General features: G+C 39.8%; 7 protein-coding genes across 16 annotated transcripts; 5 read left to right on the top strand and 2 right to left on the bottom strand.

Annotated features, from left to right (window-relative positions):
- The first annotated feature begins 40,174 nt into the window (after nucleotides 1–40,174).
- On the top strand, nucleotides 40,175–74,293 carry LOC124132183 (sodium- and chloride-dependent glycine transporter 2-like). The gene is made up of 16 exons (XM_046495953.2): nucleotides 40,175–40,328; nucleotides 45,146–45,302; nucleotides 56,927–57,050; nucleotides 57,462–57,593; nucleotides 57,951–58,145; nucleotides 58,754–58,799; nucleotides 59,242–59,374; nucleotides 59,781–59,915; nucleotides 61,559–61,662; nucleotides 62,131–62,255; nucleotides 65,971–66,083; nucleotides 67,862–67,999; nucleotides 69,082–69,181; nucleotides 71,441–71,541; nucleotides 71,831–71,986; nucleotides 72,457–74,293. Exons 2-16 carry the CDS (start codon nucleotides 45,294–45,296, stop codon nucleotides 72,754–72,756), a joined length of 1,911 nt encoding a protein of 636 aa, XP_046351909.1. The 5' UTR covers nucleotides 40,175–40,328; nucleotides 45,146–45,293; the 3' UTR covers nucleotides 72,757–74,293.
- LOC125372249 lies at nucleotides 42,731–43,972 on the top strand. Its single transcript, XM_048381539.1, has one exon. The coding sequence runs from the start codon at nucleotides 42,731–42,733 to the stop codon at nucleotides 43,970–43,972; it is 1,242 nt and encodes a 413-aa protein (XP_048237496.1).
- A 71,259-nt stretch (nucleotides 74,294–145,552) lies between the features above and the next one.
- Nucleotides 145,553–147,883, top strand: LOC124132207 (FMRFamide peptide receptor frpr-18-like). Its single transcript, XM_046495990.2, has one exon. The coding sequence runs from the start codon at nucleotides 146,279–146,281 to the stop codon at nucleotides 147,416–147,418; it is 1,140 nt and encodes a 379-aa protein (XP_046351946.1). The 5' UTR covers nucleotides 145,553–146,278; the 3' UTR covers nucleotides 147,419–147,883.
- A 28,835-nt stretch (nucleotides 147,884–176,718) lies between these two features.
- On the bottom strand, nucleotides 176,719–187,377 carry LOC124132181 (mitochondrial assembly of ribosomal large subunit protein 1-like). Of its 2 annotated transcripts, none has more exons than XM_048382295.1 (4): nucleotides 187,261–187,377; nucleotides 182,003–182,181; nucleotides 179,163–179,247; nucleotides 176,719–176,934 (listed from the first exon to the last, which is right to left on the bottom strand). In XM_048382295.1, the coding sequence occupies exons 1-4, from the start codon at nucleotides 187,325–187,327 to the stop codon at nucleotides 176,738–176,740; spliced, it is 528 nt and encodes a 175-aa protein (XP_048238252.1). In that variant the 5' UTR covers nucleotides 187,328–187,377; the 3' UTR covers nucleotides 176,719–176,737. The 2 variants fall into 2 exon arrangements, with proteins under 2 accessions (XP_048238252.1, XP_046351907.2); XM_046495951.2 differs by lacking the exon at nucleotides 187,261–187,377 and adding an exon at nucleotides 186,549–187,154.
- A 9-nt stretch (nucleotides 187,378–187,386) lies between these two features.
- Nucleotides 187,387–198,968, top strand: LOC124132182 (transmembrane protein 41A-like). Of its 2 annotated transcripts, none has more exons than XM_048382296.1 (5): nucleotides 187,387–187,848; nucleotides 189,634–189,790; nucleotides 192,049–192,210; nucleotides 192,699–192,833; nucleotides 198,284–198,418. In XM_048382296.1, exons 1-5 carry the CDS (start codon nucleotides 187,742–187,744, stop codon nucleotides 198,392–198,394), a joined length of 672 nt encoding a protein of 223 aa, XP_048238253.1. In that variant the 5' UTR covers nucleotides 187,387–187,741; the 3' UTR covers nucleotides 198,395–198,418. The 2 variants fall into 2 exon arrangements, with proteins under 2 accessions (XP_048238253.1, XP_046351908.2); XM_046495952.2 differs by having other exon boundaries at nucleotides 187,393–187,848; nucleotides 192,699–192,837; nucleotides 198,284–198,968.
- A 1,534-nt stretch (nucleotides 198,969–200,502) lies between these two features.
- Nucleotides 200,503–285,773, bottom strand: LOC124132180 (mitogen-activated protein kinase kinase kinase 13-B-like). 8 transcript variants are annotated; one of them, XM_046495943.2, is made up of 15 exons: nucleotides 285,634–285,773; nucleotides 254,828–254,944; nucleotides 218,172–218,377; nucleotides 212,315–212,559; nucleotides 211,713–211,896; nucleotides 211,052–211,243; nucleotides 210,541–210,699; nucleotides 210,214–210,372; nucleotides 209,472–209,580; nucleotides 209,177–209,286; nucleotides 208,797–208,913; nucleotides 208,380–208,505; nucleotides 207,147–207,933; nucleotides 206,467–206,772; nucleotides 200,503–206,042 (listed from the first exon to the last, which is right to left on the bottom strand). In XM_046495943.2, the coding sequence occupies exons 3-15, from the start codon at nucleotides 218,345–218,347 to the stop codon at nucleotides 205,944–205,946; spliced, it is 2,769 nt and encodes a 922-aa protein (XP_046351899.1). In that variant the 5' UTR covers nucleotides 218,348–218,377; nucleotides 254,828–254,944; nucleotides 285,634–285,773; the 3' UTR covers nucleotides 200,503–205,943. The 8 variants fall into 8 exon arrangements, with proteins under 8 accessions (XP_046351899.1, XP_046351901.1, XP_046351900.1 ...); XM_046495945.2 differs by having other exon boundaries at nucleotides 218,172–218,374; XM_046495944.2 differs by lacking the exon at nucleotides 285,634–285,773 and adding an exon at nucleotides 267,939–268,083.
- Nucleotides 220,714–263,706, top strand: LOC125372248. The gene is made up of 7 exons (XM_048381538.1): nucleotides 220,714–220,832; nucleotides 241,214–241,395; nucleotides 259,069–259,136; nucleotides 259,226–259,475; nucleotides 259,652–259,789; nucleotides 260,084–260,166; nucleotides 263,677–263,706. The coding sequence occupies exons 1-7, from the start codon at nucleotides 220,714–220,716 to the stop codon at nucleotides 263,704–263,706; spliced, it is 870 nt and encodes a 289-aa protein (XP_048237495.1).
- Nucleotides 285,774–286,544: the final 771 nt, after the last annotated feature.

Below are 286,544 nucleotides of genomic sequence, written 5' to 3'. Positions count from 1 at the left end.
GGTCTATCTACATCACCACCGGTGGCTTTAACTGACAACCAACTGGTCTATCTACATCTCCACCGGTGGCTTTAACTGACAACCAACTGGCCTATCTACATCACCACCGGTGGCTTTAACTGACAACCAACTGGCCTATCTACATTTCCACCGGTGGCTTTAACTGACAACCAACTGGTCTATCTACATCTCCACCAGTGGCTTTAACTGACAACCAACTGGTCTATCTACATCACCACCGGTTGTTTTAACTGACAACCAACTGGTCTATCTACATCTCCACCAGTGGCTTTATCTGACAACCAACTGGTCTATCTACATCTCCACCGGTTGTTTTAACTGACAACCAACTGGTCTATCTACATCTCCACCGGTGGCTTTAACTGACAACCAACTGGTCTATCTACATCTCCACCAGTGGCTTTAACTGACAACCAACTGGTCTATCTACATCTCCACCGGTTGTTTTAACTGACAACCAACTGGTCTATCTACATCTCCACCGGTGGCTTTAACTGACAACCAACTGGTCTATCTACATCTCCACCGGTGGCTTTAACTGACAACCAACTGGTCTATCTACATCTCCACCGGTGGCCTTAACTGACAACCAACTGGTCTATCTACATCTCCACCGGTTGTTTTAACTGACAACCAACTGGCCTATCTACATCTCCACCGGTGGCCTTAACTGACAACCAACTGGTCTATCTACATCTCCACCGGTGGCTTTAACTGACAACCAACTGGTCTATCTACATCTCCACCGGTGGCTTTAACTGACAACCAACTGGTCTATCTGCATTTCCACCGGTGGCTTTAACTGACAACCAACTGGTCTATCTACATCTCCATGATACAACAATTAGCATTCCGATTCATGCAAGACCGCTATATGTGTGTGCTGCTAAGTTGATGGGTGAGAGTGTGGAAGGGAGATTAGACTATACCGACAATGTTTGGTGTGTGTGTGTGTGTGTGTGTGTGTGTGTGTGTGTGTGTGTGTGTGTGTGTGTGTGTGTGTGTGTGTGTGTGTGTGTGTGTGTGTGTGTGTGTGTGTGTGTGTGTGTGTGTGTGTGTGTGTGTGTGTGTGTGTGTGTGTGTGTGTGTGTGTGTGTGTGTGTGTGTGTGTTTTCGCGAACACCTGGTTTCACTATTTGATAGTGATTCATAAACACAAACAAAACACGTACTATCGACTTTGCTTTTTGGGAGAGATTTCTTATGATTATGGGAAGGGTTTTAAATTTAACACTTTTATTTAATGGTTATAATTGTTGTTAGAAAAGGGAGAGTTCATGTCTTTGGGTGTGTGATTTATACAATAGCTGATCTTTAGCAACTTCAGTGACACGTGACTGCACATATCGACCTGCATATAACAGTTGCCTGATCTTATACAGCACATTGGCTGTCTTATTGTTTACTATGATGTTTAGGGAGAATTATTCAACGCACACACAATTATCATAAACTTTAGTAAACACACACACAAACACACACACGCGCAAACACACACACACAAACACACAAACACGCACACGCACGCACACGCACACGCACACACACACAAATTACAAATTAGTAGTATTGGCATGTTAAACAATATAAACAAAACAAAACAATACAATGTAATACAATACAGTACAGTACAATCAAGTTACTAATTCATCCAATAAGCATACATTTGTCGGAAACATTGATATACATACAATTAATTTTCGGGAGACATCTGAACATCATGATAAACACGGTAAAAGTTAACAATAAAATATCATAAATGTTACCTTAAAAGGAATGACGAAACCCCCAGTACTAAATGTATTAAAGTAGAGGACTGTGTGTGTGGCTGGCTGACAGGTATGGGTACAAGTGGGACCGTACGTGTACATGTCTCGAACCAGGAAACACAGATTCATATTCTGATTGTTTCCTTGTACGTGGCGGGGATGTCCAGTCGTCAGGATCTCCAGTCCAGCGACGGTAAGACATTGGTCATAGTTGATAACGCGGAAGAGACTCGTATGAGGTATGTTCACAGTCGCCTCCAAAATAGAGCACACGCTGAAGATCACTGCACGAAAAGAGATACTTAGTGTTGTTTTTTTTGGGTTTTTTTGGGGGGGTGGTCTGTGTCTTTGTATGTGTATATGTCTGTGTCTGTACACACATTGAACGCATGTGTGTGTATGGGGGGGGGGGGGGGGGGGGGGGGGGGGGGGGGCTGTGGGGGGGGGGGGGGGTGGTCTGTGTCTTTGTATGTGTATATGTCTGTGTCTGTACACGTATTGAACGCGTGTGTGTGTATGGGGGTGGGGGTGGGGGTGGGGGTGGTGGTCTGTGTGTTTGTACGTGGGTTGTGTGTGTGTTTGTACATATGATGCGTGTGTGTCTCTATGTGTGTATGTGTGTCTGCATTTCTGTGTACATGTTATGTCTCTGTCGCCTGTCTGTTTGCATATATACATGAACGTCATATTATAACGCGTCATATCAAAAGACGTTAAAATATGGTACTTCTTGTTATCTTGCCTGGCGCCCAGGATTTAAGGGCTAAAACAAGAACTGGCCGAATGGAACGGAATCTTAGTGGGCTACCCTATATAAAATCGGCATCAGCCCGGACTAGCACACACACACACACACACACACACACACACACACACACACACACACACACACACACACACACACACACACACACACACACACACACACACACACACACACACACACACACACACGTCGCTAAATACTGTTCAAACCACCGTGAAGCCAAACGAACACACCTTTTGTATACTCGCGTGGTTAAAATTCATTCTGCAAATTTGATAAAACACCTGGATATCATTGAGATGTGTAAAGAGTATTAGGTGCTGATAACAGTTGTTAGCGATAACATCCACTGGAGTGAACAGAAGGGTTCTTGAAACACGTGCATGAACGTTCCTAAATAGCCCATTTTAGCCCAATTACTCTCGACAGAATGGTCTAGGTTGGATAAGAAACCCTTTATGGCCCACGGGAAATGTCTAATTATAACGTTACCCAAAGCATGTTTAAGAGTTTAAACCATAAGTATGTCTGAAATAAGTAAAAGAGTATCATTTCAATTTTAAGAGGAAATATCTAATTATGAGCAAGGATGTGACTCAAGATGATGTGACACCATATGTGTGTATACTTTATATGAATATCAGCCTGGATCAAATATTTAAATATTAGTAAAATGCTTCATGAAAGCCCCCCAAAGCAATCTTTCCGACACGTTTTCGCCTTTCCTTAGTCCCTTTACTAATTCGAATACTTAATACTTAACACACACACGGACAGACAGACACAGACACACACAACACGGACAGACAGACACACACACGCACACACCTATTTTAGAATATGGAATCAATCCTACACGAAGCTTGTTAAGCAAGGAGCGGCATTACCACAGTGTGTGTGTTAATTAGAACACAGTCCTCACACCACCTCGGACCAGCCCCCCCCCCCCCCCCCCCCCCCCCCCCCCCCACTGCTGTAACGTGATGAGCAACGCAACCCCTCAACCTCAAAGGTTCTTTTTAAACTGTTATTGAACATGAAATACATGTTTTATTGAATTGTACTGTTTATAATGATGAGCGTCAACCTATTTTAACACAGTGCTGTGAAATGTAACCTGGTTTTAATACTCTTAGCGAAGTTGAAAAAGTGTCTTTTGTTTTATCAAATATGTTATGTGTTATCTTAGTGCCAAAACCTGCCATGCAATTTTACAAAAACATTGATCGGTTATTTATAACAAAGTGTGATATTTCTTTACTATTTATATACATGTTTGCTGTACATAATCTTAAACGTTTAATTAAGTATGAATTTTATGTTGTTTATATATGTTTGTAAATTTTATACTGTATTACTGTGGTGAGACTCAAATAAACAATTGTCTGTATGCCTGTCCCCAACCAGTGATTCGCCACTGCCTATGTGTGAAGTTATAGAAGGTGGGATTGGATGCTGATGGCTATTTCCAACATCGCTGTTCCAGGTCTCACATCACCTCGGTGATCACAAACACCCTGGACCCAATCGACCTCATAGCATCTTTAAATCTCATTAAAATTTCATGATCACGTTGAGGAGAAGTTATGTAACTTATTGATAAGAGAGATGATGTTCGGTGTTTATGTTACAATTATAGAATTGATATACAATGGATTATCGATGGACCATTCCGGACCACGTTCAGCATACTTAACAAAGGTTCTAAGTGTGTCAGGATCAATAACTCGATAACAACGACAGCTGTATTGAGGCTTATGAGTACTCGAAATCAAAATAGAGTGTTTTCGTTTCATTAATCATATATATACACACCTGTAAACCGGAATTCTATACTGTATATGTATGCACTTTAACATAAATGGTACCACGAGACTACGACACTTCAGAAAAAGCAATGTCTTTTTCCAACCATCATCTGTATGTCATTTTTAAATCTTTTAAGCTGTCATCCATACAAATATACTGTTTCTGGAGAGCCAATATATATCAGTTGCATCAACCAGCTGGTGACGAACCTCCAGTGTCAACGTCGAAGGCAGTTCATAATACTTGGTTGTAATAAACCATGGTCATAATAAACATAATAAGAACGCATTATTGGAAAGATATAAAAATGAAGGTGACGCCACACATGTAACATGTGTTTCAGTGTGGGGACCGAAGCCCGAGAAACTCAGGAGTCAAGCTGCTGTACGCGGTCACCCATCTCCGCGACCAACGTTGCTCAGCTTCCGTGCACTGAGCATGGGACCACGCGCCATCACGTAGCGCATTCTTACGCGGTAATCATGTCACAAAATTCGTAGCATTCTCAACAGTTTTTGTGTGTTAATAATTAAATGTGAAGTTTATGAAGTATTTTTGAAGTGTGAAGTGTTTATTTACAATGAGGTGAGAACAGCCTCAAAGAGCGTTGTGAATCCAAAAGAACATAACCAGCAACAGGATTCAATGGATATGACCAACTCTGCAAGAGAATGAATACCGTATTACATTAAAGCATGCATGTGATATATACATGTAAATTAATGTTAAAAGCCGCCATACCGATCGCGGCGCGGGCACAAACATGTGTTAAACGGTAGTAAAAACTAACGCCAGGGTAACTATCTGTGAATCGATGTTTCAGAGTTTAGGTCAACATGGGTAATGATTACGAGTTTCGTCAAAACACGCCATGTGGTGTTAGGCCTATAGACATAGACACCGTGCATAGAAGACGAGTGTCACGTTCTACTTCATTGCTCATTTTACTGCTATTTACTTCCCGTGAAAGTGTTTTAGACAACTTTACCAATATTGGCAGTGTGGGTTCGAATCCCGGAAATGATGGGACTCAACCCCCCAAAGTACTGGAATCTGTACTTTACTAAGAACGAGTTATCCCAATTATAACATGTGTTACATTTAACCACTTTCTAAATGTCATTGTGAATTCATTTATCAGTATTAGTGATGCGATTAAAGGAAGTTTTATCCTTTCTTCCCCCTTTTAAAGCTATGCTGCTGCTGCTGCCAAAATCTGTGATTGTCTTTTTTAACGTAGCTAATATATTTTATATGTCAACCGCTGATTATTTTCCTTAACGTTAACTCAATAGTTTTATGTGACTGTATAGTATTTCACGTATATTGTAACGTGATGAGACTTAACTGAACAATCTGTATGTCTGCATTGTTAGGTTAGTCATTAATATGGATTCAAATTAAGTCAAATTAAACGTGATACTAGACGAAACACGCCGCATGCGGCTGACAGTTCTCGTTATGTTATCTAATGTTTGTTTAGTTGGGGTGGGAGAACATTTGTAAAAGCAAACATTGAATATTACCAAACGCTTGCCGATTGATTTCTGATGAATGTCTGTGGTTTGTAATCTAAGTGAAGCGCCCCATAAATATAAACATCACAAGACAAATTTCAGTGCATCGTATTTCCGCATCAAGCGTTGAATATTCTATCGAAATGAGGGCATGTTTTATTGGTCTATGTCATTGTACCAAGGTTACGGGTTTTTGGTCATACATGCACAAGTTCATTTCAAGTTAAAAGGTATACATTTCACATCTATACATTCCACCTTGTTATTTACTCAAGTACAACACTTGGTCTCATTAGATGTATTTAGTTCGCGACATAGTTCAATGACACGTAGATGACACCTATGGTATACAACGAGAGCTTAAGTGCATATAGTGATCCATAAAACTGTCGGGTTAACTTGTTCGCTGATCAACCGATCTATATATCCTTAATGTACAGGGAGGTTTGACTTGAACCATATGTTCCCATGTTTGTCCTGATGAACAATTGACTTGCCTCTCCATGTGTTTGTATAATCAAACGTACTTGTAGAGTACAGTGCAATAAAAATTTTAATTTAATGTATAATTATTTTTTAGCTAATGGTTATCCATACATGTATGGACCATTAATAAAATAAATCATATACATGTATATTAAACTTAGGAGCAAATTAACTATACCTCTCTCAGTTCGTGTTACCATATGATTGATTTTCATTTGAAAATATCTAAGTTAGCCTTGTTATAAGCAAACAATGAAGTGTCCTGGCGCTTAGTCAGCACTGAATAAATACTTCTACATGGTTTTATTTTTTCAATATCAATTGAATTTAAAAATAAATAAAATAACACAACGCATAATAGACAGCTGCTGATGGGTATCGTATCTTTGAAAGTCAATAAATTTACTTTTTTAGGCTTTAATTTACGTTTTTAATATGGTAACATGTTGTTGCAAATATATTCCTTACGTAGTCTCCAATTAACAAATTTATTCTTAAATAAATTTACCCAGCCACAGATTACTTTTACACACTGTTGCAGGAATGAGTGACGGTTAAATAGACATAACCAAATCAATGTCGGTATACTTTCATTTGACCCTCAGTTTATATATTAAATATGTATATAATAAAATATATTATGATAGTAGACAAAACCTATTCATCGTTGTGTCTTTTTTAAATTGCAGAGGGTATATTACTAATATCACTTTTAGTTTCATGTTTATACATGTTATAATGGATTTATAATAATCTTTTGGTTGTTTAGAACAATGTATATTGCAAATACGAATAAATACTCAAACATGCAAATACATGGAATACAAATAGTCAATCCAGTAATAAACTAATAACCTTGAAATATGATTCAAAGTTAAAGGTCAAAAATATTTACTTTAGATGCACTATGATGAGTTGAATAATATTAAGCAGGTATACTTTGAATATATGCCCTTTAGATCAAATAGGGATCATGGAATTGGTACGAGTGGAAGTAGAACGAAGGGATACACTCCAAATCCATTCGCACAATTAAAGGATCGTACAACAATTAAGACAGATATTTATTAACAATGCATGATAGATTACCAATACAGCTAAGTTTACTATGGGAGAATTAGGCTTGGGCTACCATGTACAATAATATCACCATCAAAGGGCTACAGCAAATTGTATACTTATATAGTCACCCTGATTTCCATGTTTGATTGTTCACTCCACTCCTTGTTCCACGAAAACACATATATCCATAGTTCCACATAAGCTCACAATGAAAGTTTTCCAAGGCACACATTTGCAAATATCAGCATGATTTCTAGTTCAGTTTCACAAGTCCCGACATGGGATTCAATCTCTCACACAGTGTTCTGAACTTTAACATTAAAAATGAGGAGGTTAAAATACAGGTCTGGCCAACACCCAAGAAAAAGAAAAAACTAACTATTTTTGAATCACCCGCTCCCCAGGTGTACTATTCAAGCAAAATTACGCAAACCCAAGCCTTCTTGTTTCAATTCAAGTCTAAATGCATCGGATATACTAACAAACATATAAAAGCATACACCCATACACATAACAGAATATAAATGTTAATGCAAAGTAGCAGAACAAACATAAGTGTTGATGACAAACATCCTATGAAACAACATTTATATGTTAACACCAAACCATCCTATATAATTATTGCACGTGCCTCACGCAGTTGCGCCACATACGTGCGTAGGTGTGTCTTTCCTGATTTTGACACTTTCAAGGAAGGTCGACCAATCTCTGTGGACCATTGTTTCTGTCAATCTTATTGATTGTGTTTATCATACAGTTGTGATTTACGTGATTGGACGAGCGATGCGGCGCCTTGGCATGCTGGAAATTGGCAGAAGTCAGCTTGAAGTGGCCAATACGTTCAATGTTTCACAGTCTGTGATTAGCAGACAATGACCAGGTACGAACAAACCCTAAATGTTGACGATCGACCCCGTTCAGTGCGTCCCATATCAACGACAAGTGTACAGGATGCATTGATCCGAACCCAGGCTCTACGAAATCGAGCTCATATTGCTGCAATCTTTCATCCGGCTACTGGAGTACGAGTAACAGGTCATGTAGTTCATCTCAATGCTTGACCCCACGTATTGTGCCGCCCCATACAAATCGTCAAAAGAGGTGAAGTCTTGCACCTCATGTAAGGAGGTGTTTGCGCGTACTGATGCAGACAGACCAAGGGTCATTATAATCGGACTGAGTCTTGGATTGGAACCCACCATCAGAGGGTACAGATACCACTGGACCAACCGTGTCCCATGACATCTAGATTTGATAACCCAAATACCATGACATCAATACAATAGACTTGTCAAGCTACAAAATTTAAACTTTGATAGGCTGAGCCCATGCAAGGTTACAGGCAAGCAATCTTAGTGTTACTAGGGCTGGTCAAAAAGTTCAGCTATGGGCCATAACAAAGTGAATTATTCAATGTAGTACTTTGTTTGAGTAGATCATTTCAAGTGTATTTGGTCTGCGGTCTGTGATTATGGCTTGGAGAACAAGCCTTGATGATGACCCTAGGTCTGGACGTCCCTCAACTTCCATCAATGAAAATTCAATCAAGGAGACAGAAAAACTTATTCTGTCAGATAGACGTATTACCATTGCTGAACTTGAGGAAGACACAGGTCTAAGCCATGGATCAAATGAAACTATTATTCATGAACATTAACAGATGAATAAGATATCTGCTCGTTGGGTGCCAAAGTGTCTAAATTCTGATCTTAAGGGAAAAAATGAAATGGCATTGCCAGAGAAAATGTAAAGCTAATTGAGCAGGATTTCGTCAATGAGATTAGTATCGGGTGATGAAACATGCGTCAACCACTATGATCCCGAGCCAAAATGTCACTCAATGGAACGGCACCATTCCACTTCTCCGGCACCAAACAAATTCAAGCCTTCAAGATCAGTGAAGACAGTTATGGCCAATATATTCTGGGATCCAAAGAGTTTGATCCTAGTTGATTACTTAGAAAGTCAAAAGACGATTACTAGTGCCTATTATACTGATTTGCTTCATCGCATGAGAGATTTTATCAAAGAAAGGCGTCGAGGAATGCTGACTGCTAGAGTTCTACACTTCATGGCAATGCCTCTTCTCACACCTCTCGACTTGCAAAGGCTGCTGTGCGACAATGTGGGTTTGAAGAGTGAGATTATGTCAATATAAAATTAAAAACACTTTCTTTATTTAAGCATACAACTTTTTGACCAGCCCTCGTAACACTGTTATATAATTTATATATAAATTATCGATACCTCGATTCCGATGTTAGTGATAATGTGAATACATATATATAATCCGGGATAGAATAGATCTTCAGCAACCCATGCTTGCGGTAAAAGGCAAGAGTGCTTGAGTAAGAGTCGACTTAGGGGATGGTTGACTTGGCTAGTGCATGTTATCGTATCCCAATTGCGTGGATCGATGCTCATGATATCAATCACTGGATTGTCTGGTCAAGACTCGATTATTTACAGACCGCCGTCATATAGCTGGAATGTTGCGTTAAACAACAAAGAAACACAACATATATAAGAATTTGAGCTGATACTCAAACTAGATTAAACTTGACGACAGCACTTTTCCGTCAAATGCATCTACAGTGTAAATCATTGGAAAACAACATACAAACAGACAAACAAAACATAATCAACACCAGAGCTGAGATATGCAGATGTGCCTCAAAAGCAATAAAGGTTACCACACGATTCCTAAAGACATTGCGACACTTGACAGATTTATAACTCAGAAAACACCTTCCACGTTTCTCAGCAAAGGGCAGACTTTTATTGGAATGTAAATCTGAAGTGCACATTTCTCATCAACTTTTGTTGCTCCTAATAGATATGTAATACGGACATGATAATGCACACTGTTTAAAACCGAGTGTTTAAATAATTATAACGCAGTTTCATATGAATTGACTTAAATCTAATTCAATTAAGAACAATAGCTGGTATGATACACAGAGAATATATTATACTGCCTCACCTCTGAACGCTGGAATAACCATATGATCATGTCGTCATACTATTTTCCAAAGCCGTCTAAAGATCACATAAATTAGTATATTATCGGGAATATACCTTATGGAATAAAAAATGTGGGAATATAGTATAATAAGGTATTATGTACAATACATGAGTATAACTGTCATTGTTTTATCTCTGCGTTACTTTAATACTGGTGTCAACATGACCTCAACAATGCTGTGAGTATGTGGATTCATCCTGTTGATGTGATCAACTGGCTTACTTTGAACCATTTGGTAAAAGCCATAGAGTTCGATATCGCGCTTTGTATGTTTTTGTTTCTCCATGTCCGTTCTCGTGGGCTTTACCAAAGAGGAATGCCTCTCCTACATGCATCATCGGGGCTGTCCCCTTGAGTTGTACGTAGAGTTCTGTGGAAATCACTCAACTGATGAGTAAGTCTGTGTGCCTCGGTATGCTACTGTGTTGGAGTCTCGTCTGTGCACACTTAGTAACAACGTATCCCTATACATAGCACACTCTTAATTGTAAACATATTAGTGAATGCCATTATTATTTGGGTTTTTTCATCGATGGAAAGACTTATAATATAATAATGTTACATAAATTTATTTACCATTGATTAAGTCCTCTTCGTTCTCAGATATTTATATTAATATATATTTTGTTATAATGAGCGGTATTATGCGTTGGTGAGTATATACAATAACATTATGTATGCTGTGGTTTGATGGCCATCATCCCCGTCAGCGGGGTACGATGATATACAATCAGCTAGGGCACAACGGTGAGTGAATGAGTGAGTGTGTGTTGAGTCACGTCACAGCCAGCAATAGTTCAGCACATATGACGGCGGCCTCGTCCAGGTCATAACGAGTCTGGACCAGAGGGCACTGAGGGCAACATCGGGAACAATGACCCGCATACAGAGAGAAAGAGAGAGAGAGAGGGAGACTTGTCATTTTATGTATGAACCCTTGGATAAACATAAATCATCAAAACCAATATTTCTTATCATAAGCAGACGCATATTCGATTGACAGATTCGCAATATTGTTACTTGTCTCTTATAAGATTACAGAACGCAGATATTAAAGATTACTATTGCTACACAAACACATGAAACTTGATACTTGGTCTCTTTGCAGAGAATCACCTCAATGACCGTCTAATCTTCTATAAGAATTAAAAACAGGAGTTATGTCACAGATTGATCGATTGGGAAAACAACACAGATCGCAATCTTCATGTTTAAGCAAAGATTAATAAAAGTGTGTCAGCTGTTATAGACACCCGAGAACGTCTTCGTTAATGTTTACTTGGCTCTGTCCCCATGGGCACAGCTTTCAATAAAACAGGAAGTTTCTCAACGTCGAAGATGTGTGGCTACTTTGTCATTGGTTGCTGCTGTAGGCATCGCGCCTGGCAACACATCGTGCCGGGCAACACATCTCGCCTGGCAACACATCGCACCGGGCAACACATCGCACCGGGCAACACATCGGGCCGGGCAACACATCTCGCCTGGCAACACATCTCGCCGGGCAACACATCGCACCGGGCAACACATCGGGCCGGGCAACACATCGCACCGGGCAACACATCGCATCGGGCAACACATCGCGCCAGGCAACACATCGCGCCGGGCAACACATCGCGCCGGGCAACACATCGCGCCGGGCAACACATCGCACCGGGCAACAAATCGCGCCAGGCAACACATCGCGCCGGGCAACACATTGGGCTGGGCTACACATCGCGCCAGGCAACACATCGCGCCGGGCAACACATCGCGCCGGGCAACACATCGCGCCGGGCAACACATCGCGCCGGGCAACACATCGCACCGGGCAACAAATCGCGCCAGGCAACACATCGCGCCGGGCAACACATTGGGCTGGGCTACACATCGCGCCGGGCAACACATCTCGCCGGGCAACACATCGGGCCGGGCAACACATCGCGCCGGGCAACACATCGGGCTGGGCTACACATCTCGCCGGGCAACACATCTCGCCGGGCAACACATCGGGCCGGGCAAATATGTTATGCCTTCGAACCGCGTCGAACTGCATCGAACTGCTTGATTGACAAACTGATTAAACTGGTTGGCCTCATTGATATGTTTGGGGATATTTTTCTAAAATTGTGTGCTCAGTTCCCACTACAAAATATATCCCCCAAACTATACATCCCTAGCATTTTGCTCAGTATACATTTGCTTCAAGACGTCAAAATGTCCGACACAATCAACGTGACAGAGGAGATTTCCGAAATTGTCAATGAACATGTGGTGATTTGGTCATTAAGGGAGAATATTGAAACAGTTAATGTTTGGCTTCTTTCTCTTTCTGAATAGCGTGAATGCAACCCCGTAACACAATATTTGTATGAAGAAATTATTTATTAAAATTAGTTGATGTCACAGTAAAGATTAATAAAACTATCAAAACTTAGAAAATAACCCTTACCACCATCCACCCCTCCCCACATGTTTTATGTACAAATATAAATGTCTAATTTGTATTAGGCTTACTTCCTGCTGTTAAAACTCGTTTGGTGTTAATAAGATGCAGCTGTGTCAATATTTGTTCTGGATCAGTCAGAGTGAGTGAGTTTGATTTTACTCCGCTTTTAGCAATATTCCAGCAATATTACGGCGGGGGACACCAGAAATGGGCTTCACACATTGTACCTACATGTATGTCGGGAATCGAACCCGGCGTGACGAGCCAACGCTTTAACCCCTTGGCTACCCGGCCGCTTCGGATCAGTCAGAGGATCGTCAACGACACTTGACGGGGACTCAGAATAGTGAACATATTTAATTACGAGGAATGATTCATGTTACCAATCATTTGTATTTCATATATTCTGCCTGAGTGAGTCACTTTGACACTGTATTTCAGTTTGCAGTATAGAAACTCCATAAGTGATGCCGGTCATACAAGTATGGTTGTGAATACTTGAGAGTCAGGTAATCGAATCCAGATCCCGACATTGCCAAGGGACGCAACTATTCACATGCAAACATGTTCTTAGGGGTCCTGAACTCCTTCCAGGAAACATATTTCTTTAACACACATAGGTATAACCTGCTATGAGGGATCATTTGCGTGTCAGGGTTTAAACAGCATGAATACAACGAACTGACGTACGTTATTATCGTACGCAGGTATATGTTGACAATCACCATGATGCTATGTCCGGAATGTAAGCGCTACATCAGGCACGACGTGACAGTGATATGGAAATATCCATACATTCTCCAGTCCTACAACAAACCCTGAATTTGACGAATTCGATCTGTAACTCCATTCTTTCGTCTCTCCGTCAGCAATTTTCGAAAATTGTTGAAATTAAATGTCATTGAACACATTAAAAGGAAACGACTTTTCGAACACAAATACTCGATATATCGTTCAAGACGATGTCACTTTACGGTACTTGATGAAGCTCTGGTTACATAACGGCTCATCTCGAGTTGCAGACAATATATCTATATATCTTATATATTGATATACGTTGTCGACTTCTCGCTACATCACCTTTTATCTACAAGTGTCTGATAAAGCCCGTGAGTCATTTGTTTTGTTTTCTATCAAGGATATTTTATCTTGAACTGATATGAACTAAGGGAATATGTTCAATATCCAAAATGTCAAGATGAACCAGTAAGACTAAAGTAAGACTATGCATAGACACAGATGAGCTCCTATAATGCATAATGAAGTTCAAGAAATCGAGAATGCCACGAGAATAGCCTTTTAATACAACAGGGTGTCAAACGAACACAGATTGCAGATGTTGTGTGCATTCAAATCAGCAAGCGCATCATTTAAGAAATATAAGACGAGTGGGAGTTGTTTTATTGGGCGATAAACAATGCCCACGAGTGGTTTATTTCTTCTATGAGATTAACAGGTGGGTTAAGTTTGGTATTTCCCGCATATCCTCACAATCCTCACGTCGAATATCTGTACCTCTTCTCCTAATACCGATTGTTATATCTCTCCTCTTCAAATATAATATTATGATGTCATCAAGTTGCGAGCACACATTGGAATCGCCATAAAAGTCGTCGTGATAGAACAATGTTTTATCGTAAAATAACCACGCTTCTTTCGTCATCGTTCTTTGCAATTTATCTTATGTATTATAGGATTCATATCAGTTGGAAGTATTTAAGTATGTTTCACTAAAGTATGTAAGTAATATGTACCATGAATGGTATCTATGGTGATGATACTCATGGTAATACCGAGTGTAGGAACATGTATCTGGAGACTTCTCTACAACATATAAATGGTGCCATTTTTGGAACAAGAATACACCCTCAGGCTAAACTCAGAGTCTCTGATAAGATCCAGTTGTATCCTTATTTGTTATAGTGGAAGCAGTATATAAACCAATATCTTATGTCGAGGTGGAGAAAGAACATGGATAGAAACAGATGAAGTCTTCGGGATGAAGTTCACGAGTACTTTTGTCAATGTACCAACACTCGTCAAAGGGAAACGACAGTCACTGGAAGTGTGGCCACACAAGATCACAAGAGACTTCATTTATTACAAAATAATTTGATGCTTTGAAATTTGTTGAAGTCAGCCAACTTCCATCAGCCAACAGCAACGTAGGTGTCGGAACGTATTCATGTATAATCTTGCCAAAAGGCCAGAATACTCACAAACACAATATGATTTTATTTCAGATTTGCATATAATTCATTGTTTATTACTGGTATAACTCAAACATCATCACGAGAGTCATGTAAGTGTTTCGGTACGATATCAAATATTTTGTTCCATTTAAAAATGAACTATTCGTATTTACTGATTGTCCAGTGTATAAGTGTGTAATTTAAATCAACCACCGCTAGGATCTCTGATCTCCACTAACTCTCCTAACGTGTTGGTCACGCATATAGTAAATATATTCATTATACATTTATTGTCCGTTCTGCGGATTGCTAACGTATAGTAAGTTTCAGTTAAGAAACTAGAGAAAGAAGTCAATTCCTTTGACTAGGTTGTTCATGGATCCTTCAAAAGCGTATCAGACGTGGAATTTCGAATTGAGTCTAAATTAAACGCACATCTTTAAAAATGAATGATATCGCAAATCCTCACAACAAAAATATTGGCGACATCTAGAGCCGTTGAAATGCTGGCCCTGAAATCATAAACCACAGTTTAAACGGCAGGATTTTCACTGTGTAGCAGGTATGATATTGTTGATATATATTTACAACATTTTCTAACAGCACAATCATAAACTTGTATATATGTCCATTTCTAGTTTAAACGGTTTAAGATAAACTGGGCGGCAAAAGAAAGTATAGGTCGAGTTCCATGATCGATAAAAAAATAACAAGAAGAGGTTTTGTTGTGAATTATAATATAATCTAGGGAGGGGTAACAAATGATTTATCAACCACAGTTTGAATGAAATTGTGCAATCACAGGTTAAGTAAGCTCAAGGTAAACAATGGTGGGGTAAGAAATTTCATTTTCAAAGGTTGTCTGAAATGTCACCAAAACATTGTCAGACACACTACAAGTTCATTGTCGACACAGTTGGCTTCAATAGCGTGTATGACCTCCAGCTGCCTCAATGCATGCTGTGATATGCCGCCTCATCGATGACGTCAGTCTTCTGATGACGTGGACTGGAATCCGTTGCCACTCGTCTCTCAGGGCCTGATGCAATTCTTGTCTGTTGACGGAAGGCTGATGGCGTGTTCTAATCTGTCTGTCAAGATGGTCTCACAGATGTTCAATAGGATTCATATCGGGTGAGTGGGCAGGCCAGGGCCAAACGTCAACGTTCTGCTGGTTTAGAAAGTTCCGAGTTAGTCTTTCAGTATAGGGCCTGGCATTGTCGTGTTGAAACAATGTCCCCTGCTGTTGGTTTTGTAAGAACGGAAGCACAACTGGCTGCAACATTTGGTCTCTGTACTGCACAGCGTTCAGGTTTCCCTGTATAATCACCAAATCAGTCTTCTGATCTCCACAAATACCGCCCCACACCATGACACTTCCCACACCGAATGGATGGACCTCTCGAATACACGCCGGAGCCAAACGCTCCCATCTGCATCGATAAACTCGTTCTCTGCCGTCATTCCGAAACAAGTTAAACCGACTTTCATCAGTAAACAGCACTCGACGCCAATTTCTCACTTGCCAGCGTCGAACCTGCCTCGCCCATCGGAGTCTCAGGCGTCGATGTTGAGCAGTCAGTGCCATTCCTCGGAAAGGACGATACGCTCGGATTCCAGCAGCACGAAGTCGTCGTAGTACTGGTTAACGGGATGTCCCAACGTTGTTGCTGCCGTCGCCGTTACGAATCTGTTTTGCAGGTGAATGAGCCGTATCTGTCCGTCTTCCAGTGGTGTTGTCACTCGGGGTTGTCCGGTTCTAGGCCTGTCCTGTGTCCTCCCTGTCTGCCTGTGCCATTGAATCAGCCTGGCTACTGTCAATGGTGTACAACAAAACCTTCTGGCAATTTGGACCTGTGTTGCCCCCATTTCGGCCATACCGATGGCTCTCTCTCTCTCTCTGCTCCTGTGACAGTCGTGGTATTTCTTTTGTGTGCTTTCATCACGTGTGGTTATACCCTGCAGACGAACGCATTTATACAGCTAACATGCACGTGCAGTTAATGCCATAGGCGGGAAACCTGTTTAACCATTTTTTTGTCACCGCACGAGCGCCGTCAAAGGTGGCGCGTTCGGGTGAGGTGTTTTTTGGTACCTGTTTCTGGGCAGTCATATTCCCAATACCCACTTTCCACTGGGTATCACATTTTGGAAAATTACAAATTGCCAACCGGGACTTTCTTTTGTCGATTAGTTTATTAACGTGCTTATCCGGTACATTAAAGAGTGGAGTTTTGTTGCGATTGCATTTAAGTCAAAGTGCATCCTTGGTAAAATGAGAAGATAGTCCATATCTGGATGCCTTGTGTGAAATCGAGACATTGATTCTGGTCCACTGGGGTAATCATTTAATCAAGTCAGATTATTTAACTTCATAACATCCAAGATAGTAAACAGTGTCCCGTTGTGGGGTGTTCCCAGTAGGCCATAGGCTTAGCCAGACATTGGGCACTATGTGATACAAGTATGAAATTTGGCAAAACAATTTGATTCAAGAAAAGACCCCAACCAGATTTGAACTCAGGCGACCTTGGCGGCCATCAAAAATTGCCGCCATTCAAATTTCAATATCTCGCATCGCAAAAACAAAGACAAATATAATATTTCTTGCCTTTACTTAATGTTTTCGGGCTCAATCATTTGATAATTTGGTCTTTAGAAGAAGTAGGTCATTTCATTCACAAGTTATGACATAAAATGTTCAACAAGCTGTTCCTATATAAGCGAAACATAGCCCTAGAGAGCTATTAAAGACAGGTTTCCTTTGATATATGACATAGTGATATTGATCATTTTCGAAAATGACGCATACGCATATTCACCTGTACATAGGAGTTTAATATAGTACAGTTCAACGCACAACTGCTGCCCAGTTTGAAATAAAATGGCTGACACAAGCTTTTTATGATTTTGTTTGGTTATAATTAGCTTCCTTGATCCTGAACACATAGGTAAAGACACCAAAATAAGTTATTTATCTTTGATTTTAGTCGAGATATGAGATATTGAAATTTGAATGGCATAGAAAATGGTCGCCAAGGTCGCCAGAGATCTGGTTTGATTTACCAAAAAAAGGGCTTAAACCTCGGACTAGATAAAGATTGCCTTTCATTTAGTAGGGAAAATTTCACTCATACAAACAACACCAGTCGTCAAGATGTGATATTCATGTAGGAACCGGCGAATTGATGAGCTGTTCGTCAGCTCGCAAACACGGAACATCTATGTAGGAAACCGTTTTGCAAATATAGACGGCATGCGTTCATTGCAAGTAGTGGTGATTTGATCGTCCCTTCAAACTGGGACAGGCTGCTGACGGGTCGCGCATTCACAACAACGTGACCTTCACCTAGCTATCTCTTATGATAACGATTGTTTTGTTGGCTCTTGTCAGTTTTGGGACAGATTACGTGCTTGAATTTGCCTTAGAACGTCTGGCATTTTATTTATTCTTGCCAGCGAAGGCTGTGCGTAAACCTAGCTGATAAAAGCTGAATCAACAGAACTGAGCAGAAATACTTCAGCTATTTAGCGTTTCCCATTTCATTTCAATTGAAAACTAGAATCGAATCTATCTGCAACTAATCGGTATTTGTCAATCACGCTGCTGAGGACTGGGATTAGTTGAAAGTGAGGTAGTTATTAATAATTTATAACTTACAAACACTCTGCTAATGTCTTCAGAACTTTCAGAGCTTTTTATTTCTTCGCTGGTGGTACAAGAGCAATGTATAACATATTTCACAAATACTACTGACAACACGGCTATAATTCCTCAGATTTTATTTTCGAGAATATATTTAATATGAACTTAGATAAAGATTTTATTTATTTCAAATTGGATATACAAAATAGGCGTTGTGAAGGGAGCATATTTTGCCAACATGAGTACTTTTTAGATATGTAGAAATGTCTTAAAGCTACTCTCACCAGTTCAGCAAATACCATGAAGTTGGGGGTTGAAGAGTTTAATGGACTTAAGGAACTTTAGATGCACTCTCAAAGTGTGACACTTGCACGTTTTTGTTAATAAATTCTATACGTTTAATTTATTTGTTTTGTTTATGTTTATTTTGGGTCGTTTCAATTTCACTATTTTATATGGCCGTACGTGTTGGCTGTCAAGCATCCTCATAGTTGTATACTCTATACCACATTACATTTGTAAACTGCATCTGTTATACTAGATACTAGCTTGTAATCATTATATCTGTTATACTAGATACCAGCTTGTAATGATTACATCTGTTATACTAGATACTAGCTTGTAATGATTACATCTGTTATACTAGATACTAGCTTGTGCTGATTATATGTTATACTAGATACTAGCCTGTAATGATTATATCTGTTATACTAGATACTAGCTTGTGCTGATTATATCTGTATGCTAGATACTACCTTGTAATGATTATATCTGTTAAATTAGATACTAGCTTGAGCTGATTATATATGTTATACTAGATACTGGCTTGCGCTGATTATATCTGTTATACTAGATACTAGGTTGTAATGATTATATATGTATGCTAGATACTACCTTGTAATGATTATATCTGTTTTACTAGATACTAGCTTGTAATGATTATATCTGTTTTACTAGGAACTAGCTTGTAATGATTATATCTGTATACTAGATACTAGCTTGTACTGATAATATCTGTATAGTAGATACTAGATTGTAATGATTATATCTGTTATACTAGATACTAGTTTGTAATGATCATATCTCCCATCATCAGCATCATGTATGTCTGAGGTGTATCTCCACTCCCCTAATCAGGATCATGTGTGTCTGAGGCATATCTCCGCTCCTCTCATCAGGATCATGTATGTCTGAGGTGTATCTCAACCCCCCTAATCAGGATCATGTATATCTGAGGTGTATCTCCGCTCCCCTCATCAGCATCATGAATGTCTGAGGTGTATCTCCACTCCTCTCATCAGGATCATCTAGTCTGAGGTGTATCTCCGCTCCCCTCATCAGGATCATGTATGTCTGAGGTGTATCTCCGCTCCCCTCATCAGGATCATGTATGTCTGAGGTGTATCTCCGCTCCCCTAATCAGGATCATGTATGTTTGAGGTGTATCTCCACTCCCCTCATCAGGATCATGTATGTCTGAGGTGTATCTCCGCTCCTCTCATCGGGATCATGTATGTCTGAGGTGTATCTCCACTCCCCTCATTAGGATCATATATGTCTGAGGTGTATCTCCACTCCCCTCATCAGGATCATGTATGTCTGAGGTGTATCTCCACTCCCCTCATCAGGATTATGTATGTCTGAGGTGTATCTCCACTCCCCTCATCAAGATTATGTATGTCTGAGGTGTATCTCCACTCCTCTCATCAGGATCATATATGTCTGAGGTGTATCTCCACTCCCCTAATCAGGATTATGTATGTCTGAGGTGTATCTCCACTCCCCTCATCAGGATTATGTATGTCTGAGGTGTATCACCACTCCTCTCATCAGGATCATATATGTCTGAGGTGTATCTCCGCTCCCCTTATCAGGATCATGTATGTCTGAGGTGTATCTCCACTCCTCTCATCAGGATCATATATGTCTGAGGTGTATCTCCGCTCCTCTCATCAGCATCATGTATGTCTGAGGTGCATCTCCGCCCCCCTCATCAGGATCATGTATGTCTGAGGTGTATCTCCGCTCCTCTCATCAGGATCATGTATGTCTGAGGTTTATCTCCGCTCCTCTCATCAGGATCATGTATGTCTGAGGTGTATCTCCGCCCCCCTCATCAGGATCATGTATGTCTGAGGTGTATCTCCGCTCCTCTCATCAGCATTATGTATGTCTGAGGTGTATCTCCGCCCCCCCCTCATCAGGATCATGTATGTCTGAGGTGTATCTCCGCTCCCCTCATCAGCATTATGTATGTCTGAGGTGTATATCCGCCCACCTCATCAGGATCATGTATGTCTGAGGTATATCTTCGCTCCTCTCATCAGCATTATGTATGTCTGAGGTGTATCTCCGTCCCCCTCATCAGGATCATGTATGTCTGAGGTGTATCTCCGCTCCCCTCATCAGCATTATGTATGTCTGAGGTGTATCTCCGCCCCACTCATCAGGATCATGTATGTCTGAGGTGTATCTCCGCTCCCCTTATCAGCATCATGTATGTCTGAGGTGTATCTCCGCTCCTCTCATCAGCATTATGTATGTCTGAGGTGTATCTCCGCTCCTCTCATCAGCATTATGTATGTCTGAGGTGTACCTCCGCTCCACTCATCAGGGTTATGTATGTCTGAGGTGTATCTCCACTCCTCTCATCAGGATCATTTATGTCTAAGGTGTATCTCCGCTCCTCTCATCAGGATCATATATGTCTGAGGTGTATCTCCGCTCCCCTTATCAGCATCATCTATGTCTGAGGTATATCTCCGCTCCCCTCATCAGGATCATGTATGTCTGAGGTGTATCTCCGCTCCTCTCATCAGGATCATGTATGTCTGAGGTGTATCTCCACCCCCCTCATCAGGATCATGTATGTCTGAGGTGTATCTCCGCTCCTCTCATCAGGATTATGTATGTCTGAGGTGTATCTCCGCCCCCCTCATCAGGATCATGTATGTCTGAGGTGTATCTCCGCTCCCCTCATCAGCATTATTTATGTCTGAGGTGTATCTCCGCCCACCTCATCAGGATCATATATGTCTGAGGTATATCTCCGCTCCTCTCATCAGCATTATGTATGTCTGAGGTGTATCTCCGCCCCCCTCATCAGGATCATGTATGTCTGAGGTGTATCTCCGCTCCCCTCATCAGCATTATGTATGTCTGAGGTGTATCTCCGTCCCACTCATCAGGATCATGTATGTCTGAGGTGTATCTCCGCTCCTCTCATCAACATTATGTATGTCTGAGGTGAATCTCCGCTCCTCTCATCAGCATTATGTATGTCTGAGGTGTACCTGCGCTCCACTCATCAGGGTTATGTATGTCTGAGGTGTATCTCCACTCCTCTCATCAGGATTATTTATGTCTGAGGTGTATCTCCACTCCTCTCATCAGGATCATATATGTCTGAGGTGTATCTCCGCTCCCCTTATCAGCATCATGTATGTCTGAGGTGTATCTTCACTCCCCTCATCAGGATCATGTATCTCTGAGGTGTATCTCCCCTCTCCTAATCAGGATAGTGTATGTCTTTGGTGTATCTCCGCTCCTCTCATCAGGATCATGTATGTCTGAGGTGTATCTCCACTCCTCTCATCAGGATCATGTATTTGTGAGGTGTATCTCCGCTCCCCTTATCAGCATCATGTACATCTGAGGTGTATCTCCGCCCCCCTCATCAGGATCATATATGTCTGAGGTGTATCTCCGCTCCCCTTATCAGCATCATGTATGTCTGAGGTATATCTCCACTCCTCTTATCATGATCCTGTATCTCTTAGCTGTATCTCCACTCCTCTCATCAGGATCATGCATGTCTGAGGTGTATCTCCACTCCTCTCATCAGGATCATGTATATCTGAGGTGTATCTCCGCTCCCCTAATCAGGATTATGTATGTCTGAGGTGTATCTCCACTCCTCTAACCAGGATCGTGTATGTCTGAGGTCTATCTCCGCTCCTCTCACCAGGTTCATGTATGTCTTAGGTGTATCTCCACTCCTCTCATCAGGATCATGTATATCTTAGGTGTATCTCCGCTCCTCTCATCAGGATCATGTATATCTGAGGTGTATCTCCGCTCCTCTCATCAGGATTATGTATGTCTGAGGTGTATCTCCACTCCTCTCATCAGGATCATGTATGTCTGAGGTGTATCTCCGCTCCCCTCATCAGCATTATGTATGTCTGAGGTGTATCTCCGTCCCCTCATCAGGATTATGTATGTCTGAGGTGTATCTCCGCTCCCCTTATCAGCATCATGTATGTCTGAGGTGTATCTCCGCTTCTCTCATCAGCGTTATGTATGTCTGAGGTGTATCTCCGCTCCCCTCATCAGCATCATGTATGTCTGAGGTGTATCTCCACTCCTGTCATCAGGATTATTTATGTCTGAGGTGTATCTCCGCTCCTCTCATCAGGATCATATATATCTGAGGTGTATCTCCGCTCGCCTTATCAGCTTCATGTATGTCTGAGGTGTATCTCCGCTCCTCTCATCAGGATTATGTATGTCTGAGGTCTATCTCCGCTCCTCTCATCAGGATCATGTATGTCTGAGGTGTATCTCCGCTCCTCTCATCAGGATTATGTATCTCTGAGGTCTATCTCCACTCCTCTCATCAGGATTATGTATGTCTGAGGTGTATCTCCGCTCCTCTCATCAGGATCATATATTTCTTAGGTGTATTTCCGCTCCTCTCATCAGGATTATGTATGTCTGAGGTGTATCTCCGCTCCTCTCATCAGGATCATATATGTCTTAGGTGTATCTCCGCTCCTCTCATCAGGATTATGTATGTCTGAGGTGTATCTCCGCTCCCCTCATCAGGATCATGTATGTCTGAGGTGTATCTCCGCTCTCCTAATCAGGATAGTGTATGTATGAGGTGTATCTCCACTCCTCTCATCAGGATTATGTATGTCTGAGGTGTATCTCCACTCCTCTCATCAGGATTATGTATGTCTGAGGTGTATCTCCGCTCCCCTCATCAGGATCATGTATGTCTGAGGTGTATCTCCGCTCTCCTAATCAGGATAGTGTATGTATGAGGTGTATCTCCACTCCTCTCATCAGGATCATGTATGTCTTAGGTGTATCTCCGCTCCTCTCATCAGGATCATGTATGTCTGAGGTGTATCTCCGCTCCCCTCATCAGGATTATGTATGTCTGAGGTGTATCTCCACTCCACTCATCAGGATCATGTATGTCTGAGGTGTATCTCCGCTCTCCTAATCAGCATCATGTATGTCTGAGGTGTATCTCCGCTCCCCTCATCAGCATTATGTATGTCTGAGGTGTATCTCCGCCCCCCTCATCAGGATCATGTATGTCTGAGGTGTATCTCCGCTCCCCTCATCAGCATCATGTATGTCTGAGGTGTATCTCCGCTCCTCTCATCAGCATTATGTATGTCTGAGGTGTATCTCCGCTCCCCTCATCAGCATCATGTATGTCTGAGGTGTACCTCCGCTCCACTCATCAGGGTTATGTATGTCTGAGGTGTATCTCCACTCCTCTCATCAGGATTATTTATGTTTGAGGTGTATCTCCGCTCCTCTGATCAGGATCATATATGTCTGAGGTGTATCTCCACTCCCTTTATCAGCATCATGTATGTCTGAGGTGTATCTTCACTCCCCTCATCAGGATCATGTATGTCTGAGGTGTATCTCCGCTCTCCTAATCAGGATAGTGTATGTCTGAGGTGTATCTCCGCTCTCCTAATCAGGATAGTGTATGTATGAGGTGTATCTCCACTCCTCTCATCAGGATTATGTATGTCTGAGGTGTATATCCCCTCCTCTCATCAGGATCCTGTATGTCTGAGGTGTATCTCCGCTCCTCTTATCAGGATCCTGTATGTCTTAGGTGTATCTCCGCTCCTCTCATCAGGATTATGTATGTCTGAGGTCTATCTCCGCCTTCTCATCAGGATCATATATGTCTTAGGTGTATCTCCGCTCCTCTCATCAGGATTATGTATGTCTGAGGTGTATCTCCGCTCCTCTCATCAGGATTATGTATGTCTGAGGTCTATCTCCGCTCCTCTCATCAGGATCATGTATGTCTGAGGTGTATCTCCGCTCCTCTCATCAGGATTATGTATGTCTGAGGTCTATCTCCACTCCTCTCATCAGGATTATGTATGTCTGAGGTGTATCTCCGCTCCTCTCATCAGGATCATATATTTCTTAGGTGTATTTCCGCTCCTCTCATCAGGATTATGCATGTCTGAGGTGTATCTCCGCTCCTCTCATCAGGATCATATATGTCTGAGGTGTATCTCCGCTCCTCTCATCAGGATTATGTATGTCTGAGGTGTATCTCCGCTCCCCTCATCAGGATCATGTATGTCTGAGGTGTATCTCCGCTCTCCTAATCAGGATAGTGTATGTATGAGGTGTATCTCCACTCCTCTCATCAGGATTATGTATGTCTGAGGTGTATCTCCGCTCCTCTCATCAGGATTATGTATGTCTGAGGTGTATCTCCACTCCTCTCATCAGGATTATGTATGTCTGAGGTGTATCTCCGCTCCCCTCATCAGGATCATGTATGTCTGAGGTGTATCTCCGCTCTCCTAATCAGGATAGTGTATGTATGAGGTGTATCTCCACTCCTCTCATCAGGATCATGTATGTCTTAGGTGTATCTCCGCTCCTCTCATCAGGATCATGTATGTCTGAGGTGTATCTCCGCTCCCCTCATCAGGATTATGTATGTCTGAGGTGTATCTCCACTCCACTCATCAGGATCATGTATGTCTGAGGTGTATCTCCGCTCTCCTAATCAGCATCATGTATGTCTGAGGTGTATCTCCGCTCCCCTCATCAGCATTATGTATGTCTGAGGTGTATCTCCGCCCCCCTCATCAGGATCATGTATGTCTGAGGTGTATCTCCGCTCCCCTCATCAGCATCATGTATGTCTGAGGTGTATCTCCGCTCCTCTCATCAGCATTATGTATGTCTGAGGTGTATCTCCGCTCCCCTCATCAGCATCATGTATGTCTGAGGTGTACCTCCGCTCCACTCATCAGGGTTATGTATGTCTGAGGTGTATCTCCACTCCTCTGATCAGGATTATTTATGTTTGAGGTGTATCTCCGCTCCTCTGATCAGGATCATATATGTCTGAGGTGTATCTCCACTCCCTTTATCAGCATCATGTATGTCTGAGGTGTATCTTCACTCCCCTCATCAGGATCATGTATGTCTGAGGTGTATCTCCGCTCTCCTAATCAGGATAGTGTATGTCTGAGGTGTATCTCCGCTCTCCTAATCAGGATAGTGTATGTATGAGGTGTATATCCACTCCTCTCATCAGGATTATGTATGTCTGAGGTGTATATCCCCTCCTCTCATCAGGATCCTGTATGTCTGAGGTGTATCTCCGCTCCCCTTATCAGGATCCTGTATGTCTTAGGTGTATCTCCGCTCCTCTCATCAGGATTATGTATGTCTGAGGTCTATCTCCGCTCCTCTCATCAGGATCATATATGTCTTAGGTGTATCTCCGCTCCTCTCATCAGGATTATGTATGTCTGAGGTGTATCTCCGCTCCTCTCATCAGGATTATGTATGTCTGAGGTCTATCTCCGCTCCTCTCATCAGGATCATGTATGTCTGAGGTGTATCTCCGCTCCTCTCATCAGGATTATGTATGTCTGAGGTCTATCTCCACTCCTCTCATCAGGATTATGTATGTCTGAGGTGTATCTCCGCTCCTCTCATCAGGATCATATATTTCTTAGGTGTATTTCCGCTCCTCTCATCAGGATTATGTATGTCTGAGGTGTATCTCCGCTCCTCTCATCAGGATCATATATGTCTTAGGTGTATCTCCGCTCCTCTCATCAGGATTATGTATGTCTGAGGTGTATCTCCGCTCCTCTCATCAGGATCATATATTTCTTAGGTGTATTTCCGCTCCTCTCATCAGGATTATGTATGTCTGAGGTGTATCTCCGCTCCTCTCATCAGGATCATATATGTCTTAGGTGTATCTCCGCTCCTCTCATCAGGATTATGTATGTCTGAGGTGTATCTCCGCTCCCCTCATCAGGATCATGTATGTCTGAGGTGTATCTCCGCTCTCCTAATCAGGATAGTGTATGTATGAGGTGTATCTCCACTCCTCTCATCAGGATTATGTATGTCTGAGGTGTATCTCCGCTCCTCTCATCAGGATTATGTATGTCTGAGGTGTATCTCCACTCCTCTCATCAGGATTATGTATGTCTGAGGTGTATCTCCGCTCCCCTCATCAGGATCATGTATGTCTGAGGTGTATCTCCGCTCTCCTAATCAGGATAGTGTATGTATGAGGTGTATCTCCACTCCTCTCATCAGGATCATGTATGTCTGAGGTGTATCTCCGCTCCTCTCATCAGGATCATGTATGTCTGAGGTGTATCTCCGCTCCCCTCATCAGGATTATGTATGTCTGAGGTGTATCTCCACTCCACTCATCAGGATCATGTATGTCTGAGGTGTATCTCCGCTCTCCTAATCAGGATCATGTATGTATGAGGTGAATCTCCGCTCTCCTAATCAGCATCATGTATGTCTGAGGTGTATTTCCGCTCCTCTCACCAGGATCATGTATGTCTGAGGAGTATCTCCACTCTTCTCACCAGGATCATGTATATCTGAGGTGTATCTCCGCTCCCCTAATCACGATGATGTATGTCTGAGGTGTATCTCCGCTCCTCTAACCAGGATCGTGTATGTCTGAGGTGTATCTCCGCTCCTCTCACCAGGTTCATGTATGTCTGAGGTGTATCTCCACTCCTCTCATCAGGATCATGTATGTCTGAGGTGTATCTCCGCTCCTCTCATCAGGATTATGTATGTCTGAGATGTATCTCCGCTCTCCTAATCAGGATAGTGTATGTATGAGGTGTATCTCCACTCCTCTCATCAGGATTATGTATGTCTGAGGTGTATCTCCGCTCTCCTAATCAGGATAGTGTATGTCTGAGGTGTATCTCCGCCCCCCTCATCAGGATCATATATGTCTGAGGTGTATCTCCGCTCCCCTTATCAGCATCATGTATGTCTGAGGTGTATCTCCACTCCCCTCATCAGGATTATGTATGTCTGAGGTGTATCTCCACTCCTCCCATCAGGATTATGTATGTCTGAGGTGTATCTCCGCTCCTCTCATCAGGATTATGTATGTCTGAGTGGTATCTCCGCTCTCCTTATCAGGATAGTGTATGTATGAGGTGTATCTCCACTCCTCTCATCAGGATTATGTATGTCTGAGGTGTATCTCCACTCCCCTCATCAGGATTATGTATGTCTGAGGTGTATATCCGCTCCCCTTATCAGCATCATGTATGTCTGAGGTGTATCTCCACTCCCCTCATCAGGATTATGTATGTCTGAGGTGTATCTCCACTCCTCTCATCAGGATTATGTATGTCTGAGGTATATCTCCGCTCCTCTCATCAGGATTATGTATGTCTGAGGTGTATCTCCGCTCTCCTTATCAGGATAGTGTATGTATGAGGTGTATCTCCACTCCTCTCATCAGGAATATGTATGTCTGAGGTGTATCTCCGCTCTCCTAATCAGGATAGTGTATGTATGAGGTGTATCTCCACTCCTCTCATCAGGATCATATATGTCTGAGGTGTATCTCCGCTCCCCTTATCAGAATCATGTATGTCTGAGGTGTATCTCCACTCCCCTCATCAGGATTATGTATGTCTGAGGTGTATCTCCACTCCTCTCATCAGGATCATGTATGTCTGAGGTGTATCTCCGCTCCTCTCATCAGGATTATGGATGTCTGAGGTGCATCTCCGCTCTCCTTATTAGGATAGTGTATGTATGAGGTGTATCTCCACTCCTCTCATCAGGATTATGTATGTCTGAGGTGTATCTCCGCTCTCCTAATCAGGATAGTGTATGTATGAGGTGTATCTCCACTCCTCTCATCAGGATTATGTATGTCTGAGGTGTATCTCCGCTCTCCTAATCAGGATAGTGTATGTCTGAGGTGTATCTCCGCCCCCCTCATCAGGATCATATATGTCTGAGGTGTATCTCCGCTCCCCTTATCAGCATCATGTATGTCTGAGGTGTATCTCCACTCCCCTCATCAGGATTATGTATGTCTGAGGTGTATCTCCACTCCTCTCATCAGGATTATGTATGTCTGAGGTGTATCTCCGCTCTCCTAATCAGGATAGTGTATGTATGAGGTGTATCTCCACTCCTCTCATCAGCATCATGTATGTCTGAGGTGTATCTCCGCTCCCCTCATCAGGATCATGTATGTCTGAGGTGTATCTCCGCTCCCCTCATCAGGATCATGTATGTCTGAGGTGTATCTCCGCTCTCCTAATCAGGATAGTGTATGTATGAGGTGTATCTCCGCTCCTCTCATCAGGATCATGTATGTATGAGGTGTATCTCCGCTCTCCTAATCAGGATAGTGTATGTATGAGGTGTATCTCCACTCCTCTCATCAGGATCATGTATTTATGAGGTGTATCTCCGCTCCCCTCATCAGGATCATGTATATCTGAGGTGTATCTCCGCTCCCCTAATCAGGATCATGTATGTCTGAGGTGTATCTCCGCTCCTATAACCAGGATCGTGTATGTCTGAGGTGTGTCTCCGCTCCTCTCACCAGGTTCATGTATGTCTGAGGTGTATCTCCACTCCTCTCATCAGGATCATGTATGTCTAAGGTGTATCTCCGCTCCTCTCATCAGGATTATGTATGTCTGATGTGTATCTCCACTCCTCTCATCAGGATCATGTATGTCTGAGGTGTATCTCCACTCCTCTCATCAGGATCATGAATGTCTGAGGTGTATCTCCGCTCCTCTCATCAGGATCATGTATGTCTGAGGTGTATCTCCACTCCTCTCATCAGGATCATGTATGTCTGAGGTGTATCTCCACTCCTCTCATCAGGATCATGTATGTCTGAGGTGTATCATCGCCCCCCTCATCAGGATCATATATGTCTGAGGTGTATCTCCGCTCCCCTTATCAGCATCATGTATGTCTGAGGTGTATCTGCACTCCTCTCATCAGGATTATGTATGTCTGAGGTGTATCTCCGCTCCCCTCATCAGGATCATGTATGTCTGAGGTGTATCTCCACTCCCCTAATCAGGATCATGTATGTCTGAGGTGTATCTCCACTCCTCTTATCGGGATCATGTATGTCTGATGTGTATCTGCGCTCTCCTAACCAGGATCGTGTATGTCTGAGGCGTATCTCCACTCCTCTCATCAGGATTACGTATGTCTGAGGTGTATCTCCACTCCCCTTTTCAGCATCATGTATGTCTGAGGTGTATCTCCGCTCCTCTCACCAGGATCATGTATGTCTGAGGTGTATTTCCGCTCCTCTCACCAGGATCATGTATGTCTGAGCAGTATCTCCGCTCCTCTCACCAGGATCATGTATGTCTGAGGTGTATCTCCACTCCTCTCATCAGGATCATGTATGTCTGAGGTGTATCTCCGCTCCTCTCATCAGGATCATGTATGTCTGAGGTGTATCTCCACTCCTCTCATCAGGATTATGTATGTCTGAGGTGTATCTCCACTCCTCTCATCAGGATCATGTATGTCTGAGGTGTATCTCCACTCCCCTTATCAGGATCATGTATGTCTGAGGTGTATCTCCACTCCCCTAATCAGAATCATGTATGTCTGAGGTGTATCTCCACTCTCCTTATCAGGATCATGTATGTCTGAGGTGTATCTCCACTCCTCTCATCAGGATCATGTATGTCTGAGGTGTATCTCCACTCCTCTCATCAGGATCATGTATGTCTGAGGTGTATATCCGCTCCCTTCATCAGGATCACGTATGTCTGAGGTGTATCTCCGCTCTCCTTATCAGGATCATGTATGTCTGAGGTGTATATCCACTCCTCTCATCAGGATCATGTATGTCTGAGGTGTATCTCCTCTCCTCTCATCAGCATCATGTATGTTTGAGGTGTATGTCCGCTCCTCTCATCAGGATCATGGACGTCTGAGGCGTATCTCCGCTCCTCTCATGAGGATCATGCATGTCTTAGGTGGATCTCCGCTCCTCTCATCAGAATCATGTATGTCTGAGGTGTATCTCCACTCCTCTCATCAGCATCATGTATGTCTGAGGTGTATCTCCGCCCACCTCATCAAGAGAGTAGCGCGATGCCGTTAACGGACGTTGCACCAGAACTTTTACAATGAACAATTGTGACCGGCAGAATTAAATTTAATTTTGATTGAAAGTAAAAAACCTTAGTGTTTCAAGATGTCTGTATCAAATAAACGCCAGTGCTCTTTTATCAAAACAATTATAATAAAATATATAAAATCAAGATCCAGTAATTGCAGTGTGAGAAGAAAACAAAGTTCACAAACCAACAATATCTCAGCTGTATCCAGAAATACGATATCTGAATTCAACAACGTGTAACTAATATGAGGAATGTGAGTTTGTGATTATCAATAGTGTTTCAGCAATAAACCATCTACATGTATATCGAATTGTCTACATAAGTGAGGAATCATGCGCTCCCAGCAGGAGGGAGTCCACTGACAGCTCAAATACCAGGCAAATCTACTGTGTGGCACGGCCATTCATGTCAAAGGAATGTCACAATGTACTCTTATTTATTTGTTAGTCATTAAAAACGATTTGTTGCCAGGTAAATAAAAAAAACATGCACCTGTACACCTCTACAGATAAACTCAAGCACGCTGTTACAGGATGTACTGAATAGTTGTACTCCGGGTTGTTGTGCACAAGTCACTATGTGAACGTACAGCTCAATGTCACCTATTTTCAATACTGGAATCAACTTGACATTAAGTTTCACAGTTAGAGACTCAGCTTTACCTTACAAATCTACACGGATATAAACGTTGTCAAAGTGTTATTGGTTCGTTGAAACATCCCCAGATCCCGAGTGAGTGAGTGAGTGAGTGAGTGAGTGGTGTTAAGCCGCTTTTAGAAATATTTCAGCAATATCAGGGCGGGGGACACCAGAATCGGACTCCACACATGGTACCCATGTCGGGAATCGAACCCGGGTCTTCGACGCGTCGAGCGAACGCTTTAACCACTAGGCTACCCCACCGAGCCACTTACATACTGACTCAAACTAGCATTATAAGTAATAATGTAAATAAATATAATCTTGAACTGTGTCACCCCTATCTTCACTGAAAAATATTTTTTTAATTTGACGTTTATACGATATGCGACTTTTCCATTGGACGAGAGGTCGGTCATATGACCGCGAAATTGACGTTCATAAGTGTATGAACGACACATTTTGACGTTCATACGTTTTTCACGCGACCGTTTTCTTGAAATGACGTAAACACTGACGGACTACTTCCACATTCCTGGGGAAACCCCTGGGAATTCCCTACCACGAAAACATACATTAGCATTATTTCTGAACATTTAGAACCTTTTATCTTGGTCACAGCATTTCAGTATACATTGAGAAACGTAAGAGAGCTTGACTGCATGATTGTTCACGAATTTCCTCGCTACGGCCCATCCTAATGAACAAACGGAAAAATGCACATCCAAACTATCGTCAGTATCGACTCGATCTGTGTCTAGGCTGACAGTGACCGCCTCCAGCAATCTACGAATTTACCTTGGTGTCTGTTTGACGCATCTTTAATCACCTTTCAATAATCGGTCAGTTGATCAATTATGACTAACACATGTAACCGCCACTGGTTCATTAACAACTTCGGAAATCCTCCCGTTACGTTTATCGTGTCGGCCATTTTGACGTCTTGTACTTGATGTAATTTATGTATTACGACGCGCTGTCATTGTGACTGACTTACTGAGGTAGTTCATTACAGACCTTTCTCATCTAATGGGGATATTATATGAAGGCGTAAGATGTTTCTGAAGAGCAAGTTCTGCATCCATACGCTCATGTCACCTCTCTTTTGGGGGATCTATTTTTTTCCGCGATATAGCTGGTTGTTGTTTGGCTGTCAGTGTAAACATGAAGTCACACGTACTAAATAAAATTGTGTTTAGATCTTGGCCTACGTCCTTTGAGGAAAGAAATTGTGATAAAAAATTATAAGAATTGACTTTCACTTTGTGTGAGTTCATTGGAGTATGAACCTGCATAGAGTGAGGGCCAAACATTGTATGAACGTCGTCGCAAGCTCCGACGTTCACACAGTTTGGCCCTCACTCTATGCAGGTTCATACTCCAATGAACTCACACAAAGTGAAGGTCAATTCTTAAGTAAAGAATCCTGTAAAACCAATCTTCAGACGTTGCAAGTAGACGCACAACAGCTGTATACAGCGTGAACGCCAACCTAAGCGGCAATCTGTGATCAGTCATGTGATTGTACACAACATGAATGCTTTGACATCTGTTTTGTGCTCTGTTTGTCGAGCTTTTACTTGATCCCTAGTCTTTAAAGGTGCGTTGCAGACATTTCCCAAATAAAGTTTGTGAGTGAGTTGGTTCAACACATCTTTGTAACTCAGTTAAGGTGATTTGGTTGTATCACGGCGTGTCAACTCAGTGTATGTAAGCATGTACACGGCGTTAACCCTGTGTTGATGCAATGGTGGTGACTACATACAGGGTCAGGTAGATAAGCATGTACACGGCGTTAACCCTACGTTCATGCAATGGTGGTGACTACATAAAGGGTCAGGTAGATAAGCATGTACACGGCGTTAACCCTACGTTCATGCAATGGTGGTGACTACATAAAGGGTCAGGTAGATAAGCGTGTACACGGCGTTAACCCTACGTTGATGCAATGGTGGTGACTACATACAGGGTCAGGTAGATAAGCATGTACACGGCGTTAACCCTACGTTCATGCAATGGTGGTGACTACATACAGGGTCAGGTAGATAAGCATGTACACGGCGTTAACCCTACGTTCATGCAATGGTGGTGACTACATAAAGGGTCAGGTAGATAAGCGTGTACACGGCGTTAACCCTACGTTGATGCAATGGTGGTGACTACATACAGGGTCAGGTAGATAAGCGTGTACACGGCGTTAACCCTACGTTCATGCAATGGTGGTGACTACATACAGGGTCGGGTAGATAAGCGTGTACACGGCGTTAACCCTACGTTCATGCAATGGTGGTGACTACATACAGGGTCGGGTAGATAAGCGTGTACACGGCGTTAACCCTACGTTGATGCAATGGTGGTGACTACATACAGGGTCGGGTAGATAAGCATGTACACGGCGTTAACCCTACGTTGATGCAATGGTGGTGACTACATACAGGGTCAGGTAGATAAGCATGTACACGGCGTTAACCCTACGTTGATGCAATGGTGGTGACTACATACAGGGTCGGGTAGATAAGCGTGTACATGGCGTTAACCCTACGTTGATGCAATGGTGGTGACTACATACAGGGTCAGGTAGATAAGCATGTACACGACGTTAACCCTGTGTTGATGCAATGGTGGTGACTACATACAGGGTCGGGTAGATAAGCGGTAGATAACACAGGAACTAAAAGGAAAACAAGTGTGTCTAATACACTCGCGCACGTGCATACCTACAAACACCAATCCTGAATACCCTGGCTTGCGAGCTTACACACACACTTAGATGCCTGTATTTTAAAAGTGGTTAGGTGTGAAACCCCATTTCACGTGTGCAGAAACTGGAGGTGTCAGCTGATAAAAATACATTTTGCATTATCATCGGATGAACACAAATTTCACGTCAGGAAGGGTTGTTAGATTTCTTTTTCAATGTTTTTGACACAGACAAACGACATACACTGAAGAACATTGGTTTGTGAATCCGTTCCAATGAATAGTTTTTGTACTGATGTGCTATATTCACGGTTGTTGACATTTCTGGGAAACCTCAGCGTATGCCCAATATTGATATAGTGATAACACATTCAAGATCAGAGATTAAGATGGAGTCTATCGCGTACTTATCCACGCTCACGTCACGTGATGAGATGAGAGTGACCCGAGCTTAACATGACAATTTACTAGCAAAATTGACGATGCTACGGGCCTAATTTCAGTAGAATTTAGGATCTTGCAGTTGGAAGCCTTCCTTCTGAAGTATGCCTCCAGTCCTCTGACACCTGTACACCAGTCTGAATATGTTTGGGTGGAGGGGTCTCATCGAAATCACACTTCATCTTGTCAGAATTCATTTTTCAAATCGACGCAATACGCGTATAACTTACTTACTTAAATTGGGAATTTAACGTGCGCTTTCCGACAAATGCGTATTTCGCGCACAGGCCCGCCAGGCCATTTAGTGTTGGGTCGAAAAGAGTATGTCCGAAAAGGTGAGGCAACCTAGGTGGGGCTTTTAGGGTTGCTTACTTAATTTGGAGAACAAATTTGGAATTTTGAAATATGCCATACATGTAGGTGTGGGGGGAGACTAAATGGAGTTTGTGTGTTTTTATAGGTTTAGAATTTTAGAGTTTATTAGCAGCTTGTTTGTTGTACCTTTTTTAAATGCGGCCAAGTAGGCCTGCGTACAATGTTGTTGTTGTTGTTGTTGTTGTTGTTGTTGTTGTTGTTGTTGTTGTTGTTGCATTAAGTGTTTAAGAGGTCGACTTCTGCCTAAGCAATTTCGACTGACCTGTCCCTCTTTGGGTCTCTTGTGTGTGAGTAGGGTACACATATCTATTGTGAGTTTGGTATTCACATAATTTCTGTTTTTGTATTGTGTTGATATGATTTCTGTTTTCTTATATTGATAAGATTTCATTTTTATCCTTGGCTGCTCTGTTTATATACGTTCGAGTAGCTGTCCATCTATCAGAAATAGAGTTAGTTTGGCCTTCGCTATTGCATCTCTTGGCTTTAGGAGATCTATGACAGATAGCGGATCTAACTGCAATTCTTGTTTTAACCTAGTCCGGGCTGGGGCATGGTCTTCACATTCTAGTAACACGTGAGCAATAGTTTCAGCCTGATTGCAAGATGAACAAACCTTGTCGTACAGTGCTTTTTTTGACCGAGTCTGAGGCGTGAGATAGCAATTTCAATTTTCCTACATTTGACTATGAGTTTGGCTTTTGTTGGACCTTGCGTTGAATTTTGTATAGCCATCAGCCGATCTTACTTGCGTCCCATTGGGCTTGCCATCTTTCTGCCATGGAGGCATTGATTTTGCTTTTTATCTCTAGTTTACTACAGGAAATAGCCTGTATATCTGCTTTGTCTAGAGCTAGCTTCGCCAGTGAGTCTGCTTTTTCATTTCCATGAATATCTATGTGAGAGGGGATCCAACACAGCTCCACCTGTTGCCCTTGGTCCGATAGTTTTGTATATTCGTGTAGAATATTGTTGACTGTGTTTGGCCTGGAGTTTGAGTTTCTGCCACTGAATGCTTGAAGTGCACTAACCGAATCTGATAGGACGACTGCCTTTGCTTCCGGAAGTTCAGGTATGAGTTTGAGTGCATGATGTATTGCCTCTAATTCAGCCGTGAATACTGATCACTGACCATCAGGCAGGCGAACTGAATGTGCTTGGGGTTTGGAGCTGTGGATATGGATCCCGTAACCAGCACTGTTGTTGATAGGATTCTTGGATCCATCAGTGTATATATATGGGCCCAGCTGTTCCAGGTAGTTTGAATTTTAGTGATAGCTACTGATCGTAGTAGGGTTGGGTTTTCTTTTTTAGTGACTTCTGATGTTAAAGCAGTGTCAACTTTGGGAGTTTTTAAAGTCCAGGGAGGGTTTAACCCTTTGTTGTGACTTCCTGGAGGCTGAATGTCATAACAATTGTGACTTCGAATGAGTTCACGTACTAATATCCCAGATGGCTTTAGTGAGGGATTTTTTTCGAGCTAGGGCTTCATCTCGAGTGTTTTTGTCTTGCCATATCTTTTTAACCAAAGGGTTCGATGGTCGTCCCCAGAACGATAATATTGCCTGCTCCCTTCTTAGTTCCAATGGGAGTTCTCCCGTTTCTACTTGTAGTGCTTTTAGTGAGGTGCCTGTTGCCAGCATTAGGGCTTTGTATTGTATTCTGTCTAGGCGCCTCAAAACAGTATTTGATGCTGAATGAAAGGCCTCACAACCATAGTCAATTTTTGATCTGATAAGAGATTTGTAGAGGTCCAGTTGAGTGGTCCTCGAAGTGCCCAAAGATGTGCCTGAAATTGCCCGTAATACGTTCAGGTCTTTTTGACATCTGTTTTCAAAATATTCTATACGTTTGCGCCAAGTGAGGTGTTGATCAAGGATCACCCCAAGAAATATTGCAGATTTTTCGAATTTGATTGGTTTGCCTTTTATGGAGACACGGGGTATCATATCATCTTTCCCCCGGCGTTTGAATAGAACTCCAACAGTTTTTTCACTTGAAAGGGTGAATCCCCATTTATTGCACCATTGATCTACTCCGTCCAGGGCTGACTGGAGTTTTTTTCTGATTTGTGAAATATCTCTTTGCTTTACCCATATTGCTCCGTCATCAGCGAATTTAGAAGTTTGGGTAGGAGAGTTGACATGGTCAAAAAGATCATTAATCATGATATTAAACAGGGTTTGGCTTAAAATGCTGCCTTGAGGCGTGTCTTTGTCCAGTGCCATAGGATCAGATCCATTGTTCCCTATTTTAACTGATAGCGACCTGTCTTGCAGGAAGCTGTCTATGAAGTTTGCCATGTTTCCTTCTACTACATTTTGTGCTGTTGTTGTTGCATTAAGTGTTTAAGAGGTCGACTTCTGCCTAAGCAATTTCGACTGACCTGTCCCTCTTTGGGTCTCTTGTGTGTGAGTAGGGTACACATATCTATTGTGAGTTTGGTGTTCACATAATTTCTGTTTTTGTATTGATATGATTTCTATTTTCTTATATTGATATGATTTCATTTTTAACAGACTATCTACTCACTTCCTTTTTGATGACCTCTTCCGATCAGGTAAAACAAATTCCCTAAATACTTGGTCATTTTCTATTCACAAACAACAAATACCACGTTGTACAGCTCATTATAAAATTCACCTGGTAGGTAAATATATCTGATTTTATTTATTTACAGTTTATAATGCGCAGTTACCGAGATTTAGTGTGTTGTAATTGGCGAGCGGTTGCATTAAAAACAATAGGTAACTTTAATAAAACCCATAACATATTATAATTTACAAGACGATTAGTTTTCGTGTATAAAGAGACATAAGTGTATCAACCACCTATACCTAATAACTTCGTACACAAAGAAATAATTTCTGAACTCAAAACACACTTGAGCTTCACTTTAAGGTAATTTGACGATAAAAAAACGGAAACTTATTAACATATCACATTACGTAAAGTAATTTTTTTCATATGTTTTAAACAATATAGATTCCCATTAATTTTGTTACATAATGATCGTGCATGCATATCAACATTTTACATGAAGAAATAAGATTGCCAAACAGGTCTGAGTGCCAATATAATTATCTAAAAAACACTACAGACATTACAATCAAACATGGGGTGCAGTATTATTTGAATACAAAGTTAGTAAATCAAACAGAATATTGAATACAATTCTTCCCTAAGTTAAACAAATATTGCAGTAAATTAAAGCGTCAATCCAAGCCATTATGTCAGAAAATAAAGTTGCTGATGTGTAACAGTATTTAAAAATGTCATTCAAATTTATCTCATAAAATCTTATTATGCAAGAAATCTGGTAATTGTACAATATGTAAAATAAATGGGGTGCAATCATCGAAAATATATTATTTGTGTACGACATTCACAGACTGTTACACAATTAGTGTCAAAACATTTGTATTCTTCAAAACAAATGGGGGAGTCATTTGAGCCTGGGGAGTTATCTAAGCCTACGACGGGGGAGTCGTTTGGGCCTAAGGGGAGTCGTCTGAGCCTGGGGAGTCATTTGAGCCTGGGGAGTTATCTAAGCCTACGACGGGAGAGTCGTTTGGGCCTAAGGGGAGTCGTCTGAGCCTGGGGAGTCATTTGAGCCTGGGGAGTTATCTAAGCCTACGACGGGAGAGTCGTTTGGGCCTAAGGGGAGTCGTCTGAGCCTGGGGAGTCATTTGAGCCTGGGGAGTTATCTAAGCCTACGACGGGAGAGTCGTTTGGGCCTAAGGGGAGTCGTCTGAGCCTGGGGAGTCATTTGAGCTTGGGGAGTTATCTAAGCCTACGACGGGAGAGTCGTTTGGGCCTAAGGGGAGTCGTCTGAGCCTGGGGAGTCATTTGAGCCTCCTCCACCGGGCTACGCGCACCTACAATCGGCCGCCATATCACTCCTCATAACCGTCGGCTTTGAGACATACACGAGATTCCTGTACCGGAGACCTAGTATGTCATGAAGTGCCCATGGATTCTGCAACAGGATACGGGATAAAAAGGAATGTAACAGTACACCAGTATCGGAGGGAAACTCCTGTTTAGATTAGTTGTTAGATACCCTGACAGTTAATGCTAAAAATATACTGAACCGCAAAAGAAATGTCACCCCAAGAAACATTGCATGAAAAGTTGTCATATAACTATAGGGCTAATTTTTGTCAAACTTTCTCAAATTTAACATTACCTTAACTAACTAAACAGATGACAATTAAACCGATCGCCGAAACGCATCACAGCAACGGCAATGGTTACCCGATGCACGTGAATTACGTGCAAATTGAAATGCACATGGGTTCCCCAATTTCTTGCCCTATAAAAATCCACCCAGATCGGATAACATTCATTCGTTGTTGAATTGCAACCACATGCCAAGATTGACAAGAATTCAGCGACACCAAGCCCCTGGACGATTGCAAGCTGGACAAACCGCCCGGCAAATAGCCAATACATTTCAAGTCCACGTTAGAACCATTTACAGGCTCCAGCAACGGTACCAGACCACCAACACTACAGATGACCGACCACGTAGTGGAAGACCAAGGGTCACCACCCGACGTCAGGATCGTCAGATTGTGCGACAGCATCTTCAAGATCGCTTTGTTACTGCTGCGGAAACTGATCGACAGACCATGGGGACACACCAGCGACACATTAGTGCGGACACCGTGCGTCGATGATTGACGAGCAGACACCTCCACTGTCACAGGTCCCACCGAGGAACAATTCTGACACCACGTCATCGCCGCGACCGTCTTCAGTGTGCAACACAGCACCAGCATTGGCGCAACCAGCCATGGTAACGTTTCTTTTGCGGTTCAGTATAATTGGCAGTGGTTATGTTTTTTCGGAAGGTTTTCACTTATCAGTAATTAATGCGGGGGTATAATACATTAATGATAATAATTATTTTTTGGTATCTATTATAATTGTTGTACGATGTTCTATTTTACTGTAGTTGCTACCTTACTTTAGAAGGGAAAACTATGTCCAATCTTAAAATAGCATACTCTATATCGTACCAGTGTTAAGGTCAATGGTATTACGTATAAAGTCCTTTGTCAATCACGTCCATGTCACGTGGTACCACTATCACCGGGTATACAGACTCCAACTTGTCAACAACTTTAAGGGTTCATTTGGACCTACAACGACACAATAGATAAACCAAATTGTATTATCATAGCGTCAAGGACTAATGAAGACGTCAGACTTTACCTTCATCCGTGCTCTGACTGCATAACGTAAGTCTTTCGTGACTACACTTTCCTTGATCAATGTAAGGTGTGATGCCCAAATATGTGTAACTAATTATGTTTGTATTATGTTGGTCGGAAGTGAGTGTATGTTGTTTGTCCTGCTGCTTCGAATCTCGTCCAAATCATTGGTTGATTATTCATCATTATTATCATTATGTTATACACTTATATGCCGCAGGTATCCAGGTACTAGTCTCTGCTCAAATGCGGATTTATTTGTTTCCCGACCAGTGGATCCGTTTGCATTCCAGTTATGATTCTCAACTCCCTGGGGAGTATACAACCTAGGCATATCCCACCTCACATATCGGGTACCCATTCCCTGCTGGGTGAGCAGAGGCACATTTTAACAAAGTCACTTGCATGGGTGACACCACATATTTTGAAACTTGTGTTACAGGTGTATGTACGTATTCCTGTTTCCACCATCTTGTCATCTGCCATCGGACGAGTGGGTTCTTTGGCGTGCACAGGGTGAATGCACTGTACACTAGGGGTAGTGACAACACTGTCAAGACCTGTAAACATTGTTGGTCCCAAAGCTGAATAACAACCCGGTCAATGATGACCCATGCTGCACAATCGCACACAAGATCAACCATGACACACAATGTTTCAAGTAAAAGAGAGAATCAAGTAAAAATATGTACTTCTAACAGATTCATCTTAATGTCGATAATTGTTTGTAAAATAGCTTGTTAAATTTTGTTATTTCGATATCTGGAGAGGCCCCAAAGTACCCAATGTTTGACTGGGAATCATGTGCTCCGGCTCTATGACCTGAGTGAGTGTGTTTTATCGTACATTGATAGAGGTGTGGGGTGGCGGGGGTGGGGGCTTTGTCCCCTGCTTTAAGTCACTGGTTTGCCTGTTCTAGACTCGGTTATTTAAAGGGCCAAGGAGAATGCTGAATGCGGAGCTAATACGATGACTGTAATCTGTCTCTATCGAATTGAGTATTCTGACAGCGAAATGCAAACAATGTTGAAATCGCATGAAAACTGTTATACGGCACATGTTTATGCATATTTGGATAGGTTATCGAACGTTTCGACTAACCTGACTTCAAACATGATTCATGTACACATACAAATAAATTGTGCTCAGAAGATGCACATACATAGGTAACATGAAGCATCAGACCGACATAGTAGGGTCAGCGTCGTAGCCTGAATCGCCTTAATACCCAATTGGTCACTTGAAGCCATTTATTTAGACTTGTATTTGGACTAGCTTTAGCCACGGTTAAGTAAGATAAGATAAAACACGTTAATAAAGTAACAAATCACAAGTCATTGGGTCCTTGCAGATTATAAGAAACGGAATAAGACGTTTGACAAAGGGATTAGGTATTTAGTATAGCAGCACCATGTAACAGTGTTACCAGTGTTACCACTGGAACCAGTAGGCAGGAGATAGATGGAGGCAGACAACAGTGTAACAGTGTTACCAGTGTTACCCCTCGAACTAGTAGGCAGGAGATAGATGGAGTCAGACAACAGTGTTACTGTGTTACCCCTGGAACTAGTAGGCAGGAGATAGATGGAGGAAGACAACAGTGTAACAGTGTGACCCCTGGAACTAGTAGGCAGGAGATAGATGGAGTCAGACAACAGTGTAACAGTGTTACCAGTGTTACCCCTGGAACCAGTAGGCAGGAGATAGATGGAGGCAGACAACAGTGTAACAGTGTTACCAGTGTTACCCCTGGAACCAGTAGGCAGGAGATAGATGGAGTCAGAAAACAGGGTTACAGTGTTACCCCTGGAACTAGTAGGCAGGAGATAGATGGAGGCAGACAACAGTGTAACAGTGTTACCAGTGTTACCCCTGGAACCAGTAGGCAGGAGATAGATGGAGGCAGACAACAGTGTTACCCCTGGAACCAGTAGGCAGGAGATAGATGGAGTCAGACAACAGTGTAACAGTGTTACCCCTGGAACTAGTAGGCAGGAGATAGATGGAGGCAGACAACAGTGTAACAGTGTTACCAGTGTTACCCCTGGAACCAGTAGGCAGGAGATAGATGGAGTCAGACAACAGTGTTACCAGTGTTACCCCTGGAACCAGTAGGCAGGAGATAGATGGAGTCAGACAACAGTGTAACAGTGTTACCCCTGGAACCAGTAGGCAGGAGATAGATGGAGGCAGACAACAGTGTAACAGTGCTACCAGTGTTACCCCTGGAACCAGTAGGCAGGAGATAGATGGAGTCAGACAACAGTGTAACAGTGTTACCCCTGGAACCAGTAGGCAGGAGATAGATGGAGGCAGACAACAGTGTAACAGTGCTACCAGTGTTACCCCTGGAACCAGTAGGCAGGAGATAGATGGAGTCAGAAAACAGTGTAACAGTGTTACCCCTGGAACCAGTAGGCAGGAGATAGATGGAGGCAGACAACAGTGTTACCAGTGTTACCCCTGGAACCAGTAGGCAGGAGATAGATGGAGTCAGACAACAGTGTAACAGTGTTACCCCTGGAACCAGTAGGCAGGAGATAGATGGAGGCAGACAACAGTGTAACAGTGCTACCAGTGTTACCCCTGGAACTAGTAGGCAGGAGATAGATGGAGTCAAACAACAGTGTAACAGTGTTACCCCTGGAACCAGTAGGCAGGAGGTAGATAGAGTCAGACAACAGTGTAACAGTGTTACCCCTGGAACTAGTAGCCAGGAGATAGATGTAGTCAGACAACAGTGTAACAGTGTTACCAGTGTTACCCCTGGAACCAGTAGGCAGGAGATATATGGAGTCAGACAACAGTGTAACAGTGCTGCCAGTGTTACCACTGGAACCAGTAGGCAGGAGATAGATGGAGTCAGACAACAGTGTAACAGTGTTACCCCTGGAACCAGTAGGCAGGAGATAGATGGAGTCAGACAACAGTGTAACAGTGTTACCCCTGGAACTAGTAGGCAGGAGATAGATGGAGTCAGACAACAGTGTAACAGTGTTACCCCTGGAACCAGTAGGCAGGAGATAGATGGAGGCAGACAACAGTGTAACAGTGTTACCCCTGGAACTAGTAGGCAGGAGATAGATGGAGTCAGACAACAGTGTAACAGTGTTACCCCTGGAACTAGTAGGCAGGAGATAGATGGAGTCAGACAACAGTGTAACAGTGTTACCCCTGGAACCAGTAGGCAGGAGATAGATGGAGGCAGACAACAGTGTAACAGTGTTACCAGTGTTACCCCTGGAACTAGTAGGCAGGAGATAGATGGAGTCAAACAACAGTGTAACAGTGTTACCCCTGGAACCAGTAGGCAGGAGGTAGATAGAGTCAGACAACAGTGTAACAGTGTTACCCCTGGAACCAGTAGCCAGGAGATAGATGGAGTCAGACAACAGTGTAACAGTGTTACCAGTGTTACCCCTGGAACCAGTAGGCAGGAGATAGATGGAGTCAGACAACAGTGTAACAGTGCTACCAGTGTTACCACTGGAACCAGTAGGCAGGAGATAGATGGAGGCAGACAACAGTGTAACAGTGTTACCCCTGGAACTAGGAGGCAGGAGATAGATGGAGGCAGACAACAGTGTAACAGTGTTACCCCTGGAACCAGTAGGCAGGAGATAGATGGAGTCAGACAACAGTGTAACAGTGTTACCAGTGTTACTCCTTGAACCAGTAGGCAGGAGATAGATGGAGTCAGACAACAGTGTAACAGTGTTACCCCTGGAACTAGTAGGCAGGAGATAGATGGAGGCAGACAACAGTGTAACAGTGTAACAGTGTTACCCCTGGAACCAGTAGGCAGGAGATAGATGGAGGCAGACAACAGTGTAACAGTGTAACAGTGTTACCCCTGGAACCAGTAGGCAGGAGATAGATGGAGGCAGACAACAGTGTAACAGTGTAACAGTGTTACCACTGGAACCAGTAGGCAGGAGATAGATGGAGGCAGACAACAGTATAACAGTGTAACAGTGTTACCCCTGGAACCAGTAGGCAGGAGATAGATGGAGGCAGACAACAGTGTAATAGTGTTACCCCTGGAACTAGTAGGCAGGAGATAGATGGAGTCAGACAACAGTGTAACAGTGTTACCCCTGGAACCAGTAGGCAGGAGATAGATGGAGTCAGACAACAGTGTAACAGTGTTACCAGTGTTACTCCTGGAACCAGTAGGCAGGAGATAGATGGAGGCAGACAACAGTGTAACAGTGTTACCCCTGGAACCAGTAGGCAGGAGATAGATGGAGTCAGACAACAGTGTAACAGTGTTGCCCCTGGAACCAGTAGGCAGGAGATAGATGGAGTCAGACAACAGTGTAACAGTGTTACCCCTGGAACCAGTAGGCATGAGATAGATGGAGACAGACAACAGTGTAACAGATGTAAAAAGGTAACAAACTACGTGTTGATGGCCCCAGAACAAATTGCCGGACCTGATGAATCTGAACGTGTGGGAATGTATGCATGAGCAATAGTGAGCTACATCCTTATTGTAAGTGGGATCGTGTTAGATACTCTACTCTAGGTGACACGTCGAATGTGTCATTAGTTTAATGCAGTACATAATGGACTCGGTACTATTCATCCTTATGTTCAGAAGTACAAATATCACCATGCAACGGCACTTCTCGATTCTGTTGTACTGCCATAGTTTCTTTATGAAGTCACGTTCAAAATTACGATTATAGCAAATATTGAGTTAAGTGTGTTTCCCTCTATATGCCTCAATTCAATAATATCGAAAAAAGATTTTTCTGCTGAAAATGTATTCTCTGTTTTATCATATAACGAATGTAAACAGTTAGCATTATTAATCTTGTCATATATTCCGGTTGTTCAAGACCCACTACGCCACTTACCTCCGACGTAATTACGGTGTCCGGTACAAAGCCACGTGATATCAGCTCGCGTTGACGAGATAAGCACCCCCACTCTCATCATTTATACACCTGTACTGGATAAGGACATCAAAGTTTGAAAGTTTTCACGATGGCCAAGGTGAGTTAGCCCTATTGCTTGGTGTTACTAATTAATTAATGCCATTGGAATCATATCATAGAGTTGACTCTTGTACTACAATATGCTGTAAGAAGCGTGTTTATTTTTAGGTTGACTGAAAGACGGATAAATGTTTGCACTCCGTTGTGGATATCCATGGTGTTTATACACATATAACTGTAATGTGAAACGGGTATGAACCATTGACACAGGCGGTTCTAAAGCCACATGCCTCGCTCCTTCTTATAACGAATGCGAGTTCCTCTGGTTATTTTAGAGTCATTGCGATTTGTTTAGTTCAGGTCTTATTCATTACATTAGTTGATCGATGTAGATGAAGGCGATCCAGGAGTAATTGCCTGGGACGACATTTTATTGTGTGTAATTACATGCTATCTGCATATTGCTATATTACATGTTACAAAGTATTTATGAATACATGTTTAAATGTAGCGGAATAGTTGATAAAGTGAAACAAAGTACATCACATACTTATACATGTTATCCTTTAAAGAAACATTCATCCTTTATTTCATTCCCAGGATAATACTGATTGAGTTTATGTATTAGTCTCTCAAACCCTAGATCAAATATTTAATTTAAAAAACATACCATTCAGTTCTCACCCCTCCTCAGCTCCATCAGCAAATACCCTTGCCCTTTTCAGCTATTGGCAGGAGGGTTCCTTAATACCTGAGGGTTCTTATTTTTAAATTGGTTTTAATCAACATATAGATATATTATTTCGTGGACTATTTGTTAGTCTAGAGTATCATAGGCGTGCGATATGTACGTACAACATCAACCTTAGTTCCCAGAACAGTTTAAGTTTTACATGTTGCTAGACTGATTTATTTCACGTTTGTATATAGGAGGATGTGTGAAACATTTATTCCATGTTACTATTGATCCTTTTAGAAATGCCTAGCAGCAAATATTCGACGATTACTTGCAAATAATACGTGGATTTATTGTCCTGCATGTGATGATGAAATCAACAGCTGGTGACAATGGCTTCACTTATATGTATCTGATAATAACTAGTTTCAGTTGTATGTTTGTATACAAGTCATGTTCCCCACCCTACCATTCACGTGATGAATGGACACGGAGAGGTCCTGATACGTTGTGAGTGTAAAATATAGAAGCTATTATCCATGATACTCCTTGTCATGTTTAAATCCAACTTTCAAATAATCAATTGAATTTCCTACCAAATCATGAATATATGCAAATCGATTAATAAAAATGTTTAATATCATTATTAGATTATTAGGTTTAAAATAGAATGTACAAACCGTCTCCGTGGTCTAGTGGCAGAGCGTCTGCCCAGATAGCGGAGGGTTGGAGCTTCCATCCCCGGCCGCGTCATACCAAAAGACAGTAAAAGATTGTACTTGTTCTTACCCTGTCTAGCGCTCGGGGCTAAAACAAGGACTGGTCGGCTCGGAGTCAGTATACTGTGTCTGAGTTGGGTATTCATAATAAACTGAGGCATGGTATCTCAGTGGGCAAGCACTATAAAATCGGCATTAGTCCGGACTAGTACACGCAGCCACACACACGCACGTGCATGCACGAACGCGACGTTAAATTTCATTTCACCCCAGCCCACCTCACAAACAATAAGCAAATTAATGAGATATAAACCACCACTGTGCAGTGAAAGACGTATAACTTATCCCCACGCCCCCGTTCATACATAGTGAGGTCTTATCTTCATTGATGTGTAGAATCCCGTCCACCTTGACACCATGAACCCTCGTTTCTGGGTGTGTAACACAATATTGTCAGCGCATAGCTGTACGCCCCAGCATAGATAAACATGGCCTGGTGACGACATAGTAAAATACCTGTTGAAAGTTAAATCCACTTAAATTGTTTTGTTCTTCTATCTTCTATATCTCGAGAAGGGGCGTGTAATATGTACATGTATAGTAACACTGGATGAATATAATTAAATACTAATATTCTTTGGATATGCAATTGGAGAATACATATTTGAGTGAACTTATTTCCAAAATTATTACCTTGTACACATATATCGAAATAATTGAAATATTTTATGATTCGGTCACATTTGGACAGTCGTGTCAAATAACGTCTTATCGCAAACATATATCATCAACGATTTACAGTTATACTTGAACATCAATAAAACTCGGGGTTCCCGATATAAGTGGGTTCTTGATGGATTTTCAATAGATTTACAGCGGGCGTGTCAAAACATGGTGCCCCATTTCCTGTCAGACGGGCTAGTCCTACCTTAGTTCTCAACGATAACAACATCATTGACTACAACGCTATGTTTATCATGCATAGACACGCTGGTAGAAACTTCTAACTATCCATTCTGGGCGTCATGCAAGACGTAATTACGTGGATGGGCATACTTGCTGGATCATGTTTGAGTTGTGTAAATGTCGAAAGTGTTAACATACATTTATCAAGAATACCTTGCCTTACAGTTGCACGCACAATCAACACACTCGTATTGTTGTACACACGATCGTATCTCCGGTTGGATACTATAACGTGCCTTATAAAAAATGATTATCTTGGATAGGGGGAGCTGCAGTGGGGAACAGTGTCGTCAGTATCTGGACACATACTACAATGTACGTGTGCTTATTGTTTTAGTGAAGATCATTTTTTATTATTTCATGAATATGTATGTTGAATGCCTTCTCTACACATTTACGGACCAAGCATGTTTTGCCGGGCTTCCCGATAAACGTTGTCGCAATAGTTTGAATAATAGCGACAAAGCCCTTTCCATAATCATAAGATATATCTACTAAAAGCAGAGTCCATTCTACGATTCTGACCATATGAGCATGTGTTTATGAGTCGCTTACAGCTAGTTACGATACCAGCTGGGGGTTGAAAAACTAAATTTGTAAATCTCTTTGGAATACATATTAGTTGGAATTTACCTAACGTAGTAGCACATGGGTAATATGGAAGACGTCATTTATAGACACGTTAGTATGTATCCTTTATTAGATACCGGTTACTTATACTGTCAATGACACAGGGTAAATACCCATTTAACTCTCCTATAAAGCTATGTTTTGAAGTAAGTGGATGTCATAGCAGGTAGGATATAATGTTATGTTTATCAACTTATTCAGGCAAAGAGTTCAAGGTATTTTTCCGCCCCTGAAGATTTATGAACCATTCCTCTCTTCATCAAATTGCGACAATTACCATGGTAATATACGTGTTTCAAAGTAGGAAAAGCCTCGGTGTTAAATTTCGGTATTAACTCAAATGAATCCGCAGATGCTCCGCACCATGCATGTCTTGTAACAGAGGATGACGTTCGTTTATTATCCAACTGGTATATAATCACATATACATTGTATGATGACATTGTGTATATGCCCTATGAACGTTGTGGCATGACCAATATAGTGACAATCATAGGGGTGACATAAGAGAAGAAATACATGAATTTATTATATACATATGAATGAAATATTGGAATTTATCAGTGACGATAGATCAAGTTATCAGTCACTAGTGACTGATATAAAAAAGTTATATCAGTCACTTGTGAATGATATAAACAAGGTGCCGGAACTACTTTCTCCTGAATCAAAACATTAAAGAGTTATCCCCCTTTTTTTACGTCAGATGCCGACTGTACTCAGTCTCAACCGCAGGTGCATAACTTCTCTTCAATTGACCACAGGAACTTATTGACGAGTCTGATGTCTGGAAATACCATCTATGGCAATGTTAATATCACTCTTGCGCCGGACATGCTTCGCCAGACATTAGGCACAACTGGCGACAGCAGACGTACCGCCGAGGCGAGAAGCGCCCGCTTGAATTTTCCGAGAATTGAACTTTCCTAATTTAATTCTTGACAGCAAGCAACAATGTTTCAGTTACAATGTTCGGGGTTCTATAAATGTGTTTATGTCAACTTTCATACTTATCCGTGAGAAAATTTGATCAAATTTGGCGGATTTTGTAAGCCTGGAGAGCGCTCAGATGATCGTTCGACCTGGTCACAGTGCTAACTGTTTATGTATTCCTACGCCAATAAAATAATCGCTGTTTGAAAATGATTTCTGTTTTCATTTCAAACAGGAATGTTTAATTATGACAAACAAAAATGTCCACGGAACTTAATACTCGATATGAAATAATATATTTCGCATAACATATATTAACAGGGCTAGTTTTATTCACGAACTATATTCTTTTCGCAAACCCCCTTTATACGGCGGTGGTAAAGGGGCGACAGGGAGAACTTAGTAATTTATCAGACACTGTTTTCGAAAAAATATATATTGCAAGTAATAAAAATAAAACATGTATATAATAAATAGAAAATTCAATGTGTTTTCCCAAATACCACTTTGGCTGCGTCACTCGTGAAAATATTAGACTCTCCCCACTTCACTCGATGAGATAAAAGTGGTATTTGAGAAAACACATTAAATATCCTCTATGTATTCTACTACGTGTTAGTTCCATAACAAGGGTAACAATTTGTTCACATGCTATATTGTATGCACGTATTTCTGGTTATGGCATTATATACAGTAACATGCTTCAATACTTGATTCATTGATATGTAATAGTTGGATTAATTAAAAAATCAAACTATTTGTTGAATACTTAGTAGGTACATGGCTAAGGTCATGTGTGAAGTGTGTATCATACCAACATTGCCAAGTAACTTGCTAATGGAAACACAGGGACAGTCCTGGGCACGCCATAACTACTCTGTGTACACATGAACAGGAACCTCAATGACCTCAACCATACGCTACGTTATTTAGAAGGCATGTGGTACATATAGTGCAAACATTTAACCATGCTCGTGTTATATACTCATATATTTTATTTCGAAAATTATATTGGTTGCCTCATTGTTGTTTATTTATTTATATTGTGATCAATTGATAGAGATTAAATGTTATAATCATCTCCCTTTACTTTCATCCCCCCTCCTCTCCTCCTGTAAGTTTATTCCTAACACACAAGTCATTTTCAATCGTGACGTCATAACCGAACGTTCATTCTCCTACGCACTGGTGTAGTTTTCACTCAATCTTCATTTATACAACCGAAAGACATTTCGTTTGATTTGGGTTGTTTTTTTAATTATTACCACACGCAAATGCGATATATAAGTAATGTTCAATCAAACTAAAATGGTTCAGAAACGTTTCTTGTGCCGCAATTAATGCTTCGGAGTAATATTGGATCGTAAAGAATGTCGCCCTCCTGTCTATAAGTATAAACTGGTAGTAAAACACGAGTAGCGACACTCCGAGTATGTATGTATGTATGTATGTATGTATGTATGTATGTATGTATGTATGTATGTATGTATGTATGTATGTATGTATGTATGTATGTATGTATGTATGTATGTATGTATGTATGTATGTATGTATGTATGTATGTATGTATGGAATGGTTTGAACCAAATGAACGTATGTGGCGAGACTAACAAATGAAGGCTGTTTCTTTATGCATTTTATCTATATAGAGAGAATTAAAGGATGCTCCATGATCTTTTGTCGTAGTTTGTTGACGCTGTTCAATAGTGTAAAGAAGATGTGCCCTCTCACTTTAGACGTGTAACAGTTTACATCTAGATGTATGTGAGGTGAGGTTTAACGTCGCGTTCAAGATTATTGCACTTCTATAGCGACGTGTTTGAACGTGTGTGTGTGTGTGTGAGTGAGTGAGTGAGTGAGTGAGTGAGTGAGTGAGTGTGTGTGTGTGTGTGTGTGTGTGTGTGTGTGTGTGTGTGTGTGTGTGTGTGTGTGTGTGTGTGTGTGTGTGTGTGTGTGTGTGTGTGTGTGTGTGTGTGTGTGTGTGTGTGTGGATGGATGTATGTATCGTACACTCGACAAACCAGGGGCCGATAGCATGAGGCGTGAGCCATATTGCCAGGATACGATGACATATATATCACCTAGGGGTTACACGAAAGATTGTTGGTATGTTTGTTTGTTTGTGACGGCTGGTTGTAATTAATCGAGTCTGGAACAGACAACCCAGTGCTTGACACCATGAGCATCGATCTACGCAATTCTGATACGATGACATCAACCAAGTTAGCTACCCTGACCACCCGATCCCGTTATTCACATCTTAAGTTGGGCCGGTGGGGTAGCTTAGTGGTTAAAGTGTTCTCTCGTCACGCCGAATACCTGGGTTCGATTCCCCCCACATGGCATGGGTAAAAGTTGTGAAGCCTATATCTGGTGGGGCCCGCCGTGATATTGCTGGATTATTTCTAAAAGCGTCGTAAAACTATACTCACTCACTTACTCGTGAAAGTAATAAACATTAACAACATCAGTTTGGGTTATTCTCCGACACAAGGCCAACACACCGGGGTATAACTGAAAACACACCGGCGATACACCCAACCCACTCAGTGTCCCACATCTCAAGGATCAGTCCTCCGATTCAATTTAAACAACCATCTGGGGTATATTTACTTTTTGATAAGCTGGCCTCATGTAGCGATCGATATCTCAAAGAGATTTGTGATTTCCTAGATACAGTACACACAAACGGAATGTGTGTACGACGTGTGCGCGTTGTGCAGCTGATGCAGCTTATTTTGTGGAGTATTTGAATAATAATGGATCGAGTATTGATACAATGCAGCTTGATAGAGGTGCGCTCTCACTGTGCAATGTGTAGTACTGTAACATTACAACCTCAGAGTAACGTCCCGTTATGTTGACATCATGTCAGAGTGACGTCCCTTTATGTTGACATCATGTCAGAGTGACGTCCCTTTATGTTGACATCATGTCAGAGTGACGTCCCTTTATGTTGACATCATTGATTTTACCGGAGAGGAAACCGGACTATTTATCAGCTCGATAAATCGATTTTGACGATACATTAGTGAGAATCTAACTAGATGCAATATGTATACGACAACATAACCATACTGGTTGTTTCGGTCTTCATTATTTCCACAAATCGCACCGTGAGACCTTACGTTTACTTCAACATTAAATTATTATCGCGGGAGAGCGACTAGAGGCATGAGTAACCTATTCGTGAAAGGCTCCGCTTTTCGCTTTGCAGAGTTTCAGCCCTTAGGCGTTCCATAAAGCCATGACAGTGGACTCGAATCCCAGTTCGCTGTCGTGTGTCTAGGTTTAAAATTATTTGGGAAATTCATTTATATTTCATTCACATTATATGTGGTACAGTTTCCATTGTTTACCGTATAATGACTACATGGCGATATATTTTGTATAGACATCACATGGGGCTTTTGTTACAAAACGTGATGACAATATATATAGTTACGTATCTATCGTCAGAGGTTCAGGACAATGTTTTTAAAATGAAAGCAAATGTCATCTGAAGTTTACTGAGAAAACAATATGTGAAATGCTGGACTTCCTCTTTGATAACATCGATGTAAGATTTGGGAGTAAAATATTTCGGCAAAGAGGAGGCATCCCCATGGACACCAGTTGTGTTCCCCTTCGTGCTGATCTGTTTCTTTAATATGCATATGGTTCGGAATTTCTGTTCGGATTGGCAGAGTGAACAAAAGTAATTTTGGTTTAAGCTTCGCAAATGATCTGACGTCCTTCAATAACCATCACAGAGCCAACTCCCTTCCACTGACTCACCCACCTGAACTGCCTCACCTGTTTCATATTAAGATCTATGCATAAAGAATCAGAGTGACTTAACACTCTCACAAGACTGTATGCCATGAGGGATGACCTCTACTTTCAAACTGTCACAAAATAATCTTTGGTCAGCACGTGTATTTAGATTTGTACGCTTTAAAGCGCACTCGTTAACTCTTCACAAACAAACTAGAACGGCCGCCGACCAATGAGCCGACTTATCGGCATAGTGATGATGATAGGCGTACAATTGGCTGAATGGGTGTAGTGACTGTAATAGTAAGTCTCGATTATCCGCCGAAACAGTTTCCATTTTTCGTGTCGTAAAGGCAAATTGAGGAGTAAGCATGACCTGTCCTACCTGTCACTCATGCAGCTGGCACAAACAGTTAGTGTTTGTTGCCTGACGCCGCACAGTTGTACTCCTGTCATGCAACGGCGGCCTGTAAACAAGCCAGACACTCACGTTAGTGATGGACAAGAAACTCCAGTGAGCCGATAGTGCAGTTACTGATTGTGTTTGAACTGGAAACGATGTTAATTTTGAAATGTGTCTGCTGTGAACAAGTGCAGAGATTTTAAATAAAGAAAAACGTTTGAGAAATATGTTCATGTTGCAACACAGAAAAGAAAACGACACGCATATGAAGGTGCACGGGAAAACAAACCCGTACAGTATCACTGATGCGCCGCATTGAACTGATGCATCTACCATATCTGCTTTAATGGCAAGACTTGCTTGTGTGACACCCATCTGACATTTACACGGATGAAAAAGATCGGCTTTTACTACTACAGTCAGTCATATACTCTACTACAACAGTCATTCATATACTGTACCACTACAGCCAGTCATATACTGTACTGGTACAGCTAGTCATATACTGTACTGCTACAGTCAGTCATATACTGTACTACTAGTCAGTCATATACTGTACCACTACAGCCAGTCATATACTGTACTGGTACAGCTAGTCATATACTGTACTACTACAGACAGTCGTATCCTGTACCACTACAGTCAGTCATATGCTGTACTACTACAGTCAGTCATATGCTATACTACTACAGTCAGTCATATACTGTAGTACTACAGTCAGTCATATACTGTACCACTACAGCCAGTCATATGCTGTACTGGTACAGCTAGTCATATACTGTACTGCTACAGTCAGTCATATACTGTACTACTACAGTCAGTCATATGCTGTACTACTACAGTCAGTCATATGCTGTACCACTACAGTCAGTCATATGATGTACTACTACAGTCAGTCATATACTGTACTACTACAGTCAGTCATATGCTGTACCACTATAGTCAGTAATATGATGTACTATTACAGTCAGTCATATACTGTACTACTACAGTTAGTCATATACTGTGCTACTACAGTCAGTCATATACTGTACCACTACAGTCAGTCATATGCTGTACCACTACAGTCAGTCATATACTGTACTACTACAGATAGTCATATACTGTGCTACTACAGTCAGTCATATACTGTACCACTACAGTCAGTCATATACTGTACTACTACAGTCAGTCATATACTGTACTACTACAGTCAGTCATATGCTGTACCACTACAGTCAGTCATATACTGTACTACTACAGTCAGTCATATGCTGTACCACTACAGTCAGTCATATACTGTACTACTACAGTCAGCCATATGTTGCGCTACTACAGTCAGTGATATACTGTACTACTACAGTCAGTCATATACTGTACTACTACAATTAGTTATCTATTGTGCTACTACAGTCAGTCATATACTGTACCACTACAGTCAGTCATATACTGTACCACTACAGTCAGTCATATACTGTACTACTACAGTCAGTCATATACTGTACTACTACAGTCAGTTATATACTGTACTACTACAGTTAGTCATATACTGTGCTACTACAGTCAGTCATATACTGTACCACTACAGTCAGTCATATACTGTACCACTACAGTCAGTCATATACTGTACTACTACAGTCAGTCATATACTGTACTACTACAGTCAGTCATATACTGTACCCCTACAGTCAGTCATATACTGTACTACTACAGTCAGTCATATACTGTACTACTACAATTAGTTATATATTGTACTTCTACAGTCAGTCATATACTGTACCACTACAGTCAGTCATATACTGTACCCGTACAGTCAGTGATATACTGTACTACTACAGTCAGCCATATGTTGCGCTACTACAGTCAGTGATATACTGTACTACTACAGTCAGTCATATACTGTACTACTACAGTTAGTCATATACTGTACTACTACAGTCAGTCATATACTGTACCCCTACAGTCAGTCATATACTGTACTACTACAGTCAGTCATATACTGTACTACTACAGTTAGTCATATACTGTACTACTACAGTCAGTCATATAATGTACCCCTACAGTCAGTCATATACTGTACTACTACAGTCAGTCATATGCTGTACCACTTTAGTCAGTAATATGATGTACTATTACAGTCAGTCATATACTGTACTACTACAGTCAGTTATATACTGTACTACTACAGTCAGTTATATACTGTGCTACTACAGTCAGTCATATACTGTGCTACTACAGTTAGTCATATACTGTGCTACTACAGTCAGTCATATACTGTACCACTACGGTCAGTCATATGCTGTACCACTACAGTCAGTCATATACTGTACTACTACAGTCAGTCATATACTGTGCTACTACAGTCAGTCATATACTGTACCACTACAGTCAGTCATACACTGTACCACTACAGTCAGTCATATACTGTACTACTACAGTCAGTCATATACTGTACTACTACAGTCAGTCATATACTGTACTACTACAGTTAGTCATATACTGTACTACTACAGTCAGTCATATACTGTACCCCTACAGTCAGTCATATACTGTACTACTACAGTCAGTCATATACTGTACTACTACAATTAGTTATATATTGTACTTCTACAGTCAGTCATATACTGTACCACTACAGTCAGTCATATACTGTACTACTACAGTCAGTCATATACTGTACTACTACAGTCAGTCATATACTGTACTACTACAGTTAGTCATATACTGTACTACTACAGTCAGTCATATACTGTACCCCTACAGTCAGTCATATACTGTACTACTACAGTCAGTCATATACTGTACTACTACAATTAGTTATATATTGTACTTCTACAGTCAGTCATATACTGTACCACTACAGTCAGTCATATACTGTACCCGTACAGTCAGTCATATACTGTACTACTACAGTCAGCCATATGTTGCGCTACTACAGTCAGTGATATACTGTACTACTACATTCAGTCATATACTGTACTACTACAATTAGTTATATATTGTACTTCTACAGTCAGTCATATACTGTACCACTACAGTCAGTCATATACTGTACCCCTACAGTCAGTCATATACTGTACTACTACAGTCAGTCATATACTGTACCCCTACAGTCAGTCATATACTGTACTACTACAGTCAGTCATATACTGTACTACTACAATTAGTTATATATTGTACTTCTACAGTCAGTCATATACTGTACCACTACAATTAGTTATATATTGTACTTCTACAGTCAATCATATACTGTCCTACTACAGTCAGTCATATACTGTACTACTACAATTAGTTATATATTGTACTTCTACAGTCAGTCATATACTGTACCACTACAGTCAGTCATATACTGTACTACTACAATTAGTTATATATTGTACTTCTACAGTTAGTCATATACTGTACTACTACAATTAGTTATATATTGTACTTCTACAGTCAGTCATATACTGTCCTACTACAGTCAGTGATATACTGTACTACTACAATTAGTTATATATTGTACTTCTACAGTCAGTCATATACTGTCTTACTACAGTCAGTCATATACTGTACTACTACAATTAGTTATATATTGTACTTCTACAGTCAGTCATATACTGTCCTACCTTTATCTGCAGGAGGATCCAAAAGAGCGGGCTCAGTGGGGTCGACAGATCGAGTTCATCTTCACCTTGGTTGGGTATGCTGTTGGCCTGGGCAACGTGTGGAGATTCCCATATCTGTGTTATAAAAATGGAGGAGGTTTGTAGTGTTTAGCATCTTCTTAAATTGATGATGTATGTAATATTTTAGATGTAAATGTAGCTTTATTAGTTATCACATTTTTACTAATATAGTTAATCACCACTTTATTGAAAATAATATTGGAACAGTGATATTTTTAGAAATGATTGAGATTCAACTTGGATAATAAATGTTGAAATTAAACGGAACCGTTCATACAACACAGGCTACGTGTGCAAAGTGGATTTATTTGAAAAGAATGTCTCCGAGGTACACATTTAAGATTCATAGTACTCATTGCCATAACGTGCTCGTATATTCAAAATATATATCAGCTGATATTATGTAGGCAAAATCAGCTTTTTGTGCATTGCTACTGATTGTTTATGATATATAATTATTCCGTGATTTTATTTATATTATTTTCAGGAGCTTTCCTTATTCCCTACTTAATATGTCTGGTTTTTCTTGGCATCCCTATATTTGGCCTGGAGGTTGCCTTCGGACAGTTTGGTGCAAAAGGACCAATAAGCATTTGGTATATAAACCCAGCGATGAAAGGTTAGAACAAGGAACAATGCCACAAATGCTGTCGTATCTGTCCAAAGAATTTCTGAATTTATACAACATACGAGCAAGGACATGCTAAACACACCTTATTCCCCCAAGCTGGATTAATGAGAAAACATACATGATAATAAGTAGGTTACTGTCCTTTTTTTAAAACACTAGCACCAAATGTGTAAAGGTCGCTTTGTAAAATCGATAACAATAAAACGACCGTGAGGAACACTGATGAAAATAAAATGCATCAAAATAAATGTAAGCGTTTTTCACTTATTATGACATTTCCGACTACGTGAATATCCAATGTTACACACACGTCTGATAATGGCAGTTGTATTTGTTAATGTCCAGGTATTGGTTATGCCGGAGTGTTGGTGTCGACTGTCATCTGCATTTATTATGACGTCATCATTGCCTGGGGACTTTACTATTTATTTGCCTCTATGACGGATGTGGTGCCATGGTCGAAATGTTCGCAATGTGAATGCCTTACATACGGAAGAAATATCACCCCAGCTTATGACAACGCCACCGGAATTAACTGCAGTACGTAGTACAAGCTTAACGTTAAAATTAGCCAAACCCATCTACATATCTATTCATGCACGGTTCGTAACGTACCTGATACTAGTATATTTTATTGACTCTTTTGTAAGATTAAGTATACAAGTGGGTGGAGCTGAGACTCTTATATTCCCTAGGGAGCTGAGAATGCAATTTGAGTGCACATTGTAAGGGTTGTTTCAAGTGTTGTGAGACATACTTTGTATATCATTATTTATAAACATTGACGTCATCGTCGATTATTTACATCGCTGCGTTGTTATGCTGGAAATAATTTCACCATAACCATGCCAATGGATAATAATATTGTTATCAGTAATACTAATAATTAGATGATAATGATTCTAGTATTTTCATTAGTTATATTATCTTCTTTATCACTGTCAGTTTCTTAAATGTATATTGCAGGATAGCACATTAACTATTCCCTTTAACAATTGCATATGATTGGCCTATGGTCTGAGTAATGGCCAGCCGGTTGCTTCATAATTCTATCATCACCAAGAAGGATTCAGTATAAAATGTTGATGTATATCAAGGCTGAGTGTTGTTTAAGCACATGACAGTTGGCTTGTTTTATTGTGTTTCAGCTGGCTGGCTGGGGGATACAAAATCATCGAGTGAATTATACTACAGGTGAGGTACACTTTCATACGAAAGCTGTTGAGTAGTTGAAGCCTGCAGTTAGAATGTTTGCAATGTGTTTTTTTCAGAAAGTCAGGTGCATGTACAGGTATAGATAGACGCGTAAATAGTGTTCTGTGGGGGCTTTGTTGTTTGAAAGTAGCTTCAGTCATATTTTTATCGAAAATACCACAACCTCAGTGCCCAATGTATAGCAACATAGTGGAGATGACAACAGGTATGGACATACACCTGGTTTGGTACAACTAAGGAAAATACCGGGTTCTAATATATAGAACCCTCTCAAATATATATTGTTGTAAAGAGTTTAACTGTTATAAGAGCGCATTATTATTATTTTTTATTATTATTGTTGTTGTTGATGGTGTTGTTGATGATGTTGTTGTTGTTGTTGTTGTTATTATTATTATTATTATTATTTACATATTGCCAGAGATATTGTGCTACAAGAAACGGCCAGTATAGCGGAGACGGGGCAGATCAACTGGCAGATAATGTTGTGCAACCTTCTCGCCTGGATCATCGTGATGATTGTCTTAGCCAAAGGGATCCAGTCACTTGGAAAGGTATTGCACTCGCTCAGTCTGAGGAAACAGGGCTTCCGATAGAAGTAACCCATGTGTAAGCATGTGTATGGTTCACGTTTACTTGCAAGGAAATCATTCGGATGAAGAAATCATGAGACATAGGTTTAACGAATAGATGGAACGTAAATGTAATGCCAATGATGTACAGCTGATTGGGCATAACCTCATTGCAGGTTGTCCGGACTCACCTGGTTTCACTCTACACACCACTTCACACGCTAAATAGTGTGTTGCTGAAAACAGTGAAAAATAAGGGCATGCTTCTGTTCACGTTCGGCTGGAGGAACACAATGGTTGTGTGGTTGTGTAATTTTAGTTTGGTATTTCCGGTTGTCTATTTCATGGTATATATTTCAGGTTGTCTATTTCATGGTACATATTTCAGGTTGTTTATTTCACGGCCATCTTTCCATACATCCTCCTGACAGTCCTTCTGATTCGAGGAGCGATGCTGGATGGCGCTATCGACGGAATCATCTTCTACCTCACCCCCAAATGGGACAGGCTCACCGATGCCACGGTAAGTCTCCAGGAAAGGTTCATTCTAAACTTAGAGAAGGTGTATATATTTTGTTTACGTATTTTTACAAAGTTTTGATTAACATGATACATTGCTGCATGTAAAGTCTTTCAAATAGCAATCCTTTCTGACATGGAGGCTGTGGAAGTTGTGTACAGGCTTCCTGCCCCTATGTACTGAACAAATATGCCCTTAATATATGACATACGTAAGAAATGTAATGTCTAATGTGTGCGTTTGTGCGTTTGTGCGTGTGTGTGTGTGTGTGTGTGTGTGTGTGTGTGTGTGTGTGTGTGTGTGTGTGTGTGTGTGTGTGTGTGTGTTGTTTTTTGCTAAGCGCCTATATGTCACATTGAATAGTCAAAATGATAAAATGAGCTTAAATGTATGCCAATCCTTCCGCTGTTGGCGCAAAACAAAACAATTATATAGATAAGCCCAGGACAAATACAGTCGTTTCTATAAGGACTAGTAACACGACATTCACATGTTAAAAGAAAAGTACGAATTACATTCTTGAGACAATTTCTTTTTTGATAGGGTACACATTACATTTGTAAATGGTTTCCAGTATATGACACTAGGTATATCGTATACGGTGTTCAGTATATGACACTAAGTGACTATCGTGTTAGGTTTGCGGTATGTGGCATCAGATATATCGTGTAGTGCTTCCAATAAGAAAGCTAGGTGTATCGTAAACTGTTTCGAGTAAATGCCACTTGGAATATAGTATGTTTCCAGCATATGACCCATGGTATATTGTATGTTTCCAGTATATGACACAAGGTATATCGTATGTTTCCAGTATATGACCCATAGTATATCGTATGTTTCCAGCATATGACCCATGGTATATTGTATGTTTCCAGTATATGACAAAAGGTATATCGTATGTTTCCAGTATATGACCCATGGTATATTATATGTTGCCAGTATATGACCCATGGTATATTGTATAAATTTCCGGTATATGACACAAGGTATATCGTATGTTTCCAGTATATCACACAAGGTATATCGTATGTTTCAGTATATGACACAAGGTATATCGTATGTTTCCAGTATATCACACAAGGTATATCGTATAAGTTTCCAGTATAAGGCAGAAGGAATATTGTATAAGTTTCCAGTATATGACACAAGGTATATTGTAAAAGTTTCCAGTATATGACACAAGGTATATTGTATTAGGTTCCAGTACATCGAACAAGGTATATTGTATAGGTTTCCAGTATATGCCACAAGGTATATGGTATAAGTTTCCAGTACATGGAACAAGGTATATTGTATAAGTTTCCAGTACATGGAACAAGGTATATTGTATACGTTTCCAGTAAAAGACAGAAGGAATATTGTATACGTTTCCAGTACATGGAACAAGGTTTATTGTATAAGTTTCCAGTATATACCACAAGGTATATGGTATACGTTTCCAGAATATGACACGAGGAATATCGTATACGGTTTCTAGTATATTGAACGAGGTATATCATAAGTCTTCGATTATATGTAAATAGGTAAGACATAAATGGTCTCCATTACATAAACCCAGATAGAACATAACGGGGTCTAAGACTATGGAAGTAGACCCGCAGATCTAGTGATGTAACTAGGATATGACACAATGTTCCCAATTAAAGGTATGGAGCGACGCTGCTGTCCAGATCTTCTTCTCGCTCAGCGCCTGCCAGGGCGGCCTTGTTGCCATGGCAAGCTACAACAAATTCTCCAACAACGTACTAAGGTACTTTTCCAAAATTAGCCTTTAGTTTTATTTACCAGAAATGATATAGGGAGAGTTTTTACCCCAGTTGGTTCTCTAAATGTGACCACGATCAAATGACATGCATATCTATTATTAGTTGTCGGATCGCGAGTTTTCAAGTTGTAGATGTGCATAAAATATTCTTATAATTAAATACCTTTGTACAAACTCTCTGTTTGAGGTGACCTTTCGCTGCTGCACAAAAAACACAGAGGGAAACATAGTTCGTGTATTCACATTCTCTATCTATGCTCTGATAAGTTCATTAAGACCCAGATATAATTATTGTTTTTCATGCTTTTTAATCTTATAAGGGTTTTTTTTTCCAGAAAGCTAGAGACTGCACATAAATTATTGATATAAATGTCTTCTACAGTTTTCTCTAGTTAATTTATATCTGTAAATAATAATAATTCAATAATTCTTTCGTTGTTTCTGTTTATCCAGGGATGCCATAATGATTCCAATCATAAACTGCCTGACGAGCTTCTATGCTGGGTTCGTGGTGTTCTCGACACTGGGCTACATGGCTAACATACAGGGAGTACCTGTAGCCAATGTCACGGCTGGAGGTAGGATACTGCTTACACATACAACTCAATAACAACGAGGCACTAAGGAAGATGCTTTCACAAATACTATGCCTGAGTAATATCCTTTTCTCAATGACAGTAATAACATGGAATTGTTTTCAATGACAGTAACACCATGGAATTGTTCTTAATGACAGTGACACTATGGAATTGTTCTCAATGACAGTAACACTATGGAATTGTTCTCTATGACAGTAACACTATGGAATTGTTCTCAATGACAGTAACACTATAGAATTGTTCTCTATGACAGTAACACTATTGAATTGTTCCCTATGACAGTAACACTATGGAATTGTTCTCTATGACAGTAACACTATGGAATTGTTCTCTATGACAGTAACACTATGGAATTGTTCTCAATGACAGTAACACTATGGAATTGTTCTCAATGACAGTAACACTATGGAATTGTTCTCTATGACAGTAACACTATTGAATTGTTCTCTATGACAGTAACACTATGGAATTGTTCTCAATGACAGTAACACTATGGAATTGTTCTCTATGACAGTAACACTATGGAATTGTTCTCTATGACAGTAACACTATGGAATTGTTCTCAATGACAGTAACACTGTGGAATTGTTCTCAACGACAGTAACACTATGGTATTGTTCTCAATGACAGTAACACTATGGAATTGTTCTCAATGACAGTAACACTATGGAATTGTTCTCAATGACAGTAACACTATGGAATTGTTCTCAACGACAGTAACACTATGGAATTGTTCTCTATGACAGTAACACTGTGGAATTGTTCTCAATGACAGTAACACTGTGGAATTGTTCTCAATGACAGTAACACTATGGATTTGTTCTCAATGACAGTAACACTATGGAATTGTTCTCAACGACAGTAACACTATGGAATTGTTCTCTATGACAGTAACACCATGGAATTGTTCTCAATGACAGTAACACTGTGGAATTGTTCTCAATGACAGTAACACTATGGAATTGTTCTCAATGACAGTAACACTATGGAATTGTTCTCAATGACAGTAACACTATGGAATTGTTCTCAACGACAGTAACATTATGGAATCGTTCTCTGTGACAGTAACACTATGGAATTGTTCTCAATGACAGTAACACTGTGGAATTGTTCTCTATGACAGTAACACTATGGAATTGTTCTCAACGACAGTAACACCATGGAATTGTTCTCAATGACAGTAATACTATGGAATTGTTCTCAATGACAGTAACAATATGGAATTGTTCTCTATGACAGTAACACTATGGAATTGTTCTCAATGACAGTAACACCATGAAATTGTTCTCAACGACAGTAACACCGTGGAATTGTTCTCAATGATAGTAATACTATGGAATTGTTCTCAATGACAGTAACACTATGGAATTGTTCTCAATGACAGTAACACTATGGAATTGTTCTCAATGACAGTAACACTATGGAATTGTTCTCAACGACAGTAACACTATGGAATTGTTCTCAATGACAGTAACACTATGACATTGTTCTCAACCACAGTAACACCATGGAATTGTTCTCAATGACAGTAATACTATGGAATTGTTCTCAATGACAGTAACACTATGGAATTGTTCTCTATGACAGTAACACTATGGAATTGTTCTCAATGAAAGTAACACTATGGAATTGTTCTCAACGACAGTAACACTATGGAATTGTTCTCTATGACAGTAACACTATGGAATTGTTCTCAATGACAGTAACACTGTGGAATTGTTCTCTATGACAGTAACACTATGGAATTGTTCTCAACGACAGTAACACTATGGAATTGTTCTCAGTGACAGTAATACAATGGAATTGTTCTCAATGACAGTAACACTATGGAATTGTTCTCTATGACAGTAACACTATGGAATTGTTCTCAATGACAGTAACACTATGGAATTGTTCTCAACGACAGTAACACCATGGAATTGTTCTCAATGACAGTAACACTATGGAATTGTTCTCAATGACAGTAATACTATGGAATTGTTCTCAATGACAGTAATACTGTGGAATTGTTCTCAATGACAGTAACACTATGGAATTGTTCTCTATGACAGTAACACTATGGAATTGTTCTCTATGACAGTAACACTATGGAATTGTTCTCGATGACAGTAACACTATGGAATTGTTATCAACGACAGTAACACTATGGAATTGTTCTCAATGAAAGTAACACTATGACATTTTTCTCAACGACAGTAACACCATGAAATTGTTCTCAATGACAGTAATACTATGGAATTGTTCTCAATGACAGTAACACTATGGAATTGTTCTCTATGACAGTAACACTATGGAATTGTTCTCAATGAAAGTAACACTATGGAATTGTTCTCAACGACAGTAACACCATGGAATTGTTCTCAATGACAGTAATACTATGGAATTGTTCTCAATGACAGTAACACTATGGAATTGTTCTCTATGACAGTAACACTATGGAATTGTTCTCAATGACAGTAACACTATGGAATTGTTCTCAACGACAGTAACACCATGGAATTGTTCTCAATGACAGTAATACTATGGAATTGTTCTCAATGACAGTAACACTATGGAATTGTTCTCTATGACAGTAACACTATGGAATTGTTCTCAATGAAAGTAACGCTATGGAATTGTTCTCAATGACAGTAACACCATGGAATTGTTCTCAATGACAGTAACACTATGGAATTGTTCTCAATGACAGTAACACTATGGAATTGTTCTCTATGACAGTAACACTATGGAATTGTTCTCTATGACAGTAACACTATGGAATTGTTCTCAATGACAGTTACACTATGGAATTGTTCTCTATGACAGTAACACTATGGAATTGTTCTCTATGACAGTAACACTATGGAATTGTTCTCGCTGCTTGCGAGATATGGAATGACATTCGCCTATAGCTTGTTCCACGTGTAATCAGACTTATGTTATTGATGCATATACGTTATGTCGTATTAATTATATGTTTCCATGGATAGTGGCGATTCCGTCACTAATAATACGGTATGTGGTAATAATCATATGTTTCGATTTGAAGTGACAGTCATACTATGCATTGAATTTCAAGATCACGGATAGGTGTCTAGAGTGAGTGAGTATGGTTTTACGCCGCTTTTAGCAATATTCCAGCAATATCACGGCGGGGGACACCAGAAATGGGCTTCACACATTGTACCCACGTCGGGCATCGAACCCGGGTCATCGGCGTGACGAACGAACGCTTTAACCACTAGGCTACCCGACCGCCCAGGTGTCTAGACCTCCAACTTGTGATGTTTCTCTGATAACTATACTCATCGTGTTGAACACATTCATGGGTTTCTCATTACTACAGGAACAATAAATCGGTCTACTCCTGTAAATGGCCAGTCCCTTTATATGTAGGGAATATATGAGAATAAGGAAACTCTTACAATAGGAAACACGTTTTCGTAACTCTATATACGTGTATCTCTCTGTGTTATGCTCTAATTAGGCAATGCATTTTGTAATGGTTGTTATAAGTGAGTGAGTGAGTATGGTTTTACGCCGCTTTTAGCAATATTCCAGCAATATCACGGCGGGGGACACCAGAAATGGGCTTCACACATTATACCCACGTCGGGCATCGAACCCGGGTCTTTGGCGTGACGAGCGAACGCTTTAACCACTAGACTCCCCGACCGCCCGGTTGTTGTTATGATGTGTCTTGATTCATTTTCAGGGCCCGGCTTAGCTTTCATTGCCTATCCGGAGGCCCTGTCTAACATGCCCATCACACCCCTATGGTCCATCCTGTTCTTCATCATGCTGTGCACCCTCGGCTTCAGTTCGCAAGTGAGTTTTCCCACTCCAGCCCATCCCTACGCACTGCCCGGGCAAAACTGGAGTACTGGCACTACATGGCACTGTATACTACGAGTTCAAAATGTGGTGTAACATAACGGTACTCATCTTGATTGGGAGAAACAAGCAAATAGAATCACTTTCAACATCTCTTTTTACCCAACACATGCCTAAGAATTTAAAAAGAAAGAATGTTCAGGTAACACTGGAAAATAACAACAGCTTTTAAGAGCTTTCATAGAGGGTCATATTATACATGTTCAAAGAAAAGCTTTAACTGTAACTCTTAGCCTCATCCCATTCAGTAACACTATGGAATTGTTCATCCCATTCAGTAACACTATGGAATTGTTCATCCCATTCAGTAACACTATGGAATTGTTCATCCCATTCAGTAACACTATGGAATTGTTCATCCCATTCAGAAACACTATGGAATTGTTCATCCCATTCAGTAACACTATGGAATTGTTCATCCCATTCAGTAACACTATGGAATTGTTCATCCCATTCAGTAACACTATGGAATTGTTCATCCCATTCAGTAACACTATGGAATTGTTCATCCCATTCAGTAACACTATGGAATTGTTCATCCCATTCAGTAACACTATGGAATTGTTCATCCCATTCAGTAACACTATGGAATTGTTCATCCCATTGTGTAATGCCGGCTACAATGTGTGTCGGGTGTTGCTGCCTTTTAATCAGTACATGTGTACAACGAAAGAACAAAGTATTATAACGTGGTCTGTGTAACATAAGAAAAAGAATTAACAACACCTTTGGTATAGTTTATAAAAGTTATTAGATGTGTATGAAAGAGAGACTTGGTCCATTCAACTCTTGCATGTTCTATATTTGTAACAAAACTAAATGTAAAGGTAAATTATACATGTATACAAATGCTATATGTGTAAAGAAAACTGTGTGGAATTTCTTTTCTAAAATTTGAACATACGTCTTTGACCTGCACTGTAAGCTGAACGCTTGTGTAGATGAATGAAATCAATACAAATATATGATAAAAAATTCAGGTCGGGTATCAGATTTGCTAATATTCTCTTGACGCTCTAAAAATCAGCCATTTTCACTCATTTAAGGCATACTTGTGTATTTGATCATGTACATGTATGAAGTCCAAAACTTACAAGCGGTTGCAGGATCATTTCCATACCAATGTTTCAAATTTATCTGTAACTCATACTATAACGTAGGACAGGGCCGAAACCCTTGTATCTGATAACACTGGAGATAGTGTATGTGTATTCATTAAATGCCACAGATCCATACTTACCCATCCAAGGCACGCTTCAATTGATGATTCATTTTATGACAAGATTAGACTGGGTTGGCCTAGAACTTTAACTTAAGCTTCAGGTATATCGATGATGTTATTGATATCGTTCAATAACAATCAAATAGCCAACTCCCTTCCACTGATTTACCCACCTGAACTAGAATAAAGGAGACCAACAAGACCGCCTCATCTGTTTCATATTTAGCTATATGCATAAAGATCCATATGTTCCCGGACTTTTAAGGTGAAAATTGACTTAACTTTGCATGTGTTTGTGACGGGTGCTATCGGTGTGTCTGGATACGCTCACCTTTTTCGCAAACATTTGATAGTGATTCATAAACACATGCTTATGATATAGTCTAAATCGTGCAATCGACTGCTTTATGCAGACATTTCTATTGGATATGCAAAGGGTTTTGTCGCTTTATTTGCAAGTAATAAGTTAACAATCTTAACTTCCTTGCAGTTTTCCATCGTTGAGACAGTTATGACCGCCATGATCGACGAGTTTCCTCAATATATCAGCACAAGGAAGAGACAGATCTTATTCCGACTTTGTGTCTGTTTGGGAGCATTCTTATTGGGCTTGCCAATCGTTACACAGGTATGTAATAGGACAAGGTGAGGTATACATGAAGACTGAAGACTAAAGTATCCTTGAACTCTTCGGATACACATCTGCATGTTGCTTAATGTCTAATGTTCGCTGTATCGTCATCAGTTTCGTACCTTTGTGCATGATACATAAGAAAATTAAGCTGATGTACAGATTTATCATATTTCTTTAGTAAAACTTTTATTAACACCCTTAAAGCTATGATGTTGTCATTTGCCTAGAGCCCGAGCCAAACTTGATTATCAAAAACATTTCAAAAGTTCCTAAATCGATACCGAAATAAAGATTTATCCAAAGTGCTTACTGTTCCGTCTTAGAACCAAAAAGGATAACCAGCGAGCTATGGGGAGTTACAGGTTGTCTGTCCCGAATGACGACCTTATGCGGTCGACTCATAGAGTATTCGTTCACACGGACAGACATAGTTTCGAGTGAAGGTTCTTCTATATCCCCTGAAACGTTGTTCATCAGGAAGTCTCTCTGGAGTAAAATTGTCTCGCTCAACACACCAGGGTACTGTGTAATGTGTATTTTGTGCATGTAGACATTCCCACCAGTAATCGTCTAGTAGGCGGGGTTTTCCGATTATACAGGGCTCCAGAATCATGGTTTTCACTGATAAAGAAACTAAAAGGTAAAAATCCACTATTATGGTAGACTTTACGTAATCAATTTGTGAAGACATTAACAACTGATGACGTCAAAGTTATAACAACGATTGTGCAACCCTTAGGTATAATATACTTAACGGAGTGGAGTTGATCCTATTTGTTTAAATATAGAGAGGATATTATCGGTTTGCACTGTAGAGCGGGTCAAATCTGTGTAATTATAGTGAGGATCCTTACTGTTTAATTGTAGAGTGAATCCTACCTGTTTTATTGCAGCGTTGATTATATCTTATAAATGTAGAGCGGGTACTATCTTGCTTAATTGCATAGTAGATCCTATATGTTTAATTGCAGAGTAGACCCGATCAGTTTAATTATAGAGAGGGTCCTATCTGTGTAATTGTAGAGTGAAACGTATCTTTTTAATTGTTGAGATGGTCCTGTCTGTTTGTATTGTAGAGTGGGGCCTATCTGCTGGATCTTGTGGACACCTACATCCTGGGCTTCCCGACACTTTTCATTGCTTTCTTCGAACTGATTGCCATATGCTACATTTACGGTGAGAAATAACATGTACAGGCACCGTTCGAAAATAATTGTTTATCATGTATCGTCATGTTTTGTCATTTATCGCGGTGGCTCAGTCGCGCCCCTAAGGCGTGCCTGGATCCTTTCATCTTAGGTTCGAATGTTCGAATGTTTAACCTCTAAAAACTACATCACACCGACTTTCTTCCCACAAGCTGACACGCAGCAGCATGACTGAAATATTATTCATACCGACGCTCCCACTGGTTCTCTCACACATGTTGTTCGACTTACCATGATGGCAAGAAATGCATTGCTTCTACATTTCTACATGGTTTAATGTAGATGTATGTACACGGTCTTTCTCTCAATTTACTAAAATGATGGCGGTGCTGCCTGTTATCACATAGTAGCATGTGCAAAGTAAAACTTCAGCAAAGCGTACATGGTTACTTGCAGGCAGAGGGCAATACATCATTATCTTACATCTTTCTCGGTGTATTTGACTTTTTCTACAAAATAAGCTTATTATCACTTATATATATATATATATATTCGTTCTTAGCATTTAAGTCTTGCGAGAGATATATATCTCCATCATGCCTGAAAAAACCTCCTGCTTCAGAAGAGAAGCAACAGTCTGTTTCATCTTGTTATTAAACTTTCGGAAGTTTATGGATAAGCCAGAATGTTTCAGCAATAAACGGATCATAGTGATTAAGCAATATCTTCTTACTTCAATGAAAGGGTGATTCGTCATTTTATCATGACTATTTGTTTTCCAATAGTGGCAAACTATAATTTAAAGAAACTCTTAAATCAAAATCAGTCGATCTTATGCTCATCATCAGATAAGTATACGCCACCTTCCCAAGAAACCTTAAGTCCCTAACCCTGCCAGAGAGCTGTTATTTTTGTCTATGTTTACCGACATGACCTTTGCAATATCAAAGTCCTTGACGCCAATACACGACTGACAGACAGACTACTGCGTAATCGTCATGAAAATTGATTTGGTTAAACGTGAAGGTTGATATCAGTTTTAAGAATTCATCTCAGAACAATCATGCCATTATAAATATATTTTGTGTAATCATAATTTATTTGCCAAATATAAAACTAGATATTATATTTGACATGGAGAAGTGTTAGCACCGACGCCCATTTCTCCACTACTTTATCATCTGAATTTTGAAAACACGAATTGAAGAGATAGGTAGATCAATATTATGTTTTCCCTTATAGAGTTGTGAGTATGCAGTATATACATGAGCAAAACAGTTTTGAATAGGTTAGTTAAACTCAAGTTAACACTCCCTTCGTCTCCCCTAGAACAATCTTTAGGTGTACATCCAGTACATAAATATTTTCAACGTCGTTCTTTCGCGTCTGCGAAGAGTACACAATCATATATGCACATGGGAGTCAGTTATGTAATAGTTGACCCAAAATAGTTCTTGAATCGGAAAGTGTAAAAATAACAAGAAAAGATTGGGGATGAGACGTACCATGAAATACATTCTGCCATATAGATGTGTCAGAAACAATGGAGCGGGGATAAGACATACCACGAAATGCATACTGTCATACAGATGTGTCAGAAAAAATAGAGAGGATATGAGACATATCTTGATATGCATTCTGTCATATTGTTGTGTCAGAAACAATAGAGTGGAGAGGAGACATATCTTGATATGCATACTGTCACGAAGATGTATCAGAAAGAATAGAATGGGGATGAGACGTACCATGAAATACATTATGTCATATAGAGAGGATATGAGACATATCTTGGTATGCATTCTGTCATATAGATGTGTCAGAAACAAAAGAGTGGGTATGAGAAATACCATGAAACACGTTATGTCACATAGATGTCAGAAAAATTAGAAAGGATATGAGACATATCTTGATATACATACTTTCATGTAGATGTGCCAGAAAGAATACAACCAAAGTGTGAGCGTAAAATTCCTATCTTTTACACCTGAAGTAGGTTCCGTAAAACACTACCTCTGTGACATAGTCTCAGATATAATATTCCATTATTTGTTGCAAAATATACACCTGCATGATCTTTTTTGTCTACCCCAGAACAAGAGCGGATTCTATAAATGAAAGAGAAAGGGGGTGAGCAAACATAGACGTGAGCTGAAAAAGAAACGCTTGTTTTCTATTGTTTTCCATATATAAGTATTAACGTCAACACGAGGTAACCGTCTCAGTCTTTGGGTGAAGGGACTCTCTGATCTTAGTGAGGTTATTACACAGGCTTGTCTCCTCCATTCAGGTTACAGAAGCTTTGCCAAGGACGTAGAAGCCATGGTGGGGAGACAGCCCTACATTTACTTCACCGTGTGCTGGATGGTCATATCGCCTCTACTGATTCTGGTGAGTAGAAGACCATGTTACAATTACGCTTCATTTAAATTGGTTAGGGTAAACTTATTATTGATTGCCATGGTGTTGAGTATACTTTTCTTCCATAGTAGGTTTGGCATCTCCTTATGCAGGCTCGCGGGTTTAACAAAGGGGTAGACGTCTACACCATTTGTCATGTGACTTTTCTACGTATAGCCGACGTAGATAAATGAACCATACTCCCTATCACAAAGGACAGAACAGGCTTTAGAGGATGTCATAGCATTACTGTGTGTAAGACATGTAAATTATATTTCAGGCCGTGATCGTTTTCAAAGGCATCCAATATGAACCTCTAACAGCTAAAGGAGAACCAGTATGGGCGGAGGTGATTGGTTGGTTTGTTGCCATGTCTCCGGTAGCAATCATTGTCATAGCATTCCTGTGGTACACTTGTCCTAAAGGCATTTGGCAGGTGAGAAATATATTAATTTATTTATTGGGGCAACGACACGGGCTTGACTTATGACTATTTTGAGATACGAAGGCGTGTTAACTCGTTTTGAAGCTCAGATTCAGGTCTTGATAAGAATTTTGTTTGTTTAAAATATAGATATAGGGAACTTGACTCAGTCAATTGACAGTCCTAGCAATCTTGATTACACTCATTGAAAGACTTTTTTCCCTGTGAATGGAGTAAATCAGTGTTATAGTTAACAATTGCCCGAATCACACCATTCGACTGAATTAGGTGTGGCCCGAGGAACCGAATCTTTCTTTTGAAGAACTGTGTTCACGAGGGGATTATTGTTTGAGTACACAGAGCGTAGCAAGTGATTTAAATCGAATTTGACAAGGTTGTAGTTGATGTATTGTAGGTTCTAATGTTAGCTAGCATTGCTCTAACTCCGTTAGCTAGTATAACCTCTTGTCTGTCATCAACAGAGGGTCGTTGTACTCAACAAGCATACAGAAGAATGGAGAGAGCGACGTAACTTGAGTACCTTCACACATCTTCACGTGTCTACAACAGGCAGAAATAATCTTGGCTTTGCGACTGAATCTAAGACGGCGTTTGGGATGGACAGCAGTGCAGACAAACCGCCGATATCTAAAGATGGCGGCCCGGAAGGTCACATGGAAGATCAAGATAGCGGTTATGTCCCTTACTCCCAGGACCCAGACAAATTCTTGTATGGATATGAAAAACAAACCTCTTATCAGGAAGAGTCGACAAAGTTTTAGGCATCATTAGTTGTTAATATGTACACTTGATATGATTCAGAATTGTCGCTTCACAGTAAACAGCTGCATGTATGCTTTGTATGTAGCCCTTAAACGTCATATAATGGAATTTTCTTTTAACAAAATGATCATTTCCATTGAATTTTTTTCGTCAAACTTGTAAGAAACCATCAACATAAATACGCAACATAATGCATTATGTTATTGTTTGTATGCAATAATAGTAAAATGATATATACTTACTTCTTAGAGTTTTGTTCTCAGCTCAATATTAATTTTGCTTAATTCAATCGTTCGTGTATACGAAAATCTCTAAATCTGAACATGTTGAATGTAATAGCAACGGTACAGGTCAGATGTACGGCACATGTACAACCTGTGTACAATTTGGTGACAATGTTCTACGATAACTGACAACGTCTTGAACAATCAGAATACACTCTACATCATGTAGAATGCAACTTTGTGTTTGTAGTATACTTGCACAAAGCACTTGTTCACAAACGTTCATTTAGAATGGTAGATGGTGATATGTAAAGAGCTAACTGTTTATTATTAAGCTATAGAGAACACTTTGTGAAGAAGTCGTTCACAACACATGACATGATCAAAGATACTAAAACAAGATAGAACGGCTAAATAATAATTATTGATTAATACGGGAAAGCAGTACTGTGTAATTTTTGTGACCGAGTTTGATTCAAGATTATAAAATACCACTTTGTATGCTTACTCGAAATGGATTAAAGATATTTAGCAGTGAATCATGTACCTAATGACACAGAGAGAATGTCTCACTTTCACACATGACACTAATGACACAGAGAGAATGTCTCACTTTCACACATGATACTTATTACACAGAGATAATGTCTCACTTTCACACAGACACTAGCTACACAGAGAGAATGTCTCACTTTCACACATGACACTTATTACACAGAGAGAATGTCTCACTTGCACACATGACACTAATGACACAGAGAGAAGGTCTCACTTTCACACATGACACTAATGACACAGAGAGGATGTCTCACTTTCACACATGACACTAGCTACACACAGAGAATGTCTCACTTTCACAGATGACACTAGCTACACAGAGAGAATGTCTCACTTTCACACATGACACTTATTACACAGAGAGAATGTCTCACTTGCACACATGACACTAGCTACACAGAGAGAATGTCTCACTTGCACACATGACACTAATGACACAGAGAGAAGGTCTCACTTTCACACATGACACTAATGACACAGAGAGGATGTCTCACTCTCACACATGACACTAGCTACACAGAGATAATGTCTCACTTTCACACATGACACTAGCTACACAGAGAGAATGTCTCACTTTCACTCATGACACTAGCTACACACAGAGAATGTCTCACTTTCACACATGACACTAGCTACACACAGAGAATGTCTCACTTTCACACATGACACTAGCTACATAGAGAGAATGTCTCACTTTCACACATGATACTTATTACACAGAGATAATGTCTCACTTTCACACAGACACTAGCTACACAGAGAGAATGTCTCACTTTCACACATGACACTTATTACACAGAGATAATGTCTCACTTTCACAGATGACACTTATTACACAGAGAGAATGTCTCACTTTCACAGATGACACTTATTACACAGAGATAATTTCTCACTTTCACACATGAAACTAGCTACAAAGAGAGAATGTCTCACTTTCACACATGACACTAGCTACACAGAGAGAATGTCTCACTTTCACAGATGACACTTATTACACAGAGATAATGTCTCACTTTGACACATGAAACTAGCTACACAGGGAGAATGTCTCACTTTTACACATGACACTAGCTACACACAGAGAATGTCTCACTTTCACACATGACACTAGCTACACACAGAGAATGTCTCACTTTCACACATGACACTAACTACACAGAGAGAATGTCTCACTTTGACACATGAAACTAGCTACACACAGAGAATGTCTCACTTTCACACATGACACTAGCTACACAGAGAGAATGTCTCACTTTCACACATGATACTTATTACACAGAGATAATGTCTCACTTTCACACATGACACTAACTTTACACCGACAAAATGGCACTACAACGTTTAGACCTGGACAGAGAATTGCACCAGGTGGCGTCAGCCCTCACCTATTATTTCGTTAAAGCAAGATCCCTCCTTCTACCTATGACAGCGTTACACAAGACCAGGGAGTATAAATACAGTATGCATAATGACTAGGCAATAGCGCCATGATGTTTCATTGAAACAATAGTTCAGGACATAAGTGAAAATAGCATTCAAATGAAATTGAACATCAGAAGTAAGTGACTAGGATTTTTCTGTAAAATAATATCAACTATATTATCGTCGGTACAAATTCTAAGATGAACATGCATGTTCTGTTTGACAGTTACTCTTTTCGACACTTCTTTATTTGCCTCACTCGTTGCATTCTGCAAACAGCTCTCGTTATTCATAAGATAGGATGGAAAGTTACGCTGCTCACTCTAGACGGGGTGTAGACAGCTAAGTCATCAAGTAGCTCAGATAATCAGAACAGGCTATAGCTGGCAAGTCACTGGACCGTACAAGTTAATCTCCCCAGCCTCCTGGCAAAGTGAGAGTAAACCGTCCATAGTAGCATTGGCGAGTATGGTATTACGGCCCTGTTAACAATGTAATTTCTGCAGTGGGCTTAACTCATTGTATGCACAATGACGTGGTAACCGTTTACTCCAAAGGTCACAGTCTAGAGGGTTTACTCTCACTTTGCCAGCAGGCTGGGGAGATTAACTTGTACGGTCCAGTGACTTGCCAGCTATAGCCTGTTCTAATTATCTGAGCTACTTGATGACTTAGCTGTGACCCACTGTGAGCCAAACTGAACTAGTGAAGTGAACTGTGTTCAGCTTAACAGATATGGCAAATTATTTGATGTGAACATAAATCACTGATTACTATACTTTTCCAAACAGACAAATTGAGAGAGTTTAAAATAACGGGTATATACACTGTATATATATGGAGGTGCCATTTGAGAATTTATTGCAAAATGGCAAATGCACAGGTAAACGTTAAGTTCATCCCTAATTCGCGAGATGGACAGAGTTTAGTGTATGGTGGACATAAGTTCAGAGTCAAGACAAGAAGACGAGACACAGTGCACTGGAGGTGTTATAAGGCCGGATGTCCTGCAACCATCAACACTGCCAACAATCTCATCACCACCTACAGGAACATTCATAACCATCTTCCCGATGAAGCCAAGTTGAAAGTCGACGTCTTCCTTGCCTCCATAAAAGATAAAGTTCAAGTTGACCCTAGGCCGGTGCCTAGTATCTATCAAGAAGAGCTGAACAGTAGGTGTAACAAATGACAATTTCAGTAATTTTCAGTTTCTACTGTAACCATCTGGTGATATCTTTGTATTTTGTTTGTGTTGTAGCTTCCATTAAATCAATTATTAATTAAATACTTTTATTTTTAGAGCTGAGATGTTCCGAGGTCGGACTCTAAGTGATTTTGCTGTAGCCAGACATAAATTTTGCAAGCTATATTGTATTAGTTTGTCTTGAAAATTTGTACATCTGGACATAAATGGATTTTTTAATTAATAATTAATAAAAAAACTAAACTACTACATACAATTTTTGTATCAATACAAACTACTGTATTATATTGTCTTGAAAATTTGTACATCTGTACATAAATGTAATTTTTAATTAATAATTAATAAAAACCTATACTACTACATACATTTTTTATGTTATATCTACCTAGACAGGCTGTAGTCTGGCTATAGCCAGTCTGTGAAAGTGAAACAGTCTATAGTGTTAATCCCCATTGTTGTAGGGATTATCACGGGCTACTGATTTTTAAACTAGAATAATAGCTGCTGGCAAAGTGAGAACGCCACCTATGGACTAGTCATACCTATCTCTCATATAACAGTACCTTTATGTCCGAATAACTCCCCATTCCTTACACATATTTTAAGGAATGGAGACTAATGAGGAAATTCCCCTTCTTAAAGCACACCCGTACTTTTACACTTTGACAAAACAATCTCTTGTGAAAAAATATTTGAAACATAAACCAGAACTCTTTGTAGACTTATTTATACTGTACGAGTCGTCCTTGCGAGGAATACGTTCTCTGCCGCTGTTGCGCGTGCACAAAGCTCCGTCGCGAGCTGATAGTCACAATGCATGGTACACGGCTCGGCATAATTTCTGACGGATATTTTAGCAAATGTAGAGCCCTGAACAAGGATACATATGTTTATCTGAACATTTGTCTCGTCAAAGTGTTTACCTAATTGTTATAGGCACTCTGCTGTAACACAAGATTCTGTTCATATTTGTTTTAGCGCTTATTGATAATGCAAATATTTGAAAATAGTTAATAGTTAGTTTCACACTTGTACTGTCATGTGTCGCCGTAGCTGCGGTCGACAATTAGACGTCCTCAAATCAAACGATGCGGGATCGAACCCCGCTGGTGACAAACTTTGAAGTCATTCACTTGTCTATCTATAAATGAATAGTTTCGTTTATCACAAATGTAAATTAATTGAAATGTTGGTTCAAGATAATGGATAAATGACAAACAACTGTCTATTCCTGAAAACTAATGGAGTGTTTGAACAATAGAATGACGTCACAGATGCGTTGTAAGTTATCATTCAGTCATGGTATGATGATATATTTTACTCGAAGTTTGTTCAAACATTACATGAGGAGTCATTGAAGCATGAAATTGAACAGAATCTTTATTGTATGAAATGTATGAAAATGTGCACACATGCATAGCTTCACGGCATGTACCCTCTGGGTATATATATGTATATGTATATATATATATATATATATATATATATATATATATATATATATATATATATATATATATCGGACTTGAAAGAGACTGTTGTTATATGTAGATGATGGTTATGACGTGCCACCCTTGCAACATTTGATTTGTACTTGTAGGTTACATGAACTTGTTAATCACCATTTGGTTGTACTCGTCAGATTGTTCACTGTTTTAATTCATACATAGAATTATTGTACATGGGTGATTCAACATAAGCGAGATAATAAAACATGTTTTACAAACCACATGTGTAATGGCGATTTCACCAATTCTATGGCATAGTACGATTGTTGATAGTATGTGTTATGGCGTATCAGCAGTAATTACTTTGCGGATTCCAATGTAGACTGCATTTTGACCCTGTTAGTTTCCCAACAGGTTATTATAGCGAGAGAGACATTGTTTCTTTAAGTCTCACTTGTCAGTTTACATTCTTCTTGGAATTAAAACAGGTTAAAAATACAGTAAATAGCTAAGTGAACATCTAGCTGATACAACCGGCGTCGAATAATTTGTAAATCCATACAAGGCACTCACTACGTCGAAAATATATAACCCATTCTTCACTCGTTCGCGTTATAGAAAAGTTCTGATACCCGTTGCGTATAACGCATATCACACGCACGCACGCACGCACACACACTATCACAAACACACGCACGCACGTACGCACACACAAACGCACGCACGTGCACACACACGCAAACACACACATGGATGCTGTAATCTCAAAACGTTGCTATTGTAAAGAGGTGGGTGGCAGAGTGTTTGAGGGCCTGTCACGACAGCAACTGCATAAATGAATCAGCCAATCCATGCTGTGCTGATGACCGACCGGCAAATGACTTAGCGTGATATTGCTAGTTAAACAGGCATTTCCCAGGAGAGACTACATTCCATTATCACAGAAACTTTGGCAATGGAGAAGGTATCCGTTTGTTGGGTTCCAAACCTTCTGACGTCTGATCAAAAACGCACCAGTCACAACATGTCTCTGAACTGACCCAGAAAGGTTAATACAACAATCGGTGACTGGGTTCAACACTTCCAGCAAAACAACAAACAAATCAGTGGAAGTATTTGACACCACCACCACCAAAGTAGGCAAAAACTGTCCCATCAGCTCGAAAGATTATGGCCTCCGTCTTCTGGGATGCCAAGGGTGTCATCACGGTGGACTACATGTATCTTTCAAAGGGCAAGACAATAAAAAGAGCTAATTATGTGAGTCTAATACGGGAAATTAAGACTAAGAGACGTGAGAATGTGAGGAATGGTGAGCTCTTCCATCACTACAATAAAGAGTGTGGCTTTGAACTCTTTCAGCACCTACCTTACCCTCCTGATCCGGCTCCATCAGGCTTCCATCTGTTTCCAAACATGAACAAAGCTATAGTCGGAACCCATTTCGACTCCAACGAGGTCATAGCAGCAGTTGAGAGAACCTTTTGAACAGACAAGAGAAGGACTTCTATGAAACTGGAATAAAACCACTCCAACATCGTTGGCAAACGTCTATCCATGTGGAAGGGAATTTTGTTGAAAACAAATCTTTTTAGGTCAAGGCTTTCGGATTATACCAATCTCCCCTCGTATCAAAGAAATCAGTCCACAATCTCTATAGATGGATAATCTGATATCACGAGTGGTGATATCATATATATTAAATATTGCCTGAGAATTGTGCAACAAGAAACATGCAGTTTGACAGGAAGATCATTGTGTACATGAAGATATTTCCAACAGTAATCGTCCTGATTGCCGCATTAAGGTACTGGGTAATATGCCTCATATACATCTAGATATTTCCAACAGTAATCTCCTGATTACAATATTAAGGTACTCAGTAATACGAGATATATAAATGTATATATTTCCATCAGTAATCGTCCAGTGGACGATGTTTCCGGTTATACAGGGCTTTAGGATCATGGGATTTCATTAGATTGCCCAATATCAAATAGACAAAGAAAAGTAAGTAAATATAATGAAATGCGAAAACCTAAAAAGAAAGGTTACACACACGCTCGTACAACCCTTACCTGATGTCAATATTTGATTGTAGAGCGGTACTATCCCTTTCATTGTGGAGCTAGTCATATTTGTTGGATCTTGTGGACAGTGCATTCCAGCTGAGTGTCATTCTTGGATATGGTTCTCTTTAAATGTCAAGCTTTAGAACGCGATAATTACGCCTCAAAAAGCGTAAGAGAGTTGATGGGAAACAATGCTTCAGTACTAAACTGGTCATCCGATCCTAATGCGATTGTTAATGCAGATTTTAAGACTCTGCTGGCTTAATCAGAATCAAATGAAATAAGTCAAACAATCCATCACGTTTTGCTAGTTTGCCAGTTTAATCATTTGTTTCACATACAAATGACACGTTTGAAGTAATCAGACACGTTGTACAGTTCGGCATTTCTTAGATATATAAAATGACATATTTCATAAAACGCATTGAAAACATCGTGGCAATTGTAAGCCAAATCAACAGAATGTTTTGGAGTAATACTATAAACAATACACTACAACTTACAATGGTAAATGGAATCCCAATTATGACTTAGTACATTGTACTCATGCATATCACCAATGTTATAAACATCTACGACCTGGGTCAAATATGGCTCATATTTACACTGACCAGCAAGTAATAATTCAAAAAGTTGTCGAAAGCGAGCGGTAAATTGAGTTGACAGCGGAGTTGACAGCGGATACTCTGACTGTTCAAGACACAGTTCATTCTGTTAATATAGTCTGGTGCTATAACATGGCAGTATGGAATGGATTATATCATGAATAAACAATAAAGCCGTATACTTCACTTAATTCAGATCAACAGGCATAGAACTTTGAGTTTCAAAGTTGTTCGGCATTGGTCGTGTGTTTTCCCAAACCGGAAGTTAAATTATTAAACCATAAGTGCTTATAACTTTATAAGCTAGGCGCATATGCTTATCTATTTCAAAGTTTAACTAATTGCATTGGCAATTATTATCCCCCCGGCATAAAATGCGGGGGGATATAGCGATCAGCCTGTCTGACTGTCCGTCCGTCTGTCCGTCTGTCCGTCCGTAATCATTTCCTTTGCCGGGGCAGAACTCGAAAACCATTCAGTGTATTTGATCGAAACTTGGCATATCTATGAGTCACATACTGAAGTTGTGCCTTTTGCTATTTATGAAATTTAGAAATTATTATTTTTTACGTTTCCATGGTAACAAGTTGACCTAAGGTTCTATAAGGGTGGTGCCTTTTGCTATTCAGGAATTTTATTATTTAATTTTTTTAATTATTTTTTACGTTTCCATGGCAACCAGTTGGACTTAGGTTCTATAGGGTAGAGCTACTTTCTCACAAAACTGTGCATGTCTACCAGGCATATACTGAACTGGTGCCTTTTGCTATTTAGGAATTTTTTATTTTTTTATTTTTTTACGTTTCCATGGCAACATGTTGGATTTAAGTTTTCATATAGGGTGGGTTCACTTATGGAGTATAAGAAATAATCTGTTAAATATTTCCTTGCCAAACATTGCATGTCTATATATAAAGTACATACTGAACTGGTGCCAACTGGTGTTTAATTTAGAATTTCTGTTACAGCTTTTTTGACATGGGCTAAGAGAAATGTTGGGTCAGTTACCTGGTTTGGGACCATAACGTGTTAAAATGGGCAGGGGATATAGATGACTTTGTTGACTATACGCTTGTTTAGTTATTGTTCGCATTAAAAAAACACAGAGACACACATGATTTACTTTCCATTTCATATGGATGCGACCATGGTGGATCTTTTGTTGGTAAACTTAAAACAAAGATTATTCCAAACATTAATAACAACTTTTTGAAGTAAGATTGTGTTCTGATGGTCAGTATACTCGAATTGTTGTTATAATGTTAAACCATCTGTTGAAGTTATGCTGAGAAAATATGTCTAATATAATGATATCAAAACTATCGTAAGTCTATTTACTTTCTACAATGGCATCAATAGGGTAAAGCATGTCCACATGACTTCATTCACGACACAGGGAAATTATATAATTTTGATGAATTAGTACACAATTCAGCTTGAAGACACACTTTGTGGCTTATCAAGGAGTAAAACGATCAATAGCCTGTTATTGACAAACATACATACAGAGAGACACACATAGACACACAGTTTTATTTGCATGAACATAGTACAAAAATGGTTGACAGGTACGATTTTACAAGAGTAATTTCTTGAGGGACGATAAACAAATGAGTTATCTTACTGCAAAGATATAATTCAGGAGCCTGGCAAATTTTACCATGACATTAATATTTGTTGACTGGCATATTCTTTAAAATGTACAATAATTATCATTTAAAGTTTTAGGAATTAAATATTTCCGCTTACTATCGTCGAACACACAGTGGTATATGACATGTATTACAATGCTTACATAAAACAGTTTGATCATCTCAGTTTACTAAACCTCTACGAACAAACTGGAAACCAATGGTGTTATGACCACTTCTAAATTTAGTTAGCAGTCGTTTATAATCACAAATATATATATATTTAAAAGATAATGTTGACATTTAAGAAATTGTTTTAAAAAATCTCATGATCCATTCAAACAGTTTACGTAAACGAGCTAAGGATGTGGGACATAATCTCAATGTCAGTGTTGATTGTATTGATGGTTCTGTACTGCTGGACGGTACAGAAATGAGTGTCAACCAAGCGAAGTGCCATATCAAATCGGCCCAGACTGAGTTTTTCTAGGAGAGGCTATCTGAACGACCACTGCACGAGTTTATTTGCAATGTGTTGAGAAGATAAGCAACTCTACAGAGTCCTTCGCTTGGATGAAGTCGACTGGTCTGAAAAGTGTAACAGAAGGCTTTCTGTTTGCTGCTCAGGACCAGCCACTTCCCACTCGAAACCGTCAATGTGTAATTTTGCATCAAAATGTAAATATGAAATGTAGATTATGTAATGAATTTAATGATACTGTCCAACATATTGTCAGTGGATGCCCAGCTTTGGCACAAACACAGTATCTTAAGGGACATGATGGTGTGGCTCGATCATTTTATTACCGTCTTCGCAATGCTTGTGGTTTTGACATAGAGGTCCATCCGTGGTACGACCCAGAATATGTAGAGGGCATCATGGAAATGATGAATACAAGATTCTTTGGAATAGGCCCGTATACAGCCTCTGAGGTATCAAGGCCAACAAACCTGATCTTGTCCTTTTTGATAAATCCATTGAAATCATTTATATTATTCATTTTTCTGTCCCTTATGACACTAATATGATTGACAAGATTCAGGAAAAACATGGGAAATTTGCGTACCTCGCTTTCGAAATGTCACGCTTGCATCCCAAGTACATGTACCAAGTTGTCCGACTCCCCATTATTCTCGGTGCCTTGGGTTTAGTACCTCCCAATCTGTTGACTGACATTGGGAGAGTACCTGGGTTTTCAACCAAGTGCAGGTGGAAGGGAATTGGCTATTTGGTTGCTATTGAAAGATATCAGATCATCGATATGCCTGAAGCTTAAGTTAAACTTCTTGGCCAAATTAACTTGTTTTGACTTTGCCAATCCGAGGAGAAATTCCGATTCATATGCGCAAAGAAACAGATCCGCAAGTAGGGATGCACAATTGGTGCCCATGAGGATGCCTACTTCTTGCCTAAATGTGTAACCCCCAGATTTTACATATTTGTTATCAATGAGTGAGTGATTGAGTATGGATTTTCGTCGCTTTTATCAATATTCTAGCAAGAAAACGGCGGGGAACACCAGAAATGGGCTTCACACATTGTACCCATGTCGGGATTCGAACCCGGGTCTTCGGCGTGACGAGCGAACGCTTTAACCACTAGACTGCCCGACCGCCCCTGTTATCATTGATGTGTCCAGCATTTTACGCATTTCTTTCTCGGATGGCATTTGCTTTCACTTCTTCAATTTGTCCTGAACCTCTGAAGATAGATACGTAACTATATCTGTGTTCATCACGTTTTGTAACAAAAGCCCCATGGGTCAAGGAATGAAGTTTTTCCTTAAGTTTGCCATGTGGGATAGTGGTGTACAAAGTTGAAATGGTTCGACAGAATGGTTCTTTTCTGTGATTGCAAAAAGTCTCAAATACTTTCTGTGAATATTAAAAAAATCCATTCTTGATTGTATTAAGGATTATTGTTAGTCTTTGAGACAGGGATTTGGTGGTACATTTGCTGGACCCAGCAATAAATCTTTCTTTGCCCGGATTTTTAGAGAGCTTTGGAATCCAGTACAAAAGAGGAAAGCGCATGTCTTCAGGATTTAGAGTCAAGTCAAAAATTGATAGTACTGATGCATGGTTTTGACAGATTTATTCTTCAGTTAACATACTGGGTTTATATGTGGCATTATTTGAAATGTCAATTATATCTTGTTCTTTGATCAAACAATCAATGTAGTGATGTATACACATATGGTCATGTTATTTGAGGCCTTGTCAGTGGGAACGTTTCATGTAGGGCAGCCAGACTTTAGATGACAGCTGGCAGGGACAGAATGGGTTTATTCCAATTCCGTTCCCTCTCTTTAAGTTTGTGCATTCTACCAATGACAACATCTCGCACTGACTTAAACCACCCTGAAAGACATTCAACAGGTTCCTCTCCACTCGTGGCCCATTTATTGGCCTTTTCTTCGATTTTATATTTGAGTTTATGTTGTTTACCAGTGTGAAAATCTACCGTAATACCATTTTAAAGTTATTTATGCCATAGCCCGAGCCTCCGTAGATTATCAAAATGCGCAATATAATTTTCTTTCAGAGTTTTTCATGAAGCGTATCAGCATGTTACTAGTAAAAATATTATCGAGGGTTGATAATTGTTTCCTAAAGCCTGCTTGTGACGGGATAAGGATATTATTACACTCTAAGAAGTTATCGAGTCAGTTATTTAAAATACTCGTAAAAGGTTTGCCAAAGCATCTCTGAATTGTAATGGGTCTACATGTTTGGATCAAGGGCATCACCTTTCTTCTTATAAATCGGATTACTTATACCTTCTAGCCACGCTTCAGGAATTACACCCGACGATAAAACAAGGTTAAAGAGGTTAAGGAACATATTACCCAATATACTTTCAGATTCGGTAGATATTCATTTTCAGTACAATCAATACCTGCTGTTTTGTTGCGTTTTAGTCGTTAAATGCAATTCTTCCAATTTAGTGTCGTTATTGAGAATATCGGTAATATATGCACACGAAGATCGCCTTCACTTCAATAATCATAAAAAAATATCAAGGTCAATTTCTTATCTCCTCTGTCGTGAGCTTCCAGAATTCTTCAGAAAGTTTACGTGTATCTCTTAATGATTAACTTATTTTCATTTTATGTTTTGAAATATGTTTATTAAGGTTTGTATTTTGTAAATCTTTTCTTCTTGTTTATTAGCTGTTGTTGGTACTCTCTTATATTGCTGTTTTGCCGTTTTATAAGATTTACGCCTTTGTTTACATTCTAACCCAACCATGGCTTGTTTTTCTTTCTTGAGTATTTTCCAGGTCGATCGCGCTTTACATCGAATGAGCTGGTGTAGACTCCTCTAGCACGTAGGCAATGTCATAACCTATAGTGTTTATACCCTTGACTAGGTCACTGTCGCCTGCGATCACTCAACAAATGATTTTGCCTATTCTTGTCACTGAATATGTGATAATATTTTGAACATAAAATGTAGATTTTGAGAGCTATCGAACTTTTTAGGTTTGGTGTTCATAAAGTTTGAGAGAGGAGTAGATAAACATATTCGGTATTGTCTGTGGGCTCTTCTACTCTTGGTTGGGTTTGACAGGGCAATAGACATCTGAAAACAAACCTTGAGAAATCTATAACTTCAAATGACTTAAACATGTGTAGGCAGATATAAGTAAGCATAGTCGACCACACTTGCATGTATATTGACCAATATGTAAGTCATTTCCTAGGCGGCTGTTACAAATGAATACATTATTATGTTTACATATATCAATCAAATTATGTTCGTAATTATTAACACATTTGTTGTCTTGATTAGTTCGCGATAGTGGTAACTTGAGCTGCTTTAGTGCAGTATCAGGGTTACATTCATTAGACAGTTCATCAATGTCTAGGTTTAGTTCATCGACTAAACGCTCATCCAGAATACAGTAATCAAGTAGGTTACTTGTTCGGGCATTAAAATCACCCATTAAAATAACGTTTCAATCAATGAACTCTCTGATTAGAAAAACATTTCTTTAGACGAGTATTTAGAACCTTCTTGGGTAGTAGACTACGCCAAGGTAAATATCTCCATCAACACTTAACAATTCTATTGCAATCCTTAAAAGGAGAACCACTTGTCTAAGTTGCCTTTCACGGCCAACCCAATACCACCTGGTCTTCGTTGAGGATTTTGTCTCTGATGAAAGTAAAGTGAATACCCTCAATCTCCATATGATCTGAGCTGTCTGTTTATGTTTCTTGAAATGCTAAGACATAATACCTTTTTTATAAGTTTACTAAGCTCTGGGTATTCTAACCGTCTTCTTAAGCCCTCAAAAATTTAGATCAACAAATGCACAACATCACAATGAGAGGACGTTTGGTTATTTGTGTTTTCAGTGGTATTACAACACTTTGTATTGCTTGGGGTAGAAATAATCTTCGTGTTAAATGAGTTTTTGTCTTTATAGTTACTATTATCATTCTCACTAAAGTCAAGTGTTATGACACACGATATTTGCGTGCATTGTTCATTGATGGCATGTTTGTTGATGGCATGGGTAACCAAAATATCACCATACTCATGGTTTTAATCAATACTAGTCACGACTGAGGCGACACTACAATGAATGCTATTTGTGACACCAGAATGATTAAGCGTATTTATAAGGAGTTCATGGAGTAACACCTTCGTAATCTACTTCGAATTAGTCATGAGTCAATAAGTCGTAGAGTCTATCTACACGTTTGCCATTGTATTTGCATTTTACAGACATGTATGCAGGTGTTAGTCTAGGTAGCTGATTATGACCCAACAGGGACTACTGAATGTGTTTCATCATTCAAACAGAATTCTTTATTAAAAGAAAACGTCTATGCGACACAAGAGACATCTATTTGCATACTTACCATATTTATTTATGTGAAACGTAAATAATGAGAATGTATGTGAAGTGATGTCATTGAGGTATAAAGTGCTCAGAAAATACATGAAGATTGTTTATACTTTTACAGGCCGGTCGTTTTAAATAAAATGCTGGCAAATAAACAAGGTACGAGAGACCATGGCTCATGTAATTGGGTAACCCTACATTGCATTGCTCTGAGTATATATGTATGTCTGTTGTTTTGGTGCAACGAGTACTGCTTTGTAATGTTTTTAAGGTAAGCATAATTCCATTTTTGTCGTGTTTCTCTTGTATTGATTTACTTTCAAACTAAACACTGCCTATTGACTCAAACCAAACACGTGTTCCTCTGTATATCTTTCACCATTGGGCTGTTATCCTTATACTGGCATTGTTTAATGTGCAAACTGTTTTTCTCTCAGTTCATCTACATACAGAAGCATAGCGGTGACTATATTTCCACTTTTATCTCCAATGTAGGATTTTCCTTCTCAAACATATACTTTATGCGTTGTATCTCAAACGGGGAATATTTTTGCTCTCCGTAGAATTTTTTTATATCACAAGTAAGACATTTGATAATCTAAGTATGACTTGTCAACAAGTTGAGGACGTTACAACAGACATTACAAATGTAGAAAGTGTATTGAGAGTGTGATATGTTTTAGTGAAACCTTTAAGAATATTATTAGGTTTTAGCGACAAAAGCATCGTAACCTAAACATAGTAAACCAACTCTCAGAATTCCTTTAATCAGGCCTTTGTACTTTGTAAACATCTGGTATAGAGAAAAGATGACACGTGACTTTTATATCTATAAATATTGTAACGCTTCAGAAGTAAAACGTCCGAACTGACACATGATGACCTTCACTACCAAACTTACTTCAATAGTATAGCTAGAAGTGTCACGTCTCAAGACGTAGGTAAAAACTTATCATTTATATCATTTGATTTGTTCCCAGCCACTGATATTTCATCACAGCGCTATAGACCTACCTGTGCACCAACGCCTCAATATGTAAACCCTATATGAGGAACTCAATTGCTTGCTCAGTAATGATTGTTAAAACGGAAGCACGATACAACACAAATGTAGTCGTAAATAGAAAGTGAAACGGTATGAAGTTTATTCAATCTGAAATCTCTAAAGCGTTCGCGAAGTTATATTTATTTATTTGTTTGATGAAGGCCCCTGTCTGGGGGGGGGGGGGGGGGGAGGGGGTGCTGGTAGTTTCTGATGGTTCAGATTGGTGACACATAAATGTAAACGATCTTCTTCTACAAACACCGTTGATAATTGAGCCGAGAGTGTCACCGTATCAGTAGCCACCTAATTAAAAAGATTCTCACTAAACATTGTGTAGTTTTCGCGAGGACATCATTGACGACGCCTTGTATCAATCCCGAGGACGCTATCACTGACCTAGAAACATTTCGGTACATGGTACAAGACAAATTATTCAGATTGGCTGTATTATTTTGGAGGCGAATTTAGGCTGAATTTTAATATCTGACTTGGCTGATAGTGTCAGGACGGTGGGATCATTCTACAAGTACCTCGCATACTTTTGTCTCATTCCGCAAATACCTCGTATACTCTCGGCTCATTCTACAAGTGTCCCGTATATTCTCAGCTCGTGCCTCGTGTACTCCATTCTTATTTCAAAAGTGCCTTGTGTACTTTCATTATACAAGTGCACCGTATACGCTTGGCCCAAACCAGAAATGATTCGTATATCTAGCGTCATGCTACAATCATCTCGTATACTCTTGACTCATGCGACAAGTGCCTCGTATACTGTAGCCTCATGCTACAAGTACTCCATATATTCTCTGCTCTAGCTGCCTCTTATACTCTAGCCATGATGCCTACAAGTACCTCTAGTTATATGTAGTATATGCTCTAGTTTTATTCCAGGCTCATTCTTCAATTACCTCGTCTCATTCTCGAAGTACTTCGTATATTCTCGGCGCAACCTACAAGTGCCTCGTATATTCTCGGTTCATGCCTCGTATATTCTAGTCTCATTCCACAAGTACCTCGTATACTCTCGGCTCATTCAACATGTGCCCCGTACATTCCAGCCTCATTGCACAAGTACCTCGTATATTCTGACTCATGCTACAAGTGCATCGTATACTCTAGTCTCATGCTACAAATACTTCGTCTATTCTCGGCTCATTCTTCAAGTACCTGGCATATTCTAGCCTCATTCTAGAAACACTTCGTACAGTCTCGGCTCAAGCTACAAGTACCTCGTATATTCTCGGCTCATGCCTCGTATTTTTTAGTTTTATTCTATAAGTGCCTTGTGTACTCTTGGCTCATTCTACAAGTGTCCCGTATACTAAAGCCTCGTATACTCTCGGAACATGTTACAAGTGTCTCGTAAACTCTCAGCTCATTCTTCAAGTGTCTCGTATACTCCAGTCTCATTCTACAAGTGCCTTGTATATTCTCGGCTAAAGCTACAAGTGATTCATATACTCCAGTCTCATGCCACAAGTGCCTCGTATATTCTCGGCTAAAGCTACAAGTGATTCGTATACTCCAGGCTCATGCCACAAGTACCTCGTATATTCTCGGCTAAAGCTACAAGTGATTCGTATACTCCAGTCTCATGCCACAAGTGCCTCGTATATTCTCGGCTAAAGCTACAAGTGATTCGTATACTCCAGTCTCATGCTACAAGTGCCACCTATATCCTCGGCTAAAGCTACAAGTGATTCGTATACCCTCGGCTCATGCTATAAGTACCTCGTATTATCTCGGCTAAAGCTACAAGTGATTCGTATACTCTAGTCCCATGCTATAAGTGCCTTGTATACTCTGGGCTCAACCAACAAGTACTTCCTATATTTTCTCTGCTCAGCTTATTCTTCAAGTGTCTCATATAGTCCAGTCTCATGCTACAAGTACTTCGTATATTCTCCGCTCTAGCTACAAGTACCTCGTATACTCTAGTCTTATTCTACTAGTGCCTTGTATACTCTCTGCTTATTCTACAAGTGCATCGTATACCATCAAATCATTCTACATTTGCCTCGTATTATGAGTTGCATGCGTCATTGCGGATGTGTACGAGGTTCTATGAGCTGAATGGGCGTGTACTTACATCCACAGGCACACCATTAGGTTCAATGTGCCCATGGTGTGACATGTTGTATGAATAGAGACACACCACCATCCTTCATGTGTTTCAACAAGCAAAATGCTGCAATTAATTTGAAATTATGCCTGATACTTCAACTGTGCGTCAGTGTTGAATGTTTCGGCGGTGATAATATATCTACCATTATGTAAAGCGGACCAGAAGGTATTTTGTCGTTTCACCCTGATAGTCGATGAATCCTCAATATTTACCACGGAAACAGATCGCCATGTAATCACTAGTGGAAGCCTGTAGGGGAACATCTTAAGATGTTGCAACTGGAAGAATATGGTCATTCACTGTTTGTAATGCATATTCAACAACAATACAACATTTAAACGCATAATGTGTACATTACTTGGAGTAATGAATTAGAAATAGGAACCTGCTACATGAACTTGCCGATACGACTAGGAATAAGGAATAACTTTGATTATGTAAATGGGATAACACATGACCATGAAATGTATGTCTTGGTGATAGCAACCAAGATAAGGAATAACAATATTTGTCACTGGACAATTGTTACAATTGGACAACGAATAGAGAAAAAAAACTTTTACAAATCCCAAAGTGGATATCACTTATTCCAGATTAGTGGAATAGTTTACGATCTGTTTCTACAGTGTCGTGTTATTACAAACGTGTTTTCCCAGAGCATTAAAGATAACGGATGTGTGACTTAGATGGGTTACGCTTAAGTTAAGCACAAAATCGTTAAACCATTCTTATAAATGCAAAGAAAAAAATGCAAGTATTCTAAGTCGCACGTCATATAAATGTTTCTTTCTTTATATAAAAAAACAGTAATGGTTTCATGTTCTAAAGGCTGTCATTATATTACTAGTTTAATGCAGTGTTTTGTTTTAAGGCTGCTTATCGGAACCAGATCTTGTCATTCAATACACACGACATATCATTCATCCATACAGGTCCATGTAAGTCTTCAACTTGCGAGAGCTCGAGATTAATAAAATGCCTCAATCGCAGTTATTATAAAATAACAACCTTTACTCCCTCTAGGGGGCCACCTGCGGTAGTACATGAGCAATGCAATTCATTAGACTTGTATATATAACATGACGCAGCAAGATGACAAGTATATAAACACAATGATTGAGAGTTAATTCTTCATGGATAATCTGAAACGTTGTGGAGACTATCTTTCGGATAAACATTGAACTCCACACATGATACAAATAGTGTTACATTGTTTCAGAAAATATGGTAAGCAGTAACAGAAAGTACCTTGTAGATCATCATTTCACATTTTTGAAAACTTAATCAACCCGATGTAATATCTATTTTTGTGGACACGTATAACCGAGCAATTGCACACTAAAAGTACAATAAACACTATGGCTCAATCTCCCACTAAAATGACTATTCATGAATAGGATGAACTTTGATAAAAAAAATTATAACAGATATGCCTTTAGTGTTACCATCTGTCTCCTGCGGTGCTTCCTCGGACGAGACTTCCATCTCACATTGAATATTCATTTGTTATTAACAACAATATCTAACATGTACAGTCTGTACACATCCTGCTCACATTATTTTTATTTTTTGTTGCGACCGCTATGACTTTTTTGTTGTGGCCATTATGACTTTTTTGTGGCTGCTTTGACTTTCCTTTTTGAGGTCGATTTGATGTTGTTGTTGTTGTTGTTGCTTTAAGTGTTTAAGAGGTCGCCTTCTGCCATAGCAATTCGGCTGACCTGTCCCTCTTTGGGACTCCTGTGTGTGAGTAGGGTACACATATCTATTGCGAATTTGGTATTCACAGAATTTCTGTTTTTGTATTGATATGATTTCTATTTTCGTATATTGACATAATTTCATTTTTATCTTTGGCTGCTCTGTTTATATACGTTAGAGTAGCTCTCCATCTCTCAGAAATAGAGTTAGTTTGGCCTTCGCTATTGCATCTCTTGGCTTTGGGGGATCTACGACAGATAGCGGATCTAACTGCAACTCTTGTTTTAACCCTGCCCGGGCTTGGGCGTGGGCTTGACATTCCATCAACAAGTGAGCAATGGATTCAGGTTGATTGCAAGATGGACAAACCTTGTCATAGCGCTTTTTGTGACCTGAGTCTGAGGCGTGAGATGGCAATTTCAACTTTCCTTTCATTTGAGTATAAATATTGCTTTCGGTGGATCTTTGGTTGAATTTTGTATAGCCATCTGCCGATTTCGCTGATGGCTTGAAGTGCACTTAGCGAGTCTGACAGGATGACTGCCTTTGCTTCCGGAAGTTCCGGTATGAGTTTGAGTGCATGATGAATTGCCTCTAATTCAGCAGTGAATACTGACTGACCATCAGGCAGGCGAACTGAATGCGCTTGGGGTTTACAGCTGTGGATATGGATCCCGTAACCAGCACTGTTGTTGATAGGATTCTTGGATCCATCCGTGTGTTTATGGACCCAGCTGTCCAAGGCAGTTTGAATTTTAGTGATAGCTACTGATCGTAGAAGGGTGGACTTCTGATGGTAAAGCAGTGCCAACTTGGGGAGTTTTAAAAGTCCACTTACTTACTTACTTACTTTGGAGATTTAACGTGCGCTTTCCGACTGATGCGTATTTCGCACACGGGCCCGGCCAGGCCATTTAATGTGTTTCCGAAAGGGGCGAAGGTGGTCTGTGCAACCCAAGAGGGGGGTTTTAGGGGTTGCTTATATAGAATTGGGGAATTTTGAGATTTGGAATAGATGCCGATGGGATTGGGGAGGAGAACTAAGGGAGCTGGGTATGGTGGATGTTTGTTTGTTTATGTGATTTTGATTTGGTAGGTTATTGTGTTTTTAGATGCGTTTTATTAGTTCCGTTTTTATTAAGAATACGCCTAAGGCCTTGAAGTTTTCTAGTTTATTTTGTGGGTTTAGTATTGCTTCTAGAGTTAGAGCCTTGTTTAGATTGAGGGTGGTTTGTAATGCGGTTCGATGTGTTAGGTAGTGTGTGCAGTGGATGAGTGCGTGTTCTGGGGTTTCTGGTTGTTTGCAGTGTGGGCAGTCACCTGTAGTGTGTTTTTTTAAAAATTTTAGGTGGTTATTTAGGTTGGTGTGTCCTGTTTGGAGTTTAGTGATTACTCTGTCGATTTTTTTGGATGGATCTAGAATTTTTGGTTTGGTTAGTGGTTTGCTGAGCACTTTTTTGATTTGGCTATTTGAGTTTAGATATAGGTTATGCCATTTTTTGTGATTTTTTGCTTGTACTTTTAATTTCTGATTTTGAGATGGGTAAGTTTAAGCTTATTTCTGGGATTTTGAGGGATAGTTTAGCTGCTTTATCGGCGTTTTCATTACCGTATATTCCTACGTGGGCGGGTATCCACAAGAAGGTTATTTGTTTGCCTGCCTTAGTTAGGTCGTTGGAGCTTTTAAGTATTTGATTTATTAATTTAGGTCGGTTTTTGGTATTTTTGTTTTGGAGGGCTTGCAGTCCACTTAGGGAGTCGGTAAGTATTAGGATTTTTTTGTGGTTTTTGGATTCTTGATTATGGAGGGCTGAGGCCATGCCCATTAGTTCTGCCGTGAATATTGATTGGTTGTTTGGGAGTCGGAAGGATTGTGTGGTTTTAGTTGGTTGTGTGGTATGGACTCCGAAACCTGTGTGTTTGGAGGTCGGATCTGAGGATCCGTCCGTGTAAATGTGACACCAATTTGGCCAATTTTCGTGTATGTATTAAAAGTCCAGGGAGGGCGTAACCCTTTGTAGTGACTTTATGGTGGCTGATTGTCATCACAATTGGGCCGTTTTGACTACGACCCGAACATATATATCTGTAAGAACGACACAATTAATAAGATAAAAAGGTGGAAACTTAACAAGGGTTGCCAACAGTTAATTGGCGCTGTCAGGTGATTAGCAATTGACAAATGGAAGCCTACACTTTCCAGTCAATTAGCGCTGACAAGTGATTAGCAATTGGCAAATGGAAGCCAACACTTAACAGTTAATTAGCGCTGACAGGTGATTAGCAATTGACAAATGGAAGCCAACACTTAACAGTTAATTGGCGCTGACAGGTGATTAGCAATTGACAAATGGAAGCCAACACTTAACAGTTAATTAGCGCTGACAGGTGATTAGCAATTGACAAATGGAAGCCAACACTTAACAGTTAATTGGCGCTGACAGGTGATTAGCAATTGACAAATGGAAGCCAACACTTAACAGTTAATTGGCGCTGACAAGTGATTGGCAATTGACAAATTGAAGCTAACACTTAACAGTTAATTAGCGCTGACAGGTGATTAGCAATTGACAAATAGAAGCCAACACTCAACAATTAATTGGCAATGACAGGTGATAGCGATGGACAACTTGAAGCCAGGACTTAAATTATCACTGATTGTTAACAGGTAATCATCATCATCTTTTATTCCAATAAGACCGCTCACAGCGGTACATGGTGTACAGTTACAATATGTAGCAAATATATTACAGAGGCTGTTGATATATGTTTACAGCATTAAATATACAATTGATAAATTTACTCAATTTTCTTACAGTTGAAATCTTTGGGCAAGTCATTAACTGTTGAAGCTTATAATAGTTTGGATAAGTATAGTAATATTCTTGGAGATATTGTTCTCGTTCATTATTAAAATATGGACATTTGAGCAGGTAGTGGTATTCATCTCCCACCGAGGAATTGCATAAATGACATAGTCGTGTTCCAAATGGTATATTTTTCCACCTCCCTGTTTCTACAGGTAGAAAATGATTATTGTTCGAAATTTTAGCAAGGGGATGGAGATATTTACACTATAAGATAAATATTGTTCTAGACTTAAGTTGGGTTTTATACAACTATAAAATAAGCCAATTGATGATGCCGTTTGGGCACTGTGACAATTTTGAAGAAAATGGTACTTAATCTGTGTTCCACTAGATTTAATAATATTTCTTTACTGTTTACTGTCTGATTGTGCCAAACATAACTTAAACCACAGCTATCCGAATGTTTTTGACATATAACAACCAAGGTGAATGAAAAATGTTATTACACTGTTTTTGATATAAAGTCTTATACATGACATCAGAGAGCTTATTTACATTTTGTGACAATATCAGGTTGCACCAAAAGGCCAATACTCTTTTTTTAACAATAATATCGAGTGGTAGTCGACCTGTCTCGCCATATAGCATATAAGTGGGTGTGCTCTTACGTAATCTTAAACATAATTTTTTTAAAAACTTGTGGACATTTTCAATGATAGAAAAGTCTGTAAAACCCCAGACTTCACAACAGTATAGAAGAATTGGGACAACCATGTGGTCGAACGCAATAAATAAACAATCTTAAGGTAGATTTAAGTTTCTAGCTTTAGATAACAAATAATACATAGCTTTAAAGTCCTTGTTCCTTAAGAGATATTATGGCTTGGTTAAATTTTCGGTTCATGTGAAACTTTATACCTAGATAAGTGTAACAATCACAATTATCTAGTTCAACATTATGAATTTTAAAAACATACTTTTCCTTACGCAGAATTATTGCAGAAGTGCCAAAGATAATAACCTTTGTTTTTCGAATATTTATCTTGAGTTTCCATTCGGTGCAGTATTTCTCGAAATTATCTAAACAGTGCTGTAGACCTTCAGGGGATTCAGAAAAGAGCCCCGTATCATCAGCGTATAAAAGAAGGAAAAGTTTAAGTGTACCAATGTTGATACCATCACAATTATTAGATTGCAAATAGACAAATGCATGACTAAATATCATTGTACATATTCCTTATAAGTGTAAATAATTTTCCTGAAATACCATAGCTTACAAGTTTAAGCCACAGTCCGTTCCTCCACACATTATCATAGGCTTTTGGAAAATCTACAAAAACACAAAATTATTTTTTACCTGAATATTTCAATAGTTCAATGATACTATTCAAAACGTAGACATTATCAACAGTAGACTATCCTTTACGGAATCCGGCTTGAGCTTCAGATAGTATTTCACTACTTTCAACATAACGTGTTAAACGCAGCTTAATAACACTTGTAAACAATTTCCCTAGGCAGGATAAAATGGTTATTGGTCTATAGTTTTCTGGTTTTGGAAACATCTCCCGTTTTCTTATATATTGGTTTGATCATTCCCATTAACCAGGGTTCAGGCAAATGTCCTGTCTGTAAAATTAAATTAAACAGTTCGCAATACAATTTTAAAAGAATAGATTTGGTTGAAATAATTTATTCATTTTCAAACATGTCTATACCTGATGCTTTCTTATTTTTAAGTTTATTAATTGCTTCTTCTATTTCTTTAGTGTCAAAGCTTTTGTTGAGATCATTATCAATGTCGTTTGGCTGTGTTACTGTAGCACTATTAATGTCTTTAAAGTAATTATAAAGTTCATCATTCTTGGAGCTAGGGCCAGGTTTATCTTTAAAATATTTCCAAAAACCTTTCACATCGTGACGGGCCATATAAGAAAACTTGCCTTTCATAAAATACACATGGTTTAAATACTTTTTCTTTAAGATTCTTGTGTAGTCTTTATTAACTTGTTGTAACACAACCTTATCTAGAGTTTTTTTGAAACTTTAAATTTTCTTCTTTATTTCCTGTATATTCTTTTCATATTACGACAGTCTTGGTCATACCATTTATGAAAGTTATTTTTAGGCTTGAACTTATGAGCTGGGTTTTTTTAGTACCGAACACATCACCAGCTGTATTCACAAACAATGTGGTTAACTCTGATACAACATTATCGATAACAGCAACTGGGTCACCTCGACCCTCACATGCAGCACTTGGTTTTTCTGTCATGCTGTTGATGCGCGCGAGGTCAACACCTGTCACGAACTGTTGTCGTTTGTCCATATCGAATCGTCGTGGCTTCCCCTCGTTAGAAGGTGTGTCAGGTAGCTCTAGCCAGGTGTCAGCAGCCTGTACCTCAGGTAGTAAAGTCAGCTGGAGGGGACAATGAGCATCACTATATAAACAATCAAAGTACAAGATTTGAAATTCTTTGGTTAAAGGGACAGCTTCATACGATGACACGACATAATCAATAACACTACAGTCTTTACAGGTGACAGCACCGATGTTTTTATCTTTTCCCAATCTTCCGTTTAATATAAGAAGAGGTAAAGTTTTACACATTTCAATGAGTTGACGACCATGTCTATTTGGTTCAGACCTGTCTTGAGAGACTCTTATTGGCAACACGTCGTTTAATTCAAAAATATAATTATTATTAAAGTACTCCATCTCAGAGTCGTCTACACCAATGCAATGGCTATCAGTGGTGTTGATGACACATGTATCTTCAAGAATACTCGTATGGGCATTAAAATCTCCTAAAAGATAGAAATATCTTGTAATATCTCGTATATTAAGAATATCACTTGACAAATCCTGAAAATGACTGTCGCTTGCGTACTTAGAGTTAACAGGTGGGATATAAACAAATCCAATACAAAGATCACTATCTGTACTAAGCATGACCTTATTGATACGTATCCACAAGGATATATCATTGTCAGATGGGACAACAGTGACATAAGGTGCTATTTCATTTTTAATGAGAATTCCTAGACCTCCTGACCTTCGACCTGTCGTGTTTCTTTTTTGAGAATAACAGTATAATCTTTGATGTTTATACTAACATCCAACTCATCTGTTTTGGTTTCTTGTAGACCAATAATATCACAGGAATTGAGAAGTTTATGAAACTCTGGATATTTTAACTTGTAGATCAATGTAGATTCTGTCCACAACAATACGGCACTTCTTGTTATCTGTTCTGGCTTGTCTCATCAAAGGGTACAGAACCAACTTCCGGTACTCTCTCACGGCATCAGGGAACTGGTAATGGACAAACGGGATGCAGGGGTAATTAGCACTGATCCGTACATGTAACAGAATGGAAATGGCAATGGACAAATGGAAGCTAGATGAATAATAAGCACAGACAATAATCAAAGCTGTAAGTCCCAAGCAATTGGCAGATAGGTTCCCTGGTCACGGTTCATGGCTGGTGTCCCCTGATGTCAATCGCTTCTAATAGGTTGTTGTTGTTGTTGGAAGACAGACTTTGCTTGCTTCCCCCATGAGTTTATGATCTTGGTTCTTGAGGATGTGTTCGGAAATAGCGGATTTCAGGCCTAGTTTGTTGACAGAGGTGTAATGTTCTTTAAGTCTGGTGTTTAGGGGTCTGAGGGTTTTTCCAATGTATTGGTGGCCACAGTTGCAGGGGATCCGGTACATACATCACCTAGGATTGGGACTTGCACTGCTGGTGCCTTTGGAATTGGCTTGTAGATGGATCCTGATGGTCTTGCCGCTAGAAAAGGTGACATCAATGTTGGCTTTGTTCCTGATGAGGCGGAAAACCTGATGAGTGACAGGGCCTTGTTGAGGTATGATGTTTCTGCAATGGGGCAGATTTGGGTCTTGAATTCTTGAGGGTCTTGCCACCCTGATGCCCACAGCAGTGAACTGGGGCATCTCAAGAAAACAGTCACTTCCCTCAACAGTTACCCAACCCACCTAGTCTCCAAAACTATCTGCAAGACCCTCAAGAACTCCGATTCCAGACCCAAACCTGCCCAACCGTTATTCAGAATAGTGGAGTATATACTCCGAAATGTTGTTTTCCTCAAAATAAAGAAGTTGAAATCCATAACTTTTTTTCTTATGTGCATCACTTGTAAATGTCATTAAAAGACTTGACTCTTGCAGTAGTTCCCTCAGAAGAATTGACGACACCACTCCATGAGTGAATAAACTGAAGGTGTAGGGTATTCTCAATTTGAAATAATATGTACGCTTTGTCATTATTATCAGTGGAATCAAACATATAAGTAAGACCACAATTAGCAAAGATACCTTTGGTATGATTAAGCAATAGAAAGGCTTTACCCCTTACTTTATTGTGATTTATCATAACTCTTAACAGTGTTAAGACGCAGTGTTATTTTTATGTTGTGAAGGCAGATTCAGCTTGCACAAATAAAACAACAGTCTTTAACAGTTTTTGTACTGCGCGATTCTCGCCCGAATTCGACATATACCATGAAGTTTGTCGAGAATTGTCTTACACCTGCAGATAGTTTTAAGAACTTTAAACGTACCATTTTGATTATTTCGGTGTTATGAAAGTTCGATATTTCAGAACCATAAGGTAAAATAAGAGACAACAATTGTATAAAACTTTTCGATAAGGCAATCTGGTGGTACCTGTAAATTTCCGGCACGTTTTAATAGTTTCATTGTAACTTTCATACCGATTTTCAGCAATACGTGTATATGATGTATTAAGTTTTCTATTTCGGTGTAAAGGTTTAAAGTGTAAAAGTTACGTGTCGATTCCCAAATTGAAACAAAATGTTAATCCAGAAATATGTACGTAAAAGAACAGCGTGAAACCGACAAACATCTAACAAGTGGTATACAATCAACAAATGTATTACAAAATTCAAATCAAAGGTTCCAAATCAGCACAAATTACTGCACAACAATTACAATGGCAGTTCGCAATAGAGTGGTAGTACGATATTCAATGGCAATAATAATATGATGGCAGTGATCAGTATCAAATACAAACACAGTGGTGATAGCAAAAGGCAGTGATAACAATGTATATTCACCAAGCGGCGAGTGTGGTCAAGCTTCCGAGGTGAGCTCGGCAAGGAATCAGGGAGCTGGTTCCAAAGCGATGAAACAAAGTGTGTGTGTCCCGTTAACACAAATTTTCCCCTTATTTGCCGTACAACTTTCTTCCAGAACACCACAGAATATCCCACACCCGTCCACGGTATCCCGCTTGTTTACACACCACACTCCTTCCCAGCGCGTGACACCCTCGTTACACTCTCGGTAACATCGCTGCCACCAGTGTGGGCGCGGCCATTACAAGAATCTTGAAATTTGCACTCTAACCCCAAATGTAGTAACGTTGATACTTTTGTTTATATCTTTGGGAATGCCATGATATTTCATTTTGAAAAGGTTTACGACTGACCATGTTTTCCAGATAAATTTACTTTGTTGTTTATTAATCAGATTGGTTCGAGATTGCAGACTAACGGAAAATCAACCAACTTCTCCCTTACATTATTCCTATATCAATAACACGATAGTTTTAATGAAACAGAAATTCAAATTGACAAACGAAGAAAGTAATTTAGCAGCGATAAGTGTATTCGGCGTCAAGACAGTCGTCACTTGTTTGTAAACATAACGGTCATTCGGTTGCGAGTTCAACTCCAAGCATGGTTGTGGCCACCTATTCACAGTGGGGAGTTTTGACTGGTGGCAGCGATAGTATAGAGAGCTCGGCGAACGGGCTATTGCTGTGAGGAGCTTGCACACTCGCGATCGTATCTAAATATAGTAATTTCCTGACGAATGCTTAGATTAAATGGTACTACATACCTGACGACAAACGACTGCTCACATACAATGCAACGAGCGCCAAACGTATCCCTACAGAAAGAATGTAACACGGCCACAATCAATGTTAAACAATAAAATTTATTGCCTAAATAATTATAGCTGTCAATTACGCTTATCGAATACTGACCGAAATTAAATTTGTCTTTTTAACTGTTATCTGGACCAGACCCAAAGATGACTATTTTCGTTTTTTTCTATATTAACATCTAATTTACAGTCATTTCACAGTACTTATTAAACGTATTGTGTGTGTTCTGTAGCTATTGTCTGCTTTCGTACTGTATCATCAGCGTACAGAGGTAAAATGAGTGTTCATAAAACTAATGATTTATTCCCGTTTCTGTATTCTGAATGAATTCTTTCACAATTATTTTCAAAAGGATATTATATAGATTTTGCCTTTAACACCGTGTCTAAGCATTTTGGCCACTCTCCATATTTTGTCGAACGCCTATAGACAAATCAATAAACGCACAATGCAGTTTCTGTTATTTAACGTTTGAAAATGGAATAACGTTTGCAGAATAAACAGATTATCTATTGCAGTGATTCCTTTTCGAAGTCCTGCCTGCATGTGAGAAGTCGTATTGACATAGTTCATCCATACACAATGTTACGGAAAGGACATAATTTTACAAAAGTAATAACAGAAGGAGGTTGCTGCTGGAGTGTGAGATAGTTACTCTGGAACCAATGAAGCCTAGCTATAAGTCGCCATCACTGAAAGACATTACATGGAAGTTCTTACCTGAATTCACTGAAGTTTCGCTGTTTTGAATGCTATACCTCAGGGCTCTACACTCCATGTGGAAGTCTTGCCTGGGGAAGCGCCAGAAAATGTTCTCCATGTATTATCGGGACTGAAGATGAAGTGGCGAAAAATAACAAGCACAGTGACTTTGTTTTTATTTAATACAAATAGATGTGAGCGCAGCATTGAATCTTGTCACCCTCGAGGTGGTCCACGTTCAAGTGGAACATCATATTTCTAGCAAATACATCTTTGAAGCTTGATGTTAAGTTTCAAGACATTGCCCACCAATCGTTTGAAGATTCTTGGTCATGCTATATAATAATTATAAGTCGTTGTCCGGCACTTGATAGAGTAGAAGATTCTTGGTCATGCTATATAATAATTATAAGTCGTTGTCCGGCACTTGATAGAGTAGAAGATTCTTGGTCGTGCTATATAATAATTATAAGTCGTTGTCCGGCACTTGATAGAGTAGAAGATTTTTGGTCGTGCTATATAATAATTATAAGTCGTTGTCCGGCACTTGATAGAGTAGAAGATACTTTGGACACTACTGATGGTTTCAGACTACATCCAATCAGTGACATAAAACATTAACTGGATTCAATCAGTGACATAAAACATTTGCTGGATTCAATCAGTGACATAAAACATTTGCTGGATAACGAACGTGATGGTTAATACTGGCAATGAATGCCTTGGAAGGAATTGAGACTGCATTCCAAGCAATTAGAACGGGGCTTGGCACCTCTTGTGTTGGCTTGATGTCAACTGTTGTCTCTGGACAGGATTTACTCGTACATTTATGTTTCATCTGTCGCAAGGAAAAGACATTAAAACAAATAAAATGTGTGTACTGGCTGATTCCAGACTAAATAACATTTCAGATTAACTGGTGGTAAAATAACCGGGAAGAGTTTCCGTTGGTCCTTTCACAGCTTGAAAAGTTCAGTCAAAACAGAGGCTATTAAAAGCTCTGGTGTGATCGCAGAGGGAAAGAAAACACTAATGGAAGGGTTATGGGCCGGGAATATCAGATAGTCCCGGGAAAGCCGAACTTATGATTCGAGGGATTCTGCTGTTGGAAATCGATGGATTAGCCGTGAGTGCAGTAAAACGTGAAAGCATAACGTTTTATTATATAAACGAGGCATACCGAAATTCATTAGTAGAAATACGCTTTATGATTGTATAATTTCCTTCTTTGACCTATTTTCGTTTCTATGTATTAAATACATTCAAGTATTTAAAATGACGACCACTTTCATCAATGTTGTTTTGACGTCAAAAACACGGACAATTTCATAGGGATTTTTTATCGGTAAATATAAATCACGGAGAATTCTCAATGAATGTGTACCTCTACATAAATGTCATATGTCTGTCCCAGTTCATCTTCCCGGGGCAAGAGAGTTAACTGACTTTAAAAGTCCAGTTTCCACCCTTGCCAAACTAGGCTGGAATTCCTGGGCTCGATCGTAGCGCCACCAGTGGCTATTACGAGTTATGTCCTTTCTATGCCTCTCCTATTGACCAATCAGATTCAACCTCTCGTATCACTTGCATTTGCTTCAAACAAAACGGTGGCGCCCAGTCAAGACGGTCTGATCGATAAGGAAGATCTATATTGTGATAAAACGAGTCTTACAACGCGAAGTGTATCAAATCACGTGAGCACCTTGATTAAAAACATGAAAAGATTTAGAAAATATCTGTTGATAACGAGTTAGCGGTGCACATGTTTTGCAAATCCTGCAGTCGACCGAAATCTGCATGACACTTTACGAACCGGATTTCGATTTCGGTGCGCGATTTTGATTGGACTATGCATAGACTCGTTAGTCCAGCCAAAATAATACCAGCCTAGTTCGGCAAGGGTGGAAACTGGACTTCTATAGTCAGTTAACTCACTTGCCTCGGGAAGATGGTCACAGTTAGGATATGTACTTTCCAATGATATGAATAATTAGACATTTAGATTTCAAACAAGGGCGCTTCGTTGACTTTACTTTCCACATCCGGATGCTTCCATATTACCATTAATGTAGAAAAGGAGGAAACTTACAGTATACTTTTATCAAAGGCTAGGCAGTGCATAGATCTTTTGGATTTGTTCGTCTTTAGATACTGGAAAGACAATCAACCCCGAGTGGCATGTTATACAATTTGGTTACTCCGTTGTAACACTTTTTATACAATGTATATGTTTTTGAAACCGCGACGTTATCACAGTGCGGCACTGAGTGGTATGCAAAGCCAGCTGACGGCCAGGCACCATGGCCTTTTTATTATTCTCGGTGTTTTCCCATTTATGAATACAATGGAAGACTGAGAATATTTTTGTTTTCCGTTTAACTTTGATGGTAGAACCAGGGATGGTGTTGACGAGACAACCTCGTAAACCTATTCTGGAGCTATCTTCCTTTCATGACATGTGCTGATATCCCCAGGTTCTGTGCTCCAGTTCTGGCAACAGACATGACAAATGACTATCATACCTCGCCAATCAATATCCTTATTGTTGATACATTGTGCATAACGCAACACATGAATACTGGGGGCGGAAGGTGCAAGCAGTCAAATGCACCAGGCTTGCAAGCACCAGGTGCTGAGATCGTATCCTGCTCGTGACCGGGTTGTTATTCAGCCTTGGGACCAACAATGTTTACAGGACTTTACAGTGTTGTCACTACCTCTAGTGTACAGTACATACACCCTGTGCACTCATAATAATCCACTCGTCTGACGATGGAAACACGAATATATACATACACCCAAAACACAAGTGTCAAAACGTGTGGTGTCATCCTAGGCAAGGGCTTAGTTCAAACATGCCTCTGTTCACCCAGCAGGGAATGGGTACCGGAGATGTGAGGAAGACGTAAAGACCCTCTTGCGCCCGTAGGCCGCTTAGGTTGGATACTCTCCAGGGAGTTGAGAATGATAACTGTGATAACTTGAATGCAACCACGGATCCACTGGTCGGTACCTGCGGTATATAAATGTATTACATAGTAATAATAATTTTACCGGCCATACACACACACCCAGGACAGCAACGTTACTGATAATACATGGTGATCTACAAATGTCCCCAGATCCCCAATCAAGACGTTGCCTCTGATTTGCTGCATCTGTAGGTATCAACATTGCGCTGACTGACTCTACGTACACCGTACTAGGTGAGGACTGGATATATCGCTGGTATCCGCCTGATGTCAGGGATGCTTCAAGGATCGATACTCGCCTGCAGAAGGGGGCTTGCAGTTACTTAAGTTTTGTCATTCATAAACAGAAGGAACTTGTCTTCCGTTCGTGCTTGTGGGAAAGAATACAAGGTGAGCTTCTATTTTCTTCTTTTTCGAAAGCTAAATCTATGTTCTAGTTGGACTAATTACTAAGCGTCATTATTGAGTGGTCAGGGAGATAATACGATAGACGTATTTTCAACCTTCAAGAGTGCGGTTCAGTTGCATCTGGAATAAACCATTTTATACCTACATTAACTGTTCATTGAGCCACGTTGTACATTCTTCCAGTTTCATAAAAACACATCCAATCAATGTGACCTTCATGAAGGAATAAACAACATGTTCTTCAACTGTAAATCACATCGTCAACATTCTCAGACCTATTGACGCTTGTTGGCATGTGTTTATGTTTGACGCCCTAATACCTAGGTGACCCTTCAATAATGACGCTAAATATTCTTATACGGCCAGGAATAAAGAAAAATAACAAGAAAGAACTAGATCTGACTATTATGCTTTAATACATGACTCTGGGAAGTGTAAGTTATATTATGAGCTACTCATTAATTTTAAATGTATGTGAGTGACGTCATGCATAAACTTGAATGCTCTCTTAATGTTTTCTTATACATGTAGCTGGGTGCATATGCACTCTATCTCACGAAGTTCTTTTTAAGCCGTTTTGTAGTTTGTTATAAATACTTCGCTCAGAGTATCAAGTGGGTATTGTGACCCTAATGTTGAATTCCACGAACTTGATTTTCATAAACAGTTATCGATGAACATATTACTTAATAATGGCCGCGCGCTGAAATCTACTTGGTCCTAACCGCCACTCCGGAAGGTTCTTTAAAATAATCATTTGCCAACACAGGACTATCCATTTCGTCATCTCATCTCACCTGAAATAGTTTGTTGGCATGTAACGTGTGTGAATGAGAGAATAATTCTTGACGACGCTTTGAACATTATTCAGTTATATGTCGAGCGTGCGAGCTTGATGCGGGAGGAAAGTGTACAGTGACGTTTGTAGACGTGTACTACTTGGGTGAAGGCAACAAGCACCGTTATGGTGTTCACGGAACAAGGAGGATAATCAGGGTGGCATGTTTGATTCAAACACTCGACCAGCAGATGCTGGAATGACTAATTGATGTAAGATGCTGCGCATTAAACAGTTAGACCCCACTTGTATCATTTATTAATGATATCTAAAAAAAAAAGAGTTCTGGAATTGCTACCCACTGAGATAAATTTAAGCAACTCTTATTCCTGGTATGAACCAGATTGCCTAAAGAAACAAGTGGTTGGGGTCGTAGATGCTATCCATGGAGATATGAGTTGACAACACAGGGATCATAAATAGGACGAATCTAGGAACCAAATTCCGAATCAACAGACCCTGACATGGCTAATGGAGGTAATATTGCACCTTCCAGTGAGACGCATTTGCACGCATATTGCCATGTCCATAGATAGCTGATTGGAGATATATTCCTATTTGTGTTATACAGTTTAGATCCATCTTGGAATTTCGACTAAAATATTCTAAAATACGGTTAGGAATATATACATCTTGTGGACTCCCCTTTAATATATTTAATGCTTATATACTAAATTTGTCATTGTTTTGTTTGTATTCAATTTGTACAAGTTGACGGTTTAAATCGGTATGTATCCCTCTGTTTCCTAGCGCCCCATGATGCTATGCATATGTTGTAGACAGTAAACACCCCGTTATACCGCATGGTACCACTAACGGTAGAATCGTCTAGATTACAACACTTCGGTATTAACGAATCATTATTACGGACACACACAGTAACCGCATGGGGAGTGAGGTTTCTGGCTTACTGTCACGGGTCCTGATCAGTGTGTGAACAGATTATTGACGGGCAAACGGGTTTGACCGAAAGCTGTAAATATTTGAGATTTCACATTGATTTGACTATCTAGTAACATGTCACGTGGTGAAACGTGATGTTTCCGTGTAAGCTTACACGCCAATCTAGAGCAAAAGATTTGCTTAAAATCCCTGGATCTGAGAACTAATAATACTGAAGCATTAACCCATGGTCCTTGGAGTTGAAATACCATCACGTGTGTGTGTCGACTGAACACAGATCAGGATTTGTCCACGATCGTTTAAGGCAATGCGATATCCCAAAGACAGAAAACCACCCCTTTCACCGTGTGCTATACCTTATCATGTGTTCCGATATGCTGCCTTACACCATGTTCCCCGTGTTGTGTTGGAATAGTTATAAAGACCCTTCTCTTCAGATATATGTTTGTAGACCACTGAACGACCACCGTCAAATACACTTTTTATTACAACTGTTGTATTTAATAATATATTAGATAAAGTTTTTATTACAACTCGTGGATTTCAAGACGTATGCGTTTCGAAATACACTCGTAATAAAACGTTACCTGACTGAGATGAGATTAGTAATTAATAGATTGCTCGCGTAAATGTTGCCATCATCTAATTTCAACGTTAGAGAAACACATTACTGGTATAAGAGCGACATTTTAATACAACATAAATACTTGATGATCTGACCATAGATTGTTGTCTCAAGGTGCGATATGGCAGGTGCGCACTTTTTTCGGAGATTAATTGTGAGATGAGATAGGTCTTTTAAAACAATTTCATAAGAGCCTAACCACAGACATCACTAGGTTAAAAAACACCTCACCAACTCGGTTCAGTGTAGGCGATGTAAGCTTGAGACATTGACCGATGGAATCAAGTGATGTTGCGAGTGCAAAAGTTCGTTCGATACAAATACTATTATTCACTGAGTTTTCAGTCGTGTAATTCAAATGAACAAACCGTGGACTACTGAGCGTATCACTGGAGTAGCTGTACGTGTTACTGGGTCACATCGCTGACGGCAGTTAGCTGTAGCTTCGAAATTTATGCGGAATAAAATAATGTACCATTTTTCTTAATAAAACGTGAATGGAATATTAGTATTATTCCCCTAATCTAGATGCACCAAGCATGTCATTGGGGAGTTTCTAGGCAAAGGCTTGTCAATACAGCGTCACACTGTGACCGCTTTTTTCTATCAAACGATTAATTCCAAACGGTCATGTGACGTTGTGATGCACTAAGACGTTGATGATAAGATAAGGCTCATGAGGTCCAGGCTCTACCCCGGACATGTTCTCACGATGGTTGACCAGTGCAGGCCACAGGCTAGGACTGTTGATAACACATCACAGATCCAGTAAATACTTGGTAAGAAGTCCCCTCTCTGTGTAGTACAAGGGTACTGTTTTCATGAAAAGTTTAAATGCGAATGCGAATCCTAAAACAATTGTTTACCATTTGCAAATTTCAATTAATATTAGCGTCTCACCATCAAACGAGTTTACTGTTGTTCGTTATTAGATGAGAACGCATGGGGTATCATATGAACATACTTAATAATTGATCTTCGTCGTTGTAGGTTCTAATAAAGTGTCAGCTCTGACATGAAGTGTTATGGTGGCAGTGCTTCTGTGGGAGCCCGTGTTGGAATAAGCCTCCAGCACGACATTAATCGGGGGGAAGTTTTAATTCAATCGGTGGACTTGACACATTGCGTGTTGTCGTGTTCCGATGATGTGGAGTGTTGCTGATATTGTAGTCATTGGTTTACCTCGTCCAGACTTGGTTCCTGAGTCTGCTGCTGTGACGGTAATGCCTGTGACTGTGGTGTCCAACAAGGTGTACTCAGGACAGTGGTAGTCCTATTGCCGGAGTGGTACAGTAGGTCCGACATAAACTGGGAAATAAACTTATCTTTATTTTTTTTGTATATTCAAAGATAAATATAGACTTTCATCACTAAAATCATAGTTTTTCGAAATGCAAATTCCCACTAAGAGACGGGTCAAGTCTGGATTAGCTAGAGGTGTGTGGTGGATGGCAGATGTTCATGCTAAAGAAAACAGAAAGCAAAGCGAACAAATCAATCGCGACTTGTCAGTAATCTTACACTAACAAGTGTTTAGGATCCATGACACAGATAGCTGCCGCGAGGGTATAATGAGATCACGACACAAGATAGAGACGTTGTCTCCTGACTATTGTGTGTCCCTCAGATTCGTTGTATGTTTTAACTTGTCCTGAATGTTCGGGGCTCGGGGGACGCCATATTTTCTGATTAGGTTTCTAAATTTGTCAGCAGTAATTCTGCCATCTTGGGTTTCACCTTACTTGTTAACGCTCTAGATCAGCATCGCTTATAATTTGCCTCCTACATCAAACTGACACGAAGTTCAAAGATGTTGTGAACCCAACAAACTCACTCACGGTTGTGAAAATCCAGTTTTCCTTAAGATTTTATCTGCATTTTATAAAAACACAATACAAACGACAGTGAAACCTCTGCTTTTGAATGTCGTACACAAATAATATTTTTTCGATGATTGCACCCCATTTATTTTACATATTGTACAATTACAAGATTTCTTGCATAATAAGATTTTATGAGATAAATTTGAATGACATTTTTAAATACTGTTACACATCAGCAACTTTATTTTCTGACATAATGGCTGGGATTGACGTTTTAATTTACTGCAATATTTGTTTAACTTAGGGAAGATTTGTATTCATTATTCTGTTTGATTTACTAACTTTGTATTCAAATAACACTGCACCCCATGTTTGATTGTAATGTCTGTAGTGTTTTTAGATAATTATATTGGCACTCAGACCTGTTTGGCAATCTTATTTCTTCATGTAAAATGTTGATATGCATGCACGATCATTATGTATCAAAATTATGGGAATCTGTATTGTTTAAAACATATGAAAATAATTACTTTACCTAATGTGTTATGTTGATAAGTGTCCTTTTTGAGGTTATTTTTATCGTCAAATTACCTTAAATTGAAGTTTAAGTGTGCTTTGTGTTCAGAAATTATTTCTTTGTGTACGAAGTCGGCGCGGTCATGGTTTTATTGGGTAATAGGTGGTTTATACACTCATGTCTCTTTATACACGTAAACAGGGGGAGTAGTTTGAGCCTGAAACTCCAGAATCGGATATAGAATAGGGGGAGTAGTTTGAGCCTGAAACTGCAGAATCGGATATAGAAAAGGGAGAGTAGTTTGAGCCTGAAACTCCAGAATCGGATATAGAAAAGGGGGAGTAGTTTGAGCCTGAAACTCCAGAATCGGATATAGAATAGGGGGAGTAGTTTGAGCCTAAAACTCCAGAATATCGGATATAGAATGGGGGGGGGGGGGGGGGGGGGGGTAGTTTGAGCCTGATGTTAAATCATCGGAAGTAGATAGGATGAGGTAGTTTTATACTGATACTCAAGAATCGGGTATAGAACAGGGGGGGGGGGGGGGGGGGTTGAGCCTGCAATCAAAGAATTGGATATAGAATAATTGGAGTATTTTGAGCCTGATACTCAAGAATCGGATAAAATCGGATATTGAATATGGGTAGTAGTTTGCTCCTGATATCAGAGAACTGGATATAGAAAAGGGCGAGTATTTTGAGCCTGATATTAAATTATTGGATACTCAAGAATGGGATGTAAGACTCAGGGAGTGTTCTGAAAATAAATAATAGGTTAAGAAAAGTATAGTGATTTAAGAGAGGCACCTGGAGTTTTTCCAAATAAAGTTAAATAAAAACTGTAATATAATACCTGGTACAAAAAACATCTGACACACAATAATGGGGATTGTTCTTAACCTGACATTTCAGAATAGAAAATGAGGAAGAGGGGTTGAAAACCTTTATAATACAAGATATGTTTGATCTTTTCTGTAATCATTTTATTTCAAAACAAGGGGAGTCATTTGGGCCCAGTAGGGGAGTCAGCTGAGCCTAGAGGGAGTGTTTTGAGACTGGCTTGGGGAGTCATGTGAGCCTAGGCCCATATGAGTCTAGAGTCAAATTTAGGGGGTAGTCGTTTGAGCCTACTACACCGGAGCCGATGATAGCTTCTTCCCGACTCTGATCTCGCTCTGTCACCTACGTGCTCGTGGGTTTCGCCGACGTGGTTAACGTCAACTACCGCTCCTACGTGAAGCTGTTACACCGCGATATCACCGAAAACTGTTAACATAGTTTGGAATAAAATCATTACATTATATCAAGTTCCATAATCAAAGGAATCAACTTTTGATTTTAGAAACCTTCCGAACAGCTGTCATGACGTCCAGTTCCTTAATGAAGTAGAATAGTACTACAAATAGGGTATTATTAGCTTTAATATAGCCAAGTTTAGTTTGTTTGGATGACATTGTGTATTTTAACAAGATTGGTTTAACTTGACAAACTACTTGACAAACAACGGTATAGCGGATGTAGAAGCGTCAGTTCATTTTCATTTATTTGTTGTTAATTATCCCTCGATTGATCAATGAAGTACATATCATTACAACTGTTTAAGCGGCCGTATTACCTAAACTAACCATCACCATACCAATTAATACATAACATTCATTCATTGTAAAGAAAATAAATTTAGCTTTAGCCCTATGCTACTTGTTTGGCATAAAGACAACACAATGAACAATGGTAAGCGTTAATCTGCACCGGGCCCATTTTACACACGAATAACTGCCTCACGAATTATGTCTTTATTAGATAAAGATCTATTTTGTTTAGAGATGTCTGGATAGCGTTTAATACCAGATTCTGTTCCCCAGTCTTTCCGTCTTATATCTGCCTGAACGTCTTCACTCGATAGATCTGCCTCGCTGTCCTCGCTGCTCTCAAGACTAATTTGACTAACGGGCTCATATTGATATGGGCGAACATGTGTAAGGTCAAGGAGTGAAAAACTAACGTTTTCGTCAGTGTGATTGCCTGATAATCTCCGGAACACAATACGGAACATCTCCTTTAATGATTTGATGAGTGTATGTGCTTATGTCTTGTTGAATCGAGATCGGCGGCGTTAAACCAAATTCACTCATTTACTCATTGCTGAGAACAATACGATGCGAGGTCAACCATTGTTCGTGACATCAATTTCTTTTAATCGTAAGTCACCTGAACAATAGTCAAACTTAGTGAAGTTTCTCTGTAAGGTTTACATTCAATTCATTTTACTTTCTGTGAATGATAATGAGAAATATATAGAATAAGCTTCTAGAAACTTGAAATCACAAAACAATCTGTAATTTAATATTTTTTACTGTCAAATAAGGCTGTATGAACACTCAATTTCTGTAGTCTTATCTACTGTGAAATGTTTTAATGCCATTTCGGGACAGTCTATTTTTGACATAGGGGTGTGCCCAATCGCCTACATAAAACCTGTAGGCGTATTGAAACGTAGGCGAATTGGCGTGTAGACGATGTGGGAGTAACTCCTTGGAATAACAACCATCTGTTCCGCGCGGACCTTTGCACACAATCCGTAATTCCTCCAAGGTGTTTGTTTTAATTCTCTCCACAATATCTAAATTATTCGTTTCTGTTTTCAACGACAATTTAACCATTCTCTCTTCACATATATCCTGAAGTATTTTCATCGGTTTTCATTTTTCTTCATCATGGAGGATTTTACAAACATCTGCTCTTTATCAACGGGAATCGACAGAAGAATGTCTAACGCATTGTATAAAGTTATATGAGCATTATATTAGGTATATTATTTGTCACGATATGTTCGAACATATCACATTCGTCTTTTCCCGTTTAATGATTTGATTATTTACACATTTTCTGTGTTAATATGATTTAAAAATTCTTTTGTTACAATTCCTAGCCACTGAAACACAATATATCCCAATGTGTTGTTTTCAGCAGAGCGCCAGAAAGCTATACTGAAGAACTGTTATCCTGGTAACAGCCATGTATAGAATTCCATTTGATCCCTTGTGAAAAGGTTGCAGATTTGGGGACCACCCAGTGTATTTTTATTGCGTATGTATATTAACTGTTAAATTCCCTCGGATTTTTAGTTAACTGTTAGGCGGTAAATTATAAACCACTTGGGCCTTTATTGTACATAATACAGCTTGTTAAAGTGTACACGCTGCACCTCATCATGGTGGTCTTACGTTAGTTAAAAGGAAAATCCGCTGTATCGGATTTAAGTTTGTTAAAAACTACACTCAATAGACTTGGCTAGCCGCTTGGAGTGATAGACTACCCGGGTGACGGGTTCTACTCCGACGTCCGCGCTCTGGGACTCCTCGCGTGTATAAGCTTATGCTTATACATGTATATCCTAGGGGAGATAATCCCAGACAGGTGGCCAGTTTGTACGGCGAAAGTCCATTGACCAGGGTCGTTGTCCAGCTGTGCGTACAGAAGCTGGTTGCATAATAGGTGGTTGGATCCGATGCCTGGCTCCGATCCGATGTGGGCTTGCTGTGGCGTTACTCTAGCGTAGGCTTCGTAAACATTAATTAAGCACTGTGACACCCCTATCTATAGATTGCCGCACCACCATTCATCTGTTACAGCACAGCGGATGTCCGACTTGGGACTTTAAACGGTCAACTATTAATCTCTTTGTTCATGCTTATGACTGTATAAATAGAATTGCTCTTGCAGGCGTTCATTAATTTGTGTGGGAAGGCTGATAGCTCACTGGGGGCGTACATAGAGACTACTACACTTATTCTCGTTAGATACCATAGAAAGTTCACGAGTTTCGTACATAAAACTTTCTTTCGCTCACAGATCAAACTGAAACCGGTTGCAAATCTGGTTCCGCATGAATATTGGTACATTTCTATGCATACGCATTAACAACATGTTCCTGCTGTTGTGTGTGCAAACATGACAGCATCAACGCTCAAGATCTTATATTAAGAATTTATTCAACTTATGGTAATTCAAGCGCATTGTTGTTAGTACGCACGACACCTATAAGAAAATCTAAAAAGTCAATTAGCGCAGCGCCGCGAATATCGGACAAACAGTCGGTCACTCGATCGATCGCACCGCCGGAGTTCCCGGCTGTGCAATCAAAATTTTGCGGTTTACTTGATCTATCAGCTGAATTTATATCCTGTCCGTACCATTTTGGAAGAGGGAAATCTGTGCTCGCCAAAGACATTCATGTTAACTGTACGACCCGATACTGAAGACGTTAAAATCAAGAAACTCAAGTATGCTTGAATGTCAGGGCAAGGTCACTATAGGAATAAGAAAAGACAACCGTGGTCTACTCACAGCGTTTTACGCTAGGGAATGTTATTGTTCGCATGTTGGATTTTCTGGGCCACAAAATCAGAAGTCAGACACACTTCCATGGGTTTTTTTAATGGTTAGTATCGGAACTGTTCACATTGAGTGATCTGGTCGTGCAGTCGTGTATGTTTATTCATGAGCAAACACCTCCCGAAACAGTGCCACAAAATACGCTTCAAAGGGAACACTGATGGCACAACCGGAGCATCCAACGTAAGTCTAGATATATATCCAGATAGTTAAAACTGACTTCAATTCACCACGCTTGTCCTTTTATGTTAAATCAAATTGAAAGTCGAGAAAGTGGTTGGGTGCGTCACGCTCATAGGGACCCTCGATCCATCGATCGGTAGTAGTACTTTGCAAATGGATATAGCTCGATTATATAATTTCTGTAGTAGCTCTGTGAATAACTAATACAGAATGCAAAGCGAAGTTGATGCGTATGACTATCTTGTTTGGTTTAATAAAGTGTGTGTAAATGTCTCACGACTAAAACGAGGTCAACCTTGTACGACACACGTGTGACGTACGGATTTAGTATCTTACCACCTGTATCTTCACCACGTGGGTAATAATGCCGGGCATACACTTGTAGGGTTAAGAGATGCAACCAGGTTCGCCAGGACGCAGAACCTCCCCAACTAACCAACTTGACCACGAGTCGGCCTCAGAACACCTCCGAAAAAGACCAAATTGACCAAATATGGAGGTGCTGCCTGGTTTGGTCTTGTCACACATAACTGGAATACTCTTCAAAACAGCGTGAAAGGCGATGTGAGGTGAAATGGGGTTTTAAGATTATTGCACTTATAAAGCGCAATGAGATACCCTGCCGCATATGGATATCCCACACAGACATAGCATACAGCCTCCGAGCCGACCAGTCCTTGTTTCACCACCAGGGTAACAAGTACTATAGTTTAACGTCTTGACCCGTTCGTGGATAAAACCACCGAACTTCCGCTAGACCACGCCAAAGTCACCGAACCTGATCATTCCATCTATTTTGGCGCCTCGTATAAGCATAGAATGCTGGGTGTTTATTCCATGGGGGTTGGTTGGTAGGTTCTGAGCCTCATATCAGCCTCAAAGTTTGTAATAGTCAAATCTTTTGCTGTGGACATAACATGATGTCACAGGCAAAAACTCGAGTCATTTTAGAAAATTGTGTCGCTGTGGCAGATCCGCCAAATACGGGTCTGTTACCCTCGAGGATGAACAGCATGCAGTGTCATACATCCACATCACAGTACGAATAAAGCTTCCAACCTGAGTCCTACCATAATTGGCGAAAAGTTTATTGCTGTATGTTCGTGCTAAAAATACAAAGATGTATCTCCTACATTCTCTTTTGTATATTGCACCCATCTACAGGCAAACCTTACCTCGCATTCTGCCACGTGCATACACGTATGTGTGGCACACTAGTTCTGGTGTGTATGGCGGTTTTATAGTGCTAGTCCCCCGCTGACATACCATGCCACGGTTGTACATGGATACCCACATTACACTGACTCCCACCCGGCCATTAAGTGAATAAATGGACGGCTGCGACATGACGCACCTTCGAAAAAGATTCCATCAAATACGCTTGAGTCAGCTTCATGTATGTTGAGTTCTTTTCGGGGGTTTTGTTTTTAGTTTTCCTTGCTGTTGAGATCGAATATGAGTTCCCTCAAAACATCCATGCTTTTTATTGAACCTTCTTAAGATTTCTGCTTGTTATTGTCCAACACGAACCCAATACTGACATTTAGCAATTTCATTTGAAAAGGAGTATTTATGTTCTTTTATGTCTTGCAACACAAATGATTTCTCTATATTCTATTTTAACTCATGTTTCAGAATTGCGAAGATGATGACAATTTGATAGATTGTTTAAAGGACACAAGCAGCTACAAATACCCTTTATTTGTACTTTTTACGTGATCTTCAAGCTATCTGATCATCTACATGATGCTGACTGTCTGTTGCTGTCATCATTGTGGCAGGTGGGAAGCTCATGCATATTATACACGCATCTGAACAGACAGTATCACGTGTGTAGCGATAGTTAGCTACGGCGTCGGACAAGCCATCAGTCTAAAATAAGAATACGCAAACAACCATATGTTAAATGTTATTGACATAATGCTGACTTTGTTCTTTTGGCTCCATATACAGAAAAGAACTAGAACCACATCAACCCAAGATAACATAGGTCCCGAGTAGCATTGTCATCTCAGTCAAGGTTGAAATATAAATACAGCGTTTCACAGTGAACAATATTAAGACCAGTTTCGAATCAAAAGAACCTCGCGAACAAGGGCATGCTTGTCAAAGTCAACTGTACCGCTCATGTCATGTAAAATAGCCACGTGACAAAACACAACCTTGATATTCGTTTTATTCTAAGGTTGTATTATCAAACATTTAGGACAAGTTTGGGATTGCGTATGTAACTTTACACGTACGTCCTGGGATGGTTTCTTCCTGTGTGTCCGTATGATATAATGGAAGTTATATAGCCAACCTGCATTGCTGCAGCTAGGTTTAAAGTACTTGTATCTAAGCAGTGCTCCAAACACCAGCTCTTAAGTGTACTTATTACCTACGGGGTGAGGAGACAGGTGGGGATATACATCTCTGTACATCATACGTGTATTGTGTGACATTGCTTTATTCATTTTAATTGGATTAATTAACTATGACCTCGCTTTGGTCTTTTAAAAAAACCTGACGATTTAACTTAATGTAAAATTTAGCGTGGTGAAATGAAGTCAAATTTTCAACTAGTTTGACCGATATCTAGACTTACGTTGGATGCCCCGGCTCTCCGATCAGTGTCCCGTTTGAAGCTAGTTTCTGGCGCTGTTTCTGTAAGAGCTTATTTATAATGAAAGAGGCTGCCAACCTCCTTCTGAATGAGTGAGTGAGTGAGGTTTAACGCCGCTTTTAGCAATATTGCAGCAATATCACGGCGGGGGACACCACAAATGGGCTTCACACATTGTACCCATGTCGGGAATCGAACCCGGGTCTTCGGCGTGACGAGCGAACGCTTTAACCACTAGGCTACCTGACCGCCCGCCTCCTTCTGAAACGCATTCGGGGATCTATTTATAATTTGTATTTGGTACGCATATTTAACATTTAAAATTTAATAATGGTACGAGGATATCTCCACTTTATATTTAACTCTGTCTATATGTTTCAAGTAATGTAACTTAAATTCACACCATCCGAAATCTGGCAGAACACAATTCAAGTTCATACTATATTTGTTAGTATGTAATGCCAAATCGTTTCTTTGTTGTCTCTGAAATGGTTTGCAGAAATGCCACAGGAGTATTTTTGCGGCCAAAATGGAGGCGATTCCATCGAAACACACCATCGGGTGTAATTTAGGCCGAATTGTGTTTTGCATATGGATGGAGTGGTATTTTCACTAGCACAATCAAGCACACTAAAAATATTTGCAGAGTCGGTAGAAGGGAAAATATAGGGTTGGTAACTGCATTGAGGCGTCTATAATCTACGGCAAAGTGGTAAGACCTATCACGGCTGAATGATATTGGTTTCAAATATTTCTTGCACATGTCTACAACATTCTTTCTTAATGGGTGCGTTTTGCCAATCAAAAGGGAGTCTAATGGGTCTGGTGTCACTTGTTTCTATTTTGTGATGATGTGAGTGAATGTGTCCTAATTCTGAACAATCTGAGGCAAAAACTTATCTTTGTGATTGGACAAATGCATTTTACTGTGTACTTGGACTTTCAATATTTTAAAATGCTTTTGTAGACAAAAGCTCCACGATGTTCAGGGGTATATTTATGGTGCATGGCTAGTCGTGGCGTCGGCCAAGGCCGTCACCTCACCAACGACTTCGATGATGATGTATCGCCTGTCCCCCGTCCATCTAGTGTGCCTATAACTGCCCATCAGCCTGGTGACTGTTATTCGGCTACAGCTAAAACTCCTTGCAAGTGGTCACGCGTTGCTTCTTGATGTATCTACCAATGGCTTGTTCTTTCAATACCATTAATCTCAGCATGTTTTATTTGTCACTGTCCAACTGTTTGGGTGTGAATGAACCGTGCATCATTCCTTTTATACCCACATCTTTGTAGGCTGGCATGCTGCAAGTGCAGCAAAAGTTTCACTTGAAACTTAAGTTCCACTGATCTGGGTAATGTAGCACTGCATTACTCAGTAAACTGTTGTGGTTGTGTTCAGGCGAACGAATCTCAACCATTTTGTAACACTAATCCGTGTTTGGACCCAACGTCTCCAACTTTCAGTTTGGTAACGTTTCTTTTTTTCGTCAGTTGACATCAAAAGTTATGGTACTTCTGTCCATCACCCACATCATCTTAGTTATTGAAAAGTACCTTCTTCCAGTAGATGTGAGTGTAAAACTATGTCAAGATGAAGGTGTTGTAAATAATTGTCTTTTATTTATTATTTTTTAACATGTTTTTTTTTATACTGCTAGTTTCATTGTTCTGTTTCAAAATCACATACATCTGTACAGTTATTACGGTTGAGTGATCAGTGAGAAAGTTTTAAAATTCTCTCCATAGGTTGAATTTGAAATGTGCCGTGTGAAAATCTCACAGTGCACGTCGCTATATACGTGCAATAATCTTGGACGCGACGTTAAACCCAATTTCACCTCACCTCACCTCTAATATGTTGAAATGTGCAAATTGGTACACGTCCAAATTCACCATATACCATAACATTCGATGTACAGATTTTTTACGCCAAGGAATCGTTTACAAGCTTATAGATGGACCAGTTCAATAGTTCTGTATTCAGTATGACCCAAGACCTCTGCTCTATATAAAAAAATGGAGTATTTTTTGTTTCAAACATTTAAAAAAAGGTTTTATATGAAAGATTAGTGAAAGTTTTTAAACTATGTAAGATTCCCATTAGTATCTTTTTTGCCTGCATTGCTGCATTACTGGTGTGGTAATTCCACGATAATCTGCCTGTGAAGGTTACCTCCAGATATTTATAAAAGTGACAATTTTTAACGGTTGTGAGTTGAAGAACCATTTTTCCCTACTTGGTAGTATATTTCCCTTTTTAAAAACTAACAGTTTCAATTTCTCGGTATAGCATTAGCAAAAAGCAGCAACAAAAATATCTTAACAATATCTGGATGCAGCTGTATAACATCCGTACAATTATCCTTAATTTGTGCAGCCAGTTCATTGATGAAAAAACAGAACAGGAATACAGCCTTGGCGTACACCAAAGTTACATGTGAAAACATCAGAGTATATTCCACGATTTTTAACACATGACTTTACATTTTGAAAAATATTGCATAATAATTTACCCATTTTATTACTCACACCATTTGAAAGAAACAATAACCACATTATATTTCTGTTTACAGAATCAAACGCCTTTTTGAAGTCTTCAAAAATTGCATAAAATGTTCCACCTTTTCTCTGCATGTATTTGTGAATAATCGCATTAAGTATGAAAATATTATCCGTGGTTGAGTACCCTTGTCTAAAACCTGCTTGTTCTTCCGAAATTTTATCAAATGAATCTGACCAAAATGTGAGCCTTTTATTGATAATAGAAACAAATGTTTTGCTAAAAACAGCCAGAAGGATAATTCATCGATAATTGTTTGTATCAGTACGTGATCCTGATTTATGTAGTGTAATAATCACATCGATAGTCCACTCTTTTGGGAAATAAGACGTTTCTAAAATCATATTGAACAGTAATTCAAGGTATGGGAGTAGAATATTGACAGAATGTTTAAAAAACTCTGGAATTAAACCATCTATGCCGCAACTCTTACTGTTTTTCAAATCGTAGATAGATTTTTTAATTTCCTCTCTTGTAGCAGTTATGTTATTGTCACATGTTTCCTGATATGATTATTCAAAGAAGATATCCTCCCTAAGACCATTACCTCTAAACATATTTTTGAAATAATCATACCATTTACCAATTTCAATATTATTTATGAAGTCATAATGTGGACTTAGCTTTCCGAGGATTGTCCAAAACTCTTTCGACGACTAAATGTTATCTTACAAATATTGTTGTTGTTTTTCTTTTCAAGAAATATAAGCTTCTTTTCCCTGGGCGTGGTTTTGTAAAGATTTCTAATTTTTGTATATTTCCGTAACGACTGCAAATCCTTATTTCTTCTGAATTTGCTGAGGCATGTACATCTCTCTTTTTTTAGTAACTGACATTCCCAATCAAACCATTGTTGTGTTTTCTTCTCAATGTGAACTACTTTCTTCATTTCGACACCAACATAGGAGAATGCCTCTCTAAAGAACTCGATACTTTCATCAATATTTGTGAATACGGCATCAACTGATTTTTCAACCAGTGATACAAACTTGTCTGAAGATAAGTTACAAAGAAATGTTTCTTCTTTATCAGTTCTCCATTCAAATCTAAATGTACTTGTACAATTGATATCATCATAACCATGGATGTCTGAGTGAAGCGTACACGTACGTAAAGACATTGCTTATGGAAAATGTTGCGTAACGTGTGTCAATGTCGAATGTTTTACAGAGTTCAAACATATGTACGGTAGAGATATTATAGTCATTTACGCATGCCTTTGTACTACTAATGAATGTATAGTCCCCAAAACCACCGTCACTGCCAAAACGACCATTCATAATATGAATATTTAAGACAGAGCATAGGTTCAACAAACATTTACCAAACGTATTCAAAATATACTCAACAACAAAAGTTCCTGTGACACCAATATTTTTGTGTATTTTTCAAACCAGTAAAGTTTGGTTTTCAATACTGTAGTACATGTATGGAATCAAGTCACAAAAACGCAACTGCTACAGAAAAACATGCATTCAATGCAGAAGATGATTTTCATGCAAGCCCCATGCATATCACAACCCAAGAATGGGTATAAAAACATGTGCGTTTACGGGATTCCATATGCATTGTCTAGCGTCGTGCTGACAACAACCACTCAGAAAAACAACAAAATTACGCAATTATTCAACATTACGAAATGCCACGCCTGTACGAAAATGAGCGTCTGCGAGCCATTGGTATGCTTGAAGCAGGGTCGAGTCAACGTGATGTTGCAAGACAATTTAGCGTCCAAAGAAACACCATTTGGTGTTTATGGCAACGTTGGCAACAGACGAATGCAGTCAGAGACCATCCGGAGTGGCAGGCCACGCGTAACCAATAATCGACAAGACAACTGGATTCGAACAACACACCTACGAAATCGATTCCAGCCAGCAACAGTGACTGCATGAAGCATCCCTGGCTTTCGACGAACATCTTCACAAACCGTACGTAGTCGCCTCAGATATGCGGGGATTGTCGCCAGAAGACCCGCCAGACGTCCCATTTTGACAGGAAACCACCGTCAAGCACGTCTACAGTGGTGCAGACAGCGTCAACGCTGGACGGCCATGCAGTGGGGACAAGTTCTATTCACTGACGAGTCTCGTTTTCACCCCAGCCACACCGATGGACGGATTCGAGTGTACCGACGTCGAGGAGAACGTAACGTCAATCATTGTGTCATGGAAGAAGATCGGTTCGGGGGCGGCAGCGTTATGGTATGGGGTGGGATTACAGCAAGACAGAGTACCCGTTTGATAGTGGTAGAAGGAAATCTCAATGGACAGCGCTACCGCGACGAGATCACCTCATATTGCTCGACCTGTTCAGGATTCTCTTCAACAAAACAACGCGAATGTCATCCCCTGGCCGGCTCGCTCCCCTGATCTCTCACCAATCGGGCACATTTGGGATGAGATGGATCGGCTCCTTCGACGTCAACCACGTGTTCGACAGATACTCCAGGAACTTCGAAACATGCTCCAGCAGATATGGACAGATATCCCACAGGACTTTGTGCGACGCCTGTTCCATTCCGTGAGACGAAGATGTGTTGCTTGCATCGCAACCAGAGGTGGACACACACGGTATTGATTTGTAAATCGACATGTTGGCATGTTCATGGGTTTTTTTATGAAATCACGCATTTTCTGAAGTAAGTATGGCAAATTAAACCATTTGAACACTTACAGGAGTCTTTTATCTGTTTAAAACCGAAATTGTTTCAGATTTGGAAAAAAACATAACTATGCTTTAAATCTTATTCAATGTCACAGGAACTTTTGTTGTTTAGTATATTATCAGCAGAGTATCTCTGTAAATCAAAATTATCTTTCAGGAAATCCCAAGACGAGTTATCATGACCTTCCAGATAATCCAAAATGTCGTCTTCCACAAAGTCGGGTTCTATCACTGTTCTGGAGTTAAAATCTCCCCCCAAAATACATGAAACGTCATTGATCTGATTTAAAATATCAAGGAGCTCGTCTTGGAACATCAGTACACCATTTCTAGAAGTAGCACGCTTATCATAATAGGTTGAGCCTTCTGTGTGTATAAACGTACAACAGTACAGCACATTTGTTTCAGTACCAAACAGTAATTTATCTAATAGAATGCAAATACCACTTTCTTTCACTCAAGTCCGTTTTATATATTGTTTCAGCTGTTTTCTATCCATAACTTTGATACCGCCAGAGAGTCTCCCTGCTTCTGCTAACTTATCACCTGGTCTACTGTGATATAAATAATCAGCCAACTTGTTCTGGAAGTCTAACTTATGATCCACGTCTCTGTGAGGCCTACAATGTCAAATGAATGTAAATATGAATAAAGGTCACAGTCTTCTCATGTAGATTTCAGTCCAGATATATTCAAATATAAGATTTTTTTAGTAGGAGAGTCATCACTTTTTATATCCTCTGAGTCTTGGTATGGGCCCCGGCCACACCCCTAGGTAGTGCGGTCCTGCTTGGCTGCCCCTAGAGCTGGTAGCCTGACTGCGGGGCGCAAACTCCCCTCGTTCCTGGTTGGAGTGTTGTTTCTGTCAGAGACTCCACCTCTTCTCCCATCCGAGAAGTTGATTGGAGCATCAGTAACCTGTTTGGGTGCTGACTCAATTTTACCACCTTTATGAAAATGATGTTTAGATTGGTCTTCATCTTTACTTTTCTTTAATTCTTGCCTCTGTTTTAAAGTTAAGTCATTGGAAATACCGTATCCCTTTGACCGAAGGGAATCTCTCAAACGTAGAGACTTCATCTTATCCTTCCAGTGCACAGGTTTAGCGATCACAGGGCGTGAACTATCCGTGTTCCGGTGTCCTATTCAATGTGCCCGCTCCATGTCTCGTGGAACAAACAGATCTATATTATTGGCTTCCCTGGCATAGTTCAACACTTCCAAAGTTTTGTTTTTGCAGATTGCATAGGATTCGCTCGGTCCCTCTTGAAAACCATACAAAATGATATTATTTCTTCGACCCCTTCTATCTAGATTCTCCAGACGTGTATCAACATTGTCCAAGTCATAATATACATCGTCTAGTTTTTGACCGACCGCATCCACGTCAAGCCTAATGATATCTTGTTCTCCCTTGTTCGTACTCACTTGATTTCGTAAATCTGTGACGTCACACCGTAATGTTTGGAATTCTTCGATGATAGTACCTGAGGTATATTTTGAGAGAAGAAGTACTGTGCACATGAGTAGTCGATAGGCCATGTCAGTCCCGGCTGTCCATCTTGATGTCGTCGAATAGGGTTTGATTTTCTCAATCTGCCTGTGTCCTCGGGGCGGTACAAAACATCCGACACTGGTTCTCCATACGTATATTATAGAGACATTGCATACATTGTTAAATGTGTGAAACGACCTTTGAACTTGACATTGTTAATAATAAAATATTAAACTTAGATAAGGTTGGATGGACATGAACCTTTCTGGAATATACTGCTGGCGAAGGTTACCATATGTGTTACAAATTAACAATATATATAAACTGTCAGTGCAAGAGAAAATGATATTCGTCCTCCACATCGCCCATGTTACATGTCTTACAAAACCTCTGGTCACTGGGAGTATTACTATATCTATCTGTTTCCATATGTAAAGGATGTTAGCTTGAGCAGAATCGAGCCATTGTCGATCTAAATGTACAACTGATAAATAATATTCCATAGTGAAAGTTGATTTAAAAAGAGCATAATGCTGCATCTTTGAACTACCAACATTTGCCGACTGCCAGTTCATAAGCCGATTTCAAACGTGTTACAAATTTAGAAATAAACAGTTAGATAAATCGGCACCCTGACACCCCAATATATCCAAAACCAAACATAAAAAGCAGCTTCATTTTAGATGCCAAATTACATTTATCATTGGCAGCCTCAAGATACAGCATGTTATAACACTTTTTAAGGTCACGAGCTTTAGACACATTTAAAATATTACGCCAATATGAAATACATCGCGCAAAGACTGATATATACAATGGATATCTTGCACATTCACCCCGACAGTGGTTTGACTTGGATGACTTTACCGGTAGGGTAGCCTAGTGGTTAAAGCGTTCGCTCGTCACGCCCAAGACCCAGGTTCGATTCCCCACATGGGTACAATGTGTGAAGCCCATTTCTAGTGTCCCCGCCGTAATATTGCTGAAATATTGCTAAGAGCGGCGTAAAACCATACTAACTCACTCACGTACCCCTAAAAACTGCTTACAAGAAAATAGATGGACAGATTCAATTTCTTTGTAGATATCTAGCCCCCAAATGTCAGCTCCATATAATAAAATTAGGGCAACTTTAATATCAAAAGTCTTAAAATACACATCTTAATCAAATCGTTTCAAATATCTCAGGGACTTTAAAACAAGGAACAAAACCTTTTTTTGCGTGTAGGTATACATTTGACACCAGTGTGCTCCAATTTGTTTTGTAAATATAACTCCCAAGTATTCATAAGATGACAAACATTCCAAGGGACAGTCACTACAATACCAATTTGATAATTGGACAATATAAGAAACACTTCTGTTGCAGGAATCGTGACATTTAATCAAGTTTAAGTTTTCAATTCTTCAGACTAGTGAGCCATATGGCATAGTGACCTATTGATGACGAATTGCCACTACCAATTACTACTATTATATATGTCTAGATTTGCTCAATTGCTAATCTTCATGTATGCGTGCTAATAGCTAATTGTCAATCTTCATCTCCATTTTATTGCTGATTTACTTTCGCTTACATCAAACGAGCTGCGGCTATGTCATTCTTCGTTGTAACTGTGGTATTTATGTGCTACCTCGCCAAGTGACTAGTAACGTTGTTCAAAGGTAAGAGAGGAGACGGCATTATCGACATCATGTTGTTGTCATCGACTGACTTCTGATAGGGATGACACACCTTCCTGACACGTGCACGTGTTTACGGAATGTCCTGGTGAGCTTCCCTGGTCAACCCATTCTTTCACAGTGAGGCCTTCAATACCGAATTAGACGGTTCACAGCTGGACTTTTCATGACGTGAGTGTAGGGCAACGCTGTCTCTTTTATCAGTTTAGGCGTTCTGTCGGGAACAAAGAAGCCTATATTTCACATTACAGATCCATCATCTGGAGGCGCAGATCTATAGTTAACTGTCCTGCCTTAATCTCACCGTTCTAGAGGTCAGTAGAAGCAATATCATGTGGTAGATTAACAAACATTTAATGTGACACAGAAACCTCTTGTATTCGTGTAATTACCTCTCACGATTTTCGTTCCGGAGATTCATATACTGCATCCGAGTAATTGAAAAAATATATACGATCTGTCTTCTTCGTCATTGCGGGCGTGCAGAATTGATTCTACTTTAATCATCGTCGTTGATCGGTAGGTACTTAACTACCTGTTTTCCCTTTTTTGCAATACGTGTTAATCCGATCTTCGAAATTTGTTCTTTTCATATGTTTGCGTATCAAATAGTGCGCACGTCATCTGTTAATGGAGAAAGATATATTTTTTATTTCGATGATCGATTTGTAGCATTATTAAACTCCCACCTATCACGTTACCTTGGCAGCTATCTAAAACACACAGGAAAGTCTTCAGATGTCACTGATTGGTAATAACATTTCTAATTGCGTTGCATTTATATTACATTAACTTCATATACCAAGCTCTGGACCATTTCACAAACTATATTTTTTACAAGTAATATTGACACCATATGTGACGCACAGACATAGAACACTTTCAATCCGTTTCAGTGGGTGTTGATGTTGATTGTTGTTTAACGCCGCTCTCAGCAATATTCCAGCTATATGACGGCGTTATGTAAATTATAGAGTCTTAATAAGACAATCCAGTGATTGACATCATGAGCATGAGCATGAGCATGAGCAATTGGGATACGATGACATGCATCAACCAAGTCAGCGAGCCTGACCACCCGATCACGTCTCATGGCATGCATTGTCGCCTCTTACGACAAGCATGGGTTGCTGAGGACCTATTCTAACCCGGATCTTCACGGGTTCGTTTCGTATCTAACTGAAGAACAGTAACGATCTGTTTAATAATAAAGATTCAAGGAAATGCCTCCATGTTTAAGCTGCATCTGGATTTATTAACTTTTGTATGACTTTTGTATGGCGCTTCATTCTAGGTGTCAGACGGCGGTCTGTAAATAAGTGAGTCTTAATAAGACAATCCCGTGATTGATATCATGAGCATCGATGTAGGCAATTAGGATACGGTGACATGCATTTAACACGTCACCGAGCCTGACAACCCGATCCCTTTAGTCGGCTTTTACGTCAAGCATTGGTGGCTGAAGACCTACTCTAACCCGGATGTTTACGGGGAGTATGACGCACATCACTATATAATCGTTTTACATGCTTATACATGACCACATAAGATATCCCCTTGAACTCTATGCAAATTCCAAAGCATATGCATGTAAATTAATGTATCTAAAAAAATAAATCAATAAAGCATAACAGTCACTTTAACTGAAATGTGTCTTCAGGTATGTTCAAATAGACATGTAAGCACTTATATCCTTATCAATATCAGTAAAATATAAAGTGCTACACTTCATTGTAAAATAGAATCACTGTATACATGTCATGCTTTTTTATGGTCGAAACATCACTGTTATACTCTTTAGTTGAAATTTCATACGCTTAACCTTGGAATAAATTGACACATTTATTGGAAATAGTTGCAAAACCTGCATCGCCCTATTAACTCCTTAAACGTTTCTGACGTCGAACAGAAAACAGGTTGGCGTTGGCATGCGAAAACACAATAATCAATACAAATCTTTATTACCCTTGTACGCACTTTTCTTACACATGGGCTGGGACATACAATGTCATTACATATATTGAGTTGATATGGCTGATCTAGCGTATAACAATAAGTACTTTGACAGCATCGCAGTTGGTGCATAGACCCATCTTGGTTGAGACTGAACACCATCTAAATGTATACTTGAGAAAGAACGGGGACAATGGTGTCAAGTGAGCTTCACAAAACAGACAGCAAGCGCACACATGTAAGTAGATGAACTGGAATACTGATTATCTTGTTATCTGTGAACCCATGAACATCCTCAACAACCCATGCTTGTCATTAAAGGCGACTATGTTTGTCGTAAGTGGTGATTAACCGGATCGGTCGGCTTGCTGACTTCGTTAATCCATGTCATCGTATCCCAATTACGTAGATCGATGCATAGGATGTCAATCGAATGACTGTCTGGTCAAAACTCGATTATTTACAGACCGCCGTCATATACCTAGAATATTTCGGCGTTAAGTAATAAACAATAGCGGGATACATGTAGATGAAACATTATCTATTGACCTACACTTGTGAAAATGGTAATAACATTTTCATGCGTATGGTACTCACTCAAATGATTATACTTGTGACGTAAAGGGTGATAGTTTCGTTCATGTCATGATAACAGTCAAGGCATTTGAAGTAGGAACGAATATTACAATATGGTTTTCAAATATGCCTAACAAATGTCATTGGTAGTTGACATACCTTGTCATGAATAGTTCCCTTCATCTGACAAATTATGAGGTCGTTGAAGAGACATTTTCATAATTCTTCGCAATTTCTGTGCAGTCATATATATATATATAAGATTCGTCGCGATTCGCTGTGCAGAGTTGCGTCCCTTGGGCACGCCAGAAACCTATGATTGTGGGTTCGAATCCCGGTTCGCCCAAATTATGTTTCTAGGTTTGTCAGCACCATACCCGTGCTCGTGGGTTTTACTGAAGTGGTAAACGTCTTAGAACTGCATCACTACGGGCTTTCCTCCAACATTAAGCTGACACGCCGTGATATAACTGGAATACTGTTAAAAGCGGCGTTAAACTCACTCACTCACTCTTCAAATTGCATGTGCCATTTGGATGTAAGAAAAAACGTTTCTGAACTTAAGAATATTCTGTTCATAGATAATGTTTGATGCCATTGTGTCACTTTGTTAAAAACATTACAGTGATTAATGAGACATTTTTCATTTTATTCTTCTGAAGCTAACACGATGTTGAACAAAAGGGGTTTGCATTATCACTGAATCAATATTCATTTCAGACTCTGTACCTAGCATAAAAGACACAATTACTACCAGTAAAGTACAATATTATGTGGTTAAGTGCAAGCAGCACCCATAACACTTATCTTATGACAAAGTCTCCCGATGAACCAGTAAACATTACTACTTGAGATCAATCTTCTACATTATCAGGCCGCTTTTGTTTGTAGGGGCTTGGAACGACAAAGTAGATGTTCAGGATTCTCGTACATAAATCAGTCGATGTGTCCAAGGCAATGTGACACTCTGTGGGAACAGTAGTGTAGAAAGCTTGACTCAGAAGGTACGAATTGGTTGATATGTATTGCCAAGAAGCATCAATGCTAGGGAGTCCATGTACAAATGTGAACAGAAGCAATGACACTGCTTTCGGGTAAGTGCAAAGGTTTAATATCTGGAGTACACGGCAGATCTATGTCCAGTGTCGTACTGTGCGACAATGAAGACACTTATCTTTTTTTCATCATGAATTTGAGGGGAGTATAACCAATCTCAAAGCAAGAGCTTTCTATGCCCCCATGAAGAAGAGAAGCGCACTTCATGGTACTTATTCAGTTGCTACCATTACAGAATGTTGTCTTGTTTTCAACAAGTTGAATTCTCCTTGTCGTCCAGATGATGATGAAGACAATGACGATACATTAGAATGTGAGGATCAATGATGCTGTCTTTGTTATGTTCTTTGTCTCAGGGTATTTCGATTATTTTACATTCTTAACCTATGATCAAGCATATGTGTATGTGCAAACAGACAAGATGTCTCCAAGTCTAGACACATATCTAACTTTTTTTAAGATCTATATGTATGTTTTTGTTGGCTTTCGGACCGAAATAATTCATGATTGCTTTCATCGATTGGCACTTGACATATTCCAAAATATCGCTGACATTATCGAACTTGCAATTGGAACCTACTTTCCTTTTCAATCACATGTGGTGCAAACGTCAGACTTAATTAAACATGCGTAATATTGCCAATCTGCTTGTGTTAAAGTAGGATTTCACGTACAGAAACGTACATGTTATCTGATGTCTGTAGATCGATCACGCTTTTGATTACTCAAGATGAATTCTTAAAATGAACTATTTGCACAAACATTCCTTTACACGTAAAACACATTGTGGCTGTTCCTGTCAAACACATTGACGTAACACAACAGCCAGACACATTTATGTAAGGACATCTAAAAGTTTGGTAATCAAATTTACTAAAGCTTACACACTATAATTCCAAATTTTTCCAGATAAACGCATGCTATGAAAAGACATATAGGTACAGTTGTGTTCAGCTCAACTTTGATATTCTTTCAGGAAATGTCCGCTTGTCCTTGATACTTCAAAGGTCTGAAGCGTTTAATGTCGAAATCGTTTTTTTTTATGTATACTTATTACTGGGGACCGAATACACTAATCTGGTGTTGTCCTTTGGTCATGTGACCCCTCTATGTGTCTTCCTTGAGATCGCACACCTCCAGGACTTGTATTGTGGCTGAGATAATATGATTATAGTATTATTCTTGTACAGTAGGGGCGGTCGGGTAGCCTAGTGGTTAAAGCGTTCGCTTGTCACGCCGAAGAAGCGGGTTCGATTCCCGACATGCGTACAATGTGTGAAGCCCATTTTTTATGTCCCCTGTCGTGATATTGCTGCAATATTGCCGAAAGCGGCGTAAAACCGTACTCACTCACTCACCCCATTGTACAGTAAAACTCCGGGAATTCGGACAGCAAAGTTAAATCGTCAAGATTAACCATATTTCAATTTTAACGAACATAAATACATAAGTATGTGCCCTTCCAATATTATGCTGACGTTTCTAAACGTAGTAGTCCGGAAGTCGGGCAGTCCTTGTTAACGGTCATTCACTACACTAACATCAGGAATAAAGCTTGAAAAGATATATTCTCTGACAAAACCTTTAAATATAAGTTCGACCAGTAGCTCGGTAACAATTCTTAGAGCTCTTTGTCTCAGTTGGGCACGGAAAGCAGCAACTGCAGAGCTTACTGGTCGATATTCAGAAAATTCGGTCATATTTGGTATTTAGGTACAGTGTATTTCAGGGCTCAACCGAAAAGGTTTTGTTACCATAATGGCAATGTAACCGAGGTATCTGATTGGTCGAAGTTGAGTTGGTCGTTTTCGCTTGGTCGAAGTTTAGATAATTAACCATATTTAAGACTATTTTCCCATACTAATGAGTGCTCTTTATGAAACATGGTGTGGATGATCAGCACAAGATCCAGTAAAATAACCTCATTCAGAAACCCAAGATGGTCTCACAATCGACATTTTGTAATTTAAGGTCTGAAACATCTAAATTAGTAAATATCTGTTTATGAAGCTTTTTAAAACCCTTCTGAATATCATTTTAGTAGATTATTAGTTCCCTGTACCCGCACAACGACCTTAGGGTGTATAATTGAATCAGCGTGTCCACCTGGCTGTCAGTCTGTCTGTAAAAAAATAACTTTCCGGACAATTCCTTCTAAACTAATTGACTGATTTCAATTTAACTTTGTACACGTGACCACTTCAACATGTAGATGGGCACATTAATTTATTATTTTTTTCATTTCGGGGGAGTTATTGCCTTTTATTACTGCGTCATTTCGGTTTGTCTGAACAACCTCTAAGCTACGTAGGTGTAGCTTCGGACACTGGAGGACATGTCTTCATTCCCACTACCATTGTGTTACCATGGCTACAAAACGGAGGCCTCAGAATTAGATACTGTCTGATTTCGTTCATAATTTGTATATTGATATGTTAGGGGACTCCGACCTCAACCACATAGGTTTTGTTTTTACCATGTCAAAGGAAAGGATGTTTCTGATTTCTCCTTTGAAAACTCTCTACCCTATTTCATATAATCTTTAAAAACAGAGGTTGCGATTATGTCTTCCAATGCAATGGCAGAGGGACGTTTGGATACTCATGTTAATATAATCATATGTCTGTGGGAGGTACTTAATTCCCCAAAGGACAGTTCTAGTTGGCGTAATTATTTTCAATACATACAAGGTTGCCGAAAGGCTTATGTGACGTATTGCCATCCGTCTTTGTACGGCTTGCGTCATTCGTCATGCGAAATCTTTTCGCAATCCAATATGATTTATTCATAAAATAAGTCGAAAGATACCATTTATAGCTCACCTGGTACGCAGTTCCGCGGTGAGCTTATGTCAGATCCCCCAGAAGATCGAATGGTCGGTCCCTAACTGACATGAAATACGCTACAGGTCGTATGCCTTTTCTTCTTTTTTCGCTGTTTTCAATCAACAATGGTTGTTAGTGCCAGTTTATGGTTTCTCTCTATATACACAAAGGCTTAAAGGCCGGACAAGCTGGAGCTTGAACCGCTTCAAAGTTCAACGCATATGTCGTCAAGTGTTACAACACACAAGGACAAGATAATAAACGTGTACATTAAAAACCCTTTTTTGTCAACATTTCACCAATAATGATCTTACAACAGGATGTACTAAACTGCTATAGAAAAGACATATACTTCATATCCGAAAAATATATAACTTTTCATGGCTATTTATGACTCGACACGGTACTCGTGAAACCGTCGGGCTATTATGTTTTTTAACAAAAACAGCATTGCATTGGAATCCCGGTCGTTTTTAATATCATATGTTTTTAATATCATCTGTCTTATGCGTAATGGTGCTTCAAAATGTCCATTATTTTATGCCTAAAACTCTGGTAATGGACCATTCTAACAGCCCACCACAATCTACGACTTGGTCTGGTTTATTTGGTCTGAGTCCTCCTTTCCGACGTTATGATATAAGGATAGTAACGGAGATGAGGTTACCTTGGACAGTATCGTACGATAACCTTTGTAGAGCAGTAAGTTTGATAGAAATCGGTTAAAAGGGGCAGTGATCATAAACCCTTTTATAAAACCTGCACATAACAACCAGGTGGTCGTTGTAGAGAGGGAATCTAAAAATGATAAGTCATTTGCACATCTAGACAAAGTAACGATCCATTAAATCTGCGAAGTTTCATGAATGTCCGATAAGTATTATTTCGTAGTGATAACCCTAAATGTAAAAAAAAATATCTGTCACTTCAACCCTTTATTTACAATAAAGAATTTTTTTTTACTTTAAGAGTAACAACAATAGTTACCCGGAACCCTTAATGTAAAAAAAAATTCATTATGAGTAATTTTTCCATTAAGGGTTGTAACACTGCATCATTTCGATTTAATGAGGCGTTAAACCTCACATACTTTTGTCGATGCACTGATCAACGATCGATAATTTGGGTGGGACACTAAATATTGGTAGTTAATAATATAGATATGGGCAAGAAACACTTGCCTTTTTATGCAAATTGTGAGTGGCGGGGCTTGCCGTAGGGCAGGAGACGTTTACCTTTTCCCCCTGTTGTCATCATTGATTTTCAGTCATCTATGTTTTTACCGTTATTTTGCCTTTTATACTTCATGTAATGTGGTTCTTTCTAGAATCACCCCTTCTTGTTTTTGCCCTTACATGTAAAACGCACACGGAATCAACGTCTTGTGCCTACCAATGTGTTCTTGATGTAAAGTTGGAAAACTGTCTTGTCCGCATCATTATAATGAATATTATTTCGGTATATGGACCTAATAGACCTTGTCTGCCCACTCATGTTAAACATTGAAAACAGTTTCAACACTATTAGCTGAAATCAAACACGCTGTACCTTGGCACTGAATCACTTCAGAAACACTACAGCGCTTGTTTATGCGATGTCTAAGTGTATCCAAGGACACAAATCGCTTACGAAAGCATCGCAGTTTTATACAATCGACGACCTTGGTAGAATTCTTACCGGTCAGGAAATGAATTACTGCTATCAATACGTATAATATCAAGTAAATGCCAATGTGAGGGAATAGACAGACAGACAGACAGACAGACAGACAAACAGACAGACATATAGACAGATAGTTAGATAGATATTACTACCGACAAAAAAGTATGAGAGCTTAATTATGTTGGTTGTAAATAATTAGATCAATATGTTGGGTGAGACATGCAAAACACCTTGAAGGCTTACTGTTGATTATATATAATTAGATCAATATGTTGGGTGAGACATGCAAAAAAACCTTGCAGGCGTACTGTTGATAATATATAATTAGATCAATATGTTGGGTGAGACATGCAAAACACCTTGAAGGCGTACTGTTGATTATATATAATTAGATCAATATGTTGGGTGAGACATGCAAAACACCTTGAAGGCGTACTGTTGATTATATATAATTAGATCAATATGTTGGGCGAGACATGCAAGACACCTTGAAGGCTTACTGTTGATTATATATAATAAGATCAATATGTTGGGTGAGACATGCAAGACACCTTGAAGGCGTACTGTTGATTATATATAATTAGATCAATATGTTGGGTGAGACATGCAAAACACCTTGAAGGCGTACTGTTGATTATATATAATTAGTTCAATATGTTGGGTGGTACATGCAAGACACCTTGATGGCGTACAATGTTGATAGCAGTCGGTCCCTGTCTGTACATGTGTACAATGTTGCTAGCATGTGGTCCCTGACTGTACATGTGTATAATGCTGCTGGCAGGTGGTCCCTGACTGTACATGTTTACGATGTTGCTGGCAGGTGGTCCCTGATAACAGATGTGTACAATGTTGCTGGCAGGTGGTCCCTGGTACAGATGTGTACACTGTTGCTGGCAGGTGGTCCCTGATTACAGATGTGTAAAATGCTGCTGGCAGGTGGTCCCTGATTACAGATGTGTACAATGCTGCTGGCAGGTGATCCCTGACTGTAACTGTTTACGATGTTGCTGGTAGGTGGTCCCTGATTACAGATGTGTACAATGCTGCTGGCAGTTGGTCCCTGATTGCAGATGTGTACAATGCTGCTGGCAGGTGGTCCCTGATTACAGATGTGTACAATGATGCTGGCAGGTGGTCCCTGACTGTACATTTGTACAATGTTGCCGACAGGTGGTCCCTGATTACAGATGTGTACAATGTTTCTGGCAGGTGGTCCCTGATTACAGATGTGTACAATGCTGCTGGCAGGTGGTCCCCGATTACAGATGAGTACAGTGCTGCTGGGCAGGTGGTCCCTGATTACAGATGTGTACAATGCTGTTGGCAGGTGGTCCCTGATTACAGATGTGTACAATGCTGCTGGCAGGTGGGCCCTGATTACAGATGTGTACAATGCTGCTGACAGGTGGTCCCTGACTGTACATGTTTACGATGTTGCTAGCAGGTGGTCCCTGATTACAAATGTGTACAATGCTGCTGGCAGGTGGTCCCTGATTACAGATGTGTACACTGTTGCTGGCAGGTGGTCCCTGATAACAGCTGTACAATGTTGCTAACAGGTGGTCCCTGACTGTACATGTATACAATGTTGCTGGCAGGTGGTCCCTGATTGCAGATGTGAACAATGTTTCTAGCATCTGGAACTTGATTATACGTCTGTACAATGTTGCTAGCATTTGGATCATGATTATACATTTGTACAATGTTTCTAGCAGGTGGCCCCTGACTGTACATGTGTACAATGTTGGTATCATGTGGATCCCGGCAGTATAATGTGTACAATGCAAGTACCATGTGGACCATGACTGTACATGTGTACAATGTTGGTATCATGTGGATCCCGGCAGTATAATGTGTACAATGCAAGTACCATCTGGTCCATGACTGTACATGTGTACAATGTTGGTATCATGTGGATCCCGGCAGTATAATGTGTACAATGCAAGTACCATGTGGACCATGACTGTACATGTGTACAATGTTGGTATCATGTGGATCCCGGCAGTATAATGTGTACAATGCAAGTACCATGTGGACCATGACTGTACATGTGTACAATGTTGGTATCATGTGGATCCTGGCAGTATAATGTGTACAATGCAAGTACCATGTGGATCATGTCTGTACATGTGTACAATGTTGGTATCATGTGGATCCCGGCAGTATAATGTGTACAATGCAAGTACCATCTGGTCCATGACTGTACATGTGTACAATGTTGGTATCATGTGGATCCCGGCAGTATAATGTGTACAATGCAAGTACCATGTGGACCATGACTGTACATGTGTACAATGTTGGTATCATGTGGATCCCGGCAGTATAATGTGTACAATGCAAGTACCATGTGGACCATGACTGTACATGTGTACAATGTTGGTATCATGTGGATCCCGGCAGTATAATGTGTACAATGCAAGTACCATCTGGTCCATGACTGTACATGTGTACAATGTTGGTATCATGTGGATCCCGGCAGTATAATGTGTACAATGCAAGTACCATGTGGACCATGACTGTACATGTGTACAATGTTGGTATCATGTGGATCCTGGCAGTATAATGTGTACAATGCAAGTACCATGTGGACCATGACTGTACATGTGTACAATGTTGGTATCATGTGGATCCCGGCAGTATAATGTGTACAATGCAAGTACCATGTGGACCATGACTGTACATGTGTACAATGTTGGTATCATGTGGATCCTGGCAGTATAATGTGTACAATGCAAGTACCATGTGGACCATGACTGTACATGTGTACAATGTTGGTATCATGTGGATCCTGGCAGTATAATGTGTACAATGCAAGTACCATGTGGATCATGTCTGTACATGTGTACAATGTTGGTATCATGTGGATCCCGGCAGTATAATGTGTACAATGCAAGTACCATCTGGTCCATGACTGTACATGTGTACAATGTTGCTATCATGTGGATCCTGGCAGTATAATGTGAACAATGCAAGTACCATGTGGACCATGACTGTACATGTGTACAATGTTGGTATCATGTGGATCCCGGCAGTATAATGTGTACAATGCAAGTACCATCTGGTCCATGACTGTACATGTGTACAATGTTGGTATCATGTGGATCCCGGCAGTATAATGTGTACAATGCAAGTACCATGTGGACCATGACTGTACATGTGTACAATGTTGGTATCATGTGGATCCCGGCAGTATAATGTGTACAATGCAAGTACCATGTGGACCATGACTGTACATGTGTACAATGTTGGTATCATGTGGATCCCGACAGTATAATGTGTACAATGCAAGTACCATGTGGACCATGACTGTACATGTGTACAATGTTGGTATCATGTGGATCCCGGCAGTATAATGTGTACAATGCAAGTACCATGTGGACCATGACTGTACATGTGTACAATGTTGGTATCATGTGGATCCTGGCAGTATAATGTGTACAATGCAAGTACCATGTGGATCATGTCTGTACATGTGTACAATGTTGGTATCATGTGGATCCCGGCAGTATAATGTGTACAATGCAAGTACCATCTGGTCCATGACTGTACATGTGTACAATGTTGGTATCATGTGGATCCCGGCAGTATAATGTGTACAATGCAAGTACCATGTGGACCATGACTGTACATGTGTACAATGTTGGTATCATGTGGATCCTGGCAGTATAATGTGTACAATGCAAGTACCATGTGGACCATGACTGTACATGTGTACAATGTTGGTATCATGTGGATCCCGGCAGTATAATGTGTACAATGCATGTACCATGTGGACCATGTCTGTACATGTGTACAATGTTGGTATCATGTGGATCCTGGCAGTATAATGTGTACAATGCAAGTACCATGTGGACCATGTCTGTACATGTGTACAATGTTGGTATCATGTGGATCCTGGCAGTATAATGTGTACAATGCAAGTACCATGTGGACCATGACTGTACATGTGTACAATGTTGGTATCATGTGGATCCCGGCAGTATAATGTGTACAATGCAAGTACCATGTGGACCATGACTGTACATGTGTACAATGTTGGTATCATGTGGATCCCGGCAGTATAATGTGTACAATGCAAGTACCATGTGGACCATGACTGTACATGTGTACAATGTTGGTATCATGTGGATCCCGACAGTATAATGTGTACAATGCAAGTACCATGTGGACCATGACTGTACATGTGTACAATGTTGGTATCATGTGGATCCCGGCAGTATAATGTGTACAATGCAAGTACCATGTGGACCATGACTGTACATGTGTACAATGTTGGTATCATGTGGATCCTGGCAGTATAATGTGTACAATGCAAGTACCATGTGGATCATGTCTGTACATGTGTACAATGTTGGTATCATGTGGATCCCGGCAGTATAATGTGTACAATGCAAGTACCATCTGGTCCATGACTGTACATGTGTACAATGTTGGTATCATGTGGATCCTGGCAGTATAATGTGTACAATGCAAGTACCATGTGGACCATGACTGTACATGTGTACAATGTTGGTATCATGTGGATCCTGGCAGTATAATGTGTACAATGCAAGTACCATGTGGACCATGACTGTACATGTGTACAATGTTGGTATCATGTGGATCCCGGCAGTATAATGTGTACAATGCAAGTACCATGTGGACCATGACTGTACATGTGTACAATGTTGGTATCATGTGGATCCTGGCAGTATAATGTGTACAATGCAAGTACCATGTGGACCATGTCTGTACATGTGTACAATGTTGGTATCATGTGGATCCCGGCAGTATAATGTGTACAATGCAAGTACCATGTGGACCATGACTGTACATGTGTACAATGTTGGTATCATGTGGATCCTGGCAGTATAATGTGTACAATGCAGGTACCATGTGGACCATGACTGTACATGTGTACAATGTTGGTATCATGTGGATCCTGGCAGTATAATGTGTACAATGCAAGTACCATGTGGACCATGACTGTCGTGTCAGGTACAAGACGCTCACATATACCTTACGAACATGAAGCGTCACAATCACATTGTCAATTCCGCCAGGCTACATATTTATGTATAGTTTATACTGAGTAAACGCCCGGCACGATGGTACTGGGGTCACCTTCAAAGTATGTCCATTCACATGACTCGTGCTCCGCGCGTAGCCTGCTCAAGATTATCACAGTCTCAACCATAAACGCGATTCTTTCAAGTTACGACATTTACTTAATCAAAATCCATTGCAGTATACACAAAGCTTTACAATATTCAAGTGTTTGTGCTGGACTGCATTTCAAAATGTTATCACAAATGTTATGTTAGTAACAACTGCTCCAGACAGGCAAGGCTTCAAGCACACACACACACACACACACACACACACACACACACACACACACACACAGACACACACACACACACACACACACACACGTCATGCACGTCCCTATATTAGTGCAACAATCGTGAACGCGACGTTCAACCCCAGTTCACCTCACTGAATATAGATGACGTAATGTCAACAGTACAACACGATCTTAATAAGTCAATTAATGCTGAACTATGTGCGACGTTGTCGGGTTATGATAAATATATTAAGAAATATAATAATTTTGAACACAAATATTTACTTTTTCAGAACAGAATCCAAAACTGACAATTTCATCACCTGTTTATCAATTCAGAGCATTGACGCTGCGCGTTCGGATCCACATTCAATGGAGTGCAGTTTAATCTACAGGTAGCCTAGCTCTACATGAGAAAACACAGTATGAATAATGTTTGTAGGTGACAATTAACAAGATCTTCTAAATGTGTAAACCCATACACGTGTGGTGATTTCCTATATCAAGGCATCATCCAAAACACCGGGTCCGATGTTAATGCGGCTGTAAACTAATATGACACCTACTCGTGACAAGCCTCAAAGAGGGAACTCTGCATAGAAAGTACGTAAACGTGACGTTAGAGATAATGTCTTTAGACAGGATGATATCTATATTATATGCAGTTCAATACTAGTAATGTAACAAAGTATACAGCTTTTGCATTTTTACAAAATCAAACAATATATTTTCAGAGTAATTTCTCTTTGATACCTGATCAGTTTATCTTCCTATATACCCCTGATGCATTGACATGTTTACATCAGCATCTCTTACATATACAGAGTTTGCTGTGGAAGCAGTGCCGTTGTACAGACAATGCATCTTAGTTCTTAATTCTTTATGTTTTTTATATATTTTGCAACCCTCCTTCACACTATCCCCCATACTTGTCATGAGAATCGACCTATAGGAAGACTAGTCTTAAGCCAATGAGCAGTCCAAGACAGTCCTAGCCAGTCCTTGAAACAACTTTTTGCAAAAAGACACGTACTCATTTTAATGATATATACCGATGAAGTAGGTTTTGATTACCCTAATCACACAGAGGAAATGCCTCAGTTTTACACAGGGAACTAATTACCATGTCTAGAGCTGGCTCGAAAAGGACGCAAGACTGAGGAGGATAAGCCCTCTTTAGTTTGAGACCTGGTGAGGGCTACATACCCTTTAATGTGAAGTTTACACGATATGCGACTTTTCCGTTGGACGAGAGATCGTTCGTATGACCGCGAAAGTGACGTTCATAAGTGTAAGTGCGACAACGTCCATACGTTTCTCACGAGATTGTATTCTTGAAATTACGTAAACACTGACGGACAACTTCCACATGGAATAACACTGACGGACAACTTCCACATGGAAAAACACTGACGGACAACTTCCACACGGAAAAACACTGACGGACAACTTCCACATGGAAAAACACTGATGGACAACTTCCACATGGAAAAACACTGACGGACAACTTCCACATGGAAAAACACTGACGGACAACTTCCACACGGAAAAACACTGACGGACAACTTCCACATGGAAATACACTGACGGACAACTTCCACATGGAAAAACACTGACGGACAACTTCCACATGGAAATACACTGACGGACAACTTCCACATGGAAAAACACTGACGGACAACTTCCACATGGAAATACACTGACGGACAACTTCCACATGGAAATACACTGACGGACAACTTCCACATGGAAATACACTGACGGACAACTTCCACATGGAAAAACACTGACGGACAACTTCCACATGGACAAACACTGACGGACAACTTCCACATAGAAAAACACTGACGGACAACTTCCACATGGAAAAACACTGACGGACAACTTCCACATGGAAAAACACTGACGGACAACTTCCACATGGAAATACACTGACGGACAACTTCCACACGGAAAAACACTGACGGACAACTTCCACACGGAAAAACACTGACGGACAACTTCCACATGGAAAAACACTGATGGACAACTTCCACATGGAAAAACACTGACGGACAACTTCCACATGGAAAAACACTGACGGACAACTTCCACACGGAAAAACACTGACGGACAACTTCCACACGGAAAAACACTGACGGACAACTTCCACATGGAAAAACACTGACGGACAACTTCCACATGGAAAAACACTGACGGACAACTTCCACATGGAAAAACACTGACGGACAACTTCCACACGGAAAAACACTGACGGACAACTTCCACATGGAAAAACACTGACGGACAACTTCCACATGGAAAAACACTGACGGACAACTTCCACATGGAAAAACACTGACGGACAACTTCCACATGGAAAAACACTGACGGACAACTTCCACACGGAAAAACACTGACGGACAACTTCCACACGGAAAAACACTGACGGACAACTTCCACATGGAAAAACACTGACGGACAACTTCCACATGGAAAAAACACTGACGGACAACTTCCACATGGAAAAACACTGACGGACAACTTCCACATGGAAAAACACTGACGGACAACTTCCACATGGAAAAACACTGACGGACAACTTCCACATGGAAAAACACTGACGGACAACTTCCACATGGAAAAACACTGGGGATGCCGTAGCATGGATACAGAAGCGTTGTTTTTGATTTTAGACACTTTATTCTTGAACTTAGCTTTTTTAGCATACATTTGGATAAATCAGAAACTTTAACCGTATGTTCGTTGAAGCACATCCTCGCTACGACCCATCCTAGTGAACAAAACGAAGACCTGCACATCCAAACTTTGGACTCGATCCGTGTCTAGACTGACAAGTGACAGTCTACAGCAGACTATAAATTTACCTTATTATCTTTTTGACACATCTTTGTAATCACCTTCCAATGATCGGCCAATTGATCAATGACTAACACTTGTAATCTCTCTCCCGTCAGGTTTTTCGTGTTGACCATTTTGACCTCCTGTATTTGAGGAACATGTATTACGACGCGCTGTCACCGTAATCGGATTACTGATGAAGTTCTTAAGAGACATTTTTCATCCAGTGATGATATTATTTTAATCTATTTTTTTTAAACCTAACTACGAAAAATGTTCCCAAGGAGCAAGTTGAGTATACCTACGCTCAGGTAACCAGTCCTTTTGATGAACTATGTTATTCCGCGTGTTACAGTTGTTGTTGTATGGCTGTCAGTGCAAACATGGAAGTCACACATGCCAAATGAAATTGTGTAATGCCTCCCTCGAGGCCCTGACTTGTTTACATCATGTGACCGCTTCGATGTCCTATCTAGGTCAGATTCAGATCATCTGCCTGTTGCGTGTTCATTTGTGTCACGTGATATGGCTTCTGTGGGTGCTAGCTTATGTAATGCACGAGATGTGCGTGACAACTCCCGTTATGTGTGGAATGAAGATAAAGTGTCAACATTTAGAGATGTATTACTTTCTGACAAGTCAGCTTCAGTGTTTGATCAGTGTAATGAACATATTTTATCTGGAAAATTTGATGATGCTGTAACTTTATTCTCAGATTTATTAGGTAATGCAGCAGAATGTATGCGTAAGTTTTGCCCATCTGCTTGGTTAGTCGATAAGCAACCTTGGTTTGATAAAGAGTGTGAATTTCTTAGATTTGAAAAGCAAAGACTGCTTAAAGTTTATAGACTACTTGGGGATCATTTGGCACTTTCAAACTATCTACATGCAAGAAATAAATATACAAATATACTCCATAACAAAAGAAAAGCCTACCAAGATAAAATTCTTAGTAATATGGTGACAGGCATACACAACAGCAAAATATTTTGGTCACAATTGAAGCTACTCTCTGGTGAGGGAAGGAGACGCTCTCCTAATATAGAACTAGGAGATTGGTATCAGCACTTTAAGAACTTATTTGGTGAATACTCTTCTTCAGAGGTTGAGGAGAATTTAGTTTTTGACGATGTTAATTTTGACGAAACAACTCAGAGTATTCTTGATTCCCCTATTTCACAGGATGAAGTGCTTGATGCGATTACAGGATTGAAAAATAATAAAGCTGCGGGAGACGATGGACTGATAGCAGAAATGTTTAAGTCTTCTCCTGATGTTCTGGTTCCTTTTTCGACATTCTTCTTTAATGCTATATTTGATTCTGCATATTTTCCCTCATCTTGGGCTGTTGGCCACATTGTTCCTATATATAAGAAAGGCGATGCCAATTCTCCCACTAATTATAGGGGTATCACTATCTTAAGTGTATTCAGTAAACTTTATATTTCTATTTTAAACAGAAGACTTCAGTTTTGGTCGGAATCCTATGATAGACTAGTAGAGTCTCAGGCTGGTTTTAGGAGTGGATATTCCACAACTGATAATATTTTTGTTTTATATTCAGTAATAGAGAAATATTTGGCTAAGAAACGAGGTGTGATTTATGCCTTGTTTGTTGATTTTGCCAAAGCCTTTGATTCCATAGATAGATCCAAATTGCGTATGGTACTATACAAAAATGGTATTTCTCCGAAAATGTTCTGTTGTATACAGTCAATTTATAAACAAGTTTTGGCATTGGTCAAATACAATAACTCATTTTCTGATATGTTTAGCTGCAGTAAGGGAGTTCGTCAAGGATGTGTCCTTAGTCCCATTTTGTTTGCCTTGTTCATAAATGATCTTGCCATAGATATTGAATCCAGTTGCGCACATGGTATCCAATTTCATCCAGATGTAGTTCAATTGTTTTTATTACTTTTCGCAGATGATGTCATTCTCATAGCAGATACTGTTTATGGTCTCCAGAAAAGAATCAATGTGTTAGAATGTTATTGTAAAGATTATTCATTAACAGTCAATATTGATAAAACTAAAGTAGTAGTTTTTAAAAATGGGAGTGTTCTTTCAAAATATGAAAAATGGGTTTACGATGGAAAATTGTTGGAATGTGTAACTACATATAAATACCTTGGTGTATTATTTTTTCGAAATCTATCTTGGAGTGCACATATATCTAATGTTGTTAATCAACCTAAAAAGGTTTTGTTTAAGCTTTTGAAGTCCCTACAGCTAATTAAACCTACTCCTATGAATATTTTCTTTAAAATTTTTGATGCTAAAGTTGTGCCAGTATTTCTTTACGGTGCAGAAGTTTGGGGTTTATCTTTATCGTTTTGCGAGGAGATTGAAGTTGTTCATACACTTGCTTGTAAACGTATTTTAGGAGTTAAGTCAGCAACTTCCAATCATGTTGTGCGTGGAGAGTGTGGGAGATACCCTTTGTATATCTATGCTTTCAAAAGATGCTTGAATTATTGGTGTAAGATTTTAAAGATGCCCGATTCGCGTTATCCACGAAAAAGTTACAATATGCTTGTGCAGCAGGCCATAGCAGGTAAGACTAATTGGGCCTCTAGAGTTAAATTACTTTTGTACGCCTATGGCTTTGGCTACGTATGGGAAAATCAGCATCTTGTTATTTCTATTTCATTTATTGATGAGTTCATACAAAGATTAAAATGCTCTTATGAACAAGATTGGCATTTTGCTTTGACCAATAGCCCCAAGTATTCATCATATCTTTGTTATAAATTTAGGTTTAGCAGGGAATTTTATTTATCGGCTATTACAATCAATAAGTTTCGCGTTGCACTGGCACGTTTTAGAGCTAGCTCCCACTCGCTCCACATAGAAACCGGGAGATATTTTGGTATCCCAAGACAGCGAAGGTTATGTATGGTTTGTAAAACAGGCTATGTTGAGTCTGAATACCATTTTGTATTGGTTTGTGAAAAATATTATGCTCTCCGAGTGACATATATTCCTCAAAAATATTATATAAATCCATCAATAGAACAATTTTACATACTTATGTCGTCTCTGCATCAGTCAACAATTAGAAGTCTGGCTTGTTATATTTACCACGCTTTTAAGTTAAGGAATTCATTTTTGCAGAAGTAATATTCTTTATCTATGAATGCCTTGCTGTTGTGTATTTAGGTGTACACAGTTGTATTTTTATACATGCCTGGTGAACCGAATTGTACTATGGGCCGCTGGCCCACTCATGTACTGAATAAACAGATTAGAGGTATAAAATAGTGATATATAAATATAATAATTTACTTTCACTTTCGATACTCAATGAACTCACAAAGTGAAAGTCACTTTTTAAATGTAACATAGGTTACCTGATCATGTTGACAACAGCTGATTTGTTTTATCATGAATGAAAAGAATACACACACACACACACACACACACACACACACACACACACACACACACACACACACACACACACACACACCTGTAACTGTGGTATTGGTGAGTGCACCGTAAAAGAGAGCATGTATGTGGACGAAACTAACCTACGTCAGTTTCAAGCCAGAGAGAGACATATTTGAATGACCAACCCGGATGCTACCGGTAGGGAAGGACAAGCATCCCTTTCGCGAACACCTGGTGTCATCACTGATTTTCAATGGTCCATTCCTAGAAATTTCAGGACTGAACGTTCTGGATAAGGCATAATTGATCCGTGTCGGAAAGAAAGGCAATACAGAGTTTAAGTTTAACGTCAACATGGATATATTTTGCCGAGACCATAGCTACTACTGGAATGCAGAACTCACTAAATGCAAGGTTAGCAAGTGAAAATAATTAGAATATGTAACGTCAACGCCAGAGAATAACCAGCCTCGATTATCTACCGAAACAGATTCCACTGAGCGTAAACGGCCAAATTGTGGTGATAAATATGTGCATGGATCACTGGTGACATCAGGTGTTCGTAAAAAGGGAAAGAAGTCCTGCTTCCTGTAGCACCTGCCTCTCACAGGATTCGTGTGTTTGTTTGTTTGATAAAATCCAAGGAATAAAATAATCGTGGTCTATCATGATCTAATTAGAAAGCATCACACGGGTAAAGTATTATTTCTATGGAATCCCCGCTTAACAACATGAATTAAAGTATTTTCCTGATAGTCCATTCTCAGTACAACCAAGGACAACCATACATCCACCGGAAGTCTATATTATATTTTCATGAGGAAAGTACCGTTTCATCGAAAAAGAAATTGATTCCATCTCATTACAAAAAAGTACAAATACTGAATTTGTTGTGACACAAATATACTGTTTAATACGATGACTACAGCTTCTGAATTTACAGTTTAAAACGTTCAAGTCATCTATAATTGCTTAATTAAATTTGATTTCCCCACAATGTATTTTTGTGGTGTTCTTATGCAGATAGTGTGTCACGCATATATCCCTGCAAAATCAATAATGTTTGGGGATAGATTCTTGGCAACATGTATTTTTTTCTCAAAACGTTGTCATTGTTGTATTCCAGATGGTGTTCCGTGGGATTTGACGATGCGAGTAACTCACGAAACGAGGGATGATATAGCACCGGTATAAGCCGTTCTAAAATTGAAGTTACTTGCAGTCAATACAGAAAATCAAAAATACTCGTCAATTCTAAAACAAGGTTCTGTACACCAGGACTTTGTCCGGTACCTTTTTGGGCCAGAAGCAAGGAATTCGTCATAAAAGAGATCAATTTTAATTGGAATAAACCCAACAGACTCTGACGGGATACAGGGTTAGTGGTGTGTCAAACTAAACGGATTCATCAGGAGACCTGGACACTATGATTGAATTTCTCGTGAACTACTTTACGTGCATAAAACCAATATCAAGTGGTTCTGATCACCTTATAATTAACCAAAGACGCTTCAACTCCTTATCTTCTGAACAGACGAGGAAAGCAAACAGCATTCAGTGGTCAGCTTTGGCTGAAGGTCGTTTGAGAACTGCTTCATCCATTGGAGATCGATGTCGTCTACCATTGGCCATTGTCACTGCGACTGCACGGAGGACATGCTCATATTTTCGGAATACATGGATCTCTTCACAGGCAGGTGCCAGTTGTGTGATAAAATCTCAATAGATTATCCTTGGTCACTGACTATGCTCCAGGCGACATTCTAAGTCTTGAAATACATTAATATACCTGGACACCGACTAGGATCAAAGGATTCTTCAAACATCAAACGATACACCTGAACCTATTCAGCTGTACATATTATCATGCCCATGGCTGTGACTAACGAATCCCTCCATGTTTCGGGCAAGTATATATCCAATTATTCTTTACACCGGAACAAGGCAACGGTACCGAATGATGACATGGTTGACGAGGCAACATCGGAATTTATTATCAATATTTCTAGCTGTGGCCTTGTTCCCGTCATCACCATATTGGGAATAATAGGCAACATCATGAGTTTTGTTGTGTTTCTGAGGCAGAAGAAACGGGACAGGACGAGAGTGGTGCTCATTAGCTTGGCTATATCAGATACCATGTATCTGTTGATTACATTTGTTCGAAAGATGTCCTGCGTTGTATCCATGTTTGATGAGGTAATTGGAAAGAACTGGGGTGTGTTTATGGTGCCACAGTGGTATATCATTGGAATAACGTTTGCAAGAGTCACCAGTGTCCTTACCATGGTGATTGCCATTGAAAGATGTTTTGCCGTACTTTTCCCTTTAAAGGTGAGAGCTGTGGTGACACGTGCGCGCGCACTGAAGCTTGTCATAGCAATATTCATCATGGTGTCAGTTGCAATGTTTCCTTTAACTCTTTGTTCCTATACCAGATGGACTCTAGATCCGGTGCAGAACAGATCTGTTTTGTACGTGACATGGACAGACTTTTATATCAAGAACGAAGGTGTAATGGAAAACTATATAAACATTGCCCTGGCAACCTTGCTGAGGATAACCCCATGCATTGTGGTGCTGTTCTGCACCACAGCTGTTCTAGCATCCCTCAAAAGAGGTCAAAAGTTTCGCAAACAATCCTCAAATATGGCAAAGTCTGGTATTCTCATGGAGGAAAGGCGTGTGACCGTCATGCTTCTAGCCGTGACGTCAGTCTACGTCATCTGCCTTGTTCCAGGGTCAGTCTTAGTACTGATGAGGAGATTTGTCCCATCTTTCTCTCGAAATGGAAGATACAACAACATGTTTTTGTTGCTTAGCAACATGAACATTGTGCTCGAGTGTTTGAATTCTGCCTTAAACTTTGTTATTTACATGAAAACCAACAGACGCTTCAACATTGCCTTCAAGAAAATGTTTTGCAGCTCCTGTAATGAAAAAACCTTAAGAAATGAATTACATTTATTATCCAACGGTACGTCAGCGACTAGTTACCTCGATTAAAGCGAGTTGTCTCCCATGGGTCATTGTCTGTACCATATGTTTGCACACAGTAGCGCCATTTCAGCTCACAGTTACTACCTTCCGTGACCTTTACACGTGTGAACAACAGAATATTATTTCCCTGAGAGTTTTGTTTACAACATAATATTTTCAGCCAGAGCTTAAAAACATACATATATTTTTCTGGGGACCTACAGCACATTGTTTTTTACGTTATTATAGCTAATATGTTCCAGGGGACGATGTATTATATTTTGAAAAAACCCGAGGTCAAATTATATTTTACCCGCATTTACATTAAGTGTTGTTGAAAAGGAAGGATGTGTTTCCCACATACTTCCATAATACGACCTTAGAAATAGATAGCTATCTATAGGACGATATTTATTGTACCAACATGTTAACGAACATATGAGTGTTGTTTGTGAACGTAGTGTTAAGATAATGTTTTTCATGATTTATTTTCCGAAAAATCGAGGCATGTGTATTAATATCATAATAGGGAAGGACATAGGTAAAAATTAATTGCCAAATTCATATATTCGTATCGACGTATTGATGTTTTTCATATTGGCGCTAGTTAAAAGGAATTGAATTAGAAACAGTAAAATAAACTTATAAAACATTCAAATACTTTGCATATAGTAAACTCTAATTGACAGGTAAGCACCGGTGAACTTGAGCACAAAAGTTAAGCTGTAGCACAAATTGTGTGCCACTGTTTAGCTGATCCCGGTATCAAATGCTATACAGTGGTTCTTGCATCTTACGAGCATATCACTCATGAACATACCAAATTAAACATGTTCTGAACTGTATTTGATAGGTTCCTTCGGCTAATGAGATCATGAATGTTTTGCAAGTGTTTCACAAATCTTTCACAAGTGTAAAGTATCACAGTGTTAAATGGTTCAAGGCTATGTCGATAAATGCATATTCATTTCCATCCGCTGCAAAAGTAACTTCAGCCATTTTCGAGTTTTCGAATAGTGTCTGTAAATTTAAAGAAAATATGTGATTTGTAGAGTTCATACAATTTTGTTACGCATCTGTGATCATGAACAATTTTGAACACTCATGAACATTCCCTCCTGTGATTATCGTGTTTTATGTATGTTTCGTATATATTATATTTACACCTATCTATAGTTGTATGTATTGAATTTTTTGTCTAAATATTTTGCAGAAACCACTGTTACTGGCAAATACGGAAAGACTGTTCTGACAATCAGAATGCGGGTCACTGGAACACTGACAATTTCAAAAAGAGCGGAGCGTGATGTATAGAAATGCTTCCAATCTTCACTTGTTTTTGTGAATGCTTGTGATAAAAAGTAAATTGCCTGTGTATATTTTGTGTCATTTGAAACCTTGACCTGAAGGTTACAAAGGGAGACTAGTAGAAGGAAAACAAGGTGTTAACATCAATTACCTAATATTTTGTATTTGGGTCATTTGTTTGTTATGTTTGGGGTTTGGGGGTTTTCAGGAAGGTGGTTAAGTTTATGGATGTTGTGATCTGTAGTTGGCCTACACCGTAGTTGTTGGTGGACTTTCAAATTAATGCCTGTGCAATATTGAAAAACAATTAATACAATTGTGAGAATACAAACGTGGATTGCTGATGACAGAAGTCAATGACAAGCCCCAGTAGCTCTTTCGTTTTGCTAACTTGTGATTCGGACAACCACGTGCACGTGTTACAGCCATCTGACAGATTCTCATGGATGAAGATAAGATACCAAAGAATTCAGGTTGAAGGTAAATAGGCACAGCCATTGTATTCCAACATAATACGACGACAATATTGATCTTGTAAAATTAAGTAACCGGCTGTTCAGAAAAGATGTGTTTTCACAAAACCATGTTAAAATACTTCTTGAAAATGTCCACAAACTCCCCTCAACATTAACATATTTATACTACATTACAAGATTTAACATTACCTTGTCCGCAAAAATGAAATTTGATGATTAAAAAACCCAAAACAGATGACAATAAAACCGATCGCCCAAACGCATCACGGCAACGGCCATGGTAACCCGATACACGTGCGTTCCGTGCAAATTGAAATGCACATGCGTTCCCCCAATTCTTGCCCTATAAAAATCCGTCCAGATTGGATAACATTCATTCGTTATTGAACTGCTACCACATGCCAAGATTGAAAGAAATCTGCGACACCAAGCCCTTGCAAGCTGGACAAACCGCCCTGCTAATAGCCACGTAAGGACCATATACAGGCTCCAGCAACGGTACCAGACCACCAACACTACATATGACCGACCACCCGAGGTCAGGATCGTCAGATTGTGCGACAGCATCTTCAAGATCGCTTTGTTACTGCTTCGGAAACTGCTCGACAGACCATGGGGACACACCAGCGACACATTAGTGGGCACACCGTGCGTCGACGATTGACGAGCAGACACCTCCACTGTCACAGGCCATACCGAGAACCCATTCTGACACCACGTCATCTCCGTGACCATCTTCAGTGGGCAACACAGCACCAGCATTGGTGCCACCAGCAATGGGGAAGAATCCTCTTCTCAGACGAGATCCGTTACTGTATCTCAACAGCAGATGGCAGACGCCATGGGGAACGTTATTCGGATGCTTGTGTTGTTGAGAGAGACTCGTGGGGTGGTCCGAGCATCATGGTGTGGGGTGGAATTGGTCTTGCACATGAAGTCGGCCCTGTGGTCTTCCAGAACATCGGTCCAGGGAGAGGCAATGGTGTCACAGCAGCTCGGTTCATTGATCAATGCCACACGCCATACCTCATTTGGCACGTCGCCGCAACCACGAGTTTCAGCATGATAACGCCCGTGCCCACATTGCGAGAGCAACAAGAGACTTCCTCCAGCAGAATGGCATCTGAACCATGCAGTGGCCTGCCGTCAGTCCCGATTTAAATCCCATTGAGCACTCGTGGGAGGAGATTCAAAGACGGCTGAATGACGTCCGACCAAGGCCGACAACTGCAGCTGAACTGCGTCAGGCGTTCCTCAGAGTGTGGGCTCAAGTGCCTATCAACCGCCTCGTTCATATCATGTATCGACGGCAGTCATTAATGCAAATGGCGGACACACGAGATACTGACTTGTGATGGCATTTTCTAAGAGACAAGTGTTGTCTTTCACTTTAAGAACTTTTGACACCTTTATTTCAACCTTGATGATCAGTTTTGCTAAGTTTCATCATTTTAATATTTCTCAAAGTATGTTTACAGTGTTTGGACAAATAAGGTTTCTCACATATCTATCCATAGTGACGTTTCCTTTGCGGTTCAGTATATATAGCTAGGATGACAGTGAACATCAAGAGAATAAGGTCCGATATCATAGGGCTCTCTTTGTTCTAGATGTGTCATATTGTTCTCCTGATTACCCTCTGGCGGTGACGTTTTCTACTCATGTTCCTTGTAGGAGTAAACACATACAGTGTATCCGTGCGGCTGGCAGAAAGAACGTTCAACAGGCAATATCACCATATTCCTCAACGAGAAATGGAGCGCTTTATGTGTAGAAACTAGAGAGGAACGGACGAACGAGGGCCCCAGTTGTATGAAGGGTGTAAATCCACAAGCTTTGTGACGAAGGACAGATACTCAATGTCGATTGCGTTGTTCACATCTATTTCACATGCCATGTTGAGAATGTACATTACGACGAGACAATTCATGTTCTGATGACGTAATAGCATAAAAATATCGGAATGATATCTCATTTGATACTGCAAATCCCGTGTGTAATTTAGAGCGAATAATTTCCGTCAAGTATAGTTTAAGCTGTGAAGAACTTCGGAAGAGGACACTGCCCTACAGTTTTGTATAAGTAAACTGGCAGTGTCTAAATATTCGATCCACAATATCTCCTCAACAGGAGCAGGGCCCAGTTTCCATGGTTCGATAATACATGAGTATCACGCTTATTCATAAACACGACTTTCTTTAAAATCAAAAGTATCAGGTTTGATGCACTAACATGGAAAAAGGAATTATACTAAAACAATTTATTCTCCTATTTTCGCAGAGGGCGTTCGGGTAGCCGAGTAGCTAAAGTGTTGAATCGTTACACCGATTCGATCACTAGATTATAACGGTGGCCGACAGAGTCGGTTAGTTACAGGTCGCCGTCCTAGCTGGTATATTGCTGACTGCGTTCACTCGCCCACTCCTTTCATGAGAACCCGTCTTTCTGTATAACAACCGTGTACGGCCCTTCGGCAATGTGGGAAGAGAGACTAGTAATATGGTAGGCCCTTACCACTTTGGCGAAGCTCGCGAGCGCGGGTAATAATGCTGATAAACTAAAGACAATAATCCAGGCTCATAGTGCCAATTCGAACAACGATCATTGGATCCTTGTACGTCTAAGGGACGCAACTCTGTCCAGTGAAGCCTTACACCACTGACCCACCCGCGCAAGAAGCCACATTACCAGTCATCTAATTCAATATTCGTATTTCTTCTCCAAGTGTAACAAGTGCTGCGCGTGGGAACTGGAAACACGGAGCTCTTTGGTGAATGAGCTAAACAATATTTCAGGTGTATCACGACGTGTCGGACTGGTTTGGAGCAAAGCCTGAAGTGATTAGGTCGTAGACCTGATACATTACTGTTGGTACTTAAATGAATTTTGTAAGATCGCGAGACAGTCTGTCGTTCTTACTCCGACATGGAAACATCGACCATGTGTGGGAACGAAGCAGAACGGTATGTTAGCTTTCTTAACAAAGAGTGATCATACAACTGACGTCACGGGTTGTGCGTCAAAATAAAATAGTATTATATTATATGTAATCATTATGTATATTCGTGGTCAAAAATAACTATAATTGAAGAGCTCCTTTCAATCTGCCTGGGACTGAGCATATGGACGGGTCATTGACATAGTTATATGGCTAAGTGGTTAATATCAAACGGGCCTTTGACAGGCAGTCTGCGATCAGTCAGAAAGGACAACCAAGCTCGAGAGAAATGACAACCAAGCTGAAAGAAAAGACAACCAAGATAAAGAGAAATGACAACCAAGATAGAGATAAAAGATAGTCAAGCTAGAGAGAAAGGAAACCAAGCTGGAGCGAAAGTACAACCAAGCTGAACGAAAGGAAAACCAAGATAGAGAGAAATGACAACCAAGATAGAGATAAAAGATAGTCAAGATAGAGAGAAATGAAAACCAAGATAGAGGGAAAAGATATTCAAGATAGAGAGAAAGGACAACCAAGATAGAGATAAAAGAGAGTCAAGCTGAAGAGAAAGGAGAAACCAAGCTGGAGCGAAAGTACAACCAAGCTAAGAGAAAGGAAAACAAAATTGAGAGAAATGACAACCAAGAAAGAGAGAAAAGATAGTCAAGATAGAGATAAAAGACAACCAAGATAGAGATAAAAGAGAGTCAAGCTAGAGAGAAAGGACAACCAAGCTGGACCGAAAGTACAACCAAGCTGAAAGAAAGGAAAACCAGGATAGAGAGAAATGACAACCAAGATAGAGAGAAATGACAACCAAGATAGAGATAAAAGATAGTCAAGAGAGAGATAAAAGATAGTCAAGATAGAGAGAAATGACAACCAAGATAGAGAGAAAAGACAATGAAGATAGAAAGATATGAAAACCAAGTTAGAGAGAAAGGACAACCAAGATAGAGAGAAAGGACAACCAAGCTGGAGCGAAAGTACAACCAAGCTGAAAGATATGAAAACCAAGATAGAGAGAAATGACAACCAAGATAGAGAGAAAAGACAATCAAGATAGAGAGAAAAGACAACAAAGATAGGGAGAAAGGACAACCAAGCTGAAAGAATGGAAAACCAAGATAGAGAGAAATGACAACCAAGATAGAGAGAAATGACAACCAAGATAGAGAGAAAAGACAACCAAGATAGAGAGAAAAGACAACAAAGATAGAGAGAAAGGACAACCAAGCTGAAAGAATGGAAAACCAAGATAGAGAGAAATGACAACCAAGATAGAGAGAAAAGACAACCAAGATAGAGAGAAAAGACAATGAAGATAGAGAGAAATGACAACCAAGATAGAGAGAAATGACAACCAAGCTGGAGCGAAAGTACAACCAAGCTGAAAGATATGAAACCAAGATATAGAGAAATGACAACCAAGATAGAGAGAAAAGACAATCAAGATAGAGAAAAAAGACAACCAAGATAGAGAGAAAGGACAACCAAGCTGAAAGAAAGGAAAACCAAGATAGAGAGAAATGACAACCAAGATAGAGAGAAATGACAACCAAGATAGAGAGAAATGACAACCAAGATGGAGAGAAAGGACAACCAAGCTGGAGCGAAAGTACAACCAAGCTGAAAGATATGAAAACCAAGATAGAGAGAAATGACAACCATGATAGAGATAAAAGATAGTCAAGATAGAGAGAAATGACAACCAAGATAGAGGGAAAAGATAGTCAAGATAGAGAGAAATGACAACCAAGATAGAGATAAAAGATAGTCAAGATAGAGATAAAAGATAGTCAAAATAGAGAGAAAAGACAACCAAGATAAAGAGAAATGACCACCAAGATAGAGAAAAATGACAACCAAGATAGAGAGAAATGACAACCAAGATAGAGAGATAAAAGAGAGTCAAGATAGAGAGAAATGACAACCAAGATAGAGAGAAATGTCAACCAAGATAGAGAAAAATGACAACAAAGATAGAGAAAAATGACAACCAAGATAGAGAAAAATGACAACCAAGATAGAGAGAAATGACAACCAAGATAGAGAGATAAAAGAGAGTCAAGATAGAGAGAAATGACAACCAAGATAGAGAGAAATGACAACCAAGATAGAGAAAAATGATAACCAAGATAGAGATAAAAGATAGTCCAGATAGAGAGAAATGACAACCAAGATAGAGAGAAATGACAACCAAGATAGAGAGAAAGGACAACCAAGCTGGAGCGAAAGTACAACCAAGCTGAAATATATGAAAACCAAGATAGAGAGAAATGACAACCAAGATAGAGAGAAAAGACAATCAAGATAGAGATAAAAGACAACCAAGATAGAGAGAAAGGACAACCAAGCTGAAAGAAAGGAAAACCAAGATAGAGAGAAATGACAACCAAGATAGAGAGAAATGACAACCAAGATAGAGATAAAAGATAGTCAAGATAGAGAGAAAAGACAACCAAGATAGAGAGAAATGACAACCAAGATGGAGAGAAAGGACAACCAAGCTGGAGCGAAAGTACAACCAAGCTGAAAGATATGAAAACCAAGATAGAGAGAAATGACAACCAAGATAGAGATAAAAGATAGTCAAGATAGAGAGAAATGACAACCAAGATAGAGGGAAAAGATAGTCAAGATAGAGAGAAAGGACAACCAAGATAGAGATAAAACATAGTCAAGCTGAAGAGAAAGGACAACCAAGCTGAGTGAAAGGAAAACAAAATTGAGAGAAATGACAACCAAGAAAGAGAGAAAAGATAGTCAAGATAGAGATGAAGGACAACCAAGATAGAGATAAAAGAGAGTCAAGATAGAGAGAAAAGACAATGAAGATAGGGAGAAATGACGACCAAGATAGAGAGAAATGACAACCAAGATGGAGAGAAATGACAACCAAGATAGAGAGAAAAGACAATCAAGATAGAGAGAAAAGACAACAAAGATAGAGAGAAAGGACAACCAAGCTGAAAGAATGGAAAACCAAGATAGAGAGAAATGACAACCAAGATAGAGATAAAAGAGAGTCAAGATAGAGAGAAAAGACAATGAAGATAGGGAGAAATGACGACCAAGATAGAGAGAAATGACAACCAAGATGGAGAGAAATGACAACCAAGATAGAGAGAAAAGACAATCAAGATAGAGAGAAAAGACAACAAAGATAGAGAGAAAGGACAACCAAGCTGAAAGAATGGAAAACCAAGATAGAGAGAAATGACAACCAAGATAGAGAGAAAAGACAACCAAGATAGAGAGAAAAGACAATGAAGATAGAGAGAAATGACAACCAAGATAGAGAGAAATGACAACCAAGCTGGAGCGAAAGTACAACCAAGCTGAAAGATATGAAACCAAGATATAGAGAAATGACAACCAAGATAGAGAGAAAAGACAATCAAGATAGAGAAAAAAGACAACCAAGATAGAGAGAAAGGACAACCAAGCTGAAAGAAAGGAAAACCAAGATAGAGAGAAATGACAACCAAGATAGAGAGAAATGACAACCAAGATAGAGAGAAATGACAACCAAGATGGAGAGAAAGGACAACCAAGCTGGAGCGAAAGTACAACCAAGCTGAAAGATATGAAAACCAAGATAGAGAGAAATGACAACCATGATAGAGATAAAAGATAGTCAAGATAGAGAGAAATGACAACCAAGATAGAGGGAAAAGATAGTCAAGATAGAGAGAAATGACAACCAAGATAGAGATAAAAGATAGTCAAGATAGAGATAAAAGATAGTCACGATAGAGAGAAATGACAACCAAGATAGAGAGAAAAGACAATCAAGATAGAGAAAAATGACAACCAAGATAGAGAGAAATGACAACCAAGATAGAGAGATAAAAGAGAGTCAAGATAGAGAGAAATGACAACCAAGATAGAGAGAAATGTCAACCAAGATAGAGAAAAATGACAACAAAGATAGAGAAAAATGACAACCAAGATAGAGAGAAATGACAACCAAGATAGAGAAAAATGACAACCAAGATAGAGAGAAATGACAACCAAGATAGAGAGAAAGGACAACCAAGATAGAGAGAAAAGATAGTCACGAAGGGAGAAATGACAACCGAGATAGAGAGAAATGACAACCAAGATAGAGATAAAAGATAGTCAAGCTAGAGAGAAAGGACAACAAAGCTGGAGCGAAAGGACAACCAAGCTGAAAGAAAGGACAACCGAGATAGAGCAAAATGACAACCAAGATAGAGAGAAATGACAACCAAGATAGAGAGAAAAGATGGTCACGATAGAGAGGAATGACAACCAAGATAAAGAGAAATGACAACCAATATAGAGATAAAAGATAGTCAAGATAGAGAAGAATGACAACCAAGATAGAGAGAAAAGACAATGAAGATAGAGAGAAATGACAACCAAGATAGAGAGAAAAGACAATCAAGATAGAGAGAAAAGACAATCAAGATAGAGAGAAAGGACAACCGAGCTGGAGAGAAAAGACAGTCAAGCTAGAGAGAAAGGAAAATCAAGATAGAGAGAAATGACAACCAAGATAGAGAGAAAAGACAATCAAGATAGAGAGAAATGACAACCAAGATAGAGATAAGAGAAAGTCAAGCTAGAGAGAAAAGATAGTCACGATAGAGAGAAAAGATAGTCACGATAGAGAGAAATGACAACCAAGATAGAGAGAAAAGACAATGAAGATAGAGAGAAATGACAACCAAGATAGAGAGAAAAGACAATCAAGATAGAGAGCGAGGACAACCAAGCTGAAGCAATAGGACAGTCAAGCTTGAGAGAAAGGAAAATCAAGCTGGAGAGAAAGGACAACCAAGCTGAAAGAAATAAAACTAAGATAGAGAGAAATGACAACAAAGATAGAGAGAAAAGACAGTCACGATAGAGAGCCAAGATAGTCACGATAGAGAGAAGACAACCAAGCTAGAAAAAACAGGCAAGATAGAGAGAAAGGACAACCAAGATAGAGAGAAAAGATAGTCACGATAGAGAGAAAGGACAACCAAGATAGAGAGAAAAGACAATCAAGATAGAGAGAAATGACAACCAAGATAGAGAGAAATGACAACCAAGATAGAGAGAAAGGACAACCAAGATAAAGATAAAAGATAGTCAAGCTAGAGAGAAAGGACAACCAAGCTGGAGCGAAAGGACAACCAAGCTGAAAGAAAGGAAAACCAAGATAGAGAGAAATGACAACCAAGATAGAGAAAAATGACATACAAGATAGAGAGAAATGACAACCAAGATAGAGAGAAAGGACAACCAAGATAGAGAGAAAAGATAGTCACGAAGGGAGAAATGACAACCGAGATAGAGAGAAATGACAACCAAGATAGAGATAAAAGATAGTCAAGCTAGAGAGAAAGGACAACAAAGCTGGAGCGAAAGGACAACCAAGCTGAAAGAAAGGACAACCGAGATAGAGCAAAATGACAACCAAGATAGAGAGAAATGACAACCAAGATAGAGAGAAAAGATGGTCACGATAGAGAGGAATGACAACCAAGATAAAGAGAAATGACAACCAATATAGAGATAAAAGATAGTCAAGATAGAGAGGAATGACAACCAAGATAGAGAGAAAAGACAATGAAGATAGAGAGAAATGACAACCAAGATAGAGAGAAAAGACAATCAAGATAGAGAGAAAAGACAATCAAGATAGAGAGAAAGGACAACCGAGCTGGAGCGAAAAGACAGTCAAGCTAGAGAGAAAGGAAAATCAAGATAGAGAGAAATGACAACCAAGATAGAGAGAAAAGACAATCAAGATAGAGAGAAATGACAACCAAGATAGAGATAAGAGAAAGTCAAGCTAGAGAGAAAAGATAGTCACGATAGAGAGAAAAGATAGTCACGATAGAGAGAAATGACAACCAAGATAGAGAGAAAAGACAATGAAGATAGAGAGAAATGACAACCAAGATAGAGAGAAAAGACAATCAAGATAGAGAGCGAGGACAACCAAGCTGAAGCAATAGGACAGTCAAGCTTGAGAGAAAGGAAAATCAAGCTGGAGAGAAAGGACAACCAAGCTGAAAGAAATAAAACTAAGATAGAGAGAAATGACAACAAAGATAGAGAGAAAAGACAGTCACGATAGAGAGCTAAGATAGTCACGATAGAGAGAAGACAACCAAGCTAGAAAAAACAGGCAAGATAGAGAGAAATGATAACCAAGATAGAAAGGACAACCAAGATAAAGAGAAATGATAGTCAAGAGTGAGAGAAAGGAAAGTCAAGCTGGAGCGAAAGGAGAACCAAGCTGAAAAATGAAAACCAAGATAGAGTGAAACAACAGTCAAGATGAGAGAAATGACAGCCAAGATAGAGAGAAAAGACAACCAAGATAGCAAGAAATGACAACCAAGGTAGAGAGAAAAAATAGTCAAAAGAGATCAGCTTTTCCCATACGTGAGCAGCTCTACCAAAAGCGTGACACCATACAAGCGATAGAAAGCGTCATTACAAGGCATTGCAAACCGATTGACTAGTGTAGTGTATTTATTTCTTGCGAAGAAAGCTGATTCATAGACAGTATGTCTACTTTGATGAATGAAAAAAATATGCAGATATATGATCCACGTGGTAATCAAGTCTTACATGCAAAAAGATGTCAAAGACAAATCACTATTTGCATATCTAAAATACACATGGACCCTAGTTCAACTACACTAGTCCAGGATCGATTGATCTGAAACCAGATTTTGTGAAATCAAGCCCTAACAGCCAAGCTAATCTGTGTTTACCTGAGCTAGGCTACCGGAGTTAAAGTTGCTCACCAGACGATTAGAAATCGTCTGCATGCTCGGCGACCACCGTTAACAAATCGACCCATTCCAGTCAGACGCCAATGGTGTTTAGGGCGTAGAAACTGTGGAATCTACGATGGTCTTGTGTAATGACTTTTTGGATAGGCATGGGCGTGTCTAGAGGCGTCCTACCGAAAGTCATGGACCGCCTCCGTGGTCTAGTGGGAGAGCGGAAGGTCCGGAGTTCGATCTCCGGCTGCGTCATACCAAAATACGTTAAAAGATGGTACTTGTTGTAACCCTGTCTGGCGCTCGGCATTAAGGGGCTAAAACAAGGACTGGTCGGCTCTGAGTCAGTATACTGTGTCTGAGTCGGGTATTCATGTTAAACTGCGGCATGGTATCTCAGTGAGCTAGCACTATAAATCGGCATCAGTCAGGACTAGTACAAGCAGCCACACAAACACATACACGTACATGCACGTCGCTATATAAGTGTAATAATCTTGGACGCGGCGTTAAACCAAATTTCACCTCACCTTACCTCACCGAAAGTCAGCGTGAGCAACAGCGGGATCACTCTGACTGCCAGAATGTCACTGCATATTGTCCATGGAAGGGTCACTGGACAGCACTACCGAGGCAACACACTGGCGCTAATAGTTGAAGCGTTTGCGCGCCATCTTTCAAAGCGATACCGTTCGTGTGCACAGTGCATGCATTGTAACTGTCTACCTCCAGCAGCAACATATCACCGGAAGGTCTAAGTCATGATCGGGAGACGTTTACACCAACGTCAAAGGCAACCGCAACGTTAGCCTGTCGACAGATTTTTCCATCGGCGACATTAACAACATTTACGTACGATATGGACGGAATTTTAGAACTAGAGCCGTTAATAATTGCAACATATTTACAAATAATTGCCAGCGACAATCCCTCTCAAATATTCACAAACAAATCCCACGTCCACTGTTTGGTGATCCAAAATAAATCCAATCCCTACTGTTAGACCTTGACAAAATATTCTTTTGTGGAAAGCATTTGACAAATAAATACAACCTTTTTATAGTCTGTATTCATACCACACGTGGAATGCGTTTTCTTTAGTTTTTGCACGTGCACCAAGCTCAATCGGAAGTTCATCTTTGCAAAGCATGGTACAAATGGGTATTATTCAATTGCTCGCACGGTTTGAAAACATATACAGAACAACAAAAGTTCCTGTGACATTTAATGCAAAGTTATGTTTTTACCAAATCTGAAACAATTTCGGCTTGAAACAGATAAAAGAGTCCTGTAAGTGTTCAAATGGTATAATTTGCCATACTGACTTCAGAAAATGCGTGATTTCATTAAAAAAAACATGAACATGCCAAAATGTCAATTTACAAGTCAATACCGTGTGTGTCCACCTCTGGTTGCGATGCAAGCAACACATCTTCGTCTCATGGAATGGACCAGGCTTCGCACAAAGTCCTGTGGGATATCTGTCCATATCTGCTGGAGCATGTTTCGAAGTTCCTGGAGTGTCTATCGAACACGTGGTTGACGTCCAAGGCGCCGATCCATCTCATCCAACATGTGCCCGATTGGTGAGAGATCAGGGGAGCAAGCCGGCCAGGGGATGACATTCACGTTGCTTTGTTGAAGAGAATCCTTAATAAGTCGAACAATATGTGGCCGGGCGTTGTCATGTTGAAAGGTAATGCCTGGGCCATGACGACGCAAAAACGGTACAACAACAGGGTCGATTGATCTCGTCGCGGTAGCGCTGTCCATTGAGATTTCCCTCTACCACTATCAAAGGGGTCCTCTGTCTTGCTGTAATCCAACCCCTTACCATTAGGCTGCCACGCCCGAACCGATCTTCTTCCATGACACAATGATTGACGTAACGTTCTCCTCGACGTCGGTACACTCGAATCCGTCCATCGCTATGGCTGAGGTGAAAATGAGACTCGTCAGTGAATAGAACTTGTCCCCACTGCATGGCCGTCCAGCGTTGACGCTGTCTGCACCACTGTAGACGTGCTTGACGGTGGTTTCCAGTCAAAATGGGACGTCTGGTGGGTCTTCTGGCGACAATCCCTGCACATCTGAGGCGACGACGTACGGTTTGTGAAGATATTCGTCGAAGATCTGTGGTGCTTCTTGCAGTCACTGTTGCTGGCTGGAATCGATTTCGTAGGTGTGTTGTTCGAATCCAGTTGTCTTATCGATTATTGGTTACGCGTGGCCTGCCACTCCGAGAATGGTCTCTGACTGCATTCGTCTGTTGCCAACGTTGCCATAAACACCAAATGGTGTTTCTTTGGACGCTAAATTGTCTTGCAACATCACGTTGACTCGATCCTGCTTCAAGCATACCAATGGCTCGCAGACGCTCATTTTCGGACAGGCGTGGCATTTCGTAATGTTGAATAATTGCGTAATTTTGTTGTTTTTCTGAGTGGTTGTTGTCAGCACGACGCTAAACAATGCATATGGAATCCCGTTAACGCACATGTTTTTATACCCATCCTTGGGTAGTGAAATGCGTGGGGCTTGCAAATAACTCAACTTTTGCATGGAATGCATGTTTTTCTGTAGCAGTTGCGTTTTTGTGACTTGATTCCATACATGTGCTACAATATTGAAAACAAAACTTTACTTGTTTGAAAAAATACACGAAAATGTTGGTGTCACAGGAACTTTTGTTGTTGAGTATATGATGGAGACTACAGGAAATCTAGAGCCGTGGTCAAGGATATATGATGAGTTGTAGCAGTATCATGAGGGGTACATGGGGTTTTATGTGCCCCGTGTTAGGGTGTATACCACGGGCCGGAGGCTACAACGAATTTATCTTACCGACATGTTTTAATTTGACATTGTAAAAGAATTAAAACAATTTCAAATTGATAGAAAACAGCTGCTCGATTGAGTTGAGGTTAGCTTGCGCTATGTCAAGTGACTTCCACTGACTTGGAAAACGCATGCGGCTTTTAGCTACGAAGCGGGGAAAAGGGATTTTTATTCTGCATCTCAGAAATCCAAATGCAGCGTGACTTCCTCGTGGCGGGGTAAAAGAGACTTAATTCCCCGCTGAGAAATGTATTCCCCTCCGAGGCGGATTACACGTGAACCAATCGGATCTCATCATTTTGAGATGGAAGTATGATAAATATGTTAATCTGCTTCTTAAGTTTTCTTTCTAATCTTAGTTTTAACTAATTACTTTTACATGAAAATTGTTTAGGTGGCATTAGTAACATTATGCATGTTGCATTATATTTTCTAAGTTTTTATGGATTATATAATATTTATATAAATATTTGAAATATTGAATCGTACCCATCACATAGTTCTGTCATATGTCGCAATAGCCGGGGTTGACTATCAGAAATTCGCAAATCATGGGATGTGGGTTCGAGTCGTGCTGGCGACACTTTTTCCGACAACATTTTAAATCATTCGCTATTGTGCCAAAATACACAATTGTTCGGTGAAGCGTGCAATACATAATGAAAGCTGACAACCAAATTGTCATTCGTGAAAATAATGGAGTAACGTCACATATGTGCTTTACTCACAGGACAACACCGGACATGTATCTGTGCGCAACTGTCACTCCCGTAATACACTGTGTCTGGGTTGGCGCGGACTTGTCACAACGAAACTGCAGCCTCCTCTAAACTTATTTACTTGGGTTTGTTTTAAAACTTCAGGAATCACAAATTAGAATCACTTTTTGTATCATTCAAATAAGTATCTCATTAAGGATACCTTTGTTCATTTTTAATAACGGTCTTAAAACATGTCGACGAATTTATTTTAGGAATGTTCAACCAAATCCGATCTTCTGTATGACCGAGAAGATGTCACAGCCACGTTACATCGTTAACTCGGAGGCCTATCAATAATAGTGTCGTAAAAGCAATACCAGTGATCGATAGCGTGAGCAACGATCAAGGACAATCATAGTGTGGTGGGGACCTTTTCTGACCCGTAATCCCGTCTAGGCATAAAGGTCATGTCCCGAAAACAATACACGGCAATGAAACCGCATTGTGTTTGCGTGTGTTATAGTTAGAACCCAATATATGTATAGGCGAGCGACCACCTCGAAGCCTTAGCCAAGAGCCTCTCGTCTAAATCGAATCGTGCAAGTTACAAAGAAAAACAAGTTGATTAAACATTTGACATATCACCCTACAGTTGTAGTGCCATATTAACACTAGAGACGAAAGGTACAACGTGTGTGGGCATCTGTGTAGGAAAAGCCACAAGCCTACTATATTCCAGCGGCACAGCCAGGGGCTTATGTCACTCCTGATTTGAAGATACTGTGCTAAAAGAGCAAAGCGCCGACAGTACGTTATCTTTCATAATTGGCTGACCCAAAGTTGTCCGAGACGGGCGTTGGTGCTCTCTGTCTGTCAAGTTGCATAACCACGTGTACACCTGTTGCTCAGTGTTGGACATGTAGCAAACACCTGCAGTTGCTCTTCTCACGCCCCAAGCCATCGATTCACGGTTACTGTATCATGGTATCATGTAGTGCAATCCACTTGGTAAGCACTCCAGTTGATGACCAGCAGTTGCTGCAGTCTGCTAACCTGAGTGGTGGAAACCTAACTTGCGACGACAGAAAACACCTCGACTCACATTAACCAGCGGCACAGACATTTGGCTACCTTTACATGTATTAGCTCCTTTAACTGTAATAGTATAATTGTCATAGAAAAACTATCCTTAATGGAAGAGTTAACTTCAATATTGTTTGCGTTAATGGAGGCATAAAAAGTACGAGACCAGTGATGTTCAGCACAATATGCAACACAAGTCCCGCCCATTCTAATAAAATATGCTTCTTAAGCCAATAACATGCCAGAAAATCACTTGCAATTTATTTATTCTCAAATCCGCCCATTCTAATAAAATATGCTTCTTAAGCCAATAACATGCCAGAAAATCACTTGCAATTTATTTATTCTCAAATCTACATTATTTACGTTTTCTCCTACATGCTACAATAAGGGCTCCTAAGTAGGTTCAAACCATATGTATCGGTTACAGGATTAGAGGAGTTTGTTTACAATTTTAAACTTACCTCTCACATAGTATGTTTTCAATGTAGAGGTTTCTAACGTAGATTCGATACCTGTAAGTTTCATTCAAATTCAAATGTTTGTTGTATGAAAGGCCATATTTACAAATAGATGTCTCATTCCAAAACATTTCTGGTCTTGAAGGCATATTTGAAATATAGTCTGCAAAAAAGGAATGCAAAAGTGATTTTAGATGTATAATTTATTTATCATATAAGTAATCAACAGATGGTAATCGATTGTTCAAAATTGGCACACATAATTGTCATTGACTCAGGCTCCATATGGCACGCATGGAACAGTAGATTTTCAAGATGAAGGTCATCTGTTCTCAATATCTTGTATGGCCACCTTTAGAGTCCAAAACTGACTGGTATCGTCGTCCCATGGAAGCAATCAGATCCCGACTTGTGGCCTGGGGAATGTTCCCCACTCTGCCTGCAGTGCTTGTGCCAAGTGTCGGAGGTTCTGTGGTTGTTGCTGGCGTGCTCGCAGTCGTTGATCCAGTGCATCCCATAAACATTAAATCTGGATGTTGTGATTCCTGAAAAAGGATGTTATCAGTCTTGCCGAGTGAGGTTTGGGTTTGTCTTGTTGAAAAATGACGTTCGCTTGTTGCATAATTGGAAGGACCTGTGGCCGAAGAATGTCATCCGTGTGACGTTGTGTCGTGAAATTTCCCAGAACTTGCAGCGAGTCTGTTCTACCACATCATTATCATACTACCACCATCATATCTGTCCACTTCCTGCATGTAGTGCATACCGTTCCCCGAGACATCTGTAAACACGACGTCTGCCATCCGCACTGCGAAGCATAAAACGTGACTCGTCACTAAACCAAACTTGGACCAACTCCATCGCAGTTGTGGCCATACTCTGTGACCTTGACACCATGGACGTTCTGTCTGGGCTGATATCAGACGCAATCCTGGTATTGTCGTAGTTGTAAAGGTGACAGTGGTGGTCCATACACTCCATGACGTTGCCGTATGAATCTGTCCTGTGCTCTGGTAGTGATACATTGTCGACCGCATCTGGGAAGGTCACGTCTTGTCCCGTGTGTCTAAAACCGGTTCCACAGTCCTGTAATGGTGCGTTGTAGTCGACCGATGACGTACCTGCGTTGGACCTCCGTCAGTCGAGGCATGTTTTCGCTGTTCACTTGCTTTTAGATTGTGATGGCATGCAAATGCCCAACAAGTGACTTTGAACGTTGTGTTTTGGCGATTTTGCCATCTTTTCACCAAATTTCTTCAGTACCGATCCAGCAGAACTGATCAGTGCATTTTTGGTATTAATTTTGTATCAATGTCGACAACACTCGGTCAGATATTTTTATTTTGTTTACATTTTACTACTTTTGCGTTTCCTTTTTTGGCAGAGTATATAACATACCAGATTGTAAATCTTGATAATTTGAAGTTGCCATAAGGCGAATAAATTGTTGGACTGACGGTCGAATTACATATAAATGTGAAGTTGTACAGATCTTCGATGTTCAGATGTCTCCCGGTATCAATATTAAGCCTTGTACATCCAACTCGAGCACGAGCCAAATGTACACAAGGTGTAATCTATTAAATATTTCTCAGCTTCTAGACTTATCTTAAAAACTGTATAATATTCCTATCTAGTACTAGATGATAATATATCTGTCCATTCTTGGCTGTACATATCTTTCAATCTAGCCTGAGGTTAAGAAACTAAGAAAATAAATTAACAACACATCCAACATGTACATCTTGGTAAACCCAAGCATAGCCAAGATCTGAACTAAACAGAAAAAGTCTAACATTACTTGCCAAGTTCTGTCTACCTACTGAATCCGGATTAAATAACATGTTGTATGCCCCACACGCAAGTGTATAAGATGACATATGAAGTAGTTTAAGTAATGCATTTCATCGAACTGTTTATAAACACATGGGGTGTTAATTCATGTACCAAGATAATATTGACATTCTAGGAGGATGGGTTTACTGTTTCAATCAAATATTGTGAAGAATGTTCCGAGTGAGATAAGTGTTTTCCAACTAATACTGTCCTCCCACCCGAACTCCGCCTAAGGTTAGTAAATCTTGACGCTTATGCTTGATAAATGTCAACGAAATGCGTGTGAACAATCTAGTTTCTGTGCCCATGTTTCCACAAGAGCCACTAAATTACAATCGATGGGTCAGATCCCTGGATACGCCAACACCAACCTCTTGATAGTCCTTGCGGTAGTTCAAGATGCTCAGCTTGTCGTCCTCGTGGTCCTAGCGCACTAAAAGAGGTCTAGATCGATCTTCTGGCCTTTGCCGTAACCTAAATTACCCCTCCAGTTCCGAACGCGATAGCTTGGGGTTTCGAATCAGAAAAAAATACAGGTATCGAATCTACGTTCGAAACCTCTACATTGTAATTGAAAACACAGTTTGTTTATCTTCATTCTACCATCACATAGTGACAAAACAAACACCAACACGGGAAATGATTAGTGATGTGGCGCATCCCTGGGTTGACGCATATGTCCAGTAGGTTAAGGGCGCATTCTGGGACCACTGAAGATCGGTATTAATCATGTTTGCTTTAAGAAAAAATTCATCATAATATTTACACTTCACTAAGAATACACTAATATAAATGTACGTAGGTTATATCCTGTAAGTATTATTGAGACTGACATCCCTAGAGAAAATTAATCGACTTTGTAATGTTTTGTTCCAAAGTACACACGATTATTATGATGTCACGAAGTTTTACAGACGTCAACACACAGCATTGTTACGTGGTAGGCATTAGTCCCAGCCAGAAGTCAAGCCGGGTCTCCCTCCACGTGTTTGTTCATCATGTTTTTCTGCCTGAAATATATTGCCACACATGCTGTGAATAAAGTAGGAACCAAAACACGTTATTTAGCAACTTTATTTAAAGTCAGATCAGAGTGTGTAACTGCCAAACGAGCGGGTTTTCGACAAAGATGCGGTCGTCATCTTCCCGGGGAATCGAGTTAACTGATTATAAAAGTTCAGTTTCCACCCCTCCCGAACAAGGCTGGAATTATGGAGTTATGTTTTGGCTGGACTAAAGAGTCCAAGTGAGATGATGCATAGTCCAATCTAACACGTGTAACGAAATCGACATCCGATTTGTAAACTGCCTCGCAGATTTGGGTCGGTTGCAGGATTTGGAAAGCATGTGTACAGTCAACTCGGCGTCAATAGATATTTTTCAAATCTTTTTATGCTTTTAATCAAGGTGCTGACGCGATTTGATGCACTTCGCTAGGTAAGACCCGTTTTATTACAATATAGATCTTAATTATCGGTCAGATCGTCTTGACTAGGCGCCGCCATTTTGCTTGAAGCTGATACAAGTGATATGAGAGGTGGAATCTGGTCGGTCAATAGGGACATAGAAGGGACATTATTCGTAATAGCCACTGGTGGCGCTCGTGTGCGGTCATCTGCAAAATCATGTTCTAACGTAGATACGTTCCCGTTGACGGACCTATCAGAATGCAGGATTCTAAAACGCCAAGGTGGAAAAGTGTATCTATAATCATACTAGTAACTAGTTCCTGTGACAGAATGACAAGTAAATATAACACCTTGGCTGAAGTCACTGCCGAAATGGTTTGAGGTGAAGTGATCCAGTAAACGTGGTTTGGCCTTGTCGTCGTTTATATTACGGCTATCTCAAGGCAGACAAACTGTATGTAAACATGAGCACAGACTTTCGCCATCGTTGCATGTTGTAAGCAGACAGCTGGTTAGGACTAGTGTCCATAATATATTATACAAATAATTACTCAAGATGAGGTCAATATGCGAAAACAAGGACCCGAGGACCCGACCCCTGAAGTGATCAGGGTGCCGTTGTACAAAACAACCTTAGCGCTAAGGTTACCTATTATCCTTAAGTTTTAACCTTAGGCCTTTACTAAGGTTCGCACCATGCAGCTTGCTCGAGACACTGACAGACTTAGAACTGATATCGCGTTATCGACTCACATGCGAAGCCATTTTCTGTCTCGTAGACAAAGCTCGTCCTTTGGTCGAAAGACCAACACAGCGTCCGTACGCTATGACAGTGGAATCCCAAGTTTTGTTTACGCTGAGATATTTAGGAAAAGGGGGGGATTTCTTTCTGAAGGGGTCGGGTCCGAGGGTCTTTGTTTTCGCATATTTATCTCGTCCAGAGAAATTAATTATTTGTTATAGCGAAATTCACTTTAAGCTTTATGAAGTCTTTAAACAGTCCTCTGTTTCATTACAGTAACTTAGCTGCGAACCGTGAAACGTTCGTTCTAGACGCCATCTTGTTTTCTAGCAGACGAGTCATTCATCACGTGACAGGTCAATGCTGATCATGTGCCGAATCAATAATCGAGGCCAGAGTCAGTCACATGATTTCGGGCTCTACATTGAAATTGTTTCGTCACGTATACAGATTAACCAATGGAAAGATTCTTAATAGAGGTATAACAAAAGTAAATGGTCTCACAGAATCATCACTGAGTTATGTTCATAGTGCTCCAGTTCCCAGGTTGGTGCTCAGGAAGGCCTTAAAACGTAATGAGCTTGCAAGATGTTAAAGACGAGTCACCGTGTGGTTGCAGTGATGCGTTAATTGTGGCCGAAAGGGAAATAATCTATTCCGGAATAGTATCCGAAAACATTTGCTACCTAAGCTCCGTAATTTTACAGAAATCAGTGCACGGCTGTAATAAAGTGCGTTTATCATGACGACTGATTTGAAATCAATGTATTGCATGCTTTGAAGAAATGAGGTATACCCTTCGATTTGAAAAGAACAAATGCAGATAGCAACGCTTGTCACGATTCCTGCAAAGCCATGTGATTGTGAGATGGGTCAAGTTTCAATACAGATTCCTGCCAGTTAGTGGGATTGAGGCGAGCCGAGTGCTTCTAAATTCAGACGACGAAATGCAATGCCTTTCGGCAGTCAGATAGATCATTAGGCCACACCAGAGGCTAGGTAACCATGGATAATCACAAGCTCCTAATCACGATCGCAACATGATTCCAAAACCTGCCTTTGACATTAGACGTAGAACTATATGTTTCTCTAAATCAGATCATTACTTCATCGAGATTGGCTCATTGTCATTGACAGGTAGCTATATCCAGTATGAGCTGGCCGTGCCACTTGTCTTGTCGATGATAAGGGGTTTCACGAAGCACAGTATCACGATTGTTATCTAGAGAGGCATGCAAGTTCCACAAGACTACCGCACAGCAACGATATGTTTAGGTCTATATGAGCGATATATTCGCTTGTGGGCCAGGGCCTTTACAATGATGTGACTATATTTTGACCTTTTGAAGTAAAGCGTCATGTTACAAAGTTTTGCAGGTTGCTTCAAAATAGCATAATTTAAAGTGAAAAGCTGAAAAATAATTCTTTCCTTACAAATCAGTTGCCAATGTCGCATAAGTGTCATATTCTGTTTCTGTGTTATTCCCAATTTGAGCCTGACAATTAAGTAGTAATACTTCTTTTAATGAAGTCGTTGTTCGAAAATATTCGAATGCATGACATCAGATGAATGCGTATCTTCCATGTTTGCGTAATTACATTGAAAGTCATCTATTTTTTCAAATTTACAGTGTTCTTGACACCAGCGTACCAGAGGTACAGAAGCTATATGTAGTCTGCGATTTCGAACTTGAGAGGTAAGAATGAGATTAACAAAAACAACATGCGTGTGATAAAGTGATAATAGGGATGAGGGCTAGGGATGCTATAAGCTGTATATCTGACTCTTAGCTATAAATGCATGTCTTACCCAGTATGAACTCAGTTACCCGCGAAGATCCGGGCTAGAATTGATCTTCAGCAACCCATGGCCGTTGTAAGAGGCGATTATCAAACGGGATCGAGTAGTCAGACCCACTGGTTTGCTTGACGCATGTCATTCTGTCCCATTTGCGTAGATTGATGCTCATGATGTCAATCACTGGATTGTCTGGTCCAGACTCGATTATTTACAGACCGCCGTCATATAGCTGGAATAGTGCTGAGTATACTGTTACAATCAAAATCAAAAGTCATGTTAATCACTTGCTTGTCAAACTGTCCCTTGATAATGGATGACCCTGACCTCTCACATACGTCACAAAAGGCATTCCAGCCAGACGCCGAACATGGTGGTTATCAGTTCATGAGGTTATTAATGGTATGTGGGGGGGGGGGGGGACTGAACCTGACCTTCATAGTCCAGAAAAGATCTTTTGCAGTTGTTGTTTTTACGATTAATGCTAGAAATGGGTATTCAAGTGAGCCACACACCGTTTCAAACAACTGCGACCAAGGTGATTTTTTCTGAATGATATCTTTGCTTCGATGTAAAGAAAATAACAAACATCCTGAACCCATCATCTGATGATGATCTCACTTGGTGCTAGGAAGGGGAAGAGGTCGGAGCGAAGCGGCCTTTTCACTGAAATGCAGATCTTGGACGTTTACCTCCTTGGTGAAGGGGACGGCGGGGTAGCTCGTCACGCCGAAGACCCTGGTTCGATTCCCCACATGGGTACTTGTGTCCCACACCGTGGTATTGCTTGAATATTGCTAAAAGCGGCGAAAAACCATACCCAGTCACTCAACTCCTTGGTGAAACACTTTGACAAACCATGTTTCGAATCCGCGGTCATAGAATTCTGTTTGTTCTTAGGGAAGCAACTCTGCAAAGCGAATCATAAGAGGTGTTTCAGACGACATTGCCATGCACCCATGCCCCAAGAACCGCAATAAATGCAATTATCAAACCGTAATTATTCGTAATCATTGCCTTGAACATTATGGTGCTCTTTGGAAATTGTTTTAGTATGTAAAGTATATTACATAGATGTACGGCATTACCGCTCGATGTGGGACCTATACACATGTACAAAAGTTTAGCGCCACCATATTCATAGTCTCTTGATTTCACGTGTGGGAATCAGAAATACGAAATATGATGATGTATGACTGAAGTAGGCTTCCATAGTTTCATGAACCCAAATTTGTCCAGATACCACAAGGAAAGCATGCTTTACGTGTTGCTGCAGTTCCCCTACCCTGTAAAAAGTGAAATTCAAGTTTCAGACACGTGGTTGCATTTTGCTCCTGTGTGAGATACCCCTTCCAATAGAGGTTGAAAATCAGCAATAGTGAGGAGAAAGTTAACGAACGCTGAAAGATGGCAAGTGATAGGCATGAAAAATGCTGGCATGTCATGCAGGGCCATTGCAAGACAAATGGGTCGTCATCACAGTGTTATCACTCGTTTGATTGTCAAACACGGTGAAACCAATGATGTCAATGACAGGCATAGGTCTGGTAGGCCAAGAAAGACCTCTAACAGAGAGGATAGACGTCTTTTCAGAAAAGTCAGACGAAATCCATTTGCCACTTCAACAGATTTAAGACTGCAGTGGATTACCCATCAGAGACTCTCGACGATGACCGTAAGGCGTCGCCTCAGAGCGGCTGGTTATAACGCCAGAAGACCAGTAAAACGTCCTCAACTGACTGAGAGGCACATGCGGAATCGTCTGATATGGTGTCGTGCCCGTAGTCGATGGAACTTGGCCAACTGGAGAAGGATCCATTGGTCTGATGAGTGTCGAATGCTGCTACGAACTGTTGATGGTCGAATACGTGTTTGGAGGCAACGTAACACTCGTTTTGCACCAAGGAACATCCAGAAGACATTATCATGTGGCAGGGGGTCTGTCAGGATATGGGGTTGTGTTTCCTTCGGCTGCAAACTTTCGCTGGTGACAATTCGTGGAAACCTGAATGGCCAACAATACCAAGATGCCGTTCTTCGTCCAGTGGTAGTCCCTCATTTTGACAACCATCCCCTTCAGACAAGACCTGTTTACATGGACGACAATGCTAGACCACACAGATCTCGGGCAGCTTTAGCTTATTTGCGTCAAGAAGCTATTGCCACTCTTCCTTGGCCGGCCTGTAATCCAGATCTTAATCCGATTTAGCATCTCTGGGACATTCTTGGCAGGAAAATCAGACATCGTGATCCCCAGTTCAAAATCTCGCTGGACTTGAAGCCGCACTTCATGAAGAATTGATCCGTTTGCCTCAGAGAACCATTCAACGACTTGTAATGAGAATGAGGCGTAGGGTTGAAGCTGTGGTCAATGTCCGTGGATCATACACACGTTACTGACGTTTCTGTCTTGTAATAGACTCTGCACTCCCTAGGATGTATATGTGACACCTGATATGGTCTGCTGATATCATGACAGTTACATGACAAAAAAAGTTTTTCAATGTTTTCTAATCCTTCATTTTCTGGTCTTCGGTAAAATTCCTTTTTGCTCATATTCTTTTGGAACACAAGATAAACTTGCTTTGGGACAACTTTTGCATCACATGAGGTTTACATATACGGCTTATAACAATCGTACATCTCGTTATAACAGTCATCATTAAGTGCCAAAAGTAACAGCTCACAAATATGGTGGGTGGCGCTTAACTTTTGTGCATGTGTATATAATCGTTGGTAACGGTATATATCTGGTGTTTGTTAATACTTTCTCCTCCCAGAACAGGGGTGGTGAGGTAGCCTTGTGGTTAAGGCGTTCGCTCATCAAGCCAAAGATCCGGTTCGATTCCCGACATGGGTTCAATGTGTGAACCCATTTCTGGTGTCCCCGCCACCGTGCCATTGCTGAAATATTGCTAAAAGGGGCGTAAAACAATACTCACTCACTTACCCATCCCAGAACACAGTATTCAGGAACGTATATTCTGTAACTAGTTGCAACTTTACATCATTTTAAAATCCGAACATATTATGAAATATGTTCTTTTCGTCATCGATTTGCACTGAGTATTATAATGTTAAAAATAGGTGAATAAAATTATGTTTGAGAATATTTCGTGTGTTTGCCAGTTGGAAATCATTTGAGTTAATCGATGAAAGATTTTATAAGTGCGTATGCGGTTGGCTCAGAGTGGTTCCTGGTCACATCTTCAGTTATTCAGTAATAAGTTTTAACTAAAACATGATAATACTTCATATGGTCAACACTTCGGTGTGTCCTACAATTAGCCCAACGATGAACTTCGAGATAAGTGGCTATTCAAGATAACAAAATACAAAACAGACATGACTATTAACTTTAACAAATTTTAACCAATTTGTGAGGAGCAGAAATGTAATCCATGACAGTTCACATGAATATAAAGACGGTTTCAAAATACGAGACAAGCCATAAAACAAACATTATTCAAACAGTTTCATCACGAGTAGATACAGTTCTTGAAAAATAGTGAATTCATGTAATAGCAAGGACATAGCGATATATGTTGATACAAGAGCAACTTGCTGAGTAATCTCCCATGGACCACGGAAAACGTGGTTGATAGCATGAGCACCTCATTACCATAGTCACAAAGCTCGCACGTAAAAGTAATCTAATGGTCACACGATCCAAACTGTTATAACAAGCATAAAATATTCCGCACTTGTCCTATTCACTAGTCTGAGTAGAAACCATCTTGACAATAATGGTTCAATAAAACATAAGATTATGGGACAAAAACACCTCTGAAATTGCAAGTACAATATTCCTGGTGTCAGGGCAACCTCAAACCTGGGAAAGTTGCCCCTTGATATCAGCTCCGCACCTCCAGATTCAACTGGACATGTTATCGGAATATACAGTCACACACCCTTGTAAGCTGAATAAATACTTCCAGTCAATAAAGAAGGAACAGGCAGGGACCAAGCTTTACTTTGAGACATAAATTGGACACAAGGGTGTTTGACTTTATTTTGATATATAACCTATATTTACTTTTGTAGAGTGTTTATAATGTGTATAACGTGTGTATTTTGTTAAGTCTTTGAAAGGCATTTAGAAGTGATACATATCAGAAATAGCGGATTTTAACCCTCAGACCCCCCAACACCAGACTCAAAGAACATCAGCCCTCTGTCAACAAACAAGACCTGAAATCCGTTATTTCCGAACACATCCTCAAGAACCAAGACCGTAACATCATGTGGGAAGCCACCAAAGTCTGTACACCAACAACGACTGGCGATAAAGAAAACTACAAGATGCCATTGACATCAGGAGACACCAGCCAGCCATAAACAGTGCCCAGGGACCCTATCTGCCCAGTGCTTGGGAGTTATTGCTTTGAATATTGCCTGTGCTAACTGGCTTCCATTTGTCCATTGCCATTTTCATTCTTTTACCTATCACTGCTAATTATACCCAGCGTCCCGTTTGCCCATGCTATTTACCAATCAGTGATAATATAAGTCCGGGCTTCCTGTTGCCATTCATAATCAACCATCAGCGCTAATTACTATAGCGTTGGCTTCCACTGTCTGTTGCTAATCCCCAATCAGGGCCAAGTATCTGTTGGCTTCCCTTGTTAAGTTTCCACCTTGTTATCGTATTACTTTTGTGCCTACAAGCATTCATTCACTTGAAGGAGTAAGTACATACTCGGAAACATTGTATTCCTCATAATAAAAAAGTTGACATCCATAAATTCTTTTCCTTATATATTTTTGTTGTTTAACTTGCACGCACCAATTTAAGGGCTATACCATGGCGGGCTGTAAATAATCAAGTCCTTACCAGACAATCCAGTGACTGATATTGTGAGCAACAATCCCCGCCATCAGGGTAGGATAAGACACGTTCAGCAAAGTCACATAGTCCCTAAAGTCTCTTCATACAACAAGCATAACCTATCCTCAACTAGAATACCCACTGTGTTCTGTATTTAGACATAGGAAAACATTATGGCTAGTGTTGGAGAAGATCTAGTGTGTACATAATGTTCTTGGTGACAAAAATTTAAAATGACTAAACCGAGGTTTACGTCTATAATATGATGAAAAGGTTATATGCCATCTGAAAGATGAGGCTTTTCACTAATAAAAACAGTCTCACCATCTGGCAACCCGGTCATGTGAGTGCAGAGTTTCAAGAAAGAATGCCTATTAGTTTTAGATATATGGTCCGGACAAACACACCACTATGAACAGAGTCCAAGTCAAACTTGTTGAAATGGAAACAGGAAAAAATGATATTTCTTAAATTCCTAAATAGCAAAAGGCACCATGCTTGATTAATACATGTACCAAGTTTGGATAAAAAATGTAGAATAGTTTTTTAGTTTTGATCCGGAAACAACACCTACCTCCGTTTCAGCGAAGTCTAACTTGTTTCCATGGAAACAGGATAAAGTCAAATTTTGAAAAATACCTAAATAGCAGAAGTTTCCACTTCAGCCCTTGGTTACCCCCGTAATACATGTACCAGGTTTGTATGAAACGTCTTTTACAGTTTTCAAGTTGTGTTCCAGAAATGACACCTACCTCCACCCTTTCGAGACTAAGTCCAAACTGTTTCCATTGAAATCAAGAAAAAGAAAAATGACCAAAATCTGCAAATAGCAAAAGGCACCACTTCAGGGCCTGTTTGATATATCTGCCAATTTTTGTTGAAAAATGTTGAACAGTCTCCTAGTTACGGGAACAAAATGTTTACAGACAGACGGATGGACAGCAGACAAGGCGTCGACTTTTTCCCCCGCATTATGTTGGGGGATAACAATGTTCAACATTTTAAATGTGTGAAAATGGCAAACGCAATAACTATGGATCTGGAAAGTTGCATGGTCGGTTGTGTTTATCATTGTTATCCGAAAACATTCATTGTAGTGTCCCAAATACCATCTAATCTTTGACTCAGTAGCAAGTGTAACTGTCACGTTAGGTCGGATCCAGTATTTTAAAAAGGGAGGAGTCCAAAATATCAAAATCCTCTCTCAGTCAATTTTACTGCCTACAACATACTACATTTGGTTTTCCAAAGGAAGGTGGGGTGTCTGGTTTTACTCTGCACTCAGCGATATTCCAGCTATAGGGCGGCGGTCTGTGATAATGGAGTCTGAACCAGACAATCCAGTGAGTAATAGCATGAGCATCAATCAACGCAATCGGGATATGATGAAATGCATCAACCAAGTCAGCGAGCCTGACCACCCAATCCCGTAAATCTCCTCTTTCGAGTATGGGTTGCTGATGACCTGTTCTAACCCTACCTTCATGGGTTAAACCACAGGTGTAGGAATGATGGGCCACTCAGCAATATATAGTGCATGGTTTCAGCCTGCAAATACTCCAGTCTGAACAAAGCAAACCGTTAGTCCACAGCATCAGCAGCAATGGGGTCCAGGTGATTGGTATACCATGACACACAATCTGCCTGACGACACATTGTAACCATACCACCCTCAGGTTACTTGGCTCAGCAAGCATGTAGCACAGGGGACACAATCTATTTTGCAACCCTCATGGGATGTGAAATCATCAAAAACAAATGTATTTGAGTGACCCTTGTTAACAAAGTAGCAGAGTTGCCCCCCAGGGCACCCCTTTTCACTACGCAGAGATGCAGCCCTTAGTGCCAGTATCTGATGACTGTCGATAAGACAAGATTTGCCTGAATATGAATACAAATGGTAAACAGTAAAATCACTCATAACATGTGATACAACTAAAATATTGTTCGAAGCATCTTTGAAACAAACTCCCTCAGTCACTCTTCAAACAAAAATCTTCATTTGATGGTCAAGTTACTTCATGAATCAGGATATGTTTCAAGGAACACTAGTTTTCGGGATTTCTGTACTAAACTAAAGGAAACTACTATGGCAGTGCCTTAAGTAACAGCTTATGAGTTGGAAAGAAAAGAATGTAGGAAAACAAATTTAATCACACAAAGACTTTTATTTCCACTCTTTACTCTCCATTGATTCCGGTCTTGATGGAGGTTCCAGGCTTTGCCAGAATTCCTCCTCAGGGTCAATGGTGTAAGGGTCCTCTTCCGGTTGAACTTGACCGGGTTCCCCCCAGTTGGTCCACAGAGTCTCAAGGTCATAATGTTCTCTAGTCTCAGGCATGAATATGTGCACAATAATGTTCCCTGAAACATGAAACATATTCAGAATAAACAGTGCCACTGCACCTGGATATGTAGTCAACAATCTAACATGTCAACATGGACAACAAAGACAGACATGTAACCATTGTCATATTAGGGATAATACTGCCTTAGCATAGTATATATTCTAGTACTTCTTTGGGTTGAGTCGAATCCACACTCTCAGAGTGAGGCACCAAATCGCTGACACACAAAGCCAGCGATCTAACCTACATTTTCTGTGAAACAAGTAACTAACTATCCACAATGTTTTAAAATCTTCAAGAAAGAATGTATTACTGCAGAACATTGTTGCAATACACAATAGTCACATTAACAGCTTCATTAACCTTCTGAAGAGAATACTTTTTTCAAATCATGCTGATACTATAAATTGTTTTTTCAATTGTTTTACAAAAAACACTGAAAAATCATAATGATTTAAACAAAAGAAGACATCGTCATTAGAAGAACCATTCACATCAAAGTTCAGCTTCTTCAGTCTGGCAATTACAGAGAAGAGGTCATAAAAGAGCATTACAGTACATTTTGAGCAGAAACATTTTGAGCAGAAACATTTTGAGGGGTACAAACATGTGAAGTGGTTTCTGTGGAAATGTTTAGAATGTGTGGAAATGCCTTTTCAGAAAGTTTTGGACCATGGTCAAAACACAAAGGTCAAATAAAGGTCTCAATGTAAGCTTTTGTGATGAAACGTACATCAGCGTTGACTCATACTGCTAACTACATATATACCTGGTCAAATTTCATTAAATTTGATACAAGCTGGCTGAGAAATTGCCATAAATAGGTTTCTCAATGTGTCTGCTATATTGAAAATCAGATTCAAACCTCTTTAACGAATTGGGTCGTCATCTTACATCAAAAGAAGTTTGTTAATTATCAGTTTCATTGGGCAAGTGGTTTATGAGATGATGTTATGTCGGACTGACGATGGACTAACAGGCGACAACTTTCAGTCAGGTGAGTCATCATGTGCAGTGTTACATATGCATAAGTACAAAAATGATTACAAAACTGTGTCTTCTGTGGACACAGACATTAGTCCTGTATGCCAGAGAGTAAACATTGGGAAAGATTACATGATCATCATAATTGTTTTACTTCCAAAAGCTATGCTACATACTCTATGAAGCTTTCATACTCCAATGAACTCACACAAAGTGAATGTCAATTCCACAAAACATTTGTATCAGTATTTTATACCCTCGAAGGATGTATGCACTATCTGATTTGGTAAAACTTACACTGACAGCTATACAACAACCAGCTGCAGCACGCAATAGAATAGTTCCTCAAAAGGAGAGGTGACATGAGCATATACCATGTATACATGTATGCTCAAATTGCTCAACAGTAACATCTTTTAGATGAGAAAGGTCTGTCAAGAACTACCTCAATGAGTTGGTCACAATGACAGTGCGTCGTAATGCATTTACATCAAGTACAAGAAGTCAAAACAATCAATGTGATGCGAGAGATTTGAGGTTGTTAATGAACCTGTGACCGGTCATTGAAAGGAGATAATAAACATGGATCAAGTCGATAGTTTGGAAGTGCATTCATGGTTTTTTTTGCACTAGGATGAGCACCTACGAGAATATTCGTGCAAAGGCATGATGTCAAACTCTCTGACTATTCCCAGTGAATGCTAAAATGCTGAGTTCAAGATAAAAGGGTCCAACATAAGAAACTTCAGTATTTATTTGTGCAAGGGGATTGCCAGGTGTATCCCCAGGAATGTGGAAGTAGTCTGTCAGTGGTTACATCATTTCAAGAATAGTCATGTGAAAAATATATGAATGACAAAATGTGCCATTCATACACTTATGAACGTCAGTTTTACAGTCATCTGATGGAGAACTCGTATGTTGTGTAAACTTCACCTTAAACATTATTTTTAAACATACATAGTATATAATCATGTTAATCTTTATAATAATAGTTCTTGTATTAATGAAAGATTCAAAACATAAAAGCAACATTTCAGTGAAATAATCAATGTATGAAGAGTACTCAATGAGGACAATTTCAAATAAACATGATGAAGAAGACATCAGTGTCATCCATTAATTTAGTTGTTGTCTTGGACTGTGATGATTGAAAGTTGACATGTGTAAATAGCCACCAGTAAGTGACCTGATTTTCAATACAAGTCAGAAATAAAGGCCTGGATCATGTTTAATTTGTGATTGACCTTGAATACTGACCTAGATCCATGGCATGCCAGTCAGAAGTTGTCTCATAGCCTTCAACTCTCAAGGGCAGATCCTTGGCCCCCTTCCTCTGTTTGTGCTGGAGGGGAACACGGGGAGACATTTCAGACAACATGCACAACACTCAAAATCAGAAGGCGGGTCACACATTGTAACCATTTAATCCTCAGATTTAATTTTTGCTTATCACAACTAGCAGACATGACCTCTCAAATGTCAGTGTTTTGTCAAATAATATTAGTAAGTGAGTCATTTTCCACAAACTCTGGTCACCAATGACAAAGTTACTAACATTACCTGTTCGGGTTGGGTCCTTTGTTTGCTGACCTCCCATTGATATTCTAACATTAGTATCAGGCACTCAGGGGTATCCGAATGTTTTGAGCCCAGCACACATGGAACTGAAATATTGTTGTGAGCTGTAAATATTTTCAACAAAGTACCCTTGCAGTTCAAACCTCTTGTTCCATTTTTTCTCCAGGTCCATTATCTCAATATCCCTGTTCCAAATCCTTGTCTGCCAACCAGCCCTCCTCAGTAATAACCAATGTTTGGTCCTTGCTAAATCTCTGACCACACAAGTGGGCTTTTTGAATTTGAAAAGGGGAAGTAGTCACCAGGGGCCACACCTGGTGAACAAGTGGATGGGTGAAGCTCATATCCACAATACCATACAGCAGCCATTGCAGCATGACTGGAGAGAACTGGACCAGCCTCTTGATGGAGGAGAAGACCAGTCTATTGCAATGCTTCTCTTAGATTGACTTTTTTAAGCAAGTGAACTGAGTATTCACCATTCATTGTTCCCTGTCACCCTGTGGTAACTTATTGATGTGTGTTATGACTTGGCTGGCCTACAAGAAGATGACCATAATTATTTTAGTAGATCGGTTGCTCTTAACTTCCTGGTTTGGGGAGACACAAAGTGTTTCCACTCCATGGATTCTCGTTTGCTCTCGGGATCAGAATGAGGGATCAGGGTGTTATCACCTGTCACTAGCCTAACATGAAAATCTTCTGGGTTGATATCACGTCTGGTTAAAAGGGCACTAGAGCTAGTGACTCACATAGTCATCATTTCATCCGAAGCATTCTAGGAACCGATTGCTCATGAAGGACTGTTTCTATCGACCTACACAAGAAGCCTGTGGTCTCTGCATTACCGATACTGTTTGGTGTGTAATGCACCATTGTACAGTAGCAGGTTGTGGACAGCATCAATGTTTCCTTCTGGGGGCTTTTGGTGCCTCAACCAGAGGCAGGGTCATCTTCTAAACTCTTTCTCCCACACCGAAATCCCTTTACTTAACATTTAATTGCAGCAGCCTCCCCATAAACAACATGCAACCAGTCAAGAGTACACACTTGGATGACTGTTCTATATTTGTAGGTGAGTGACTATGTTTTCACACTTCTTTGGCAATATTCCATCACAGCAGGGGAAACCAGAAATGGGTTCACACATTGTACCCATGTGGGGAATCAAACCCAGGTCTTTGTCGTGATGAGCGAACACTTGAACCACCGAGTTCTACATTACGTTTTGTCCATTGCAATGCTAAGGAGTAGGGTGCCTCAGTCGAGGTGAATTATCACCATGTTACTAGACTGGTGCATGCCAAACTGTGAAAGATGAGTCCACAAATACAGGTCAATACTAGAATAGGTTACATGTAGCAGACTAACAACCTAGATGTGCCAGTCTCAAAACTTTCTGATATCCCCTTGTGCGTTCTGAATCTGAGTGAGTCAGTCAGTCATAGAGACACTTTGAGCCATCAAGTAAGGAAATAATGCAGTTTCTGCTTCCTACAGTGATCCTGTGACAAAGGACATGCTAAAAGAAAAAATGGCTCCTGTCAAAATAATCATCAAATATACCAGTTGGGTACTGACAGAGCATGGGAGTCAAGTGTGAGCAGACGGGATGCGAAAACTCTAACTGGATCTTCCAGCCTCTGCTACGAAATGGATAGGATAGTGTCACCTGTGTCACACGATTAGCTGCTGCAACCGTATTCTACGCCCTATAAATGATTATGATCTTGACTTGTCGCTACACAGAGCAACAGGCTGGCCCCTAGTGTTTCATGATAGATCCCCAAACCAAATCTGCATCACACTTCACATGCTTCAGCAAAGTGCATGCATCGTGATCTAACAACAAATGCAACATGATTTACTTCCTTAGACACTTGCCTTCAAATACAAGTAATAATAGTTTAGATTGTGCAACAATATATTTACTTATTGAGTTGCAAACTGATGTTTACAAAAAAAATAACTGATCCACCAATGCGCTCAGTGATCAATGGTGATGATTCCAACATGATATCAGTACATAAAAAGTTGCATGATCATGTATTCCTATTTGAAGGCAAGTGTTCTTTGAAGTGAACCGTGTTGAAGTTTTCCCGGGTTTACAACTAATGAACATTATGGTAGGATTGTTAGTGAGTATGTTCGGAAACTGGAATCTAAGCTCACTAGTGGGATAAAGTCAAAATCAAAACTGTTTATAGAGACAGCACAGAGACAGGGTTACCCTCACATGATTAGCAACAGTTAGAATCATGGGAGATCATGTGATTAAACAATTAGAGTATGTACTCGAGTTCTATAAACATGATCCCTGATGATCAGGACTTCTCTTATCATTCTTGTAAGTTTTTTTAAACAGCAGTTAAGACAAGGGAGGTAGTTTGGGAAGTCTTATCCTATTAATACTAATAATAGCATATTTTGATAAAGGGTGATATTAAATAAATCAGTCTAAAGTTCTGATAGACAGGTAATTAGTTTGTTGTTGCCCACACAATGTATACTTTACTTACCACCCACTTGATGCGACTTGACATGCTTCGGAGGTGGCGATGAGAAACGGCACTGACAATTACCATTTGGTCTCCAAACCGTGCCTCGGGTGGAATATTGATAACAACAATGTCTCGAGCATTCTCCTTCTCCAGAAGTGTTACAAGTTCATCAACTTCAAACACACCACTAACACCTCCTGGAACAAACATAACAACATGGAAATAAACATTCATAAACTTTATACATAACACAATGATCTAATACTCCTTGGATGTGTTCCTCACGCCGATATCACTGTAACTGCTTAAAACAAAGATCAATCATGTGACTTGTGGAAGTGATTTTACACAAGCCTCATAGCACCACATACTCAAACAATGAACAGAGTTGAAGCATCTCCCTGAGGCAAGGGAGTTAAATGACAATATAAGTCCAGTTTCCATCCTTGCCGAACAAGCCCGGAATTTTGAGGTTCAATCGTTGCACCACCGTTGTAAGTTACGAGTAATGCCCCTTCTATGTCCCTCCTAATGACCAATCAGATTCCACCTCTCCTATCGCTTGCATTTCTTCCAACAAAAAGGTGATCTGATCAATAATCAAGATCTTTATTGTAAAAAATTGGGTCTTTCCTCGCAAAGTACATCAAATCACTTGAGCACCTTGCGTAAAACCATGAAAAGATTTGGAAAACAGCTGTTGACTCCTATGCTTTCCCTATCCTGCAATCAACTGAAATCTGCATGGCACTTCGATTCGTTCGCCCAGCCAAAATATAACTCCATAATTACAGCGTTGTTCGGTAAGGGAGGAAACTGGAGTTTTAGTCAGTTACCTCCCTTGCCTCGAGAGCAAACAAGACATCAATACATGATTGTGTGACCACTCGAGACACTTACAAGTTGTAATGTGACATGTTATGAATGCAACATCCTGGTCGGGTAGCCTAGTGGTTAAAGCGTTTGCTCGTCACGCCGAGGACCCGGGTTTAGATTCCCTACATTGGTACAATGTGTGAAGCCCATTTCTGGTGTCTCCCATCGTGATATTGCTAAAAGCGGCATAAAACCAAACTCACTCACTCCTAATCCTAACAAAACATGTCCTTGACATTCACAATGTTGACCATGCTGAAAGTCAGACCATCAGTCAGGATTATTAAAACAATAAATTCAGATAACTTCCATAAATGGCATTATGAAGTAAGTATGATGAACAAGGGATATCTGGGATAGAGTTCTATGAATATACAGCTTCTTAATTACAATGACTGCAATGTTTTGGTGTAGATACTAACATCGTTATCAAGCAAGTGATGTACAGAAATGTGAAGTAGGAAGGTCAAATACATGCGGATAAAGACTGTTTATACAAGATAATGTTTACACAACAGAAGAGATGAGGTATAAAGCCTGATTAATGTACATAAATAGGATAAACAAGGCGTGATGGGTAAAACAATACACTGATAGATATAGACACGTTGATTGGAAGCCAGTGTAAGAGGGATATACACATATAAGCCGCGCTAAATTTAACTTTTGAAAGCTCATGACGCACGTTCGGTTCCAAATTCAATTTACAACAGTTAAATCTCCAGGTAACCTACCTCCACATTGAAAACACAGTATGTTAATCACCTACTTATTGTACACCCCACTGCTTCAAATCTCTACATTTGTGCATAACAAAAAAAACAAGCATTTAGCCGATTTTCCTGAATTTGTTAACATCATGTATATATATTTGAAATAAATTAATAACCATAAGTGTAACACTTTGGTACAGCTGATCGCTATTGCCAGATATTTTTTAGTATGGAACAATTTAACCAATCATCATCAAGTCTCCTGCGCTCACAATAACGAACAAATATGACTTTCAGCGAGTCAATGTATGGCATTTATGATATACATATGCACAAAAGTTAAGCTCCACCATATTTATAGTCTCTTGATTTCACGTGTGGGAATCAGAAATACGAAATATGATGATGTATGACTGAATAAGGCTTCCATAGTTTCATGGACCCAAATTTGTCCAGATACCACAAGGAAAGCATGCTTTACGTGTTGCTGCAGTTCCCCTACCCTGTAAAAAGTGAAATTCAAGTTTCAGACACGTGGTTGCATTTTGCTCCTGTGTGAGATTCCCCTTCCAATAGAGGTTGAAAATCAGCCATGGTGAGGAGAAATTAAACGAACGCTGAAAGATGGCAAGTGATAGGCATGAAATATGCTGGCATGTCATGCAGAGCCATTGCAAGACAAATGGGTCGTCATCACAGTGTTATCACTCGTTTGATTGTCAAACATGGTAAAACCAATGATGTCAATGACAAGCATAGGTCTGGTAGGCCAAGAAAGACCTCTAACAGAGAGGATAGACGTCTTTTCAGGATAGTCAGATGAAATCCATTTGCCACTTCAACAGATTTAAGACTGCAGTGGATTACCCATCAGAGACTCTCGATGATGACCGTAAGGCGTCGCCTCAGAGCGGCTGGTTATAACGCCAGAAGACCAGTAAAACGTCCTCAACTGACTGAGAGGCACATGCGGAATCGTCTGATATGGTGTCGTGCCCGTAGTCGATGGAACTTGGCCAACTGGAGAAGGATCCATTGGTCTGATGAGTGTCGAATGCTGCTACGAACTGTTGATGGTCGAATACGTGTTTGGAGGCAACGTAACACTCGTTTCGCACCAAGGAACATCCAGAAGACATTATCATGTGGCAGGGGGTCTGTCAGGATATGGGGTTGTGTTTCCTTCGGCTGCAAACTTTCGCTGGTGACAATTCGTGGAAACCTGAATGGCCAACAATACCAAGATGCCGTTCTTCGTCCAGTGGTAGTCCCTCATTTTGACAACCATCCTCTTCAGACAAGACCTGTTTACATGGACGACAATACTAGACCACACAGATCTTGGGCAGTTTGGGCTTATTTGCGTCAAGAAGCTATTGCCACTCTTCCTTGGCCGGCCTGTAATCCAGATCTTAATCCGATTGAGCATCCTTGGGACATTCTTGGCAGGAAAATCAGACATCGTGATCCCCAGTTCAAATTTCACTGGACTTGAAGCCGCACTTCATGAAGAATGGATCCGTTTGCCTCAGAGAACCATTCAACGACTTGTAATAAGTATGAGGCGTAGGGTTGAAGCTGTGGTCAATGTCCGTGGATCATACACACGTTACTGACGTTTCTGTCTTGCAATAGACTCTGCACTCCCTAGGGTGTCTATGTGACACCTGATATGGTCTGCTGATATCATGACAGTTACATGACAAAACAAAATTTCAATGTTTTCTAATCCTTCAATTTCTGGTCTTCGGTAAAATTCCTTTCTGCTCATATTTTTTTGGAACACAAGATAAACTTGCTTTGGGACAACTTTTGCATCAAATGAGGTTTACATATACGGCTTATAACAATCGTACATCTCGTTATAACAGTCATCATTAAGTGCCAAAAGTAACAGCTCACAAATATGGTGGGTGGCGCTTAACTTTTGTGCATGTGTATAAATACATGTACTAAGTACTTGAGCAGATGGCCTCTGCATGGACAAAGAGGCTTGACAGAAGTATTTCCGGGAACTTTATCATGTTAACTGTTGATGTGTGATATTTGTATTCAAGGATGTCTGCTGGTATGGTTTAGTGTTCACTGCACAACTTATACTGTCGTGTATCGGGAGACCTTTGACAACATGATTTTACATTTTTTAAAGTCAGTCTACCACCAATATGAAGTTATGGAGCCAAGTATTGCGACACTGAAAGTTTATCATCAAGAAAAGTGTGAATATGCCATACAAAAAGTGTTTTTGATCCAATTTCAAGATGTCATAAATTGTTTATGGCAAAAGTGAATTAGAGTAGTGAATAATACATGATAATAGTAGCTGCATGTTAGAAATTGAGGGTAATACACACATGCACGTTTATAATTTATATCCACCTGCTCAAAGGTGTGACACCAACAAAGAAATGATGTTTTCTTATAGAGAAACATTTTATCCATATGTATTTATTATAGATCTACATAACACACTTAAATACTACTAAATTTACTTTTACGCAAAACAGTTGAAAAGGCGAGTGATTTCCCATTATATATCAGTTGCATTAGGGCTGGGATGAGTTCAAAATGACTACCCAGGTAACCAACCCCCTATTACCATGATTACCAGATCCTAGCTACCAGGATATCTGCTTTAGGTTTCTAGAGTTGGGTACAAACCGTCTGATTAGGAATTGTTTTCCCGTATAAAACGTTCTGGTCATGCATACACTGAAACTTTATCTATACTCAAAACATATAAAAGTCAGAAGGAGTGCGAGTATAGTCAGAAAGATATGCAAACATTAGCAACTTGTAGGTAACCATGGAGTTTTCCTCATGAAACAATATATCACGTGACTAACCACAGGTTTGGGTAGTCCTGTGGGTGCCTTGGTCCTACTCAGTACCCACCCGACCCTAGTACCCGAGTTACCCATCCCAGCCCTAAATTGCATGGTCAAAAGGAAAGGGTCAATATAATATGAACTAACGTTTTAACCCAATTGGTGAGACCCATGGTGGTTCAATTTCTTGTCGCTCAAATTGTTCTACATCTTCTATTTCAGGCTGCATAGAATCATATTTCAGATCATCAGTCAATGATGGTGTGTCTTTGTTGTCATCTTCATTTTGTGAAATAGGTTCTGTGTGTTCGGTTGGTTTATCACTGTTTGCTTGAGATTTCTTCTCACGTTTGAAGTCAGTTCTTATTTCATCTAAAAATGATTTCAGTTCTGGGTCATTTTTAAAATCGAAGTCTTTGCTACAGTACGACTTCTTCTGATAACTGATAGGTTGTGACAAGACAGACTGAGGGCTGCAGTGGACGCCATAGTAACATGGAGTCCGTGTCATTGAGGACAGTGATGCACATGACACACTGATTTGACATTGAGAACATTTCACTGCTCTCACTGTATTTGTCCTAATCACATTCGAAAGCGCAGCACATGATCTGTGCATCATTATTATGGTGCTGATAAAGCAAGGTACACACGGAATATAATTACCAGGTAACCACAAACTAGCCTGTTACACAAACTTAGCACCTTTGCTCTTATCAGACCAAATTAACCGGATATATATTGAAAAACGAGTTGTCATAAAAGTGTATTAATTTTCTGATGTGGTATAATAGATATTAACAGATATATTTTCATTGGTATTTCGGAATATGAAAACTAGGGAGCAAATTCGGTTTACGTGAAATATATGCAGTAGTTAATTGCGAGTCTGCGACATGCCATAATCGGGGTCCTCTATGGGCCATACCAAGCTCCTCACAGCGATATCCCGTTCGCAGAGCTCTCTATACTTTGTTACCGAGAGTGTAACGAAGGTTTCACGCGCTGGTAAGGAGATTGGGCCGACCATATGTACCTCCTTACAGAGAAGAATTTAACAAGCTGCGATCACATTTCAGCGTAATGCAGACGACAACCTCATAATGATATATGGGTTATCGTGTTTACATCTAAGTTGTTGTAAACAAATAGAGCAGCAGTTGCAATGTTAAAAACATACAAACAGTGATGATGACGATGATTGACAGTGATGCAACCTGTGCTGTGTCAGTCTCGTGATCCGACTTATTCACAACAGGTCATCAATTCATCAAGAATTAATCCGTTACCAGAAAATCAGAAACATGTCATCGTGTTGATCTAATACAAGACAAGAAACTATGGGTGGATCAGTTTTATTCATACCTGTTTTTTTCGCACTGGCGAGTTTGGGCGTATATACTCTGTCAGTGAATTTTCCAGAACACACCGGCCTGCACTCCAACAGGTACCTATTTCAAGAAAATCTGTGTCTTATGTGTATGTAGCTTAAACTTAAATTCAAAGTCAGGAATTCAGGATCTTCCCTGGGTCTATCTATTTTCTAGTTCTTTGGAGTCTCAGAAATAGATTTTGGGGGTGCATGCTGACTACATGTTGCGGCTTCTCTTGATTTCCCAGAAACAATTTAGTGTTGTCATATCATTCCACATGCCCAGAAGCCTTAAGTCAATTATGCATGTGGATTTCAAGAAGAAAATCAACCACTCACACCCTGAACATTGGGTGTATTTCTTACCAGAATAGAATTTCAGTTCTGTCTTGTTCTATCACATACATGTACTATGTAACATGCAATCTAAAGTGTTGACAGTGAGTGATGCACAAGCATGATTATGCTATCACAAAACAGCCATACCTTTTTGCATCTCACAGGACTCACACTGTAACTTAAATCAGTTCATTTTCAATTTGTATGCATATAGGATGCAATATTCTGCACCCATTAACATGATTAGAACCCTGCAAGTTGACAATTTGTTCCATTAATCCACATGAAAATATATAGCCTATATATATGTCTGAGCATTAAACTTGTTGAAGTAATCATGCATCTTCGTCAACTTTGTCAAACACCATGAACATCTGAACATATATTGTTAACAATGATGGTTAATCAGTTAGATTTTGAAGACAATGCCCTAACCATGTCTTCAATTCACCCAACATGGCTAATGTTTGTTTGAAAATAAAATATAGAAAACCTGACCAGTAGCCTTGAGCCTGTGTAGGGCCACTAACAATTAAGTACAAATCATTTTAAATATGTTACTCTCTATGCTATCAACATGATCAAAACTACTTACTCACATCAGTCTGGAATGTTATGTTAGTTATACAAATGTAAACACAATCATAAACATGATAACAGACAAAACAGATGCCAATTTAGTTTTGATGTCTTATCAGTGTGGACAACATATCAGTACATTGTGTTTTTAGGATAATTAATCTTACCTCCAAAAACATGTCACAGACCGGAGACTATTCCGTCATAAAGGTCTACGTACAAGGATGGGACCTGTCTATAACATAGTTATTGATCAGTATTGATCACAATCGCACACAAAGTAAACAGTATCGATTCTTACTTTAAATGTATTCTTCAATAAATGTTACACCAAACACTAATTACTAGTGAAAATGTATTTGAAACATAAATATTTTCATCCATTGCGCCATACTTGACACTGCCAACTGTAAATCGTTAGTGTGCCAGGTACTTGGCCATCCTGTCTATGAAAAACATGGCTCACGCACCACAGAAAAGTGCACATGCAAGTATCATGATACATATCTGATCATGAGCAAGGTATCGTGATACATATTGGATGGCACAGTTGGTGTATCGTCCCAGCCCTATTAAATAGACATATGATCATCGTACACTGACAATGTGGATGGGTTTTCTTGCTATTAACCACTGGTTGGTCTGTCACAGACACAATTATTTACAGGCTCAATAAGGAAATATCTGTTAATGTACTACTGCTGCCTGTGACATGACATGACACGACACTCACTCACCATGCTCACTTATTCACTTGTCTTTAAAATGTACACTTGATGCTTTCTCCCTGAAATTCAAGACTGAAATTTACTCTGGCAATATGAGATATAATGTTATAAGACACAATGGTGTTTGACACTTTTTGTTTCGCCTGATCCGTTGTAATCACCCTGATTATGCTGATTCGTTAAATGTGATGAAACAAATAGTTTCTTTTTCCAGCTCTGATCTCAAGTTTCCAACGAATATGGATGAGTTACAGAGTGTTGCCAACTTCCTACATGACTACAAGAATGATCACTTCAACTACGTCATGCTCCTCTTCACTTCTGCATACCTCTACAAGCAAACCTTTGCAATTCCAGGATCAGTGTTCATGGTAAGCCCTGGAATATATGCTGGTATACATGACGTGAGGACATCAGATTTATGTAGGGATCAGTGTTCATGGTAGGCTACCATGTATGTATATGCAAGCTCAGCTGATTTAAGTAGGGATCAGTGTTCATGGTAGGCTTTGATGTATGTATGTGCAAGGTCAGCTGATTTAAGTAGGGATCAGTGTTCATGGTAGGCTACCATGTATGTATGTGCAAGGTCAGCTGATTTAAGTAGGGATCAGTGTTCATGGTAGGCTACCATGTATGTATATGCAAGGTCAGCTGATTTAAGTAGGGATCAGTGTTCATGGTAGGCTACCATGTATGTATGTGCAAGGTCAGCTGATTTAAGTAGGGATCAGTGTTCATGGTAGGCTATGATGTATGTATATGCAAGGTCAGGTGATTTAAGTAGGGATCAGTGTTCATGGTAGGCTACCATGTATGTATGTGCAAGGTCAGCTGATTTAAGTAGGGATCAGTGTTCATGGTAGGCTATGATGTATGTATATGCAAGGTCAGCTGATTTAAGTTGGGATCAGTGTTCATGGTAGGCTACCATGTATGTATGTGCAAGCTCAGCTGATTTAGGTAGGGATCAGTGTTCATGGTAGGCTTTGATGTATGTATGTGCAAGGTCAGCTGATTTAAGTAGGGATCAGTGTTCATGGTAGGCTACCATGTATGTATATGCAAGGTCAGCTGATTTAAGTAGGGATCAGTGTTCATGGTAGGCTATGATGTATGTATATGCAAGGTCAGCTGATTTAAGTAGGGATCAGTGTTCATGGTAGGCTACCATGTATGTATGTGCAAGCTCAGCTGATTTAGGTAGGGATCAGTGTTCATGGTAGGCTTTGATGTATGTATGTGCAAGGTCAGGTGATTTAAGTAGGGATCAGTGTTCATGGTAGGCTACCATGTATGTATATGCAAGGTCAGCTGATTTAAGTAGGGATCAGTGTTCATGGTAGGCTATGATGTATGTATATGCAAGGTCAGCTGATTTAAGTAGGGATCAGTGTTCATGGTAGGCTACCATGTATGTATGTGCAAAGTCAGCTGATTTAAGTAGGGATCAGTGTTCATGGTAGGCTACCATGTATGTATATGCAAGGTCAGGTGATTTAAGTAGGGATCAGTGTTCATGGTAGGCTACCATGTATGTATATGCAAGGTCAGCTGATTTAAGTAGGGATCAGTGTTCATGGTAGGCTACCATGTATGTATGTGCAAGGTCAGCTGATTTAAGTAGGGATCAGTGTTCATGGTAGGCTATGATGTATGTATATGCAAGGTCAGCTGATTTAAGTAGGAATCAGTGTTCATGGTAGGCTACCATGTATGTATGTGCAAGCTCAGCTGATTTAGGTAGGGATCAGTGTTCATGGTAGGCTTTGATGTATGTATGTGCAAGGTCAGGTGATTTAAGTAGGGATCAGTGTTCATGGTAGGCTACCATGTATGTATATGCAAGGTCAGCTGATTTAAGTAGGGATCAGTGTTCATGGTAGGCTATGATGTATGTATATGCAAGGTCAGCTGATTTAGGTAGGGATCAGTGTTCATGGTAGGCTACCATGTATGTATGTGCAAGGTCAGCTGATTTAAGTAGGGATCAGTGTTCATGGTAGGCTACGATGTATGTATATGCAAGGTCAGGTGATTTAAGTAGGGATCAGTGTTCATGGTAGGCTACCATGTATGTATATGCAAGGTCAGCTGATTTAAGTAGGGATCAGTGTTCATGGTAGGCTACAATGTATGTATATGCAAGGTCAACTGATTTAAGTAGGGATCAGTGTTCATCGAGGCTATGATGTTTGTTTGTATGTATGTATAGATAACAAAGTTATTTACAGATTGTTTTTTCATTTTATGGTATTGAAAGATATTTATGGGTTGGGTTAATCCTGTACCTTTGTTTTTGCAGAACCTACTATCTGGTGCTCTATATGGTACAAGGGTTTGGTTAATCCTGTACAACTGTTTTTGCAGAACCTACGAGCTGGTGCTCTATATGGGACAAGGGTTGGGTTAATCCTGTACCTTTGTTTTTGCAGAACCTACGAGCTGGTGCTCTATATGGTACATGGATTGGGTAATCCTGTACCTTTGTTTTTGCAGAACAAACTAGCTGGTGCTCTATATGGGACAAGAGTTGGGTTAAACCTGTACCTTTGTTTTTGCAGAACCTACGAGCTGGTGCTCTATATGGTGCATGGATTGGGTTAATCCTGTACCTTTGTTTTTGCAGAACCTACTAGCTGGTGCTCTATATGGTCCATGGGTTGGGTTCATCTTGTGCTGTTTTCTGATATCCTGCGGTTCCTCCTTCTGCTACCTCCTGTCTGATTTTTTTGGCAAAAAATATATTATTCAATATTTTCCACAAAAAGTGAAATATTTTCAGACTTTGGTAAGTTCCAGATTTATTCATTTTGATGTATATTAATTTAAGAATACATTGTACATGTCTATTCCCTGTTTCTTGTCTCTTGATGTTAAACAGCCATACCCTTTTGCATCCAGTTGGTGATAAGGCCCATACATTTATGATCAGTGTTTTTGGTATATGAAGCACTTTTTCTGTTAACAATTGTGCTTGTTGTATGACCTTTTGGACCTTAAATATTTTTATCTATTACCCTTGGGTATGTTTCATATGATCCAGAAAAAATATGGAGCCTCACAGGGCTATAGCTTTCCAGTTCAGACTGGAACCCTCTGTTGGTACCTTCTGAAGACAGTGTCTATATTTCCTTTATAGTTTCACAGCTATATCACAGTTATAGTATAAGGATTTGCTTGGATCATATGATACCCGTCATTCTTTGAAGCACAAAAGTAATTATATTGTCACTGATGTTCTGAAAGCATTATTATTTACATAATTTCTTGTTTCAGATTGAGGAAAATCTTGACAGTTTGTTTTTCTTCCTGCTGTTTCTCCGCTTGTTCCCAATGTCACCGAACTGGTTCATGAACATGGCTTCACCCATAGTGAACATTCCCCTCCACATCTTCTTTCTGTCTATCTTAGTAGGTGAGTCTTGGTTCCTCTTGGTGGATGAGTTTGGGTTTCTGGGTAGGAGAGTGGGATTCTATTAGTAGGTGAGTCTGGGTTTCCATCAGGTGGGTCTGGGTGTCTCATAGTTGGTGAGTCTGGGTGTCTCATAGTTGGTGAGTCTGGGTGTCTTGTAGTTGGTGAGTCTGGGTGACTCATAGTTGGTGAGTCTGGGTGTCTCATAGTTGGTGAGTCTAGGTGTCTCATAGTTGGTGAGTCTGGGTGTCTTGTAGTGGGTGGGTCTGGGTGTCTCATAGTAGGTGGGTCTTGGTGTCTCATAGTTGGTGAGTCTGGGTGTCTCATTGTAGGTGGGTCTGGGTGTCTCGTAGTAGGTGGGTCTGGGTGTCTCGTAGTAGGTGGGTCTGGGTGTCTCGTAGTAGGTGGGTCTGGGTGTCTCATAGTTGGTGAGTCTGGGTGTCTTGTAGTAGGTTGGTCTGGGTGTCTCGTAGTAGGTGGGTCTGGGTGTCTCGTAGTAGGTGGGTCTGGGTGTCTCGTAGTAGGTTGGTCTGGGTGTCTCGTAGTAGGTGAGTCTGGGTGTCTCGTAGTAGGTGGGTCTGGGTGTCTCGTAGTAGGTTGGTCTGGGTGTCTCGTAGTATGTGGGTCTGGGTGTCTCCTAGTGGGTGTGTCTGGGTCTCTCTTAGTTGATGAGTCTAGGTGTCTCGTAGTAGGTTGGTCTGGGTGTCTTGTCGTAGGTGGGTCTGGGTGTCTTGTAGTAGGTGGGTCCGGGTGTCTCGTAGGAGGTTGGTCTGGGTGTCTCGTAGTAGGTGGGTCTGGGTGTCTCGTAGTAGGTTGGTCTGGGTGTCTCGTAGTAGGTTGGTCTGGGTGTCTCCTAGTGGGTGCGTCTGGGTGTCTCTTGGTAGGTGAGTCTGGGTGTCTCTTGGTAGGTGAGTCTGGGTGTCTCTTGGTAGGTGAGTCTGGGTGTCTTATAGTTAGTGGGTCTGGGTGTCTCTTGGTAGGTGAGTCTGGTTGTCTGGGAGTAGGTAGATCTGGACGTCTCTTGGTAGGTGAGTCTGGGTGTCTTATAGTAGGTGGGTCTGGGTGTCTCTTGGTAGGTGAGTCTGTTGTCTTGGAGTAGGTGGGTCTGGGTGTCTCTTGGTAGCAGCGTCTGGGTGTCTCTTGTTAGGCGAGTCTGGGTGTCTCATTGTAGGTGGGTCTGGGTGTCTCGTAGTAGGTGGGTCTGGGTGTCTCGTAGTAGGTGGGTCTGGGTGTCTTCGTAGTAGGTGGGTCTGGGTGTCTCGTAATAGGTGGGTCTGGGTGTCTTCGTAGTAGGTGGGTCTGGGTGTCTTCGTAGTAGGTGGGTCTGGGTGTCTTCGTAGTAGGTGGGTCTGGGTGTCTGGTAGTAGGTGGGTCTGGGTGTCTGGTAGTAGGTGGGTCTGGGTGTCTTCGTAGTAGGTGGGTCTGGGTGTCTTCTTAATTGGTGGGTCTGGGTGTCTTCGTAGTAGGTGGGTCTGGGTGTCTTCGTAGTAGGTGGGTCTGGGTGTCTCATTGTTGGTGGGTCTGGGTGTCTTCGTAGTAGGTGGGTCTGGGTGTCTTTGTAGTAGGTGGGTCTGGGTGTCTTCGTAGTAGGTCGGTCTGGGTGTCTTCGTAGTAGGTGGGTCTGGGTGTCTTTGTAGTTGTTGGGTCTGGGTGTCTTCGTAGTAGGTGGGTCTGGGTGTCTTCGTAGTAGGTGGGTCTGGGTGTCTTCGTAGTAGGTGGGTCTGGGTGTCTTCGTAGTAGGTGGGTCTGGGTGTCTTTGTAGTTGTTGGGTCTGGGTGTCTTCGTTTTAGGTGGGTCTGGGTGTCTCGTAGTAGGTGGGTCTGGGTGTCTTCGTAGTAGGTGGGTCTGGGTGTCTTCGTAGTAGGTGGGTCTGGGTGTATTCGTAGTAGGTAGGTCTGGGTGTCTCGTAGTAGGTGGGTTTGGGTGTCTTTGTACTAGGTGGGTGATGGGTGTCTTCGTAGTAGGTGGGTCTGGGTGTCTTCGTAGTAGGTGGGTCTGGGTGTCTTCGTAGTAGGTGGGTCTGGGTGTCTTCGTAGTAGGTGGGTCTGGGTGTCTTCATCGTAGGTGGGTCTGGGTGTCTTTGTAGTTGTTGGGTCTGGGTGTCTTCGTAGTAGGTGGGTCTGGGTGTCTTCGTAGTAGGTGGGTTTGGGTGTCTTTGTACTAGGTGGGTCTGGGTGTCTCGTAGTAGGTGGGTTTGGGTGTCTTTGTACTAGGTGGGTCTGGGTGTCTTCGTAGTAGGTGGGTCTGGGTGTCTTCGTAGTAGGTGGGTCTGGGTGTCTTCGTAGTAGGTGGGTCTGGGTGTCTTCGTAGTAGGTGGGTCTGGGTGTCTTCATCGTAGTTGGGTCTGGGTATCTTTGTAGTTGTTGGGTCTGGGTGTCTTCGTAGAAGGTGGGTCTGGGTGTCTTCGTAGTAGGTGGGTCTGGGTGTCTTCGTAGTAGGTGGGTCTGGGTGTCTCTTGGTAGTAGCGTCTGGGTGTCTCTTGTTAGGCGAGTCTGGGTGTCTCATTGTAGGTGGGTCTGGGTGTCTCGTAGTAGGTGGGTCTGGGTGTCTTCGTAGTAGGTGGGTCTGGGTGTCTTCGTAATTGGTGGGTCTGGGTGTCTTCGTAGGAGGTGGGTCTGGGTGTCTTCATAGTAGGTGGGTCTGGGTGTCTCATTGTTGGTGGGTCTGGGGGTCTTCGTAGTAGGTGGGTCTGGGTGTCTTCGTAGTAGGTGGGTCTGGGTGTCTTCGTAGTAGGTGGGTCTGGGTGTCTTCGTAGTAGGTGGGTCTGGGTGTCTTTGTAGTTGATGGGTCTGGGGGTCTTCGTAGTAGGTGGGTCTGGGTGTCTTCGTAGTAGGTGGGTCTGGGTGTCTTCGTAGTAGGTGGGTCTGGGTGTCTTCATCGTAGTTGGGTCTGGGTATCTTTGTAGTTGTTGGGTCTGGGTGTCTTCGTAGAAGGTGGGTCTGGGTGTCTTCGTAGTAGGTGGGTCTGGGTGTCTTCGTAGTAGGTGGGTCTGGGTGTCTCTTGGTAGTAGCGTCTGGGTGTCTCTTGTTAGGCGAGTCTGGGTGTCTCATTGTAGGTGGGTCTGGGTGTCTCGTAGTAGGTGGGTCTGGGTGTCTTCGTAGTAGGTGGGTCTGGGTGTCTTCGTAATTGGTGGGTCTGGGTGTCTTCGTAGGAGGTGGGTCTGGGTGTCTTCATAGTAGGTGGGTCTGGGTGTCTCATTGTTGGTGGGTCTGGGGGTCTTCGTAGTAGGTGGGTCTGGGTGTCTTCGTAGTAGGTGGGTCTGGGTGTCTTCGTAGTAGGTGGGTCTGGGTGTCTTCGTAGTAGGTGGGTCTGGGTGTCTTTGTAGTTGATGGGTCTGGGGGTCTTCGTAGTAGGTGGGTCTGGGTGTCTTCGTAGTAGGTGGGTCTGGGTGTCTTCTAGTAGGTGGGTCTGGGTGTCTTTGTAGTTGTTGGGTCTGGGTGTCTTCGTAGTAGGTGGGTCTGGGTGTCTCATTGTAGGTGGGTCTGGGTGTCTCGTAGTAGGTGGGTCTGGGTGTCTCGTAGTAGGTGGGTCTGGGTGTCTTCGTAGTAGGTGGGTCTGGGTGTCTCGTAATAGGTGGGTCTGGGTGTCTTCGTAGTAGGTGGGTCTGGGTGTCTTCGTAGTAGGTGGGTCTGGGTGTCTTCGTAGTAGGTGGGTCTGGGTGTCTGGTAGTAGGTGGGTCTGGGTGTCTGGTAGTAGGTGGGTCTGGGTGTCTTCGTAGTAGGTGGGTCTGGGTGTCTTCATAGTAGTTGGGTCTGGGTGTCTTCGTAGTAGGAGGGTCTGGGTGTCTTCGTAGTAGGTTGGTCTGGGTGTCTTCGTAGTTGTTGGGTCTGGGTGTCTTCGTAGTAGGTGGGTCTGGGTGTCTTCGTAGTAGGTGGGTCTGGGTGTCTCATTGTTGGTGGGTCTGGGTGTCTTCGTAGTAGGTGGGTCTGGGTGTCTTCGTAGTTGTTGGGTCTGGGTGTCTTCGTAGTAGGTGGGTCTGGGTGTCTCATTGTTGGTGGGTCTGGGTGTCTTCGTAGTAGGTGGGTCTGGGTGTCTTCATAGTTGTTTGGTCTGGGTGTCTTCGTAGTAGGTGGGTCTGGGTGTCTTCGTAGTTGTTGGGTCTGGGTGTCTTCGTAGTAGGTGGGTCTTAGTTGTCTTCGTAGTAGGTGGGTCTGGGTGTCTCATTGTTGGTGGGTCTGGGTGTCTTCGTAGTAGGTGGGTCTGGGTGTCTTCGTACTTGTTGGGTCTGGGTGTCTTCGTAGTAGGTGGGTCTTAGTTGTCTTCGTAGTAGGTGGGTCTGGGTGTCTTCGTAGTAGGTGGGTCTGGGTGTCTTCGTAGTTGTTGGGTGATGGGTGTCTTCGTAGTAGGTCGGTCTGGGTGTCTTCGTAGTAGGTCGGTCTGGGTGTCTTCGTAGTTGTTGGGTCTTGGTGTCTTCGTAGTAGGTGGGTCTGGGTGTCTTGTAGTAGGTGAGTTTTGGTTTCTCTAAGTGGTGTTGATATGTGAATCTGTGTTCGTTAGGGTGTCTGTCTGGAATAATGTAGTAGGTGAAGCTAGTTAGAAGTTAGCAGTCAGTAATTAGTACCAGTTATAAGGTACAATTTATTAACCTATTTTTGCCATATCAAGCACTGAACACCTACCAAATTAAGAAATAAATGGCGAGTGAGGGTTGTTTATCATACAGTAAAACACTGCAGGGAGAATAAACCATGAGCGGTGCAGCCCCGAGTGGTTTATTCTCCCTGCAGTGTTTTATTGTACGATAAGCAACAACCACGAGTCGCTTATTTCTTATGGGAGTTATCAGCATGATGTACAGTCGCTTTAAGGTTGATGATAAGATGTACAAGCTTTAAAAATATACACCCGTATTAAAATAAAGATGACTCCCACAATAGAGTCCATCCTCGGCAATGTTTAACAAGTCCATTTTATGCACAGGTGGGTATTTCTTGCATATTCTAACAATCCTCACGTCAGTTACCTGTACCTTTTCTCCCAATACTGATTGCCGTGTCTCTCCTACTTTTGGATGCAATGGTTCGGCCATTGCGTATATCTGCGTTGCCCAGGTACATCTATGGGGAACAATTCACTAGACACTCCCCTCTCAAAAATAACTTGCTCCGATATATGATGTCATCAAGTTGCAAGCGCATGTCAGAAATGACGGCATGAGAGAACACATTTTATCGTTAAATACACCACACTTTGTTCTTCATTGTACTTTGCTATTTATTGTGTAGCTTTCTTTAATGATCAAATAATATCTTTTCTCCCCTTCTGTATTCAAAACTTTGCATGGATGCCACAGTGTTCAAATTAAGGGTATTCCTCGAAATCATTGAGGTTTGCTCCCATAGTATTTGAATCTAGGTTCCCACTGGAGTTTCAGCCATTAACACTGAGGTTATGACAAAGACCCCGACACTTTCAAGCTATTTTGGGAACATTGTTGATCTTGTTTCAGGTTCGATGCCATACATATTCATCTGTGTCCAGACTGGCTGTGTTCTGTCTCAGATCAGATCTCTGGATGAGATCTTCACATTATGGACGATGGCCAAGCTGTGTGGAATAGCCATTGTGGCCCTCTTGCCTGGCTTTCTTATAAAGAAGCATTGTGCCAAGCAAAAAAAGAAAGAGTAGTGTAGCATGTGATGATTATAATATTATGAACCGATGAGGGTTTTGGAAGACGAGAGAAGTTACACTTGCCCATCCTGCAGGATTCACAATTGTCTCCCACTGTCACAGTATTTCAAGACAATATATAGTTTCTTGTTGCCATTTCCAAATGAAACCACTGAATTGAAACATATGTAGGCAAAGAATTGTGAATAGAAATAAGTATGATCAGTATTTGATAAAATCATTATCAAACAATGCTGAAAGGAATGTTTTACAAATGTTGCAGAAACATGTATCTATTTCCCTTCTTTTATTTATTACCATCACTATATCTACTACAAAATTGTTAGAATGTGAGTTACTGTGAAAATGCTGGTCACTTCTCATATTTCACATATTTTGCACCAAGGAAGCTATGTACAGAGATGTTTGTGAATTAGCTGTCATTTGATGTTTGAAAAACAAATTGAGTGTTTGATGCAATTTCATTAAAATCAGATCTTAGTTCTCGCTACTGCTAAACAAAGATCTGAGGACATCCCATTACGGGTCATGTCAGACAGCCCTTGCGTGAACTTTGACCGACCAATGGATTGACCAATCAGAAGGGAGCTTTCTCGTGCTTTACGGCACTAATTTCCAATAGGCGACTACGCTTTGAAACATATTTTGACAAATTCTCGATAACAAATTTGAAACCTGAACAAAATATGTTCTGGAATGGCAAATAGATGGTCTAGATTGTATGGATACAGTTGTTAAACCCGTAACTATCGTTCAGAATACCCTGTGTTAATGTTTTTTCGAGGTTGTATGATTAGAAATCACATTCCGACTGTCACTTTCATAATCTGGTAAGTCACGCTCTGATTAGTCGGATGAAAGGTCGTTCTGACGTGATGTGTTCAGATCTTTGTTTAGCGGTAGCGAGAACTAAGGTCTGATTATAAAGAGATTGGTGTTTGATGTGACTACTAATTATGGGATATTTTTCCATTCAAGCATTCATTGGCTCGTTAAAATTTATGAATGGTAACATGGAATTCAAAACATTGACCACCACTGAAGAAAGATAGTGCCAATATCAAAGGGAGATAATCGTACTAAGTTGTCTGCTCTTTGACCATTGCTTGTTGCCTGTTTATCTGTTTACGGCACAAGATTTTGAGTGTAGACAGGGAATGTGTTTCTTTTACCAATGTTTTGTTGCATTTACTCATTAAGAAATATTTTGCCTATGCTATTAACCTGATGTAATGGTGGTTGCTTTTTTCAACCCCAAAGTATGTTTAATTGAATGCTGTATCCATGCATATGCTGACACCCTATTTCATCTGAGAGCTAACATTTTTCTTTCAGCTCTCTTTGTGATGTTGGAAGTATTCTGTACATGATCCATTGGATGACTTTCCTTACCTAATGTGTATCATGTAATTGTACTGGGATGTAATTTCAATGTATATGTGAAATGTTAAGAATTGTTACTTTGGAGAAAATTAAATGTTTTTTACAAATTTGTACAAATAAATCATGTTTATATACAAAGCACAGTTAGGTTATGTATATATTTACATCATTATGTCGTCCTATTACTGCAGTGTGTCTGGCAAAAGTCCATAGGCCGATTTGATTATCAACCATTTCCAAGTTTGTTGTATTACTAGCTCTTGCCCTGAAGGGGATGAAGTGCCTGAAAAGAGAGGTGAGTGTGGCCTGAGGGGGGTGAGGGTGTTCTGAGGGGGGTGAGGGTGGCCTGAGGGGGGTGAGGGGGTTCTGAGGGATGTGAGAGTGTTCTGAGGGGGGTGAGGGTGGCCTGAGGGGGGTGAGTGTGTTCTGAGGGTGGCCTGAGGGGGGTGAGTGTGTTCTGAGGGATGTGAGAGTGTTCTGAAGGGGGTGAGTGTGTTCTGAGGGGGGGTGAGGGTGTTAGGAAGGGAGGTGAGGGGAAGGGAATTTGAGGTGTCCCAGTAGGATTAGGAGGGAAATGATGCTTCATGTGAATGATACTGAATCTTGTCTCGCATGTATCTTGTGTCCAGTGTGGAATGGAAACAACAAAGATCCAGTTTGACCTCTTGTTATTTATTTACTTCACAACAGATTGCATATTAATATCATATTTACATATGCACAAATAATCTCTACATGACTCTGGAATGTACAATAGTCTATGCAACAGAGAGCAGAAAAATCTTCAAAATTAACAAGACAAGCACAAACCAATTCAAAGGTAGTAATACAGATCTAGGTTACTATTCATATTTTATTACTCAAAAGGTAATACAAAATATCACCCAGGAAAACAACCCTGTGAATAAAATTATTTCAGGAATGGACCATTTGAGGTAATATTTGGACAAATTAACAAATTCAGTAACATTTCCGTTGTTTATTTCCCTGTGCAACAATTTTTTAGGACAAGCCTTTGTTTGGTTTTAATTATATTTTAATCTTGTGTCAAAAATAGTAAGTTTGCAATGACTTGTGTAACATTTTGCAGATCAAATGGGGTTTTATCAACCAATACACTTTTACTACAGTTTGGCATTTTAAACATGTTCATTTCATTCATAAATAATAACTGATGATGATGAGAACTTGTGATCCTAAAACAATAGCTTCATTACTAAATCTACTGATAAACAAAATATTTTCATTTCCTGATTTGAGTTCTTTCATAAAACACAAGCAACGATGTATTGTCATGGTTACCAAATCCATCAAACAGGAAAATAATTGGTATGTATTTGTATAAAAAATCACTTCCTAACAAAATATGTTCTTAACAGTGGACTGAAACAGGTAATTGCTCCAAACAAATTGAAGTTATGCACCCTTCATGATTAGTCGGCATGATTTTATTATTGTTATATTTGAAATTAACACTGAATAGTTTAATTATGTTTTTGCATCCTGTATTAATGTGGTTTAGTAATATTCATTGTGAGCCAGATCATGTAGACTACAAGTGTCCCTAGTAGCATCAGTAGCCATCACCAAAAACAGTCTACAAGAGACAAAAGAGAATGTTTTTATAAATACTGTGAACAATTGTACAGTCCTGATATGCTATGAAAATTACAAAATGCCATGGGACCAGCCCTGATCATGTATATTAAACAAGTACAAAATGATAACTTTGATTATAACCTATTGTTAATCCTGTATGTGACAATGGATTCCACTAATCCATTATGTGACAAAGGATTATGGCTAATCCTTTGAAAATGGATTATACTTGATGGATTTTTGTTATGTGAAATGTATGTGAATAAGATAAATAATTTGAAAATAAATATGATATAAGGATATGTTGAAGTATAAGGAACAAAAACAAATTAAAAACAGATATGGTCCAAATAAGAAACTGATACAAAAATATCGGAAACTAGAGACAAAAACAAAACTGCAACAATGGTTTGGGTACTGTCAATGTAAATGACTGATATGGATATGGTTCTTTAAAAATTGTATCTGTTAATTGAATACAATAATTTGGATGAAACTATCAATTCTTTACATACAACAAGAATGCTGTCACTTGTCAATGTTTGAATTAAGTAAGAAACCCTTCTAAATATGGCTTTGTTATGCAGAAATCCCTGGGTTCCTTTCAACACTGTTCATAAAATGTCAACAACGAGATCATGGGAAAAACAAAATCATAGGCAATGATACCGTAATGGTAAAACGAAAAATAATGGATAGATATAATACTTCAAACCAAAATAATTCTTTGGTGTTAGTAAAACTGTATTTCTGAAAGATATACCAGTAATGTTGACTTAGTCTCACATTATATCAACCTATTTCTAAAATTATTTCTACTATTTTTGGTACTGTCCTAATTCGAGTATTTTTCCCAATAAATTTTCTCTTCCATTATCATTTTGTTTCTTTGTACAACTTTCTACTATCTGTTCAAGAAAACTAGAAAATGCCAAAACAAAGATGTGGTTGAAAAGGAAGAAAACAATTAAAGGAGAAACGAACACACGGTGTATGATGAAATACTGATATGTGACTGACTCAGAAACGTATGTTGTAATACATACTTGAAAAGTAAAAATATATCTGATGCACTCTGAAAACAGAGTAGTTAATAGCATCAAAAGCACTTTTCCATGAGAAAAATAAAGGTGTGATATTCGATGGATGATGAACCAAACAAAACTTAAACAAATTTTTTAAAAACAAAACACTCTCTGTACATCCCTTACATATCCTTCTGCTTCACTTTGAGAGGTCCAGTTGAAAGTTTTTTAATATATTTCATATCAAATTTGGTACACACTGAAACAGTAATCAAATACCAAGTAACATGTTGAAGCAAGTTGAAGGAATGTATCAAGATATTATTGCACAAAATGTGTTATTGAAATCACAGACTGAAACTATTGCATTGTACACAACAGTCATTTTGCCATGCCTACCTTGATAGTTATCTCTCTTAGTATTGTCCTTAAAAGAGTTATTTCCCTTCTACTTTAAAACTGTTCAGTGTTTTCATCAGCATCTAGCCTTTCTTGAATTACTTTATGTCAAGGCTACCTGGACCTCTCAAACCAAACAAATCAGGTCATTCTCAAACCATCTCCAAAGAAATATTGCCGTGTCTAGTTTAGCAATAACCATTTCTCAAAGATGCAAGGTATGGTAGACTGTATAGACATGTATAATTGATCTCAAAGATGCAAGGTATGGTAGACTGTATACACATGTATAATTGATCTCAAATGCAACAAACTACTCATTATTTTCTCCCCAAATCCAGTAATCAGGAATTCATCAGAAGTACTTTTCTTCCTACTTCATGTACAAAGCAAGAAGGCCCAAATACTGTCTTTCTTTTTATGTCATACATGTTACTGCCAACATGCCTTTGATATGTGTTGACTCAAATCTTATTAAAATTCAGATGTCAGTGCTTGCTACCACTATGGAAAGATCTGAGGGCATCCCAGGTCATGTCAGAAAAACCTTTTGTGAACTTTGACCGAACTAGAAGTCAACATTAGCCAATCAGATAGCAGTTTCTGTAGCTTTTTGGTGCTAGTTTCAAGCTGGCAACTTCCATTCCATAAAGATCTGGAACAGATGGCCGAAATTGTATGGCCATACTTCTCATGGGCTATGGAAAGTTTGAAATGCTTATCCCTTTGAAGCGAGAGACAAGACGGAATCAGTCGTACAAGCCGTAACTGTTGTTCGAGGTTGCATGATCAGAAAGCACATTCCAACTGTCACTTTGCCAATCTGGTAAGCGATGCTGGAATTAAAGGTTGCTAATGGTTTTTGCTTAGCAGTAGCAAGCACAAATGTCTGATTTTAATGACATTGGTTGAGATTTACTGCCCAATATGGATAAAACGAGCAGGTATTTGCACAAATGAGATGATAACAAGGAGCTACAAGACCATATGGAGTTGGTTTGAGAACAGCCTGTCATTCTACGACTATCGCAGCTATCCATCAATAAACAACAAACACACTCTGGAAGCGGGCTGAGTACACAGTCAACATGGTCAGCTGCCTTCACCTGTGGCACATGATGGAGTCTGTCTACACTACAAGGCAGGCACCTGCAGCAGCACTCTGCTCCTGTAACTACCAACTCTTTCCCATTATCTAGCAAAGATTTACTTCAAATTTGATATATCCACTTATAGAACACGGAATCTTTTCCCTCACATGTTTTTGTGTCTGATGTTACTACTGTTTGTCACCTTAACATGTTTCCAACTGTATTTATCTCATGGTTACAACTGGAACATGGACTCTACCAGCCTCAAGTTCTGCTTCTTCCATGTTTTAAGAATATACTTTTGACAGATGTGCTGTCATAAGCTAAGAATTCAGACTGAAGTAGGTTTTACTAGATTCTGGCTTCTGACTAGCAGGAAAATCTCAAATGCTGTTTCTGTTGGAGAAAGATTATGAGTTTCTTATATAAACTTTGTGTCTGTGTTTACTTCTGTGAAACACTCCATTTAATACCTAACTGTAGTGTACACAGACCCACAAAACTGATGTTGAGTTAAACGGGAGGATATTGATAAAGCTTTGACACACAAAAAACATCAACAAAACAAGAAAATGCACCAAATGCATGGACTTTCATCCAATCAGAAATGCTGACACAGCAAAAAAAATGGGACACGCTATCTGATTGGATGAGAGTTTGGTGTCAATAACAATGTCAATCATCACTGAAAATGACATGGTAACTTGCTTTGATATGGACATGATATACAGAACAATTGCAGCTTTAACCTGGCAGAAAAATACAAAGGGGTTTATACATTCAGATGGTCGTTTGTTACTTTTGGTCATTTTTGTATTTTTTGTGTTTTTTAAGCATTATGCACAAGAATTTTGAGCAATATTACCCCTTTGAACTTTGCTGCAAAATCTACAAATGATGGTGTATTGTAGAGATCATATCTGCAACCAATTCACAGAAACATTGACAGCCATTTGTTACCTATATCATTGGATCAACAACAAAGTTTATTTTTGTTTGTGAAGATTTGTTTGTCTTTCTACTCCCATTGTCTATGTGTCAATCTAACACTGCACTTGCTAAATTAGGTAACAATCATTTAGCAAAGACCTTTTATAATTGCTGTAGAATTTACCTTTTCAAAGTTCAACTTCACAGCTAACTTCAGAAAATTTAAGATAATAACATGGATAAACAAGTTAAAATTGACGATCACAAAACACCTGCAATCGAAAACCCTGGGAAATCCATGTGTGAACACTCATAACATCCCACTCAACCATGTCTGTTTCACTGCTGTCGGTAAAATATATCATTAATCCTTCAGTATTTCCACAATTATTACCTACTCATGTCAATGTTTTAAAATCCCTGTCAAAGCATGATCACTCAATGTGATATTCCATAATCAATAAACAATCCAACAACTTCTGCAGCAAAGTCCTCTGAGCCAGAAACTCCACAAAATTCAGTAGGTCCCTCATCACATATGTCTGTGGATCCGGAAATGATGCCCACAAGCCGGCAAATTGACAAACATGACCAACCGTGCACTTGTATAGCGTCAGTACATTGGCACTGTTTCAACAAGCTCACAGGCGAAAGTTAAGCAGTAAAAGGAAAATATCACTGAGTTCAAATGATCCTGAGGCAGAAAACACTGGTCCCATACCTTGCAAGTCCTCCTCACAGAGTGTTCCATTGTCACACTCTTTGAAACATTATGACAAGGAAATCAAAACAATATGGGACTGGAATATCCATAATTTGATTCCACCAACAAAAAACTTGAATATGCCCGACAGCAAAACTAGATTCAAGTCTACAAGGTAAGAAATTGCTTCCTTCTTTTCTTGTTTTTCAACAAGATGATGCAAGCAGATATCAAAACGTGTGACACAATTTGAAGGTCCTATTCTTCTAACTGGCGAAAGTCGTGTGACTATCGTCAATGCTGCCTCTCTCAAAACAAAGTCTTTTCCAAAATGAAAACCCTTGGCTACCACTGCTTCTTTTCAAAGGATCGTTTTCTCTGAACTGTTGATACAGTTGAATTGGAGCACTCATCAGAGTCAGAACTGGAATCTGAACGAGGGTTCTGAAAAGAAAAACATCCTTTGATTCATTAAACACAATACACATATCATCTGATCAGTAAATAACCAGTGTACCAAATGCATTTTGTACATCTTGTTATTAGTTATACAAACTGACTTAAGTTGAGGTCATCGATAAGAATTATTACCAAAATGGAGCTCTGAATGTCACAGAAAAATGACACAAACTTCATCCAAGGTTTAGATCCCCATCAATAAATACAAGAGATGGGTCACTGCATGGTTACAAATGACAAAGCTTTGCATAAAGTTGTACCCATTAGCTACCTGGATCCTTTGATCTACCAGATTTCACCTGACATGACGGTGAACATCTATACCTACTGCTGCTGAAACACTAAATAGCAACATTAAACCACAAGTCACTCCCTTAAGTTTTAATATGATTTGCTGTCTATAACATACCTCATATATCCTCTCTGGGGGTGATGAAACTTGGCTCTTCATCTTCCTGACAGTCATCTCGCGGTCCGACAGTCCATCGGAGGCGTATGTACACTTGGCTAGTTCCATCTGGAGGTTTTCGGCGCTGTTGGTGGACATAAGCCCCATGTTATGTGACACCTCGCTTGTGTTCTCCTCCTCCTCCTCCTCTGAGAACACACCTCCCTCGGAGCTGAGCGTGGATATAGACTGACGACACAGGTTCCGTCGCCGGGCTTCATCCTCGCTTACCTCCCCTTCTTCTTCTGACGTTGTGTCTGCTGAATGCTGTACACAAAATGAATTCAGTTTATGCATGTCAAATTGGAAAGTACTCATAAGATTACAAGAAAACTGTTTTCACAGAAATGTTTTCTGATAATAGACACAAGACCTTGAAATTGTTTGAAATGTGGAATAAATTAAATATGACACCACATAAATGTATATATGAGTATCCTTTTTGTTCAGTGTCTTCCACCATATGCCAAAGTGGTTAGCTACCATTATGAAAACAGTGGTATCATATCAACAGTAAAACTAGACTCCATTATCTGGATGACCCACTCAAACACTCTGCATGATTTCCCAAACATTTCAAGTGACTTGGTTTTTCATCTCTTTATCTATTGATCAGTGTCTTAAACCTCCTTGAAACTAACCTTGACATTTCTGAATTTAACTGCAACTTTCTTGTCAGACTTGTCTCGTAGCCTCGGCAGATTTGGTGACAAACATTTTGGCGAAATTTCTGGATCACTTCTCGTCCTCTTCATTGATACAGACACAGTTTTTTGGGCATTTTCTAACACTGAGTTGTCTGCCCTATGTCCTACTGTATTATCAGCTGTGATGATAATAGTATCCTCACTTGTAATTTCCTTAATGTCTTTGATATCTATATCTGCTGTGTCGATGGGACAATTCAGATTTTCATTCGAGTCTTTTTCTAGAATTGTTGTTTTTGATTGAAAGTCAGGCTGATTGGTGTTTTCAACCTCGACAATATTATACACTTGGTGAACTTGATGTCGTGGGCTATTACATGGCGAGTCACACGTATTGCTTTCAACATCCGCGCTGACCTGACTTGACCTCTTGCTGCTGCATGTGATATCACTACATCCTCCATCACACCCAAAACAAACATCGTTCAAATTACGCTCATCTAAATTCTGATTCTTGTTCTTATCAGGACAGTCCGATTCATTTTTCTTTTCTCTTCTCACAGCCAAACCTGGGCCTGGATGCAAAGTCACCCGTTTAGTTTTTGATTCATCTTGACTTGAGTCCTTCGATGGGCTTCGTATAGGCGAGGTAATGTCCTTCAGCGATCCACGGCTGTTGCTGCGCCGGTGACGATTCTTTCGGTAGCGCATTTTTGTGGGTGATGGAAGAACTTGTTCAGAACTGGTGGTCATGCTACCTTCAGTCTTCTGCGAGTCCGGACTGAAGAAGATGGCAAGTAAACTAATTACAATTCAATTCAAATCATAATTCGTGTTACACAGCATTAACTTTAGATACCTTATAGATTTTGTATACTCCCCAGCAAGCTCAGAATGCAGTTTGATTGCACACAAATACCTAGACATGTAATGATGTCATACACAGAGAGAAGACACACGTGGTGTTGAGTCTGGCACTTTGTAAGTGGCCTATTATTACTTTATTCAAATACTCAATATATAGAAATAAGTACAATACACAAATCCACACACTCCTCAATGTATCTACTGATCTCATGCATTCCAACACTTCATGGGTTCTTCAGTGCCTGCATGGAGCTTGCACTTACTGAATCACATTCTCAAAACTGTTCTCATGGTTTATAAACATTGGTATGAGATTACACTGATCCCGACACATGCTATAGTACACACTGACAGATCTACCTTGCAGGGTCAGAAGATCTGTAGCATCTCTTCTTCCCAATTCTATCTAGCTTCTCCTGGGCTTTGATGATTGGACGGACAATACTTTTCCGTCGCTTTGAGTACAACGCCAGCATCTGTTCTCTCCTTTAAGAAACAATTATGTACATTTGATAAACCAATTGCAGGAACTGAGGTATCATGTGTTTACATGAACACCTCTTGATCAGTCACTGGTCACAACACTGACAAGGACATGAACTAGGGACTTGATATTACAACATTCTCACCAAATAACAATGTCATGAAAATCGTTTCAAAATCACTAGAATTTGTTAATGTTTTTTATCATACCAACTTGTATTTGTCCAACATACGACAGATACAAGTCGAATGCATCATGGTAACAGATGAACAGCCAACAGTAGAAGGACTTACTTGATCAGCTCTCGTTCCCTCTTCTCGAGCTGCAACATGCACGCTGTTAGCTCCATGTACAGGTTGTTGGCTCGCTCCAACTTCCGCTCATAGTGCTCCCGCACATCCTGGGCATGTCTGCAACAACACACATATTCCTTCAGACCAAATACTGACAGTATAGATAAGGTTACTCATACAAGTTTCCCCCTGAATGAGAATGCAGATGAGCCACAATATATTTCTGAATGGGTAAAAGACTATGCTACAGTCAGCACCTGGCTCTGCTCATTCATGCAATAGTACTTGTCACTTGCTGTTACTAGTTCCCCTAGTTTCCTTCACACATTTTGATTACAATGTAGTTTTGACAGATTTGTGATGTATGTCCATCCTGTTACCTGAGTTCTTCCTTCCTGCGCCGGATGAGTTCCTCTTCCAGCTGAGGAAAGTGGGACCCCTCGGATCGCATCTTCATGAAGAGCTCCCGGATCTCTTCCTGCCACTTTACCTGCAGATAAGGAGACATACACAATTTCAATCCATTAGAATATAAACTTATCTCAACTAGTCAGGCAGAGAAGTAGCAATAACAAAATTAATTGTAACCACTGTGTTCCGACCTATCCTGAACACTTTTACCGAACATCATCTCATCCTATCCCAGCAGCCTAGACATGGTCAGACTTGAGTTACCTGCTCTTCCATGAAGTCCTCCCGGCTGTAGTTGAGTAGCTCTGGGGATGCTATCTCCAGATGCATCAACACCTGCCGGAACGATGGCCGATTGCGGGGCTTGGCACTCCTGGAAATACAGGCGATACATGACATATCTATTGGTAACCATGGTCATAAATCACTTTCACGCCATACACATGGATGTACATTTGTTATTTATCATGAGGAGTCCTGAGGACTCAATGCCTAAAAAAGAAATTCTAGCAAGACACATTTATATGTTACAATGTAAACGAAAGTTGTATATATAAAACCCCATGGATATTAACATATTATATAGCAAATATGCCTAGGATACCAAATAAAATCCCAGGGATATTATATAAAATCCTGGAAATAATACAACAGACTTAAACCGACCGGAGAACAATAGGATGATGTCAGTGGAGGTTAGTAAGTACTATAATGTGCCAGTCTTGAAGTTTTATGAATATATGACGCAGAAATCCGTGTCCAGTAAATCCCTGCATACCTGACTTTCATGACACTATTTCTATAATCTACATCATACAGTATTGAAGCTCTAAATGCATGTGACTGCATGTTCGTAACCTTTATTCCCTTTGATGTACTGTGTGACCAAATCGCCACCCCATGACTATCAACAGAACATCCAAGTCAAAGGATTGTTACCAGATTTTTATTTGCCAGAACCAATCAAAGAGGAGAACTGTGAAGAGAGCTGTGAGATGCGTCTTACCAACAGAGCCTCATGAGCAACTGGAAGCCCTCAGGGCAGGTTGACGGCACCGGGAGGTGAAGGCTGTTGCTGCCCACGCCCCAGATGATGGCCGACGAGTCAACATCCCGATAAGGAATCTCTCCAGTCAGCAACTCCCACACCACCACACCAAACGACCTGGAAACAGACACACATGGAATCTCAACATAGAAGATACAAGAAATCTCTTCATGCATATGTTCAACAGGAATCAGCGATGTGAAGGCAATGAGTTCTTGGAATGTTCAACCACTCCTTTACCATATCACAGGAACATCAGTTAAAATGATCTCCATGCTGACATACCAGATGTCCACTTTCTCCGAACAGGGTTCATTCCTGATGACTTCAGGCGCCATCCAGGCAACGGTCCCAGCAAACGACATTTTGGTGCTCTTCTCATTCCACTCTCGGCTCGTGCCGAAGTCCGAGATCTTCACCACATTATTACTGGCCACTAACACGCTGCAAAACAAAACATCCCACTCTATACCACAGCAATAATTATTATGATGTAAATGTCCTGATTAGAGGATTGTTAGAACATAATCCAAACAGAGTGAGTACATCAGCTGATAAGTGCAAGATCTTTGGTACACTGCTAGACGGTGTCTTAAAAACAGGAGCACTATTGATGAAGAGAATTTTCAGTATTGCCAAATGAGAATAATGGTATAATGATGACAAAATAAAATAAAAATCTAATTCACAGTTTGGAAACACAACAGGAAATGTTTTGCGACATCCCTAGAAAATATATTACTCAATACAACAGCTCAATAACCAATATCATATCTAGGATACTGTCATAACTTACTTGGGTGACTTTAGATCCCGGTGTATGATCTTGTGTGAATGGAGGTAGTTCATTCCACTGGCAATCTGTTTGGTCCAGTCCAGTATGAGTGTGGGCGGTATTTCCTTGCCATCACGAAGCAACTCATACAGCTGTCCATAAGGGCAGTACTCCATGATGATACAGTAGCAGGGCGCCTGCGTACATACTCCCCTGTAACAAGCATATATGCATCAGCTCTAGGCTACACCAGCAGTGGTATCTTGGGATATCATTACTCACACTGAGAAGGCACAGAAAGCACTGCAGCCTAGCTGTTCTTTCCCAACCAATCTCTCAAGTGGAAATTTAAGTGCCAAAAAAATCTCATTTTTATATTTCAAATGACATTACTTCACTTTGGACTGATGTAATATCATGCAGAATAGTCATCTGGAGGAATGTTATACAGAATAGTCGACTGGGGGAATGTTATACAGAATAGTCACCTGGTGGAATGTTATACAGAATAATCACCTGGTGGAATGTTACACAGAATAGTCACCTGGAGGAATGTTATAAAATGAAGGTGGAGTGTTATAGTATTTTAGATATATTTACCAACAAACTGATTGACATCACATAAAATGAATTTCTATAGACTGTGGTTTCCCCAGCATTGAGGTATTGCTACAGTACTCACTTGAAAGCAATGATGTTCGGGTGGTTGAGTTTGCGGAGATTGCGGATGTCTGTCTCCTTGACGTCGCGGACCTTCTTGACTGCTACCTCCTCTCCTGTCAACTTTCCCAGGAACACAGCACCCTGCGCCCCGCTCCCCAACCACTGCAGGTCAGTGATGTTCTCAAAAGGAATCTCCCAGTCATCTAGAGAAGAGGACCCTTACATGAATAACTCACATTAGAAGAAGGGCAGAATAATGTCATCATAATTGAGGATGGTGCCACTTTAAGCAATATTCCAGCAATATCACAGCAGGAGACACATAAGGGGCTGCACACAATTCACCCATGTAGAGAATAGAGCCCAGTTCTCCAGTGTGACCCGTGAATGATTTATCCAAATAATGTTAAGTATCATTCATTTAGGACACATAACCTTCTGTCAATCAACTGTGGAATAACAGCAGACACGATAAATGATATATCTTCCTCAAACCAGTTTCAAATTATATGAACTAATTCATGGCACACTACATGTACTTCAATGTCATCCTGCACATGTTACATCTCTTCAGCAAAACATAATTACTCCTTGCACTACATCTGCAGGTGACTATCCTACCTTGTTGTTTCAGCTCTGCGGCTGCTGCTTTGCCAATGATGGTCCATACCGGACGGAGGCAGCCCAGCAGCCCCTCAAAGAAACCTCTCTGTGTGCCATCCCGGTAGCCTACGTCCACACTGCCAGATGGATTGTGGATCGGAGTTACCGGTGCCGACCGGGCAAATGTGGGGGATGGCGTGGAGTCTGAGGAGGACTTCTCTGTGAGGCTCAGCTGGTCAACTTCATGCTCCAAGCGGAGCATACTGCAGAGAAAAGGAGAACATTAGTCAAGGTCACACTGTACCAACAGCAAACCTTCCAAACATGCAGTTATATCCCTATATCACAGGGAACAGTTCTAAACTGTCAAGAGTCAGGCAACCAGTGGTTGGTAGCATGAGCAACAATTCAAATCCTTAGTGTAGGTTGACATACAATCAATATAGCATTTATATACTAGCAACCTACTCTGCTTCGGCATCCCCATGGTATCAAAATGTTTTATTGCAGCATTTAAACTATAGCTGCTTGCCCGACCCCTGAAAGAGTTCACATGAGACCTGGCTGTCTAAGTGTGGCAATTTGATGTCCAGAGTTGCATCCCTTCGGCCTACCAGGAACCTATGAATGTGGGTCCAAATCCCAGTTCAATCCAATTAAGTTTCTTTGTCTGTCAGCACCATACCCATGCTGGGTTTCACCAGAGTGGTAAACGTCCAAGACCTGCATCACGTCAGGCTTTCCTCCCACATCAAACTCACTCACTCACTCATAATTGTTTGAGAACAAAGCAAAACTGCTATTTTAGAAGTATATTGTCAAGATGGGGTCACGTTATTCGGTGTGTGGCTGCAATTGGCCAACACAAAATACCAGTTGTATGCAAGTGCTTGCCGATAATTTATTTCACTTGAATTTCAATTTATCAAATGCCGCATGACCCACTTCATCATATCCAACACAGGTTAATTTCAACCAATGAAATTTAGGCCTGAGTAAAAAAAAAGATTTGCATAAAGCCAATTCTAGGAAATCAACAATGGACATGTATGTAAAGTATCTCATTTCATCGTTGAAAAAGTTCTATCACACAGTTTTTATATTGTTATCTGACTGTAGTTATTGTAGCAGCTATTGTACATAATGAAAAATATCCATAGATTTATCCCTGTTATCATGCAATGTAACTTGTCATTGTGAACACTCCTGGTCTCGTGCATGTGTTGCTTATTGGCACAGGTCGCGCACGGCATTCATTGATGTAATGTCACTTATTATGGAGTTGACTGATTGATAAAGCCACCTGATTACAATTACACAATGAAGAAAGAAAAGAGGGATGTTCGATTTGACTACATCTACCGGTCTTTATATATGGTGTCATTTCATTAATTGAAGGAACAAGGCAACACATGTACAGTGATGTTCTTTGTGAAAGAACAAACACTCAACATATTACTAATTTATGACCTCTTCTGTGACATATATGGTATGAGACAGTATATGTGTATGTAATAATTGTTTACTGGTTGACATGGCCAAAATCTTGGTTTCAGATGGTTTTGATAACAGAGATAGGATCACTCGTGGGAAATATCCCAAACTTTGGATAAATGAATCAGATAGGACCCATGGTAGCTACAACACTACTTTTAAAACATGTACATTCCATCGCCTGGCAGATTTGTTCTTCACTGTAGTTCAAACTGTTTGACATTTACTGTCAAACTGTTTGAGGTATAAAAAAAATGAAACTAAAGTAGATAACTTTCCAGTCATTTCAAAGTTTCAAAAGCTACAATAACCATGACAAAAAGAAAACTTACATCAAATTATTTTTTGCTTTGGACAAAGCCAACATTTTGAAACGTTATCATTATCAGAAGTGTAATTCTTAGAATCCCTGTTCCACAGAACGCCTCTCACTGCACAACTCATCTGTGCAATCAGATACTCAATTCCCATCATAAATCTTGCGTGGGGCAAATAGTTATCACCATAAAGATGGCCACAAGATGAGGGAACAACTGCAGCCAAGCTTCTACAGCTTCATAAACAGGAGGCGGCGAGTGAAACAGCTCCTCACTTGGCAGATCAATTTGGATACGTAAATGGAAGAATGCCCATTCTAAAAAACAAAGACGTCATAGGGTGTAAAAGTAACGTCAGTTTTCTGACTTATTGACAGGCACAGTAACTGCAAGCCAAACATGAATAAATCTGATGGACAGATCGTAATACTGACCAGGCTTTCATGGCTGTGGGTGGAAGTGGGTGAGTGAGTGAGTATGGTTTTACGCCACTTTTAGCAATATTCCAGACATATCACAGTGGGGGACACCAGAAATGGGCTTCACACATTGTACCCATGTCAGGAATCGAATCAGGGTCTTTGGCGTGATGAGCTAACACTTTAACCACTAGGGTACCCGACAGCCCCTGTGGGTGGAAGTGGGTGTGGACCCGATCATGTGGGCATCGGTAAGGCTACTTCAAAGAAGTGTTATATTCAAACCTGCTATAGTATCAATATGATAAGTGTGTACTTTCTATGATAGTTCTGTTTATTAATTATGTCTCAAGTGGCAATATCTTGGTGCCATATTGGACTGTTGGCTGCTGAAATTGTACTCCTGTGGCTTTACTTCATTGTTAGATGTCAGTTCAAGTTACAAAAACAATATCAAACAGTACATGATAAACAGGAAAATGAAGCTCCTCATAGAGCATTAAACTTGAGTTTCATGTCCCAAGCTACTGTGCTAGTCACTTCTTCTTCTACAGACTCCAAGAAGACTACACTATCCAGCAACTGTTTTATCCCAGTGGCAAGTAGTCTACCCTGGACCAGGCCAACCAGTGGTTGATAGTGTGAACATGACCCCAGGTCATCATGGTCCTGTGACACATCAAGGTTTTCCATGAAGCCTCCTAGTAGTCCATATGTAGCATCCATTCCTTCTATCAGATCCCCATTTGCTTCATTGAAAATGTTAAGGTTCTAATCACATGTTTTTAGCACACTCCAGTTCATTAAGCTGTGCTGTAACCCTTCCCTCCATAACAGTGAAGACTGTTGTTGTCACACCACCCATGTAATAATCCTGATTGTAACTTTTATTAAATAAATGTGGAACAAAACAACAACAAAAACTTCCTACAAAACAAGAGTGAACATTGTCCCTTGTCAACACCGACATTGATAAATCTACTTTTAGTGGGTTTTTTTCAGTTTATCCAAATTACCAAAGTGAAAACCTGATAACAATATGCAAACCCACTGACAGGACTAATATTTTGTTTTGTTTTTTTGTTTAACGCCGCATTTAGCAATATTCCAGCTATATGACGACGGTCTGTAAATAATTGAATCTGGTTCAGACAATCCAGTGATTGACAACATGTACATCGATCTACACAATTGGGATACGATGTATGCAACAACCAAGTCAGCGAGCCTGATCTCCCAATCCCATCAGTCGTCTCTTATGACAAGCAGTCACCTTTTACGGCAAGCATTAGATGCTGAAGACCTATTCTAACCCAGATCTGCACGGGTCACCAGGGACGGTGCTGCTGCCCTCGTCATGACTAACTTCTTGCCTGTAGAAGTCTATGATCAATAGTGGGAACACATGGATTCATCCTTTAGAGCGACATCTGAGATTGACTTATTCCAAGACAATTTACCCAGCAAGAACATCTTGGCAGATTGATGAACACCAAAATGATGGCTAAATCTTACCAGGGTTTGGCTGTTAGGGCAACATTTACCTAATGAAATTGGTTGTAATTTTGATAGCGTGTAGCATTTGTATGCTTAATCAGCAGCTCCCACAACAGGCAACTGTGAATAGAATGTATTGACGTTCCAGCAGAACAGTGTGAGCATTGAAGGAATTAATGAAATGATCATGGAATCGAGGGTAGCTCCAAAATATGGTTCCTACAATTGATGGAAGGTCCAAGATCAAGGGTCCACTTAAACGGGTCAATTTGATGATTTGGTTTCTCAAATAATTGGATTTCAAGTTGTGGTATCATTCAGCGTAAGTTGAAAAATGATTGTGCTTTGATGTGGAAAGTTTGTCCTTCCTTTCACAAGAAAGTTGTCATCCAGAGAGGTCATTCATCTTCTCATTCAAAATGAGGCTGTCATTTCAAAGACATGAAATGAATGAGATTGAAGATCGAAAACTTGATTTAATTTGAAATTCATTTTCTCATGCCTCTTTTACAGACTAAAGAAGATTAAATTTCGTTTAAAAGGCATGATATAGTTTCAACGAATCTTAATCTAAATCTCCTTAACCTTGCGATCTTTGATTAACAACTGTATAATTCTAGCAGCCACAAGTGGTCCACGCCATGAATATACCCTTGTGAGAGATGACAATATGTATATTTTCTGAAGTCTATTGAAATCCCTCTTCAAATGAAAATAGACACAATAAATTGATCCATGTTTAGATAAATTCTTGATCCCATCATAGCATTACACATCTACATCAGAGGCCCAAAGAGGTTTCGTTAGTCTTTGCTTGAAGGATTGGTTATTGTAACAAACTGAATTATTAAATGCTCTCATTATGGGGATCATGGTAGGCCCAGTCATCTAAGGCGCTGCGATTCATTGTGCAGAATTGTATCTCTTGGGAACGCCAGAAACCTATGATTGTGGGTTCGAATCCCGGTTCGCCCCAATTATGTTTCTAGGTTTGTCAGCACCATACCCGTGCTCGTGGGTTTCATCGAGGTGGTAAACATCTGAGACTCACTCACTCTCATTGTGTTTCTAGTTCGTTGTGAACACAACAAAGAATCACCACATGGTATGTCTCCCAGGGTATGCTCACTTCCTGTTGGATTTTGATTAGGAACCAACAAAAGAAATATTGACTTCATTTGTTTAAGAAGTCTGTAAGATAATAATGTACATATTTAATCTGATCTATTTCAGAAGCTCTTCTTCTACTGGAATAGCTGAATGTTTCCCAGAAATGACTATCAGTACACATGTGTTAAACAGAAAACAAAGTACTTTAGTCCATAAATGAATCTAATCAATATTCTACACTTGAAGGATACCTTGATGCGGTCATGCTGAGATCATTTCTGATATAATGATGGAGAAAATATGTAAACAGCTGTGATAGGAAGTATTGATCATGACAATGAATACTACATCGATCTGACACAGGAATACTACGTCGATCTGACACAGGAATAGTATGTTCATCTGACAATGGAATAGTACGTTTATCTCACACAGGAATGCTCCGTCCATCTGACACAGAAATACTACATTCATCTGACAAGGGAATACTACATTCATCTGACACAGAAATACTACGTTCATCTGAAACAGGAATACTACGTTCATCTGACACAGGAATACTACGTTCATCTGACAATGGAATACTATGTTCATCTGACACAGGAATACTACGTTCATCTGACAGGAATACCACATTCATCTGACACAGAAAAACTACGTTCATCTGACACATGAATACTACGTTCATCTGACACAGGAATACTACTTTCATCTGACACAGGAATACTACATTCATCTGACACAGGAATACTATGTTCATCTGACACAAGAATACTACGTTCATCTGACACAGGAATGCAATGACTCCTATAATGAATATCTGATACAACAAAACTGATCCAAAGAAACCTATATATTGATAACATAATTTGACTTATCAAAACATCAGTTACTTCATCAAAAACTCTTATTCCATATCATGCTGGTGCATCCAATCCCCAAGTGTACCTAGGACACAACACCTAATTGCCCAAGCTTGCCCTAAATCCAATTACTAACCCCGAAGCTCCTGATCGATAAACACATTATGAAACTCACCTATTTGAGAACTCGAAGTCCGAGCTGGCTGTGAGGACATTGAGCATGTTAGGGCTGTTTCTACTGAACATCGGCTCATCTTTCTTGGGTATGTCGATGGCTTTGGAGGTACAGGTTGTCGTGGTCGACATGCTCTGCTGTGTGTACTCGGGTTGGGCATTACGCTCGAGTGTCATCCTGCTCACGCTCACTTAATATAGCACCTTCTGAAACGACAGACAAGATGTTCAATGCTCGGTCAAGTTTCATATACACATACATTACTAAAAGGATTGTCTCATTCCTTACACCCTGATAGGGTCAGCTGACAGATGGTCAGATGTCTCCATCTCGGTACTAGAGTATGAAACTGTCCAAGTATGACTGCATGGAAGTCTTCAATTAATCAGCCATGCTGCAACAACTGACAATGACAAACTACATGATGGAGTTCATTTGTGTAACAACAAAACTCATTTTTCATTGAAACTTTTGCAGAATTAAGAAACCAGAACACAATTTCTTTTCTCATCAATATGATTCTGAAATACAGTGCATACTGTTCTCTGTCCAACTCAAGTCAATTACTTTCAGAAACAGATTTAACATTACTAGTCTATCAGCAAATAAAAGTGACAAAACCCTTTGCTAAAAGCAGAGTTGATTTTACAATTCCAACCATATCATAAGTATGTGTTTATGAATCACTATCAAATTGTGATGATACCAGATGTTCACAAAAAGATCAGCATATCCTGCCCCACCTATGGAACCCATCACAAACACATGCAAAGGCAAGTCAATTGTTCACCTAAAAAAAGACGGGAACATTTGGTACAAGTCAAAATAAGAAATTGCATCGGACATATTTTTGTTGCTGATTTGGACATGTTCTCCACATGTCTACCATAAAACTCCTCGAAAGCTTAATTAAGGCCTTGAATGTAGTAACCTTGATCAAGCAACTTTTGAGCAAGAGCTTTTTAACACTTTTTGAAATCTTTGGAGAAAGAGCATGCTCGATTGTACCTCAAAAGTTTTGAAATGTAGACACATAAGGCTGGAGCTGCAGGAATATTGCTTGACATAAAGGGAAAGTTGACTAATGGACAGTTGAAGACATCCCTCTGGTCATACAGACTTGTGGAGAGTGTCTTGTCTATCCGAATCTTTATGCATAGATCTAAATATGAACAAGTATTTGTCACAGAAGTGACGAAATGTCCCCCGCCTGTATATACACCATAGTACCAAATATGAAGACAATCCAGCGATTAGTTCTTGAGATATCGCGGCAACACCGTTTTCCAACTCCAAAAGCAGATTTGCCTGCTGTGACCTTGAAAATTGGGTCAAGGTCACCAAAACCGACTGGTGTCTGCGGAGTCTGTATATACACCACAGTTCCAAATATGAAGACAATCCTGTGTTTAGTTCTTGAGATATCGCGGCAACAAACAGGTGGGACGTACGGACGGACGTACGGACGTACGTACGGACGGTCGTGAATACTATATCCCCCGCTTCGCGCTTTCGCGCGGCTGGGGACAAAAAGATGAGGTGGTCTTGCTGGTCTCCTTTATATCTAGTTCAGGTGGGTAAATCAGTGGAAGGGAATTGGCTATTTGATGGTCATTGAATGATATCAGATCATGGATATATCTGAAGCTTCTTGGCCAAATTACTTTGTTTTGACTTTGCCAATCCAAGCAGAAATTCCAATTCACATGCATAAACAAACAGATCAGCAAGAAGGGAAGCGCAATTTATGCCCTTTGGGATACCTACTTCTTGTCTAAATGTCTTACCCCAGTAGTTTACATGGATGTTATCAATGAGTAAGTCCAGCATTTCACATATTGCTTTCTCAGTCAGACCATCCTGTTGATTTCTGTTCTACACTGAACACATGCACCTACTTTCAGCACAATCATTATGTGAATGTTGTCAAGTGGATCTGAAAACTGGCAATCTTCTGGTCTAATCAACAAATAATCTTCTTACATAATTGATTTTCCACAAAAGACACTTCTGGGTATTTGACAACACATCATGAATATTCTATTCATTGTATACAGAACTGTATTTGACAGGCCTTTACATCCATTCATTTGCTGTACTATCTCCCAGCCAGACACTTCAGTTGTCATGGGAGCAGCTGACATCAACCAGCCTGAGAGATGCCTGAGGGCCAGAAGCCGGAGAGGGGGTCAGATGCCTGAGGGTCAAATGCCGGAGAGGGGGTCAGATGCCTGAGGGTCAGATGCCGGAGAGATGCCGGAGAGGGGGTCAGATGCCTGAGGGTCAGATGCCGGAGATATGCCTGAGGGTCAGATGCCTGAGGGTCAGATGCCGGAGAGGGTCAGATGCCTGAGAGTCAGATGCTGGAGAGGGTCAGATGCCTGAGAGATGCCCGAGGGTCAGATGCCGGAGAGGGTCATATGCCTGAGAGGGTCAGATGCCTGAGGGTCAGACGCCGGAGAGGGTCAGATGCCTGAGAGATATCTGAGGGTCAGACGCCGGAGAGGGGGTCAGATACCGGAGAGGGTCAGATGCCTGAGAGATGCCTGAGGGTCAGATGCCGGAGAGGGTCAGATGCCTGAAAGGGTCAGATGCCGGAGAGGGTCAGATGCCTGAGAGTCAGATGCCGGAGAGGGTCAGATACCTGAGAGATGCCCGAGGGTCAGATGCCTGAAAGGGTCAGATGCCTGAGGGTCAGACGCCGGAGAGGGTCAGATGCCTGAGAGATATCTAAGGGTCAGACGCCGGAGAGAGGGTCAGATGCCGGAGAGGGTCAGATGCCTGAGAGATGCCTGAGGGTCAGATGCCTGAGAGGGTCAGATGCCTGAAAGGGTCAGATCCCGGAGTTGTCAGATGCCGGAGAGGGTCAGATGCCTGTAAGGGTCAGATGCCTGAGAGGGTCAGATGCCTGAGAAAGGGTCAGATGCCTGAGAGAGTCAGATGCCGGAGAGGGTCAGATGCCTGAAAGGGTCAGATGCCTGAGAGGGTCAGATGCCTGAGAGATGCCTGAGGGTCAGATGCCGGAGAGATGCCGGAGAGATGCCTGAGAGATGCCTGAGGGTCAGATGCCGGAGAGATGCCGGAGAGATGCCGGAGAGGGTCAGATGCCTGAGAGGGTTAGATGCCTGAGAGATGCCTGAGGGTCAGATGCCTGAGAGGGTTAGATGCCTGAGAGATGCCTGAGGGTCAGATGCCTGAGAGGGTCAGATGCCTGAGAGATGCCTGAGAGATGCCTGAGGGTCAGACACTGGAGAGCAGAGCAGAGCAGAGTATCCCATACTGTCCCAAAGTTTGCACCTCCTCAACATTTACACAATTTCCTACACAAAACACTTTCACTCAAGTTTGGTTTCATATTACAAAGATTTCACAAATTTAAGTTCATCAACTTCATTGAACATTTTCTTAGACATTTCATAGACTTCATTACTTTGGTGAAATCCAGGAGCATGATGCTTAAGGATCACAAATGAGGAGGGTTGAGGGTTTGAGCCCATAAGCAGGGCATCTGGGCACAGTTCAAGGACAACTCCACTGTGACGACTAGGACATATGTCCTCCCATTAGCCTAGCCTAACAAGAGCTGATGTTATTCCAAGAAAGCTTTTGAGTATTGATGCATCATGATTAAGAGTAGGAGTTCTTCAGAGGCTGACATAAATATATCATGATCTTGAAGGCCAAACATGAAACCATTTCCATTAGCTGCCTGAGAGATTACCATGGACCCTATTTTACATACTTCTAGGTAAGCAGCTCAGCTTTTTCATTGGAAAGTCTTGATAGGTAGATAGGTGCAACCAAATGCATCATGGGATATGTAGTTTAAGATAACTACATCGGATGCGACTGTTGTATCAGTGAATGTATACATCAAGGTGGGACCAAAACATCTAACACCCAGCACATGTCCTCCTACCAGAGTGACACTGGGTGTACCAACGACAAATCCGATGATGACAAGCATGGAGAAAGAAACATAAGAACGTTCTGATATGTTTAAGGCAACTGACAGAAGAATATGTAGTGCAAGGTCTCTTTTCACTGAAAGGAAAACAACACCCAATGGTCAATGTGCCCAGTCTAAGACAATTAAGACTGTCCATCAGTGCCATGTGTGAAACTGAAATCTTTGCTCTGTGCAATTCTTGTTATAATTAGATGTTAGATAGAAAGCTATCATACAAAGCAGACATATGTAATGCTACTGAAATTATATTAATCAAACTTGCTGTAAATGCCAATTTTCCTGGGCCAAGATCCCTTTATTGGTTCTATTGGTTTCTTAAGTCAGGAAATCAATTTCACTGGAAAGGAGAAAAATAATACCATAACTGGAGATGGTTTTAAAATATATATTTAACATTTAATTGAGCTCTGAGAAAGGATTTACGCTGCTTGTAGAAACCTTTCAGCCTTATCACTAAAAAGTGTGTCCATGTTGGGAATTAAACTAGTTTCTCAGGCATAATGAGGTAACACTGTAACAACTTGGCTAAGTACGGTACCTCTCCCAAACTGTGAACAAACTCATTAACATGATTCTTACAAAGATCAACATCACATATTCCCAAACCTATGATTCTTGAACTGACTCAGAGCTTTGTTCATGGCCAATTGTAGAACTGCTATGTGTGTGTCTGAACGTCTGAAGACCTAAAGCTTGATGTTAGACTCATAGAAAGCAGTCCAAGGTTGACAGTCTACCAGCAGCCTGCAGACCTCCACCACCAGTGTCCATCCATACAGACACGTCTACATTCAGTCAGGGGCTCTAAGTCTTCATTAACCTCATTCTGACTAGACCATAATGACTCATCTGGCATCCCAACCTTTCCACTGCAGCTACCCCACAATTCACATCTACAGGTAAGTGACTCTGGGTCATTATCAGAGCTCCTTTGGATTACTTGTTACTAAAATCCACATGACAAATGAACTGACAACATTAATACGAATATGAAAAGAACATAAAAATCATTCAGTGTTTGCAGCAGCTAAGGAACTTGTTGCAGAGTAATTGGGGGAAAATAGTAGTTTCTTTATGAGCCAAAAATGATGAAATTGTATATGTTCTACACATAGTAGCACACCTGTACTCTACTTGTCATTGCCAGGTGTCAACTACAAATTGGGAAATTGTATAAGATTCTTTTTTTCAGGATGCTGAAATTAGACAGACCTAGATAAACCTTTGGCAGATAAAACACTGCAGGACAATATTGGATGTCAGCAATTCTTTCTCAGGCTGATGTAATGTGTATAAAGTTTCTACTATTTATTATAAGGAGGCTCAAATGAAATAACATATGGGGTTTTATTACATACTATGGCTGATCTATAACTATCTACATTTGTACAGCACTAATATCCAGTAAACTACTGTTCCAAAGCACTTTCAGTCTGCGTAATGTCATGACAGACAAATATCAAGTCTCTTCCAAGGCCTGCTCAAAACATTTTTTACAGTTTATTCTTAAAGGTTGCAAGCCCCTGAATTGATGGAATGTACAAAGGTAGGTTATTCCACAGATATAAGCCTGCTGTCTGAAAAGTTCCGTCACCAAATGGCTTGGTCCTGGATGGCATCATGATGACTATTTAGTAAGTACTAAGCAAAGTTCCACTTTTGGGGCATATATGGATATCACTCACCAAGTTAAACTATCTGAACAAAAGTATCATTAATAATATTCCACAATCTAAATCTACTTACCACACATGGATACAACTTTTATCTTTAAGCAAACCTGATCTACATATAAAACAATTGGACTTTGTGTAAGAAATGAATAAAAACCTGTCACATCCAGTCTCTACATAGAAATGTAATTTCCAGCAAAATACAGATTAACCCATTCATCTACTTTCTCCACACAACAGATAAAGCACTCTGAAGTGTAAGATGTTCTTTAACACTATATATGCAATACAAAAACTAACAGTTGCTTCAGTAGATAGCAATTGGCACTGGTTATTGATTTCCTAAGGGAAATATAATGATGATGCTTATAAAGTTTCATGAAAGATGACGCGGTGCCCTTTTCCCCGGGCTGCAATCAATACAGACCTACTTTAATGATGATGTTACTTGACACGTTTAGTTGGTGACATTTACAATTGCAAATATCAATTTCAATTCTTGGCAGTCAGGAAATGAATGTCACAAAATAGCAACTGATCCAATATCAGTGTATGTTAGAAGGTCAATGCAGCATATACTTTAGAAGCTGCCTTGGACTGCAAATCAGTGAGATAACACAGAAATTCTGCTAAATTTCTAGCAAAGGCAGCACCACAATTGCTGATCATATGACATTCTACCCCATTCAATCACACTCTACCTCATCCACATAATGTTTTCTGAACATAAAACGTATACTTCAGTACTTCTGTTTCTTATCAATAAAAGTCAAATAATCACCATGGTGTCTTCATCACAACATTGTCATCACCACAGTGTCATCACCACAGTGTCATCATCACCACAGTGTCATCATCACAACATTGTCATTATAAACCACAGTGTCATAATCACAACATTGTCATCATCACCACAGTGTCATCAGCACCACAATGTCATCAAAACAACAGTGTCATCATCACAACAGTGTCATCATCACACCTGTGTCATCATCACAACATTGTCATCATCGCCACAGTGTCATCATCATAACATTTTCATCATCACCACAGTGTCATCATCACAACATTGTCATCATTGCCACAGTGTCATGATCATAACATTGTCATCATCACCACAGTGTCATCATCACAACATTGTCATCATCGCCACAGTGTCATTATCATAACATTGTCATCATCACCACAGTGTCATCATCACAACATTGTCATCATCACAACAGTGTCATCATCACAACATTGTTATCATCACCACAGTGTCATCATCACAACAGTGTCATCATCAGCACAGTGTCATCATCACAACATTGTCACCATCAACACAGTGTCATCATCACAACAGTTTCATCATCACCACAGTGATATCATCACCACAATGTCATCATCACAACATTGTCATCACACCACATTGTCCTCATCACCACAGTGTCATCATCACAACAGTGTAATCATCACCACAGTGTCATCATCACCACAGTGTCATGATCATAACAGTGTCATCACAACAACAGTGTCATCATCACAACAGTGTCATCACCACAACCGTGTCATCATCACCACAATGTCATCACCAAAACAGTGTCATCATCACCACAGTGATATCATCACCACAGTGTCATCATCACAACAGTGTCATCATCACCACAGTGCCATCACCACAACAGTGTCATCACCACAATGTCATCATCACCACAGTGCCATCATCACAACAGTGTCATCATCACAACAGTGTCATCATCACCACAGTGCCATCACCACAACAGTGTCATCACCACAATGTCATCATCACAACAGTGTCATCACCACAACAGTGTCATCACCACAATGTCATCATCACCACAGTGTCATCATCACAACAGTGTCTATCATCCCCACAGTGTCATCATCACCAGTGTCGTCATCACAACAGTGTCATCACCACAACAGTGTCATCACCACAACCGTGTCATCATCAACACTGTGTCATCATCAACACAGTGTCATCATCACAACAGTGTCATCATCACTACAGTGTCACCATCAACACAGTGTCTTCATCACAACAGTATCATCATTACAACCGTGTCATCATCACCCTTGTCATCATCACCATAGTGTCATCATCACAACAGTGTCACCATCACCACATTGTCATCATCACCAGTGTCATTACCACATTGTCATCACCATCACATTGTCATCATCACAACAGTGTCATTATCACCACATTGTCATCATCACAACAGTGTCATTATCACCACATTGTCATCATCACCACATTGTCATCGTCACCACTGTGTCATAATCACAACAGTGTCATCACCACTACATTGTCATCATCACCACATTGTCATCATCACAACATTGTCATCATCACAACAGTGTCATTATCACCACATTGTCATCATCACCACATTGTCATCATCACCACTGTGTCATCATCACAACAGTGTCATCACCACTACATTGTCATCATCACCACATTCTCATCACCAAAACAGTGTTTTCACCACAGTGTCATCACCAATGTCACCATCAACGCAGTGTCATCATCACAACAGTATCACCATCAAAGCAGTGTCATCATCACCACAATGACATCATCGCAACATTGTCATCATCACCCTTGTCATCATCAACACAGTGACATCATCACTACAGTGTCATCATCACTACAGTGACAATATGACCTCATCACCAAAGTGACAATATGACCTCACCACCAAAGTGACATTTTCACGAAATGGTTAAAATGACATAACTACAGTGATCTCAACACCACACAACAGAAGGTTTAATCCTCACCATAGCCTTGCCACACCATGCATTCAAAGATTTCTACAGTCTCCCATAGTCTTGCCCTTGCCTGTGCTAACTAGATTATCCCACACCACACATCTATCTTTACACCTCAGAATGTCACCCTGTCCTCCAACAATCCTTCATATTTCTGTGAAATGAAATTAATCCCCACAAGAGATGCACCGAAGGAGAAATATTAACCTTTACCGGAGAAGCACAAGGAACACCAGGACATGATATACATAATTAACAACTGTCTCCACATCGCTCTCTTTCTTACTTCTAAACATGATTATATTTGTTTATATAAGTCAGAATTATTTGATATTCAAACTCAAAGAAATGTATTAGTTCCTGGTAAGATATGTTTCATTTGTATATGGAGACACAACTACAGTCAACTAGGGGGTATATATTCTAAACAACAGGCAGAAACAAGGCTTACTTACACCATCAAACTGGACTGAACCTAAATTAGCAAAATTGATTTCATATGGTGAGGTACACAGTTGATATCAGTACTGTCAGGTGACTTTAATTGGTACTGACAAGATAATATAAAGAGGTACTAACAAGATAATTTAAAAAGGTAAATTCGGGTACCACCAATTGTTTTTTGTTTTTTGTTTAACGCCGCATTCAGCAATATTTCAGCTATATAATGGCAGTCTGTAAATAATCGTGTCTGGACCAGACAATCCAGTGATGGACATCATGCGCATCGATCCACGCAATTGGAATCGATGACGTGTATCAACCATGTCAGATGACTAGCACAGTCGCCTTTTACAGCAAGCATGGGTTGCAGAAGACCTATTCTAACCCGGATGATATACATACTGTCAGATGATATACATAGGTACTGTCAGATGATATACATAGGTATTGTCAGATGATATACATTGGTACTGTCAGATGATATACATAGACACTGAGAGATGATATACATACTGTCAGATGATATACATAGATACTGTCAGATGATATACATAGGTACTGTCAGATGATATACATAGGTACTGTCAGATGATATACATAGACACTGAGAGATGATATACATAGGTACTGTCAGATGATATGCATAGGTATTGTCAGAGGATATACATTGGTACTGTCAGATGATATACATATTGTCAGATGATATACATATATAGGTACTGTCAGATGATATACAAAGGTGCTATCAAATTACATATACAGGTACTGTCATAAGAAATATATATAGATCAACTATATGATGGGGGATGTATATACTAATGTCAGATAATAAACATTGGTTTTGTCAAATAATCTATGTAACATCAAATCAGATGGGAAATATAAGAATGTTTTTTTATCTCCATCAAGCTTTTGCATAAAGAACTTGCTATACTCTCATAGCATGCATTTCCTGAAAAGTGTCTTCTTGTTGATGAATGTAATTACCTACTTGGCGAAGGCAGTACAGGGCTCGAAATTAGACAAAAATCAGGTGTGCCCAAAGGCACGGGGCCTGTTTTTCAGGTGTGCCATTTTCAATTAAGGTGTGCCTTGCCTTTTATTTCCCAGTACTTCTAACAAATCTCAGTCATATCTGCATTCAATTTTTTTTTCAATTTCAATGTAAGCACTAGCAATCGGTGATACAGCTTGTTTTCCTTGCTCCTTATCTGCAGTGACTTCATCGGGAGTTACAGCAGTAGGCTTCGAGAAATCAAAATGCAGTGTTTCTTTTTAGACTTCTGTTTTGACAAATAGCAAATGTCTCCAACAGTCAACCCGAATGATGACTTCCATTTGAAATGCAAGACTGATTTAATATTTTGAGTGTTATTTCAGCAAAATACAGAACGACAAAATTATATACAAACACAAGGCCTACTTAATATTAATATTGTGTCAAAATACAGGGAAAAGTGAGTACATTCAAATGTATCTTGTGTTATCCTGAACATATTGTCAAATGTCTGTTAGATACAATCAGTGGAAATCATCGAACAATGAGGATTGATTTTACACAAATGCATTGATCAAGTTGCTAACAAATATTTTATAATATGAAACATATCCCAGCCAACATTTTTAATAACCTTGATGAAAAACAAATACCTTTTACAGTATGCTTTTATCTGAACCATAAAACTCACTGGTGAATTAGTCCGATGAAGATACGTGCGCCAGTGCAACACCTGACACACTTATGCCGCACCTCAACCTACGCAATAATCCGAAACTACTGTCACACAAACATACTGATATCTTCTACAACAACAAACTTACATTTTCATGAGAAAGTTGAGGTCATGACCTGGCATCTCATCAATACCAGGTGAATATTCACTAAACATCCCACGATATGAAATTCATGAATAATCAATACTCCCAATCTAGCACAGCATGGGAGATTGTCAGATGTTGTCAGTGACATGCTGCTATCTTTAGCATTGTGTGCTGGGTCGGTGGCGATAATCTGTCTCACTACAGGACAATAGTTATATTGTCAACTGTCAAATAACGGTAGTTATTTCCCCAAACTTAGCAAAATTGTAACCCAATACTAGTGCTGTAGTTCTGCAGCTATTGGACAGACAGTATCACGACATTAAGATATTTGAGGTTATTGTTACCCATATATGCCCTTTACATGGAAACAGATTATACCTAGGTACATGTACAAGATACTTCTGGTTCACAAGATGTTCCATCAGATTTCTAGACTCGCCTTCAGGTGAAGCTAGGATCACAAGGCATTGGTCCGATTTCATACTTTGTCTGTTGTATGTCTATGAGGTAGTAATGCTGTAAACTTATGGTCTCTTTGTTAGGGGATACTGGCTGTGTATGTCACTACTGAGATGGTGCACAAAGTGTTTCTCATGGTGGTATATGATGATAGTTACAAGCTCAGCTAGACACTGGAACAGAATATTTGAAGTGATCTGACATGCAAATAGCTTCCATAATCAAACTGTCAGTCCTATTATCTGACAAACAGAGATTTTGCTGGGGAATAATATGAATTTTGTATGGGTTCATTATCTGGTTAAGTATTTGTCACTGATTTATGGAAAGATGGTCTACGAAAGACAATATCAGGAAATCCTAAATATTCATAAGACGACATCTGCTGGGGAGGGTGGTTGATTTGACGCTCAGATTCTAAAGACTTTCAAAAATATATTTTTACATCCACTTGGACACATTTTTCTGCTTTGAAAAAGGAATTACTAATGTATCAGCAGCTTAGTAACTTATGTTTCTGATCAGATGAGCGTTCTATTTCTATTTGCAAGACAAGAGGAAATACCTTTAACAGTTAATCCTTTCTTGCACTACAAACAATTTAATCAGTATTTTTCTAGGCTATGGTAATATTCAAAGTCAAGCCATTTAACAGAAGCCAGTATTCCCAGCACAATCTTCCTATGTCCAGGCATCAAGACACATGTGAGGTGACAGTCAGGGATCATGCTAATGTCTTCACACAACACACCCTACAACAGCAACTGTCATGCAGTGACGACATCCAAATCAGAATTGTTCAGGAAACAACTATCATCTCTTTAAAGAATGTCAATCTATACCATCAAACTGTTAATAGACCAATATACACTTCATGGGAAAAAAGTTTACTGTACAATATCTATACATAATGAAAATATATTCTGCTGATGAGCTGATCCCCGGACTTCCTAACAATGAATCATTTCTTCCATCAGGACTACAGCAGTTGGACAGCAAGGGGCAAGAGCATGTGAAGCATGGAACCCCTACCTGGGCAGTAAATGCCTTTGCCACTAGGCTACCTCATCCCTTCAGCCCGAGTATTACACTGTATATTGAGTAGAGAGATCATGTAACTACAGACATTCACCACAGTTTGGTGAACACACATGAACTATTCCCAAACTGTCCACACTTGAACTCATGATGGCTGCCACACATCAGGATGAAGCAGGCCGGTTCTCTATACAGAGTATGCATACCAAATACTTAGAGGACAATAGCACATAACTGATACTGTTCATCCTCACACAAAAGCCTTTTCATGTCATCGATTGCACCATGTACTCAATAACCTGTGGTAGACATGCACCATGAGAAGTGCTTGGTGTTATCAAATATTCAGTGTGATAATTTATGAAACGTATTGACTTGTATTTCCCAGTCACATAGATATACACATAACTGTTGTGTTGTAGATTTCAGTGAAAGTGTGTTGTCATAAAATCATATAATTATTTATGTAGTAATATGTCCATCAATACATCAAAAACTTTATTCATCATCAGATCATGTTAAAATTGCACATTTCAGTCTATACTGAAGTACTATCAGTTCAACATGTGACATATTGAAGCAACACATTAGTCGACCTTCAACCTTTTCAGCAGTCGGGAGACAGTCATTATTTGCAACCCCCAAGGCATTCTGGGTAATTATCACCCTAATGATTCTCAGACTGTGGGCAAACAATAGTTTAGTGGACATTCCACATATCAAAGAACATGGCACTCATATCAACACAAGCACTGCAGTTCAACCAAGATACTGGCCCACTAGTGCCAGTGAAATAGAATCTAGGCAGGTTTATCTATATTTATGCTAGGCCATCTGACTGACAAGGATAGTCATGAAGTCTTCATTTGAAAAAGTTTTCCTATCACAACAAAAATGAAATTTGTTTTTAAGAAAAATGTGACTGTTCTCCATCCTCCTAGTTAGAGATAGTGAGTGAGTGAGTATGGTTTTGCGCCGCTTTTAGCAATATTCCAGCAATATCACCGCGGGGGACACCAGAAATGGGTTTCACACATTGTACCCATGTGGGGAATCGAACCTGGGTCTTCGGCGTGATGAGCCAACGCTTTAACCACTAGGCTACCCGACCGCCCCTAGTTAGAGATAACCTGTTTGACTACATATCTCTCTTGCTGGAGAGTGAAAGAAATGGATAAATGTACGGAATAGCACCATTCAGCTGACTCTAAGAGTACCTCAAGTCCTATGTTGCAACCCTGCACAACAAGTAACTAGGGTGCAGCCATGTACAACAACCCAGCTTTGTTCAACAAACAATCATAGCACTACAAATGTGGTAACTCCTGCTACAGTATTTTTAGTGTAATAATTGTGGTAAAACAGTGTCGAGAAACAAAGACCACAAGTAGGACCAAAAACTGTATTATTGTATCTATGAGTTAAAACTGGATTATCCATATACCAACACAACCTGAATATATCATATATCATATATAGTCTTGTTGGAGAGATGTAACATGAACATAAAGAACTGATACTGTAAAAACAACATCATATAAATACAATCACCCCGAACCATTCAACAACACTAAACTGAAATATTTATCATAAAACTCAAATTGCTGTCATCTTCTTAAACAATATTTTTTAAGCCAGTCATAAAGACCTACAGGAGCCAACTCTACCCATAATGTAATTTTCTACAAGACTTGGTATTTCTCATGACATTAAGATTCTTCAACAACCATTATTAATAACAGATATTTTCCTTTCAAGAAATAATCACTAAAGATTAATGCCTCCAGTCTCTCAGATAGTCCTTAATCCATTTTTCGGTGAATCTGAATTTTTTCCTTCTGGATCGGCCAAAAGTTGCCATGGAATCTAGTTCTTTGTATCAACATGGCTGACATGTTGAAACCGCCTGCCCGCTTGGCTATTGATTTTCCACAGCCCTTTGGGGTTTGTGCTTGCAAATAACATCGGCCTATAAACTCCCCGATCTATAACCAAAGGATGGCGTCTTGGTGAAATTAGCAATATCCTGAGTCCGCAGCCAGTTTGGAATGGCATGGCAGGGCTCATACATCAGGGAAATGTGGACATATTTATTGTGCAATGGCATATTTAAATTTCACAAGTCCGAGACTAGGTTACTGGGCAAATTCATGATGAGATCTCTCATGTTTTTTTTGTCGCTTAAAACAAGTTTCTTTTGACGTATAAAATGATGATAACAATGAAGGGACTTTTGTTCTGTTTCTTTATGAGCAGAATCACAGATTTGTCAGTGCCACGCTTGATTAAGCATGAGAATCCAATGAACAGGGTGTAACAGGGTAATAAAGTAAACACCTGGATCAGCTATTACTCCAAAAGGTCTGGTACCATTGTCATCAATTGTATTTTACATAGGTACAAGTACTGCAGTTAATACTGTAATGACATCAAGGTAACGTGGCTTGGGTATTCAACAGAATGTCATATCTAATTCCACAGTTAGCTGTCATCACATTTCATATTCTTTGTGATATTGGTCAGTTAGAAATTTAACAAATGTAAAAATATTTGAAGTTACATGCTAGAAATACAATATGATTGCCAGAACTATCAATAAATACATATATTACCCTTTTGATTATAGAACATAAATATTATTTTTTGAGTTGAACATTTAAAACAACATCTTTACAAAAAAACAATTCTATCCAAATTTTGACCACATCCAAATGTACACCACCATGTTTACAAGAGTTAGCAACCCAGCTGATCCCTGATCCTTCAATGGCTGCCAGCTACACTGCTGCACAATCATAACAGTACATTGAAGCATGGCAATATCACCTGACCTAGCAATGCCAGGATTGTGTACAGTATACAACCATGGAATATACAAACAATCTATGTGATGACATCTGTACATACACAGACTGACACATCAAAACAAAGACAAAACCAGACTCGAAATCCGAACAGTATACACCAAAATCAACCTGAACTGCCACATCATCAAATTACAAAACATTATCAAATGACATATTTGATAAACTTACAATTATCCCCCGCTGATCTAGCCAAATGTCTGTTTCTTGAGGTATTGTGTCCAGGGTCATCTAAAGCAGCATCCATATTGTCCCCAACTGCCTGTATGGCCCCACTACCTACTATGCCTGAACCAGCCTGCGTCGTCCTATGTTCTTTGTGGGGAACAGCCATTGTGCTATTGATCAAAATAGCCTATTGTGATTCTCGCTCAACGCGCAGCACAGGTATATTGATTCACCCAATTTTCTATCAATGGCTGGAAAAAACGTCATAAGCATAGTTCTGACCCACTGGTGATACATTCCAATTAATTGGGGGACACAGCAAGTGATGTTATCTTGCGCGCAAATTAAAATGGATTAATGCTAACAGAAAATCCTTGAATTTATTGTTGAGGTTCGTGTATGAAGGCAATAAATGAATGATGAAAGTACAATGAAATTAGGCTGAATAACAGATTTGAGCCCTACCACTAATACACACTTCATCATGCAAATGACTTCTTTCAGAAACTACTGAACATAATAATTCACCCAATGGCAATGTATAAGCAGGTGCGGATCTTGTAAATGCTGTCTCATGATTGCTCTTAACTATTCATTTGTTGTCATCCACAGCAGATGTAAAACACTAAAAAAGAAAAATGGAAATGTTTCTGAACTTAAGAACTTAGGTAGCATGTAGTAGTACAAAAACTTATAATTTAATATAACATGAGAATACTATTAGTCATGAATGTTGGTTTTAGATACATGTTGTGTTGTGTATTTAGTTCTCAAGCATGCGCTGTGGTAAATCTGGGGTAAAGACTGAATTTATTAAGCTTCTCACATCAGTGTAAGTATTCTCAAGTCTTGCAATTTATGTTGTAGGGATCTTTTTGGGTCAAATAGGGTATGTGTATAAAAAGCAGTGAAACCGAATATTACCAGATTTGATGAGCTGATTATACTCCTAGAGATGATGGAGTATTTTGGAGAGACATGGGTGAAGGACCTACCACTAAGAGGACATGCATGTAACTATTATAAGTGAAGGCAATGAAATGTCCTTCATCACACAACAATGTTAATGAACTAACTGAACATATTATTGTATAGCCTTGATTGAACAAATGAAATGGTGCTAGGACATTACAAAATAAGGACAGCCATCCATGGATGACACTGGTGATTGTGGTAATAGTGTAACTGTTCAATCTGACAGATCTTGTTAAGTGCAGACATTGTTCAAGAATCTGTATCATCATAAAAGTATCATAAAATTACATTCTCTTTGTTACAGTCTGTTTGCATCACTACAGAATTTCTGCTGCCTAATAAATATTTCACAGCCAAAAGAACTGTCATCTCATTTGACATTCAACCGATTCCTTTAGTGATAGCAAATGACCAAATTACAATACAGTTCACCAAAATGATGGACAAATCCCATATTAACATGCTAACCCTGGTCCCTGTAATAATGTCGAAACCTAATCCAAGCTTTTAGCTTGATTAGAAAATGGCTTGTTGCAGCATGCAACATATCTGATTTCATGATGAACACAGTCTGTCAGATCACCACTGGAACTCGGAAGTGAACACACCTCATGGTCTTAATGTTGAAATACTGGAAGCATTTGTCTGTGATTAGGAAGTTAGACTTGTTTCCTGATCAGAGACATATTATCTTTTCATCCAGAGTAATAGACATGAAACTGCCTAGGGCACTACATAAGCAGGTTCTCAACATTTTGCTAAATCCCATGAAAGAACCCTGATTGATATGAGGATCCCTCTCCAGACGAGGCATGTGAGAACAGGAAATAAGACAATAGGACATTTCCAAAACATGTAAGCTCCCTGATGTTTCCAGCTGAAAATTCTTTTATTGAAACAAAAAAAATCATAGAATTTGATTTTCTATTAGGAAAAGTAACATTATGACTTGAACAACATTTGGATTGTTAAAAGTACATTTTTCAAGATGGTTTCAATGGGGTTTTAGTTGCTTGAATCCACATTAAACCAACAGCATGTCAGCTTAGTGTGGAACTCTCAAAATGACACATTTTCATGGACTTTTACCACTTCGGAGAAACCCATCTACACAAGTATGATTAAAAATAAATATTTTCAAAGATTCCACAATTCAGTATTTATAGAGAACCATCAAATAATTATCAAAATATTGATACAAAATCCTTAGAAAAAATAAGAAACTTAATTTATCCAAATATCAATTTTCACAAATGGCTCACATAATTCAAATTATTTGAAATATTACATTTTTCTTAATCAACCATGGAAACTATATGCAAGGAAAAAGACACCATGAGTCGTTGCCACTTGTGGAATGGCCATAAATGATTGAAGCATGTTTACCTCCGCTGGTGATGATTCACCCTACTGGTTACATCATTGAGCTCCCCAGTCAATCTGGGTTAATGGAACAGTAGGCTTTCCTCCCCATCTCCCCATACCAACATGCATCCTGCTGATTCATACGTAGCAGTGGGTAAAATAAAAATAAAAATCACACAAGTATTTCATGTATTTAGCTCACCTAGACAGGAAATTGTTTATTGGATTAGGTGAATGGATTAAAGTAGTCCCTGCTATGAAAATCATAGGATAATTTCGCAAAAAGATTTTCAAGAACTGAAAGACATAATGTAGCGTTTACATTCGTACATCACAAAGACACTAAGAAGCATGAACTATTACAAAATAATCAGCAGGTATAATCAAAATATCAACAAAATGTGACTGGTCAAAATTTTACTGTATTTGTTCATAGTTACATATTTATTAATCCAGGTACCTACATTGTGCAAAAAAACTAAAACCCAAGATAATTATGATTAATAATTACATTATTAATCCTACACACTCACGTATTACCAAGTGATTATCTACTACAATCACTAAACTGAAAAAAAGTTGGATATCATCTACATATTCAACATGATCAATGTTCATGGTAATGACAACACCAAAACATCAACTTACACAAACAGGTGTTTGGGGGAAATCATTAACCATTTTTCATTAAAAACAACCACATCCAATATCCCACCTTAACCTACATCATTGCTTGTAACACAATGTACATTACCACTCATGCAGGAAATGAACTTCTCATCCTTCCTCTCTGCACTAGTGGAAATGTCGGGTACATATGTCATCCATTTTCTGTTTACAAACACAAATGAATCATCAATGTTTACGTCCAGCACACATCGATTCTAGTCAAGATCAAACACCAGCAAATGATCAACTGACCCATTCAGCGGGCACACTTCCTAAACATAGTCTTCATCAATACAAGAACATCTATTCTTAATGTTCAAATCACTGATCATCAGTAACTGTATGTAAGGGAATGTTTCTGCAATTGACAAGATGATGAAATATACGTGAATCACCTGATCAGTAATGACACTGCTACATTCGTCAGCAATATTTGTCAACTTCTCCGACCTCGAACCAACGGTACGAGTCTATTGATTTTCCCCTTACCGACCATCACAGCCCCCAGTAGTGGAATCTACATTGCTGCCTGAGCATCAATAATTGCGAAATAGTTGTCAGTCTCAACCTGTGAGTAATCTGCAACATGTTGTTATCACCTCTGAATGTGTTCATTTCAAAGAGAAACAATCACAAGACGTATGACAATAAAATAAACATACTGACAGGGTTTCCATGTCAGTGTTACTGGTCAGACATTCACAGCTGACTATACCCACCAACAGTCATTAGGTGCTGGGTCGGTGGCCGACATTGCCGGTCAGCTTGGACATGAAGATCAAAGCTGTCTTTACTGTCATCTATTACAAATAATCAATATCATCAGTAGGTTTGTTTGCTTGAGGATTCCAACTTGGCTGGACAATAACACAATTTGGTGGCATGTAAACACCCCCTAGCCCACACTGACTATACTGTTGGCAATGGTGGCATGTAAATGTCCCCTCGCCCACACTGACTATACTGTTGGCAATGGTGGCATGTAAACACCCCCTTGCCCACACTGACTATACTGTTGGCAATGGTGGCATGTAAACACCCCCTCGCCCACACTGACTATACTGTTGGCAATGGTGGCATGTAAACACCCCCTCGCCCACACTGACTATACTGTTGGCAATGGTGGCATGTAAATGTCCCCTCGCCCACACTGACTATACTGTTGGCAATGGTGGCATGTAAACCTCACCTCGCCCACACTGACTATACTGTTGGCAATGGTGGCATGTAAACACCCCCTAGCCCACACTGACTATACTGTTGGCAATGGTGGCATGTAAACGTCCCCTCGCCCACACTGACTATACTTTTACTATTCTTTTTGTTCACAGATTGAAATACCTCAATAGTCAACAAAGAACACCAATGCTGCAGTGTCACCAATTAGGAAGCCAATATTGGTGCACTCACATCTACCTTCCACACCCACATGTACAAAATACAAATTGCAAATGTCATCAAGAGCCATCCCACTCTTCTCTATTCAGTTACACATTTCATATGTTTGTGGTATCAGTTGTAGCATAATGATTAATCATCAACAGCACGACCTCTGACCCATATTTCCAGAATCATTTACACACCAGCATAAAGCCCCCATCACTGCGCATCCTCAAGCATCCTCAAATACCTCTTCATTGTCTAGGCATGTTACTGATATGAACTGATACACATGACAGTAGTCGATATGAATGACACACTGAAGTAAGTTATCTGTAAGCTAGGCGTGTGTTCCCTTGCAAGACTAAGGTCACGTACAGTGTTATACCACTACATGTCACCTAGAGAGTTATACCACTACACACATCAACAACAGTGTTATACAACTACACATGTCACTTACGGTGTTATACTGCTACAATCATCACCTACAGTGTTATTCCACTACACACATCACCTACAGTGTTATACCACTACACTCATCACTTACAGTGTTATACCACTACACTCATCACCTACAGTGTTATACCGCTGCACACATCAACAACAGTGTTATACCACCACACGTCACTTACAGTGTTATACCACTACACTCATCACCTACAGTGTTATACCACTACACCCATCACCTACAGTGTTATACCACTACACACATCACCTACAGTGTTATACCACTACACTCATCACCTACAGTGTTATACCACTACACATGTCACCTACAGTGTTATACCACTACACTCATCACCTACAGTGTTATATTACTACACTCATCACCTACAGTGTTATACCACTACACACATCACCTACAGTGTTATACCACTACACTCATCACCTACAGTGTTATACCACTACACATGTCACTTACAGTGTTATACCACTACACTCATCACCTACAGTGTTATACCACTACACTCATCACCTACAGTGTTATACCACTACACATGTCACCTACAGTGTGATACCACTACACACATCACCTACAGTGTTATACCACTACACTCATCACCTACAGTGTTATACCACTACACATGTCACCTACAGTGTTATACCACTACACTCATCACTTACAGTGTTATACCACTACACTCATCACCTAAAGTGTTATACCACTACACTCATCACCTACAGTGTTATACCACTACACTCATCACCTACAGTGTTATACCACTACACTCATCACCTACAGTGTTATACCACTACACTCATCACCTACAGTGTTATACCACTACACATGTCACCTACAGTGTTATACCACTACACTCATCACTTACAGTGTTATACCACTACACTCATCACCTACAGTGTTATACCACTACACTCATCACCTACAGTGTTATACCACTACACATGTCACCTACAGTGTTATACCACTACACTCATCACCTACAGTGTTATATTACTACACTCATCACCTACAGTGTTATACCACTACACACATCACCTACAGTGTTATACCACTACACTCATCACCTACAGTGTTATACCACTACACATGTCACTTACAGTGTTATACCACTACACTCATCACCTACAGTGTTATACCACTACACACATCACCTACAGTGTTATATCACTACACTCATCACTTACAGTGTTTCACCAATGTATACTTGATATCCCCTATCCCCTAATACCGGTCTGACCGATACTTAGATGTGGTTTCACAAATGTTTATCTTGATCCACCAATGATATGCATGATCATCATCAATCAATGATAAGCATGATCATCGTCAACTACTGATAAACATGATCCACTAATGACATACATAGCATCATTTATATAACTCTCATGTTTACCAACAATGTTGAGTCAGGTTTGTTCCAGTATTCATATTGATCAATCAGCAAGGTCAACATTAAGTCACTGGCTCCAGTAATGCGCACAGATGCCTCATCTGTAAAAGCCATGTTTCTCCTCTTGAGGATGATAATAATCTGATTATTGTGCCTATATTCTGCATTGGCCTACACCCAGCCAATATAACACCCTGAGAACAATGAGTGGGGAAAAAAACGCATGTTGATTCTGAAGTTAAATCAAATTCACTAAGGATAACGCCTAAAAACAAATTTCTATCTTTAATAAACGATCCAATGTTAATGAAAAAGTAAGCATAATAAGAATAGATTCTATTTTAAAAAATTCATGAATAGAATGTGTATTACAAAAACCTTTGATTATTTAACTCTAAAACCCTCTAGTCTTTGATTAAACAATAATCAAAATTATAACTACAACTAAAAACTGCTCACAAAATCTTGAAACACTCCAAACAATTTGGCATGCACGCAAGACTGGTGTTTAACATGAGAACAAAAATTGTGGTGCAGCACAAACAGAGTCCGTTGATATGAGAGCAAGTCTAAAAAACCAACCCACCTCGGGAAGTCACGAGGAGAAATTCCGTTCACATTCTTCTCCCAGTCCCCCCTCCACCTTGAGTCAATCAAATTACACCAGGATGTTAATGGGTGTGTAAAATCAATGGTAGCCAGTTACTCTCGCAATCAATGGAGGACGTGTCTCGGTGATTGTAGTGTGGCAAGGAGACTACTACTATCTCCCATGTTGAATGTGGGCAGAGTGGAGCGACTGCATCACACGTCACTATTTGGAAAGGCTGCTATATGAAGTAGGATGCAATCAATAAGTAGACCCTGTCTCAGAATTGCTTTGGAATAGCATTTTATATTTTTCATTCACAGTTTGTATCTGACTGCTAAAATTAGACTTGAATATTTCAGTTTCCTATCCTTATCCAATTTTATTTTTTATCAAAGTCAGTTTAATTATATATGTTTATGGCCACTTAACCTTCATGTTTTATAGTAAAGAGAAGGATATTGCTGGCATCGACTAAGACTTTAGGTCATATCGGATGTATAAAAATTCTTCTTTTCTAACCCTCTAACTCCCAATTTGGTAGCATTTTGGTTTGAACAAAATAACTGTGATATATTGACTTCTAAGGTAAAAGATATTAGTATCATATTATAGTGACAATCAATAACCGTAACTCCTAGTTTTGCCTTCCGCATCTTGGCACATTTTGTAAAGAATAACACAATTGTCTGGCATACTTCTTATTCTTGAGCTCCACCCAATTCTATCTACAAAGTCCCAACAGTGTTATTTCCTGCACTGAAGTCTGACTGAGGCTCTCTTGTTACCATCTCTGATCACCTGAACCTAAATAGTACCAACTACAAATATATCATGTTGCCAACTAGCAACCTGCTTCCCCTGCGTACAGCCTCCCATAACAAACATCAGCTGTGTCCTCTACACACATTGCTACCTTAATATTTCAACATCGTCAACCTCTGTAAGTAGGTGGAGATCCTACAAATGTTAATACATTACTATAAATGTCAGGAGAAAATACTGGTATTGTTTTATTCACATCCTCATCACCGTCATCACAGATTGTTTTGATCCATCCAAGACTGCCATCAGTGTATTGAAAATCAATCCTCCCAGCAACAGAGGTAAGCAGATGAAGAACGATGACGGGTACGCCTGCGTCACTGTCAAGCCTTGTACCTCCTACTCCTCAGGTACATCAACAACTGGTATCACTTCTGTAAATGTCAACCCTTGAATCTCAGAGACAGTCAAACTGAGCAAGGAATGGGGATGATCAACCGTTGTTCCCGGACACAGAACCATGTCTGGCTCCATTATAGAAGCCTCATATCAGGCCCGTGAACATAAAGTTGTTGGAAAATGTATCTAAGTTGTGGAATAATATGTGTCTACAAAGAAAAGTTGCGGTATGATATGTATCTAGTTAGTAAAGTCATGGTATGATATGTGTCTAATTAGTAAAGTCATGGTATGATATGTATCTAGATAGTAAAGTCATGGTATGATATGTATCTAGATAGTAAAGTCGTGGTATAATATGTATCTAGGTAGTAAAGTCGTGGTATAATATGTATCTAGGTAGTAAAGTCATGGTATGATATGTGTCTAATTAGTAAAGTTGCAGTTTGATATGTATCTAGATAGTAAAGTCATGGTATGATATGTATCTAGATAGTAAAGTCGTGGTATAATATGTATCTAGGTAGTAAAGTCGTGGTATAATATGTATCTAGGTAGTAAAGTCGTGGTATGATATGTATCTACAAAGAAAAGTCGAAGTTTGATATGTATCTAGATAGTAAAGTCGTGGAATAATGTGTCTAGATAATAAAGTCACGGTATAATATGTATCTAGATAGTAAAGTCATGGTATGATATGTATCTAGATAGTAAAGTCACGGTATAATATGTATCTAGATAGTAAAGTCGCGGTATGATATGTATCTTGATGGTAAAGTCATGGTATGATATGTATCTTGATAGTAAAGTGGTATGATATGTATCTAGTTAGTAAAGTCATGGTTTGATATGTGTCTAATTAGTAAAGTCGTGGTATGAAATGTATTTTGATGGTAAAGTCGTGGTATGATATGTATCTTGATAGTAAAGTCACGGTATAATATGTATCTACATAGTAAAGTTGTGGTATGATATGTATCTAGACAGTAAAGTCGTGTTATGATATGTATCTAGATAGTGTAGTCACGGTATAATATGTATCTAGATAGTAAAGTCGTGGTATGATATGTATCTAGATAGTAAAGTCGCGGTGAAGATATGTTTCAAGACATTAAGGTCATGATATGATACATGTCTAGATAGTAAGGTCATGATATGATATTTATCTAGATAGTAAGATCATGATATGATATGTATCAAGATAGTAAGGTCATGATATGATATGTATCTAGATAGTAAGATCATGATATGATATGTATCTAGATAGTAAGGTCATGATATGATATGTATCTAGATAGTAAGGTTATAATATGTATCTAGATAGTAAGGTCATGATATGATATGTATCTAGATAGTAAAGTCATGATATGATATGTATGTAGATAGTAAGGTCATGATATGATATGTATCTAGATAGCAAGGTCATGATATGATATGTATCTAGATAGCAAGGTCATGATATGATATGTATCTAGATAGCAAGGTCATGATATGATATGTATCTAGATAGCAAGGTCATGATATGATATGTATCTAGATAGCAAGGTCATGATATGATATGTATCTAGATAGCAAGGTCATGATATGATATGTATCTAGATAGTAAGATCATGATATGATATGTATCTAGATAGCAAGGTCATGATATGATATGTATCTAGATAGTAAGATCATGATATGATATGTATCTAGATAGCAAGGTCATGATATGATATGTATCTAGATAGCAAGGTCATGATATGATATGTATCTAGATAGCAAGGTCATGATATGATATGTATCTAGATAGTAAGATCATGATATGATATGCACATAGTAAGAGTGCAATATGATATGCAGACAGTAAGGTTGTGATATGATATGTGTCAAGAGACTAAGGTCACGATATATGTGTCTAGATAGTAAGGGTGTGATATGATACATGAAACATATACTTGACACTTGTCATTTATATTCCTTGGTTATTAGATCTTTGTTTGTGGGTACAAACAAACAAAAATAATAATAATATGTTGCCATGTTTTCCAGTGTTAAGTAAGGTCCTTTTTGTGGGTGTTAAAAATTATGTGTGTTTTATTTGGAAGAATAAAGAATAATCTTTCTGTTAATTTCTTTTTCAATTCTTCATTATTCTTATGGGTTGGGTTCTGGGGAATCCATAAACCAATAAAAAGACAGAGAACCGTATTTAATCATCAAAATGAATTGCCAGTGACATAAAATTGTAATTAATTAAATACTTTAACAATCCCATACTCATATTCCACATGTAATAATGGCCAACCCGGACTGTTGAAGTGTAGAAAAAAGTGGTCTTCTGAACAGTTCTTTCCTGAAGTTACACTCTTTGTCCAGCCTTTCACTAATACTGCCTATACTGATGAAGATTTGAGGACAAATGCCATGTACCGTATTCTGTGAGAACACAGTTCTGAACATCAAGCTTCTGGGTGAATCTTGGAATGAGCACCAACTGATACACACGTCCAACTGACCAGGAGTTCTGAGTACAACACAACAATAGCCCATTTGTCATGCAGCATTGTGTTAATACAGTTTTAAAGGTCCTACTGAAGTCAACATTTATCAGTTGGGCATGAGTGTTTTCTCCCCTTTACACAAATTTCAATTTGATGTCTACAAGTAGCATAATAATAAATCATTTGAAAACTGACAATATTATATCATCGTTTGTGTTTATTCTCATAGGGGAATTCAAATAAATACAAATTTATATACACAGTCAAGGTTTCGGCCACCTGGCCTTCCTGAGGAAAGCCAGAAGGCCTGAAAGCTTGACTGTGTATATTATGACAATATTATAGTCAAAAGTATTTGACAGTATTCAGCTAGTTTGTAAATACATTGCACAGTTTGGTTGAAAAATGTAATTGGTGCAAGCAACATCATATCAGACTGAAAGAGTTCTAGCAGAGACAACAGTTCATGCATTCATTCTGGGGCCAAGAACAAGACAACATGAAACATCTTCATAGTCTGTTGGCAGAAACATAGCATAGTTTCTAAACACAACAGCACACTAAAGGGTTGTGTCAGCTATTCAAAACGTATCATGTTCAGCTTTTTGATGAACAACTGACCATTAGAAAATGACTCTCCAACCATGTTGAAAATGGAGAACCCATCCTGGGCACCGGCCAGTGCGTGGATGATAGTCAGGAAAGCCAATGGTGTATTTCATTGTCCAACTATCTATCATTTGTCTAGAACACCATGTGAATGTCCGGGATACAGGTGGTCCTTGACCTGAACCTGTCATGACAGACCACTAGGACAAACAGAGATGTACAAAAGGTGATGGCTGCTTTTGTCTTTGCACCTTGAGGATGTAAATATAAAAGTTCATGCTATTGATCCTTGGTTTGCCTCCTGGATCAATCACAGAATGGTGACCATCATAACATGGCTGCATAACGCCTCACTCACTCACTCACTCACTTACCCACTCTCTCACTGTCCCACCCACAGATAGTGGTGCATCAGATGACACAGGACTAAACACACTACACCCAGTCACTGTCTCTGCACCTAATGACATTCACAGTAATACAGCCCATATGCTGCAATTGTGTTTTAAAATATTCAACAATTATTACCAACAACCAGGAAAGTAACTCAAACAAGCTTATTAATCTGTTGATAACCAACATGTTGCAAGAATTGTAAACACATTTCCTAAATTCACCACTTCACATCACATATTCATGACATAAAAGTATGCATTACATATAGCCACTGACCTATATCTATATATCACAAACCAGGACTTTGTGTGAGTTATTTCATCAATCAATAAACAATCGCCAAAGCTGTCAAAATCTTAAAGAATGGTTACATCTTGTTGACATTTAAAATCTGCTGAATAGCCAAAACTCCTTGTTGGCAGAGACCTGTTTCAGAAAGAACTCCTGCTGTACACAATGTGGAACTGTCAATATGTGGAGTACAGTCTTGAACACTTACCAATACAATCAGCTAAACAGAGATATTCATAGTAGAGCAGCTCCATGCTGAAACTTATCAACTCCAATCAATGGTGGATGTCAGGACTATATTCTAAAATCGGCACCACAATCCAGATCGTAAGAAACAGCACTGTGGATATTCAGCAATTGTAGAATCCAAAAATTCAGAAAATTTCAAGGCTACATAGAATCAGTGTCCGTAGGTCCTAAATTGTACAGCTGAGTCGGCGTTTGTATCAGTAGAGGAATTCTGCACCAAACACGATGGCCGACAGCACCATGCAATCTTCATCTATTTGCATGCCATCCACGCTAAGCCATCAATGAAGAACTACAGGATGCTTTACGTCTATATAAGGCAAAACTGCGCAGACTTCACCATGGTAGCAAGATAGAAAATCAATACAGTTACTTTCCCTCAGAGTTCAGCCAATCCACATTGTTGGTGGCCATCTTGGATTATTGATTTTGGCCACATTGGAACACTGGATGCAAACGAGTGGGACTCTACTAGGGCATACAGGAATAGTAGGCTCGTTACACTGGCAGGCTGGGAAGAAAGGCCATTCACTACCTGCCATGACCCCTTCAAAGGAGCATATCATGCACTGTGTCTATGCAGGGAGATGGCGCCCCCTCAATGCAAATCTACTATACCCCAAGTTGCCTCTATCTATTCACCACACTTTCGTTGAATATAATTAGGATAAGAATAATAATTCTTTTGTTCCACCTGACAATTTAAACTGATGAATATGAAGTATTAAGAGTCTCAGCAATCACCAAAAATAAAAGGATATTGTATACAGTTTTATTTTATATCATGAGTTAATGATCAAATTAGACATGTTTATTAAATCATTTCATTTAAACTTTCATATGACCTGTCATTGTGGACACAAAGGGGGGAATTTGTTTCAACATCGAATCACTTCATACATTGAATTCATTATAGTACAGTACTGTTAACTTTAATTTTTTTATATGCACATTTTATACATGACAGTATGCCAACCATCTTAAATATAGCATGGCCGTTCGGAGAACAGCCAACAAGGCCACCAACAGTTACAGAATGGACATATGTTGCTATATACTGATGCTACATTGGATAAATATAAAGGACACAATGTGTATCAAGATTACCCTGTTTGAATTCAGGTCAGCATATTCACATTATGAATATTAATCTTCTAAGACTATCAAGTAAACTTCAAGTCTGAGGTCGCCAAAATTAAATAGATTTTCCGTAATTGTGAGTCTGAAGGAGTCTTATGGTCCAAGTTTCCATGGACGTCCTAACTGCTGACAGATGTGATTCAAAAAGTACTTGATGACAAAATTGACATTATTATCTAAAAATTCATTCATTAAGTCGTAAAGAATGTAGGTTTCAGTGACACTATTGCTTTCATTCACAGAATGTGCATCACACGCTCATTCAGCAATGTTTTGACAGGACCAGTACAATCAGAAAACTATCACATATATATTGTCCGTCTGTCCGTCCAACCATCCAAACCCCCTTACACATAGACACTTATGTCATGTGATATTTATGATTCCACAAATGTATGTGGAGCAAACATATACATATGTTTACACCACTTGCAACATGTTGGCAGCTGTGGATTATGAAACTTGCTTACATTAACTTCCTTGTAGTTAACTGTATTGACTGCCTGTTAAAAACAGCACTGTGACATAGGGCATCACATGACAGACAGTTGGACTGGAGTATAGGGTGTTCAGTCTGGTGTCACACCACTCTATCTGGGTGTTCAGACCTGTGTCATATCATTGTATCTGGGTGTTCAGTCCTGTGTCACATCATTGTATCTGGGTGTTCAGACCTGTGTCACACCATTGTATCTGGGTGTTCAGTCCTGTGGCACATCATTGTATCTGGGTGTTCAGACCTGTGTCACACCATTGTATCTGGGTGTTCAGTCCTGTGGCACATCATTGTATCTGGGTGTTCAGACCTGTGTCACATCATTGTATCTGGGTGTTCAGTCCTGTGTCACACCACTCTATCTGGGTGTTCAGACCTGTGTCACACCATTGTATCTGGGTGTTCAGTCTTGTGTCACACCATTGTATCTGGGTGTTCAGTCCTGTGTCACACCATTGCATTTGGGTGTTCAGTCCTGTGTCACACCATTGTATCTGGGTGTTCAGTCCTGTGTCACACCACTCTATTTGAGTTTTCAGTCCTGTGTCACACCGCTCTATTTGGGTGTTCAGTCCTGTGTCACACCACTCTATTTGGGTTTTCAGTCCTGTGTCACACCACTCTATTTGGGTGTTCAGACCTGTGTCACACCATTGTATCTGGGTGTTCAGTCCTGTGTCACACCACTCTATTTGGGTGTTCAGACCTGTGTCACACCATTGTATCTGGGTGTTCAGTCCTGTGTCACACCACTCTATTTGGGTGTTCAGACCTGTGTCACACCGCTTTATTCGGGTGTTTAGTCCTGTGTCACACCATTGTATCTTGGTGTTCAGTCCTGTGTCCCACCATTGTATTTGGGTGTTCAGACCTGTGTCATAACACTCTATTTGGGTGTTCAGACCTGTGTCACACCACTCTATTTGGGTGTTCAGTCCTGTGTCACACCACTCTATTTGGGTGTTCAGTCCTGTGTCACACCGCTTTATTCGGGTGTTTAGTCCTGTGTCACACCACTCTTTTTGGATGTTCAGTCCTGTGTCACACCATTGTATCTGGGTGTTCAGTCCTGTGTCATAACACTATTTCGGTGTTCAGTCCTGCGTCACACCATTGTATCTGGGTGTTCAGTCCTGTGGCACACCACTCTATTCGGGTGTTTAGTCCTGTGTAACACCACTCTATTTGGGTGTTCAGTCCTGTGTCACACCACTCTATTTGGGTGTTCAGTCCTGTGTCACACCACTCTATTTGGGTGTTCAGTCCTGTGGCACATCATTGTATCTGGGTGTTCAGTCCTGCGTCACACCATTGTATCTGGGTGTTCAGTCCTGTGTCACACCATTGTATCTGGGTGTTCAGTCATGTGGCACATCATTGTATCTGGGTGTTCAGTCCTGCGTCACACCATTGTATCTGGGTGTTCAGTCCTGTGTCACACCACTTTATCTGGGTGTTCAGTCCTGTGTCACACCATTCTATTTGGGTGTTCAGTCCTGTGTCACACTATTGTATCTGGGTGTTCAGTCCTGTGTCACACTATTGTATCTGGGTGTTTCAAAAATCCCAAACTATCAAAAGGCACCAGTTTACCACAAGACCTATCTATGTGGCAAGCTTGGTAAAGAAATACTGTACAGTTTCAAGATCTGTTCCAGAAAGGAGCACTACCACCATTTTCAGTCTAAGTAAAAGAAAAATGCTGTTTTTTTAAATCCCAAACTATCAAAAGGCACCAGTTCACCACTAGACCCATTTATGTGCCATGTTTGGTTAAGATTTCTCTCATGGTTTTTTAGTTTTGCTCCAGGAACGAAACCTGACAGCACCCATTGTTATATCCCCCCCTTCCACTTCATGGCGGGGTATAATAAATTAAAATGTCAACAGAGCTACATATTAGCTGCATATTTGCGTAAAATACCCCAAAAAATATTCAAAACCCGATTCCTTTCAATTAACTTGCGTACAGAAACGCAGGTATTAAATGAAAAACTCAAATGTATAAAAACAGCATGCGCAAATACCCAATGAAGCTTTTTCATCATGCGTACAATAGAGCTAATTTCTGAAACACAATTACAAGCTAATTTACTTTCCGAGTCAAGCCTATTTTGAGAACTGTTACCTATATACATCTGTAACATTATTTCGTTTTTGTTAAATCTCAAAATGTTTCCTCATTTTGGGAAAAACACAGAAGAGTGATGAATAGATGAGTGAAAAAATATTGATTACCCAATGAAAAATGTAATAAACCAATTAAAATAGAAACCATCAAGTAAAAACTAAATTGCTCAAAAAGTTATCCGGAGCTCTGTGTCAATAACCACTCTGCAGGAGACATCACTGGTACCAGTTGTCCAACTCAAAGCAGTCCTGTGTCATGGTGCTTCTAATTAGAAGGGTTGCAACAGTCAATCAACTGCTCAAAAATATATCAATGCACAATAACATGCAAAACTACAAATCTGGTACATATGAAATTCTTCGATCATCATGCAACAACAGAGGTAATGCTGTAATGGTTGACATACAGTCCTTCAAATCAGAACTTATACATCTGTAAACCTAGACAAAAATACAATCATATGGCCATTTCTCTGATGAATGTAAGGTGCACCACACTCTGTGACAATCAGACTGTGCGGTGGTCGCTAGGGGACATCGCTGGCGGTTTCAGAACATTCATCTGAAGCACTGCAAACTCCTTCTGGGACAATACAACTCGGAATGACATTGATACACCATCTACAGAATTTTCAGCTCTAAATGGACTAGATCAAAAGACTACTGAAAAATGTACACCTCTGAACCTTCAAAAGTTCAAAAACAAAAGCTTTCTAATGTAAATGGGAACTTTCAAATAAACCAATTTCATCCTGATGTCACATCAGCAGAATTTGACCTTGTCACATGACAAAGGTAGAAGAAGAGTCGGCTTCTTGAAAATCACAGTCCAATATCTGTCTCTATGGGTCAGGTTGAATTTAGTCGTCCTCTCCAGCAGTGACGGTGATCCAGTAATATGTGACCATGTACCAGCCGTGGGAGGCAGGCTTTGGGCTACCACATCCACACAGATACAACCCACAAGCTCCCCAACTGGAACTATGGCAAACATATACAGAGCTTGCACCTGGAGCAGGCTTGAAATACCATTCCAGTCTGTAGTTCCGTTGGCAATCCTAATCTGTGCCTTGTGGAAGCAGACCAACACGATGATCTGTTATATCAGACATCAATTACACAAACTTGTTTCAGGAGCTAGATATACATGTGACCCTTCCCTGCAGCCGGTCAGCAAGATATGAGTTGTTACAAGGAAAGAGGTGAGGACTACACAAATATAGATGGCCTTGCCAAGGGAAGACAAAGGCACCACTGTAAAACCATTCCTTGTTATCAGGCTATCATCAGTATAAAGTCACAATAGCTCCATCACATATACGTGTGACTGAGTTGAGCCTATAGTTAGACAACTATAGTTAGGCAAAACATTTTTCAGTTTACGGATTTGACCGATTAGAAAAGGCACCTTCAGAAATTTTATTGGCCTGACCTCTCCATTTCATGAGATTAACAAACAAACAAAAAGATTTAACTACAAAAATCATGCAAAATTTAAGGAATTATTATCTTTTTGAGTTATCACATGCAATGTAGATCTATGTACTGTATTTTCCTGAGTATATAGTGTGCACCAAGGTATAATGCGCACCCCCTCTAGCGGATTCAGTATTTTAGAAAATTATTGAATATTATGCGCAGAAAAAAAATTACACCCATACCCCTTCAGCGAATTCCGGTAAACGAACAGGTGATAAGAAACTTGGTCAGTACAAATTTGAAATGTGAAATAAAAAGTCACCAGACATGTTGATTTACCATCTAAATTGTATTTTTTGTTCTACTAGGCATTGTTTTACATGTAGGAATTAAGATTACCATGTGTATTTTCTTGTGAACTAAGCCGGAAACTTACCCAATGATACAGCTTTGAAGGATTTTCATGCAAGGATCGGGAAAAATGTATCTGAAACTATATTTTTATCAGAGAATAATATATTCCAATATCATGTTATTTTGGTTGCAGCTTTTACTAAATATATATAAAATAATAATAACCCTAAACGTAGCACTTCGGAGCAGCTAATCGCTAGTTTTGGTTACTTTCTTCCACATGGAACAATTTAAGCAGTCAGTGTGGAGGCTCCCACACACGTGATCGCAAGAACTACATGTTGACATAGAATCGTATGACTTTTAACGAGTCAAAGTATGACATTTATGATGTATCCATCATATCCAATCTCAGTCCATTCTCTGTATCCATTCTCTGTCAACTGAAGTTGGTTTCAATGTGCCAATAGCTGTAATCTGACCTTGGTTGCCGTTAATAACAGTGAGTTGTGCGAACGTCCCTTCACTTCACACATGATTTCGCCCAAATTCATTAAAACAATATTAAAAGGAATTTAGAATAAAACTAATGAAATAAGTTACAAACATAAGTCCTGATATACAATTAACACTTTTTTATAACCAGAGAGTCTATTAACAAGTCTGTGGCCATTGGAAACATTTTTTCAGAAAAAAAATCTTCTCAGAAGTAAAATTTGACATGATGTGCATGTGACTGAAAGCTAAAAACATCAGCAGTGGCTGCCTTCATGACCATCATGTTTCAAGGTATCAATAGAATTTGTTTGGTTGCTAGAACTCAACATTGGTTAATAGTTCATCATTCCACAAGATCAACCCTAAATTCTTTAGCTTCTGAAGGCTGAAAACATGATTGTTTCATTTATTGTTTGTCACAACAGTTTTTATCAGTTTAAGTGTCAAATTAGAAGAACTGATACAACTCAGTTGGAGGTGCAAAGGAAAAGCAGTGATGACATGACTGAATGGTTTCCCTGTGACTTTCCTGTGCTTTTATCCACTGCTTGAATCAGTTGGATTATGATGTACTTAAGGAAGACTGTGAGTGTGCAGATTTCCAAGTATATTTTGAAATAGCACTTACACATGGAAGCCTTTTAGGAACATTTGTCTTTTCAATGAATTTTCGATATACTAAGTTCAAACATCCAGATACCATGTTGAAATGTCGAGAAACGTATTTGAAATTTGTTGAAAAAAGTTGACTTTCAAGATAATGATCATGAAATTCCAAGATAATAAGCTGAAATTTACTCTTAGTTGAAATATTAAGATGCTATGTTGAAATTTCAAGATACTTTGTTGAAATTTCAAGATGATAAGTAAAAGTTTTAAGATTTTAAGTTGAAATATCAAAGTATGTATCTTGAAATGCCAACTTGTATCTTGAAATTGCAAGAACAACTCTAGTGACCCTACAAGATTTGTGTACATATGGGACCGATGAGCTGACTGATATATTGTGTCCATGGAGAAGGTGACAAAATACTGAAAGGTTGTGTGAAATATAAGTACATATGTGTAGTAAGGTACATTCAAGCAAGAAACCGACTGAACTAGGATCTGTGGTTCATCCATTATCTTCGTCTATTCTCTATGATAAATGTCCTGCATTCATTTTCAGACATTGAGACAGCTGCCCATGACTTCAACTTTATTGGTAGGATGGATCAGCTTGCTAGGCGAAGAAGTTTCAGAGAAGGAATTTCGTCTTCAAATTCAATCATTTTAAATATTAAAATAAAAAAAAATAAATGGATTATAATTACTTCAACAAATGGTGATGTTATTACTGGTAAGACTATGCATGCCAAGTGTCAACAGTCCATCTGTGCAAGAGGAGATGTCACTTATACATGTTATAGATGATACTCACACAATGACATAAACTCACAACAGAACCTTCCGTCGCCATATTTAAAAACAGCTTTGTAGTTTATATTTCAAAACATGCCATTTCAAAAGTAAATAACCAGTAGTAGTTTCACACATCTGGACCAAGCCTGGAGGAAGTGGCAGCAGATTATGTAGCCCTCCTATAAGTACAACCGTCTTCGCCATATTAAGTGCCCTGCTTCAATAATCTGACCAACTTCTAGAATAATCTGTGAGTAATCTTTATGAGCACCACCTACTAACACTGAAACTGTACATCACAATCCGTATTTTCATGTGTGTATTAGAGACTTTTTACAGAAAGTAAATATTTTCTGTATACATATGATAAAAAATTCATTTGGCATCACAATATTCAACAGAGAACTGTTCTCCGGAGGCAAATCACAAAATGGCCTATAAGCCTTTGTCGCAATTCCATCCGAAAGAGAGATTTTCTGAGTCTGGCTTCACTAAGGCAATTGTAATGTCACTGCCATCCCTCCCAAATACACGCTGATTATTGTAAGCTTCAACCAATAAGTTCCAAGATTCCCTAATGAAGAAGCCAAAATAGGGTAGACCTACGAACATTTCCCTGCGACAACAAATAGTATTATTAGATTATCTTGTTGGAATGGATCACAAAATCCCAACAATAGCAGCCAGCGATATTCCAAATGTTATTGACCAAGGATAAGTCAATGCCATAGCGTGATGTGATCATGGTAGTGAGAGGCAGTGTAGGATGTCAGTTTCAGACATGTTATAGTGCATCTTCAAAGATTCTACTTAGAGGCAAGACAGTACTAACAATGATCAGTGGGATAGGTCCACTATTTTGGTCACCGAGTTCATTCAACAAGCCCTGATAATCAACTTCAGCACCATGGTAACAAGTGATGAATACTTGTTTTGTCATGTAATATATGCACATATTTAATAAAACATTTTGTCATTAATACCAAACCTTTTTATTGGCAACTTGAGTGTTATCTTTTACTTGATTAAGATTTGAAATGTTTAAACTTTTAACAGTGTTAGAAAACGTCATAGGATGGCATTTATTAATAGAGGAATATAATGTAAAGACAATTTTAATTTCACAATGAAAATCATAATTACTTTTAATACTTTTCAATCATTATTAAGAATTCACATTTATACACTTAATCCACAATGAAATGTCTAGATTAAAAAACAAAATAAATATTATTTTTTTTGGACAACACAAGTATGATCTTGCTATTTCATTTATTCAGGAACAAAAAACAAATGCACTGTAGCAGATCATCCACAGTTTCCACACCCCAATCTAACCATCATTACAAGTTGCAGGGACATCCCTTAAACCCATATACCATATTTGCCATAATAAGCACCTTAAAATACAAGGATTCCGTTTTTTCAGAGATCGAACAGTGGTTAATAAATTGTTCAAACATCGATGAACCTAAAAACATTTTCCATTATATTTACTTGGCAATTATGCCCTCCTATGCAGCTGCTTTATGTCAAAAATATACATATGAAAAAAGAAATTGTGATGTAAAGTTTCAGTGTTAGCAGAGGGTGCTCATAAAGATTACTCACAGATTTGTCTAGAGATTCATCAGATTACTAAAGCAGGGCACTTAATATGGCAAAGACGGTTATAGGAGGGCTACATAGTCTGCTGCCACTTCCTCCAGGCTTGGTCCAGAAGTGTGAAACTAGGACAATGTCCATGTGTGATCAGGGAAATCATTAACTGAGAGACTGGTCTATATCATCAAATATTTGTAGGCAGACTTACAAAGTAGAGTTATTAATTTAACTAGCATTGGATGCCCATTTGTCCAGGCCAGTCCCACTTTAGGTCAGCAGGCCACGAAGTCAGTGTAGTCTTGGTTGTACAACAAACAGGTACTGACAGTCCATATGGCCTTCAGACAAGTGTGTGGGAGGCGGCTTATAACCTACCTGTAATACTTTCACTAGACAGATGATCTCTGTTCGGAGATATTGTGCAAGTTGATATTTCTCCAATCAGCCAGACTTTTAAGCATGTTTCCATTCCATTCCAACTCCATAGGATTCCTATTACACAAACACAAAAATAATTTACACAGCAAGAAACATTTATCTTTTCTATGCTGAAACAGAAATTTTTATCCACAAAACAAAATACTTGAACACAAAAAACCTTGTATCGAGTAAGATTTCATTTAAAATTGGCAAATATTCTTTGCACAGTTGTAAGGCTGAAACGTTGAAACAATTTTCATAAAAAACAAAAGCATTAGGATGGAGCTGTGCTCAACTGACACTGCATGAAAGAAGCAATGAATATATCTATGAGATCATACAACTTGATGGTCCAGACAGAATCTAACTGGCGAATTGGTCTGACATATACATGCTGCTTGTCTCAAACAACTGGATCTATATTCAGAGGTATGCAGGACAAAAACGTTAATGCTGAATGGCACTGAGTCAAAATTCATAATCCAACATAGAGTACGTAGTATAAAATTTGTATGTACTTTCAAAATGACAAGCAATAATGTTTCAAAAATGTCAATCCCAACCAGATCCATTTTTGCTGAGAGAATCCATAAAACATGAATCTACTATGACTCTGTCATGCTATACACAAGGCTGATCAATTTGGATGAAATGTGTCTTAAGTTATGAATTTGATTTCATTGGAATAAAATCAGTCATGGTAGAATGTAGATAAACTTCCTGTTTATGAAAATTAGAAGAATACCAAACTGATAGCATCTTAATTTCATTTGAAACCAACAAATGAAAAATGAGGGTAAGATTTCGGTATAACATTCATCATCCACGAACAGTAGGTTTACCTCCTAAATAAAAGTATGTCACCCCTAAGAATTTGGAAATTGCAAACTGAAATCCCTTGATAGTTGATAAGCAGTTGTTAGTGTTATTCCATGGCCCTTTCCCGAAGGTGTTTAGCTGCATCCACCTGGTCTTATGGCCTTCTTTACGTCAACAAATATCATTATTCAATATCAAATCATTAAGTACCATTAGCTTTACCCTTGTAAAGGCAACCATAATATGGCCAAGTTCAACAAAAGGTTGAATATGAGAAGTAGACAGCATTGTTTTCGGAGTAAATTAAACATCATTAAATTATTCACTCTGAAATCAATCGTAACAGTCGTCCTGAGTAATTCCACTATTTCTTGATCAATATGATCTTTGAAAGCTTAATGAAAGAACCTTTGCAGATATAAGGCCAACAAGAGTTTTTTATGTCATGTCATAAAAGTTTTTTTCAGCCATTTTAGGTATCATAGTAGATTACAAGTACACTAAAATTGATTTGTGATATGAGCTTTCAGCAAAAAGGCCCCAAATTTAGCCCTGTGTATAATTAAATAGCAGATTGTAGCACTAAAACATGTAACAAAGGGATGTTTGCTGGTGTGCTTCTGTAACCATTGTGCAACTCACACTGATCTGAAAATCAAAATGATATGAAGCATCATGGACAGTAAACTACCATTATACGGAACTCAAGGGACCACTCATTTTAGTTTGTCATAACCGAGTTCCTTATAAGCATATATACAACTTATATACACATATGGCAGGGACCAAAAACTAAGTTCGTTATATCCGTCAGTCGTATAAGCATGTTCATTATAACCAAGTTTACTGTACTTGTTTGTTTGTTTGTTTGTTTGTTCATTCATACATTGTTTAATGCTGCACTCAGTAATATACGCATTTCGGGTACTATGACATAGGGCTGGGACAGGTAACTCGGGTACTCAGGTCGGGTGGGTACTGAGTAAGACTTGGGTACCCACAGGACTACCCAGACCAGTGGTTAGTCACGTGATATATTGTTTAATGACAATTATTATCTTAAACTGTATGGTTACACTACAAGTCACTAATGTTGGCATTACGGTCCCCAATCATACATGTTGTACCTATCTCATGAGACCCACAGTAGGCACCCAGGTAGGCTCATGTAATAGGGAGGTGGCCACCCGGGTAGTATCAGCCAAGTCAGTGAGCCTGACCACCCGATCCTGTGACTCGCCTCTTATAACAAGTATGGGTTGCTGATGACCAATTCTAATCCGAATCTTCATGGGCTCATAGTAAGAAATCAGATACCAAAACTCCAAAAACTACAAAATTCAAGTGACTATGCATAAATCACATTTTCAAAAAAAATATTTCAATCTGTGCTTAAGTCCAACTCATGACATTTAATAATCCAGTGTAACAGTGTGGTTAAATTCAAAGTTAACACTGGAAGTGAATTCGAAAAGCATCGAAAGCCCCTTTAACAAATCCTTTCATGAACAATTAGATCCCAAAGTTACAACAACAGGCTGTTTCACACGCAATATCATAAGCATGATTGTACCTGGTATTGCCCGAACAAAAAGATAACTCATTACATAATAATGGTTAATTTCATGTGACAAAGATAAGAGGCAAGCATCTCACTTCACATCAACTTCATCCCAGCAATACCAAGAAACATTTTCCAATCAATCTTATTTCAACTGGTATGGTATTTTTTCAATAGGAGGTTATATACTCTTAATTACCAACAAAACAACAGTCTTTCATGTTCTGCCATTTAAGCCTCGTAGCCGACATGCTGTCTCCAAGTTTATTGACTGACGATTACAATGTGATAATAACTAATTTAGACATGATCAATATCCTCTCTGAGGAAAGTACGCAGAGAATATGGCCAGGTTAACAATGATATTATCTTAGCAAGATTGCTTCAATGTTTCGTAATGCAAAGCATATGGGAAAACCATTTCCATGTTGATATAAAGGACTGAGGAAAATCAGACTAATTTGATGGCCTGAAAATTGCCATGAGGCGACAGTCAACGCCAAGTATGCCCTCAAGGTCATGGGGTCAGATTCATCAATGCCTTGATGCAAATTGGAAATCTTTGCTTTTTCTTTGAAATCCTGAGAGTGTCATGTATTTTGCAGAAATGGACACTGAGATTAATGATAATCTTCTGATGAATAAGATTGAAATTTAAAAATAATTGTTCATTTCTATCAATATTTCAGCCACCATTAAAACCAATTTTTTTCCAGACCTCTACTCAAGTCCTACATAAATTTTTGGGGTATTTTTCAGAACAGTCATAAAAGGCTTACTCACAGGCATGGGTATAGTACTGGTATAACAAGCTCAAACCAGGGCAAATCTGGGATTCATTTGACCAGCCTGGCATATACATCTCCCCGATAAGTAAACAGCCCCGGAAAAAGCAGTACCCTATACCACGGAGCCAACAATCATCCACCTGAAATAGATGTAGAGTTATGAACAAACCTGTTTTGACAAAACTGGATATTTAGGTATCAAAATATTCATAACGTCAAGTTCTATCAAAGACCTTTATCTTATCATATGGATGCTTAAGTTTTAGCCTGTAAAGAGACACTGTCTAGATGCCAGAGCTCCACATACAAGTCAGGTACAGTTTTGAAGCTGTAACTGTGTACAGGATATTAGGTTTTATCTGTCACCAATAGAAAAGAAAAATCATGTCAGCCACCCAGTGATTGATAGCAAGAACAACAACCCACATTGTAACCACCAAATACTCATCTAAGTCGGCTTGAGCAACAAGGCTGAAATGAGCATCTGTTCTGACCAATCATCATACAAACAGAACAGCCACTCCAGCAGGTCTTCAATAGGAGTTCTAACATAGATTTTGGAAGCTACATGAGATGCAGCTCTACAAAGATGGAAACGTTCCCTAGAGTATAAAGAGGTATCAAGAACACAGATGTGACAGATCACATACGTACCCAGAAACAGTTGTACCCAGAACACATACGTACCCAGAAACAGTTGTACCCAGAACACATATGTACCCAGAAACAGTTGTACCCAGAACACATACGTACCCAGTAACAGTTGTACCCAGAACACATATGTACCCAGAAACAGTTGTACCCAGAACACATATGTACCCAGACACAGATGTACCCAGAACACATACGTACCCAGAACACATACGTACCCAGAAACAGTTGTACCCAGAACACATATGTACCCAGAACACATACATACCCAGAAACAGTTGTACCCAGAACACATATGTACCTAGAAACAGTTGTACCCAGAACACATATGTACCCAGGCACAGTTGTATCTAGAACACATATGTACCCACAAACAGTTGTACCCAGAACACATATGTACCCACAAACAGTTGTACCCAGAACACATATGTTCCCAGAAACAGTTGTACCCAAAACACATATGTACCCAGAAAGTTGTACCCAGAACACATATGTACCTAGAAACAGTTGTACCCAGAACACATATGTACCAAGAAACAGTTGTACCCAGAACACATATGTACCCAGAAACAGTTGTACCCAGAAACAGTTGTACCCAGAACACATATGTACCAAGAAACAGTTGTACCCAGAACACATATGTACCCAGGAACAGTTGTATCTAGAACACATATGTACCCAGAAACAGTTGTACCCAGAACACATATGTACCCAGAAACAGTTGTACCCAGAACACATATGTACCCAGAAACAGTTGTACCCAGAACACATATGTACCCAGAAAGTTGTACCCAGAACACATATGTACCTAGAAACAGTTGTACCCAGAACACATATGTACCAAGAAACAGTTGTACCCAGAACACATATGTACCCAGAAACAGTTGTATCTAGAAACAGTTGTACCCAGAACACATATGTACCTAGACACAGTTGTACCCAGAACACATATGTACCTAGAAACAGTTGTACCCAAAACACATATGTACCAAGAAACAGTTGTATCTAGAACACATATGTACCCAGAAACAGTTGTACCCAGAACACATATGTACCCAGAAAGTTGTACCCAGAACACATATGTACCTAGAAACAGTTGTACCCAGAACACATATGTACCTAGAAACAGTTGTACCCAGAACACATATGTACCCAGAAACAGTTGTATCTAGAAACAGTTGTACCCAGAACACATATGTAACTAGACACAGTTGTACCCAGAACACATATATACAAAGAACAGTTGTACCCAGAACACATATGTACCTAGAAACAGTTGTATCTAGAACACATATGTACCCAGAAACAGTTGTACCCAGAACACATACGTACCCAGAACACATACGTACCCAGAAACAGTTGTACCCAGAACACATATGTACCCACAAACAGTTGTACCCAGAACACATATGTACCCAGAAACAGTTGTACCCAGAACACATATGTACCCAGAAAGTTGTACCCAGAACACATATGTACCTAGAAACAGTTGTACCCAGAACACATATGTACCAAGAAACAGTTGTACCCAGAACACATATGTACCCAGAAACAGTTGTACCCAGAAACAGTTGTACCCAGAACACATATGTACCTAGACACAGTTGTACCCAGAACACATATGTACCTGGAAACAGTTGTACCCAGAACACATATGTACCCAGGAACAGTTGTATCTAGAACACATATGTACCCAGAAACAGTTGTACCCAGAACACATATGTACCCAGAAACAATGGTACCCAGAACACATATGTACCCAGAAACAGTTGTACCCAGAACACATATGTACCCAGAAAGTTGTACCCAGAACACATATGTACCTAGAAACAGTTGTACCCAGAACACATATGTACCAAGAAACAGTTGTACCCAGAACACATATGTACCCAGAAACAGTTATATCTAGAAACAGTTGTACCCAAAACACATATGTACCTAGACACAGTTGTACCCAGAACACATATATACAAAGAACAGTTGTACCCAGAACACATATGTACCCAGAAACAGTTGTATCTAGAACACATATGTACCCAGAAACAGTTGTACCCAGAACACATATATGTACCTAGAAACAGTTGTACCCAGATCACATATGTACCCACAAACAGTTGTACCCAGAACACATATGTACCCAGAAACAGTTGTACCCAGAACACATATATGTACCTAGAAACAGTTGTACCCAGAACACATATGTACCAAGAAACAGTTGTACCCAGAACACATATGTACCCAGAAACAGTTGTACCCAGAACACATATATGTACCTAGAAACAGTTGTACCCAAAACACAGATCTACCAGCATGCATATGTACCCAGAAACAGTTGTACCCAGAACACATATGTACCCACAAACAGTTGTACCCAGAACACATATGTACCCAGAAACAGTTGTACCCAGAACACATATATGTACCTAGAAACAGTTGTACCCAGAACACATATGTACCCAGAAACAGTTGTACCCAGAACACATATGTACCCAGAAACAGTTGTACCCAGAACACATATATGTACCTAGAAACAGTTGTACCCAGAACACATATGTACCAGCATGCATATGTACCCAGAACACATATGTACCCAGAAACAGTTGTACCCAGAACACATATGTACCCAGAAACAGATGTACCCAGAACACATATATGTACCTAGAAACAGTTGTACCCAAAACACAGATCCACCAGCATGCATATGTATCCAGAAACAGTTGTACCCAGAACACATATGTACCCAGAAACAGTTGTACCCAGAACACATATGTACCCAGAAACAGTTGTACCCAGAACACATATATGTACCTAGAAACAGTTGTACCCAGATCACATATGTACCCAGAAACAGTTGTACCCAGAACACATATGTACCCAGAAACAGTTGTACCCAGAACACATATATGTACCTAGAAACAGTTGTACCCAGAACACATATGTACCCAGAAACAGTTGTACCCAGAACACATATGTACCCAGAAACAGTTGTACCCAGAACACATATATGTACCTAGAAACAGTTGTACCCAAAACACAGATCTACCAGCATGCATATGTACCCAGAAACAGTTGTACCCAGAACACATATGTACCCAGAAACAGTTGTACCCAGAACACATATGTACCCAGAAACAGTTGTACCCAGAACACATATATGTACCTAGAAACAGTTGTACCCAGAACACATATGTACCCAGAAACAGTTGTACCCAGAACACATATGTACCTAGAAACAGTTGTACCCAGAACACATATATGTACCTAGAAACAGTTGTACCCAAAACACAGATCTACCAGCATGCATATGTACCCAGAACACATATGTACCCAGAAACAGTTGTACCCAGAACACATATGTACCCAGAAACAGATGTACCCAGAACACATATATGTACCTAGAAACAGTTGTACCCAAAACACAGATCCACCAGCATGCATATGTATCCAGAAACAGTTGTACCCAGAACACATATGTACCCAGAAACAGTTGTACCCAGAACACATATGTACCCAGAAACAGTTGTACCCAGAACACATATATGTACCTAGAAACAGTTGTACCCAAAACACAGATCCACCAGCATGCATATGTACCCAGAAACAGTTGTACCCAGAACACATATATGTACCTAGAAACAGTTGTACCCAAAACACAGATCCACCAGCATGCATATGTACCCAGAAACGCAGATGTACCCACAATGCATACCAACCCATAACACAGATGTACCCAGAACAAAGATGAACCCAAAACACAGCTGTACCCAGAACTCATTTTTTGCCATTTGTGTGTAATTGAACATGACAGAAGTCAAACATTAACTAGTGTAGGAAAGAAAAAGGCTAGTTCTCTGAGCCATATTAAACATGTCTGATAATTTACATTTCAAAGTTTCTGTAACTTTTATCCTACGAGTGGATCAAAAAGGAACGCCATCCAAGCTTGTCCTTTGGTGATCTCTTCTGTGATGTAGGACTAGCAATAGGTTGATCAAATATAAAACTCCAGGACTCATAATAATTGAAGCCCAAATGACAATTAAGCATTCACATCCATTTTCAAATTGTCAGTGATTGTCTAGACATCTGATTAGCCTGTCCTACCATTAATCAATATCCATTTTTTATGGGTAAAATAACAGTGAATGAAGTCTCTTTCACTGAAGAATGGAGGAAAAAGCAATTGTGCATCTTTTAATATCATACAAAATTATCCAAATTCCACATAACTGAAACTAAACTGACACATTGTTTAAGTAAACAATGGTAAAATGTCTAGAACTGGACAAGGACATCAGTATGTATATATGATACACACTAATGACATTGTCATAACACAATACGTTCCTGATAAGATCAACAAAGGGCGCCACTTCAATTCATTTGTCCTGTCAGCATCACTTCTTTGAAGATTGAAAACAAGGCTCACAAAGCTGGCCAGTCATGCGTAGCAGACCTGGCTTACAGGGGGGTATCATAAAGGAGGATATATTGATCAGCCGGGTCCCCTTGCTCAGTGCCCACTCCCTCCATACAACTGATACAACCCACGCATCCTGGATAAAAATACAACTATGTTTCCAGAATTAGACATACAGCTGTCGTTTTCTAATTAATACGAATCTTATAGGTACTTAAGATCAATAATCAAAGAGCAGACTTAACAACCAGACAATATAAAGACATATAAAGACATTATGCACTCACAGTTGAGGGCATTAATCAAGAAAGAACAAACTGTTCTTTTGGTGACTTCCTTTGAATTGCAAACTTCTTTTGCTAAATGGACATTTGGGTGGTAAATTTTAACATGCTCAAAATAAGACCATTCTTACTTAGAGATCCCAAACACAATGAGCAAAACACATTGTTTCATACATTCATTGTTTCGTTTATTCTTTGTTTCTTATTTTTTTATTGTTTCATTTATTCATTGTTTCAAAAATTCTGTTTCACATTTTCATTGTTTCATGATTTTTGCACAGCTCTTCCAACAGCAGCTGATAAAGTTTTGAAAATGCCTATTAATTGTAATTAATTACATTCATCCCCCAACACTATTAACCATCCATCACCACACATCATTGAGTTTCAACCAAGTACCTACATGTGGTGCCTCCTTTCTCAACGCCTTTCTCTATGCCTTTCTCTACTCCATTCTCTATGCCTTTCTCTACACCTCTCTCTACTCCATTCCCTACGCCTTTCTCTACACCTCTCTCTACTCCATTCTCTACGCCTTTCTCTACACCTTTCTCTACACCTTTCTCTATGCCTTTCTCTACTCCATTCTCTACGCCTTTTTCTACACCTTTCTCTTCTCCATTCTCTACGCCTTTCTCTATGCCTTTCTCTACGCCTTTCTCTACACCTTTCTCTACTCCATTCTCTACGCCTTTCTCTACTCCATTCTCTACACCTCTCTCTTCTCCATTCTCTACGCCTTTCTCTACGCGTTTCTCTACACCTTTCTCTACTCCATTATCTACGCCTTTCTCTACTCCATTCTCTACACCTCTCTCTTCTCCATTCTCTATGCCTTTCTCTACGCCTTTCTCTACACCTTTCTCTACACCTTTCTCTACTCCATTCTCTACACCTCTCTCTTCTCCATTCTCTACGCCTTTCTCTACACCTTTCTCTACACCTTTCTCTACTCCATTCTCTACACCTCTCTCTTCTCCATTCTCTACGCCTTTCTCTACACCTTTCTCTTCTCCATTTTCTACGCCCTTCTCTTCTCCATTCTCTATGTCATTCTCTACGCCTTTCTCTAAACCCTTCCCTACTCCTTTCTCTACTCCTTTCTCTGCACCTTTCTCTACTCCATTCCCTACGCCTTTCTCTACTCCATTCCCTACGCCTTTCTCTACTCCATTCCCTACGCCTTTCTCTACTCCATTCTCTACTCCTTTCTCTACGCCTTTCTCTACACCTTTCCCTACGCCTTTCTCTACGCCTTTCTCTACGCCTTTCTCTACACACTGCACAGTCCTACCAAACATTCACGCCTCACATGAATAGCATCTGCAACAGATAATAAAGGTACACAGATGACTTAAACAGTTCAAAAATGTAAAATAAAATGCCTCCAACAGTCCAGGCTGATTTGTGACAAAATTGGACGAAAATCTGATAATTATTATATTGTGGCCTACCAACCTTTTAAAAAAGTCATTCTAAATTAAGGGCATAACAAGAAGTGCTGCATGTTTATTCCAAATATAAACACTTGGCTTTTCCCTTCCGTATCCTGGGAATATAGTTCCTTCCTTTCCACCTAATTACCTGGCCCTGGTCTCCCATGTACGGATCATGTCCTCTGTCTTATCATGCTTATTGCAATCAAAAAACAAATCTTAGACCATTTTAGGCTATGTTGTGCAGTGGTTCATTCAGGCCTTGTTGTACAAAAAGTCAATACATCGATTAACAATTTGTTCATTTCATACCTTCTCATCAATCACACTGACAAAGCTTTTAGCCAAATGTTTGAGAATGTTCATTTTGTAGGCCCTGAGGCCAAGTCCCTTGTCTTTTTAGGCAAGGAAGAAATACAGTATTGATAAACCACTTCGAAAAAATTGATTATTTTCTCCTGTGCGCTTCCTCACCTGCCTAGACAAATTCACCTGTGATGGCATTATCGTGTTCCGAACCCTCTCACTTGTCTAGAATCAGACACTAGCATCACTGTCGTCACGACGATGGGATCAATTGCGTGCCCTGACAAGCCCTAATGCCTCGACACACTGCATGAACAACATGGAGATTTATGAACCAATCAAAGATTCCGTTACAATTGGACAGGCGATAATGAATCGTGGCGACCAAGGTACTAGAGCAAGTGAACGAAGTTATTAAACATTAAGCATCTTCTTTTATCTAAACTGATGAATAATAAATTGTCATGTGACCTGACGTCATAAATCTCACTCAAGCAGAACCGCTAGGCATGCTTCAAGGGAAAATTTGAGATACCATTATTAGACACAAAGTAATTATTTGATCCTTGTATGAAATATTCATGCCATGTCTGGCTGCAGATAACAGTACTTGAGCGCTTGTATTCACCAGTTAATGTACTCAGTGGTAAAAATACACACCCTTCCAGTTGTTGTGCAAAAACATAGGCTGGTTTTACATTACCATTACTAGTATATGAATATTTCACTGCAGCTGTATTATGAATGTTGTTTCCTTGGCTAACCTAATACACACAAATTTTGCAGAGAGGCAGAGCAAATATAAATCTTGTATCTCATGGCTTCCTGGATCATAGAAATTAAAAATCCTTTCTTTGAATTTGTAAATCTTGTGAAATGAATAGGTAACCTAACACAACCACTTAGAAAATGTTTACTACCATGAAAAAACATTTGGTCTTATTACTTGGGATGATATACTTAAGGTGTGACCTTACAGTTAGCTGATCAAATAAGTAAAGAATTTTTGTTCATTGGCCATGTAGTCATGGAAACAAATACAGTTATATCTATTATTATAAGTATAACAGTTATAACACAGTTCCCTTTGTTTCTTTCTATCCTTTCAACTGTTAGAGGTGCAACCGGCCCTTATGAGCAGTGCCCTTGGCTTAACAAAGAACTGTTTATCATGTTTATTTAGTGATCTTTTACTTACTTTTCCAACATTGGACAGATAGCTCCATTTACCATGTTATTCATTCTTTGTATATAAAATCAGTTCACACTGAGTTCAGTGTTCAATTTCCATGTTTTCAGCTCTGTACTCCCCATGATTTTTTCTAACAAGGTGGATGGGCTAGTAGTATCCTTTCTAAGTGCTGTCTTGTGGGTGAATCAGTTTATAATTGTTCTAACAAGTTTGTAGAAAGAGAGGGCTTAAGACATTGTACCCACGTTTTCTGAATGAGGCTGTGCTACCATACTGTAACAGAACAGCCAAAGACTCGTAGATAATTACTCATGGGCAAACTACTAAAATACATGGATTCTGCCACCAGTCACAAAATGTGATCAAATAAATACCAGAGCTTGGAGATGAGGTTTAGAGAAAATATATCACAAGGATCTTCAAAGTTACGAATGTAGAAACTAGTGAAATGCAGAAGGACCACACAACAAGCAGGTAAAGTTCAATAACAAGTTTATTAATTATTCACTGAACTGGAAAATCTTGTACATGGTCACACTTCCAAGAGCTGTCAAAAAGTTATAAGTCAGCATAAAGTCAAATCCTAATTAAAGCTTGGAATCAAATATACAGGACCGATTCTAGAATGATCCCTGTAAACATCGGTAGATAAAATCCCTTGACTGTGATGGCATCATCACGCAACTTGATAATGTAACCAATCCTAGGTGGAATGACCAAGTATTAACATGATTAATATTAGCCATGTTAATTAAAAGTTACACAATAAAAACTCTTAGAATGACAAATATAGAACTTAGCTGTGATGTAACCCTGGAACCCTAGTCACCTTGCTTGTCAAGGTCAAAACTGCACGCTTTTTCCGAGTCAATGGAAGTCACGTGACATAGCACAAGTTAACCTCAGCTCAATCAAACAGTGTTTTCTATCCATATTGAATTTGTGTTAATTCTTTTACAATGTCACATTCAAACATGTGGGTAAGATAATTTGTTGTAGCAGGATTACTAATGGGGTCTTATGCATCCTCTGGCTCGTGGTATAAAACCTAATAAGGGACGCATAAAACCCATTGTACCCCTTGTGATCCTGCTACAGCTTATGATGTCCTTCTAATAACATACAACATGATGCTGGTACCATGGTTGAAGTTGTGTGATGGCTGGGAGATGAAATTGTTTGGGACGGTTAGACAAATGGAACTAACATAATGTTCCTGTTTTATTTGACAGCCTCTCAAAGTCCCTCCCAGCAAAGCAGACTGATCAGGTGTCACACAGTAAATCCAGACTTCACTATATCACGTATATATAGCAGGTGATTGATAACACGGAGCTGCTGCTGCAAGTGTCCTCATACATTCTTCTGCAATATATCCCATATAATAACAACTAAAGTACTTCAAAGTTCATGTAAAGTCAATAGCAAAATAAGCATACACACCGTCAACTACTATAAACGCCTCATCCATCATAACATAGACATATTAAGTAAAGCATTACTATATTTTTCAGATAAAACAACAACTACACCAACAACGAATACTACACAAGTCAACATTGAGTATGGTAACACCAGGTACAAAGTGAACTACACACTGATTACCTACCTACATATAACAGATAAGAGGCCCCTCGCCAAGAGACACAACTTAGCAATCCAGGTCACACCCAGCTGGTGATGTCCCACACAGCCAAACTCAACTCAAATACCTCAAACGACTCCTACAGGTAACTCACAACACTCAGCCAATCAGACAGCATTGTTTGGCCACCGGGAACCTTGAATTTGTCATAGCTATTAATAGAACATCATGCTACATGTGTATCTCCTAAACCTGTGTTGTGGCTGAATGCTGATGTCGTGACATGCATATCTCACTACGTGGCTGCCACTATAAACATGATAAATATGGATCCTAAATCCTACAGATAACACTGCTATATACTGCTATCAGTTACTAAGCTGTTATTTAATTGTGAACTGTCCTTTCAATGTTTTATTTTGGTTATTGAAAGTTTATTACTTATTCGCCTGAACAAAGGAAATAATACATATTTCATATATTTAGCACTCGAGGAAAGTACTTTATAGAGTTCGAATTAATAAAACAAAATGAATTGATTCTTAAAATATTGCTTGGTTGTGACAAAATCTATATTTTCAAAACTTGAAATACAAAACAAATATGCTATATTAAATAAAATATGTTATTTATCTTTCTAATAACATGCTGACATCAGCAATATTTAATATTTCTCTACCACTGGTCGTTTACTTCAAAACAGGTAATGTCAAAGTATATTAGATAGTTACATATCTAATAGAATTTCTTTTTAAATTGAAACATTTCAAATTCAATTTCACCTTCAAACTACCCACTTAAAAGTAATGGCTAAATATCTGCATATCTTTTCAAATGCAGAACTCGAAAAATCAACTTTCATTCTAAAAGGATGGGTGTAACTTCGCCAACTGTAAAACCAGATTTAACTTGAAAGACTTAATCATGTAATGTATTTGCCCAGTACCATCCTGGAATTAAACATGTGAAAGGTGACTTCCTCCCTAATGCTCATTTTCACCTGTGACTCGTTACAGGTAGCCATGACTCACAAATGACAAAAGCTACAGGTATTCCTCCCCCACTCCTCTTCCCCCCAACCCCCCCTTCCTCCTGCATGCAGCGTCCCAGTCGTCCCATTGAGGGTCCCCAAACAAAGGGCCGGCTGGATGATGTCACTACACTGGATGTCTTGGGAGTACTACAGTTTGCATGTGGGCACACTTGAGAGTTGAATCAATCATGATGTAATGACAAAGTTATGCTCAGGTTGTTGCAGTCCATGTCCTGGTATGTGTACTGTATGCATTGTTTGACCCACAACCCTCATCCTGTACCCAGTACACAAATTTGGTAATTACATGGCTATAATGTGACAGTGTGGACCTGGAAAGAATTCAATTTATGGAATACTGATTTCCTTCATACTTTTAATGAAACAATTTCAAATTGTGTCAATTATGCAAACCTGAAATATTTGTCAAATCAGCATATTTGTATTCATAACAGAAACAGAAACATTTCATTTCATTTCAATAAATCCTTTGTTTTAATTAAGATGTCAAAGATTCTGTTTTATAATTCAAATACATATATATGATAGCTACAATAATGTTGCATTTTGCATTTCCTTAAATACTCAGTTTTATCAGTTTCTGCTCTTGTAGCATCAGAAAAAATGTTTGCACTATGTGTTACGCTCCCTGAAAAATGTTTGTAAAGGATGCAAGACAGAAATAACTGCCATGAGCAACTATCTTTCCAGCATTAATTTGTTTTTCATAACATTGTTATAAAATGAGCAACCATGACCGAATATGTAAATACTGTCATGTGTAGTACCCCTTACCTACATTAATGAAGCAGGACACTGTCCGCCACCACACCTCACTACACATGACTCAGGCAGAGATTGAGACACATGGAGGCACATTATATTATGCAGTCTCAGCAGACAAGATGTCATAGAAATCTTCCCATGTTAATATATGACATAAAGATGGAAGAATTCATGTTCGCAGGAAAATAACAGAAATAGTTCAGGATGGACATGATAATAAAATATATGTCTGCAGGTTATTGTTTACAATCAGGTTGTTTGTCATAAATGTTTACTTTTAGATAATGATATAAGAATAGAACATTACAAGTTACAGTCAACTCGCTGGTGTTAACAAGATGATTTATCATACCTCCATGTCAGAATGATGAGAACTGATTGGTCCACGTGATCTTGATAAAATACTATGTATCCCACCTTGGAGGGAAATATATTTCTCAGCTGGAGAATAAATCCCTTATACCCCGCCAAAAACAAGACAGGCTGCACATGGATTTCTGAGAGGCATAATAAATCCCTTGCACCCTGCTTCAAAGCAAAAAGCTGCACACTTTTTCCGAGTAAATGAAAGTCACGTGACACAGCACAAGTTAACGTCAGCTCAATCGAACAGTTGTTTTCTATCAATATTGAATTTGTTTTAATTCTTTTACCATGTCATATTAAATCATGTTGGAAAGATAAATTCATCGTAGCAGTATCACTTGGGGTACATGTGGTTTTGTGCATCCCTTGTCCCTCAGGCTCCTGGTCTTAAACCTTATACAGGACTCGTGAACCCCATGTACCACGCGTGAACCTGCTACAATTTATAGTACTGACCATAGTGTTCCTGTTTACCAAAAATTACAAGTTTTTTACAGGTAATTCATTTGACTGTCAGTCCCTGTGGACCGGCAAATAAAGTACCTAAAATCTTTGTTGTTGACCAAAACATCAGCGATATTCAGATAAGTATATTTTTCGAATGACGTCAGCTTGTCTGTTACCATCAGGGTTTCCCGTTGTCTATTTTTAGTGCAAGGAAATAACATTTTGTGTTTCTTTGAGATTAAATATATATTTGTAGCAACTTCATCTCTAACCAAAGTGAAGTATTCAAAAACAATTTATGACTTAATTTTGAAAGAATGATGTGTAGATCTAACTTAGTTTCTTCAGAGATTAATCCATTGCATTTGTCATACACTGCATTGAACTAGATGTTGAAAGAAATAAAACCAGGTAATTTTCATACATTTTTTAATTCTTGAATTAAAAAGTTGGACTGCCAGAAATTTGGGGGACTGGCAATATTTAGAGTTGCCAGCCCACTACGTCTGGCAGTTTTAAAAGCCAGCAAGAACACTGCTGACAATCAAATAATGATCATGGGAACGTTTTTGTTACAAACACCTGTATAGTCTGAAGAATATGTCAACACACATGATGCAGACGAATGTCCAGATAAAATAACAAACCAGGTCACAGAGCTTGACAAGAAAGGGAATCAGCATAATATCTATTCTTTAGCCATTCTGGCCATTATGAATTTGATCAGTTTTCAATGACTATCATAAAGATGTTTGACTCTGTAAGTGAGGCCCTTGCTGCAGATTTCTTGAGTTTGGAAATTGTACAGCACAAGCATCGTACCTACATCATGAAGTAGACAAATACTGACATCAATGGATTTGACACCACACTGACCATGGTGACAAAACCAGCCTTTACTCTCCATTGCATTCAGACTCGTGATGCATGTTTGTTTTCATGTTTAATACAGTCTCTCGTCTGTACTGTCACATTGCTGTCCAGTTCAAAGGCTGGAATTAAAATGAAGTGTTCTTCAAGGGTTTCCTTGACAATGAATTTGTTGGGTGTATGCTAAACAGGTAAATCTCCCGAAGCCAAAGAAACAAGAATATGCAGAAAATAGCAGCAGAAGATAAAAGAACCGATTTCCAATATCACAGACAAAAACCTCCCAGGAACCAAATTTTGCAAAGACATATCTGAGAATAGCTATGAGGATGTATTCTAACTTTGAAAAAAAAACCTGCATAAAACACCATAAAATTGGTACAAAAATTCTCAACTCAGCAAAACACGTAAAATTCTGGTAAAAGCCAAAATGAAAATTACCCAGACTTGTAGAAGCTTGAGAATTCTAACCGCAGGCATTAGAGAGGCGATCCTCCTCATTTATTGAACAGTTGGCAGCTTGCCCGGCTGCCAATCCAGTCAGCCAATCTCTAAAGAACGGTGCTCGGCCCACGCACTATCCTCCCAATCGGGCTAACAGAATCAATGAGAGGACAAGCAATATCCTGTGCTCCAATCTACCTTATTTACTGAAATACTGGTCAAGCCTCTCACTTCAACAAAAGCCATGGCAGAAATGGCTACAGTTTTCTCACTGCTGTTCCTATGAAATATTGGGATGCCAGTGAAGAATCTAGAGAAGAGTCACCATGGCTGAGAATTAAATCTCTGGTTAGTATATGTGGGTACCTGGTAGGTTGTTCATTAAAAACCAAGTTTAATCAAAATAGAACCAACAGCTTTGAAGCTCACCTGACATTTCAAATTTTTATAGCTGTTTATTATGCCATACTATATACTACAAACTATATATAGTCATAATTCAATGCTCTGCACAATAGAAACATTCATTGTGATAGTTTTTGGTATTGGTGATTGACAGCAGACATTTTTTAAAGGTTTGGATATTTACTAACTTTTCTAGTCCAATAACTTTTCTAACAGCAAATGAATTTCAAACCTTAGTTACATACAAACAGCAGTTATTTCCACACAAAATGCCTAATCTAATTACCAAGAAGCATTTTAACATTGTTCCACTCAAATAATAAATGTGGCACAAGTGTCGCTTATTAAGAAAACTAGAAGATACAGAGATATACAAAATGATGAATACTTCACAGACAATGCCTGACATTGGACTTGGTCTTGATACATTAGACAGACCTGAAACTATTACACTGTTATTACCAACCCAACCAAAGTGATGACTTTCAGAGAGCAGTATGGGTGACAAGCACAGACTTGATGATGTATGTCATGGTGGACAAACCTGCCATCACAGAGCCAATCACAAGACATGATGCCCCTGCCAGCATGGTCAGTAGACATGGGGGCGAAAGGTGCAAGCAGTCAAATGGACCAAGCTTGCAAGCACCAGGTGCTGAGATCGTATCCTGCTAGGTTGTTATTCAGCCTTGCGACCAACAATGTTTACAGGTCTTTACAGTGTTGTCACTGCCTCTAGTGTACAGTGCATTCACCCTGTGTACTCGAAAGAACCTACTCGTCCGATGGCAGATGACCAGATGGTGGAAACACAAATACAAATATAGACCCAAAACACAAGTGTCAAAACGTGTGGTGTCACCCTAGGCAAGGGACTTAGTTCAAATGTGCCTCTGTTCACCCAGCAGGGAATGGGTACCCAAGATGTGAGGTGGATGTAAAAACCCTCTAGCGCTCTTAGGCAGCTTGGGTTGTATATACTTCCCAGGGAGTTAAGCATGATAACTGGAATGCAAACGGATCCACTGGTCAAGGTACAAATAAAACCGCATTTAAGCAGATACTAGTACCTGGATACTTGTGGAATAAAAATGTATAATATAATAATAATGATAGAAATTAAAACTAATTGAACTGATCAACTGATTTTTTTAAAAATCAAATCATGGTTTTCTACCCTTGAAAGAAAAGTAATAACCTATGCAAATATGGCGATCCTCCCGCTGCTTCAAAATGTGACATGTCCACATGTGTCAGTCCCTCCAGTGTTTTTGTTCACTGGGTCATGTGACTTGGTTGTGATAACTCCTTGATCTGCACAGATCTATATGGAAGTCTCCATTTCTCAGTACTTACTAACCTCCACAACATTTGGCTTAAACATAAATCAATAAGGTGAGGCACTATTTGTGACGAAACCACTGTATCGATGGTTCTAAAGGGAGCTAACTCTGCTTGGCTGATAGAAAGTGCAAGGTGGGTCAACATCGAAACCAAGTGCAAACGTTGAAGAGAATATGTACTTTGTAAAAAAAAACTGTATTGCAAACTACTATTCCTTCAATGGAACAAGTTCCCGGCAATGTTTCAGGTCATAGGCTTGTCCTATGTAAGAATTCCATCCATGTTTACACATAATATTCCTGTTCATAATGATATGGCCCACGACTCTTATTATTAGCTGATTAAATTCATGTGTCATATTGGAAAATTTCTTTTTCATTTCATTGGCAAGAACCATTTTAAATTTGCTGCACATTACAGATGGAGAGACGACCATAAAATATATTCAAAAATTTGATTAAGAATTCTGTTCACCTTAGGGGTTAGATGAGAATATATATCTTGGCCATCGACGGTGTGTCTTACATAATTTTTCATAAATACGAAAATGATGGACATTGTTCCAGGCAGTAATGAGAGTGACGTCTCTTTCCCAATACGAACAACAGATAACGAGGTTTTGCCCTACCTCTCTTTAATACTATTATCTGAAATACTGTGAGAATTCCAGTGCAGAAAAAGGACCCAGTAAGTCATGCCTGTATCAGAGCTGACTAACCTTGGGACCAGGTGGCAGTGTATTGTAAGACATGGGACAATGTTCCCCTCAATACTAAATAAACGGGAACCCGTTTGGTAGGGTCTATAAAATTACAATGACAACTACTGATGGCTTGATTGTAACATACGGTAACTTAAGCATGTTAAGGACATATTTTACTTTTATCAGGAACACTTCAAAGTGGCATGAAATACAAAAACTCACTATTCATGTACACAAAGAAATACTCTGTAACTGTAGGCATAATGCATTAAATCAACTGTGATGATGTCGTCTGTGATTGAAAAATAATTGTTCTCTCATTCAGAAACTCAATCTCGTCGTCATTCTTGGACCAATGACTAAGAATAGATGTTATCCTTATTAAGTTTATTTGTTGATTTCATGTCGCAACATATTACGAGTTAACAACTATTTGGCCTACAGGTGAGATTGTGCTGCAACTAGCTTAGAACTCTTATACACGAAGGACATAACCACTGAAGTTACCTCCCTTTAATAACCTTGGATCATAATGATGGCTACCTGGTATGTATGATTGTGACCATGATGATTGGTAGGGCAAGAACATTTTAACTTTGGCAAAAGAGCAAAATTTTCTTACTAATTTTTGTCCCAGTAGTAATCATGGTATTTCTGTTTTCTAAGTGTTTACCATGTAAATTGAATTGCCTGTTTGTTGTTTAACGCTGCACACAGAAATATTCAAGCTGTATGATAGCAGTCTGTAAATAACCAAGTCTGGATCCCACAATCCAGTGATGGATATCATGAGCACCGATCCACTCAATTTGGGATATAATGACATGCATCAACCAAGTCAGCAAGCCTGACAACCTGATCCTGATAGTTGCCTCTTAAGACAAGCATAGTCCCCTTTTACAACAAGCATGTGTTGCTGAAGACCTATTCTACTCCAGAACTTTATGGTTGACCATGTATACTGACCAGGCTCTGGAAGAATGGATACTACTACAACCATCACAAGTGAATGTTTAAGTTGGCTTGTATGTAAGTGTGAGTAATGTATCAAGGAGGCCTGTACATACATGAGTCTGTGACAGACAATCCAGTGGTTGATAGCAAGACCGACAATCTACTTCATTGGGGTATGACGACCCACAAAAATTTAGATCACATTGTCACCACTTGCTCCTCACAGTACAGAGGTATCTTATCCTGCTTTCCCCCATGAACGCACAACAGGAAGAAATACTGTTAGCACATGACGCCAAGTCCCACATGATTCCCGATAAGCGGAGTAGTTCTACAGGCAAGTGCGTCCCAATCAGTCATTCTCACACAGACAAAGCTGCTTCTCTAAACATACATGTAATCTCCACTTGTATCCTATTACAGATGACTTCTGGATGTGACTGGCAACATCATGGACACATAGCAATAGATTTGTCTGGTTTCTATTGACCTCCAGCTTAACAATAGAAGATGAAAGATTGCAACAATCTTTGGTCTGAAGGTAAGGCAACCTCGCTGAAATGAGTGTCTGATGCTGTGTGTATATTTCTAACAATAACTGTTGCAGTGACATTTGATACAGGTCTTCAGGGAACATGCATACAAGCATAAATGCATTTTTTGTCATTTGACTCCAAGCATTATTTTTCTGTTTCATTTGAAATTAACTTTATGGATTATTCTTGTATACAGGCCTATTTTTTATCTTGAGATAAGTGGAATAAGTGAGTGAAGGTTGTTTTACAGAATTGTCGGCAATATTACACATCACACAATGTAACCACCCACATCACACAATGTAACCACCCACATCACACAATGTAACCACCCACATCACACAATGTAACCACCCACATCACACAATGTAACCACCCACATCACACAATGTAACCACCCACATCACCCGGCTCTCACAACAACCTTGTGTTACAATGCACGCCATCTGGGCATCACACATTGAGCCAGGTCACACAATGTAACCACCCACATCACCCGGCTCTCACAACAACCTTGTGTTACAATGCACGCCATCTGGGTATCACACATTGAGCCAGGTTACACAATGTAACCACCCACATCACCCGGCTCTCACAACAACCTTGTGTTACAATGCACGTCATCTGGGCATCACACATTGAGCCAGGTCACACAATGTAACCACCCACATCACCCGGCTCTCACAACAACCTTGTGTTACAATGCACGTCATCTGGGCATCACACATTGAGCCAGGTCACACAATGTAACCACCCACATCACCCGGCTCTCACAACAACCTTGTGTTACAATGCACGTCATCTGGGCATCACACATTGAGCCAGGTCACACAATGTAACCACCCACATCACCCGGCTCTCACAACAACCTTGTGTTACAATGCACGTCATCTGGGCATCACACATTGAGCCAGGTCACACAATGTAACCACCCACATCACCCGGCTCTCACAACAACCTTGTGTTACAATGCACGTCATCTGGGCATCACACACTGAGCCAGGTCACACAATGTAACCACCCACATCACCCGGCTCTCACAACAACCTTGTGTTACAATGCACGTCATCTGGGCATCACACATTGAGCCAGGTTACACAATGTAACCACCCACATCACCCGGCTCTCACAACAACCTTGTGTTACAATGCACGTCATCTGGGCATCACACACTGAGCCAGGTCACACAATGTAACCACCCACATCACCAGGCTCTCACAACAACCTTGTGTTACAATGCACGTCATCTGGGCATCACACATTGAGCCAGGTCACACAATGTAACCACCCACATCACCAGGCTCTCACAACAACCTTGTGTTACAATGCACGTCATCTGGGCATCACACATTGAGCCAGGTCACACAATGTAACCACCCACATCACCCGGCTCTCACAACAACCTTGTGTTACAATGCACGTCATCTGGGCATCACACATTGAGCCAGGTCACACAATGTAACCACCCACATCACCCGGCTCTCACAACAACCTTGTGTTACAATGCACGCCATCTGGGTATCACACATTGAGCCAGGTTACACAATGTAACCACCCACATCACCCGGCTCTCACAACAACCTTGTGTTACAATGCACGTCATCTGGGCATCACACATTGAGCCAGGTTACACAATGTAACCACCCACATCACCCGGCTCTCACAACAACCTTGTGTTACAATGCACGTCATCTGGGCATCACACACTGAGCCAGGTTACACAATGTAACCACCCACATCACCCGGCTCTCACAACAACCTTGTGTTACAATGCACGTCATCTGGGTATCACACATTGAGCCAGGTTACACAATGTAACCATCCACATCACCCGGCTCTCACAACAACCTTGTGTTACAATGCACGTCATCTGGGCATCACACATTGAGCCAGGTCACACAATGTAACCACCCACATCACCAGGCTCTCACAACAACCTTGTGTTACAATGCACGTCATCTGGGCATCACACATTGAGCCAGGTTACACAATGTAACCACCCACATCACCCGGCTCTCACAACAACCTTGTGTTACAATGCACGTCATCTGGGCATCACACACTGAGCCTGGTTACACAATGTAACCACCCACATCACCCGGCTCTCACAACAACCTTGTGTTACAATGCACGTCATCTGGGCATGACACACTGAGCCAGGTTACACAATGTAACCACCCACATCACCCGGCTCTCACAACAACCTTGTGTTACAATGCACGTCATCTGGGCATCACACATTGAGCCAGGTTACACAATGTAACCACCCACATCACCCGGCTCTCACAACAACCTTGTGTTACAATGCACGTCATCTGGGTATCACACACTGAGCCAGGTTACACAATGTAACCACCCACATCACCCGGCTCTCACAACAACCTTGTGTTACAATGCACGCCATCTGGGTATCACACATTGAGCCAGGTTACACAATGTAACCACCCACATCACCCGGCTCTCACAACAACCTTGTGTTACAATGCACGTCATCTGGGCATCACACATTGAGCCAGGTTACACAATGTAACCACCCACATCACCCGGCTCTCACAACAACCTTGTGTTACAATGCACGTCATCTGGGCATCACACATTGAGCCAGGTTACACAATGTAACCTCCCACATCACCCGGCTCTCACAACAACCTTGTGTTACAATGCACGTCATCTGGGCATCACACATTGAGCCAGGTTACACAATGTAACCACCCACATCACCCGGCTCTCACAACAACCTTGTGTTACAATGCACGTCATCTGGGCATCACACACTGAGCCAGGTTACACAATGTAACCACCCACATCACCCGGCTCTCACAACAACCTTGTGGTCTCAATGGGGAAAATGATTATTCGAAATCCAACAATTCTACAAATTAGTAATATAAATGTAAAGCATCTTATTGCAAATAAAACATTTCCCCAGTTCTGATATATTTTCAGAGCCCATTTTTAATGGGAAGGTTGGTACCTGAATAACCCTGTTAGTGCATGTGTTCTTATTCATACAGTAACCTTCACCATATTTCTAAATAATTTATACAGATTATACTTCCAAATCAAAATTTGGCAGTTTTGCAGAAAACCTAAAAATTATTATTGTCAAAGCTGAATTGGAGGATTCCAGAAAAAAGCCGACAGAACAAAGTAACGGCTCCATCACGGTTGTTTTCCAAACCTCAACTCTGGCATTCTGATAAATGAGTTTGTCAAAGAGGCCCACGCAAATTATCTCCCTTTATCAAAGACGCCAAATCAATACTTTCTGCATTCTGTTAGGATGCAAAGGTCAGGGAACATCCAACCACTCGGACCATAGCCAACACATTTATTATCCTGGAAAACAGCAGCCTATGGCTGATAATGCAACTAGGTATTGTATTATGATGAATCAATTATAAATATTTTCATTGACAACATGAAAACACATCTTTATCTACATGATATTATTCTCTATCACCATTGTACATTGAATCACACTTTAATTCAGTTCATAAGGGCAACAATTATGGTTACTGAGTGGCAAATATTCCCATCCTTTCTTTTATCATATCTATATCATTGTCAATAGGGCAAAAAAACATAGTAGCATTGCATTACACCCCACCCTGAAGAGTAGGAATATGCTTTTTTGATCATACCCATTGTGAAGATGAAAAGTAAAGAATAAAACATCAAGAACATCATCCATGAAAATGATGCACTTAATAAGTTATTACAACCATTTAACACAAAACTGTTTCAACAATTCAGCACTCAATCATTCAACCATTCCTCACTCAATCATTTCAAGATCAGCAATCACAGGCCGGACACTACATGAAGCCTTGCAAGATCAGCAATCACAGGCCGGACACTACATAAAGCCCTGGAAGATCAGCAATCACAGGCCGGACACTACATGAAGCCCTGGAAGATCAGCAATCACAGGCCGGACACTACATGAAGCCCTGGAAGATCAGCAATCATAGGCCGGACACTACATGAAGCCCTGGAAGATCAGCAATCACAGGCCGGACACTACATGAAGCCTTGCAAGATCAGCAATCACAGGCCGGACACTACATAAAGCCCTGGAAGATCAGCAATCATAGGCCGGACACTACATGAAGCCCTGGAAGATCAGCAATCATAGGCCGGACACTACATGAAGCCTTGCAAGATCAGCAATCACAGGCCGGACACTACATAAAGCCCTGGAAGATCAGCAATCACAGGCCGGACACTACATGAAGCCTTGCAAGATCAGCAATCACAAGCCGGACACTACATGAAGCCCTGGAAGATCAGCAATCATAGGCCGGACACTACATGAAGCCCTGGAAGATCAGCAATCACAGGCCGGACACTGCATGAAGCCCTGGAAGATCAGCAATCATAGGCCAGACACTACATATGAAGCCCTGGAAGATCAGCAATCACAGGCCGGACACTACATGAAGCCCTGGAAGATCAGCAATCACAGGCCGGACACTGCATGAAGCCCTGGAAGATCAGCAATCACAGGCCGGACACTACATATGAAGCCCTGGAAGATCAGCAATCATAGGCCGGACACTACATGAAGCCTTGCAAGATCAGCAATCACAGGCCGGACACTACATAAAGCCCTGGAAGATCAGCAATCACAGGCCGGACACTACATGAAGCCTTGCAAGATCAGCAATCACAAGCCAGACACTACATGAAGCCCTGGAAGATCAGCAATCATAGGCCGGACACTACATGAAGCCCTGGAAGATCAGCAATCACAGGCCGGACACTGCATGAAGCCCTGGAAGATCAGCAATCACAGGCCAGACACTACATATGAAGCCATGGAAGATCAGCAATCACAGGCCGGACACTGCATGAAGCCCTGGAAGATCAGCAATCACAGGCCGGACACTACATATGAAGCCCTGGAAGATCAGCAATCACAGGCCAGACACTACATATGAAGCCCTGGAAGATCAGCAATCACAGGCCGGACACTGCATGAAGCCCTGGAAGATCAGCAATCACAGGCCGGACACTACATATGAAGCCCTGGAAGATCAGCAATCACAGGCCGGACACTGCATGAAGCCCTGGAAGATCAGCAAACACAGGCCGGACACTACATGAAGCCCTGGAAGATCAGCAATCACAGGCCGGACACTACATGAAGCCCTGGAAGATCAGCAATCACAGGCCGGACACTACAAATGAAGCCCTGGAAGATCAGCAATCACAGGCCGGACACTACATGAAGCCTTGCAAGATCAGCAATCACAAGCGAGACACTACATATGAAGCCCTGGAAGATCAGCAATCACAGGCCGGACACTACATGAAGCCCTGGAAGATCAGCAATCACAGGCCAGACACTACATATGAAGCCCTGGAAGATCAGCAATCACAGGCCGGACACTACATATGAAGCCCTGGAAGATCAGCAATCACAGGCCGGACACTGCATGAAGCCCTGGAAGATCAGCAATCACAGGCCGGACACTACATATGAAGCCCTGGAAGATCAGCAATCACAGGCCGGACACTGCATGAAGCCCTGGAAGATCAGCAATCATAGGCCGGACACTACATATGAAGCCCTGGAAGATCAGCAATCACAGGCCGGACACTACATGAAGCCCTGGAAGATCAGCTACATATGATCCTTGCACATTATTCACTTGAATTACAATCATCAACATCAGCTGACAAAGAAGAAACAACGTCTCCTTCAGTATGCAATTTTCATCTTTAAATCACAAACTAAATAGCTTCTATTTCAATATTTCACAGCTGAGAAACTCCAAACAAGTTCAACAGACAAGAGAGTGGGAATTTCTCCCTTTCTAACCTTACGCTATGTATTATTTATTGTTCCCGACACAAACATCCCAGAATCAATATATAATCTGCTTTACAACGTTTTGAGGTTGACTTATGCTGTCCATGTCTATGTACTTGGACATATGATATACAACACACCAGTCTTCTGAAATAAAACCAGCTCATACCATGTCATATTGGTATGAATTCAGCGTATCAACATAACTGATAAACCAGAGCTGTTGGTTTGCTGGTGTCTACAAATACTGTCTGACATATTGCTACTGACAAGCTAATGTCCACAATAATAATGAAGCATTTTTTTACACATAACTCCATTATACTAAGACAGACACATATGTTGGACTGAACAGTTTCTATTGATTAAAATACAGAAACTGGGACACACACTAGTACTGCCATCAGACAAAAGGGAGATAACTGTGGCTGGTACAGAGCCACCAGTATTACAGCTATGTGATGGGGACCTGTAACTGAGCGTAACCAGTGGTTGATAATGTGAACAAGGATCCATACTCTTACAGTTCGATCACACACAATCAGCCAGATTATGTTGAAATCAAATTCTAACGACAAAATGTTTTTTGTATAGCAGTAGCTTTGGGTCACAGGTCTTAATACAATTGAACAATTATCCAGCACATGCAGTGTCTATCCACACCACATACAAACAAATTTCAAGGTTTTACCGAAAATGTAAACTCTGATCAAAATCTTATCATAATTAATGACAAAACAGTTTGTCCGGAACAGTAAATATAAAGATTGTGTTTGTATAGCCTATAGTTTATATCTACTGAATTTATAAGTGAATGTCTCACTTTCATTGAGTGATATAATTCTGTTTTCAAACACTCAGGGTTATTTTTTATATCCATATACCTATGTTTCATACTTCAGCAAATGTATGATCTAAATCATGTTAATAGCGAAACATAATGGGAAAACAAAACTCACTTCAGAACATAACTAAACACATCTCAATGTTCTGTGCTAAATGCTTCCATCAATAAAAGGAGAAATATAAGATGCATCAACAAAATAGCCCCTGCAATGTACTGATTCAACAATAACAGTAACAGTATCTTTTTGTTGAGTCTCTCAATATATATTGCATGGGCTAAATCATTAGGAGGTAAAATTACATGCTAACATATGCGATTAATGTTTGAGCACATAACTACAGCCAAGGCCAGCCGGACTTGATATGAAACTACCCACATTTTCATGTCAATTACAGGAAAGATCCTTCATCTCACCTGGACATGTGACAATAGATAACCTGTATTACAATTCCCCCCCATTCTTGGGTAGGGTCCCCATTACCCTGGTTGTTACCTGAGACTACTGGCAGGACATACCACGGATACAATGTCAGGTTGAAGAAAGGTGTGTTGAGTCAATACTAACATTCACTGTACCATCAGGATATGGATTGTAGCGGCCTGTGAAGCTGATAACAGTTGGATTGTTTACCATGACTTCACTATCTACAGGTTAGGGCTGGGACAAGTCCAAATTTACTACCCAGGGACCCACCCCCTATTACATGACCCTACCCAGGTACCCACTGTAGGTCTAAGGAGATGTCCCAAATGTCCAATTGGGAACATTTTTAGCATAGTCCTGGCAAAACGTATTTAGATACATGTATTAAACAATCTGGTCATTCATACACTTAAGTTGAATTAAGTTATATCTTTATTCAACCATATGAAAAATCAGAAAGAATGGGTGCATAGTCAGAAAGAAATGCAAACATTAGTGACTTGTAGTGTAATCACAGAATTCTAGATAATTTTTGTCATTAAACAGTATATATCACGTGACTAACCATGGGTCCGGGTAGTCCTGTGGGTACCTGGGTCCTACTTAGTACCACCCCAACCCGGGTACCTGAGTTACCCGTCCCAGCCCTACTACAGGTTGTTGAAAACTAGGATAACCTTTGTCAGATGATACATCATTTCACACAGCAACCTTATCTCCCCACCTTAACTCAGTATGCCAAATGTTTTCTATCAATATAGTCTTCCACAGTGATACATACATAATATCAACCTCAGTGAGGTAGGGTTGGGTTAGGCCAACCTTAGGTACTGATGACAACTAGAGGTTGACCTTAGTTATGTTTCTTCGTGAAAGAGGAAGTAAACTTTAACAAAGGTCTAAGGTTAAAATCTTCCGACTTAGCGGTAAGGTTGTTTTGTGAAACAGGGCCCGAGAAGTATGAACTTGTCTGTTACCATGGTAACCACCCTGACCAAAACCTATTAAGAAAACATTATTCAAATCTTGAAGAATTAACACAAGACCCTTACAGTCAATAACACTTACAAACAAATGCAGCTGAAATCAATCAATTTCTGGATAAGAGGTTCAAACATTTGTAATCACAACATTGTCTACAGTGACCAAAAGTAACTGCACTCTGTACAAACCAGAAAGTACATTTGATCACTATCATTCATATACAAGACAATTTAAGCTCTCTGAAACTTGTGGTTTCCGACAAAACAAAAAATATTATTCCTACCTATCCCTGCATTGTAATCACACACCTTTATTTTTTAACTTTGTGTTTCCAAGGATACCAACCTATGCAAATTCACAGCAATGACGAAAATATTATATAAGTTCTCTGTGATGAATTAACATGTTAATGGGAAGGACACTATGGATAGAGATATGGTTTAATAATGTAATGGGAGGAATATAACATTTGTACTGTACAGATGCATCAGTAACCATGGTAACCCACTATGGTTAAAGAAATGATAGTACATTAGGAAGCATTAAAATAATCATTTTCAAGCATATACCATGTAATGATAAGTGATGCATTTCTAGTTTGGTTTGATCTGTGATTAAATCTATGAGAAGTTAGTTTGGAGCACTATTTCAGTTACATCACGACATATCAGCTTGATGAGTGTAGAAAAGCCCCAGGTTATGCAGGTCTTACACTTTTAAGATTGTTGTAAAACCCACGAGTACGGGTATGGTGCTAACAAACCTAGAAACATAATCAGGGTGAATCTGGGATTCAAACCCACAAAAGGTCTGCCATGCCTGAAGGGCGCAACCTTACACATCCAATTGCACAGCCTTACACCCCTGGTCCACCCGAGGGCCCAAGCTATGGGGTCAGTCACATAGCTGTTTGAAGGTATTATACAAAAGAATTCATCCAAATCAAAAGACACCTAGAAACTCATATGTCAATATTCTGAAATTTGGATATAAACAATAATCATAACAACAGTGAAAATCAGCTATTGCAGATGTCAGCAGTAATGACCCATATATATATTCAGTGATATAGTATTGGAAAACCCACAAACCCATATAATCACACACATCAGTTGTAGTCATATACAAACAAATTGGCAGGCCTAAAGAATGTTTGTTGTTAAAATGTCACAATCATGATGGCCATGGTATAGTGCTTCCTTTTCAGATATTGGTGCTTTTGGCATTTTCTGATTTGTTTACATGTCTGTGTTAATATCATACACTGTTGTGTGTGCTTATACCATGTATACACCATTATTATTCATGACATCTGCGAGCAGTTTCCAGCCATAATAAATTGCAGTCACACCTGTATGTGATTCTAACGGTTTATCCAGCAAGGATCAAATAACAACACTATACTGCAACATCAACTACATTTTTGTATTTTGTCAAAATGAATGTTGAAACCTATTTGTTTCAACGGGTTTTTTTCTCCTCAACTTATAACATGGGTTGTCATAAACCGATCTTAAAAATAAATAATTGGGTTAAATTATATTTGTATTTCCTAAACCGATGACTCAAGTATCGTCATGAAAACAATGACACTTGTTGAGTTCCCGATCTGAATCATCGGACTGTGCTATATTGGTGTTTATCCCCAGGTGAAATACCGCCGTTAACGTCTGACGGTGTGATCGGTTTGTATCCAATGTTGAACTGTGTGTCAAGTGACATTGGACGACGTGACCATGGTAGAGTGACATTACTTACCCTAGATATGATTCATTAAAGCCATCGGACATCGGGTTGACTCATGACAGTTTCGGCGGTCGATGAATCCGATGCCACTAAACCTCATCGATGTGTTGATGTCAGGAATTTGGAAGTGACGTGGTTTTCTAAATGTAGATACAAACACCTCGGTCAGAGTATTAATACTACCAGGAACACAACTAGTCATATTGTTTTGATTCCCGTGAAGCCTTCTGCTGTACGTAGATTCATGGATTTTCATATCGCGAATCACTGCACTTGCTTTATTCTCGGCAGTAGAAGAAACAATTGTGGTCATTTTAACCCAGTTGGAATAGGCTCGGGCTTTGGTATGGCGAGGAAATATAAACATTTGGAAACAATGGAAGAAATAGTGAAAACATAATCGTGTTATCCATCTAACGAGGAAGTATTAGTTCCAATATAGATATGTTCTGTCTAAACGAGGAAAAGAATCTTTGTTTGTTAACTGTCCAAAGTATATACCATTATTATTTTTTTGGATTTGAGTGACCCCCAAATTTAGGTATGTCATCACATTTCAGAAGGCTTGACACGAGATGTTGGTGTCATTTCAGACTGTGTGAGTGCGTGTGTTTACGTGCGTGTTCGTACTTGCGTGCGTGTACCTACGTGTGTGAGCGTGCATACGTGTGTGTACGTACGTGTGTGTGCGTACGTGCGTGTACATGTGTTTGTGTGTGTGTGTGTGTGTGTATACGTGTGTGTGTCTACGTGTGTGTACGTGTGTGTGTACGTGTGTACGTACGTGTGTGTGCGTACGTGCGTGTACGTGTGTGTGTGTGTACATGTGTGTGTGTGTACGTGTGTGTACGTGTGTGTGCGTGCGTGTGCTTGTTTGTGCGTGCACGGGGTGGGGTTGTCCTAGAAGAAGATAGTTTGGAGAT

This window comes from Haliotis rufescens, unplaced genomic scaffold (genome assembly GCF_023055435.1).
Source record: "Haliotis rufescens isolate VD_foot unplaced genomic scaffold, xgHalRufe1.0.p SCAF_4, whole genome shotgun sequence".
NCBI classification, from domain to species: domain Eukaryota; kingdom Metazoa; phylum Mollusca; class Gastropoda; order Lepetellida; family Haliotidae; genus Haliotis; species Haliotis rufescens.
Note: the sequence above shows the minus strand (reverse complement) of the source record. Positions and strands in the feature narration are given on the sequence as shown.

What these genes read in the sequence shown, in the direction of transcription:
- LOC124132183 (XM_046495953.2), top strand. An exon ending in GGATCCAGTCACTTGGAAAG is followed by an intron (nt 59,375 to 59,780) that starts GTATTGCACTCG and finishes TACATATTTCAG; the next exon opens with GTTGTTTATTTCACGGCCAT. An exon ending in TTCTCCAACAACGTACTAAG is followed by an intron (nt 61,663 to 62,130) that starts GTACTTTTCCAA and finishes CTGTTTATCCAG; the next exon opens with GGATGCCATAATGATTCCAA.
- LOC124132182 (XM_046495952.2), top strand. Translation starts at nt 187,742, where the DNA reads ATGGGTGGATCAGTTTTATTCATACCTGTTTTTTTCGCACTGGCGAGT. An exon ending in ACCGGCCTGCACTCCAACAG is followed by an intron (nt 187,849 to 189,633) that starts GTACCTATTTCA and finishes TTCTTTTTCCAG; the next exon opens with CTCTGATCTCAAGTTTCCAA. An exon ending in CTTTCTGTCTATCTTAGTAG is followed by an intron (nt 192,838 to 198,283) that starts GTGAGTCTTGGT and finishes ATCTTGTTTCAG; the next exon opens with GTTCGATGCCATACATATTC.
- LOC124132180 (XM_046495943.2), bottom strand. Translation starts at nt 218,347, where the DNA reads ATGACACTCGAGCGTAATGCCCAACCCGAGTACACACAGCAGAGCATG. An exon ending in CCGAACATCATTGCTTTCAA is followed by an intron (nt 211,244 to 211,712) that starts GTGAGTACTGTA and finishes TGCTTGTTACAG; the next exon opens with GGGAGTATGTACGCAGGCGC. An exon ending in CCCCAGAGAGGATATATGAG is followed by an intron (nt 206,043 to 206,466) that starts GTATGTTATAGA and finishes TTTTCTTTTCAG; the next exon opens with AACCCTCGTTCAGATTCCAG.
- LOC124132207 (XM_046495990.2), top strand. Translation starts at nt 146,279, where the DNA reads ATGCCCATGGCTGTGACTAACGAATCCCTCCATGTTTCGGGCAAGTAT.
- LOC125372248 (XM_048381538.1), top strand. Translation starts at nt 220,714, where the DNA reads ATGCCTGAGGGTCAGATGCCGGAGAGGGTCAGATGCCTGAAAGGGTCA. An exon ending in TACCTGAGAGATGCCCGAGG is followed by an intron (nt 220,833 to 241,213) that starts GTCAGATGCCTG and finishes TATAAATGTCAG; the next exon opens with GAGAAAATACTGGTATTGTT. An exon ending in TTGTACCTCCTACTCCTCAG is followed by an intron (nt 241,396 to 259,068) that starts GTACATCAACAA and finishes ACCCACAAACAG; the next exon opens with TTGTACCCAGAACACATATG.
- LOC125372249 (XM_048381539.1), top strand. Translation starts at nt 42,731, where the DNA reads ATGGAGGCAGACAACAGTGTTACCAGTGTTACCCCTGGAACCAGTAGG.
- LOC124132181 (XM_046495951.2), bottom strand. Translation starts at nt 187,023, where the DNA reads ATGATGCACAGATCATGTGCTGCGCTTTCGAATGTGATTAGGACAAAT. An exon ending in CAAGTCGCATCAAGTGGGTG is followed by an intron (nt 179,248 to 182,002) that starts GTAAGTAAAGTA and finishes GTTCCCCTCCAG; the next exon opens with CACAAACAGAGGAAGGGGGC. An exon ending in CTGGCATGCCATGGATCTAG is followed by an intron (nt 176,935 to 179,162) that starts GTCAGTATTCAA and finishes TTCATGTTTCAG; the next exon opens with GGAACATTATTGTGCACATA.